General features: G+C 46.8%; 2 protein-coding genes and 3 long non-coding RNA genes across 12 annotated transcripts; 3 read left to right on the top strand and 2 right to left on the bottom strand.

Annotated features, from left to right (window-relative positions):
- Positions 1-23,048: 23,048 nt before the first annotated feature.
- On the bottom strand, positions 23,049-45,289 carry LOC129048143 (uncharacterized). The gene is made up of 3 exons (XR_008510240.2): positions 44,964-45,289; positions 31,466-31,536; positions 23,049-31,119 (listed from the first exon to the last, which is right to left on the bottom strand). It is a non-coding gene; the product is annotated as an uncharacterized LOC129048143 (long non-coding RNA).
- LOC129048144 (uncharacterized) lies at positions 35,421-46,571 on the top strand. The gene is made up of 3 exons (XR_008510242.1): positions 35,421-35,466; positions 35,845-36,035; positions 46,379-46,571. It is a non-coding gene; the product is annotated as an uncharacterized LOC129048144 (long non-coding RNA).
- A 17,811-nt stretch (positions 46,572-64,382) lies between these two features.
- Positions 64,383-132,093, top strand: PFKP (phosphofructokinase, platelet). Of its 5 annotated transcripts, XM_054521664.2 has the most exons (23): positions 64,390-64,616; positions 79,134-79,207; positions 94,134-94,211; positions 96,195-96,384; positions 98,292-98,457; positions 99,677-99,721; positions 99,953-100,061; positions 101,805-101,900; positions 103,292-103,384; positions 103,950-104,075; positions 106,682-106,746; positions 107,589-107,658; positions 107,842-107,988; positions 111,566-111,636; positions 113,594-113,681; positions 114,709-114,861; positions 120,111-120,263; positions 124,831-124,995; positions 127,648-127,709; positions 128,472-128,583; positions 129,785-129,884; positions 131,004-131,106; positions 131,739-132,093. In XM_054521664.2, the coding sequence occupies exons 1-23, from the start codon at positions 64,505-64,507 to the stop codon at positions 131,866-131,868; spliced, it is 2,508 nt and encodes an 835-aa protein (XP_054377639.1). In that variant the 5' UTR covers positions 64,390-64,504; the 3' UTR covers positions 131,869-132,093.
- On the top strand, positions 64,690-66,655 carry LOC103891563 (uncharacterized). The gene is made up of 2 exons (XR_008510243.1): positions 64,690-65,553; positions 66,179-66,655. It is a non-coding gene; the product is annotated as an uncharacterized LOC103891563 (long non-coding RNA).
- A 921-nt stretch (positions 132,094-133,014) lies between the features above and the next one.
- Positions 133,015-168,433, bottom strand: PITRM1 (pitrilysin metallopeptidase 1). Of its 4 annotated transcripts, none has more exons than XM_063727212.1 (27): positions 168,285-168,372; positions 165,709-165,811; positions 162,590-162,696; positions 161,847-161,998; positions 161,023-161,137; positions 160,848-160,944; positions 159,310-159,470; positions 155,771-155,897; positions 155,411-155,499; positions 154,468-154,596; positions 153,582-153,695; positions 152,979-153,075; positions 152,477-152,611; positions 151,143-151,281; positions 146,808-146,924; positions 145,192-145,324; positions 143,745-143,865; positions 143,562-143,638; positions 143,150-143,315; positions 142,728-142,828; positions 141,167-141,287; positions 139,874-139,948; positions 138,682-138,794; positions 135,971-136,096; positions 134,210-134,355; positions 133,542-133,644; positions 133,015-133,430 (listed from the first exon to the last, which is right to left on the bottom strand). In XM_063727212.1, the coding sequence occupies exons 4-27, from the start codon at positions 161,974-161,976 to the stop codon at positions 133,337-133,339; spliced, it is 2,826 nt and encodes a 941-aa protein (XP_063583282.1). In that variant the 5' UTR covers positions 161,977-161,998; positions 162,590-162,696; positions 165,709-165,811; positions 168,285-168,372; the 3' UTR covers positions 133,015-133,336.
- Between the last annotated feature and the right edge of the window lie 119,925 nt (positions 168,434-288,358).

Consider the following 288,358-nt stretch of genomic DNA (forward strand, 5'->3'; position numbering starts at 1 on the left):
CTCCATGTCTGTAGAGCTGGGGAGAGAGAGAGAGAGAGAAAGAATTGGCACATCTTCCTCTTACCCTCCATGGTCGTAGAGTTGATGAAAGAAAGAGAGAAGGAGAGTGGGCATATTACTCTCACCCTCCATGTCTGTAGAGTCGATGAGAGAGAGAGAGAAGGAGAATGGGCATGTTACTCTCACCCTCCATGTCTGTAGAGTTGGTGAGAGAGAGGAGATAGAGAGGACATCTTACTCTCACCCTCCATGACTGTAGAGCTGGTGAGAGACAGAAAGAAAGAGAAAGAATGGGTACATCTTCCTCTACCCGCCATGGCTGTAGAGTTGGTGAGAGAGAGAGAGAGAAGGAGAGTGGGCATGTTACTCTCACCTTCCATGTCTATGGAGTTGGTGAGAGAGAGAAGGAGATAGAGAGGACATCTTACTCTCACCCTCCATGACTGTAGGGCTAGTGAGAGACAGAGAGAAAGAGAAAGAATAGGCACATCTTCCTCTCACCTGCCATGGCTGTAGAGTTGGTGACAGAAATTGGACAACTTACTCTCAGCCTCCACATCTGTAGAGTTGGTTAGAGACAGAGATAGAGAGAGAGTGGGTGCATCTTCCCCTCACCCTTCATGGCTGTAGAGTTGGCAATATTACTCATCTTCCTAATATGGAGGTAGATGTAGGCCACCCAGATGACAACAGCAGAGCAAGTATTTTCAGGGTTGCTACAGTGAGAAAATTAATCACAGTTCTTTCACTTTCAGAGACTCAAAGACAGGCAGGGGAGTGGGCATGGCTTATGGTGAAACAAAGTGAGCCCTGCTTGGTTGCTGCCTGGGGGAAGCTGAAGCTGGCTAACAAGAAGCAAGCCATCCTGTGTGGCAGTTTAGGGAGCATTTTGGACTTTCTCTGGTTGGTCCTAACTCTGAAGCAAGGGAAAACTAGAGCAGGTGGCTACGAAGAACTATGTCCTGACCATTCTGGCCAGTCACTGCAGAGGCGGCGGGTCAGAGTTCTGTCACACACAATGTGGTCTATCCACCATCAGTTGTAGATTCAGCCTCTCACAGTCTTACTTCAAAGACAGTGACAGTAAATACCTGCTTGAGGTGTTGGTGAGGACATGGGGATTGGACCCTTGCACATTGCTTGTGGGGAAGTAAAACGGTGCAGTCTCAAATGGTCCAGCTATTCCTCAAAAAAGCAAATAACACTCTTAATTTGTGGATAGAAGCCAAGAAATCCAAAGACGCTCAGACAGTGGGTACTTAATATACCTAAATGTCTTGCTGGTTCACCTAGGGCCTTCAGAGTTTTCAATGAGGCTACACCCACCTTACAGACACTCCCCATGTCCTCACACCAGACACATGAGCATTTTCAGCTCTGCTCAGGCTGCCTGAGATAGAACCCAGTAGCCTCAGAGCCCGGCTCTGCCCACAGCTAAAACCTTCTCCTCCCATGTCCTTTTCAATTGGTCATTTCATTCTTTGTCAAGTATAACCGACTGCTCAGGAAATGAATTCCAACCATTAAATTAGGGAACTAATCCGTTACACTTTTCAGGAAATATGAAGGATGAACTCAGTTACCTTCACACAGGAAATTTGAAGGATGAACTCAGTTACCTTCACAAAGCACTGCTACCACGCTGCTGACAGTTACTTCAGACACGTGGTGTCCGCCTCATGGGTCTCTAGCGAGAGTCCCCAGCCCACTCTTCGAGGCACAGGGGGCTTCCTGGTAGCAGGCAACTCTTCCCAAACTCAGTCAGGGGTGTTGTCTTCCTGCATTTCTTATCCATCAAAGGAAAGCCAAATGTGAAGTCTTGGAGCCATGGCCATTAAAACTCATGCTCCTGAGGGCAAGGGTGTGAAGTTGCTTTGAAATCAAAGAGGGCAGAATTGACATTTAGATCCATGCATGGTAAAGTCATTAAAATTAGGTTGAGAACCAAAGTCAAGAGGCTGCTGGAAGAATAGGCAGGGATCACTTCTTGGAAAGATTCTTGTCCAAACAAGCTGACGGTGTGCTCCCTGGTGTTCCATAGCCATATGTTTCTATTTAACAGCTTGATCGAGATATTATTCACATATCACATAATTAAGCCATATTAGGTATGCAATTTAGCAGTTTTTAGTATATTCACAGAGTTGTAAATCATCACCATTGTTAATTTTAGGACACCACATCATCTCAAAAAGAAACGCTGGGCTGGGTGCGGTGGCTCACTCCTGTAATCCCAGCACTTTGGGAGGCTGAGATGGGCAGATCACAGGGTCAGGAGATCGAGACCATCCTGGCTAACACGGTGAAACCCTGTCTCTACTAAAAATGCAAAAAATTAGCCAGGCGTGGTGGCTGACACCTGTAGTCCCAGCTACTCAGGAGGCTGAGGCAGGAGAATGGCATGAACCCGGAAGGCAGAGCTTGCAGTGAGCTGAGATCACGCCACTGCACTCCAGCCTGGGGGACAGAGCGAGACTCTGTCACAAAAAAGAAAGAAAAGAAACCCTGTACCCTCCAGCTATGATCCCCAATCCCCTCTCCTCAGCCCTCCCCAGTCCCTGGCAATCACTCATCTGCTTGATGTCTCATCTCTTCATCCACACTCTAGACTTGCATGAGAATCGAATCATCCAGCATGTGGCCTTTGTGTCTGGCTTCTTTCACTTGGCACCGTGTTTTCACGATCCATCCATGCTGTGGCATAGGTCAGTGCTCAGTTTCTTGCTATGGTTCATATGTATTCCATATTCCATTGTATGGACAGACCTCATTTTGTTTATTCATTTATCTTTTGATGAATATTTAAGTTGTTTCTACTTTTAGCTACTAGGAATAATGCTGCTCTAAGCCCATTGAGTGCAGTTTCTGTGTGGAGATATTTTTTTATTTCTCTTGGATATATACTGAGGAGTGGAATTGGAGGTCATGTGGTAACTCTATGTGTAATCATTTCCAAAGGGGCTGCACAGTTCTGCAGTTCTATGAGTAGTGTGTGAGGACTTCAACCACACCACACCCTCTCCAACACTTGTTGTTTTCTGACTCTTTGATTACAGCCATTCTAATAAATCTGAAGTGGTGTCTCATTGTGGTTTTAATTTTCATTTCCTTGATGACTTATAATGCTGGAATTCTATTCTTGTGTTTATCGGCCATTTATGTATTTCTATGGGGCAATGTCTATTCAGAACCTTTGCCTATTTTAATTGGGTTATTTGTCTTTTTTATTATTTGATTGTAAGCATTCTTTATATATTGTGGATTTGAGTCCCTTAGATATATGATTTGCAAATATTTTCTTCCATTCTGTGGATTGTCTTTTCACCTTTTTTCTAATGTCCTTTGAAGCACCAAAGTTTTTAGTTTTGATGAAATTCACTCTATCAATGTTTCCTTTTGTTGCTTATAGTTCTGATGTCATAGCTAAGACTCCTCAGCCAAATACAAAGGTCAACAAGATTTATCTAGTAGAAAATATTAGAAAATTTTCTAATATTAGATATTTTCTAAAATTTTCTAATATTTCTAATATTTTCTAATATTTTCTACTAACAGCAAAATATGGAAGTTTTCACTGTTATGTTTAGGTCAATATTTTTTTTTAGTTAATTTGTGTATATGGTGTGAGGTAGGGGTCCAACTCCATTCTTTTTGCATGTGACTATCCAGTTGTCCCACCACCATTTGCTGAAAAGATTATTCTTTCCCCCATTGAATGGTCTTATCACCTTTGTCAAAGTCAGTTGACCCTATATGTAAGAGTTTATTTATGTACTCTCAATTCTATTCCATTGATCTGTCTATCTTTGTACCAATACCACACTGTCTTGATCACTTTGTAATTAACTAATTGATTACTTTGTTGCTTTGAAGTAAGTTTTTAAATTGGGAAGTCTAAGTCCTTTTCCTTTGTTCTTCTTTTTCAGAATTGTTTTGACTATTCTGGGTCCCTTACAATTCCACATAAATTTCAGAATCAGCTTGTCTGATTCTGATGTGCATTGTCTTGAATCTGTAGATCAGTTTGGAGAATATGGACATCTTAGTAATGTGAAGTCTTCTAAACCATAAAAATAAAACATGCATCTATTTATTTATTTAAAACTTTAATTTATTTCAACAATGTTTCATAATTTTCAGGGTATACATTTTGCACTTCTTTCAGCAAATATACTTATAGATATTTTGTTCATTTTGATGCTATTTTGAGTGGAATTGTTTATTTAATTGTTTATTTAATTTTGGATTGTTCATTGTATTGTTTAAAAACATAATTAATTTTTGTCTGTTAATCTGGCAAACTTGCTAAACTCACTTATTGGATACAATAGGTTTCTAGCAGTTTATTTAGGATGTTCTACATACAAACCATTTATTGTCAGGTATTAAACAAACTTCTATATTGTGCTTTGTGTCTCAATCGCTGGTGTATGCTTTCTACAAATATGAACTCATTTAATCCCCATAGTAACTACAGAGGCACCAATTATTTTTATTCTCCTTTTGCAAGAGGAAACTATCTTCTACTCATCTGAGGTCAAGGTGCATGACTGTGAAGTTGATTTCTGCTTCATCCTTCTCTGGCTATGAACCAACCGAACACGTCCCTTCTTCACCTTTTGTTCACTGGGCATAACTCACCATCGAGCCACTGCCCAGCAACTCTCTCTGGGCTTTCCTCCTTTGTTCACCTTCTTCCTCTCTCACAGGTGAAATTCCTGCACCCTGGCACTGCAGGATTCATCCTGCTCCGGGAAACCAAACCTCTGTACAGTTGGAAGTTGTTTTCTGGGAGTTACCTTGACACTACATCATTTTCATATAGGGTCAGGGTCAGCATCAAACCCACGGTCTATAATAGAGGTAAAAAAGATAATAGTGAAATATCAGTCCATTTGGCTCTATGAAACACCTGGGTCTGAGGCCCAAAGATGTTACGAAGCCATTGAGGTACTTCAGGTGAGGCTTCCTTCCCGACAATGTGCATAGGGAACTCCTCTGAGAACTAGGAAAATAACATCCCTCCCCCTGTGCAGTCACAGCCCTCAGCCAGCACACACAGCTCAGCAGGACACAATGGGAGGGATCTCACCCACTGTTCCCACCGGTCAATTTGTGAGTCAGATGGGCAGAGTGCTCATGCACACCCCTAGTCCAGGAGTTCAGCATGTCCTGACTCTTAGTCTATTTTATATTCAGCCCAATTTTTATAAATAATCACCTTCAGAGAGAGTAGCAGCAGTCTTTGACAGACATATAACCTCTTACTGCCCAAATGAACTGAACATGTCCCTTCTGCCTGTGGGCCACATATGCAGCTCTGTGCTTCTCTTGCTTGAATCAATTTTTTTTGAGATGGAGTCTCACTCTGTCACCGAGGCTGTAGTGTAGCAGCACAATCTCAGCTCACTGTAACCTCCACCTCCCAGGTTCAAGCGATTCTCCTGCCTCAGCCTCCTGAGTAGCTGGGATTACAGGCGCACGCCACCACGCCCAGCTAACTTTTCTATTTTTAGTAGAGACGGGGTTTCACCATGTTGGTCAGGCTGATCTCAAACTCCTGACCTCGTGATCCACCTGCCTTGGCCTCCCAAAGTGCTGGGATTACAGGCCTGAGCCACCACACCCAGCCTGCTTGAACCTATTGAAAGAAACAACCACAGTGTTTCTTTGTCATCAAAATTAAGGTGAGAGTTCTCCCCTTTGGTGCCCCCAAAACTCCTTTTCTTGATAGTCTCAATTCACAAATTCTAGTACACATGCTGATTATAAGTATTACAGCAAGTTAACAAATCCATGGAATTAATTACAACCTCCAAGCAGTTTAAACATTCAGAAAAAGTGAATGAACATTTCATCTCTTCTTGCTGTTGCGGTTTTGTGGTTTTGTGCTTGGTGAGACTTTGTCTTTCTTCCTTGCATCAAGTTCCAAACATCTACCATGCTGCTGTCTTTGACTCTCTCTCATTCCTGCTTCACACTGGAAATTTGTCATTTATATTCAACTCATTTCATTAAGTAAAAAATAACCTAGAAGATCAATGGGCTTTGAAAGGTGTGTTACTTCTGCAGGATACACCGAAGTGTCTGACGTATGACCTAGACATTCTCCGGCCTTGGATGCTCTAATTGCACACTATACAATAACCAGCGCAACAGCATCATCACCTTGTGATATCTGTTGCAGTGGCAGAGACACTTCCTGATTCCTCAGGGGAAAAGTCGCAGTAAAACCATCATATTTTGAAGATCTGCATGCCTCCATTAAACCGTTCCAAATGGGTCCAACGTGACAACCAACAGGCAAAGGGAGAAGTGCCCTCCCTCCTTTCCCCATGTTCTGGGGCATAATAACAAATTCCGCTCATGGAGGGGTGGGCTGCTTCACTGGGCACCTGCAAATCTTCAAGTGTTGTCAAATACTTTTAATGACAACATCTATGTTGCCAAATATCTACAAGGCTAGGCACTATTTATTCACAGGTCAAGTAATGTCGGAACACAAATTTGTGTAAGTTATGAATACAAAACTTAGCCATACTCATATCTAGGGAAAAAGTCACTCATTTCTCATTTACTTTTATGGAAATCTCAAATATTTCATGCTGGTGCATGGAAAAAGCATCACTTGGCAGTGACTGGCATCCACTCACTTTGAAGACACACAGACCTCAGCCCTGTTTCCAGCTCTCTCAAGGACTAGCTGGGTCACCTCAGACAGGTGGCTGAACTTTTCTAAACTTGTTTCTTCATCTTTAAAATGTGGAGAATTGCCTGTTTCTGATAGGCCAAAATATGCTTCCAAGCGTGGTTTGCACACCACCTGCAATGTAGTATGCACATGCCACCCAAATTCCTTTGTTATGTGTTACTTCAGTTCCTCTCAAACTCTGAGATGAATAGAGCAGGTCTTGTTGTCACTGTTTTGTAGATGAACATGCAGAGGCACTCTATGAGGAAAAGCCCCAGAGTGACCCCGTTAGTAAATGAGCCCATTCTAAACCTCACGTCTCCGATGGTTAGCACGAAGCCCCTTTCACTATGCGATGATGCATGTTATGCAAAAACCTCCAGCACATTTCCCCTTCTCGAGAAAAAAAAAAAGTTTATATTTTTTTCCTAGAAAGGGGAAAAGTATTTATTAACCATCAGCCAAGATGAATGAAAGGGAAGCCCTGCCTGCCAAGGTTTACAATTTCCTAAAAAGCTGAGTACAAGAGTATAAACAGTTAAGGCACCAAATAGAACATGTCTAGGGCTATCAGGCAATGAAAGCGCCAAAGGCAGCTCCAGGAAAGGAGACTCCAGCTCCGTCTGAGCCACCAGAAGGGAAGACTTGCAGGGATGGGCTTGGAAATGGTCCTCGAAGAAGGGGTCTTGAGGGGCTGGTGATTATGCCAAGATGAACACCTCTGCCAGGCAATAGAGGTAGGAAGAGCAGGATGCATTCAAAATATATCAGTAAATCCCATGTGGCTGGTGGCCAGAGTGCAGAACCAGCAGTGGCAGAAGACAAGGTGGAGAGACAGAAGATGGCTCTTCGGAGGACAGACAGCCTCTGGCTGCAGCGTGTATTTGCCAGATGCTGTGCAAGTCTCAGAGACACCCAGATCAACACCCTGATATGGTCGTCGAGGAACTCAGAGCCCAGCAGGGGCAGCAGATGCCTGAGCATAGCACAGTGAGTTCAGGTGAAGTCAGCGAGCTTCAGGACTTGCGTTCTGGGGCAGGGATCCTCAAACAGACCCTGCTTGGCCCATAAAAGTCACCTTGTTCCATCCCCAAACAACATAGAAAGGGAAGTTATTCATGAATAATTAAACTAAGTGTCAGACTGGATGAGGAACTTGCAAAGTTTGCACAGCCAGGAATGACAAAGCCAGGATGTAAACACCTGTCATATCTCTTATCTAAATTCTGCCACCTGCGTGCTGTGTCACACCAGACACCAGACTCAACCCCTACCCTCTGCCTCCATTTTCTCATCCACAAAATAGAATTCAGTATTTGTACTTTCCTTAAACGGTTCTCATGAGGTTGAGTGAGTCCGTGTGTGTAACATGCTCTGAATACCTCCTGGCACAGTGTACGATCATACGTGGCTGTCAGATAATCCAGTGACTCTAAACTTCATACCCCTCTACCATGAAACGGCATGAAGAGCTGTAAAGTAGCCAAATGTGTTCAGAGAACATGGGTCAGTCAGTCAGTACAGGGTAGAAAAGAAGGGAAGGTGAATCGTGCAGTTCATAGAAGAGAAATCATGTGCCTTAGACGAGCTTGGCCAGTCTTGGAAGCTTGGCTTCCATGTTTAAATTTCCATGCAAGTGGGAGAACCACTTATTCTCATGCGGGGAAGAGAAGTACGTATCCCCGTGCATAATTCCCATGCAACAGGAAGTATCTATTTGCCAGGCAGAAAGCGCCTGTAGCTACTGGTCTCTTTCTGCAGCCCTGCCAAACACAAGCAGCAATAAACGAATGGCCATTGGCTTAAAAAGCTTTGTATTCAAATTACAACTCTTTGGTGTTTGTCAGTGCTTCCTTGGGAGACGAAAGTTTGTGTTCAAGGCTCACTAACAGGAAATACAATCTGTTCAGTTTGTCCAACAATATTCACCTTTCCATTTTGTGTCAGCCTCAAGATACACTGTAAGCCTCTCAGAACCCTGCCCATTTTCTCCATCAGTCCTTTGAATTTTCTTTCTTAGCCCTTCATGCTGAGCACAGCTTGAGGTCAGCGGCTGAGACTGGCCAGCAAGCACCCCGCTAAGGACACAGGCTGATCACAAGAGCTAACCTGTCACGGTTCCACAGCATTGTGCCTCCCCCTCGTGCCCTCCGAAGCTCATGCAAGTTTGCAGGAAGAGACATTCAGAGTGAAATACGGCCTGAAAAGTCACTCCGAGTTGTATTATTTATGAAATGACACTCAACACAAGAAGAAACCCAATACAGCACATCATTCTGCCTGCTCCGTGGCTTCTGCTTCTCAAGCGACTTAAAATGATTCGGTGGGTCATTATTTTCTTTTTAAAAGTATCGGCCATCAATGATTCAAGGTCAGGGTTTGCATTGTTGCAAGGCTTTTAAAAAGTGACATAGATCATATCAATCAGGTTATAACCACGAACCTCACTTGCCACGTGTGTTTCATGCATGTTGAATCAGCGTGCAGCTCGCTGTGCGTGAGCTGGCATTTGCCATAGGTCAGGTGCTGTCTGAGCCCTTACAGCTGTTGCTGCAGGTAATGCTCGCAAGAGCTCTGTGTGAGGGGGACCCTCCTCGGTTCCCACATTACCAGCAGGCTGAGTCATGCCCTGTACCACAGAGCTGGTGCAGCAGATGGCAGTGCAGTGCCTGAATTCAAGCCCAGGCTGTCATTGCAGGGCTGTTTGACCACCTGAATGCACAACCCCATGATAGGACGAGCATGCACACAAACAGGAGACAGGACAGCCAAGGACATTCCATGGTGCAGTGGAAGGGCTGTTGTTTTATTTTAGTTTATCAGACCTAGTGATAAGCATGGTGAACATGTGAGCAATGCTTTCACATTAGAAGCAACTTTCTGCTTAAGCATCCGTGGCTATACGGCAGCCAGGCCACTGCAGACAGAGCATGCTGGACAGTGATCTGATGACCTAGAAATATTTGCACAATTCAGAGAGCTAAGTATTACATGTGTACTTTGTCTTCAAAGTACACAGTCTCCACCACATTCATTCAGCTGCACCTGACTTTCATCTGTCTGTCTGATGGATGTGGCCCCTCATGTAACAGAGGTGATCCAAAGTCAGGTTGAAGGGGGAAAAATATCTGTTAGGAACAATTCTGGTACCTACTTTTCTTTTTTTTTTTTTTTTTGAGATGGAGTCTCACTTTGTCTCCCAGGCTGGAGTGCAGTGGCGTGATCTCGGCTCACTGCAACCCCCGCCTCCCTAGTTCAAGTAATTCTCCTGCCTCAGCCCCCTGAGTAGCTGAGATTACAGGTGGGCACCACCACACCTGGCTAATTTTTTGTATTTTTGGTAGAGATGGAGTTTCACCATGTTGGCAAGGCTGGCCTCGAACTCCTCATTCTTAAATATCTTGTTGGGTTGGGAGCTTGCGTACTGCTGTGGTCTCAATGTCTGTGTCTCCCCGAAATGTATATGTTGAAATCCTATCCCCCAAGGTGATGATATTAGGAGATGGGGCCTGTGGAAGATGATTAATCAAGTCATGAGAGTGGGGCCCTCATGAATGGGATCAGTGCTCATATAAGAGAAGCCCCAGAGAGACGCCCTTCACCCCATCTACCATGTGAGGACGCAGCGAGAAGGTGCCATCTGTGAACCAGGAAGCGGGTCCTCACCAGACACCAAATCTGCTGGCACCTCGATCTTGAACACCAGCCTTCAGAACTGTGAGCCATCAGTGTCTGTTCTTTATCAGCCGCTCAGTCCGTGGCATTTTGTTTTAGCAGCACCAACAGACTAAGACACACACCAGAGCTGCAGCCCCAAGATGGGAGTGTAGAATTATAAACAAAGTCACAATATGTTTTTAAAAATAAATAAAACCCCCCCACCGCTTTAGGAGAGCAGTGATTCCCAGTGAGTCATCCAAGGACCAGGGATGGAAATGTACAAAGATGCACATTTTGGGCTTGTCCCACACCCACTGATGGGGACGCCCTAGGGTGGAGCTCCCATGGCCCATGTTTGAGCAAGCCCCAGGTGATTCTGGTGCAGCAGAAGCTTCAGAACCAGAGCCCTGAGACAGAAACAGGTGGGAGCACAGCCCAGTGAGGCCCTCAGTGGTGATCAGATCAGCAGCAACCCCAGACGACAACTGGAGACCTGACGAGGGCCGTGGGTGTAGAGGTAGAGGCTGGACTCCAAAGGAGACGCAGAGCTCAGAGCAGGAGAAAGATCGGTCAGGTGTTTTCACAGCAGGGTGTGTGGCACTCGTTGCAGAAAGAATGTCACATCATCAGCCATTCCTCTCAAAGCTCCATGCCTTAAGTTTTCTCCTCCTTTTCCTCATCAATTATTTTGACCTCCTTCCCATTAGTCATGAAGCATTACCTTAAGTTTCTCCTTTATTACATTCTTTTATCAGGATCCTCTCTCTGGGAGTCCTCATCTACCTCCAGCTGCAATCATCACCACAGAAGTGAGAGAGAGACTTTGACCTGAGCTGGACCCTCCAGCCCTCCCTCGCTGAACTACCATCCAACCTTATGTTCCTACTGATGTTTGCTATGTTATTCAATAAATATTGTATGTTCTGTGGCAGTGGCCACCAGTCATTTTCAAATACCTGTTTTCCCTTCTTCCTTACCAAAAACACCCATGGTTTTTAGCTGGACACCTGGTTGCCCAAAATAAACAGTACATTTGCAGTCTCCCTTACAGGTTGGTGTGGAATTAAATTAAGTTCAGGCCAGAGGGACATAAGCTAAAGTGGCAGCTTCCCAGAGCCTTCCTTAAAGGGAATCTTGTACACACCCCTTGCCCCATTTTCAAACATTTCCTCTTCTTGTTGGCCTTTTCTCCTTCTTGTTAGCAGGAATGCAGGTGTGATAGCTGGATCTGGGCAATCATTTTGGGGCCATGAGGTGACCATGGGCATGGAGCCCAATATAGTGGGGAAAGTAGAGAGAAGGAGGCCAGGTCAACTTCAACCCTGACTTATTGAGTTTTCTGTTCTTTTCAGCCAACCTCAATATAAAGGATGTAAGTTTCAGCTATGAGCAAGGCACTATGACATCATAGGAGATGCAGTGATAAGCAGGATAAGCATGGATCCCTCAATGAATTTACATCCAACAAGGAAAACAGACAGTAGACAAGACCACTGTGATGTGATGAATGTCACCAAGGAAGAAGCAAAGTGCTGCCCTGTGCTCAATCATTCTGTTGCTGCTTGTCTTAGTATTGTCATCCTGTGGCTTGTGCATGCAGTGTGGGACAGGGTCAACATTTCAAAGTCTAATTCTGCATTCCCACATCTTGATGTCAATGAGAGGAGATACAGCGTAATAAAGAACAGGTCAAATAAAACAACACCCCTGCAGTGAGAACCCAGGGCTCTGGAGAAAGGGCCAACATCAGATCAAGCACAGGGCATGGACCACCTAAGCCTAGATACCTTGTCATTCATGATGGTGAGGAACTTACCAAAAATGACAAGGATTAAACAGAATGACTCAAAAGCCAACATGAAGAGGCTCCCACTGGACAGAGATGAGACAATTTGAACATCAGAAGAGAAAATAATTCAAAATATTGAAACCCATCAAAATGTCTAACTCTATGAGTTTATAATGACATTAAATAAAAACCAATTGGCCATCTTTAGAGGATGATAGAGAACTAATTTACTACACTGAGAACTAGTTCATACAGGGAACAGATCAAGTATTTACAATACCAAGGGTACCCGGTGGCTCATCAAATAGTAGAAACCACCTCCTTATTAAATTATTCTGATTAATAAAGAAAAAGGAAGTGATAAAATTAGAGTATCAGTATTTTAAAGCTCCTGCCCCCGCAATGAATTAGTTAATGCAGGACTAGGAATTGAGCATTGGCTGCTGCTAACATCATGAAAGGATAGGCAGTCAGGTGTTTCGCAGCCTCCGATGGAAGACACAGAAATGCCTGCAGCCTTGCCAACGTGGTGGAGCCTGAGTCCAGCCCAGCCTAGTTTCCAGATGCATCTGCCACCCTGTAAAATACACAGTGGGCAGCAAAGTGGTCAAGCTGCATCCTGAGTGTGAAATCGCCAAAATCCAGATGCCAAGAGGCTCTGGGTCAAATAGCCCCGGTGCTTCAATAAATAACTCATAAAGAAAACAAAGGGAGAAAGGGAAGCTATGGATTGTAAGACACTTGAAACTATCTCAAAACTTTAAATAAAAAAGACGGGGGGAGGCAGGTCTAAGCAATAGTGTCTCAAGGTTCACGTTTAGACGACATCGTTATTTTTAAAACACACAAAGAGATTATTATAAGTCAGCCTCATGGCCACTAATGGGTGAACGAAGGAGCTGGACTAGAATAAGGGGGACCCAGCAACTGGATGGGCTTCTCAGATGTATGGTCAAGTTCCATTTCTCGACATGAGGCTTCTTCCCCTGCAATAGTTCATTAGACCGCACATTCATTTTGTGTGTTTTCCTGCACCTTTGTTTTATGTTACAACAACATGATTTTTAGAAACTATGGCAGGGTCTTGGTAACCTATGCAAAATTCTCAGATTCCTTGTACATGTCCCCCAGAAACATGCAACCTGCTTAACTGAGACCTTTCAGCCCTGCATTCCTTTCCACAGCTGTGCTCTGACAATACTCTGTAGGTGAGCTCCACACCCAGGTGGGGCACTGGCTCTCTTCCTCCTGAAGTCAGGACTACGGCAGTGCTCGATCTTGAACAAAAAGGTTTTTGTTTGTGTTACGAGTCAGCGTAGTCAATCCTTTCCCTTTTATGCCTGAAAACGTTCCAATTTTCCCAGGGGAAGAAGAACTCAGGCTACAGCTATGGAATGTGTATTTCTTCCAACCAGTGAAGACCAGACGCCATTCCTTGATGCTACTGGGTTCTTGCAGCTGTAATTTACAACACGGCTGTCATATCTGTGACATCTGGGCCAGCTCCTCTGTTCCCAACCTCAGCCCTGTTCAGTTTGCCCCTGTACCCCCAATTCTCCCCAGTAGCCATCCCCGGACTGCACGTTCTGACTATGGAATTGCCCTTGAGTCAGGCTGCTGGCTCCTCCTTCACCCTTGCCCTGACGCAGTAAGACAGTCATCCTCACAGAAGACCAAGTTCAGTTCCACAGCTCGGCCTCAGATCACAAGGGCGTGAGGATTAAAGAGAGGATACCATAGTCGGTAAGAGACAGATACTAGACATTTACCTTTTTAATTAAAAAGTAACAAATTATTTGGGGTACGGTTGGGTGACAGTTCACGTGAAAGCTTGCAGAAAACCAAAAAATTGAAAAGTGACAAACTGGCACGTAGCTCTGACGGTGAGAGCACTCTGGTTTAAGTCATTGTTGTGAACTGCCCTTGAGCACTGTGCCTGAGTTTTGGCCCAGTCGTAATTATGCATGGCAGTAAAGTCAGACCTAACTCATTGCTAATGTGATTACAACGGTAAAGTCTGTGTTCATTGCACCAAGGACACAGCCATCGGCTCAAGAAGCTTCGGTCCCTGCAAACCACATTTAGAAAAATAGAAGGACCCGCACCGGACCCGCGCCTGCCCCACGTCTGGGAGCCAAGGCCATTTTCTAAAAGTGGTAAGTGTAGGAATTGAGGGACGGAGAGGCTTAGACGGCTTCCCAGAGGCCATGCAAGTCTTTGCCTTACAAATAGAGCATTCACTCGTAGGTGTAGAGCACATTAAAATAAAGTGAAATTGTATTTGCTGGCTTCTCATCCTTCATTCCCATTACCGTACTCTCCATGGAACATTCTGCTTCTGCAAGTTAGAGCGGGCGACGTGGCAATTTCTCTTTTGTTCCTTTGGTTCCCAGCTTTCATTTCCAATTCTCCTGGCTCTCTGAGGACTGAATGGCTCCTTTTTTCCTGAGTTTTATTTTCCTCCTCAGAAATAATGTTTCATTTTCTTAATGACAATTTGCAGCTTACACACATCTTGCTTAGTTTTGTCTCATAACCCATACATGTTCCACACCCACATAAACAATACCACACCAAGATGAACATTCCAACATTCTCTGTAAGTACAAATTTACGGTGTTTCCCTGAGAAAATCACTAACAGACTTTAGGAAGAATTGAGAACAGGAGAGGTCTGGATTAAATCATTTCTTTCATGGCTGTGCAATCTATATATGTTTAATATCTATGTATTTTATATATATATATTAAACGCTAGTGTCTTATAGTATAAAAGTAATAACACATGAGATTTGTTCCCATTCAAGACTGATGTGGTTTACTCTGGCAGTATTTAAGAAAATTGTCTCTCTATGTATCCATTGACCCAGCAATTCGGATCCAATATAGATGACAGGCAAAATTTATATAGATACAAAAGGAGACACATGTAAGATTGTTCCATGAAGCATTTTTTATGATGGTAAGAAGTGGAAACAAATATCCCTCAATAAAATAAAGAAAAATAAAATTTGGTATGAGCATACGAGAATCTATCACAGAGCAATCTAAAAGAAGTCTCAGCAGGGTTCAGGGAAGTCTGGCATTGGAGGTTTTCAACTTCATGTACCTTAACATCTCCATCCAAGGCTGTAAGGTTTTACCCCTTCCCTCTCGGGGCCCTGGTTTCAGCATGGGAATCTTGCCATTCCCAATTACCACACATTGGAAATTCTATGTGTGTTCATTCCCACTGCCATGGTAATATGAATTCACCTTAAAACCCTTGAGAGTAGGCTGGGCACAGTGGCTCATGCCTGTAATCCCAGCATTTTGGGAGGCTGAGGCAGGCAGATCACTTGAGGCCAGGAGTTCGAGACCAGCCTGGCCAACATGGTGAAACCTCATCTCTACTAAAATTACAAAAATTAGCTGGGCATGGTGGCATGTGCCTGTAATCCTAGCTGCTCAGGAGACTGAGGCAGGAGAATCATTTGAGCCAGGAAGGTGGAGGCTGCAGTGAGCTGAGATGGCATCACTGCACTCCAGCCTGGGCAGCAGAGTGAGACTCTGTTTGGAAACAGAACAAAACAAAACCTTGAGAGGAAACCCACTGAAGACCATTTGCACCAGCCCTGGTCCCAGAAAGCAGGTCTCCAGAGCTGGGTTACAGGATTTGGTCACCCACCTGACAGATAGCAACAGGACTTCATTTCTGGAGGACGGACAGATGGGGATAAGCCCTGGCCCCTGCAGCCTGGCCATTCTTACGACTCTCACCTGGAGTGGGCTGGGAGCAGAGGTAGAAGGAAGGGGTGCACCAACTTAAGCATGACCCCTGAAGCTTGACAGGTGTGAGGACCTGGGTAACGATGCTCCTGGAGCTCACTGGTGGAGGTTATCATGCTTAAAGCACTGAAGGGAGAAAACGGCACCCTCAGGTCAGTCAACTGTGAACTGAGGGTGGTATGAAAGCAAGAAAGTGGGCTGGGTGCGGTGGCTCACGCCTGTAATCCCAGCACTTTGGGAGGCCAAGGCAGGTGGATCACGAGGTCAGGTGATAAAGACCATCTTAGCCAACATGGTGAAACCCCATCTCTACTAAAAATACAAAAATTAGCTGGGTGTGGTGGCATGCCTATAATCCCAGCTACTCATGAGTCTGAGGCAGGAGAATCACTTGAACCAGGGAGTCAGAGGTTGCAGTGAGTCGAGATCACACCACTGCACTCCAGCCTGGTGACAGAGTGAGACTCTGTCAAAAAAAAAAAAAAAGCAAGAACGCTTTCTGGAAGAAATTTCTAGAAGAAATTTCTAGAAATGGTCTAATGGGCTAGAGACCACTGGCCTTATCTCAAGGGCTGGCTTTTCTAAACACCAGGCCTGGGTTCTGATTGTAAGAGTGTTTGAGGTACTGAATTCACAGCTATGGCAAGATTCCCATGCGGAAACCAGCACCCTGAGAGGGAAGCGGTAGAACCTTACAACCTTGGGTAGAGATGTTAAGGTTCATGAAGTTGACAACCTCCAGTGCCAGACTTCCGTGAACCCCCAGGGCCTGCAGACATGCCCCCACCTTCCTAGAGGAGAGAAGCCTCCCTTCCCAGGACTCATGAAAGACCTCCCCTGAAGTCTCCAAGGTGATTCTTACCATGGGGAGATTTGCTCTCCTGCCTTGGTTGCTGCTGGAGCAATAGCTAAGATCAAGGCTCACCCAGCTGGGCAAGTACTGACCCTGGTGTGCATCACAGTGGATGAAGGTGGATGGAATGGTTAAATTTTAGGTATCAATCTGGTTAGACTATGATGTTCAGTTTTTGGGTCAAATATTGATCTAGATGTTGCTATGACAGTATTTTGTAGATGTGATTAACATCTACAGTCAGTCAACTTTAAGTAAGAGCCTTAAGAGTAAAAATGGAGGATTCCTAGAAAAGAAGGAATTCTGCCTAAACTTCATAACATAGAAATTCTGCCTGAGTCACCAGCCTATCACCCTGTCCTACAAATTTCAGACTTCTGGCTTTCTAGTTCTCACAATAGCATGAGCTAATTCCTCACAAGAAATCTATCTATCTGTCTGTCTATCTATCTATTTATCTCTCTATCATCTATCTATCTATTCAACTTAGTTGTTCAATATCCCCAGCATCATCAATATCTTCTCATATATTCCCATTCCAATTTTTAGGACCCTTTTCCTTCCCAATCAATGCCCTCACTTTAACAGCAGACACCCAGAGATTGAAAACTCCATTTCTGTTATCATTCAACCACTCACGAAATGAGACTCTGATATATGTATCAGGTCAGGTTCTCTGGGTGACCCTATATTTGATACTATAGAACATTTCTGTCAAACTAATAAATGTTATGATATTGACTGGTTGTTCCAATCTGTGCTGGACAAAGTAGGGAAAGAAAACCATGAGTTCTGAGCTTCAAATTTCCAGCTTAAGTGACCTGAAGAATATATATATATATTTTTTTGTGACAGAGTCTCGCTCTGTCACCCAGGCTGGAGTGCAGTGGTGCGATCTCGGCTCACTGCAAGCTCCGCCTCCTGGGTTCATGCCATTCTTCTGCCTCAGCCTCCGGAGTAGCTGGGACTACAGGCGCCTGCCACCATGCCCGGCTAATTTTTTTGTATTTTTAGTAGAGACGGGCTTTCACTGTGTTAGCCAGGATGGTCTCAATCTCCTGACCTTGTGATCCACCCACCTCGGCCTCCCAAAGTGCTGGGATTACACACTTCTTTGCCTGCCATGAAAGAAACTCTTCTCTCCTGTCACCTCAGAGCTGAGATTGCTGACAATCAAACCCAGAGTCTCATCACGTGAGTGGCTGAAAGATAACACAAATGTAATTCCCAACCTCCCAGGGCATCTGCTGTTAAAGTGAGGGCACTGACTGGGAAGGAATGGGAATTGGAAAATTAGAATGGGGACATTCAGGAAGATGCTGATGAAGGGGAGATGTTGAGCCCCTAAATTCTGCTGAGTCTTTGCCAGCAGCAGTAGCCCCTCCACCACCATCTGGGAGGGTAACTGCTGTGCCTGAGAAGACTCTCAGATGGACAGCCATGTTTCCCACTATGATGAGGACTTTCGGGTCTGTTTTATTTAGGTCCTTTCTTCAGGGGTGGGACAGGAGAACTTCTTACCAGGAAACCAGGAAGGGTTTTACTAAATCTAAAGTTATGGGCGCTGCCTAGTAACTCTGGATTCCTTGTGCCAATTGACAACAAGGCACAGAAAAAGAAACGAACAGGCAGGGGTAATTACCCCTGATTATCTGGAGGACATAGGGCTGCTGCCACATCACCGAGTCAGGGAAAGGCTTGCCTCACATTCAGGGGGCTTACTATGTGCCTCAGGGGGAAGCCCTGCCCAATGATTTCCATCAGTGGACAATGGCAGCCACCAGGGCTCACGGTGACATGGTGACCAGGGGCTCAGACTCTTCCAGGATAAATACCTGCTATACCCCACAGAGAGGCCGAGGCAGTGGCTGGGGGAGAGGGACCACAGACGGGTTTGGGGAGTGCAGCATGTCCTGCTAGCCGTCCCGTGATGTCTGACCCCAGAAGCTATGACAAGCCTTCACCTTGACAAGGAGGGACAGGACAGAGCCAGCCAGAGTGTGAGGGGACTCGGTGGAGCCAGGCTGGACTACAGAGACCTCTGCCGGTGCCGCTGTCTTCCCCAACAGCGCTCACTTCTGCACAGCAAAGCCGGCTAGCGCTGGGTATCTGCAGCCCTCTTCTGTTCTCATCCCTTCCTGAGGCCTCGATAATGGATTTGAGGAGCAGTGCCCGCCTCCTTCACCCCATCACTGTCTCTGAGGTGTGTGCATGCCGCTCCCCAGAGGCCGCAGTGGGACTCCTTGCAGCTGCTCCTCTGGGAACCAGGTGACTCGCTGGCACATCCGCATCTTCCTGGTCTTCTTTCTCAGTTTTCCTCTTCCCTTCCAGCGTGTCCCAGGATCACCTCCCAAAGAGGTGACTCGAACCCAAATCCTTGCCTCAGGGTCTTTTTCCAGGAGAATTCAAAGTGAGAGAGTTCTGTAGGGTGCATTGGAGAAACAGATTACGCACGAATGTGGTTGTCTACGGGGTGGGGTAATAGGTCTGGAAATAGAGATGGAGGCGTCAGACGTCTCACCGATAAACTGATCCCCGGTCCGCTGGTGAATGCTTGCTTTCTGTCTCTTCCTCTGAGCAAGCCCCTGATTGTTGGTTTCCCTCCTCCATGCCTCGGCGCGAAGCTGAGGGGACCGCAGTTGAGTGGTCTCAGCGCACCTCCTCCAATGCCGCTCTGCTCCCTCGGCCTGCACGCCCGTGATCATTCTTTCCGGCCAGACTCTTTGTGGCTTGGACTCGCTGCCATGCACTCTGTCCCTCTCTTCCCTTCTTTCCCCAACTCCAGTCTCCCGCTCTAACCCCCCTGACTGCTCCTGCCCACCTCCCCAGCAGCCAGGAGGGACAGATTTTTCACCTGACTTAGTGCTCTCAGGGGGAACCCGAGCAGCAGAAGGCACATCTGTAAAAGTCACAGGAGCCATGATTATCCCCACTCTACATGGAGGAAAATGAGGCATGGGAAGATCGGTGGCCAGTTAGGCGGAGTGCTGAATGTCTACAATGCTTTTTAAATGAAAAATGCATCTATGGTTCTCTTCTATGTGACAGAAAGATTTGCTTAGAAGATGTGAAATTCAAGCAATCAATAACACTTTTTTTCAATTGAATTAACGGGTAATTCATAATAGAATATAAACAAAGCTTATGAATTTTGTATAAAACCTTTATTCACGGTTACTTAAATGAAAAGAAGAAACGGCAAAGTGATTAAGCCAATTTATCATTAATTCTTTAAAGTCAAACTTTAAAATCTTATTCCTTCACTATTGCCCAAAACAGGGCATCATTGCCGTCGATCTAATATAATACAAAAGCAGCATGCCATGGCCAGCTTTGATTCTGTAAATTTACAGGAATACATTCAGAGGCATTTCTGGTAGCTGCCACTCATGGCAAAGTATTCCACTGCTACATGAAACCACGAAAGCGTAAATGTTCCAAAGATCTTCAGCAAGAATTACTAGATACTTGGTCCAATCCACTAGCTTCAAATCCTGAAGAGAGGGCTGTTTCCTACATGAAATCCAAACAAAGGGAGGGGAAAGATTTATCCAAAGCAGTGCACCTCTGAGGACAGGAGATCATGCTGTCCATGCTTTGCAAGAATTCAGCTTACTTTAGTAACTATCATAACAATTAACATGTGTTCTTATAAATCTGGTTTTTTAATTAGTTCATATGCAGAGTTTCCTGTAATCCAGTCTCTGCTCCTGACCCCTCCTCCCATCACCCTTGCCAGCTGGAGCTAACAGGCTCAGATCTACTGGCTGTCCCACGCTCTCCTCCCAATCCTAACCCACATGGAAATCCACTTCATAGACCCTCCTCCCATTCACACCCTCCTGCTGCCCACCTTCACTACCAAGTCCCCACAGGCTTGTGCCCCATGGCTCAGGATGACAGCACCACACCCTGGTGTTTTTCCTGTAGCTTTGTGTGTCTTTTTCTGATCTATCCAGCAATTCCAGATTCCTTGAAGTGGAGACCAGTTCTCAAGAGCAGTGCACAGTTTGAAGCACGTGGCAGATTCTCAAGCAAAAAGAGGGTTGAAGATGGAACCATTGTGATGGGAAGCTCTGATTCATCAATCGTGAACCACAGCGCTCCTCACTTACTCCATTGTTGACCAATTTTAACAAGTGGTACAGTCTTCAAAAGCAAGAACTGGAGGAGCAGGCATTAATTCTAAGCCTGGAAAGTGGGAGCAGGAATTCCAGCACTTTGGGAGGCCAAGGCGGGCAGATTACCTGATGTCAGGAGTTTGAGACCAGCCTGGCCAACATGGCAAAACCCCATCTCCATTGAAAATACAAAAGTTAGCCAGGCGTAGCAGCACAGGCTTGTAATCCCAGCTACTCAGGAGGCTGAGGCACAAGAATTGATTGAACCTAGGAGGTGGAGGTTGCAGTGAGCCGAGATCATGCCACTGCACTCCAGCTTGGGTGACAGAGCAAAACACAGTCTCAAAAAAAAAAGAATTCCAAATCATGAGAATGATGACATGAAATCATTGTTCTTGTTCTGCATCTTTTGTTTATTTGTTTGTTTTTGTTTTGTTTTGTTGTTCAGTAAAATGGCATGGAATTTTAAGTTCTGGGATACAAGTGAAGGATGTACAGGTTTGTTACATAGGTAAATGTGTGCCATGATGGTTTGCCGCACCTATCAACCCATCATCCAGGTATTAAGCCCCACATGCATTAGCTATTTATCTTGATGCTTTCCCTCCCCCTACCCTACCTCCTGACAGGCCCCAGTGTGTGTTGTTCTCCTCCCTGTGTCCATGTGTTCTCACTTTCAGCTCCCATTTATAAGTGAGAAGATGCGGTTTGGTTTTCTGTTCCTGTATTAGTTTGCTGAGGATAATGGCTTCCAGTTTTATCCATTTCCCTGCAAAGAACATGATCTTGTTTCTTTTTATGGCTGCATAATATTCCATGATATGCATGTACCACATTATCTTTATTCAGTCTATCATTGATGGGCATTTGGGTTGATTCCATGTCTTTGCTATTGTGAATAGTGCTTCAATAACCATATGTGTGCATGCATCTTTATAATAGAATGACTTACATTCCTTTGGGTATATACCCAGTAATGGGATTGCTGGGTCAGATGGTATTTCTGATTCTAGGTCTTTCAAGAATGGCCACGCTGTCTTCCACAGTGATTGAACTAATTTACATCCTCACCTATTCTGCATCTTATACACAACATATCTGGATAATTGACGGCACATTACTCTTTGGAAAGAGCTGTGTGGGTGCTGTAAACACACTAACAGTATTGAAGCTATTCTTTACTTATTCCAAATCTTATGCTCTCGGTTTTTCTGGTCAAATTAAACCTGAGATTTGTTTATTTATTAAATGGTAATCATTTAGATACTATGCCAAGTAGGTAACATTTACTTTTGTTGTGTTGTAAGTAACAAAATGCCTGACTTAATGTGGCTTAAACACTAAAGGCACATAATTGTTTCATATAACAAAATGCTCAGAGCCGAGGTGGGCAGCTGAAACAGCAGCTGAATGCTATCAATGTTCTTAGATGGTCTTGGCTTTTGCCTCATGGTCACAAAGTAACAGCCATAGCTCCAGACATCACACCCTTAAGCAAGATCTCCAAGGCAGGAAAAGATGCCAAGAGTTCCCAAATTTTCTTCTTTTTCATGGAGAAAGCCTTTCTTGTTAGACTTCCCTCAGGGCCACTGGCCAGAATCAGGTCGTTTGCCCTTTTCAAAGACAAAAAGTGGCAAAGGGGAACAAAATTAGTAGAACTGTCATTGACTAGTCATAGCTCACTCCCTGGGACTGGAGACTCATTATCTTTAAATGCATTGTCTCCCTCCCCATATTGGCACAAAACAATGGTACCAATAGAAAGAAAGGAGTTGCGGGGAGATGGCTTGTAGACATGCAGCCAACAACACCTGCTGCAGGTGCTCCTGATCCAATCAAAGCAGACCCAGAACTCTTCACCTTTGTGTAGCATCATCCACATCTGGAACACACTAAATGCTAAACATCTCATTACCCACAGTTGAAAGGACTACAGAAGAGAAAGTTCTACCTTCATCATTTCCATGAGGCAGGAACTGAGCTTTTGACAACAGAGCTCCTGAAATCCAGTAGATTGAACATCATTTACTTATGTCATTTATTTACTATTTCTTCTTTTTCTTTTTTTCTTTTTTTTTTTTTTTTTTGAGATGGAGTCTTGCTGTGTTGCCCAGGCTTGAGTCCAGTGGAGCGATCTTGGCTCACTGCAAGCTCTGCCTCCCGGGTTTACACCATTCTCCTGCCTCAGCCTCCCGAGTAGCTGGGACTATAGGCACCAGCCACCACGCCCGGCTAATTTTTTGTATTTTTAGTAAAGTTGGGGTTTCACCATGTTAGCCAGGATGGTCTTAATCTCCTGACCTCGTGATCCACCCGCCTCGGCCTCCCAAAGTGCCAGGATTACAAGCATGAGCCACTGCACCTGGCCTGCTATTTCTTCTTAAGACAGAGAAGCTGCACTTTTTCTTCTCCCAGTTGAGGATTCTCACTGACAGAGCAACCCTTCTGAGGCTAGAAGAAGGATGCCAGCAGGTTAGAATGTCAAAGAAATTCATGAGCTCATCAGAGTTAAAAGTGTCCTTATGTAAGTTTTCAAAAAGAGGTAATCTTCCATTGTCTACTTGGACTGGAGCTCACAGTAATGGACACAATGGCTTGTCAGTGACTGTATTTTAACCATTTGTTGAGCCATGATTTCAATTTGACTTTATTTTAAGTGCCTATCTCTTAATTCAAACAGTGACATTTAAGCTTCCATGTAAATTTACTTTAAATTACATATAACTCTCAGAGAACAACGGTTCACAATGCTGTTCTTTAAACAAGACTCAGAGCTTCCTGGAGCTGATTTACAGCTAAGGACACAAAGCTCTTTTAGCTAAAGCCACCAGAAAGGAGACCAAAGCGATGCAAGTTGCAGAACGATTCTAGCCCTTCTGTGCCTGTGCCTTCTGCGAGAGAGCCTGTCTGAATCTTTGCTGCTCCTCTCTGAAAAAGAGGAAGAGTTTCTGTCCTGAGTCTGTCTACACCATGTGTCAAACTAAGTTAGAGTCCAAGTGTGCGTTAATTGCCTTTGTAATGCCAATTTGTAGCACAGAACCCGGCTTCACATGAGTTCAGCCAATCTTTTGAAGAATAAATTGAATATGTCTTCATGATTAATCCACCTAGAAGTGACTTTGTAAGGACAGTCAATTATTTATTTGCCAAATATTAATTTTGAAGTACCAGAGGCCATGACTTGGCATATGAGATTAAATCAGAGAACCCTCATGCATCTCACCATTTAGGGACATTTGGGGTTCGTGCAGAGCCTAAAATTCCCTGTTCAAACCTTAATTCCCTAGAGTGCTAACATGCTAAACTTCTCCTTCCTCAAATTTTGACCAAGCCAATTATCTTTCAGTGGCTATGAACCCAACTTCAATCTGTGATTTTGAAACTTCCAGAAAAATGTCCCAAATAAATATTTGTAATATTAGCAGAGATGATTATCTACTAAATTAGGAAGTAGTATTGTGCAGTCAATTTATGTAAAAATGATACTTGCTTTCAGGAACCAAAAGTATAAAGTTGACATAACCTAGGAAAAAAAAAAAATTACCAAACCAGGACAAGAAAGCTAAGATGGAAAGAAACAACACTAATTTATTTTTTATAGTGGCAACATATACATAACATAAAATTTCCCATGTTAACCATATTTAAGTGTTTGTTTCTATGGCAATAGGTGCATTCACTCTGTTGTGTAGCCACTACCATCTATCTCCATAACTCTTTTCATCTTGCAAAAATTTCTACCCATTAAAGACTAACTCCCTCCCCATTCCTCCTCCCACTGGCCCCTGGCAGCCACCATTCTACTTTCTGTCTCTGTGATTTTGGCTACTCTGGATACCTCATATAAGTGGACTCGTACAGTGCATTTTTGTGTGTGGTTTATTTTATTTAGCACACCGCCCCCAGGGTTCATCCATAGCATGGCATGGTCAGAGTTTCCTTTTTTTTTACTTTTTTGTTTTTTTTGAGACGGAGTCTTGCTCTGTCGCCCAGGCTGGAGTGCAGTGGCGTGATCTTGGCTCACTGCAAGCTCCGCCTCCCAGGTTCACACCATTCTCCTGCCTCAGCCTCCCGAGTAGCTGAGACTACAGTCGCCTGCCACCACGCCCGGCTAATTTTTTTGTATTTTTAATAGAGACAGGGTTTCACCGCGCTAGCCGGGATGGTCTCGATCTCCTGACCTCATGATCCACCCACCTCAGCCTTCCAAAGTACTGGGATTACAGGCATGAGCCACCGCGCCTGGCCCAGAGTTTCCTTCTTTTCAATGCTGAGTAATGTTCCGTCTTGTGTATATGTTGCATGGAACCATTCATCCTTCAACAGACACTTCGGTTGTTTCTACATTTTAGCTACTGTGAATAATGCTGATACGAACATGGATATACAGATGCCTGTTTGAGGCCCTGATTTTACCTTTTTTTGAGTATATGCCTAGAAGAACTGCTGGACCATGTGGTTGGACTATGTTTAATTTCTTGAGAGGCCACCATAGTGTTTTCCATAGTGGCCACACCATTTTACATCCTTACTGGTAACGTACAAGGGCTCCAATGCTTGGTATTTCCTAGAGTGTGTTTCTGTTTGCTTTTATAGTAGCCATCCTGACAGGTGCGGAGTGGTATCTTACTGTGATTTTGATTTGCGTTTTCTTATTGAGCATGTGCTTGTTGGCCATTTGTATATCTTCCTTGGAGAAATGTCCACTCAGATCCTTTACTCATTTTTAATCAGGTTGCTTGGTTTTTTATGTCAATAATACTAATTTCTTAACATACATCAATAATCTAAGGCTGGGTGTGGTGGCTCATGCTTATAATCCCAGGACTTTGGGAGGCCGAGAAGGGAGAATTGCTTGAGGCCAGGAGCTTGAGACCAGCCTGGACAACATAGAAAGATCCCATCTCTACAAAAAAAAAATTAGCTGGGCATGGTGATGCATGGCTGTAGTTTTAGCTACTTGTTGGGGGAATTGCTTAAGCCTAGGAGGTCAGGGCTGCAGTGAACCATATTCACACCACTACACTCCAGCCTGGGTGACAGAGCAAGACCCTGTCAAAAAAAAAAAAAAAAGGAAAAGAAAAAAGAATATATTGTAACATTTCAAGCACTCACTGATATGGGTTGGATGTTTGTCCCCTCCAAGTCTCATGTTGAAATGCAATTCCTAATGTTGGAGATGAAACTTGGGAGGAGGTGTCTGGGTCATGGGGGCAGATCCCTCATGAATGGCTTGGTGCCCTCCTCACAGTAATAAGTGAGTTCTCACTCTGAGTTCATGTGAGATCTGGTTGTTTAAGAGTGTGGGACCTCCCCTACTCTTCCTCTCTTGTTCCTGCTCTCGCCAGGTGAGAAGCCGACTCCCACTTCACCTTCTGCCATGACTGAAAGCTCCCTGAGCCTCCCCAGATGCTGAGCAGATGCTGGTGCCATCCTACCTGTACAGCCTGCAGAGCCCTGAGCCAATTAAACTTCTTTTCTTTATGAATCACTCGGTCTTAGGTATTTCCTTGTAGCAATGCAAGAACAGACGAACACACTCAGTCATAAAAGGTTTTTATTTTTAAAATATCAAAAATATCTTAGATATGAATAAGAAACTTACCTTTATCCGGTAAGAGTTATGTAACTTCAGGCAAGTTCAAATGAGGTAATTTAGCGTTCAGTCTATGAAGCCCTTCTATATAAGGCTAAATTTGTGAAAGCAGTGTTTGGGACCATAAATGCTCACATTTGTGACATAATCATGACATAACAATGATATCATGACTTCAGTCATCTCTCCTGATTTCTCAAGAACAAAACCAGGCAGGCTTTTCCCCAATCACCCTAACAATGGTGTTTCTATTCAGTCATCTTTTCCCACTGATGTGGCAGGTCTGTGCCATTTTACGCAGCCTGCCTCCAGGCTGGTTATGTGAGCCACCCACGTTCACCCAGCTAATAAACAGGAGGTGGGTACTTGAACCCCGGGCAGCTGGATTGTAAGTTCCCCTCCACTTCAACTGTATCATCACACCCACACTGCCACACTCAAAATGCACACCATTCCTGCCCACTCCCAACCTGCTAAGTACTGCCCAGGCCAATGCACTAGTCAGTCTTCTGCAGAGAAACAGGCAAACGAGATGCCTACAGAGAGGGAGGGATGGAGAGAGAGATACTAAGGAATTGTCTCAGGAGATCCTGGACGCTTAGCAGATCCAAAACCTGCGGGGTGGGTGGCAAGCCACAGACCCAGAGGAGACTGTGGTTCAAATCCAAGTGCCATCTGCCACAGAATCCTGGCAGTTCAGAGGAGGCCAGCCTTTGTTCTCTTCTGGCCCTCAACTGCTTGGATGAGGCCTGCCCGCATTAGGAAAGGAGACCTGCTTTACTCAAAGTGCAGGGATTTATATGTAAATTTCATCTACAAACACCCTCAGAGCAACATCCAGAATAATGGAATTACAGTGTTCAAAAGTAAGATGTTGCCTTTGCTTAAGCAGATACACCGTGCATGCACCTCACACACACCCAAGCACACCACCCGATTCCAGAAATACGGGCATTTCCTGGCACCAATTTTAAAACTCTTTTATGAAATTATGGTAATACCAGATAATAGCTTTGTTTGTTTGCTTTAAAATCCTTATTAGCCAAATTGAAATTTATGAGCTTCTGTCATTCTCCAAAATGTTGAAAATGTTACTGGTCTGTGAAATTCAAAAATAGTCAAGAAACTCACTATTCTGCAAGTCCTTGCAGGGAACCAGTGTCTCCACTCCTGCTTTTTATGCTGAGTTATTCATGAACTTCATTCCAAAAATACATATAGAATTCATGCCAGGTGTCAGGCACTGTCCAAGGTATTCATTAAAAACCAGTGGAAAAAATACAAAACAAAACAACCATCCCAGCCCTACTGGACAGTGCAGGCTGTAAGGGTGAGAGGAGACAATCAGGAAATAAATGTGTAGTGTAACAGATGGTGACCGGGGCTGCAGAGAATAGAGGGAGAAGGAAAAGGGGAGGATTTCATGTAAGGATCCTAAAAGGCTTCCTTGTAAGATGCTGCTCCGGGGTCTCACTCATCCCAGTGAGGATACACACAGCACACCCCTGCAGTGGCACTTACGATTGGAGAGTAGATATTAGGTTGGTGTAAAAGTAACTGCAAAACTGCAATTACTTTTGCACCAACTTAATAGGAGAGCAGATGTAATACTCAAAGGTCCAGTTAAAGAAAGAACTGGTATAGCTCAGAGTAAAATGACACATTGAGCATTTTCGCTCATTTAGACTAGATTATGCAAATAAATTTAACTTAACAAATAAAATAACTCATCTACCTATGAGAATTAATGCCACGCAATGACCACCATACCACAACCAGTGTTGCAGATCACTCTCAATTCTTCTGCCTTATTTAAGGGAAGCTAAGGCTTTCCTAGGTAAGATTTATTTTTCCTCCTCAGAAGTTGCAGCATTTTGTCATCTTGCTCCTCATCCCCAGGCTGTCAGAGCAAAATCAGAGCTCATCTTGAAAGTATATTTTGGAAAAAAAGAAAAAAAAGAAACATTAATCCATGCCATCTCCTTATTCTCCTGAACATGCCCCTGTTGAGATAGACCCTCAGTCCCACCATTGGTACAATGTATTAATTTAAACGGCAAACCGAATGGGATTGCCATAGTTTGGAGACTAATGTCTTCAAACTGGCTCGAGCATACTCAGCTAGGTACTAACTCATAGTCTGCTCATTAATCTATTTGCTCGTAAAATATTGCTTCCCAAGGACAATATTGGATTTAGTATAAATAAATCCTTATTTTAAAAGGCTCAAAATCAGAAAACTGGCAGTGATCAGATTGAACTAAATATTTATTCACCTCTAAAACATGTGCAGGCAAAGATGTCTGTCAATACTCGTTAGAAATACAATATCAAAAAGGCCATGTAAACTGAAAATAATTGTCACAGTCTGCATTTAGCCGCCCCCAACATCAACTGCTTTGAATTTATTTTTTTAAATGTCAACAGAATGCCACAAATAATTAAATACCATTCTTAAAACTCTTAAGCTGCTTTATTCTTAGATTTGAAACACGCAATCATATTTGTGCTTTGTTTCTTCTAGAAGAAAATATTTACTTTTGATTGTAGAGCAAATTATCAACACATTACCCATATAACCCAGCAGCTTCGAGAAATGATAGGCCAAGTTTTCTTTAATTCATTTAAAAAAATAAACACTGACTGCTTTTAGTTCAATCCTCTGCATGATGCAGAGTGAGGGGTGCCTGCATTAGTCAGGGTGGGATCCACTGCTGTTATCACGTTAAGCGAAGGCCTCGGAAATAGTTTTGGAGATGTTCATTCAAGACAAACTAGTTATCTTAGGGATGTCATGTTTATCCTGAGTTTTGTATCCAGAACCTAAACTGTTTGAGAATCTCTCCTTCAAGCTGGTTTTTAAATGTTAAAAACAATTGCAATAAAGGAGTACAGAGAGAGAGAGAGAGAGAGATTTCCTTCTTGCTGCCAGATTTTAGTTGGCTGTACATGCCCATTATATTACATTAACAATATTTAAATTATAGATTGTTATAGTTGATCCTAAAATAATGTCATGTTTCCCATTAGGACAAACATGTCAAGTTTACTAGGCTTTGCTTTTATGTTCAAATACAGAACAGTGAAGAGGTATTGCACATTCATATCAGTATTTTAAATAAATTAAAACCTAAGTGATTGTTTTCGACAGAGATCATGCTATTTAATTATTTAAAAATATGAAAAAAGGGCTTCTTAGCTTGACATGTGACCTATTGCTTCCCTTCTTAACCATCAATGTGAAGTTTTAGAATAAATAGAAACAGAAACACTTACCTTACTGGTTAATGTACAGTGTCAATTCAAATTGCTGGATGCATATCAGAAGTGACAGCAAACACATAGAAGAATGAAACTGGGTCCCCATCTCTCCAATTCTACAAAAATCAACTCAAAGTTTATCAAAGACTTAAATCTAAGATCTGACACCACAAAAATTCTAGACGATAATATCATAAAAGCTCTTCTGGACATTGGCTTAGGCAAAGAATTCATGACTAAGACCCCAAAAGCAAATATAACAAAAACGCAAGTAAACAAATGAAACCTAAATAAACTAAAAAGCTTCTGCACAGCAAAACACATCATCAGCAGAATAAATCCACAAAATATTCACAAACTAAGCATCCAACAAAGGACTAGTATCCAGCATCTACAAGGAACTCAAACAAATAAGAAAAAAACAAATAATTCCATCAAAAAGTGGGCAAAAGACATGAATAGACATTTCTCAAAAGAAGATATACAGCCAATAAACACATTAAAAATGCTCAACATCCCTAATCATCAGGAAAATGAAAATCAAAACCACAATGAGATACCATGTTACTCCCGCAAGAATGGCCATGATTAAAATGTCAAAAAACAATAGATGTGGCCATGGATATGGTGAAAAAGGAACACCTTTACATGCTGGTGGGAATGTAAATTAATACAACTACTATGGAAAACAGTATGGAGATTTCTTAAAGAACTAGGAGTAGAACTACCATTGTATCCAGCAATCCTACTGCCGGGTATCTACCCAAAGGAAAAGAAGTCATTCTATGAAAAAGACACTTGAACGTGCATGTTTACAGCAGCATAATTCACAATAACAAAGATACGGAACCAACTTAAGTGGCCATCGACCAATGAGTGGATGCAGAAAATGTGGTATATACACACTGTGGAATATTACTCAGCCATTAAATGGAATAAAATAATGTCTTTTCCAGCAACTCGGATGGAGCTGGAGGCCATTATTCTAAGTGAAGTAACTCAGGAATGGAAAACCAAATACTGTGTGTTCTCCCTTATAAGTGGGAGCAAAGCTATGAGGATGCAAAGACATAAGAATGATATGATGGACTTTGGGGACTCGGCGGGGGGAAGGTGGGGGGCTGAGGGATAAAAGAGTACACATTGGGTACAGTGTATACTGCTTGGGTGACAGGTGCACTAAAATCTCAGGAATCACCACTAAAGAATTGTAACCAAAACCACTTGTACCCCAAAAACTATTGAAAAAAAAGCATGCCAAGTAAGAAAGCAATAAAGAGATGGCAATTCATACCTGAAAGCTGATAACACGGCTGATGACCACTGGCACTGAGGCTGTGTGCTGGTGACTTCAGAAAGTCAAGGGTACAACAGCCACCACCTTGGACAGAAAAATCACAAACCAGGATAGGACATGTATGCACCTGTGAGTGCGTATCACCTGTGTATTTTAATAAAATATAAAATACAACATCAGGACAGCTACACAGATGGGACTGTTGTTCAAGAAGCTGGTGATCAAGAGCTGAGCCCGTGGAGACTCAAGGAGCAGGGGTTTTTTCCTTTGAGCCCATTGAAGGGTGAGGATACGATATTTCTGCCACCAATAAATAGTTTGTTATTCCATTAATATCTTGGAAGCCATTCTGAAACTGATCAATTTGAGAAAACAAGAGACCGATTACATGTTTTAGGGGGGAAAAGTAAATGCGGTAACACTCACTCACCCTGCGTCTTGCTCAACCAAAGGATAGACGTGTCTGATGCATAGAGATATGGCGTTCTATATGTATCGAAGCTGGTAGGATTGGAAAACAAAACAGCATTCAATTATTGACCCAATTATTTGTGGATGGGGTGGTGATTTCTAGATCTCTTGTTTGTAGCCACACTTTTTCTATCCCTTTTTGCCTTATTAATATTTAATCGATCGTTATTAAATAGGTCCCACCAAGTGCTACTAAGGGTCAGGTGCCATCCATAGTGTTTGGTGTATTTTTTTCTAATTATGTCGTTATCCCTACAAGTTGACTTACTTTTATGTCACAGATAAGACAAAGACTCAAAGGAAAGTGACCATGTTTCTGAACTTCACCCAGCTAATAAGCAGCTGAGCTCGATTCAAACCCAAGTCTGGCTCCACAGCCCAAACTCTTTATCCGGAAATTATGTTCTATTACATTTAGAAATATAAAACCAGACCAGGCAGGTGGCTCACACCTGTAATCCTGGCACTCTGGGAGGCCGAGGCAGGCGCATCACTTGAGGTCAGGAGTTCGAGACCAGCCTGGCCAACATGCTGAAACCCCATCTCTATTAAAAATGCAAAAATTAGCCAGGTGTGGTGGTGTGTGCCTGTGGTTCCAGCTACCCGGGAGGCTGAGACAGGAGAATCGCTTGAACCCAGGAGGTGGAGGTTGCAGTGAGCCAAGATCATGTCACTACACTCCAGCCTGGGTGACAGAGTGAGACTCCATCTCAAAAACAAGCAAACCAAAAAAAAAAAAAAAAGAAGGAAATACAAAACTGACTGCATATCAAGAGGTCCTTAAGAATAACAGCAGAGCCTGTGATGCAGCCATGGCCCACAAGCCCAGGGAGGCACGGCCCTGCCAGCCCCTGGCCTTGGGACCTTGGAGAAATCGGCAGATGGCATCTCTCTCAGTGTCCTTGTCCAGCGAGTGGGAACACTATGGCACTTTCCTCATGAGGTTATTAGGATGATTACGTAAATTAGAAATGCTAAAGGGCTTGGCGTGGTGCCTGGCACACAGCACAACACTTACAAAAAAAAGAAATCAGTAAAATAGAAATGTCAGTACAAGACACCATGCTCACATTGGGATCATGTTACTGAGACCTAGTATTTGCCAGTACCAAGCTTCTTTAGGAGAAGATCCCCAGACTGACCAATAGGATTCTGAGATATGTCGTATTAGGATCTGCCCAGGACTTACTGAATGTAATTAGTAAAAGTGACCAACTTGGGAGAACCAAAGGTTGTTCGTGGACATTCTTTTACCTTCTATAATAGATAAAGCCCTGTGTTCCTCAGGGCACCCACAGATCTCTTGTGAAAGGAGACTTAAAGATATAAATTCTCTTCTGGATCAAGCATGACTGATTTTTAGAAAAAAGTTTCAATGATCTGAAGGTCAGACATTCATGGTATTCTTGTTCAACAAAGTAGACGCTGAGATGCAGGGAAGAGGTATTGTTGGAAGTTCCTCTTTATTGCTATATTATTTTAAATAGTTTTCATAAGAAAATTTGAGGAAACTGAAGGAGTCAAATGAATCAAAACACCCCAGTCTTCTAAAGATTAGGAAATCCATGATTCAGGAAAAATAGTGACCCTGATTATTCTCCAGTGGTTTTTGTTCAGCAGTTAATTCCATTTCTCACTGCGATTAAAATAGCTAAAGCTGACGACATGTGCTTTGCATGCCAACAATCTCAACTTCCCCTTCTACAAAAGTAAAACAACCCAAAATTAATAAACAGCAACATTCCAGTGTCCTTCACAATAACTTTGAAGCCTGCCCCCTCCTTTAGCAGTAACACTGATTACTCTTATGTCTTGGAACATCTTTTTTTTAAAAAAAAAAAAGTTTGAGTCAAGTCATTCATTTACACATCTGTAGAGGACTTTTCCTTTCCTTCCACCTCAGTATTTATGGGCCTAATTTATCCATAAACATAAGGACTTCATATCCAGAGAGAACTCCCAGCACCAAAAGATATTCATCAGGATTCAGCACCATCTTATGGAGCTCATTCAAAGAGCTCGGAGTTGTCATTAATTCATTCCCTCTCCAAAGCAAACGTTGTCTTCATTCGATGAAGAGAAACACTTAGGACTGAGTAATGATGGTTATGAAAAATAAAGGAGTATCCTTATGTATTCGTCTGCTCTCACACTGCTAACAAAGACAGACCCAAGACTGGGTAACGTATAAAGCAAAGAGGTTTAATGGACTCACAGTTCCACGTGGCTGGGGAGGCCTCAGAATCATGGTGGAAGGTGAATGAGGAGCAAAGTCATGTCTTATGTGGCGGCAGGCAAGAGAGCATGTGTGGGGGACGTCCCCTTTATAAAACCATCAGATCTCGTGAGACTTACTGTCATGAGAACAGCACGGGAAAGAACCTGCCCCAATTTTTCAATTACCTCCCACCAGGTCCCTCCCATGACACATGGGGATTATTGCAATTCCAGGTGAGATTTGGGTGGGGACACAGAGCCAAACCATATCACCTCATGTACCACAACACCCTCAGTCAGGAATCTTGAAGACCAATTTCTTAAGGTAGTTTTTAACCTGATGTTTTATATTCCTTGACACCACATCCTTCACTGCTAGGTAATGTCAACCCAGTATTTTCAAAGCAATTCATTTAAGTCAAGCTTCATGAAAACAACAACTATAACGGAACAATTGTTTCCTAGTACGCAATAGACTATGAGCTATAAAGATATTAAGTAGATTCTGATCCCATTCACTCTGTTTCTCTCAGTAAAAGATCAGTGAGAACCTTTCTCTTCGGATCAGCCAGGAACGCTCTCTGCTGATGACATTTTTGTCTAAGCCCCACTCAATTCTCAGACCTCCTCCACCCTGAAATATCTGCTTCTCCTTTCAAGATCTTTATTTCAACATTTAATTGTTGCTTATAAACTTATTCAAGGTATGGTCTGCATATCCAAGGATGAATGCTGAGCTGCGTGACTCCCCTGCAGGCCCTGAGTGGTTTTGGAATTATGCTTCTCTAACCCAGGCATACTTGTCCTGTGTTCCCCGTAGGCGGTTTGTTTTCATCTCTCTACCATAGCAATGAGGGTGGTGTTTTAGGCTCACTTTTACCAGGAAATCACTTTCTAGTTAGAAGAGGAACTGAAAATGAATCCTTTTTTGAGTAGCACCATGATGTGCCTTCTGTGATAACATTAGACTCCTCTCTCTGTCTCTCTCTTTCACACACACATATACACTCATATACACACACACATACACACTCACACCAGTACTACCAGGAACATTTAATCATTTCAAGCTCAATGTCACACGGGTTAAACATTATGAGAAAACGTCTAAGACTCCATGATTACCTTTACATATTGGCTGACCAGATGTATAATGGGAAGCATTCAGTGGAGGATTTTATGTGACATTATTGCCTTAGCATCATAAAAGAGAGTTTCAACCTACACCATGATGGATAGCTACTTGTTTTTTAATAGCGCAACACCATCTGTGCAGGGAAATGGTCCACTTCAGAGAGATTTTTCAGCAAATTTGAAATGTAAGATTCTGAAGGAAAACATTGTTTTGCGTCTACAAATTACTCATACTGAGCATTCATTATAATGAAGCCGTGGCTGTGTAAGGTACTTCCTGCTAAAGGAAAATATTTTGTGTGAATATATTATCTTATAAACCCTTAAGCAAGAAGGACCCATTTTGTTCCCAAAGCAAATATTTCGATGCGTAAGATACAGAGGCACACAGTCTCTAGCCTTAAATGTTTCTGTTTGAATTTGATAGTTCATAGGGTACCCATGTTTCCACAGCATACAGAATGTGTGACATGTATGCTTCTAGTTTGGTTTGCACATATTTCCCTACTAAAGAAAGGAATACATGTTGGAGAAATGTCATAATGAACGTTTTATTCTTATTTAGACATGGTGAAGCTAATATGTCAGGAGACAACCATCATTTAAAAGGTAGTTTGTTACTTTCAGTGTCCAAGAGGAGGGTGTACACCTAGCCTGGCATGGGGGTACCTGGGCAGGCACCAGGGTGGGTCAGGAGGCAGAAGGAGTTGGGGGGAAACATGGGCCAGAGCCTCCCTTGTGGTTTCCCTGGGAAGGAACAGAGAGGCAGAGTAACAGGTTTGGTGACAGGCTTGGGGCTGGCTGATTTGAATCAGTTCAGAGGCTCTGGACACAGTAGCTATCCCTAGTTGTCTGGCACCTGGCGCTGGGGTGCAGGGCAGGTGGATGGCAGCCCTGGAGCATAAGGGCCCAGTGAAAGAGATGGTTGGGGGTATTGCCTCTGGACTGGTTGGTTTGCATCTGAAAGGTGAGTTGTTTGCTCTCCAGGAATGAGTAACCCTGGAAGGGGTGTTCCTCCAGAGTCCACAGAACCCAAGATGTCAAAGCATCACAATAAGAAGGTGCATTTAATACAAGAAGGACGAGCACATGACCTGGCATCTATGGTGGTCATATCCCTTTGGAGTATTGGATAACAAGTCTTCAAGAAAGGAGGAGAAAATGGACTTCAGTGAATGGTAAATATACGTGAACAATATGCTAGCTCATGGCTAGGGAAATACAGGAGGAGGAAAACATGGAAAAACAGCAGTTCAGGAGAATGGAAGTGTCCCTAATGATGTGACAGGCTAGGATATTTCCTGCTCTGGAATATCCACCTGGCTTCAGAAATGAGGCTGATAACAGTAGCCACAAGTACCAAATATTGATAAATTAAAAATACATATTTTTCTTAACCATTCCATAAGAATAAAAGAAGGGGCCAGGCACTGTGGCTCATGCCTGTATTCCCAGCACTTTGGGAGGCCAAGGTAGGCAGATCACGAGGTCAGGAGTTTGAGACCAGCCTGACCAACATGGTGAAACCTCATCTCTACAAAAAAAAAAAAAAAAAAAAAAAAAAATTAGTCAGGCACAGTGGCGCACACCTGTAATCCCAGCTACTCAGGAGGCTGAGGCAGGAGAATCGCCTGAACCTGGGAGGCAGAGGTTGCAGTGAGCCAAGATTGTGCCACTGCACTCCATCCTGGGTGACAGAGTGAGACTCCATCTCAAAAAAAAATAAAATAAAATAAAATAAAAAGTAAAGGTAGATTATGAATAAAAGATTGGCAGCCAAATACCCTCAGTTTAAATAGAGATAAGCCTGAAATTGTGGTTTATTATAAAAGCTTCATTTATCAGAATTGAGATGCTGCAGAATGACTCTTCTAGAATTGCCAACTTAGATTCATAATTTGTGTCCAGAGTCCACGATGAACCTGCCTGGGGGATGGAGGGGCGTGAGGACCTGGCTCTGGAACCAGAAAGCATGCAGTCTTCCATCCTGTCCCCTCCAGCACCACCATGTGACCACTTGAAAGGCACTCACCTCCCTGAGCCTCAGCACGTGGGCCAGGAACTCCAACCTTTTAAGACCCTTATGAGGCTTAAATGAGATCACACACATAAATCCTGCAGACCATGCCTTGCACCCAGAGTGTGCCTCCACACACTTCAGCTCTGTTCATATGACAAAAACATAATCCTATAATCCTCACAAAATTACCCATGTCTTTTTAACTATAAACCTGATATGTTTCTCAGGTGAAAAGCAGATTAACCTAGCGAAAAAGGAGTCCCGGTAAAGGTTGATGGACCAGCCCAAAGTCAAAGCCAGTAGGGCTACAAGACATGAACCCCTAAGGAGAAGAGCAGTTACAATGTGTGTGCCTCTGTGCCAGTCATTTTACACATAGCAAACTCAACAAATTGGTTACTGTGGAAGGAAATCGAGATGCTTCTAAAAACCAAAAAAACAAACACAAATAAAATGTGAAAGATGGCACCAGAAATCATCTGTGTATTTGGCTGCTGATATGGTTTGGCTGTGTCCTCACCCAAATCTCATCTTGAATTGTAGCTCTCATAATTTCCATGTGTTGTGGGAGGAACCAGTGGGAGATAATTGAATCATGGGGGGCAGTTTCCCCCATGATATTCTCGTGGTAGTGAATACGTCTCACAAGATCTGACGGTTTGATAAGGGGTTTCCCCTTTCATTTGGCTCTCATTCTCTCTTCTCTGCCACCATTTAAGATGTGACTTTAACCTTCCGCTATGATTGAGGGGCCTCCCCAGCCACTGGAACTGTGAGTCCATTAAACCTCTTCTTCTTTATGTTACCCAGCCTGATAAAGGTGTGTCTTTATCAGCAGTGTGAAAATGGACTAATACAGCTGCCTAAATGTAAAGATATATTTACTAGACTTTATAGAGTGGTGGAAACAAATTCAAGTTAGCTAAAAGATATTCTGCTTATTCATGAAGTCAAAGAAATTCTCCAATTCTCTGAGGATGGAGAAACCAGGATGAATTGTTCCTTTTCATGATAATTTTCTAACATTGGCCATTTTATATTAATACAAAATACATGCTTAACATTTTAACATCTCCATCTCAGGATGCAACTTACAATCAGAGACTTCTTTCTTTCTGACTGATACATAAAATAGTGGTGTGTCAAAGTAGATAGAATTTAAGATTCAATTAAAAGCAGTTTTACTGGAATAACCCATAAATGAAGAAAGACAAATGAAAAGTAATGCCAAGTAGGGCTACGTGCGGTGGCTCACACCTGTAATCCCAGCACTTTGGGAGGCTGAGGCGGGTGGATCATCCGAGGTCGGGAGTTCGAGACCAGCCTGACCAACCTGGAGAAACCCTGTCTCTACTAAAAATACAAAATTAGTGAGGCGTGGTGGCACATGCCTGTACTACCAGCTACTCAGGAGGCTGAGGCAGGAGAATCGCTTGAACTCAGGAGGCGGAGGTTGTAGTGGGCTAAGATCATGTCATTGCACTCCAGCCTGGGCAAAAAGAGCGAAACTTTGTCTCAAAAAAAAAAAAAAGAAAGAAAAAAGAAAAGAAAAGAAATGCAAAATAAATTGAAACTGCGGCCAGATTTCCTTAGAAAGCTATTATTGTCATAGGTTTGAAAAGAATATGATCCAGTCAAAAAGAAAGAGGAACAAGATAGGAGAACTTATGTCAAGATGTATTACAAACACTAAAATAGCCAAGGGGATGTGGTATTGGAGAAAGGATAGACACATTGATCAATGGTAGACAGTACAAAAATAGACTCACACTTAAAACAGTCAATTTTTAACACGGATGTAAAGGCATTTGATAGAAAAAGGATAGTCATTTCAACAAATGGTTCTAGAACCTGGCAGCACGTGCATTGCATGTAGAAAGAAAGAGAGAGAGAGAGAGAGAGAGAAAGAGAGAGACAGAAAGAAAGAAAGAAAGAAAGAAAGAAAGAAAGAAAGAAAGAAAGAAAGAAAGAAAGAAAGAAAGAAAGAAAGAAAGAGAAAGGGCCAGGCATGGTGGCTCACGACTGTAATCCCAGCACTTTGGGAGGCCGAGGTGGGTGGATCACGAGATCAGGAGATCGAGACCATCTGGCTAACACGGTGAAACCCCGTCTCTACTAAAAATACAAAAAATTAGCCGTGCATGGTGGCGGGTGCCTGCAGTCCCAGCTACTCGGGAGGCTGAGGCAGGAGAATGGCGTGAACCTGGGAGGCGGAGGTTGCAATGAGCCGAGATTGCGCCACTGCACCCCAGCCTGGGCAACAAAGTGAGATTCCATCAAAAAAAAAAAAAAAAAGAAAAGGGAAGGAGGAAGGGAAAAAAGAAAAGAAGAAAGGGAGGAAGAAAGAAAGGGAGGGAGGGAGGAAGGAAGGAAGGAAGATAGAGAGAAACTAACCCTTAACTCACACTATATACAAAAATTAACTATGGAATTGGGTTAGGCAAAAACTTCTTAAATATGACGCCCAAAACACCATCATAAATTTTTTATGTTAAATTAAATTTCATCAAAATTCAAAAGTGCTTTAAGTCTTCAGTCTAAAGACGGTGAGAAATTATTTGCAAAACATACATCTGACAAAGGAATCTTATCTACAGTTTACAAACTAGCCTTACTTTCAATCATAAGAAAGCAAACATTCCAAGTAAAAAATGGGCCAATGATTTGGACAGACACTTCTCTAAAGATGACACACAGATGGAAATAAGCACATGGAAAGGTGCTGAGTATCAGAGTAATTAGGGAGACACAATTGAAAGCGAGAGTGAGATACCACTACACACACACACATCTCAAAAGATGATCCTACCAAGTGTTGGTGAGAATGTAAAACACTTGGAACTCTCAGATACTGCTGGTGGAAATGTAAAATGGTACAATAAGTTTGGAAAACAGTTTGACCATTTCTTTAAAAATTAAAAATATACCTTCCATATAACCCCATCATTTCCCTCCTAGGTATTTCTGTAAAAGAAATGATAGCACCTGGGCATAGCAGTGCATGCCTGTAATCCCAGTGCTTTGGGAGACCAAGGCAAGAGGTCTGCTTGAGCCCAGGAGTTCAAGACCAGCCTGGGCAACAGAGGGAGATCCTGTCCCTACGAAAAAAATGAAAAAACAATTAGCCAGGCATGGTGGCATGTGTCTGTAGTCCCAGTTACTAGGGAGGTGGAGGTAGGAGGACTGCTTGAGCCTGGGAGGACTGCAAGGCTGCAGTGAGCCATAATTGTACCACTGCATTCTAGCCTGAGCAACAGAGCAAGATCCTGTCTCAAAAAAAAGAAAAAAAAGAAAAGAAAAAAGAAAAAAAGAGAAATGATAGTCTCTTTCTACACAAATATTTGCACACTAATATTTATTGTAGCTTTATTTGTGACAACTAACACCTAGAAACAACCTAGATATCCACCAGCAAGTCAATGGCTAAACCAATCAGGATGTATCGGTGCAATGGAGGATGGCTCGGCAATGAAAAGGCAGCAGCTGCCGATGTGCCGTGCGTTGCTGAATCTCAAACACATCACACTGAGCAAGAAGAGCTGGCGGCAGAACAGCAGGCACTGTATGATTCCACGTTGCACAATTCAAGAAGTTGCAAACACATCTTTAATGACAGGAAGCAGCTCTTCCTGGCGAGGGGCTCGCGGAGAGTGAGTGCAGGAGAACTCTGGGGTGATAGGAGCCTCGTTTTTCTGTCTGTGGTCTAAGTCTCGCTGGTGTGGAGATAAGTCAGAACTCCTCACAGTGTAGGTTTTAAATATGTGCAGTTTACTGTGCACCAGTTATGCCACAATAAAGCTCTAAGCCAGGACAAAAAGAATACTAAAACAATGGCAAGAAATCAAACACTTTTCGTCCTATTTTGGGCTCAAAAATATACAATAATCTTTTTAGATTTGAAGGTAGATTCACGCTAAAATACTGAGCTCAGAGGTGGTTCCTCAAATGTCCATGTCCTAAAGGAGAATGCATTCTTATAATAAGTTGGTTGAGACTTATTTTAAATCCATATCGCATATCAGAAAGTACATTGCACTGAAAGTGATCAAAAGCCGCCTTATGTAATGGGGACCTGTAAACAGCTACAGGTTTGGAAGAGAAAATTTCTGAGAAAATATCCAAATCTATTCTTCGTGGGAATGATTCACTTTTAATATTTGTGTGTGTGTGTGTGTGTGTGTGTGTGAGACAAAGTCTCGCTCTTGTCCCCAGGCTGGAGTGTGATGGCGCCACCTCGCCTCACTACAACCTCTGCCTCCTGGGTTCAAGTGATTCTCCTGCCTCAGCCTCTGGAGTAGCTGGGATTACAGGCACACATCACCAAGCCCAGCTAATTTTTGTATTTTTAGTAGAGACGGGATTTCACCATGTTTTCCAAGCTGGTCTCGAACTCCTGACCTCAGGTGATCTGCCTGCCTCGGCCTCGCAAACTGCTGGGAGTACAGGCATGAGCCACTGCGCCCGGCTCTTTTAATCTTTTAATCAGGAAATCAGTAGGACCTTTGAGAGAAGCAACTTAGGCCTCTGGACTCCTTTACAGGTTTTGTGGGGTTCTGGGGCCATCCTGTGGTGAGGAGCAGGAGCATAGAGCACGAGAAAGAAGAGAAAGAAGGGGAGAAAGGCATCACAGGCTGTCAGCGAGTACAGTTATGTAAAGATTAGGGTCTTTTAAAAAAGCTTAGGTTACTTTGTAATCGATAATACAGAAGCGATTAAAGTGTTTCTCAAATTTTACTATGCATAAGAATCACCCAACAAGTCCTGTTTAAATGAAGTTTGTGATTCAGCATTTCTTGGGGAGCCTTCATTCCTGCCTGTCTCATGCCCCATTCAGAATGCCCAACGCAGATAGCAGGCCGGGCTCTGAGCAGCAGGCAGGCTTAGAAGGTGAGGAAGAGAGACAGACACGAATTCCCAGGGGTTGAAGTTAGTATCCTGAGCTGAACCCCAAGCCTCCTAGCATTGTGTCCCATGCATGCACAGTCCCAGCCTTTTGGATTGCAGTGAGACACGGGACCCCGTGAGCATGAGAGCGGCTGAGCCTTCCACAGAAGCTGGGCTGGGTGGAGACTCCGGGGTCCCCGTGAGCATGAGGGCAGCTGAGGCTTCCACAGAAGCTGAGCAGGGAGCTTACCAGACTCTCCAAAAGCTAAAGAAGTCCCAAGTCAGCTAGGCCAGGATTTCTGTTTTTCTCAATGTTAGAGTCATGGTAACAGGTATATAAAACTCATTTATTTGAAATTGCTTTTCAAGCCAGACGTGGTGGCTCATGTCTGTGATCCCAGCACTTTGGGAGGCTGAGGCAGGAGGATCATTTGAGCTCAGAAGTTCAAGACCAGCTTGAGCAACATAGTGAGAGCTCGTCTCTACTAAAAATAAAAAATAATTAGCTAGGTATGGTGGCACACATCTCTACTAAAAATAAAAAACAATTAGCTAGGTATGGTGGCACACACCTGCAGTCTTAGCTACCCAGGAGGCTGAGGATGGAGGATCTCATGAACGCAGGAGATCGAGGATGCAGTGAGCTATAATTATGCCACTGCACTCCAGCCTGGGCAACAGAGTGAGATTCTGTCTCAAAACATATTTTTTAAAAAAAGAATTTTTTCTATATATATATAATTTTTTTTTTTTTTTGAGATGGAGTCTCACTCTATCGCCCAGGCTACAGTGCAGTGGTGTGATCTCAGCTCACTGCAACCTCCACCTCCCAAGTTCAAGGAATTCTTCTCCCTCATCCTCCAAAGTAGCTGGGATTATAAGTACCTGCCATCATGCCTGGGTAATTTTTGTATTTTTAGTAGAGACGGGGTTGCGCCATGTTGGCCAGGCTGGTCTCAAACTCCTGACCTCAGGTGATCTGCCCACCTTGGCCTCCCAAACGGCTAGGATAACAGGTGTGAGCCACCGCGCCCGGCCTTTATATGTATATATTTTCTAAATTCCACATTTGTCTAGCTAGCTACGGAAAGCAGCAAAAGAAAGGTGTCTAGAGCCCCATTTGTTCCAATACAATAAACATGGAAAGGACAAGTAGTTCAGCTAACACTGATTGAAGATGCCCCATGTTTGAGGCAGGATATAGGGGTGATGGGGCCCCCTACTGAACATCGTGCAAAGAAACACAGCCACCATCCTCAAAAAGGCTGGCATCGTGGTGGGGTAAAGTCTATTCGAAATGCCTCGTGGATGAATCTGGCATTTCCCTTACGAGCACAGTGCCACGTCCACCCTGCTGTTTGTCTTACAAATGGACCATTTGGGATCTGGTCCCAGTCTAAAGAAGTAACGAAGTAACAAGAAGGCGTCCTCCTCACAACAAAGAAAGGTGGGAGGGAGGGACGGGGAGAGAAAGAGCTAGAGAGACAGAGAGAAAACAGATGGATCATTTCCCCAATCAGTAAGAAACTTTCAAAATATTTTAATACCTTCTTTTAAATATGATTCACTCAAACTATTTTTTTAAAACCATGAATCACGCAAAGAAATGAATCTAATTTGACCCACACGCGGGATGAAATCAGTTTCACAAAGCGGTTGTTACTCTTACTAACTGTGGTGCATTCAGGTATTTTTTGTTCTATTTCATTGCATTAAACAAAAAAAATGCTGGTCACTGCCTACCAAGAGGCTCACACAGCTCACTGACTAACTCGGGGTACTTGTCATTCCCGGACACTTGGTCCCCAGCCCACCCGGCTCTCCTCTCTAGGAAGCAAGCTGCCTGAGGCTATTTTAAGTGCTCTCCTTTCTCCTCCAGGAATTGGAATCTGTCCGGCTGAGCCCCAGACGCTGGAGGGGTCCCGGGGGTCAGTCAGCCCTGCGCCACCCTCCGGCTCCTCTTCTGGCCATACAAGGAAGTCCAGTATGGGGATGACTAAGCAGCTGACCCGGGGCGGGGGAGGGCAGCCCTGGAGCAGGAGGCAGGGCCGGCCTCTCCTGCCAGCCATCAGCCCCTGCGGGCTTGTCCTGTGGTGAAAAGTCCCAGGCCTCCACCCAGGGAGCACCTGACCTCTCTGCTCCCTGAGAGGAGTGAAGTGAGCCTCAAGGTCTGGAGGTGGAGGCGTGGCCTTGCACTGACATCGGGCCCCAAGCTCTAGTTCCACACAGAGATAGCGGGTCTGTCCTGGCCTCCCCGGGGCTCCCAGGGGCAGGGAGATCTGGCCTGACCTTCACAGCAATGCCTGCCTCAGTGGAGAAACCCCAGCTTCCCAGCCTCAGGACACACACTCTCTCTCACACCCTCCGTGGTTCCCACTGACCTCACCGCAAAGTCCACAGTAGAAACTCACAGAGTCCTGATGAAGAGGCACCTGCCCAGCTGTCAGCCTGTTCCTTCACCTGCTCCCCCCACCTGCTCTCTCACCTGCTCCCCCCACCTGCTCTCTCACCTGCTCCCCCCACCTGCTCCCCCCACCTGCTCTCTCACCTGCTCCCCCCACCTGCTCTCTCACCTGCTCCCCCCACCTGCTCTCCCCACCTGCTCTCTCACCTGCTCCCCCCACCTGCTCCCCCCACCTGCTCTCTCACCTGCTCCCCCCACCTGCTCTCTCACCTGCTTCCTCCACCTGCTCCCCCCATCTGCTCTCTCACCTGCTGCCCCACTTGCTCTCTCATCTGCTCCCCCCACCTGCTCTCTCACCTGCTTCCTCCACCTGCTCCCCCCACCTGCTCTCTCACCTGCTTCCTCCACCTGTTCCCCCCACCTGCTCTCTCACCTGCTGTCTACACCTGTTCCCCCCACCTGCTGTTTACACTCATTCCCCCCACGTGCTCTCTCACCTGCTCCCCCCACCTGCTCTATCACCTGCTGTCTACACCTGTTCCCCCCACCTGCTGTTTACACTCATTCCCCTCACCTGCTCTCTCACCTGCTTCCTCCACCTGCTCCTCCCACCTGCTCTCTCACTGCTGTCTACATTTGTTCTCTGCTCTGGCTGCCCCCACTCATCCAGCTCCCCCACACCCTTCTTGGTCACTGCCCGGCACTGCCCAGCTCCCTCACACAATGCTGCCCCTCCCCACTCACGTCCTGCTTTCTCGATGGTCTTCCCAGAGGAGGCCCCACGTTCCCAGCCCCTACCTGTTCCTCATGTCACCATTTCCTGGAGCCACCTTCCATCCCCCAGAACTCAGCTGGGCCCTGCAGACATGTACATGCTACCAGGTGACGTGGTCACTCCTTCTGTAAAGCTTTTCCAGGTGTCTCTGGTTTTTTTCTTGTTCCTCAGAACGATAAAAGTTCCCAGATCCCAGGGACTTCTAGGCTGCTCCCACCACAGAGTTGGCCAGCGTCCTTGGAGGCAGAGAGATGCTAGGGGTAAATCCATGAGGCGGGGCCTGTCTCCGGGACTGGGAGCCTGGAGTCACTGAACCGGGAGGCCAGCACGTTGCCCAGGGCTTCACCTTCCCACTGCGTTTTGAAAGACAGGAATACTAATGAAGTTTACTTAACCTCCTAAGTGAGTGTGTGTGTGTATGTGAATATATGCACGTACACACACTCACACACACATACTCACACACACACACCCACCAGCCCCTGTAAACAAGGCTGCAGGTTCCAGAGAAGATGGCTCCCTCGACCCACAGAGAATTAAGACAAATCCTCATGAAGCAACGAGCAGAAGTCGGGGGAAAATCATTAACTCTGAATGAGAATCTCAGGAATTCATAAACATGATCTGAAATTAGCCATCTCCAGGGAAGGGTTCCAAAAGTCTATTTTGTAGGAAGAAATTTGAGGACCCACTGCTAATAAAATTAGAGTCATTCCTGGAATGTTGCCAGGATATAGCTTACAAGATAGAAAAACAAGCTCTAATCATAGGAGTGTATTTTTTTAAAAATAATAGAACAGTCAGGAGATGGTTATATTCTAGAAGAGCTGCAGGAATAAGGGAATCAAAAACAATATGCTCCAAAACCCTTTAGAGAAGGTACGCTTGGGCTCCAGACAGTTGGCCTGGTTCTTTGGACAAAAGTGGTGAATTGGTCCTCTCTCTCACTCTCTTTCTCCCTCTCTCTGTCCTTCCCTCCCTCCCTCTATCCATCCCTTTCTCTCTCTCTCCCTCTCTCTCTGTCTCTCCCTCCCTCCCTTTCTCCCTCTCTATCTCCCCCTTCCTCTCTCTCTCTCCCTCTCCCACTCTCCCCCTCTCTCTCTGTCTCTCTGCCTGCTCCTCTCTCCCCTCCCCGCATCCCACACACATCATGGTAGAAACGCCCCTTAGTATCATCCCACGTCCTCTGTGCCCACCTCCCTGCCAACCCACCCTCTGATCTGTATACTGGTCCCTGGTTTATTCTGTCCACCCAAAAAAGCTCAACCCTGCAGGTAGAAGATGCTGCTGTTCTATTTCCATAATGCCAAATGCCTAGAAATTAAGGGAAAAGCCCATTCACCAAAAAAAAAAAAAAAAAAAATAGGACCTTATGGAGAATCTTAGCATTTACTTTCTGTTATCCACCTTTTTTTTTTTTTTATTTCTTTTTTTTTAGGGTCTGGGTCCTGGGAAGCTCCGGGATGAACATGGCTCCTGAGCATAGACACCACCCTGACAGAGGCTCACGCGTGTTCAGCTTCATCCTCGGAACTTTACACTCACGCTTGACTCACCCCACTTTGTGTGTCTTTTTTTTTTTTTTTTTTTTTTGGCCTGACTTTTAAAAAAACAATCTGAGAATAAAGTGTAAAAAGAAAGTTTCTGAATCCTTAACTGAGGTCAGAATCTTGGAGCGAAAGCCAAAGATGCAGTGGCCAAGAAGCCCGGGGAACGGGGGGCGCCCCCCAACCCAGAATCAGTCAGCAGTGGGGAGAAAACCCCCGAACCCAGAACCAGTCAGCAGTGGGGAGAAAACCCCCGAACCCAGAACCAGTCAGCAGTGGGGAGAAAACCCCTGAACCAGAATCAGTCAGCAGTGGGGAGAAAACAAGGGCTTCTATGTGCAGCTCCCTGACGAGCACTTGGAAAGCAAATGCGTTTCAGCCCAGGAGAAGGTCAAGTGAGGAAATGCCCTAAATGGGGCTTATTCCTTGCCCAGCCCTGAGACTGGGCTGGAGGCCCCAGGCAGGAGAGGGAGGGCCAGGCCCCATCAGGCTGTCACCACAGAAAACGCTGATGGACCAGGAGGCTGCAGAGTGAGTCGACCTTCCTGCCCTCCATGCAGAGGATCGGCCCTTGTGAGTGGACCCCTCACTCCCTCTTCTTATTCAGTCTGGCTGCTGTTGGCATATTAAAGTTGGTGATCATTTTGAACATGAGTGCTAAACTGAATTTTGTTAATTCTAATAATTTATCAAAGCATTTTAATATTTCTAGGAAACAGAATTACATTGTCCTCAGAATAATTTTGTCTTTCTTGTTAATAATAATAGTTCTTCAGTCTCCCTGCCTTCCCACTGGCTGTGAGCGCATCTCTGCTAAAGTGGGGCATGAGAACGGATGCCAGAGGCAGAGCTAGCCGCTCAGAGGCTATAGCAGCAATTTATTTTTATTTTTATTTATTTATATACATTTTTTTGAGATGCAGTCTCACTCTGTTGCCCAGGCTGGACTGCAATGGCGTGATCTCTGCTCAATGCAACCTCTGCCTCCTTGATTCAAGCGATTCTCCTGCCTCAGCCTCTGCAGTAGCTAGGATTACAGGTGCCCACCACCATGCCCTGCTAATTGTTTGTACTTTTAGTAGAGATGGGGTTTCACCTTGTTGGCCAGGCTGGTCTTGAACCCCTGGCCTCAGGTGATCCACCCATTTTGGCCTCCTAAAGTGCTGGGATTACAGGCATGAGCCACTGTGCCCAGCCCATTGTGGCATCTTAATCACAGAGCAAAGAAGGCCTGGACCCAGCACGAAGATGATGAAAAGGGGGAAGAGCAGCTGTCTCACCTACAGTGTTGCCAGGAGCTTCTAACTTCGAACATAAGGGACACTAAATAGCTTTCCCAACAAAAACAACTGAGATGTTGGGTAAAACCTACAAAAATACATCTTTGTAAGTGCATGACTGGGCTGGCGTTGAAGAAGGAATCCACAGCAGTCAATAAATAATTGGCAGGAACCAAAGTGGAATTTTTTTTCTGTTTAGACATTTGCACAGAGGACAGGGCATCAGAAAGAAAACCGGATGCCTCTCCAAAATGAGGTTGGAAATCTGACATCTTAGACTTAAAATAAAAGCCCACCTTAGAGCAGGAGCAGCAAGGAGAGCACCTGTCCCTGCATTGGTGCTGGGTGGAGGGAAAACCACTGACCCTGAGAACCAGTGAGAAACAGTCCTCCAGGAGTTCATGCTGGAAGACATCGAGAGCACGGGTTAAATTGACGTGGCACCAGGTGGCTGCTAACCTCACCTCTACCCCACGTGAGCGGAAAATCCTTGCTGAAACAATGCAACCCTGTCCTCAAAATATCTCCCCACATAAAATTCCAAGGAAGATAAGTCCACATGCAAAAAGTTACAAAACATAAGTAAACAAAGTACTATGGATACATCCAATAATTCAAGAAACAAATTCAGCAGAGCCACAAAAATCCAAAAGGTGGAAAAGATCAACTGCTGGCAAAGTATCCACTGCTGTTGCAGCTGTGAAGAGACTGTATTTCATAAAAAGCTAGACACGCCCCTCTGTGGCCTCACATTTGCCTTCTCAGGCATGTCCCCCCAGAAATGCCCTTGCACTGCTTCTCCAAGAGACACATATGGGGCAAGAATATTTAGGCAGTGACTGTAGAAATAGAAAACACCTGAAAGCCATCCAAATACACCTCTATCAAGGAAAAAAGTTGGCATAGTCACATTGTGGAATATTATACAACAGTGAAAATGAACTGCAGTTAGAAGCATCAACAATGAAAAATTACAGTGAACAAAGGAAATTACTGAAAAATACACTGCTATTCCATATACACAAATCATATGACTTTGCTTAATAATACACACAGAAATGATAAACCTTATGAAAAGCAAGACAAACATTAACACATGAGTCCTATGTCTGGGTGAAGAAGGGGGACCCAGGTGATCAAGGAAGGGTATATTGTAGCCTTTCAAGACACTCGATGCTAAAGGGTGATGATGACATCAGTGCAATTATTACTCTATTGGATTATGCATTCAGTTTTGTTCATTTGTTTGTTTGTTTGTTTGTTTTTGACGTGGAGTTTCGCTCATGTAGCCCAGGCTAGAGTGCAATGGTGCAATCTCAGCTCACTGCAACTTCCGCCTCCCAGGTTCAAATGACTCTCCCGCCTCGGCCTCCCAGGTAGCTGGGATCACAGGCGCCTGCCATGATGCTCAGCTAACTTTTTGTATTTTTTTAGTAAAGACGGGTTTCACCATGTTGGTCAGGCTGGTCTTGAACTCCTGACCTCAGGTGATCCACCTTCCTCAGCCTCCCAAAGTGCTGGGATTACAGGCATGAGCCACCATGCCTAACCAAGTTTTATAGACTCTTATGTGTCATATATTTCATAATTAAACATAAAAAAAAGTATTTACTGTAGTTCGTAAATGAAAGAGCAATAAAAAATGTTGCAAACTTTTAAACATAAAACCTGTCGTATAGCTCATAGTGACCCTCATATTAAGCTGTGGTAAATTCCAAGTGTATTTCATTGTAATTATCTAAAAACTAGGTGAACAGATGAAAAGTTGAGTTCAGTTTTAAAACAAGATAGTAGGCCGGGTGCGGTGGCTCACGCCTGTAATCCCAGCACTCTGGGAGGCCGAGGCGGGCAGATCACGAGGTCAGGAGATCGAGACCATCCTGGCTAATACAGTGAAACCCGGTCTCTGCTAAAAATACAAAAAAAAATTAGCCGGGCGTGGTGGCAGGAGCCTGTAGTCCCAGCTACTCGAGAGGCTGAGGCAGGAGAATGGCGTGAACCCAGGAGGCAGAGCTTGCAGTGAGCCGAGATCGCGCCACTGCACTCCAGCCTGGGCGACAGAGCAAGACTCCGTCTCAAAAAAAAAATAAAATAAAATAAAATAAAAAATAAAAATAAAACAAGATAGTAAGATAATGTTACCGGTTGAAGGTGTCCAGGATCTTGGCACCTTGAACAAAGAATTAGACACAATGCACAAATGGAGCAAGGAAAAAATGAAGCAACAGAAGCAGATATTTATAGAAAATGAAAGCACACCCCACCGGGTGGGAGCGCCCGAGCACGGAGAGACCGTTACTGAAGTTTCTGGGGTTTAAATACCCTCTAGAGGTTTCCATTGGTTACTTGGTGTACACCCTAAGTAAATAAAGAGGATGAAGTAAAATATTACAAAGTCATGTACTCGGTGTACGCCCTGTGTAAATGGAGAGGATATTTCCTGTCATAGCCCAAGAGTTTCCATTTGATTTAATTCTCTGAAGTCAGGGTGAATCGGCCTTATGTTCCTGCCTCCAGACCCTTTTCTCCTGCCTCCGTCGAATGGATGGCAGGACATGGAAAAGTATTTTGTCCAAATGACATGTCCAAAGGCACTGGCAGCTGAAGACAAGAGGGAACCAGTTAGTGTCACTGAGGAATGCTCACCCGCGTCTCCACACCGCACAGAAAAAAGTGAGTGTCCTTGTCCTGAACCCTCTGAGGCAAGTATCTTGCCTCAGTGCTTTCATGAAACCCTTTTTTGGAGAGACTCATTCTCTCTCCTTCTGCAGCCACAAGGCAGCAGGGATAGCCCCTCTCAGGCTGAAGTTTTCTAACAAAAAAGAGAATAAAATAATAGAAGTAATGTAATTAATAATAATGAAAATGAAACTTTTTTTTACAGAATTAGCTCTGGAATTTCATTTATTAGCATTAAAAGCAGAAAATGGGCCTATAGAGCTCACTTTAATGGCAAAAATTAAGAAAAGAATAAAAAGACTCTGCCTAATAATGGTGACATGAGCTGTTCATATTGTCATTTTCTCTGGGACCTAATATGGGGGAGGAGGCGGGACCCCGTGTCACCAGGCCCCAGGTGATTTTCACACTGTTTCCCCAAATCACTGCAGCCTCTTCCCTGCTGGTCCCTTGATGCTGCTGCTGTGCCCGGCGTCCTGTGTGACAAGAGTGCAACAGGGCGCTGGGCACCTTGGCAGCTTCCAGTGGGATAGGCCTGCGGCATTCTGAGCCTGAATGCAGTGATCACCAGGAAGTAAGGAGACGCAAGCAGGAAGGGTTCAGGGATGGAGCGGCCACTTCTCAGGGATCAGTCTCAGGCCCCATTTGGGAAGGATCCCCCTTCAGGACAATGGGTCCAAGCCGAGGGCAACGCTGTTTCTGTGCATTCTGATGACTGACCTGCGTCCACAGGGAAGCGTATCTGGGCTCCTTTTTTCCAGGCTATGTTGGGAGCACCTTGAAATGGGCACTGGTGGATTTCACTTCCAGCCTTCCAGAAGCCATTCCAAATGGAAACTGAGCTAAGGGATGTAGGTGGAGTAAGTAAACAATTTTAGGTCCCGAACAACAATTTTCAGATACAATACAGTGTGCAGGGAAAATAAAGCCTCGGGACCCCAATTCACAGCCAAAAAGAAAAAAAAAAAATTAAGCTGGAAGCTGAATCATGCAAGAAACTGCCTTTCCTTTTGTTCCTAAGCAGATAGCTACAGATAAAGGGTTACATATCTCCACAGGAAGCTGGTCTATGTTCACTTTATCTTATGTACAGGGCTGATTTACCACATGTGAGATGAATACATAGCTGACCATCCCCACCTGCTCTGTTTCTCTTGCAACCTGAGGATGACCACAGGTTCCCTCTTTCCCCTCCAGCCCACTCTTCCCCTCCAGCCAACCCTTCCCCTTTAAATACTGAAGCCCTCCAAATCATCTTGGGAGAAAGGCACAGACCACAGACTGTTTCTGTGATTCCATGTTTTTTTCTTCCAAGCATGTCCTTAACCTTGGCAGAATTAACATTTAAATGGATTGAGCTCGGTCTCAGGTACCTTTTGGTTTACAGTCACATGCCTCAGCCAGCACACTGCTCTCTGGCCTTTGTCCTCTTTTACCAAAGGATAAGGGTGGATTCCACAATCCTAAAACCCCTTCAGCTCTCCATAGGTTTCTGGGAGGACACAGTTACCTAAGAGATTAGAGAGAGCGTCATAAAATATAAGCAGATGGTGTGTGTCAGTTAGGGTTAAGTTAGGCTGCATAAAATGGAAGACTCAAGCTAACAGAGGCTTACACATAGAAAGGTCTGTCTTTTCACATGAAAGGAATCTGAAGACAGGCAATCCTCCCCTGTGCACTGGATCTGTGATGTTATCAGAGAGCCCAGCTTCTCCTATCATTCCCTCAGGCACTTTGACTGAAGGTGGTTGTATCTTCTAGATCACCTCATGCCCCAAGATAGCAGCTTTGTTCCTGCAATCACAGCTGCATTCAAAGCAGCAGGAAAAAAAAAAAAAAAAAAAAAAGCCATATTCAGTAGTTTAACTCCTTTTAAGGAGTCCTTTTGGAAGTCGTGCTCAACAAGTCTACTAATATCACATGGGCCAGAATGGACCCACATGGCCACATGGGTGCACAAAGACAGCTGGGGAATGAAGCATTTAGTGCGGAGCCTCAGTCAGAAGAGGAGGAGGAAATGGATGTTGAACCAACTGTTTCTGTCACATGGCGTTTTAGTTGAGCTTGGAAGGATGAGTGGGTTATTTACAGACGTGCTTGGAGAGAGACACAAGCAAGGATCGTTGTGGAAGAAGCATGCCAGGAATTTGCAGGATACAAAGAGTCCCCCCACCACTGCAGAGTCTTCTTGCTAAAAACTCAAGGGCTTCTGAATTATTTCCATATTGTTTCTTTCTAAATTTAGAAGATTTACAATTCAATTATATATAATGGTAAGACATTGTCTTCTTGGAGATAATTCAAAAACAAGTCTGTTTTGGTTTGGAAAGAGAAACCTAAGACCTACATGGAGGGGGAGGAAGTTTCAAGCTTCCTAGAACACAATGCTGGAAGGAACTCAGGTGAAACATTCCACGGCCTTCTGACTGCTCCCTGGTGCCTGTTGTGAAGTCTAAAAGCTGTGATGCTCCCAGGGAATGGCTATGTTCTGAAAGCTTTTCCAGGAAAGTATCTTGAGTTGGGCCACATCATTAGCTCCCTGGTTCTCAGAAAGAGCCTTCTCGAAGTCCAGAGGGCACTTAGATAAGACAGACTACGTGGCACTCAAGGCTCCCTCCGTGATTTTCTTTCAGACATCTCTGAGGCATCAGAAGCAAGAGTCAACAACTCAGTGTAATAGAAACTTTTAAATGGATCAAATATTAGGATAGAAGGAGAAACCTTCAAAATTATGCCTATTATTTAGCATTTTATCTGCCACAAAGCAAAACAAAGCTATAAACTTCTCACGGCAACTGTGAGAGAAGAGGATCCTAAAACATTTTGTCTTAGGCTGTTTTCGGCTTCTCTTAACAGAGTACCTGAGACTGGGTAATTTACAAAAACAGAGATTCACTTTTCACAGTCCTGGAGGTGGGAAGTACAAGGTTAAAGGGTAGTCTGGCAAGGACCTTTGTGCTGTGTCATCCCACAGGAAGGTGGGAAGGCAAGAGAGCATGAGGGAGTAAGAGGGGTCAAACTCACTTTTGTAACAGACCCACTCTTGTGATAATGAACCCACTCCCCCAATAACAACATTAATCCAGCCGGGTGCGGTGGCTCACGCCTGTAATCCCAGCACTTTGGGAGGCTGAGGTGGGCAGATCACAAGGTCAGGAGATCAAGACCATCCTGGCTAACACAGTGAAACCCCATCTCTACTAAAAATACAAAAAAATTAGCCAGACGTGGCGGTGGGCGCCTGTAGTCCCAGCTCCTCAGGAGGCTGAGGAAGGAGAATGATGTGAACCTGGAAGGCGGAGTTTGCAGTGAGCTGAGATTGCACCACTGCACTCCAGCCTGGGCAACAGAGTGAGACTCCATCTCAAAAAAAAAATAAACAAACAAACAAACAAACAAAAAACATTAATCCACTCATGAGGGTGAAACCCTCATGACCTGATCACCTCTTAAAGGTCCCTCCCCTCAGCACTACTGCATGAGGGGTTCAGTTTCCAACACTTGAAATTTGGGGGACACTTTCAAACCATAGTAAGTAAGAAACGGCAAAAATAAATTACTTATACAGTGTTCATCACTAATAATAAAGTAGGCACAAAACATCATTTATAGTCTATATTCACTACAATATGTTGTGCTCTATTTTCACGTTAATTCGTGCAAAAAAAAAAAAAAAAAGAGAAAGATGTTCGAGAGAGGTATTAAGAAAGCACCATAACCTTTAGAAAAACTGAGAAACTGGTAGAAGTAATTGTTTTAAAAACCTTTTTCATTTGCTGCTTGTTTGGAAGTCCGTGGTGACACTTCAAGGAGGAGTTGTCATTGCGAAGGCAGATTGCAGGAGGCTTTAGGAAGAGTGAGTGGGGAAGATGGGGAAGGAAGGAGGACAGGTGACTTGGAAAGATTCCTGGTGGTGATTGAAGTGCACAAATAGAATGGTGACTTCAGGGAGAAGCGATTCAAGGAATGTTTGCTTTTGCTTCTCTCTGTCTTTCTCTCCATCTCTCTTTCCATCTCTGCCTCTCACTTTTTCTGTCTGTTTCTCCCTCTCTGTGTCTCTCTCCTGGTTGCTCTGTCTCTCTCTGTCTCTTTTTAAGACTCTGTGTGTGTCTCTGTTTCTCTCTTCCCCTCATCTCTTTCTCCATCTTTCTATGTCTCTCTGTGTCTCTGCTTCTTTGACTCTCTCTCTGTCTCTCTGTCTCTCTCACTCTCCCTCTTTCTCTCTCTCTCTGTGTGTGTGTGTGTGTGTGTGTGTGTGTGTGTGTGTGTGTGTGTGTGTCTCACTCTGTTGGTTTCTCACTCTCCATCTCGAAGCTCTCTGGTTTCACTATGCAAGCTGACTCTCCCCACCTGATGATCAGTGGGATTAGCAGGAACCACGTGGACCACCCCCACCACCCACATCCTGTGCCCATCCATGAACTGGGGCAGAGGAGAGGACTGATCTCCCTACTTGGCCTGGCTGGACATGCTGACCCTCAGGACCACAGGCAGTGGAAGGAGCAGTTCTTGGAAGGTGAGAGTGGGTCCTGTGGTGGATGGAAGTGACAAGTATGTTGAGCAACAATAATGATCAGCACTTGGTCTATGGTAGCAGGAGCTCAGAAGTGAGGAATCCTAGGGCCTTAAACAAGTGGCCCACTGTGGCAAAAACTTTTTCAAACAAAAAAATAGTCAGCCCCTAAGGAGTGTTCCAATGACCACCTCTTAAGCAATACAATTGACCCATGAACAATGCAGAGGTTAGGGGCACCAACCCGCCACACAGTCAAAATTCGGCCAATAACTTTTGACTACCCAAAAACGGATTTACTAATAGCCTATTCTTGGGTAGAAGCCTCAGTGATCACGCAGATAATTGGTTAACACAAATTTTGTATGTTATATGTATTGTATAGTGTATTCTTACAGTAAAGTAAGCTGGAGGAAATAAAGCAATCCTAAGGAAAATGTGTTTACTATTCATTAAGTGCCACATCATAGAGGTTCTTCTCCACATCTTTGCATTGAGTAGGCAGAGGAGGAGGTTGTGGAAGGAAAGGAGGAGGGGTTGGTCTTGCTGTCTAAGGGGTGGCAGAAGCGAAAGAAAATCCATGTGTAAGTAAGTGACCCACACGGTTCAAACCCTGTTGTTCAAGGGTCAACTGTTTGAGCAGGGAAATTTTGAAGTGACCTCTTTTCTTTTCTTTTTTTTTCTTGAGACAGAGTCTCACTCTGTTGCCCAGGCTGGAGTGCAGTGGCTCGATCTTGGCTCACTGAAATGGAAGTGACTTCTTTTTAAATAGGGCATGGCAGGGAAAGGGGGAGGAAAATGGCAAAGTCTGCCCCACAAACTCAGGACCAAGATCCCTAATTTCTTCCGCTGGTGAGCGAGGCTCCCATTCCCTGGACCACAAAGTCTATTTGGGTTCAAAGACCACCTAGGCTCTGGGCTTGGCCTTCCAAGAGAAGAGGGTACCTGGGCCCTCCCAAGAATGCAGAGCTGTCTGCCCCTGGACATGTGACCGCAGCTCTGATCCTGTCCCTGGTCTGAGCTTCACTGCACCAGTCACTCCTCCTCCTGCAGGTGGACCCGGCCGCAGGCTCCGGAGTTCTCTAAACCAGGCAACACGTGGTTGTGGGTGGATGTGCTTGCAGGCAGAGGAAGAGGTCGCGGCTTACATAAGAATCTCAAAGTTGACACCCAAAAAAGATAAAAGCGCCTGCTGGATGCTGGCATATACAACTAACGAGGATAATGCTCTGGGTGTACATCCTGGCACACTGGAAGAGCATTCTTGCTCATGGTGATAGTTTCAACTATTTCAGTGAGTTTTCCCTTGAATGCCTCCGCCAGGAGCCATTTCAGTTCAGCGCGGGCAGCAAGGGAGCTTCAAGGACTCGTAGTTATAAAGTCAAGCTTGTACACAGTGACAGGTCACAGGTCCGTGGAAGATACCTGTCAATCAATATTCAGATGTAGCATTCCATAACTGAGTCATAGGGCATCTCTGACCTCATCTGACATGGCTAAAATCATGATTGTTTTTCTAACTGGGAAATTTATGTAACTTATTTGCCAATAAAGAGCCATCTCTCTCCCCCCATTTTCTGACACAACGCTAGTAATTAGGGAAATGTTCTGATGATGTTCATGAAAGCACAAACCAATGTCTTCCACTGTAATACCACTTATTTAACACATATGACTGTTGCTGCTTCCATATGACACTAAAAGTATCAGGAGTGCCAGGAAGTCTCTTTAATCGTCATTCTCCAAAGTGCTCAGGAGATGAAGTCATTCTGTGAAGTAGACTTCAGTTGACACCACTGAGAAAATGTCCTAAAGAAAGTAGAACTTGTAATAATAAACTTGTAATAAAAAGTAATACTTTACAGAAATCATGCAACTTCTTTCTTTCCTTTCTTTCCAGTTTTTAGATGTTAATTTTAATTGGTTCAGGGCAACCTGTTTCTGCATCAAAGTCTGGGAAAGCTTCCAACTGTTTTTATTTTATTTTTTTTAGAAATAGAGTCTCACTGTGTCACCCAGGCCAAAGTGTAGTAGTATGATCACAGCTCACTGCAGTCTCAACCTCCCAGGCTCAAGCAATCCTCAGAACTCCATCACCTGAGTAGCTGGGACTACAGCTGTGCCACCAAGTCCTGCTAATGTTTTATTTATTTATTTATTTATTTATTTATTTATTTATTTATTGTAGAGACAGGATCTCGTTATGTGGCCGAGGCTGGCCTCAAACTCCTGGTCTCAAGCAATCCTTGTGTCAGCCTCCAAAAGCGCTGAGATTATAGACATGAGCCACGGCACACAGCTGATTTATTTTATTTTCTCAGAACTCTATGCAACCTGATTCTGCATACTTAAGGAAAGAAAGCCAGACAAAGGTGGAAGTAGTTACACACAATGTGAGCATCATTTGGCACTTAGACAAGAGAGGCGGATTATAAAAATAAAAGATCCACATGTCTCAATTTGTTGTGGGCTTGGATATGGACTCCAGCACTTTTTATTTTTACTTTTTTAGGAGATAGTGTCTCACTCTGCTGCTTAAGCTGGAGTGCAGTGATGTAATCATAGCTCACTGTAATCTCAAACTCCTGAGTTCAAGTGATCCTCCTGCCTCAGCCTCCCAAGTAGCTGGGACTACAGGTGTGCCATCTCTCCAGGATAATTTTTTTGGATTTTGTAGAGACGAGGTCTCCCTATGTTGCCCAGGCTAGTCTCAAACATCTGACCTCAAGCAATCCTCCTGCCTTGGCCTCCAAAGAGCTGGGATTATAGGGGTGAGCCACTGTACCCGGCCAAGAAACCAACCCCACCTGTTTTCTACATAAAGTTTAACATCTAGATACAAAGCAAAATAATTTTTAAAGATCAAAGAATCTGCAGGGAAGCTGGTGGGAGGGTAATAGGCTGAAGGCAGCATTTTCTGGTCTACAGTTTTGCTTATTCTTGGACTTTCCAAAGTCCCGAAAGAAGCAGAAGGAAAGTGAGAAGAAGGGAGGAAGAGGCAAGAGGAAAGGAGGATGGTTGCCCCTCTGCGGTTGCAGATTAGCCCAAGGAGGCTCAGTGGCTGGGAAGGAAGGAAGGAATGAAACCCCCAAGGCCAAAGGCAGAGTCAGAGTCCTGGGTCCAGCAGGGTCTGGAGGGGAGGAGGGTGCAGGCAGCCAAAGACCTTCCGGCTAGCACTGCAACCTCTTAAATTGCTTAGGCTTTTATCCAAATTTGCTGTGTCCGCGTTTTGTAGACCTCCAAACAAAGTCACTCAGGGTAACCCAAGCAGGAAGGCGAGGATGATAGGAGAAGGGGCCCCACCTGATGCTGCCCTTCTGGCTTTTATCCATTCCTGGGAATGACGGGGGATGCCCCTATGGGAGAATACAGTGGCGTGGAGCAGCAGTGGAGAATTCCAAGTCCGAAAAACAATTGGCATTTTAAAGGAAAGTAAGAAATCACCCTGAATATATGAAATATTGGGAAAAAAGGTTGTTACTAATAATTCTCAAGAGACCACTCTGGTGAGACTGGGTTTTTGTGGGGATGTGTCGAGCAGGGTATACATACTGAGTGGGCACATCCCACCCACCCTTCAGGCTCCTCCCTCAGCTCCTGTCTCCTGAAGCAGTCAGAGGGCAGCTCCGGTCCTCACCTCCTCTGAGCGACCCACTCACTCGTTCACTCATTCATTCACTCACTCAGTCACTCACTCATTCACTCACTCAGTCACTCACTCATTCACTCGCTCACTCATTAACTCCTTCACTCGCTCACTCATTCACTCACTCACCCACTCATTACTCATTTACTCATTCACTCACCCTTTTACTCAATCACTCATTCATTCACTTTCACTCAGTCATTCACTCATTAACCAATTCACTCACTCATTCACTCACTCAATCACTCATTCACTCACTAACCCATTCACTCACTCACTCAATCACTCATTCACTCACCCATTCACTCACTCATTCACTCACCCATTCACTCACTCATTCACTGTGGAGAAAAGAAAGAGAGATCAGATTGTTACTGTATCTGTGTAGAAAGAAGTAGACATAAGAGACTCCATTTTGTTCTGTACTAAGAAAAATTATTCTGCCTTGAGATGCTGTTAATCTATAACCCTACCCCCAATCCTGTGCTCCCTGAAACACGTGCTGTGTCAACTCAGGGTTAAATGGGTTAAGGGCTGTGCAGGGTGTGCTTTGTTAAACAAATACTTGAAGGCAGCTTGCTTGTTAAGAGTCATCACCACTCGATAATCCCAAGCCACTCCCTAATCTCAAGTACCCAGGGACACAAAACACTGCGGAAGGCCGCAGGGACCTCTGCCTAGGAAAGCCAGGCATTATCCAGTTTCTCCCCATGTTATAGTCTAAAATATGGCCTCGTGGGAAGGGAAAGACCTGACCATCCCCCAGCCCCACACCCGTAAAGGGTCTGTGCTGAGGAGGATTGTTAAGAGGAAGAAACGCCTCTTTGCAGATGAGATAAGAGGAAGGCTTCTGTCTCCTGCTCGTCCCTGGGCAATGGAATGTCTTGGTGTAAAGCCGATTGTATATTCCATCTACTGAGATAGGGGAAAACCTCCTTAAGGCTGGAGGTGGGACATGCTGGCAGCAATACTGCTCCTTAAGGCATTGAGATGTTTCTGTATATGCACATCAAAAGCACAGCACTTTTTTCTTTACTTTATGATGCAGAGGCATTTGTTCACGTGTTTACCTTCTGACCTTCTCTCCACTATTGTCCTATTATCCTGCCATGCCCAATAATGATCAATAAATACTAAGGGAACTCAGAGGCCAGTGCCGACGTGGATCCTCCGTATGCTGAACGCTGGTCCCCTGGGCCCCTTTTTCTTTCTCTATACTTTGTCTCTGTATCTTTTTCTTTTCCAAGTCTCTTGTTCCACCTAATGAGAAACACCCACAGGTGTGGAGGGGCAACCCATCCCTTCAATTCACTCCCTCATTCACACACTCAGCCATTCACTGACTCACCCTTTCACTCACTCACTCATTCCCTCATTCATTCAGTCATTCATTCACTCACTCACTCATTCACTCATTCACTCACTCACTCACCTACTCACTCATTCACCTCTTCACTCACTCATTCACTTCAATCATTCACTCGCTCACTCATTCACTCACCCTTTACTCATACACTCATTTATTGACTCATTCGTTCATTCACTCACTCATTCATTTGTTCACTCACTCATTCACTTGTTCACTCACCCATTCACTCACTCACCCGCTCATTTGCTCACTCACTCATTCACCCACTCACCCATTCACTGAGTCATTCATTCACTCACTCATTCACTCATCCATCACTCATTCATTCCCTCAGTCACTCACTCACTCATTCACTCACATATTCACTTAGTCACTTATTCACTCACCCATTCACTCACTCATTCACTCACGTTCACTCATTCACCCACTCATTTCACTCACTCATTTACCCACTCACTCACTCACTTACTCCTTCACTCATCCACTCACTCACTCACTCGTTCACTGACTCACTCATTCACCCATTTACTCATTTACTCACTCATTTGCTCCTTCACTCATTCACCCATTCACTCATTTACTCACTCATTTGCTCCTTCACTCATTTACTGCTTCACTCACTCACTCACTCCATTCATTCAGCAGCACCCATGACAGGTTCACTCTGTCCTGGGCTCTCCTGTTACCCTGGGCCTGCAACAGGGAATAGTCAAAGATCTCTGAATCCACAGCATTCGGAGTTCAGCAGGTGGGCCTGTCGAGAAAAGCCCAGCAGATAGGTGAAATGCCCCATGTGTGACACACATGAAGCTGTTTTAAGAGAAGCGGGGAGGGAACAGGAGTGTGCATGGAGCCCGAATTTCTAAGAGGGTGATCTGGGGAGGCCTCACCATGCAGGAGACCTTGCAGGACAGACCTGAGGAAGGTGGGCAGAGTGGGTAGGGAGAGGAGGGCCCAGGCTGAGGAAAGAGCAGGCTGGGCCTGAGGTTGTTGGATGCCCGCATGGGCCTCTGGGCAGCACTAGGATCCCATGGACCAGTGGACAGGCCAGTGGGCCATGTGTGGGGCCTGTGACTCCAAGTCAGCAGAGGAGATGCCTGAATTACATCCTGATAGGTGCACCCTGACTTTGAAGCTGAGGACACCTGAGGCATGGAGGTGGGGTGGAAGTGGGGGCAGAGCAAGGGATAGGGAGGGAGCCTGTGTCGGTCCAGGTCACAGGTGGTGGCATGGCCCCAGTGGCTCCAGATGCAATGAAGAGCCAGGAGGGACTTTCCTGAGGGACTTGGATGCCAGGGTAGAGGAGCACTGCAAGGCGTCAGCCTGAGCCCCTGGGAGGATGGAGTCACCAGGAGCTGAGGTGAGGAAGGCCGAGGGGTGGGGGGTTGTGTGGGGGTGCAGAGGCCTGAGCTCAGTTTGGCCCCTGCAGATTTGAGATGCCCACTCCATGCACAGGCAGAAACAGCAAGGGAAGGGAAGAGGCTGCAGCTCAGGTAGCCCTGGTGGTGGAATGTGCAGCCCAACATGCCGGAGCACTGGGTTATGGTGCCCTCCTGGCTAGGAGCTGCTTCCCTCCTGGGATGCCAGAACTCCTTTAGGGCACATCGGCAGCTCCTGTGCTCACCGCAGAGGGGAAGTGGGAAGGGCAGCTGTCCCTATGCATGTTCTCCTTCACCTTGTCCCAGGCAGCACCTCCCCTCCCAAGTGGCTCCCTGCCCGTGGTGTTCACAGACAGACCCTCGAAGAGGGCTGGACTCAACTGCTCACTTCTAATGAATAGAATCAGGCAAAAGAGATGCCGGTCTCTCCTGAGATTGGATTGGGAAGGGCTGCAGGTTCCGTCCACTGGAATTCTCCCCCTGGCTCTTGACACGTGCTAGTTCTGGCAAAGCCAGTCACCTGCCCAGGGCAGAAGGCAGCCTGAAGCTGATGCCAGGGACAGACTGGGGCCTTCAGTCCAACAGCCTGCAAGCAACAGAATCCTGCCAGCAACACAGGAGTGAATGTGGAAGCAGCTCCTCCCCTGATGAGCCTGAGCCTTCAGAAGACACTGCAGCCTTGGGCAGACACCTGTTGCAGCCATGGAGAGCCCCTGGGGCAGAGGGCCCAGTGAAGCCTGCCTGAACTCCTGGTCCAAGGAGTAATCATTCCTGTGGTATAAGTGGGCCACAGTTTGCAGTAATCTGTCAAGGGACAATAAAGAACAAACACATGTCACGTCCTACTGGGTGGAAGCTATACAGTCAGCAAGGCATATAGTATCTTCCTCTTGAATTAGAAGATTCATTGCAAAGGCCAAAGATTAAAAAAAAAAAAAAAATCTCTAGCTGTAGCACCATTAAAATACATGACTTGCAAAAAAAAAAAAAAAGAAAGAAAGAAAGAAAGAAAAAAAGAGCCATAGCTATGATTTTCCATCTTAGCTACAGGTATATATAAATATATGTTAATTCCTTGGCTGACTGAGCAATGGGCCAAACTCATGAGAATAGATGTGTGAGGACGGTCAGTGACCACCCTGACCCCAGCCCTTATATACAGACAAACTTTTGAACATAATCCATAACCCTGGGGGTCTGGACACTCTAAATTTTATTGTTTTTAATTAACTACTTCTATTCCCCAAACAATACCTGTTCATCGGAGAGAAAAATGGCATTACCTATACTAAGCAAAAGAAAGGAAATAAAATGCTCAGAAACATTTACGTATGTATGCACACTCACACACACGTACATGCACACATGCGCACATGCAAACACAGGCTCACACTGTGTCCAGGCCTGCCTTTTCATTTATTTGTATGACCTGAACATATTTCCGTGTCAGTCGACACTTATCTTCGTAGTGGTAACAGCAATTAAATATTATTGCTGTGTATATTTTTAACCATCGTTTATTTAACTCGTCATGTTTGAACTGTTAGGTTGTATTTATCGTTTTCTGTATTACAGACGATTTGATGACAAATGACCAATCCTCTAGTGTTCAATATAAAAATATCAATTGTATAAGGAGATAAGGGGCATTTGGCTAAAATAAAATTCAGTGTGCCCCACCTTCTCCACAGGTAATTTGCTCTAAAAAGGCATGAATAACTAAATTAGCCCTTTTATTCTCCAGCACAGATCCTGAGCCCAGCGGTGGGTGCAGGTGCTTAGAGCCTGGCTCTGCTCTTCTGCCGCCAGAAGGCGAAGGCCACCCAACTGCCACCTTAAGACACCCAGGATTCTCCTCTCCTTTTTTATTAATAGAATAGTGCTCAGGCTCAGTGCTGAGAGCAGCGCTCTCTGACTTTGCACTTATCTGAGTAACCTAGGGGGCTTGTTTAAAAATACACACTCCCTGGCTGCGCTCCCAGAAATTGGACTTCAGTGGTGTGGCGGGAGTGTGCATGATTCTGAGGACCACGAGGGGTTAGGAATTGTCCCGTTAATTCTGGCCAAGGGAGAAATCAGACCATCCAGCATTGTCCGCAGCAGATTTTTTTTTCCTCTTTTGCAATGAATATTTGATGCTCAGAGGGATGAGCCCCAGGATGAGGCACACATCCAAGAAAAATCCATGCCTCTCCATCTTTTCCCCAGGATCGCCCTAAGGCGAGCCGCTCCTTTGTGATTCCTTCACTTTCCCTGATTCATAGAACAAGCCTCTTCTTAGTCTCTTTTGTTGTCTCTTATCTGTTCAACAAACACCCACTGCGTAGGAACATCCTCCGGTTAGCCGTCGAGTGGGGCCGCTTGGGAGCCCTTCTTCGTGGGGTGAGCACTGAAGGAACCGGGGCCCCATAAGCCCGTGCTTCTGTGGGGGCTGCCCCCTCTCCCATCGCAGGGTAACTGGCACCAGGCTGTTAAGCTGTGGATGGGCAACCGCACAGCGCATTGAATGTGCGTATTTCAGTACGTGGAGTTGGCCAGCGGAGCCGGCCGAGGTCGGGCCGAGCGTACAGCAGCGCGCGTGTCCGTGGGGAGGGAGAGTCGTTCCGCCTCCCAGCCAGGCGCTCGCCCCCCACCCCCCCGAGATGCTCCCGGCGTTCTATCCCGCCCCGCCCTGGCGCTCCCCGCAAACGATGTGACCCCGCCCCCCTGCGGTGTCCCCTCCTCCGGACGCTGCCCCTGCCCCACCTGTGGCGCTCCCGTCATCTCTAGAGCCCCCAACCAGAGTCCTCCAGCCCACCCGCGAGGCTCGCGCACCTGCGACGCGGCTCCACCAGCAGGGACCCCGCCCACCTGTGGCGCTATCCCTGCCTCTGCCGCCTCCCCCACCGCTGGCGCGGCCCCCACCTACGACGACCCCCGCGTAGGTGCTCCTGCCCACACCCGCCCCGGCCCCGGCCCCTGCCCCTAGCCGCGCCCGCGCCCCCGCCCCCGCAGCCCCTCCCGTACGCTCGGGCCCCGCCCGTCACCGCCCATTGGCGCTGGGGCCGGGCGGGGGCGCGGGCTGGGCGGCGGTTCCGAGTCGGGCGCGCGCGGTAGGGTCCCCATTGCCTACTGCGCACCCGGACGAGCGGCTCCCCTCTGCCTCCTCGCCATGGACGTGGACGACTCCCGGGCCCCCAAGGGCTCCTTGCGGAAGTTCCTGGAGCACCTCTCCGGGGCCGGCAAGGCCATCGGCGTGCTGACCAGCGGCGGGGATGCTCAAGGTGCGCGCCCCCCTCCCGGCGGCGAGGGAGGGACAGACGGAGCTGGGAAGAACCGGGCGAAGGCAATGGGGGGACCGGAGAGAAGGGGGGGAAGCGATGGGGGGGACCCGGGGAAAGGTGGGGAAGCGATGGGGAGAACCGGGGAGAAGAGCGGGGAAGCGATGGGGAGAACCGGGAAGAAGCCCGCGCCCGGAAGCGGCAGGGGTACCTGCGGGGCGGCATGAGCCGGCGAGGTAGCCCCGGGGTCCTTGCCGGGTCGGGTGGGGGAGGAAGGGACATGGCGGTAGGAACCTCCATCCGGAAGATCAGTGAGCTTTCCACCTCCGGTTTATGTTTTAAATTGATCCTGGCAGAGGGAATCGCCTGGAGCGCCCTCGGGGGTCGTTCTGCCTCTGAGCTGTAGGACGGGGCGGGGAATCCCCTCCGAAGAGTAGGTACAGCGCGATCACTTCCTAAGTGCTCCCCTGACCCCCAACTCCGCCCCACGCCACCCCCTAGAATGTCGAGGAAGAAACGGCTGGGTCCCCGCGCGCCTCCTGTCGCCTCGTTCCCCGCGCGGCGTGGGCGGGGTCCCGGCTGCTGCAATGCGGGACACGGCGGGGGTGCGCGGGGTTCCCGCCTGGCGTCTCCGGGGCGGTCCGGCAGCCCCTCGCGTTTCCGCAGGGAGATTTTAAAAAAGGGTTTCCTGCGCTCGCATGTGCTGTCGCCTTCCGGCTCGTGACAAAACCGAAAACCAAAATGGGTCCCAGGCCCTCCCCGCCAGCCTCCGCAGACGGGAAGGATCAGGAAGCGGGGACTCCGGGATGTCAGCGGCGCCGCGGCGCCGGCTCCGGGCTTCCCTGCCCTGCAATGTGGAAGCTGCTCTCTAGGAGGGGGCCGAGGCTCGGCCCACGGACGCGGACGCGCTGGGAGGATATTTAACATTGAAGAGCGGAAGGTGGCGGAGACTCGGCGCGCCCCAGGCCCCGGGTGCACGTGGGGTCGCCGGTGCCCGGACCGTGGAGCGTCCCGATCCATACAATCCCTGGCGGGTAGATCGGCGCTTCCCAGGCGAACGCAAACTGGGAGCCTTAGAGATCGCTCAGGCTGGAGACGCGGCGCGCCCCGAACTGGGTTTTGATTTTTATTTTCCCGGTTCCTCCCGCCGTAGATGCGTGGAAAGGCCCGGATGGCGGATTTCCTCCCGTTTTGGGGACCGCGCACTGCACAGGGATGGAGCGGGGATGCGCCCCTCGCCCACGGCGCCGGTGACCTTCCCTTCGCCCTTGAGCGCGTGGAGCGGGCGCGGGTGCCGCAGGTTGAGGAGCTGTGGGCGCCGCCCCGCCCGCCGCGAGCGCCTACGTGATGCCCGGCCCGTCGTCTCCACGTGCCCCGGCCCCGACACCCGTGCGCCGCGCGTTCCCCGGCCCGCAGCGCAGCCTCCCCAGGCCCAGCGCCCCCCGCGGGAGACCCGGGTGGCAGCGCCAGGCCCCGCCCCGCAGCCCGCCCCCCAGCGCCCCTGGGAAGTGTTCTGGCGTTAGCATTCCAGTAAAAGGACCCCAACATCAGCGTTCCTCCTGCAGGGTTGGGTTCTCAGAGAAAGAAAACGTGATGCAGAAGAGGCTGGGATTGGAGAAACAGGAGAGTGAAGTGGAAATAGCCTGGCCTGCGTGACTTAAACCGGCCCGGAGATGTGCGGGTACGAATAGAGCCGCCTTGGGGTCGGGATAGGACCCAGAGTGGCTTCTCAGTCAAAGGCCTTCAGCAGCAGAGGGAGCACCTTGCGTGACCTTACCTGGGCCGCCAAAGACAAGAAACCTTTGGCACAGGAAGAGGAACTGATCTCTGGAAGCCACCAGGGCGGGTGGAAAGTCAGGGTTTCAAGGTTATTTTGGAATTTAGGTGCTGTGGGCCCTACACGGTGGATCATGCTTGTCATCCCGGTGCTTTGGGAGGCCGAGACAGGAGGATTGCTTGAGCCGAGGAGTTCCAGAGCAGCCTGGGCAACATAGTGAGACTCTGTGTCTACAAAAAAATAAAAAAGAAAGAAAAAAAACTAAGATGCTGTATGTATTGGAAAATATTTATGGGTCATTCTTTTGAGCTCCGTGTCCAAAAGCTTGCTAAAATGCGTGGGAGTTTGTGTACAGGCATGTGAGATTAGGATACATTGGCACAATCGCGGTGTTCTCTGTTACCCTGATTTTGCCACCTGGGAAGAGTTAGACATATTGAAGGTTAGTAAGTCCACGCCTTTTCTCCTCTGGGGAAAAAGGTATTTTGGAAACCAGTATTACGTGGGAACGCGGCTTGGTTGGTGCAACCTCGGGTTAATGGGAGACAGCTGCCCTCAGCTCTGCAAGTGGCATCAAATATGGTGGCCTCGAGCCCACGTGGGTCACACCTGGGCTGTCCCAGGGGAAGCCCGCCATGGCGGGTCGCCTGGGCATTCTTTCCCTGGCAGAGCTGAAGTCACAATTTTTTTGTAGACTCTGTAAAGAGCTTTACCCTTCCGCGATATGATCTTGAACCTGTTGGAGCGTTTGGACGCATTTCTTTGAAGGAAGTTCACCTCCAGATGTGCTCAGAGGGCCTGGTCTTAGCTGCCACAGATTTGCAAACCCTTACAGTAAGTAGGTTATTCCTTGAGAATTTATGTGTGTGCCCCCATTCTTTTACCATTTTATTCTGATTCTATATTAGTACTTGATTTTCTCTGACATAGAAGACTATTGCTTGTAGCTAGAGATGAGAGAACACATTCACATTCACGTATTAATTTCAGGGGAATTTTCTGTCAGATGTGAAATTATGGTAAAATTCCATATATTAAGATGACCATAGCTACCATTTGTTGAAAACATTTTGTATTCTAGGAGCTTTACACTTCTTATCTCCAAGCCTAAATACATGATCCCAAGAGAGGCATGTCCTCATTTTGGAAGTGGGGAGACAGACTCACAAAGAAAAGTAAGTTAGGTAAGGGCATGAGGTGCATACGTGATTGTGATAGGAGCAAAACAGATCTTAATTCCAAATATTGTACTGTCCCGTAGACCACGAAGAGTACTTATGTCTGGCTGTGTCACCCAGGCTGGAGTGTAGTGGTGCCATCATAGCTCACTGCAGCCTCAAACTCCTGGGCTCAAGTGATCCTCCTGCCTCAGCCTTCTCAGTAGCTGGGAAGACAGGAATGCACCATCATGACCAGCTAATTTTTATTATTATTATTATTATTATTGTTTTCATAGAGACAGGATCTCACTATGCTGCCGAGACTGGCCTTGAACTCCTGGCCTCCTCTAGTGATCCTCCTGCCTTGGCCTCCCAAAAAGCTGGGACTATAGACAAGAGCCATCATGTCAGGCCTCCGCCATCTCCACCATGTTTTTCAGGGGCCTTTCTTGGTGAAGCTGCTTAATCTAGTTAATGCTCAAAAGTGAGCAAAACCTGACTTGCCCAAAATTACACAGATACTCTTTGGGTGGTTTTGTTAGAGGAACAGAGAATGCCTTTTTATAGTGATAGGAGTCCAGGTGGCAAAAATGATATTATGTGATGGGCTGCTTTTTCTTCCCTCAGTAGAGTGTATATTATTTAATTATAAGATACAATTGAAAATCTCTTTTCTATATTCCTGACTCCCTGGGCCTTGAATGAAGAAAGTATTTCTCAGGCTGTTTGTTTGTTTGTTTTTTCTACTTCTTTGGATTTTGGATATCTTCTGTCTCAGGCTGTTTTTTTGTTTTTTTGTTTTGTTTTGTTTTGTTTTTTTCTTTTCTTCTGCCTCTTTGTGTATCTTCTGTTGTCCCAAGACATGTCTGGAAACTTAAATTGATTTTCACTCAACCTAAAATAAGCTCCATAGCTCTGAATGGCGGACTTACCATGACTAAGTCCCCACTGCCACAGAACACTGTGCCACACACCAAGAGTGACTCATTGTCTTAGTCACAGGTTGTGGCTTCTGCAGGGCCTGGTGCCTGGTGGAGCTGAGTGTACTGGGAAGTCCAGGTGCATCCTTAGGGTAGGCTGGATGCGAAAGCTGTGTCCTTTTTGCCTGTGGTGAGGTGCACATCAATACAGTATTTATAGAAAGTCCACATAAATTGACTAAGTACAAACCTTTCCAATCCTAGTGAGAATAACTAGCGTTAGTGACTCTTTGTTATGTGGCAGGCCCTCAGTGATTCTGGGCAATGACTTATCCCCACTTTACACATGAGCAAGGGGCGCCTGAGGTGCACTGGCTTCCTTGAGTTCACAGAGCTCCATGGTGGGGCCGGGCCCTGTGGCTGCAGCACAGATGTTCAGGGCTGCGCGTACCTGCGTCTTCACTGGTGTCTTTCCTGCGCCCAGCACCATGCCTGGCGCTTGGCAGGAACGCAAGTGTTTGCTGCCTGCCTCCCGCCTGGAATCTCCACTGAGGAGCAGGAAACCAGGGGTTCTAGCTGTCTTCTTCATTCATGAAGTCCTTTAGAGGAATTCAACCCTCTCTAATTAAAAATATCCAATATCCTCAGGTCAGTATGTGTAAACTGTTAAGACTTCAAGATTAGAACCTTAAAACCAAAGTCAGAAGTGTGAGGTTTCAGTTGACTGGACGTGCATTAGGTCAATGACACACATATTTATTGGACACCAGGCTTGAGCCCCACATGGGCACCTTTGGTGTCTGAAGCAATGCTGGCTTCAGAGCCCAGTAGGGTGGAAGGGGAAACTGAGAACAGTGCCATTTTGCCTCCTGCAGCTCTGGGCCCCTTACCTTCCTGTGCACACACATTCTTTGATGGGATCTTTTAAGTGTAAAGTGCAGTAATTAATTTTGCAAAAATTACTGGGTCTGGGAGGCAGTGTGTTGGAATGATGGTGTCACCCTGTGGCGCAGTGGGAGATTTGTGTAACGGCATCATTTTCTGTGAATGCAGACCATTTTGTGTGCCATACTCGAATGACCCTTCGAAGCTAGACATTTTGTCATCTTTCAAAAGAAGCATGTTTTCCCCCTTGGTTACAGAAAGCTAAAAGCTTTTGATACAGGACTCCAGCCTTTTATCAGGGAGAATTAGGGCTCTTTAAATAAGCTCTACCAATCGGATGGGCCATCAGAAGCAATTAAAATTAGAAAGGTGAAGATACGGTAATGTGGTCAGGGCAAACATCAGGATACCAGATTGCACGTTCACAATGGCGTTTCAGCAAAGAATGTGCGGGTGAATATAGAACAGAGGGCCGTATGTCAGTAGGTTGGGTTCCGTTTTGTGTTTCTTTTCCACAAGCCCTTTCTGGTGTTGTGTTTTTGTTTATTAGAGAGTAGCTGCCCAAAGGCTGCAGTTTCCCTCCCCACTCCTCGGTTCTCTCCGTCTTCACCCCCAACTCCCAGTCCTGTGTTTGGAATTACAGTCATTGTGCTTGTCAGGAAGAGGCAGCCAGACACATGGCAGACCAGAGCACTGAGAGGCAGGGACTTATTTATAGGTCCTGGCCCTGGCCCTGCTGTCTCGAGTGCTGAGATAGGGTCTCGATGTTTTCTTCTGCAGAATGGAGGCATCACTAAGTCTCTGTCTCCTCTCCCTGTCTCTGTCTTCCCTCCCCTCTTCCCTAACACACATCCACAGTGAAAGTGTTCAGGACGCAAAAGAGAATAGGCTGGACTGTGCTGGGACCCCCAACCCCAGGGCCCATGCCTCTGTGTGCCCAGCCTCTGTGTGCCCAGAGACGCCTGGGGCAGCCTGCTGAGGTGTAGATCCTGACTGTGGGTCTGAGTGAGGCTCCGACTTTCATGGGGAGGGCGCCGGTGCTGCTGGTCCCCCTGGGGCCAGTGGGGTGGTTTGCAAATTGGGCAGATCAGCTTCTCCACTTCTCCAGGTTTCTCCAACGTGAGATGCTCCCAGGAGTCCCATGGGATTGTTTTCTGACTTTGGCCAGGATTTTGACAGAGAAGATTCATTAATATAGGACCACTTGTCTAAACGTACATATGTAAATGATCTGATCCAAAGTTTGCTGAATGGAAAATGATTAAAAGGGTGGCATGCAGTAGCCTCGGGGAGTCAGTCCTTCATATCTTTTCAGCTGTGTCTTACTATGATTAAGATTTTTTTCTGTGTGTGTGGTTTTTTTTTTTTTTTTTTTTTTTTTGAAATGGGGTCTCGCCCTGTTGCCCAGCCTGGAGTGCAGTGGCTTGATCTCGGCTCACTGCAACTTCCGCCTTGTGGGTTCAAGCGATTTTCCTGTCCCAGCCTCCCAAGTAGCTGGGATTACAGGCATGCGCCACCATGCCCACCTGATTTTTTTTGTATCGTTAGTAGAGATGGTGTTTCACCGTGTTGGTCAGGCTGGTCTCGAACTCCTGACCTCAAGTGATCCACCTGCCTTGGCCTCCCAAAGTGCTGGGATTACAGGCTTGAGCCACTGCACCCAGCCTTATTTCTGTGTTTCTGTAATCATTGTGCATGTTAATGGACCACCTTGGGTGAGTCAGGGCAGGATTTTGGCAAAAGAACCAGGCCCTTTCCGCCTGGAGCTCTCACTCCTGTGGTGAGGCGCAGGTACCATGTGCCTGTAGCCTGACCTGAGAATAAAAGCTCCTGTCAATGATGAGTTCATGTCCTTTGTAGGGACATGGATGAAATTGGAAATCATCATTCTCAGTAAACTATCGCAAGAACAAAAAACCAAACACTGCATATTCTCACTCATAGGTGGGAATTGAACAGTGAGAACACATGGACACAGGAAGGGGAACATCACACTCTGGGGACTGTTCTGGGGTGGGGGGAGCGGGGAGGGATAGCACTGGAAGATATACCTAATGCTAAATGATGAGTTAGTGGGTGCAGCACACCAGCATGGCACATGTATACGTATGTAACTAACCTGCACATTGTGCACATGTACCCTAAAACTTAAAGTATAATAATAAAAAAAAAGAAGAAAAGAAAAGCTCCTGTCTTATGAAAGGGCCCAGGGGAACCTCTGGTTGGGGCCCTTTGACCTGACCTGATAGTGAGGGAGGAGTCCGTAGAGGAGAGTGGCCCAGTGGAGGACTTTGGCTTTGCCTTGGGTGAACTGGGAAGCAGGTGGAGGGAAGCAGACTGACTGTCTCCGATAAGGGTGGCTTTGTGGAGAGGAGAGGGGAGGCCGTGAGTTTAGGGACTCACAAGGAGCAGGCCACAGATGGAAGGTTATGGGGTGGGGCACGTGGCAGGGCAGCCCTGTGCCCACAGACACATCCCACCAAGGGGACCCAGAGACTTGAGTGTGTCAGGGCGTGGGGTAAATGGACACTCAGCTATTACAGCTGGAAGGCAGAGCATGTGAGCTGCAACAGACACAGGCAGGTGGGGGTTAAAGGAGAATATTCATAGCAGTGCTTAGAATAGCAAAAAGTGGGAAAACTAGCAAAAAACTATCAATAGGAGATTAATTAATTCCATTATGGCACCTGGAATGTGCCGAGACCAGCTCGGTCTGGGAGACGCTAACCCAGCGGCACTAGAGGAATTAAAGACACACACACAGAAGTATAGAGGTGTGAAGTGGGAAATCAGGGGTCTCACAGCCTTCAGAGCTGAGAGCCCAGAACAGAGATTTACTGACATATTTATTAACAGCAAGTCAGTCATCAGCACTGTTTCTATAGATATCAAATTAACTAAAAGTATCCCTTATGGGAAATGAAGGGATGGGCTGAATTAAAGGAATAGGTTGGGCTAGTTAACTGCAGCAGGAGCATGTCCTTAAGGCACAGATTGCTCATGCTATTGTTTGTGGTTTAAGAATGCCTTTAAGCAGTTTTCCGCCCTGGGTGGGCCAGGTGCTCCTTGCCCTCATTCCCGTCAACACACAACCTTCCAGCTTGAGCATTAGGGCCATTATGCACATGTTACAGTGCTGCAGAGATTTTGTTTATGGCCAGTTTTGGGGCCAGTTTATGGCCAGATTTTGGGGGGCCTGCTCCCAACAGAATGGAAGGAATTTTTGTCAGTGTTTAATGAGGAGCTTTGTGCTGGTCGAAAGTCAAGAGGTACACAGTATACTCAAGGGCAGTATTGAAGAGTAGATTCCAGAGCAGCTTTCCCCCTGGAGCTAGTGGGGCAGTTTGCAAATCCAGGCAGATCAGCTTCTTGGAGGTTTCTCCAACGGGAGAATCTCCCAGGAGTGAGGCTTGCATGTGGGTGGCCTGTGTTATATATGCAATTTTAAATGATCTAGTTGCCACATTAAAGGCGGGGTGGGGGGCCGGGAGTGGGGGACACTGGGTGCCATGACTCACGTCTGTAATCCCAGCACTTTGGGAGCCCAAGGCAGGTGGATCACTTGAGCCCAGGAGTTTGAGGCCAGCCTGGGCAACATGGCGAGACCTAGTCTCTACAAAAAATACAAAACAATTAGTCGGGCCTGGTGGTGCACACCTACAGTCCCAGCCCCGTGGGAGATTGAGGTGGGATGATTGCCTGAGCCCAGGAGTTGGAGGCTGCAGTGAGCTGTGACTGCACCAGTTCACTCCAGCCTGGGCAACAGAGTGAGACCCTATCTCAAAAAAAAAAAAGTAAAAAATTGGTAAGAGCAAAAACTATATTTTATATTCAACCCACTATTTTGATAATCAATTATTGTATTGATTATTAATATTTTACACCATTTTCCATACTAAGTATTTGAAACCCAGTGTATAAAGAAGCTTAAAGCACATCTCCATGTGAACGGGACGCACGTGGCCAGCAGCTTCTCTGAGGGACAGTGTGGTCACAGCGATGGGTGGCGTGTGCTGCCTGTATTTAGAAGGTCCCCATGTGGGTGTTTCTGTGAAGGCTCTGAGGAATGTGCACGGGAGGGCCACACTGTCCCAGCCATGCAGAGGACCCTGGAGTGTAGCACGCTGCCGCCGCGCCCCCACACCAGCCCCTCTGCTGCCTGAGCTCTTTCCCAGATGTCCACTTGGCTAACCTCCCTCACCTTCTTCCCTTTCCTTCTTTCTCCAGACGTCACTCTCAGGCAGGTCTGCAGGCTCTCCGATTGTCAATGGCAGCCCCTCCCTGTCCTCCACACCCTTAACACCCCCAACCCCACTTGTTATTTTTCTCCTTAGCACTTATGGCCATCCATCCATGGGCATCGTGCATTTGTTCACTGTATTTCTTGCTTTCGGTTCTCTCCTGATCGGAACAAGCTCCGCCAGGGCCAGAGGCTTCCCGTCTTGTCACCAATGCATCCACCCGAAGCCCGGCAGAGGTGGCGCTTGGGGCACCCGAGCTGGACAGTGGGCTGGTGGTTGAGTGAAGAGCCCTACAGATTTATCTCAAGCCCTCCCCTGACCCTACTAGAAGACACGGTGGTCTGCACAGTCCAGGAGGTCAGAGAGGCCCCCCGGCTCGACGACTTTGAACCGGCAGGGTTGGGGAGGGAACAGCACCTTGACAGAATCCCCCTTTGTCATCCCACCTCCCCATGCCTACAGAATCCCTACATTATCAAAGGAAAGACCCCTAGAAGGAGCTTTGGCAGCAGGAGTGAGATCAGCGTGGTGTAAGCTCATTTTCTAACAAACCAGCAGGAGGAGTCGGCAAACTGACTTTATTTCTCAAAAAGAATGTATGCATTGAAATTAACAAGTGAGTGATCAGGAGTGTGGGAAAATTCAGGAAAAGCGGTTCAGTGCTGTGAGAGGGGGCGAGGCAGGGAGCTTTATTACTCCAGACAACGGAGGAGGTAAAAGGATAGACCCAGATTATTTCATTAGCGTTCATCTATTCTTTACTTTTTTTTGAGACGGAATCTCACTCTGTCACCAGGCTGGAGTGCAGTGGTGCAATCTCAGCTCACTGCAAGCTCCGCCTCCCAGGTTCAAGCGATTCTCCTGCCTCAGCCTCCCAAGTAGCTGGGACTACAGGCACCTGCCACCATGCCCGGCTAATTTTTTTTTGTATTTTTAGTAGAGAAGGGGTTTCACCCTGTTAGCCAGGATGGTCTTGATCTCCTGACCTCGTGATCCGCCCGCCTTGGCCTCCCAAAGTGCTGGGATTACAGGTGTGAGCCATCGCGCCCGGCCTATTCCTTACTTTTTTTTAAAAAATGCAATTTAGATTTTATCAGAGCAGAATCCCAGGAAGCTGAGATTTGTAAACTGGGAAATCCAGCTCCTCCAAGTAGCCAGGAAATAAGGATGACCTAAGTCATGCTTGCTAGGCCCTGGTGTGGGCTGAGGATGACTCTGACTCAAGGAAGAAGCCGTCTTGTGACCCTCTTACCTGCACTGGTTTAGTAAGAAGCTATTAAAAAGTATGCCATATGAAGAAAGTGATTTAATAATTGGTCAGAGTAATGACCAGATATTTCCTATGAAACCACTCCCTCATTATCTCCAACTTTATTTTTGGTTCTCATGACAAGATTATCACTTCCCTGAAAACTGGGGTTTTTGCAAATTATGAAGAGGTGATTTTCCAAATGTTAAGGTTCTTCTTTGGTAGGAAGACATTGTTTTCTCCTGGAAATCCTTGGGTTGGGCTCCCAAAACCAAAACAAAATGAGATGGATTAGCCCCAGGATGCCTGAGCTATTCGGACAATCTGTGGCTTGAGTGTGGAGTGAAAGACTCTGAAACTGCCCTTTGTCCCTTAATGGCTGTGTGCCAGGGCCCACGGACAGCCCTAAGGAAATGGTGAAACAGGTAACCGTTTACCCGTGAGGCCGAAAGCCCACATTGTGAGGCTGTGAAAGCCCTCATTGCAGGTGTGCACGTCTGCCCGCATTGCAGTTGTGTACGTCTTCGTCCCTGTCCTGTGGGTGACAGCCCACCAGTAAATGCTGGTGTATTTCCCCCTTGCTTTTCATCCACCAGTGTTCTTCTCCCTCCAGACCCCTCACTGAATGTTCCTCAGGTTTCACCTTGCAAAGCCCAGCAGGAGGCAGCTGATTTGCAGTCCTCACCGTTCTTGCAGTCCTCACTGTTCAGAAGTTCAGAGGGAGGGCTTAGAACCAAACAGGCTCCACTCCCAGGCAATTAAATGAGCATCTGGCCTCAGCAGGCATTATTTTCCTTCAAGTTCCCATTGGTGACTCTAAGGCACAGGCATTGTAATAGAGGAAATTAGGAAGGCTTGAAAGTTAAAATGAAATAAGACTAGGGTTTACACTGCAGCTTGGCCGCTTACTGATGTTGTTACCTTCCAGTAATCAGTTTATCCCCCTCAGAGCCTCAGCTTCTCATCCCTCCAGGGAGGTGTCAGGAGCTCTGCGGGCTTCCTGTGAGAATCAGCCAGGCCAGGGCTCTGGCTGTGGGTGTGCAGTCAGCAAGGGATGTCCTACTGGGCCCCACCGAGTGCTGCCAGCCCCTGAGCTCAAGGAGGACACATGAATAAAAGCCCTTTGCAATGTAGGTTTCCATCCCACCAATGCATAAGTGAATAGAAGTCCTTTCAGGACCTAGAATTGTGTATCTTTAAAAGTGTGGTGCCCCCATCACCTGGAAATTGCTAGAAATGCAAGTTCCCAGGCTCCCTCTTCACCTGTGAAACGCTGGGGGCGGCCCAGCTACCTGGGGGTGCCGCGGCCGCTGATGGTGAGCTCCTGCTGTGGGGTGGTGTCACTGTTCTTTCCAGGGGGGTGCAGGTGAACCCAGGGGTGGGGGTGGGGAGAATCCAGCAGGGACTTCAGCGACTGAGTTTAGTGCTGGGGTGCGTTTTTACTCTGCACAGGAGTCTCCTGAGGTCACCTTGTGTATCATGTCCAGCTTTTTTTTTTTCTGAGACAGAGTCTTGCTCTGTCACCTAGGCTGGAGTGCAGTGGCGTGATCTCGGCTCACTGCAAGCTCCACTTCCCAGGTTCACGCCATTCTCCTGCCTCAGCCTCCGGAGTAGCTGGGACTATAGGCGCCCGCCACCACACCTGGCTAATTTTTTGTATTTTTAGTAGAGACGGGGTTTCATCATGTTAGTCAGGATGGTCTCGATCTCCTGACCTCGTGATCTGCCCACCTTGGCCTCCCAAAGTGCTGGGATTAGAGGCGTGAGCCACCGCGCCCAGCCTCATGTCCAGCTTTTAAGAATTTTATTCCTTCTGCTATATCTTTCCACTTAACATTTTCTAAAATCCCCGACTTCTTCATCATTCCTTTATGAAAGACCGGTGGGAACGAGGTCTTCAGAGAGCAGGGGGGGAAGAGGAGCAGGGGTGAGGGGCCGCCATTGGGTCTTAGTTGTGCTCCTGCATCACCTGCTTCCCAGTGTTGGCACGGGCTGTGTTTGATGGTTAATTCATCCATTAGAGTGACCATAGCATAAGGTCCTGGAACCAGAGGCATGCGTCGATGCTTGGAGTTGAAGAGTCCAGGCACTGCTGAGCCCGGCCATGGGACACATGGGCGAGGACCTCCCACAGGTGTGAGGCCAAGGGGGCGGGAGGCTCTGTCCTGCCAGGAATAAATGGAATCAGGTGGGAGGCAAGCCAGGCCCTTTTCCTGGGAGGTGCCAGAGCCGAGGAGGAGAGGAGGAGGAAGAGCGTCCCAGCAAGAGCGCTGGTGAGACTGCCACCAAGGTTCAGGAACAGGAGCCTCCGAATGCTGCCAGACAGGTGGGAGGTCCCTGGGGCATGGCCGGGAGCTCAGGGGAACTTGGGTTTTCTTTCCGTAGCCCTGGTAACCTGGAGGAACGCGGTCATATTCGTGCTTTAGAAGAGAACATTGAAACTGGTATGGAAAACATCTCAGACATAGTGTCAAAGTGTAGAAAGAAATAACAAGTGTGAAACTCGCACAGCCCGGCAGCAAGGCACCGGCCCCATACCCAGCTCTCCAAGGGGGTGGGGCTCATGTGGCCGTTACTTCATTTGTGTTTTTTCTAAACAAGAAGAATATATTCATAAATTATTTGCGTAAAAGCAAACGAAAGAGAAAAAGCTGTTGTAATCCTTCTGGCCACAGTGTGGCTCATGTCAGAGGGAGTCAGGGATTCGGGGGCAGTGTTGGGAGCAGGGGTCAGTTGTATGGGCAGGAGCCAGCAAGGGTGTCAGCAGCATTCAGCGCCAGCGACAGAGAAGAAAGTTGTGCTGTTCGGCAAGAGAGAGGTTACAGTGGGAGGAGGAAATAATCAGGGTGAGATGACCTGCATTTTGAAATGCTGAGTTTGTTCTTGAGAGATGGCCACTAGTTAATCAGCAGGTCATTCGAATTCTTTGCTATAAGCTAGGTTTGAATATAAAGTAAATAAGAATACGTAATATATATATGCATACATATACATACATGTTAGATATATAGTAAACATGCATTTACCTCTAAAATATGTATCCCCAAGGTTTTTCAGCCGAATAGATATTCTCATTCAGAATTGTCAACTTTCAGAGGCAATGGTGACTCCAGCATCGCCAACCTGGCCCAGTGTAATTGAAGATTCTTCTAACCATCTTCTGAGCCAGTCACCGTCCAAGTGCACATAGCCTGCCTCTGTCACAGATGCCCCTGCAGGACCACAGTCCTTTCATTTGTGGTTTATTGACTGGAAACATCACTGGCTTCATGGCCCACGAACTGCAGCATCTTTAGTTCTGACAGCTGTTTCTGAAATTTAACTTTGCGGAGAAGGAAGCTTGGTGCTCTCAGGTGTGTTTGGGAGTAAAGGCACTGAAGGCTCAGGTGCTCCTCATCCTTAAGCAGCAGCGCTGCATGGCTGTGGGTGCGGCCCTAGTGCCTTTTCACTCCTCTCCCAATGGGCCTGAGCTCATTAGCCACGACAGCAAGACAGACCCTCCAGGCCCAGAGGTGGTTCCGAGACACTAGTGGCTTCAGCTCCCCCAAATCCAGCAGCAGTGGAGAGCTCGATGAAGGCTAACAGACTTATGATACATTGTAAGCAGACTTATATGATGATACATTGTAAGCAGACTTATATGATGATACATTGTAAGCAGACTTATATGATACATTGTAAACAGACTTATATTGTAAACAGACCTACATGATGATACATTGTAAACAGACTTATATGATGATACATTGTATCACACTGTTCTTCTCAAGGGGGGCCCCCCTTTATCTTCATGAGGTATGGTTATTTGTAACATGCTGGTTTATTTTAACTTTACTGATAATAAAATTGCATGACTTGTTTTCTGTTGAAGTCCATTGCCTTTTTTTTTTTTTTTTTACAGTGGTAGTGATGCAATAATCCATTTTTCATCTCCTCAAATCACACACACACATAGAATTTGGCTAGCTGCAGACAAACGCCTATTCTGTACTTCGTTTTGCAGTTGGATGGAGTGGCCTACAAATTCGTACCAAGTCCAGGCAGTGATGTTTTGAACTGAAAGTACCCTGGGCTCTTTGATTCGCCTGGGCATGGGGGCACCTTGTGTTACATTGGCTGTTTCTTTTAGTCCTTACCCTAATCCCAGAGGAGTGTGTGTACCCATTTCTCATATTAGGAGATGAGGCATTGAGAGGTTACGAAACGGACCCATGGTCGTGGGTAATTAGCGGCAGAGCCAGAATTGCCCCGGGCTCTTAAGTGACTCTTGCTCCTGTTTCCACTGCAGGTATGAACGCTGCCGTCCGTGCCGTGGTGCGCATGGGTATCTACGTGGGGGCCAAGGTGTACTTCATCTATGAGGTCAGTGTCTGCCCCTTGCCCCCTGCCGCTCTTCCTTCCACCTGCCCAGAGCCCTGCAGTCACCGGTGCTCACTCACCCCTGCCTCCTCCTGTCGAGCACAGCCCAAGAGGTGGGCAGGGGAGCCAGGTCCTGCCAGCCAGTGCCCTTCCTCAGCCCACAGAAGCCCCTGGTGGGGGCTGTTTACATAGGCTGTGCCCCCTAGTCTGCAGGGACAAATGCCTGGTCTGCAAGTTTTTTGTTAGACAAGGGGAGAAAGGAGATGAGAGGGAGCCCAAAAAGCCATTTTCTTTTTTCTTTTTTAGACAGAATCTTGCTCTGTTGTCCAGGCTGGAGTGCAGAGGCATGATTTTGGCTCACTGCAACCTCCCAGGTTCAAGCAATTTTCTGCCTCAGCCTCATGAGTAGATGGAATTACAGGTGCCCGCCACCACACCCAGCTAATTTTTTGTATTTTTAGTAGAGAAGGGGTCTCACTATGTTGGCCAGGCTGGTCTCAGAGTCCTGTCCTCAAACTATCCACCCGCCTTGGCCTACCAAAGGTTTGGTATTACAGACATGAGCCACTGTGCCCGGCCACAAAAGGCCATTTTGATATCAACTTCCTAGTGTTGATTTATAGGATTAGAAATCAACCAATGATCTCCAATTGGTTGTATTGGTTGATTGGTTATATTTGTCTGAGGCTCTTACTGCTGTAGAAGTGATTTATTAATTTCCAGTGTAGGCTGAATTTGAATACACATTTAGGGAAATGAGGAAAAACAGCCACTTTGAGCTTTTCATCATTCATGTAAAGTGGAAACGATGCCTAGTGTCTGCTGATGTGTTAAATAGCAGGAGTGACTCCCTGTCTGCCGCTTTTGAAGTCCTGGCAACTTAAGACTAAAAAGTATTTGAAAGGAAGGCACCAATATAGTTTGGATCACAGTATTGATTTCAGAAATTATTAGGAAAAATATTTAATGTTTAAATTTATAAAACATAGCTTTAAAAATGAGAAGGTATTTTTGTAAATCACGTAATGCCTCCAAAATGGCTATTAGTGTTTTAGTCTGATTTCTCTCAGTATGATGTATGCAAAACACCAGAAGGAAACACACACATTAGGAAAAGTATAGCAAACATGTTCTGTATACTGTGTTTTTTGTTTATGATTATGTCATGACTTTTCACTACGTAGGTTCCACGACTGTTGCTTTAATTTATTTTATTTTATTTTTTGAGAGAAATCTCACTTTTATCGCCCAGGCTTGAGTGCAATGGCTTGATCTTGGCTCACTGCAACCTCCACCTCCCTGGTTCAAACAATTCTCCTGCCTCTGCCTCCCAAGTAGCTGGGATTAAGGTGCCTGCCACCATGCCCAGCTAATTTTTGTGTTTTTTAGTAGAGATGGGGTTTCACCACGTTGGCCAGGCTGGTCTCGAACTCCTGACCTCAGGTGATCTGCCCACCTCGGCCTCCCAAAGTGCTGGGATTACAGGTGTGAGCCGCCGCGCCCGGCCAACTGTTGCTTTAAATGTCAACATACTGTCTCATTGAATTGATGTCTCATCATTTATGATGGACCCTGTATTCCACCATTCCTGTGGTATTGCACTATTTAGCTTTTTCCCCATTTTTTAAGCTATTGTAACACTGCGAGATCTATGTTAATATTCAAAGCGATTTGATGTTTTGTATTATTTAATACCTTGGTCCTAATATCAGGCACTGACTGAGCTAAAAGGGACAGTCATCATGATGGCTTGGGATGCTTCTTGCCTAAGTGATTCCTGAAACCTGTCCAGCCTCATCCCAGCCCTGCGCAGGAAAGGTGGTGCACTAGCTCCCCATGACGATGCTGTGTGCCGCTGTGTGTGGCGGCCTTCTGAGCACTGGCAGGATTCCCCTGTCTGCTTTCTAAGCCCTTTTTCCCTTTGGTGAAATGGTTGCTGCTATTATCCTTTGCTCATTTGTCTGTGTATCCATTTGTTTATCATTTGCTGGAAAGAGGTTTTGTTGTTGTTTTCTGTTTTTTGTTTGCTTTTATTAAATTAAACTGGTTATGTGGTTATTGTTTGTATTTATGCGATTTGGGCGGTTTTAACGGTGGGTCTAGCTGTAGCATTCCCAGGCTGCTGCTGTTATCACTTTACATTTGGGTCTCTTTAAGGTCAGATTGCCCTCCTGAGTTTCCCTGCCTGGGCCCTGGCCCCGGCGGCGGCTGCCCCTTGCTCAGGGATGTGGAATGAGCACAGTCGGTCTCTAGCACAGTCCTCCATCCCCTCCCCTGGAGAGTCCTCCATCCCCTCCCCAGGAGAGTCCTCCATCCCCTCCCCAGGGGAGTCCTCCATCCCCTCCCCAGGGGAGTCCTCCACCCCCTCCCCAGCACAGTCCTCCACCCCCTCCCCAGGAGAGTCTTCCACCCCCCTCCCTAGCACAGTCCTCCACCCCCTCCCCAGCAGAGTCCTTCACCCCCACTCCCCAGCAATCCTCCACCCCCTCCCCAGCACAGTCCTCCACCCCCTCCCCAGCACAGTCCTCCACCCTCCTCTCCAGCACAGTCCTCCACATTTACCAGTGTTTGGGGGCGTTTGTTGATTGTCCCATTATTGAAAGGATTGCCCCTGGAATGTACTGGGGAGAGGCCAGTGATGCCACTGCACATCCTATGATGGACAGGACCACACCCCACAAAGAATGGTCCAGACCCAAACGTTGGCAGAAACAAGGCCGAGGGACCCTGCACTAAACCAAGGGCACATTGTGTTTGGTTTGAATGTTGTTAGTTGGGGAGGGGTTGGGGGAGTGAGGCCGAGGGGAGTGTGAGCGCCTAATCTTGGATGCAGTCCCTAGCCCACTTTAATCTCTCTTGATGTAAGGGTTGTGTTTTTGTGGCGGTTGTCAGGTGTCTGATTTTTATTGGTCATCGTGTGCTGTAGTCGCTTGTCTGTTTCCTGGTGGGATTCAGATGTCCTCAGACCTATGCCTGTCTGCATGGTATGTACCAGAATTAAGGAGTTGGTATGGAACACACTGGGAGGCCTACCCCAGAGGCCCTGGGCTTTCTCTGCTGTTTGTTTGTTTGTTTTTGAGACAGTCTTGTCCTGTGTCGCCCAGGCTGGAGTGCAGTGGTGTGATCTCGGCTCACTGCAACCTCCACCTCCCAGGTTCAAGCGATTCTCCTGCCTCAGCCTCCTGAGTAGCTGGAATTACGGGCCTGGCTAATTTTTGTATTTTAGATAGAGACAGGGTTTCACCATGTTGGCCAGGCTGGTCTTGAACTTCTGACCTCAAGTGATCCGCCCGCCTTGGCCTCCCAAAGTGCTGGGATTACAGGAGCCCGGCTTGGAGGCCCTGGGCTTTATTTGGAGGTAAACCCCATATGTTCTCTCTGTCTCAGCTGGGAGGGCTGGGGCTCTGAGGCCCATCCGTGTGACTCCATGGCCGCAGGTGCTGTCTGGACGAGGTCTGGACAACCTCGTCCGATGGGGACAGCGCCTCTTCCTGCCCCTTCCCCCGGGTTCTGACTCTGACATCTCATTTCCTTTAGGGAAATTCAAGGAACTTCTGCAATTCTTCTGCTGAGATGTGGCCAAAATGAATCCTTGTGTGCAAATGGTGTTTTGGGGGAATTCTAATTTTTCTGATAACTTTTATAGTAAGTGGCACCTTCGAAGCTGTCTAGGAGCAGAGCTGAATGGACTATTTATGAATTTTGGCACAAAGAATGATCAGGCTTTTGGAATTATCTTACTGAGGGAGATAGGAGCAGCCTGGGGATCGACTCATTTGAGCCCAAATTGCCTCTCTGGCACCCTCCCCACCCACCCCAGAAGGTGGGAAATCCTAGTGAACGGATCCAGTTCTTCACCTCCCTCCAGGGGTAGCCCGGGCATCAGCCTACCTCTGGGCGTCTTGGGAACATAAGTTCTCATGGACCCTCAGACCGCCAGGACTTTGTATGAGTGGTGGGTTCTATATCCAGTTGTAGCAATAAATGTTGAATCCATTTAGGGTATCATCATTTTGCTGTTACAGATGGAAAAATCCTGTATCTTTAATTCTTTTTTTTTTTTTTTTTTTTTTTTTTTACATTATACTTTAAGTTTTAGGGTACATGTGCACAATGTGCAGGTTTGTTACATATGTATACATGTGCCATGTTGGTGTGCTGTACCCATTAACTCATCATTTACATTAGGTATATCTCCTAATGCTATCCCTCCCCCCACCCCCCACCCCATGACAGGCCCCAGTGTGTGATGTTCCCCTTCCTGTGTCCAAGCATTCTCATTGTTCAATTCCCACCTATGAGTGAGAACATGCGGTATTTGGTTTTTTGTCCTTGCGATAGTTTGCTGAGAATGATGGTTTCCAGCTTCACCCATGTCCCTACAAAGGACATGAACTCATCCTTTTTTATGGCTGCATAGTATTCCATGGTGTATATGTGCCACATTTTCTTAATCCAGTCTATCATTGATGGACATTTGGGTTGGTTCCAAGTCTTTAAGATAGAAAACACACTAAAATCTGTGAGTGTTTTCCTAACTGGGCAGCAAAGACCCGGCTGACCTGGAGTGTGTTGCCTGGGGGTGATCCCGTCACCCAGCCGAGGTGACGGCTCCCACCTCTCTCTGCAGGGGTGGGTTTGATGCCACGCACTCCCGAGGGCCCAGAGTATGGGTGCAGTAGCACACACTGCTTTTTAAAACATTTTTTATTTTTAATTATTATGGATACATAATAGTTGTACCTATTTATGGGGTACATGTGATTTTTTAAAATTTATTTTATTGAAGTAAAATATGCATATATCATTTACCGTCTTTACTATTTGTGGGCATAGAGTTCAGTAATAATAAATGTATTTATAGTCTTTTCTTCCCTTTTATCCTTTGTTTTCCCCACCCCTCCCCTTCCATACCTCTGATAATTGCAGTTCTCGTCTCTATGAGATCAACTCCGTTAGCTCCCACGTATGAGTGAGAACAGGCAATGTTTCTCTTTTTATGCTTGGCTTATTTCTTATTTATTTTTCAATACAGAGTTTTCCTCTGTTGCCCAGGCTGGAGTGCAATGGCGCAGTCTTGGCTCACTGCAACCTCTGCCTCCCGGGTTCAAGCTATTCTCCTGCCTCAGCCTCCTGAGTAGCTGGGATTACAGGCACCCACCCCCACGCCTGGCTAATTTTTCTTATTTTTAGTAGAGATGGGGTTTCACCATGTTGGCCAGGCTGGTCTCAAACTCCTGACCTCTGGTGATCCTGCCCTCCTGGGCCTCCCAAAGTGCCGGGATTACAAGCATGAACCACCACACCCATTATGCCTGGTTTATTTCACTTAACAGTAAAGCACTTTCATCCCCGTTGCCACAAATGACGGGGTTTTCTCCTTTATGGGTGAACGGTGTTGTGTTGTGGGCGTGCACCATGTTTTCTTTGTCCATTTATCCACTGACCGGTGCTGAGGCTGATTCCACACTGGGCTGTTGTGATCGGGAGTGAATGTAGGAGTGCAGAGGTCTCTTGTTCCCGATTCCCTTTCTCGGGATATATACTCAGCAGCAGGGCTGCTGGCTCGTGGGGGAGTTCCATGCGTTTCATCTTCCCATACAAGCATGCGATGCATCATGATAAAATCAGGGTAAGTAGCATATCCATCACCTCAAGAACAATCATTTCTTTATGTTAGGAACATTCCAATTTTACTCTTTTAGTTATTTTGAAACATTATACATTATTATGTATATATTATTATACATTATGTATAATATGAATTATATATGTATTATACATATTATATACAGTGTTATACATTATGTATAACATTATTATACATTATTAACTGTAGTCGCTCCATAGTGTCACTCATCCCTGGATTTTATTCCTTCTATCTCAAACTGTTTTTTACCCATTAACCATCCTTCTTTACACCCCCGCTTCCTTCTGCTTTTCCCAGCCTCTGGTAACCATCATTCTGTTTTCCGTCTCCACGAAATCAGTTCTAACTCCGTCTTCATGTGATCAATTTTTTATTTAAGCTTTAACGTATGAGTAAGAGCTTGCTGTATTTGTCTTTCTGTGCCTGGCTTATTTCACCTAATTTCTGCCTGTTCCATCCATGTTGCTCAGAATGACAGGATTCATTCTCTTTTATTGGCTGAATAATATTCCGTTGTGTATCAAGATGTGGAATCAGTCTAAGTGACCATTAGTGGGTGAGAGGATAAAATGTGGTGTATATATGCAATGGAATATTTTTCAGCCATAAAAAAGCCTGCTTTTTAAAATCCTAAGCCTTCTGAGTCCTGGCGTGCCTCTCAGTCCTAGGTTTTGGGTGAGCCATCGTGGGCCTGCAGGACGTACTCCAGTGACCGTGGACGCATAAATCAACCTTTCGTTTCTGTGTGTTCATCTGTGCAGTAGAAATGGTGTTTGCCCTCCTGTCTCCCTGGGAGAAAGGACTTGGAAAAGTCTTGAGACTAACGGGGCAGAGGCGCTGTTTGTCTGCTTGTCAGGGATGAGATGCACGTGCCTTTGACTCCATGGGTGTGTGGCCAGGTGGGGAAACGGGGTCCGCACCTGAACACATCTATTCATAGATGGCTCTGCATTGAAGAGGCCCAGGCCCCTCCCCGGCCTACTCTCTGCGTCATACCCACAGTCTGGGCTTCTCTCTGAGTCTAGGGGCTACGGCATCTGGGGCTGGGCAATTCTTGGTGGGGGCTCCTTTGAACCACAGGATGCTGAGCAGCACCCCTGTGTCCACCTACCCCATAGTCACGACAGTCAAAGATGTCCTTACAGTATCTCCAACATCGGCGAATGTCCTATGGGGGGAAAATCACTCTTTTGGGGGACCACTGTTCTAGACCTATTTGGGCTCAAATTGAGAGGATATTATGTTTTATTTTTTTAAGCATGACTCAGTAATTTATCCAACAGATTTTTTCACCTATACTCTAGTTTCTAACCTAGAGCTCTCTAGGTTACCAACAGACCAGGACAGTTAAACAGGTTACTATTAATTAAAGGGGTTTGTTTTTTCCTTTAATAGTGCATGCATGAAGAAAGTATTAACCTGGGAACAGTGGCGTTTCTGCTGAAAGCCTGGCCTTGATCGACGGAGCTCTGCTGTCTGGCCGCTGCGTGCGCTCCTATAAACCGGGGCCAAGCCTACATGTGAGGCATGCCAAGCCTTGGGCTCCGTGCCAGGGAGACTCGGGGAGGGTTTGCCAGTTAACCCATTCCTTTCTACCTGGTGAACCAATTGTTGGTTCTTTCTTTTTTCTCTTAAGCTAAGGTTTTTCCTTAGAAGCCTACAACTGTCTTTAGCTTCTTGGAGATGATGATACTAAGTATATCAGATGCTTTGACCCAAAGGCCGTGCCCAGGGTAAACTACCCTGGCTCTGGTGGGTCAAAACCAAGCTGGGGCAAGTCAGTTGGTTAATCCAGGGCTGCCACTGTGGCTGCAGAAAACAGTCGGCTCCTTGCATTTGGTTTCATTCATGAATTTCATATCTTGTTGTTGAATATTCTTCTGCAGATTTAAACAATTGTTCATATTATTATAGCTCTTCAAATATGACTCACTTAAGATTCTTGCCGAGCACCGTGGCTCATACTTGTAGTCCCAGTACTTTGGGAGGCTGAGGCGGATGGATCATTTGAGGTCAGGAGTTAAAGACCAGCCTGGCCAACATGACGAAACTCCATCTCTACTAAAAACACAACAGGTAGCTGGGCGTGGTGTAATCCTTGGAAGGCTGAGGCTTGAACTCAGGAGGTGGAGGTTGCAGTGAGCCTAGATTGCGCCACTGCATTCCAGCCTGGGTGACAGAGTGAGACTGTGTCAAAAAAGAAAAAGAAAAAAGTCTTGTATCTTAATTTTTTGTTTGTTTTAAAGTTTGGTTCTGCTCTGGATAGCTGTTTGTAAACAATATCAGAGCTGTCTTTGTCATAGTCCACACCCTAAAGAAAGGCTAGGAATAATTCTGATCATTTTATCAGCTAGTTTTTTCCATGATTAAAAACAACACATTCAAAAGGTGTCAGATAAGTGATACCTTTTTATGTTGAAAGGATAAGGGGTGTTGGAACAGCATCAGCATCCAGCCTCTGGTCTTCCCAGATGTGCTGCCATGGAGCCTGTGCCACCCAACCCCCACCACCGGCCCCCAAGCTCAGCTCAGGTGCCTGAGGGTCTCCATCTCCCCACGCCTCCTGGTCAGCAGCCCTGTTCCTGCACCCAGACTGGCCAACCCTTCTGAGCTTGAAATATCAGCATGTGATCTTAGCTTCCCTTGTTTCAGCCCTGAGCATTACAGCTTGACTTACTATACCAATAAACAAACCATTAACTTATCAATGAATTGATTGGCATCATGCTTCCCTTCCTTAGTTGGTCTTGTGGAGGTAGAGAGGAGGATGATAGATAGCAGAGTCTGGGAAGGGGGTGTGGACAGGAGGGGATGCAGAGAGGTAGACGGTTTCAAACATACGCTTAGATAGAAGGAGTAAGTTCCAGTGTTGATAGCGGAGTAGGCTGGCTGTGTTAGCAATAGCATATTGTATTAATGTATTTCAGAGCAGCTGGGGGAAGAGGACTGGAAATGTTCTGAATGGGTTGACGTTAAAAATACCCAGGGTGACGGACACCCCAGGACCCTAATTTGGTCATTACAGGTTCTGTGTGTGCAACAAATACTCACATGTACCCCACAAATATGTAAAATTATATGTGTCAATAAAATTGAAAAAATATGGGAAAAAAACCTTTCCTTTCCTGATAGAAACCCTTCATTCTTCATTTGCCATAGGAAATATTTCTTTTGGGATAAAATGAAGCTCCTGCTTTTACAATTTTTAAAGTGAGAAATCTCACACTTGTGACCCAAAATAAACACCTTTTCCCCAGAAATGCTGGTGCTCCCCTATCTGAGGAAGGGGGTGTGGGGTACCCCTCCTAATCTGGAGGATGCCTGAGCTCCTGGGATGTGTGGATGGGGGTAGGGGGGTGGCCACGGAAGCCTGAGCTCCTGCTCCTGGGATGTGTGGAAGGGGGTGACCACGGAAGCCTGAGCTCCTGCTCCTGGGATGTGTGGAAGGGGCTGGCCGTGGAAACTAGTTGGCAAGACAAAGAACAGGTGACAGCATTGGCCCTGACTTCTGGGGCTGTGTCTGATTTTTTGTTTTTAAATCTCTGTCTCACCCCTCCCATCCCTGACTGTCGCCCCCACCTTCCCCCAACAGTGTTGAAAGACCAAGCAAGGTTGTCCACATCCCATTCAGTCACATCTCTTTGATGTTTTAAACATAACTGTTTCTGCCCGTTAACTTTCTTGAAGTGAAAACTACTCAACCACTCCATTTCTGTCTAAAAATAAGTGACGCTTGAGCACAGCACTGTGCAGTTTCTTACGTGTAGCTGTGCCCGACCTGACTCTACAGGGTCTTTACCAGAGCCCATGCCTTCCACTAACAAGCGTGCGTGCTCACCGAGCTGGCTGACTCCCAGAAGGCCTGTTCAGGTGGCCTCGTTCTGCTCTGCACTCCCTGCCTATCGTTGGAACATTGTCCAACAAAATCGACACACCCGGAGTGATGATAACCACAGGAACAAGCATTATCTTTTATTATGTGTGTATATGCCAGCCACGTCCCATGCTGAATTCTTCATGTATGATCTGCCTTCATCCCACCACCATTTACACCATTGTCTGTGGCTTCAGACAATCTAGTTTCAGTCAACATTTCAAACTGCAGCAGAAGAGCACCATCTCCCTTCACCACCGCCTCCACACCACTGTGGTCAGCTGAATGAGCCTCAAGGGGGGGTTTTGCTGTAAGGTCACCGCCGGGCCAGTGCTTGGGGACCATCTCTCTACAGGGGAGGAAGGGCGACAGGCCTCACTCCTGCTGGGGCTGTTGGTTGTACAACTTACCTGGAATTGTGCACTCTTAGCTTTGGCTTAAAGAAATCTGTGATGCCAGAGGGCTAAATACATCATGCTGTTGCATTATTGGTCTTCCAAAGAAGCAAGTGCAGGACCACATGATGGTGTGTCGTGTTCTAACCTATTTTAGAATTTTACAGTTGACTGAGTCTCCCAAGAAGAAATCCTGAGGCGCTCTATAGAAATTTTCTATCAAGTAATGAAATCAGTGAGGGTGCTTTGCTGGGGTGATTGGTAGGGTCTCTGGACAAGAGCGTTCCTTCAGAGTGTTGGGGAGGTGAGCAGGGCTTGGGATGTGTGTTGGCGAGGGGCTGTTTAATCTCAGGCTCTACCTCTGAATTTCCGAGAGACAGGATAAAGCCATGATTCCTGGCCTTTGAAAACCATTAACATAGTGAAATTCCTGCCGCCTCTCTTTCTTGCACACCTAGTTTGGAACGCTGGTGTTTCCTGAGTCTAAGCCTAGAGAGCCGTTCAGAGCTGACCTCTCTGCATGCTTGCTCTGAATTCTAGAAGTGAAATGCTTTAATTTATTAAGGAATGTTGTAGCTTTAGGTTCTGTGGGGGAGGGAAAAGGATTAAACTAGGGAAAGCTTGATTCTGTAGGAAACAAAAAAAATAGTATTTACTCAGAAGCAGCAAAGCCCCTAAATCTCTGAATGCAGTAACCGTGTCTGCAGGAAGCTGGTGATAACACTATCTGGAATACACTTTTAAAGTCTGTTATCTCTAGGAGCTTGTTTTCTTCTGGTAGTTGGAATGTTCACCATTTGGAGTTAGTTGAGTGAAGAATTCAGGAAATCAGATTGGAAAAAAGCATTATCCAGTTGAGAAGACACATGGGCCCATCCAACAAGCATTCTGAAAGAAAAAGCCTACTGCTGTAACACAACAATATAATTTCCCTTTGTCTGTAACTTTAAAAAAAAAAATACATATGAGATGTCCGAGAAAGCCGCGCATAGGTGAACTAGCTTACTCCATTTATGATGGATTCGGCGATTGCCTAAAAGTTCTGGCCAAAACCACCTCTACACATAGAACGATCTCCTACATGGTTGGAAGGCTGTGGTTATTTAGACACAGCTCAAAACAATTTCGAATAAGTTAAAATGACTTCAGAGCCTGGGGCATGTTCTTAGATGTGATCGAATGACTCAACGTAAAAGCTTCTGTCCGACGATGGATTCGATACAGCCAACAAGGAGCTCCAAGGTTCATCTTGTGAGTCAGAGTCAACAAGACGGAGAATGTGACGTTGGCCAAAAAACTGAGATAAGGTTAAAGGTTTTATGCTCTGTTTTTCCTATGTGAGTCATAAAACTGGCTTGGAAGGCAAATTCCAAAAGGGTGTTTTAGGAAACGTTCGGGCTTTGGCTGTAGTAAGATAAATATTCAGCCTTCTAAGAAGACTTCAAAAGAGAAAACTCATCTGAATTTCTACGTTGTAGTACGTTTGGGCAAAATGAGTCTTCCTAATTTAGTAATATCTTCCTTGTTGGTGAAAGACAGCTTGGAACTGTGGTTGGTAGTTACTTTTCACATGTTCCATGGGCATCGTGACTTTGCAAATTAAAGAATGAGTCATTTCCTAGCAACTTAGCTCACGCATGCACTAGACAGGGAGCTTCGGAAGTGGCACTCAGAAAGCCCTCCCTTATTATTTTTTAATTGCTTTCTTTGCCACATGCATCTATGCAACACAAAATAATGAAATTACTTTTAGAGAACATTTTACTTTTCAAAATGTGGTTTGCAGAGCAGTTTTCTTACTACTCTAGAAGCAAGAGGATGCGTTAACATGTTTGATTAAATCCATGTTTAAATTCTGGGAACTCATGCAGGGAAAGGAAATTGTATGGTTCCCACTATGGCATATTAACTAGTAAAATGCTGGGTGGCGGTTGACTTGGAAGCAGCGTCCGGGATAGCGCATGTTCCAGGAATACTCTGAAAGCTGATGCCGTTAGGGTTGCATGGTTGACTCCTGGGCCTGAGACGGCCTCAGGATGCTGCAGCAGCCTTGGTGGCATCCTCTTCAGCAGGGCGGCGGCTGGGACTGGCGCCTTCCCCTCAGTCTCTTTATTTACCAAAAAACTGCATGCACAGAAATGACAGCAGCAGCTCTGGGTATGGGAATTTAGGAGCTGTCTTCAGTTTTGCCGGAGCCCCAGGGTTACGGCCGCTTTACATCCCAGTCCTCTCAGGGAGGTCCCAGTTTCTGCTGCAGTTCAGGCCTCATCATGGGTCATCTTTTCTCCTCCTGAGATGTGGGCTTGGAGGATGGGACGTCGTCACCCTAAGAAGGGTCCGTTTCTTGGTGGTGCAGGCTCAGTCTCTTCGGCCCAGGCCACATGCCTGCTTCCTTGTTTCCTTGCCCCCTGAGCTTCATGGAAGTCAATCTGGAAAGTCAGGTTCACTGCAGATGGCAGTTTGTTCAGTGTTGCTCCCAGAACTGAAGAATGGAGCGCTCTATTGTGCATGCAGAATGAAGCATAATTCTTAGCAGAAACCAGGGAGGCCGGGCGCGGTGGCTCATGCCTGTAATCCCAGCACTTTGGGAGGCCAAGGCAGGCGGATCACGAGGTCAGGAGATCGAGACCATCCTGGCTAACATGGTGAAACCCCGTCTCTACTAAAAATACAAAAAAATTAGCCGGGCGTGGTGGCAGTCGCCTGTAGTCCCAGCTACTAGGGAGGCTGAGGCGGGAGAATGGCAGGAACCCGGGAGGTGGAGCTTGCAGTGAGCCGAGATCGCGCCACTGCACTCCAGCCTGGGCAACACAGCGAGACTCTGTCTCAAAAAAAAAAGAGAAACCTGGGAGTTTGGGGTGGTAGAGGTCACTACAAATGCAACCCCAAGGCTAGGTTATCTCTTTATTTACGTCTCCACCTACCCACCTACCTACCTATTGTACTTATAATATTCTAAGGAATATGGCCTCCAAGAGTCATTCATGGCTTTGCACGTGGCCATCTGTTACTAGTGAGTCCTTGTGTGGACAGAGCACTCGCAGCAGGACAGAACATAAACGGTGCCTCCCAGGGTGCCCTGTGCAGAGGCGAGGCCTGCATCCGATCTCACACTTGCTCACCCCTGCCCTCCGGGGGACAGCTATACTGGGCTCATCTGCACTGCAAAGGAAATCTGTTTTCAGAGCAAGGGGAGACAATAATAATAATAATAATCCCTAGAGTGAGACTGGGCTGTGTTTAGAAGATGTTCCACTGCTTTGTCATGGAGGTAGGGGGCCTGGTGATGGGCAGTCCCTGTACCAGCCTGTGAGCCAGTGGCTAGGTGCCTAGGGGGTCTCGGGAGGTGCAGACGGGGCTGCCAGTGCTGAAATGAACCAGCTCTGTTTTGGGTTCTGTTCCATTCCAGACTGTTTTCTCCTTTCTTGTTTATTACATGTATGACACTAAATTATAAACACACAGGTGGCCAGGCATGGTGGCTCACGCCTGTAATCCCAGCACTTTGGGAGGCCCAGGCAGGCAGATCACTTGAGGTCAGGAGTTGGAAACCAGCCTGGCCAACATGGTGAAACCCTGTCTCTACTTTAAAACAGAAAAACAAAAACAAAATTAGCCAGATGTTGGTAGTGTGTTCCTGTAATCCCAAGTACTCCGGAGGCTGAGGCAGGAGAATTGCTTGAACCCGGGAGATGTAGGTTGCAGTGAGCCGAGATCGTGCCACTGCACTCCAGCCTGGGCAACAGAGCAAGACTCTGTCTCAAAATAAAATAAAATAAAATAAGCACACGTGTATATATGATATTTCTGGTAGAAATTTACATTTATAAATATAAGTATACAAATTGGCCAGCTATCAAGGTGCCTGCACTATTGATTAATTTATATATAGAACTCCATAATCTATGAGTCATTTCAATTTTTAAAACCTTTCTTCATTTTTCCCGTCCTCCTGACCATCACTAAGGTGGGCTTATGGATCCAACAGTAATCTATCATGAGCTTTTCTAAATCCTTAATAGTTATTCCTTCTTAAGATTAAATGCTGTGGAAAGCAAGTTACGTAGATGAAGTTACCAGTGGGCATCGCTGCATTTCCTGATCTTGTGTATTCCGTGGAGATAAAGATGGGGATGCATTTAGCACTGAAAGGTGATTGTCGGCCGGGCGCGGTGGCTCACACCTGTAATTCCAGCACTTTGGGAGTTCGAGGCAGGTGGATCATCAGGTCAGGAGTTCGAGACCAGCATGGCCAACAAGATGAAACCACGTATCTACTAAAAACTACAAAAATTAGCCAGGTGCAGTGGCAGGCACCTGTAATCCCAGCTGCTCAGGAGGCTGAGGCAGGAGAATCACTTGAACCCGGGAGGCAGGTTGCAGTGAGCCGACATCACGCCACTGCACTCCAGCCTGGGTGACAGAGTGAGGCTCCGTCTCAAAAAAAAAAAAGGTAATTGTCCTTGGGCTTCTTCTATCAATATGTCCTCACATATTGATATCTGATTCCCTAATGCAGCAGTGTGTCATTAATGGAGGGTAAGGCAGACAATTATTATTCAGCTGTGCTGTTTAATACTATTTAACATATATCCCAAGTGGCCCAGGTTGCCTTGGCAGACGGAGCCCCTGACAAAATGCTCCCGTGTATGTCCTGTGGTCGACAATGCTGTGTGCCTGTGAGTTTGTGCTGAAGTATGATAAACACGTTGGGTGAACGTGATGCCTTTCAACCTCTCGGGAAACGCTGGGCCATAGGAGAATGGCTTGATTCCTCGTTGCACTCTGAGGCTGAGTCTAGGCAGACGTTCCCATTACTAGGGACTCAAGGTGAGGACTTTCCCACAATTCACTGCTTTTATCCAGCGCTGGAACTGCCCTGTCTTCTGACCAGCGGATGCTCAGGGACTGACATTCACTGTCGTTTTTCCCGTTTTATGTAATTTAAGGATCACTTCCCATTTAGTGAAGTTTATCTCATTTTTAAAAGATTCTCCCTTTCTCCCCTAGGGCTACCAGGGCATGGTGGACGGAGGCTCGAACATCGCGGAGGCTGACTGGGAGAGCGTCTCCAGCATCCTGCAAGTGGTAGGTACTGGGCTGTGTCCACAGGGTTCTCTGAGTTAGAGACTCTTTTATGTCTAGTAAGTTCCCAGAACACTTGAGCTCAGATCAGTTGAGAAATAGAGATTATGTGGACAGAACAGACTTTGTGAGCAGCTCTTTACTTGTGGTTTGATTTTTAGAAATGCATGTGTTAATCTGTGAGTCACTTTGAGTACTTGTTAATATAAATAATCCAAATCGGTGCCTCCCTGCTGAAGACGCTTATGGGGCCCACACCTTCGTGCTGGTCCAGGCTCTCTCTGCACTGGGTGCCTCCTGAGCTCTGACACATCAGAAGAGAGGTGGAGGGAATTTTGACAACCACGGAAGTTAGGTGGAGCAACATTTACAAAACATCGGGACAGTGTGGGCTGAATTCACACAGGGGAGCGTTTCCGTTCTGCGGTCGTGATTGACGGAGGAAGACAAGACGTGAACGGAGAGTTGAAGTGTGTATGTGTATCAGTGAGTCTGTGTTTCTGTGTGTGGTATATGTGGTGTGTGAATCTCGGTGTGTGTGTAACTGTGTGAGTTTGGTGTGTGTCTGTATGTAGGTGTGTGAGTGTGTATGTGTTAACTGTGTGAGTTTGTGGCTAGTGAATGTGTATCTGTGTGTGGGGTGTGTGTATATGTGGTGTCCTTGTATGTGTAGGTGTGTGTGGTGTGTGTGTGTGTGTGAAAGAGAGTGAGCGAGAGAATGGGAATGGCACCCACTCCTCTGCAGCCCAGTTATCCTGGTTTCGTTCCTGAGTTGCGGCCACCTCGTCTCTTTGGTTGGAGTTTCTGGGTTGCTGGCTCTACCTCCCATTGTGCTGGCTCTCATGCCGCCCCCCAGGTTTTTGTCCAGGCAGAGTCCAGAGAGCACCCCTGCCCTGCTCTGCACCCCCACCCTTACCTGCCTTGGGGGTTGGGTTGTAAGTGGTCTCGGTCACGCTTGGTGCCAGTGACGTAGGATCGTGTGGAGTGAATTCCAGTTTCTGTAACCTTTTCATAATGTTTTGATAAATTAGTGGTAGGTTTCATGTAAAAATATGAGCTTTTCTGGGATTTGGAATATTAGTAAGTCTCTGTATGTGAAAATGAGCTGTGTGTGTGCACCATTGGTGTATCGAAACACGCACTCACATCACCTCAGGGGTCTCCTGGGAGCTGCCTGCAGACCGAAGTCAGGGAGAGCTTTGCCTCCAGTGCAGAGACAACCCCCGCTGTGCTTATGAGCACCTTGCTTGACAAAGTCAGCACGCGCTTAGGGATCCCGTACGGATGGAGTTTGTTGGTGCATTCATGGTTTTATTTAAAGAAATCCTGCATTTGTGGATCCCAACAACAATTCTTAGTTTTTGGAAAACCAAGTGTGACAAATCATGATCTATGTCTGCTGGAAGTTTGGATGAAAGAATTTATGATCCTGAAGATGTAGCTCTTTAAAAGGGGCAGTGGGTATGTGGTGCAAAAAAAAAAAAAAAAATCCCCCTGGCCCCAGGTTCCTGCTGGTTTTACTTGCAGGTGCTCTAAGGGGTGACTGAAGGGAGAAGCCTGGCTGCTGGTCACACCACTTCCCTTGTCCTGGCCGGCATGCTCTGGTGGTCAGTGGGCTTGTCTTTGGTTCCACGTGCACCTGGTTGAACTCGTTGGCTGGTGCTGAGGCGGCTGCTGTGGCGGCTGCTGTGACACCGCAGGCTGGTTCCTGCTCCATGTATTTAATTGACGGTTGCCGTGTGCCTGGCTCTGCACCGTCCCTGGCTCCTCGTGGGTGTGATGCGCCTGTCTTTGTCCACGGAATGCTGGTCTGGGACTAAAAACAGGAAAATCACAGTCTTCCATAGCTAGTTACTAACTCACAAGATGAAAATGAGAAAAATGTAAATTCCGGCACCCCGTGTTTATAGTCGGCCTGTGTGTGCCATCCACCTGGCTCTCTGTCATACTGAGAGGAGATAAATTAGCTGGTGTCGTCTTTCCCAGGGTGGGACGATCATTGGCAGCGCGCGGTGCCAGGCCTTCCGCACGCGGGAAGGCCGCCTGAAGGCTGCCTGCAACCTGCTGCAGCGTGGCATCACCAACCTGTGTGTGATCGGCGGGGACGGGAGCCTCACCGGGGCCAACCTCTTCCGGAAGGAGTGGAGCGGGCTGCTGGAGGAGCTGGCCAGGAACGGTGAGTGGACGCCTGCTCCTCTGTCCTGCGGGTTTTTGCCCTGTTTCCGAGCTTTGGAACAGACACGTTTCCCTCTTCACTGTGGCAGAAGCACCTGTTCTCACAGATCTTGCAGGTCACCATCTCAGGACTTTTTATGATCTCAAAAACAACCTCAATGATCATAAGAATGCTAGTAATTTAACCTTACCATGTGCCAGGCACCCTTTGACCTTTTACACAGATGGTTTTATGGAATCCTCACGACAGCCGTCTAAGCCAGGTTTTAGATCATCCCATTTACAGATGAGGAATCAAATGGCCACTCAGCCGTGGGGCGAGCCGGGTCCCCAGCAGCCTGGGACACTAGCATCCACCTTTCAGCCCTCACACTGTATCCCTCCAGCTCGCTGGGGTCCTTTAAAACTGAAGTTGTCACAGGACTTTAATTTATTTAGATGATAAATCTCTGCCAATACATCATCCAGTACTAACTTTGGCAGTACTTAGGAAAGCATTTCTGAGAGCCCGGTGTGTATGAGGTTTTTGTTTGTTTGTTTTGTTTGATTGTTCGATTTTGTTTGTTTTGAGACAGAGTCTCTCTCCATTGCCCAGGCTGGAGTGCAGTGGCACGATCTTGGCTCACTGCAACTTCTGCCTCCTGGGTTCAAGCAATTCTCCTGCCTCAGCCTCCCAAGTAGCTGGGATTACAGGCATGCGCCACCACACCCAGCTTTTTTTAAATTTTTTTATTTTTAGTAGAGATAGGGTTTCACCGTGTTGGCCAGGCTGGTCTCGAACTCCTGACCTCAGGTCATCCACCTGCTTCGGCCTCCCGAAGTGTAGTTTTTCTCCCTTGAAGCGGTTATTATGTAATTTCAATGCAATATTAAATATGACCAGGGAAGCATATTGTTTATAGCAACTCGATGAGAGGCGGCATTGAGGCAAAGCAGCTGTCCCCAGGTTTGTGAACGTCCTCGTAGGGGATGGAGAAGGCTGCCCGTTGGAAGCAGCCAGGCCTCACGGTTCCCGCTTGTCCACCTCATCCTGTCTGGCACAGCATAGTGAGTGCACTGACCGGGACAGTGGCCATGAGTCCGGGCCTAAGCTTGCCCCTGGCCCTTCAATGGTTCCGATTCCCTTTATGCAGAACTGCCCAGCCTAGGTCTGTCCTGAGTGCGAGGTAGATGCCCACCCACGATCCAGCTTCCCACAGATGCATGAGAAACCAGTGTGAAGATGGCCTAGTGTCTTAGATTCTTAATTCCGTAATTGTAACGTATCCTTGTTCAAAGCCGTGTCATTCTCTGAAGCTGTTGCCAGGAAGTACTGAGATTTTTGTTTACCGATTGCAAACGTGGATCCTTTCTTTTATTTTTCTAATCCACTGCTCTTGTCTAAGTGCCAGGTGACAGCGCCCATTGTGTGTAACTGCTGCCAGCTTTGTCTGGCTTCTCTTTCCTTAACTATGCAGAATCTGGTTGCCTTGAGTTCTGAGAAAATAAAGAATCGGCCAGGGCAGTAGCTCACAGCTATAGTCCCAGCACTTTGGGAGGCCAAGGCAGGAGGGTCACTTGAGCCCAGGAATTTAAGACCAGCCTGGGCAACATAGAGTCTGGCTCTACAAAAAAAATTGAGAAATCAGCCAGGCATAGTTCTAGCTTCTCAGGAGACTGAGGCAGAAGGATCGCCTGAACCCAGGAGTTCAAGGCTGCAGTGAGCTATGACGGTGCCACTGCACTCCAGCCTGGTCAACAGAGTGAGACCCTGTCTCAAAAAAAATGATGATAAAGAAATGATACCAATAACAAATAAGAGAGTGGTTGATTTCTCTACCCACGGCCATTCTGCCTCACCCCTAGTGGGGCACCCCCCGAATGCGCCGTGGTTACGGCGACGAGACGTGCTGTTTGCTCCCCACGCAGGCCAGATCGATAAGGAGGCCGTGCAGAAGTACGCCTACCTCAACGTGGTGGGCATGGTGGGCTCCATCGACAATGACTTCTGCGGCACCGACATGACCATCGGCACTGACTCCGCCCTGCACAGGATCATTGAGGTTGTTGACGCCATCATGACCACGGCCCAGAGGTAAAGCGCTCAGAGGAACCGGCGGGAGGCCAGTGGGGCCCGATGTGTGCCCAGCTCAGACGTTACCACGGGCTCTAGAACATTCTGCAGATTGCGTGTCCTGGTGCTGGTCTCGTAACTTGGCTTTTAGGAGCTGTTGCCAGAAAATTGTTCTCTGGTCTGCTTTTCATTTTTAATTTTAAAACATTCCTTGTTTTTAACCTGATGATAAAAGAAAACAGTTGATTAGAATTTGGAAGGAAGAAACAAAGTAATTATCATCTAAATGTCCTACCCAAACATCTCCGGAAGGAGTGGCAAGCGGGAAACTGTCGTGTGGATTTTCCACACCACTCATTAGAAATGCAGCCAGCGATGTCCTGCCCTGTGTAACCTAGGGATTCACGAAGTGTCGTGGGGGCCACAGCGTTTGATCCGAGGTGCTCTAGGCTCAGCAGGTTATCACTAATGACTCTGTGGGGCACTGTACAATTTCTGAAGCAATTTGCATGAAACCATGTGAAATGGTAAATAGAATAAGTGTCTCCCCTTAAGGATGAGGTGCTTGAGACTGGGAGAGTGCTGAATCCAGTCCCCAGCATGGCGCCTCCCAGTCCTCTGTGTGCGTGTCCTGTTCCCAGTGATGCCTCACTGGACATTCTCAGTGCGTGGGCGTGAACCCCACAGTTGGTGGAAAATCACCAAGCTGGAAGGCTGCTGGGAGCAGTTGGATTTTTCCATTCCCTGGGAAGACCCACAGTCTCTGGGCATTAACCACTTAGGGACACTGGCACTCACTTGTTTCCATGGGAGAGATCCAGCCGTGGCTCGCGATAGCAGCTGCCGACTGTGCCCAATAGAGAAGGTATCTGGGAAGGAGCCCAGCACGGGGCCTGGGAGTGTGAGTGTGTCCTGGCACAGGCAGGCAGACGGTGTCAAATGTGCAACTGGAGAGCACAGAGGTGGCTCAAGTCCCCTTCCTCACAGGAGTCTGGAAGGCTACTGCATAGAGTTTGCCTTAGTAGAAAATGGACCATTTTTGAAGCCTAGGTCCCTGCAGGCCTCCTGGCTAACTCGGCTGTCAAAGCCCCTTTTCTCTGCTTTCTGAGCTGTGTCCAGGGCTGAGTGGGTGCTCCCTCTGTTCCTCTGCTTTCTGAGCTGTGTCCAGGGCTGAGTGGGTGCTCCCTCTATTTCTCCGCTTTCTGAGCTGTGTCCGGGGCTCCCTCTGTTTCTCTTCCAGCCACCAGAGGACCTTCGTTCTGGAGGTGATGGGACGACACTGTGGGTACGTACCTGCGGTGGGTCCGGTGGACGTGGTTCAGGTGGGGGACCCTTAGCATCATCTCCCTGAGGCTGCACACCACATCCTGAATGCTCCCGTGGAGAGTCCTGGAGGGGCTGGCGTCCCGCTTCATACCTGGCATTAGGTCTGCCCGTCTCGCTGAGTGGGGTGCCTGGGGTGCCCTTGTGGGAAGGATCCTTCTGGGGTGTTGATGCCGTTGCCTTATCCACATAGGTACCTGGCCCTGGTGAGTGCCTTGGCCTGCGGTGCAGACTGGGTGTTCCTTCCAGAATCTCCGCCAGAGGAAGGCTGGGAGGAGCAGATGTGTGTCAAACTCTCGGAGGTAATGTGGGTCCCATGGCCGTTGATAGCGGGCGATGCTGGCTGCGTTGCTTTAATCAGGATCCCAAGTGGGACGGCATTTTAAGCAAGTGAAAAAATTTCTCTGTCTCCAGCTTGTCACACTTTGTATTTCAGTCTATGGACTGTGAGCGTGGGGCATGTTTTCCTCTATGAAGGCTGAGACTCAAGGCAGAAGAGGTCTCATTTAAGACCTGAGGCTGAGACAGAGAGAGCCTGGTTAGAATGCCCCATGCGTGCCTAACTCTGGCAGGTGGACTTCAGGCACTGTTGGCTCCAGGCTCCACACAGCCACCCCTACCATTTTCTACGGGCGGGTCTTTAGTTTGGGGCTTTATAGAAAGCGAGCCCATTGAGGATGAGTTAATCCACATCGTGGAGTGGTCGCTATGTTCCTTTGGCAACCTCTTTAGGCTCATGTGACTGCAGTGAGCACAGGAAGGACGATGGGGACAGCAGCCATGGTGGCCCAGCAGTGTGAGGCCTTTTGGGTGCAGCTGCGGTCGCCAGAAACCCACTGTCTGGGCCCTGTGTCCACTCACGCTGTGTTTTCTCTCCAGACTCTCTGCTGCTGGAGCCTGTGTGCAATATAACCTCATCCCAGTGGCCAGGCTTTGGGGCCTCCCCTGGGAGGGGCCGGGGGGGAGTGATTCACAGGAAGGTGGCAGGAAACTCTGGAGGGAGGCAGGAAGCATGGAGTGCACGGGGCGCCTGTGGGGCGTCCACCTGTGTGTCCTTCCTCATGGGAACTCCTGTCAATCACACCAGCACCCTCTACCTGGGGCTGACTGGGGGCCACATTTCTATCTGTGGTGGTGATGTGAGCTCCCAGTCCCAAAGAGCTCTCTTCCAGTGAGCCACAGCTGCCCTGCCCCTTCACCCCTGCCCCTCTCCTTGCCCCTGCCCTGCCCCTGCCCTGCCCCTGCCCTGCCCCTTCACCCCTGCCCCCTCTTCGTCCCTGCCCTGCCCCTTCACCCCTGCCCCTCTCCTTGCCCCTGCACCTGCCCCTTCACCCCTGCCCCCTCCTCGTCCCTGCACCAGCCCCTTCACCCCTGCCCCTCTCCTTGCCCCTGCATCCCTGCCCCTTCACCCCTGTATCCCTGCCCCTTCACCCCTGCCCCTCTCCTCGCCCCTGCCCCGCCCCTTCACCCCTGCCCCTTCACCCCTTCCCTGCCCTGCCCCTTCACCCCTGCCCCTCTCCTCACCCCTGCCCCTCTCCTCACCCCTGCCCCTCTCCTCGCCCCTGCCCCTCTCCTCGCCCCTGCCCCTCTCCTCGCCCCTGCCCCTCTCCTCGCCCCTGCCCCTCTCCTCGCCCCTGCCCCTCTCCTCGCCCCTGCCCCGCCCCTTCACCCCTGCCCCTCTCCTCACCCCTGCCCCTCTCCTCGCCCCTGCCCTGCCCCTTCCCCTCTCCCCGCCCCTGCCCTGCCCCTTCACCCCTTCCCCTCTCCCCGTCCCTGCCCTGCCCCTTCACTCCTGCCTGTCTCCTCGCCCCTGCCCCTCTCTTCACCCCTGCCCCTTCCCCTTTACCCCTGCCCCTCCCTGCTGTCACCCAGAGCACCTTTCACCACCTTCTGATGTCACTGGGAAGCAGCTCTTAGGAAGTTAGGCAAAGATTCCTACCCAGAAAGAGGCCAGTTCAGTTTGAGACAAACTTCTGTGGTTTTGTTGCAGTTGTTGCTAAGAACAGGATTAGGAATTCGAGAGCTTTAATTTTCTGTCTCCGCAGAACCGTGCCCGGAAAAAAAGGCTGAATATTATTATTGTGGCCGAAGGAGCAATTGATACCCAAAATAAACCCATTACCTCTGAGAAAATCAAAGAGGTGAGTGTGTGTAGCTGCTCACTTTCCCTCGGTTTCTGCCTGGAAGCAGGGGAGGCTAGTGTCATGGGCAGGCTTGGTTTAGAACATTGAATTATTAACTTTTCATCCTTGATATTTAAAACATTTTCATAATGACTCAGAAGTTGGACGGCAGGGGAAACATGCAGCTTCCGCTCCTGGGAGCCCATTCTACTTACGTTCCCTCTTGCCAAGCCCCTGGAGGTTCTGGGCTCCCCAGCAGACATAGAGGGGGTCAGCTCGAGTAGCCACGCGTGTTCTTTGGATTGGAATGTTCCGGCTCTTAAACGTGCGCTGCTCTGAGAATGAGGACTGACCGCTTGGCAGCCGACCCAGGCTTCTGTTTGCCGCAGTGGGAAAAGGCGGCGTCTTGCTGTTCCCTGTGCCCTCCTGTAACCCAGAGCATCAGCTGAGCACATTCTTACTCACAAAGAAAGCCGCTGTGTCCTCGTGGCCCTGCCCGGGGACGGGCTCTGGCAGGCTTCATGCCCTGGGACTTGCTCAGGCCGGTGCCTGCCCGTCTGCAGAGGACTCTGATGCCATGCACTGCACCCCTGCTGTAGACGGGGCCGCAGGCTGCCGGGGCTGGGGATGGGCTGTGGCTGCAGCAGCCGCGGGGCAGAAGACGTCCCCACCTGGCTTTGCAAGTCGGCTTCTTTATTGTGCTTTGTTATGGTCAGTTAAGGAGCAAAACATGTCTCCGGATATGAAAACAGTGACGGACACCTGGGAAAGACATCTGCCAATATTTATAAGTGGTCATCCATAAAGTCGAGGCAAAGATTTTATTTCCCACTTAACTGTAATTCAATTATAGGACAATGGACCAAGAAGGAACCAAGGAATTCACATAGCCCAGCCCCACTGTTCTTACAGAGGAATAAGCTGAGTTCCAGAGACAGTCAGTGGCCTCTCCAGATCACCGGGCCAGCGTGTCCGTGGGCTGGGGTGAGGGGAGTGCCTTGATTGGACTGGGTTGTGCTGTTCAAATCACAGCTGAACAAATTTAAGCTGGTTAAAGGAAGATGTTTACATTTTTTTGTAAAATATAAGTAATAGTTTAAATGCAAGCTACTCAAACTTTATTTTTTTATTTTTCTTTTTTAAAGCAACGAACATGTTACTTGTGTTCATTTTCTAGGTGCGAGCCAAGATTTTGTCTGGTAACAACAGTATTATTTTCAAAACCAAGTTTCAGCTGCCTGTTATATACACTGAACGTTCTGCTAGGAAACAAAATTTAGAAATAACTTTTCCCATTTAGATCTGAAGAAAGAGCGAAAAACCTTTTCCAGTGCCCAGTACCTCCTTCCAGATCTGGGCTGCTGTGTCCACATCACAGTTCCATGTCCTAATGAGACATTTCCTTGCAGCTCGTCGTCACGCAGCTGGGCTACGACACACGTGTGACCATCCTCGGGCACGTGCAGAGAGGAGGGACCCCTTCGGCATTCGACAGGATCTTGGTGAGTTGGGAAGGGTTGGACATCTTCACAAGGTCTCTAGGAGGAAGCGTTTCTGGAGAGGCACAGGCGCCAGCCGGCCGTGGAGGCTGGCAAGATCCTCCCCCAGAGATGCCGGCGGCCCGGCCCTCATCTTAACGATCCTTGAGACCTTTGGTGTAGACCAGTCTCTAGGCCTGCAGCCATTCAGATGCGGGGAGAGCTCCCTAATGTGGGAAGGCAGTGCCTGGTGTTGGCATGACGTGGACCCCAGAGGGCACAACCCCAGGGCAGAAAGGCTGTGTTTCTGTATGAGTTTCTGAAACCCAACTCGGGGCAGCAGGAATCCCAAGTACAAACCCTCAGTTCTTAACACTCCTGCTCTCCATCTGCTCTGATCGCCCCTCTGTTCCCGTCTTGCCGATTCTAAAGGAGTGGAAATCCCTTGGCTCTAAAGAGTTGGGCTGGAAGTGGGAGGGACTGTGAGCACCTGACTGAGGTCATTGGAGGTCATGGAAAGATAGCAGGAGGTGACAGGGACCGGACAGGGCGGGAGGCGGCCCCTGACCCACACGGACCTGGTTTCCAGGCCAGCCGCATGGGAGTGGAGGCAGTCATTGCCTTGCTAGAGGCCACCCCGGACACCCCAGCTTGTGTCGTGTCACTGAACGGGAACCACGCCGTGCGCCTGCCACTGATGGAGTGCGTGCAGATGGTGAGTGGGCAGCCCATGGCCAAGGGCGGGGCGGGGACGGCTGGGACACATGCTGCTTGTCGGGCCAGCCTGGGCACCTCGGGTGTCTCATCGGTGCACACTGCGTTACACGGCCTTTCTGAGAAGGAGGTGAGCTGTCTGTGGGGAGGGAGCAGGCTTGTGTTCTCACCCACACCTGCAGAGCCTGCGCCGTCTTCGCTCTTTGGTTTTCTAAGTTACCATCCATCTCTGTGGCACATAGTCGTAACCTTCCCTGAGGGGGGTCTAGAGCATCGGGATCCTCAACAGTCAAGGATGCAGGTGGCCCCAGGGCGCCAGGTGCTGCAGAAGGACAGTGCAGGGAGGTGGCCGAGAGAGAGAGAAATCCATGGACAGAGTGCAGGGGAGGAGGGAGTGACAGACTTCCGTGGGGCAGAGGGGGCAGGGAGGCAGGGAGGCGGGTGTGAGAGAGATCTGTGGGGTGGTATTTTGTACAGAAGGTGGGACCTTCCCAAACTTCTCCAGTTTCAGCCACTTCCTGTCCTCCTATCCCCAAGGACATTCAGGTCTGTGATGGGACACAGGGATAGCTCTGGTCACCCGAAGATACAACCACCCTTCTTGGGCCAGGGAACTGCTTGCCTGCAAATGAACAAAGGGAAAAGCAGTTCCAGCTTTTCAGGCATTGCTCAGTAGTGGAGGTGGCTGTGGAGTTAGCTGCATTTGAAGTTATTGTATTTATTTATTTACTTATTTATTTATTTAGAGACGGAGTCTCACTCTGTTGCCCAGGCTGGAGTGCAGTGGCGCGATCTCGGCTCACTGCAAGCTCCGCCTCCTTGGTTCACGCCATTCTCCTGCCTCAGCCTCCCGAGTAGCTGGGACTACAGGTGCCCGCCACCACGCCTGGCTGAATTTTTTTTTTTTTTTTTTGTATTTTTAGTAGAGGTGGGATTTCACCGTGTTAGCCAGGATGGTCTGGATCTCCTGACCTTGTGATCCGTCCACCTTGGACTCCCAAAGTGCTGGGATTACAGGCGTGAGCCACTGTGCCCGGCTGTTGTTTTATTTTTCAGAGTTCATTCATGATTCATGACTCCTGTTTTGTTGCCTCTTAACACACACAAAGAAGTCATGAAGCAATCAAGTCAGGGACTTGTTGAAAGTCACCTTGTAAACATAATTTCCAAAAGCCCAAGGGAGAAAATAGTATTTGTGTGTATGTGTGTGTGTGTGTGTGTGTGTGCAGGCTTATGTCTCTGTGTATGTATGTATATGTGTGTGCATGTGTGTCTCTGTATATGCATGTACATGCAGGTTTATGCATATGTGTGCGTGTTTGTGAGTGTGAGGTAGTTTGTGTCTGCGTGTGTGTATGTTTATATGCATGAGTATGCATGTTTTTGTGAGGTGTGTGTCTGCATGTTAGTGTGTGTGCATGTGTGTATATGCATATGTGTACATTTGAGTGTGAGGTATGTATCTGCATGTTAGTGTGTGCATGTATGTTTATATGCATGCGTGTGTGTGAGGTAATGTGTCTGCATGTCTGTGCATGTATGTTTATATGCATGTGTGTGTATGTTTGGGAGAGGTAGTATGTGCCTGCATGTTTGTGTGTGTGTGCAGGTACGTTTCTATGCAGATGTGTGCATGTTGGCATGAGTGTGAGGTAGCATGTGTTTGCATGTTTGTGTGTGCAGGTATGTTTATATGCATCTGTGTGCATGTTGGTATGAGTGTGAGGTAGTGTGTGTCTGCATGTTAGTGTGTGCCTGTGTGCATGTGAGAGGCAGTAGGCTTAAAAGGCTCAGAGCACTGAACGACATGCGGTACGTGTATTTTGAGCCTGTGTCTCGTGTCTCTGCTTGTCTAGAGATGACCGTGGTAGGTGTCACTTGCCCTGACCTTGAAACCACCCTTGTGTGGCTTTGTTTTTAAAGCTGAGGGAGCCACTACTGTGCACCTGCTGTTTGTCAGGCGTCTTCCTGAGGGTCTGACGTGTTTGAATAACCTTAGAGATTGCTGGAAGTAGGAGTATTTTTCTCATCTTACAGATGAGGAAATTGAAGTTCAGAGCGAGAAAGAACTTGCCCGAGATCCTGACGTTGCCTGGGGCTGCCTGGCGTGCATCAGGCCCAGCCCCGTGTCCCAGGGCCTCGATCCGGGCCCCTTAGCTCCCCCGCCCGCTGTGACCTCGCTCCCGTCCCATATCCCCCAGTGAGCTGGTGTGTTTTGTTTTGTTTTTCCCCACCATAATCAAATTGAGAATTCCTTAGAACCATGCCTGAGAGATTTCATTTCCTCCGGCTTTGTTCTCTTGGAGCTCAATCTTCACAATGTTGTGTCCACAAACAGCAGGTGACACCTTCTCTTTTTCCTCAGAAGCCTCCTGAGCTAAGCAGTCCCCAGGGCTCTGACCTCACAGCCGGGCAGTGAGGGGCTGGCTGCCAACCAGCATTAGGACACACTTGGCGGCCGGTCGTCTAGACCATTAACCCTGGGGCTGCCAGCTGCCTGGGTCAGACTGGAGGAGGCTGGTGGGAAGGACCGAGCCAGTCTCCACCCACCCCATCCATGATGCACCAGGTCCTGACACATTCTTCTTTTCATCGTTGTTTTAAAAGACTCAGGATGTGCAGAAGGCGATGGACGAGAGGAGATTTCAAGATGCGGTTCGACTCCGAGGGAGGTGAGGTGCTTTGGAGAAAGCTCTGCCCTGTCAGGAACACATACCCCTCAGGCCCAGCCACTGCAAATGTGCTTAGGGGTTGTGCTTGTTCTATGTCAATATGAAAAATCAGAAAGTCAGGCAGTACTCACAGCACCGCTTTTGCAGTAGCAGGCCCTGGTGACTGGTTAGAGAGAAATCATTTTCTAAATTTGCCATTGGTCCTTTTTGGCAAGGTGGTGGTTGCTTAGGAGCTAATGAGATTAAGGCACAAGGTGACTTATGGCCTTTTAAAAACAAACCAAAACAAAAAACGGAGTCTCCTTCTGTTGCCCAGGCTGGAGTGCAGTGGTGCCATCTCAGCTCCCTGCAACGTCTGCCTCCCATGTTCAAGCAATTCTCGTGCCTCAGCCTCCCGAGTAGCTGGGACTACCGGCGCGTACCAGTGCGTGTTACCATGTGCAGCTAATTTTTGTATTTTTAGTACAGACGAGGTTTCACCATGTTGGCCAGGCTGGTGTCAAACTCCTGACCTCAAATGATCCACCTGCCTCAGCCTCCCAAAGTGCTGGGATTACAGGCTTGAGCCACCACACCCGGCCGTGGCCCATGTTTTGCAAGAGAAAGTTATGAAGTGTAGAAGCATGCCCTTTTCTCTCAGTCCATTTCCACCAGACACGGACAGCACCGCGGGTCACGGCTAAGGGCTCTGCCGTGCACGTGGAATTCTGGGGCCTCCTCCTTCTGCGCAGATAGTCGGCAGACACATTGAGTGCTGGCAGATAAGCCGCTGTTTCTCCACATGAGCCCTGAGTTGTGTCCGGTATTCTCGACTCCGGTCCAATGACACCCTCTTCCTTTAGGAGCTTTGCGGGCAACCTGAACACCTACAAGCGACTTGCCATCAAGCTGCCAGATGATCAGATCCCAAAGGTAGGTGGCTGGCCTCCCGCGATGCCCCGACCTCTCCCGCGGGCCTCCCCTCATGGCCTCTGCCTCGCTGAATGAGGCCACCTGTTTTCAGGCCTGGCACGGCATGGGCCACTGCCAGAGTGTGCAGCAAATGGAGCTCTCGTGTGCCCGTGACCCAGCGCTCACCTGCCTTCTGTTTTGCAGACCAATTGCAACGTGGCTGTCATCAACGTGGGGGCACCCGCGGCTGGGATGAACGCAGCCGTACGCTCAGCTGTGCGCGTTGGCATTGCCGACGGCCACAGGATGCTCGCCATCTATGATGGCTTTGACGGCTTCGCCAAGGGCCAGGTGAGTCACCCAGGATGCCGTAGGCAGGCAGACACCCTGGCTCTGAGCGCAGTGGATGTGGGGGGGGCCCCCTCCACGGCCCTCATATCTTTTCACGCCTCAGTCCAGGATCCTGTGATATTGTGACTGAATGACTACTTATTTAAGGCATGGCTTCTGGAGTAAAATCTCACCCTAAGGTAGGTTTCAGGCCCTCAAATGGAGCCCAGGGTATGATGTGCTTTTGAATTTTCTGAAAAGGTGCTGGGGGATGGCAGTGCCTCTGGGGTCTGATGGCCCTGACATTAGGTGAGAAGGAAGGTGACATTGTCTCAGAGGCTGTGGTTGGTTTAAACCAGGCACTGGAGGAAAAGCAGGCGGTGTCTGGTATGCACAAGCACCCACTGAAATACAAACCTTAGTGAACACAGGTAACACCTCCTGATGTGTGCTGTATCCAGTTGTTCTGTGGGATTGACACATGTTCACCCATTTAAGCCTCACACTAAATCTAAGATGTTATCCCCATTTTCCTTACAAGAAAACTGAGGCACAGGGATGCCAACTGGGCTGGGTGCACGAGGGAGGACTGGAAACAGGATTCTGAGCTCCTGACCAGGGGCTGAACTTGTGGCTATTTGTTTGTCTGATTAGCCAACAAATACCTACTTTGTGAAATCCTTTTTTTGAGATGAAGTCTTGCTCTGTTGCCCAGGCTGGAGTGCAATGGCGCGATTTTGGCTCACTGCAACCTCCGCCTCCTGGGTTCGAGCGATTCTCCTGCCTCAGCCTCCTGAGTAGCTGAAATTACAGGCACACGCCACCACGCACAGCTCATTTTTGTATTTTTAGTAGAGAGGGGGTTTCATCATGTTGGCCAGGCTGGTCTCCACCTCCTGACCTCAGGTGACCCACCCACCTCGGCCTCCCAAAGTGCTGGGATTACAGGCATGACCCACCGTGCCCGGCCTCCTACTTTGTGGAATTCTTATGCTGAGGAATTAAATGAGTGAGCAAAGCAGACACAACTCTCTGGTTCCATGGAGATTGCGTTTTAGACGGGGAGAGAGGACAGTGACTGAGGATCCCCCTGCTCTCTGGACAGTGAGCAGTGCTCAGAGGCATGCTGAGGAGGGCCTGCTGGAGATCCCCTAGACAGCCACGCTGGGGAAGGTGCTCCCAGGCTGCAGGTCAGAAGATGAGCAGGCGGCTCATGGGGCCCTCAGGGGACACTAATCCCAGGCGGAGGGAAAGGATGCTCTGGAGCTGATGCTCACAGGGGCGGGGGCTCCGAGCCCACACAGGGCAGTGAGGATGGGAACTGCAGGGGCAGGGCCGGCTTGTTTGTGGGCAGCCTGAGGAGGTTGGCTTTTATGTTATGTGAGATTCGAAGGTCCTGAGCAGGGACTGGCCCACACCAAGAGCTTTCTAAAAGGACCCTGTGGTGTTCACTGAGGCGGAGGCAGGAGGCAGGGCTCCCAGCGGGGCTTTGCAGTCACCTAGCAAGAGATGGTGGGTCCAGACTGGCTACTGTGCAGATGGCGAGAAACCTCCAAGGGTCTGGAGGTATGGAGGGCACGGAGGGCAGAAGGGATTTGCTCACTAAGTACACGCAGGCATAAACAGAGGAGGCAAGGATCACTCCGTTCCTGGCCTGAGCACATGGAAAGGGTAGAGTTGCAACTTATGAGGACTAGGAAGCCCTGAGACACACTGCTTGCAGGAAGGATGAGGAGCGGAGACTCATGAGGCCAGGGTGAAGGTGTGTGTCCCATGGCCGAGGACAGGACTGGGGATGCCGGGGTGAAGGTGTGTGTCCCACGGCCGGGGACAGGACTGGGGATGCCGGGGTGAAGGGGTTTGTCCCTCAGCTGGGGACAGGACTGGGGATGCCGGGGTGAAGGTGTGTGTCCCTCAGCTGGGGACAGGACTGGGGATGCTGGGGTGAAGGTGTGTGTCCCTCAGCCCAGGACAGGACTGGGGATGCCGGGGTGAAGGTGTGTGTCCCTCAGCTGAGGACAGGACTGGGAATGCTGGGGTGAAGGTGTGTGTCCCGCGGCCAAGAATGTGCAGTAAGCCCCTGTGTCCCAGCATCTTCAGGAGGGTTTGGCTCAGCTCGTGGGTTTAGGAGTCTTCAGCGGCTCCACGTCTCCATGTAGTTAAAGGTGCAGAACTCACAGAGCTTCCCTGAGGGCCTGAGTGCAGGCAGGAGAGACAGAAGGTCCAGGACTGAGTCCTCAGGGCGCCATTGTTAAGAGTAGGGTGGGAAGAGGAAACCCCAGCCCAGGAGACTCAGGAGTGGCAGAGAGGTGGGGTGGAGATACCCTGTGGCATCCCTGGGAACACAGATGATCCACCTTCCACCATTGCTGGCCCCCTTTCCGTGTTGGCCCATCCACCCGCATCTCAGCAGCAGGAACCGGATTAGGAACCGTTCTGTCCTGGGTGGATCTTGCTTTCCCTGTCTTTCTTGTTCAGACTTGTGAAAATTAATTAGCTTAAAACTGGTATTTGCTTTATTTAAAGAAATACTGCCTTCAAAACTGATTTATGTGGGAAAAAAAAAGCCTGACTTATATGGTTCTGTCAAATATATATATATATATATATATATATATATATATATATGTGTGTGTGTGTGTGTATGTATATATATTTGTGTGTGTATGTATATATATTTGTGTGTGTATGTATATATATTTGTATATATATTTGTATATATATATGTGTGTATATATATTTATATGTATATATTTGTATATATGTATATATTTGTATATATGTATATATTTGTATATATTTATATGTATATATGTGTATATATTTATATGTATATATGTGTATATTTGTATGTATATTTGTGTATATATATTTGTATGTATATTTGTATATATATGTATGTATATTTGTGTGTATATATATTTGTGTATATATATTTGTGTATATACACACACACACACACACACACACACACACACACACCTTGTATAGTATTTACCTTTTGATGTAGAATGATCTTTCTTCTAATGTAGTTTACCTGGAGATCCCCCTGCAGCATAGCAGCGTGTCCACCAAATCCGTGAACTTACCCAGAATCTTGTGACCGGAAGCTGCGGAGCTGGGGTTCGAGCCCCATGGGTTCTCGTCCCGCGGCCCTGCCGTCCTCGCAGTGGCATCCTCTTTCTGCGATTACCTTTTGCTTAGTAATCTGTTTTCCTTTTTTTCTCCCTAGTTTGTAAGAAACGAAATTTTCCCTTAATCTTTTACCAGTTTAGAAACCATCATATTACTTTTCTTTTAGTTGCCGGTGGCGGGATACGGGGAGCTGATGTATCTCACACATGGCTCGGGATGAGACGCAGAGGCCCCCACAGGCAGGGAGAATGCAGCCCCTCTGCTGTTCTTCATGAGTTGTTAACCTTGGGCTTCTGTTTCTCCCCTTGATTCATCCGGGCATCGTGATAAATGCTGTCTCATACGCCTCTCAAATCTTTACCGGAATGCAGCCTGTTGAAAAGTACAGAAAGCTATTTTTAGCACTTTCTAACTTGCCTTTTGTTGTTCGCTTTAGCTGTTTCATTCTGTGTTTGCACATTAGATCAAAGAAATCGGCTGGACAGATGTCGGGGGCTGGACCGGCCAAGGAGGCTCCATTCTTGGGACAAAACGGTAACTTCCAAATCTCAACTCTTATGACCTGCTTTTAAGGAAGAAGGAAGAGCCGTGTTCTGGGAGAGAATCGCTGGGTGCCGATGCCATTTGCAGTTCCTGTGGCATCCCTAAGGGAGGGGAGCAGGCAGTTACCGGTCCTCCCTCCAGTGGAACTGCCCGTGTTCCAGGGAGCTGGGGATTCGTCCCAGGGCATAAGAGAGATGAGGAGGTAACTTGTGAACGCCTCCCTCTAATTCATATTTCCATTCATTTGAAAAGCCTACTGGCAAGCCTAAAGCCTCCACTTGGAGGTCATAAAGATGAGTGGCATCATGGAGCCGTGGAGACGCCACTCTAAGCAAACCCTAAAGCAGCCTGGATAGCAGGTAGCATTGGTGGGAAGAGTAGCCCTGAGCAGCTGTGACTCGAGGCTCAGATTTCCACAGCCGAGGAAAGGACCCAGGGAATTCTAGTCTAGAAATCTCTTTTTCGGACCTACAGTAAGCCTCGCGTCCCTGCATCGCTGGGGACGATGGGATTTTCTAACGTAGATGAAGCCTGAGTGATTCTCGCCTTTGATCATGTCAGGGGTGTGAATATTAACATCTGTCATCACTACACATTACAGTCTCATATGGAAGGAAGGTAGTTTTTGGCAAATATAATAAATGATGGATTCCACGTAATTCTGGCTTATTGTTCCAAGGGAGTTAGCTTTACCCTTTGCTTTGCTTTGCTTTGCTTTACAGCCAGGACCCTGGTACTCCCAGCCACTGGCGAGGAGCCTCAGAGCTGGGTTAGCTCTGCAGCTGCCTCCTGGCTGTTCTCATGAGCTCTGCGTGTCGGTGCCCCAGACGGTAAACCTCTAGGTAGAGGCAGGTGGATCCCTTGGTGTGCGTCCCGGGGCTGAGGACTGGCCGCTGACACCCCGGGCACAGGTGCTTGATAAGCCAGCCAGGGCGCTGCTCTCGAGAACGTAGAGAGGACTCGCTGGCTGTTGTGGGCTCGTCCTGAAGAGGCTTAAGAAACCTCACCTTAGGGGCCAACATAGGTTTGCAGTTAGCTGCATCCACTTCTCTGCTCTGATTGCCTGGCCTGAACGTTTTTGCCCTACGATGTCTTATAAATCTACGAAGAGTACAAGTACTTCTTCCAATCAACATGAAACCTTTGGGTGGGCTTGGGATGGGATCCAGGGAGGGGCACAGTCTGGTGTTGCACTTGTTAGCCCTGTCATGTGACATTGGTGAGAGCATGGGGGAGGGAGAGCAGGTATGAGCAGATGGGATTTTAAATGAGATCAATAGTGGATAATGCATATGTAAGTTATTTGGAAACTGGAAATTTCCATTTAAACAATTATCAGGCACTTTGGCTCACGCCTGTAATCCCAGCACTTTGGGAGGCTGAGGCAGGTGGATCCATGAGGTCAAGAGATGGAGACCATCCTGGGCAACGTGGTGAAACCCTGTCTCTACTAAAAATGCAAAAAATTAGCCGGGCGTGTTGGCGGGCGCCTGTAGTCCCCAGCTACTCGGGAGGCTGAGGCAGGAGAATCACTTGAACCCGGGAGGCAGAGCTTGCAGTGAGCCGAGATTGCGCCACTGCACTCCAGCCTGGTGACAGAGCGAGACTCCATCTCAAAAAAAAAAATTGTTAATAATTATAACATTTATTTTTTATTTTTTCTAATGGGGCAATAGAGTTCTTTTTAGGTCAAGGTATGAGCTGAAATGCTTTATTCCATTTTCCCATGAAAACACTGTTTTGAGATGAGATTCCTGGTCGTTCTGCCATCTGCCAGCCACAACGGCATGAGTGAAAAGGCAAACGTTTACCGCTCCTTAAAACCACAGACTGGGGAAGGCGGCAGGGTAGGGACCGGTGTGGTTTCTCGGGGGTTCCCAGCGTGGCGTCCCGCGGACCGCGTGGAGTTTGGGGTGTCTGACATCATTCTCCATGTGGCTATTTTCAGCGTTCTCCCGGGGAAGTACTTAGAGGAGATCGCCACACAGATGCGCACGCACAGCATCAACGCGCTGCTGATCATCGGTGGATTTGAGGTACGTTACCGTTTCTCTCTTGCTGGTCTTGCAGGTGTGAGCCGCGCCCTGTGTTGGCTAAACATTAAGCTACTTGTTGGCTACTGGCCACGATCCGAGATGATAGGTTCCCAGACCCAGCGGCCACTGGAGAATTGTAGAACAGCAGAATAGCAGGTGCTAAGACATGGCCTACGAGTGGCCCAGTTCCAATAAAGCAACTTAACCGAGAAGCAAAAGCTTGACTCCTTAACTGGGCCTCATCTATTCAGTGAGCTCTTGATGTATTTCAGGCCTGTGGAAGTAATTCTCTCTCTTGAGTCCAGAGTCCAGTGGCTACTTAGAGAGTAAGGTAGTTATACCTAGAATTTTGTTTAAAATCACATATTGGACTGTAGACCCTGATATTTTTCTATTCAATGAAGATTAGTGCCATGGTAACCTTTCCATTTACTTTTAGGAAAAGTAAAAACCGGCTGGGCGCAGTGGCTCACGCCTGTAATCCCAGCACTTTGGGAGGCCGAGGCGGGCAAGATCACCTGAGGTCAGGAGTTCAAGACCAGCCTGACCAACATGGTGAAACCCTGTCTCTACTAAAAATACAAAAATTAGCCGGGCGTGGTGGCAGGCGCCTGTAGTCCCAGCTACCCGGGAGGCTGAGGCAGGAGAATCGCTTGAACCCGGGAGGCAGAGGTTGCAGTGAGATGAGATTGCACCACTGCACTCCAGTCTGGGCAACAAAGCGAGACTCCATCTCAAAAAAAAAAAAAAAAAAAAACAAAGTAAGGACCTCAGAAATGAGAGTCTTATCCATGAGAGGTTTAGTCTTCTAACTGATCATGTCTGTCCTGCGCCCTTTGTGCTTAGAACCTGCCCATCCTTGTCTGTGGTCTTAACGCGACTCTGTGTTGATCTCGTAGTGTTTTCGTGACGCCCCAGTGTGCTCCCTGCGTGCTGTGGTGGAGGTGGCTCTCCCAGGCTGTCCTAGCGAGACCCCCCTCCTCCCCAGCTTCCCTCTCGCCCCACAACTCCCACGCTTGTCTGACAGGCCTACCTGGGACTCCTGGAGCTGTCAGCCGCCCGGGAGAAGCACGAGGAGTTCTGTGTCCCCATGGTCATGGTTCCCGCTACTGTGTCCAACAATGTGCCGGGTTCCGATTTCAGCATCGGGGCAGACACAGCCCTGAACACTATCACCGACGTAAGTCTGTGCGCGCCCCGCCAGGCGGGCCCCGGCCCTTTTTATCTACCAGTGCGCTAGAAACAGCCTTTTACGAATACCCTGAATGAGAGCTTCTCATTCTTTCCGACCCCTCCCCCCAGAAAAGTATCTTTTTAGATTCTGAAAATTTTTGATCTCACTCCCAAAAAGTTTTACCACCTCTTCTTCTGTGTGGCCACGAGGGGGAGGTAGCGTGGCCGAGACTCCGGGAGTGCCCGTGAGCACCTGTGTCGCTGAGAAGGGCTGGGTCGCAGTCTCCTGTGATTGCACCAGCATTAAAATAGCTTTTTTTTTTTTTTTCTTTTTTTGTGCTGAGCCTAAATTTTCTTTGAGCCTCCAATACCCATTATGACGAACCCCTGCCTTGATGCTGAGGGTAGAAATTGAACTGAATATTTTATAATTTTATTCATTGCCCCGAATGCATCATTGCGTTTGTTATTCCTGTGTTCTTCGCTGTTGACCTCATGTTCCCCTTTGTAAATTGGGGATGTTAAATTACGTCTAAGGCAATATTGGTGCTAGTTTAGTTTTTTTGCCAAGAGACAATAATAAAACATAGAAATATATTCTTTTTTTTTTTTTTTCTTTATGAGACGGGGTCTTACTCTGTCACCCAGGCTTGAGTGCAGTGGTGTGATCTCGGCTCACTGCAGCCTCGACCTCCCGGGCTCAGGTGATCCTCTCACCTCAGCCTCCCAAGTACCTGGGACCACAGGCACGTGCCACCATTCCCGGCTAAAAGAAATAAATGCCTGTTCCCATGTTTGTGTGTCACACTTGGTAATTGACATGGGAGTTTGAAGATCCGTACCTAATGCAGAAAGCATTTCATTTTTTAAAAATTTGATGTCTAAAATTTTTCAGTAATTCTCAAGTTTTAACTTTTCTTGTGAGACTTGGTTCTCATGAATATTTTTCTAAGTTTTTTTTTTTTTTTGTAAACCCTTGGCATGAAACTTATTTCTAGCACTGGTAAATAAAAAAACAAGCTTTTAACATACAGCTCATATGGTAAGTAACGCTTAGCACTCGTTTCTTGCTTTTCTGAGCGTCTTAAACTTTCTTCATTTTCTTTGCGAAGGAAACCTGCCCAGGTTTTCCTGTGTTCACTGGCTTTGGGGGCAACTTTCACCTTATTTTTGGCAGTCGCTAATCTCTGACCTAGACGTTGCTTCTGTTCTCCTGGTGATGGGCATTACAGTTCTGCTGCTGCGGGGCTGGCCCGGCTCTGGGCCGACCTTTGCGCTGTGAATGTGAAGATGAACATCTTTCACAGAGTGGATTCCCTCATTGCTTTCACTGCTCTTTCGCCTGCTTTAGCTAGATTTTTGGGTCTGTGAAAGTTGGGTGTGCAATGGGAGGGACTGAAGCTTCTTTTTTCCCTAATTGTTACCTAATTGGAACTTGCCCAGAGGGAATGGGTGGAGAATTTGAGAGTGGTCACTGCGGTTAGCTGAGCATCTGAAGATGTGGGACAAAGCTGGTGTTGATCTCCCTGTGACTGTTTTTATTTTCAAGTTTCCACGCAAAGCATAGATCCTTGTGGTATGTGATGTGTACTTTCAGGCATGAAGAAAATCTCTCTTTTTAATTCCAGGGTCCTCTGCTATAAATTATTTTTTTTTCAGATTGTAAATATGTAACAAATGCGTAGGGTCAAACTTACGAAAACCAAAATGCGTGGGGCAAACACCCCACAAATGATCAGTTCCACCCGCTTTTACTTCCCTTGAAGGGATTGTGTGATTTATGCGATTGTTTTAAATGCAGTTTTTCATTCATTCGAGTTTCTCAAAGCTAGGTTAAACAATTTCTTTTTCCTTTTTTTTTCTTTTTTTTTTTTTTTTGGAGACAGGGCCTCACTCTGTTTCCCAGGCTGGAGTGCAGTGGTGCAATCACTATTCACTGCAGCCTCAACCTCCCAGGCGTAGGTGATCCTCCCACCTCAGCCTCCTGAGTAGCTGGGACTACAGGTGCGTGCCACCGTACCCAGCTAGTTTGTTGTATTTCTATAGAGACGGGGTCTCCCTGTGTTGCCCAGGCTGGTCTCAAACTTCTGGGCTCAAGCAATCCCCCTGTCTTGGGCTCTCAAAGCCCTGGGGTTACAGGGATGAGCCACCATGCCAGGCCTGAAGTTAACTGATTACAATGTCTGAGAAAGAACTGGAGCGTGTAGTTAGTTGAGCCTCCCGTTGGCCAGGCACAGCCACCTTGGTAAGTGCATGTGTGTGTCCTCGTTGCCCTTCTGATCCTGAGCTCCAAGGAACAAGGCTGTCTTGGGGGTGCAGTGGTTCTAGTCTCGTGATGGGTGAGTGACGCCGTCTGACTGAGGTCACCGTGGTGAATGCTGCGGATGCTCGGGAGCTGGGGCAGAGAAGAGAAAGCCGCTGAGGGTCCCTCTGTGGACCCTGAAGGGGGAGGGACTGAGATGTGAACATGGCAGCTGTTTTCTCCAGAGCCCTGTTTACTGATGGCCAAATGGGGTGAATCCTGAGAAGGTTTGGATTTGGGTCTGAACTGGGCTTGTCTGGCCATAGAAGAACATGAGCTGGTGGCGTCCTCAGGAAATGAGGGCATGAGGCAACTGGACGTGGATGGCTCCAGGTCCCCCTGGCCACTGTCCTGAAGCTGTCGGAGGCTGAGGACGCATGGAAGTGAGCATCTCTTCCCTGTCTGGCCACACCCTCTGTGACCAGTGACTCATGGCGTGGCCCTGGGCAGCATTTAGGTTTGAGGTCTGTAGATGGCTCCAGTATACCGGCTTCTATTGTTCAGAAAATTTGGTGATTCTCATCGGGGGTGATTTTGCCCCAGGGGATGTTTGCAACGTCCAGGAAGGTTTCTGGTTAGGACTGGGAGAAGGGATGCTCCCAGCATCTGGGGCTGGAGACAAGGGATGCTGTGGAACGTCCCTCCGAGCACAGGGCAGGCTCCATAATAGGAGTCTGGCTCAGGACGTCACCGTGTTGCGCTTCAGAAGCCCTGGTTGGGTCTGATGTGGTGAAGCCGTCATCTTCCTTGGACACGTGCATCCTCATCCTCTCTCGTGATTTCCTTCTTGCCAGCGTTGATGCTTAGCTTACGACGCAGCCCCTCAGAATCTATGCGGTGCTGGTGAGTGGTCTTCCGGGCAGAACAGAATGAATGAAATGCCTCGGAGCAGGTGTTACACATTCTCAGGATATGGCTGCAGGGAGTTTCAGTCTGACTCCTTTCATTCCTTAGCGCTGGTGCATTACTCCATCCTGTAAGCTTGATCAGGTCACATCAGAAACAGAGTAAGTTGGGTGCCATGCTCCCGTCAGCTGCTGCGAAGGTGGCAGTGACCACAGCCTCGTGAGTGATTCACAGCCTGGCTGTGCTTGGTCTTGAGAATTTTATGCTTTCCTGGGCAGGGTCTCCCCCGTCTTGAAGCTTCCCTCCCCTTTTTTGGAGACTGAAGAAAGGAAAAGAGGAGTGATAGGGAAGAGGGTAGAGAGGATTTGCAGCAATGTGGCCGTCCCCACAGATTGCAATGCGGAGTTAAGGTGCCGAGACCCCCACCTGCCTTCCTGTGTGCCTCAGGCCCCTCCTGGTCCCAGGTCACCCACATGGACTGGCTTCCAGCGAGGGCTTCTCGGAGAAACAGCCAGCTCCCCGCAGCCAGTCTTGGTCAGTCCTGAGCTCGGGTATTCCACAGTAAAGTGAGTGACATTACCTGTCTGAAAAGCATAGGGAGCCTCTCACGTGGTGGTGCTGAGGGGCTGCATCCTGGGCACCAGGCCAGCCAGTGCCCCCACATGAGTGTTGCTGGCTGGGAAGCAGCTGGCATTTGGATTGAAGTCCTGCAAAAACTGCTATGGCCAGAGCCTGCCAGGCAGAGCCTGCACAGAGCGGCCCAAGAGCTGGGCATGTGCTGGGCCTGGGTGGACGTGGAGGCTGTGCCATGGGGCGCGGGGGACCCTGCTCACAGCTCACCTTGTGGTCACCCAGCACTGACCCTGCTCACAGCTCACCTCGTGGTCACCCAGCACTGACCCTGCTCACAGCTCACCTCGTGGTCACCCAGCACTGACCCTGCTCACAGCTCACCTCGTGGTCACCCAGCACGGACCGTGCTCACAGCTCACCTTGTGGTCACCCAGCACTGACCTACCAGCCCCACCCTCCTACCCACTGCACTGTGAACTCACCTGCCATGGGTCTACACCCACCGTCTGAAGCCCTTGGCCCACACGGGCTCCAGGCCTTGGGATGCTTTGCGTTCCACCAGGGCTGCAGAGCCCAGATCGCTCACTGTCCAACTCTCCCAGGGAGGCATGGGCCCCGCCCTGTGTCCCACCAGTAGCATTTCTGCAGCAGATGTGGGGATATTCACAGTAAGACCGACACGTCCAAGACCATAAATAGTTGGTTTTGCCACCAAGTGGATGTCAAAAACACCTTGCTGTGTGGGGCCACTTGGAGGTGGGAACAGTGGGCGTGTGGACCTGTCCTGCTGTGACTTTGGTTAACACCCTGAGGTGGAGTCTGAAAAACCCCGGTGTACACAGGCTCAAGAACCGCTCCCCTTTCTGATACCGGAACCCATTTCCCAGTGGAACCCCAGAGCAGCAACTCAGGTTCTTGCTCGCCTGTGCGGCTTTGTGTGTGGCTTGCCGAGGGCAGAAATGGCAGCTTCCCCCCAGAGAGCAGAGATGTGGCGTGGGGCTGAGTGTGGCCCACTGGTAATCCAGCTGCATGCCTCCTTCCTGCCTGCACGTAGGCGCCGCCTCTGCGCGATGAAGGCAGTCACTTGGTATGGTCCTTACAGCCGTGTGCCCCATCCACTGATCCTTGCCTGCCTGCAGAAAGCTACAGAATTGGCTTTGCCTTTAAACGTCCTGACTGCCCTGGCCTCCCTTACCCAACGTGAGATGCTGAGGGCTGAGTTGTCCTGCTCGTGACTAACTCGCCGTTGCCTGCAACCTGCTCTGTTGCCTGCCTCGCACCCACCCCGCTGTACTGCCTGCAGGCCCCCCCCTTTCATGAGGACCTGGGCTGTGCCCAGGTGGCCCCCTGTGTCGCCGAGGCCTGTCCTGCTCCCGCACGGCCTCCAGAGCTCCCCTCGGCCCCTTGACCCGCATGAACCGGCTTTCCCTGGCGACTCAGTCCCCTCCTGTCCCTTCCTGGACCTCAGCGCGGGCCCTGGGCCTGGCAGGTGAGCACCCGGCACGCCCGCTAACTGCTTGGCCCTGCTGCTTCAGGCTTACAAGAGCGCATGTGACATGGCCGAGGCACGAGGCCTCCACCAGGAGCTTTGCATCCCCGTGTGTGTGGTGCCGGCCACGATTAGCAACAATGTCCCAGGCACAGAAATAAGCCTGGGCTCCGACACTGGCCTGAATGCTGTTGTTGAGGTAAGAGAACCCCGTTTCCTCCCATTGCTTTCCTTCATTTATTTTAGCAACTTGTTTCTTCTGTGCTAAGAATGAACCAGATTTATTATTACTCTTTCTCCCCCCTTTGTTAGCTTGGCTTTATGTCACACTGGCCAGAACAGGGTAAGTTTTTTTTTTAGCTTCTCTGCCTTAGGGAGAGCCTGTCTTTATTGATTAAAAATGAGATGATATATCCAGTCCTTGGGATCGTGTTTCTATCCCACCTAGACTAGGGGAGGCAGGCACCATTTCTCTGGAGGCTGCCTCTCCTGCCCACGCTGAGTAGTAAGGCTGCAGGGCCAGCCGTGGGAGCCTGCAGGAAGCGGTGTAAGTGCCCGGTAAGTACGAGCTCCGGGACAGAGCCGTACCCACTGGGGGCCGCTGCCTGGAAAACAGCCTTCCTGGTGAGACGAGACGCTCTTTAGAGAGCCGAAATCACGCCCTCCTGGGCAGGCCGTTTCACCAACATGTGCCTTGGGAGGGGTGGATTCTGCCGGTCGTGGGTGTGGTGCTGACATCTGCATGGTGGCCCCTCCGGTCCCTGATACTCTGACCCACGTCTATGGTCATGAGCTAGACATGAGGACCTATGGTAGTTCCACAGGCCTTTGCTGCAGAGAGGGTCCTCACTCAGCTGCAGACAGGACGGTGGCCACCGTGGCATGTGGGGTCGCGTCCGTGACTTGGCCGCCTGGTGCAAGGGACCCGCAGCAAAGCACAGCTGCTGGCCGGGGTAGGCCTGCATTGCGTGCGGCGACAGCAGCCGCTGGCCTTTACCTTAGATGTTGATGTCCAAGCCAGCTCCGGAGTTTGCAGTGAAAACTGCCAGCCCTGTTGGAGACTCCTTAGTTCAGCTTGGCACAGAACCTCGGAAAACAGCAGTTCTATTCTGGGTACTTCCCTCGGAGCTGAGTTACAGTGCAGGGAAGGGAGCAGAGGAGCCATGAGGTCGGCTGCAGCTTCCTGTGCCTCTGAGCCTCAGCCTCCCACTCGAGCTGAGGGGCGTGTCCTGGCCATCTCTCTCCTGGGCTTCTGCGTGTCACATTCCCCAGTGCTGTGGTGGCCTTGCAGAGGCTGGCCCCGGCTTGTTCCCAGGACTTTCTTGGGCCCCGCACTTGACCCCTGTTGGGTGAATGCCATTAGGGTCCGGCCATCGCTGGCTTCACTCTCTTTTAGCACCTTGTAGATGTCCATGCACGCTTCCGCCCTCGCACCCCACACGCAACGCAGCCCTACCCCGGCCAGCAGCTGTGCTTTGCTGCAGGTCCCTTGCTGTAGCAGGGACAGGACCCCCACCCCCTGTCCCATCTGGCCACCGACTTCAGCAGAGGCTCGACTGCCGTGAGGGATACCAGTCGTGGGAAAACTGGCCTCCCTGCAGATTCACCGAACAAGGTGGTTGTCACAGAGAAGTCAGTGGCTTTTTTCTGCCTTAACGCTGTAGCAAACGCCACCTTATCTTTCACCACCAATTTATATTTCTTAACACCCATGGAGCAAAGTGCTGGTGATGTTTGAACTGTAGCCTGGGGCTCTCGCTCCCATGGGACTCCTCGGGGAATTTCCTAGCAGGATCGCCTGTGTGCCCTTGCAGGGGGTGGTGTCTGCCGGGCACATCCCATAGTGCAGGGGGAATGGCTGAAGTCACAGGCTTTGCCTGATAAATGCCACTCATGGCTGCTGTCCATGTGCCAGGCCTGGGACACAGCCCTCTGCCATCCTTCCGCCCACTCGGGAGCCAGGGAGGCGCCTCCGTGCGACACTGCAGGCAGGAAGGGCCACGCTTGGGATCTGCCGCCTTCTTGTCAGTGCTACTTTGACTAATTGCCTGAGGCATGGCCAGAGTGACTTGCTATTTTTAGAAGCTAATTCAGGCTTCAGATGCCATCTAGGTAATGAGGAGAGCGTTCAGGAAAGCTGTATCTAAGCTCCAGCAAAGGCGGCCTCTTCCGTCCCAGCTGTCGCTGCGTTTACACTGAGAGGAGCACACAGTCGGGGGCGTGGCTCAGGTGTCAGGGCTGTGCTGTTCCACACCCCCCAGTGGCAGGCTGGAGGGACCAGAACTCAGACATGCTCAGGCACAAATCAGCCTCTTGGGAGAGCTGCTTTGCCTGGAGAATTCTTTTGCCATTAAGCGGTTGATGTCATTCTTTGAATGAGTGACGGTAATTCCCCACCTCAGGGTGGGCCGTGGAGGAGATTCAGTTGGAAAAGTAACCCATGAGGTTTTGTGCCTCTGGGGGTCCTGAGGCCCCACCCACGCCCGGGATTCTCTAAGACAAAGGACAAGTCTTAAAGCCTTACAGCATCTTAAGTCTTAGATCACATTTAGAGAGAGACCCAGTACAGATGGAACAGTGAAACCCTCAGAATTCTGCACTGGCCCTTCAAGAAGGCAGTTGTCGGCTCTTTGGACCCTTGACGGGGTTCTGTCCTGTGTCCTCCTAAGCACAAAGAAGGGAATTCTTCCCATTGTCTGTTTCTCTCCCCTTCTCGGCTTCTACACAGTGCAAAGTGGCCCGCTAACTAGAGCCCGTGTTCAGTTTTGAATACATCAACCAATTATTTTGGGAAGAAAAGAATCTGCCAAAGAAATTAGGTTGGAATGGCTTAATCAAGCCTGCATTTATTAATCAAAGTGCGCTTTTAGATTTCATCCAAAGTACTCAAGTGAAAATTTCCCAATGGGTGTTAAACTTGGGTGCACAGACTCTCACGTGGCTCCTAGTCTCAAGTCCACACCCCCACTTCATGCTCTTACTCTTGGCTGAGTCCCATGGAGGCTGGTTAGGGAATCCTGCAGGATCAGCCGTTGACCAGGATAGACGGATGGCTGGCTGGGGAATACCGTGCTTATGTCATTCGGAGACAAGCATTTCTTGAGCGCCTGCTGTGGGGGCTCGGCCGGGTGCTGCTGATGGTGCACTGGTGTAAGCCCAGCCCACAGTTCCTGTCCTCATGGAATTTGCAGCCTAGTGAGGAAGATCCTCCCAAGTCAAATAACCACGAGGTAACTGCAGGGAGAGACACCGGGATAATTTCTATGAAGAGAGGACATGGGGTGCTCCGAGAGCCCCTGACAGAGGGAACTTTGTGGTCCTAGAAACCAGATGGTGTTTTCCTGAGGAAATGACATTTCCCTCTGGATCAGAGCTGAGGAAGGTGGCTCTGTGTGTCCCGTGGCCGCTGTGACACTGATCACACACCTGGGGCTGGAAAATAATACTCACTCTCCCATAGCTCTGGAGGGCAGGAGCCATGGGCTGAGGCCAGAGTGTTTGCTCCAGGAGAGTCCCTCATGGCCCGTTCAGGTGCCCAGAGCTGCGGGCCTTGCACACCTTGTTCCCCGGCGCCGCCTCCCATGTGGGTGTGCGGCATCCCGCTCCAGGGCCTTCAGCTTCTGCACCCCTCATCTGCTGATGCAGGTGATGGCATGTAGGGCCCACCTGGGTAGTCCTCAGGATTCACCTTTATCACCGCATGAGGGAACATTCCCAGGTTCCAGGGATTAGGACTGGGATTCCTTTGGGGGCCGCTCTCCCACCCACCACTGTGCCGGAATGTGATGCACAGTGGCCAGCATATCCAAAGGCCCCAGGAGGACCTGGGGTGGCTGGAGCGGGACCTGGTGCCGGGAGCAGGCGGGGCCGGGGATTCCCGAGAAAGGCTTGACGTATACTTGAAGTGAGCAAAGGGTTTTGAATAAACCAAGAACTGTATCAGATGTATGTTTTTTATAGATGGGTCTCCATTTTGTGTGAACAGATTGGAGGGTCCCGTGGTGGGAGCTGAGGCCCAGGCAGAGGCTTTGCAGAGTCCCAGGAGAGGGCGTTGCAGCCCGGACTGGTGTATGGGTGGGAAGGTGGCCGATGCATTTCTTTGCTGTTTTTCTCCCCGTTGAGCTTGGGTCCTCATGGAGGGCGGATGACAGACATTTCACTCTGGGACCCGATGCCTGTGCATCCAGAAGACTTCCCCAGGCACCTGAGTCTAAGAACCACCGTCTGCCTTTGAGCAGAGTTTCCATAAACGTAACACTCACCAATGGATGGAAGATGGCCACATCTCTAAAATCACAGGGAGCTTTTCAGAAGAAAGTAGAATAGCACAGTGGTTCCCATGGACTAAGCTGGCAGGGGATAGTCCCCTAATATCTCAGCTCACACCTAACAGTGTCCGTGTCCAGTGAAAGCGGCTTCAGCAGGGACAGTCACAGAGCAGCGTGGAGTGAGCTGGCTTGTGGGGTCGTCTTTTCCGTCCCCTCCTATGGGGCCTGGGAGAAGGGAGCGGCAGATGGCCAGGCCCCCACTACGGGTCATTGAGGTCACCTCCAGGTGGCTGCCACGGTGGGGTTGCGGGAGACCATGTTCACACCCACTCCGAGGGCACATCCCGGCTGCTGCACACCCTTCACCTCTGTGGGATGCTGGGGCCGCATGCTCAGGCGCGGTGGGGGGCCTTGCTGCACTCACTTGTGGGGGAGCTCTGGGATGGTGAGTGGACCCCAGCCCTGGGCTGGAGTGACTGATCTCTTCTCTGTGACCAGACCTGCGACCGCATCAAGCAGTCCGCCAGCGGAACCAAGCGGCGCGTGTTCATCATCGAGACCATGGGCGGCTACTGCGGCTACCTGGCCAACATGGGGGGGCTCGCGGCCGGAGCTGATGCTGCATACATTTTCGAAGAGCCCTTCGACATCAGGGATCTGCAGGTATGTGATGGGGCTGGCCTTAGGGCCCGTCCCCTTGGGATCCACTCAGTGCTGCGGAGTGAATCATCGTGTCTAGGGTGGTTTGCTTTCCAAGGGGCATGGAGACGGAGGTGCTACAGAACACGCCACGCCTGATGCACTTCGCATCGCCCAGGTGCCTCTACCACATGTCAGGTGATGGCAGGTGTGCCTGGTTGAGGACACCTTCTAGTCTCGCGTGAAACACAAGTTTGTTTGTTTGACGTAGTCTGTTGTGTAATTAACGTTGTCTCACTTATGATTTGAGAGCCTCCGCTGACAGTCACCACCCACATCTGCGACTGGCTCTGAAGGTTGCTGCAGCTTCTTTTAAATCCTGAGGCCCCTGATGCTGCGTCTGCCTCTAAACTGACACAGACACGGCCGTGGTTTCTTGGCATCTGTGGCTTTTTTAGGGAAGGGTGTCGCCGACCCCGCGGTCTGTCCCTACTTGGACGACACAGCAGAATCCAGTCCTGGACCCTGCAATGTTCAAAGTTGCTAAACTCCATGCAAGATGACAGGCCTTGGCAGATAAAATGCAACTTGAACAATTGTCTTTATTTATTTAGAGAGGGAGTCTTGCTCTGTCACCTAGGCTGGAGTGCAGTGGCGCGATCTCGGCTCACTGCAACCTCCGACTCCCAGGTTCAAGCGATTCTCCTGCCTTAGCCTTCCAAGTAGCTGGGATTACAGGCACCCGCCACCACACCCGGCTAAGTTTTGTATTTTTAGTAGAGATGAGGTTTCACCATGTTGGTCAGGCTGGTCTTGAACTCCTGACCTCGTGATCTGCCCACCTCGGCCTCCCAAAGTGCTGGGATTACAAGCATGAGCCACCATGCCCGGCACCATTGTCTTTTAAAAAGTTAGGATGTTACTTGTTTCTGAGCCAAATAGATCAAGTAAAAAGGGCCTTGGCACTAATTATGTGACATGTGAATCATGAATTTCTTCATCATGTCAAAGTAAATACTTGTGGAGTCACTCACTGCATCACGATGTTTCTGTCAACAGTGGGTCCCATAAGATTATAATGGAGCCGCCCCAAACAGGTGCAGTTTTTTATCTTTTATAAAAAGATATATATATCCTTATATATGTATATGTATCTTTTTATAAACTATATTTATTATAAAAAGATATATATCTTTTTATAAATATAGTCATAAATATATAGTCATAAACTATACTATGGATATATCTTTTTATATATTATATGTATCTATTATAAAAAGATCTTTTTATAATATGTATTATAAAATATATATTATAAGATATGTATTTTTATAATAAATTTATAAAAAGATACATGTATCTTTTTATAATAAATATAATTTATAAAAAGATACATATACTTTTTATAAAAATATATATATTTTTTATATATATATATCTTTTACTGTGCTTTTCTATGTCTAGACCTGTTTAGATACACAATTGCCTGCAGTATTCAACAGTCCCAGACATTCAGGCTTGTAGCCAGGAACAACAGGTGTGCAGCAGGCCCTGCCTCCTGGGTTTGTGTGAGTTCACTGTAGGATGTTTGCACAAGGCTTAAGTCACCTAGCAATGCATTTCTCAGAACATATCCCACTGTTACGTGACTCATGACCATATTTCAGAAATCTGTCCAGAGATCCTGCCTCACCAGCACTCAACATGGCAAGCGCTTAAGAAGAGAAATGATGACAGATTTTTATTTTTTGCTTTTTTAATTTTTGAGACGGAGTCTCGCTCTGTCACCCAGGCTGGAGTGCAGTGGCACAATCTCAGCTCACTGCAACTTCTGCCTCCTGGGTTCAAGCAACTCTTCTGCGTCAGCCTCCCAAGTAGGTGGGACTACAGGCGCCCGCCACCACGCCTGGCTAATTTTTTGTATTTTTAGTAGAGACGGGGTTTCACCATGTTGGCCAGGCTGCTCTCAGACTCCTGACCTCAGGCGATCTATCCACCTTGGCCTCCCAAAGTGCTGGGATTACAGGCGTGAGCCACTATGCCTGGCCTCCTACTTTGTGAAATTCTGCCATCGCGCCCAGTGACAGATTTGATTAGATGTAAAAACCTCCATTTTCTTAGGATGAATCATTAGAGAATTACCTCCCTCTTGTAATCCTCCCAACGTGATCTGAAATGGGATGTTCTTACTCTTTTCTAAGACCATCTTTTCCTTAAGAAATCTGTGGAGGAATGTGAGTCTGCAGAATTCTTTGGTCAGACACTGTTCATCAGGCCGTCACATGAGACTCCACAGAAAGGCCACAGGTCACTCTTTTCCTCTGAGGGCACCGAGAGAACATTGTCATGCAAATAAACAAGGAGCAATAGAGCCATAAATGAGCACTAGGCAAAGCACGGAATTACCGTTTTCAGAGGGACCCTGTTGACTCTGGAAGGTGTTTCTAGTGGCCGCCATGAGGGCTGCTTACCATGCCCTGTCCTCAGCATTCATCGCTGCAGACATGCCCTCCCTGTCTGGGAGGAGGCTTCCTAAGACCCAAGCCGTGAGAGCTGCAGCCTCCTTGGCCACGCTCACCGCCACACTTGGTTGGCACTTCCCGGCCTGCAGGGCCGGGCACACAGGAGGTACTTAGTAGAGGTTTATTGTCTGATTAACAAAATACTCTCTTCTAGTCCAATGTGGAGCACCTGACGGAGAAAATGAAGACCACCATCCAGAGAGGGCTTGTGCTCAGGTGAGTGGGAGAGACCAGGGCTGATCTTACCCTCACCGCCACACCCCGGTTCTTAGATTCTAGTCTGTGACTTGGGCTGGATGAGTGGTCATTTCTTTGCCGCTAGAGTGCACTACACACACTGAGCAGATGCAGAAGAGAGCTGTGGTGCGTTGCTCTAAAGACTTGCCTGCATTTAGACAACTAAAATTTTTGCTGTATAGTCTCTTATTCTTTTAGATATCTCGCAATCATTTCCCTAATTAGCACCTGACTTTTATGAAGGAAGAAGGAAATACAGTCATCCCTCTTAGCCTCAGGGAATGTGTCCCAAGACTCCAGTGGGTACCTGAACCTGGGGATAGTACCCGGCCCCTGTATACACGAGGTTTCTTCCATCTGATAACCAAGGCGGCTACTGAGTGACTCAGGGGCAGGAGACACAGACAGCATGGAGATGCAGGGCACAGGGATGATTCATGTTCTGGGTGGGACAGAGCAAGACAGCACAAGATTTCATCACGCTACTCAGAATGGTGTACAAATTAAAACTTTCATATTTCTGGAATTTTCCATTTAATATTTGTGGGCCTCAGTTGACCACTGGACCATGGGTAACAAACTGCAGAAAGCAAACCTGTGAACTGGAGGGACCGGTGTTGATGTAGAATCACCATAGGGTCGGGGGATGTGGGAGGCCAGCCTCCCAGGGCCGTCTCCCCAGGCAGGGAGCCTCGTGCCCACTGCACGCTAATCAAAGTGGCTCCTTCTTGCTCGTTTCAGAAATGAGAGCTGCAGTGAAAACTACACCACCGACTTCATTTACCAGCTCTATTCGGAAGAGGGCAAAGGCGTGTTTGACTGTAGGAAGAACGTGCTGGGCCACATGCAGCAGGTAGGCCTGAGACCGCATGAGGGGTCCGCAAAGCCCCTGTCGTGTGACTTAAAAGATTAATGTCTTATTTTAGCCATTTTGGGGAAAAATGTATAAGTAAATCCCAAGATGATAAAAAACATCTGAACTTCTTGAGACAGAGTCTTGCTCTGTTGCCCGGGCTGGAGTGCAGTGGTACGATCTTGGCTCACTGCAACCTCCACCTTCCAGGTTCAAGTGATTCTCCTGCTTTAGCCTCCCGAGTAGATGGCAGTACAGGCACCCACCACCACGCCCAGCTAATTCTTGTATTTTTAGTAGAGATGGGGTTTCACCACGTTGGCCAGGCTGGTCTCAAACTCCTGACCTCAGGTGATTCGCCCACCTCAGCCTCCCAAAGTGGTGGGATTACAGGCGTGAGCCACCGTGCCCAGCCAAAACATCTGAACTTTTAAGTCATGCCAAACATCACCAGCTTTAGGATTCTTTTGTTGGTGAGGTTTGAGTAATGGGGATTTTAAGGGAACTGTCAGCTTTCATGAAAACAGTGATACCCCCATTACTTGGAAATGCTTATTCAAATTAAACATTTCATCAAGTTAAAAACTGGAGCTTCCTAAGATTTAAAGTGGATTATCAGACATGTAGTATACTTGACACTCACCCCAAATCAGAATGACCTGGAATAAGCTGCGCGCGGGCACACGCGTATTATGAGCTAAGCCTGGGACACAGCGGTCCAGGCCTCCTAACTCGCACACACTCATTCCTCACCATCTCCTATTCTTTATACTTTTAAGCCAGAGCCCGTGAATTTATGTCAAAGGGCTCATGAATCACCTGAAATGATGATGAAATAGTAGGCCTATGTGTGATTAAAGAATCCACAACGGTTATCACATTCTTAAAGTTGTGACCCATCCCCACCCCAGATGAGTTTACGAAATCCTGATTTAAGATTTTAAAATAATGTAGATTGTTAGTTGACTTGTTTGGTTTATTAAAATCCTTATCTTGGTAGGGGGAACACTTGATACTTTTGCTTAACAGGCCAAGTTCAGGCTACGGGAATCACAGGTTTTGTTTTGTTCTGTTTCAACTATCCGTAAGGACCTAGAAATAAGAACATGAATTCTGTGAAATAGAAATTGTCATTATTTAATTTTTAACAGCAAAGTGTTACTGTATAACTGATGTTTCATATAACTCTAACCACCAACAGGGTGGGGCACCCTCTCCATTTGATAGAAACTTTGGAACCAAAATCTCTGCCAGAGCTATGGAGTGGATCACTGCAAAACTCAAGGAGGCCCGGGGCAGAGGTAAGGGGTCCGGGGAGGGAGGCCACAGCCTCATGATGGAGGCCGTCCTGCCTTGGTGAAAATGCTATCCTATCGGGGAAAAGTAGGGTGCTGGTTCCTTCTTCAGTTCAGTACTGAGCTGCATGTGATGTTTTACTCCTGCTGATCTGAGTGTTGCTATTTAACCAACCTTGGATTCCTGGGATAAGATCAGCTTGGGCATGACATGTTCTCTTTTATCACTGCTAGATTCAATCTGCAGTTCTTTTGTGCAGGCTTTTTGCTCTGGAGGTCCTGAACGTTGGCCAGCAATTTCCCCTCACAGTTTAAGTGGGGCCTTCTATTTTTTGGATGTTTGGTAGGACAACCTCCTTGTGACTCCATCCATCAAAACTTCCAGTTTTGAGGAAGATTTGACTGCTGAATGAATTGTTCGTGTTTGTAGAACTATGCATGTTTTTCCTTAAATCAGTTTTGTAAGTTATATATTCTAAGAAATCTTTAGAAACTGAAAAGTTTCAAAAAACATGACATTTTTTATAATACTCTTGTTAATGGTTCCAACATGGCTGGTCCCCACTCATTCCAGAGTGGCTATTTGTGCCAGCATCTTTCTCACCCCCACCCCCTCAGCCATAGCAGATGTGTGCTTTTATTACGGCAAACCACGTATCACTGCCAATGTCCGACTTAGAAAAATGACAGTCTACAAAAAACAGTGATGTGAATAGTTTCAATCAGTTTGTCTTTTTGAAGAACTGACTTTGGCTTTGATTCTTTCTACATTGATTTTCTTTTGCTAATTTAGCTATGGATGCTTCTTGCCTCTCAGTGTGTGTATTCATGAGCATAAATTAGTGTTTTGCTGTAATTTAAGCTAATTTCCCTATTCCACTATTTAGTGAAAAATTCTCTCTCTCCACTGGGAGAAAAAACAAAAGCTGCTTTCCAGGAAGCCATCGGGGCGGTCCCACAAGAGCACTGGCCACACTGTGCGGCTGTTCTCAGTCTCACCTGGGCTTCCAGGCCAGGTTCAGCATGGTTCTGAGGAATCTCAGTTCTCATCTCGCCCCGTGATTCTGCTCCCCTACCTGCCCATGTGACAGGGTGTTATTAATCTTTTTTTTAAACCTTTTATAGGAAAAAAATTTACCACCGATGATTCCGTTTGTGTGCTGGGAATAAGCAAAAGAAACGTTATTTTTCAACCTGTGGCAGAGCTGAAGAAGCAAACGGATTTTGAGTAAGTTGGGGTCTTATTGCCTCAGTGAATCTAGCCAATGTGAGTACGAGACAGGGCAATGGCCATTGCTGTCGGCAACTCATTCGGGGTTTGAGGAACTGGCTTTTCTGAAGCTCAGTTAAAAAAATACTACGTCTTGGCCGGGTGCGGTGGCTCACGCCTGTAATCCCAGCACTTTGGGAGGCCAAGGCGGGTGGATCACAAGGTCAAGAGATCGACACCAACCTGGCTCACATGGTGAAACCCCATCTCTACTAAAAATACAAAAATTAGCCGGGCGTGGTGACGCACACCTGTAGTCCCAGCTACGCAGGAGGCTGAGGCAGGAGAAATCGCTTCAACCCGGGAGGCAGAGGTTGCAGTGAGCTGAAATTGCAGCATTGTACGCCAGCCTGGCAACAGAGCGAGACTCCATCTCAAAGAAAACACCACTAGGTCTTTGGGAATAATTTTAAACAATGGTTTCATTTGACCCTGAATTTGGCTTTATCATCTGCTTGATTCAGCCGACCCTACAAACCTCGTGTTTCTGGCAAGACTGCTTGCTGTACTGGCTGTTGCGCGCAGGGCAGGCGGAGGCATCTCCCCGTGGTGACTGCAGGCCTCACTGCTGTCTCCTCTTCCCTCCACAGGCACAGGATTCCCAAAGAACAGTGGTGGCTCAAGCTACGGCCCCTCATGAAGATCCTGGCCAAGTACAAGGCCAGCTACGACGTGTCGGACTCAGGCCAGCTGGAGCACGTGCAGCCCTGGAGTGTCTGACCCAGTCCCGCCTGCGTGTGCCTGCAGCCTGGACTCACCGTGGACCGTCCGTTTTTGTAACACTTAAGTTATTTATCAGCACTTTATGCAAGTATTATTGACATTAATACCGAATTGGCGAGTGCCCGTCTGCCCCACCAGCTCCAGTGCGTGCTGTCTGTGGACTGTGTCTCATGCTTTCAGATGTGCATATGAGCAGAATTAAACATTTGCCTACAACTCCAACAGTCCTCCGTTTTAGTTTTTTAAGTAGGAGATTAATACCTCAATCTATGGGTGGGCTACTAAAGGTTTTCTCAGTTTTGTGGGCAAAGATTAGCAAAATATTTTTATAGGGATCACTGAACTATGCACAAGTCATAAAAGGAGAACAAAGCTAGTAGTTTACACAGGCCAAGGGGAACACCACGTTTACTTACCGTTACATATTTGCCATGTGTCAGTTTCCATCCACAGCAGCAGGCCAGGACCCTGGGCCTCGACCCCAGGCTCCTGCTCTCCTTTGAAAGTAAAATAGAACATATGAATCTTATTTACTTGTCCTCTTGATTGCAATCCTAGCTGCATACTAAAACCACCAGGGGGTGGGTTGAAAAATCTGATTGATAGCCAGCTTCTCCTCCAGGCCAAGCCACAGTCCTCACTGGGATCTAGGTTGGAACTCTCCAGAAATCTTGCCAGAGTAGACACGGGCGCTGGGGTGACAGCCCCGCTGCCCTGGTGGGCCCCCCTCCCGTAGGGACAGCGTTTCTGCCTCTTAGCTCTAGTCTGCAAGAGACAACAGCTGTGTCTCAGAAAGGGGGGCAGAGAGCTGTGGGGAGGGAGAGGAGATGCCAAAAACAAGCTCTGTTTGGGAAATCAGTCCAACGGCCAAGAAAGAGCTGGCGTGGAGGCTTTCCTTTCTGGCTCTGTAAAGATAAGGCAAGCGCTTACTCAGCCAACCCACCTGCTTCTCAGGACGGTTTCCATCTGGCCACCCCGGTGAACTCCCGTCTGTTAGGAGGATGCTCCCCCAGGGCCTCGGCGTGATCGAGTTTCCTGAATCAGCACAGGCAGATGTGGGACACCCCTGCGTACCTTTTCATTTTACTTCTGTTTTTAAATAAAGGCCCTAAATGCTGCTTAAAATAATGACTCAAGCAGAGGTTAAGTCAGAGTTGCCCTTTATTTTTAGATTCTTAAATAAATATTCTAGAATTAATGAAGTAAAACAAGCCTATCAGTAGAAAGTGAAAATTCTACATGGTGCATCTTTGCTGCTTCATGCATGATTATTTCAATGAACCTCTTCCTGGTTGCTCTTAAGATAGATCTGAGTTTTTGTCTGACTCGCCAGTCAAGGGCTTTGACGACACTTTAAGAATGACATAATATTCTTGGAAAAAGCAGCATTTCTGACTTTTCATGTTCAGCTCAGAGGCATATTGTCTCGGGCTCCCGTGCAGTGGCGCATGAACGCCACAGCTGCTCATCGGATGGTCCAGGATGGGTCCTTGGCGATTTTCGGGTTCTCAGGTCCAAGGATGGCCAGGCTGTGTGTGCTCTTCCCAGTGCCGAGGTACCTGAGAGGAAGGCAGGTGTGATCAGCGAGGACTGGCTTCCGCGTCAGCGCTGTTAAAGGTCAGCACGCAGGCTTCCAGTCCCAGATGCTGTCTCCCCCGCTCCCCACTCACCTATTGCTCACGGCCAGGAGCTTGTCGTGGCTGACAGCAAAGAGCTGCTCCCTGTGGGCCTGCTTCATCCCATCCGAAAGGCCGTACAAGAAGTAGTCCATTCCTAGAAGTCAACCACAGGCAAGATGGAGCCGCCGCCTGGGAGCTCGCACGGTGCGCTGTACACTCGTGTCCCAGAGGGGACACGGGCATCTCACTGTCATTTCACATACATGTTTCAACCACAGGGACGTGTCTAACAACCCAGAGATCACACCCCAACCTCCAGCTCCCACGAGCCACGCTGACCCCTACCAATGCCTGCTTCTGCAGCGTGGATGCAGTCAGGGCCGCGTGAGACTGATGATGTTGTGAGGAAAAGTGGCTCTACAGAGTAACGTGGCCATGTCCGGGCCATGCCCACGTCCTCCTTCCACCCTAAAGAGCCCGGACACTGCCATGGGTTGGCCCCACTGGGCCTCAGGTCAGTAAAACAAATGACAGGATGCACTCTTCTCGCCCAGATGTCAGGAAGCGTGTTTAGGGTGTCAGATGTGGAAATCGTATCACAAGCAAGGACGGAGGCGCCAGAAGCTGATGCTCCTACCCATGCATGCGGGGAACTCGGAAAACAGCAACATCATCTGTGAGGCTGTGGGTTGAGATTCTCACTGTTATACTCAAAATACCTTTGTCTGAAGGAGCGATAGGAGCATCTACGGTGGAGAAGACAGAAAGTTTGGCTTCGTCGATGTCTTGCTGTGTGAATTTTCCAGACTTAGCCCAGTCGACAGCCTTCCCAAAAGACTGGAGCGTCTCTATTGTATTTGGGTCCCTAAGGAACCCAGAGAAATAAACAGGCATGCATTTTACCAATGGACAAGTTTATGACGAACCTCTGTCGACTTAACAGTTCAACATCTATGGGTTAACAGCTCTTTTACATCTGATTTAGTCCAAACAGCCCACTGACAAATCGCTCAATTACTCTCAATGGAAATTTAAATCCGATCACATAAGCCTTTCAACACGTTCTCCCTCTTAGACAAGGTCTGTCTGCACAAAGTCCTCCCCAGATTATTTAAATACACCTCTCTGTGACCTCATCAGGAGAGGAAAGTGGAGGGTGGGAGCAGGTCAGGATTACAGGGAAATTACAGAAGACTCACATGGAAAAATTAAGCAAACCAAGGTTTTCCTTTCATCTCCCTTAAGACACACCCAGGTAGTACAGGAATCAGCCTGAGGGGACCAATCCAGGCTTCCCTTTGTGTAAACACAAAGAGCCCAGCCCTCCCTTCACCCTGATTCGGAGCTGCAGAGGGGCTGTGAGCTGCTTCCCCATCCTTGTCTAGAAGCGTGGCTTCCAGCACAGCAAGGGGGAGAACTCATCAGAGTGGCAATGGCGACCTACATATCTACCTACATGCCTGCCTACCTACCTAATCTAGCTATGCATCCACGAGACAGGGTCTCACTCTGTCGCCCAGGCTGGCGTGCAGTGGCGCAATCTGCTCACTGCAGCTTCAACCTCCCCAGGCTCAAGGGATCCTCCCGCCTTAGCCTCCTGTAGCTAGGACCGCAGGCACTTGCCACCATGGCCAGCCAGCTCCTTCTTAAAAAGTGTTAGAATACATGTTCTCTCGGGCAGCAAAGCCATAGAAAATCAAGGTATTGTTTTAGAGTAACAATGTTATGTTTATGAAAGCTAATAGAACTGCATCCACATCAGGCACCTCCAACTGAAATGAGCTAAGAACACTCTCAGGCTGTATCGCAGCCCCGGTCACCTGGGGCCTGTGTTCCAGGACACCCACGGCAGGGCTGCAACCTCAGACAGCCACTATGGATACTATGTTTTTTTCCTATACCTATGATAAAGTTTATAGATTAGGTACAGCAAGATATTAACAAAATACAACAATTATACTGTAATAAAATTTATGCTGATGGGCTACTATTAGGTAAAACAAGGGTTCTGTGAACAGAAGCTCTTGGATACCCACAGTGTATCTGATACCTAGACAGCTACTGAGTGACCAACAGGCAGGTACTGTAGACAGCATCAACTTTCATCCCACTGCTTAGAAGAATGGCATACAATTTAAAACTTAGGAAGTATTTATGTCTGGAATTTTCCATTTAATATTTTCAGACCGAGGGTGACTGTGGGTAACAAACCGTGGAAGGCAAAACCATAGAGGGAGGCACTACTGTGTTCTGCCAAAATATGCTGGCTTAAGGCAGGGTTTACTGAAGGCAGAATGCTTCCTGTTTAGGCTGCTGGCCCTAATCCTTGCGCCAGAAAGGACATTGCTGGGTGTGGCTAAGTGCCCAAGAAGTGAAAAGCAGCACACTACTGCAGTGAACAAGAAAATGACACTGATAATCACGAGTAGAAGACTAAAACAACGTGTGCATCCCAATGTGTGAACTAGAGGAAAACTCACCTGTAAGAGTAAAGGCTGAAAATCCCATTGTGGCTGAGTTTTGCGCCTCCGCCATAAGCGCCGCCTTTTTCTCGAATTTCTGTATGCAAGAATTTAGCAGTCATCAAACGTGCAAGGATTTTAAGACTGAAATGATTAAAAAATGCAAGTTAACACTGTGGCTGATAAAAAAGCATAGACAATGAAGTAATTATTGGGTTACATGAAAATGAAAATAAAATCAAGTTGTAAAATAATGCTGTATAAATGATGGTCCCATATTTTGGTCTTGTTTTTTTAAGAGATGGGGTCTCGCTCTGTCGCCAGGCTGGAGTGCATTAGTGCAATCACAGCTCCCTGCAGCTTTGAACTCCTGGGCTCAAGGGATCCTCCCACCACAGCCTCCCTGAGTAGCTGGGCCTACAGGTGCATGCCACCACGCCTATTTTTACAGTTTTTGTAGAGGCAGGGTCTAGCTTTGTTGCCCAGGCTGGTCTCTAACACCTGGCTTCAAGCGATCCTCCTGCCTTCAAAGTGCTGGGCTTACAGGCATGAGATTTTCTTTTTAATTAACCAAAACTAAAAAGCACAAGGAAGCACAATTTTCAAACAGTTGGCTTAGATTACAGGGTTGAGGGGAAAGGTGGTGGGGAGGGAATCTTAACACTTCCAGCACCACACTGCTTAACTTGTTCCAATGCATATGTGGCATTTTAAAAATCTGGTGAAGTAGAAAGAGATTATTTCTATTGTAAAGGCAAATGTGCAAATGAAGATTTATTTAAATGTCTCACATCAGAATATGGAAAAAAAGGAAACTGAAGTGAGTTTTATAGGAATCCCTTAAGAAAACACACACTCTCCGATAAAGCGCATTTCTAGGAATAGGGCCGATTTCCTCTGCCTTCCACTGCAAACGGTAACATCACATTCTAGATGATTCTAGAACACATCCACCTCCGACAGAAGGCAGGGCAGACAATGACGGTAGGGTCTGCAGCAAAGACACAGGCTCCTTGAAGACGCCCGTGGTGAGATCAGCCCCAGGTCGCCGCTTCCACAGATGGGCCTTTTCCTAAAGCGGATGAAGGGAGTCAAATAGGCCAGGTGGGAAATCAAGGGAGTGGGCGTGTTCCCAGGGGGCTGTGGTGGGAAAAGTCATGACCATCTCATGTGGGTCCTCCAGGAGAAACCCAGCGCCACTCAGGTGGCTGGGGCGCCGTCAGCTGGGACTAGTGAAGTTGGAGCCAGACCCTGGGGGATGGAGTCTCCACAAGCACCAGGAGGGATGGCGTTCCATCCGTCCATGCATTATTCTTCTTGAGAAATTTATATTACTTGTATGTTAAAAACACATGCTCACTGTTGAAAGATTATAAAATACAAAAAACAAGGAAAAAAAGATCTAGAATCCCATTGCCCGGGGGGAACCTCCACATTTTTAGTGTTTTCTGTCTACATTTTCCTATTGGATGGTGGAAACAGACACCACTCTTCTGCCAGCACAACAGACAGATCTGTTCATCTTCTACAAATATGGAAATAAATGAACCAAGCAGCTGACCACACACCTCTTTTCTACAGCCAGCTCTTTCTGGGCCCCCACCTGCAGCCCCACGTGTCTTCCCGCCTGGCTCCTACACACCTCCCCATCTGTGGCCCTACTGTGACACACGTGCACCCCGGAGGCCCGGCTCCTTCTCAAATCAGGACAGGCTGCCCAGGCCTAAGCCTGCCTTCCCCCTCTCTACCAGGCTCACTCCTTGGTTTAGTCCCTCATGGGGGTACTGCCTGGGACAAGGACACAGGAAGTGAATTTCCGGGAGATAGCATGTTTGCACATATCTGTGTCATACACACCCAACTGACGGGTCCCCAAAGGTGCATGTCTGTGGGTCTGTCCTCCTGGTCTGGCCAGTTTCCCCAGATGGGATGAACACAGCCGAGGGGCAGCCGCAGTTCAGAAGGGGCTGGAGGGCCAGTCTGTAGGCTGCAAACCCCCTCGCCCCATGCCACTTCTTTGGGAACAGGCCTGACCCTGACTCTCGGCTGTAGCTTCAACCGCTCAACCCAGGGCCTCCTTCCCTGAGCTTCTGACTTGGTGGGGAGACAGGGGAGATAAACTGCTTAGAGGGACTGTGAGGCGGCCTCCAGCCCTGCCATCTGCAGGACCACCTGGTTTCTCCCCACTGCCCTGTCCCTCTGTGGCCCCGGGTCAGGCACCCCCACACCCCGACCCACCCACAGTCTGGCTCATGAGGTTCTCCTGCAGCCCCCATGGCTGCCTGGGTTACCTCCCACTCTTTCCCTTGTAGCTTCATGTCTTGATCTGCCTTTGCTGTCATTCATGCATCTGTCCTCATGAAGGCTTAATCTACCATGTTTATCAGAAGTCTCAGCCTAAATTCATTCAATTTTTACCTAGAGATGAGGTGAGTACATGGGGCATTTTGAAAGGAGTCTGTGTTTAGGGTCATAGATATCTGTTTTGTTTATAGGACTCCTCAATAATAGCAATTGTTTACAAAAATGACTGGCTCTAAAGCTGGGCCTCTGTTCATGAAGACTGCTGTTTAAAGAGGAGCGCTCGTAGATTCACGCAGCCCCAGGTCCAACATTCAGAGTCAGCACAGACTCTTCCTGTGCTAAAACACGCCCTGTGAACTCGAACAGGCTCAACAAGCTCTTCCGTTAGGCTCAGGCCTAGGAGGTCCCGACCTCCACCCTCCTACCTGGCATGATCTGGGTCCATGTAGGGGACAGTTCGGATGCATTCGCCCACGTAATTCACCGGGAAGGGCATCAGGAAGTGAGTCTTCATCTGCCAGGGCTTGAAGGTGGGTTCCTGAGGGACAAGGTGTGGTTAGAGGCGGCTGTGCTGCCACGCACCACCCACGGCACTGGGACTGGACCCATCTCAGAGGTCAGAGGCGGCTGTGCTGCCACGCACCACCCACAGCACTGGGACTGGACCCATCTCAGAGGTGAGAGGCGGCTGTGCTGCCACGCACCACCCACGGCACTGGGACTGGACCCATCTCAGAGGTCAGAGGCGGCTGTGCTGCCACGCACCACCCACAGCACTGGGACTGGACCCATCTCAGAGGTGAGAGGCGGCTGTGCTGCCACGCACCGCCCCACGGCACTGGGACTGGACCCATCTCAGGGGTCAGAGGCGGCTGTGCTGCACGCACCACCCACGGCACTGGGACTGGACCCATCTCAGAGGTGAGAGGCGGCTGTGCTGCCATGCACCGCCCACGGCACTGGGACTGGACCCATCTCAGGGGTCCCATCTCCGTGACAGTCTGCAGCCAGGTGCTGGGACGCAAGAGCAAGGCACTGCAGTTCCGTCACTCCACACAGTTTCTCACTGTAAAACTGACATGAAGTCCTCCAATCTTGACATGATGCTTTATACTGTTCAATTAAAAACATTTCATTCTACGCCGTTTATATCATAGTTATATATTTATATGTCATATCATATTATACCATAGGAATGTGTTAAATCACTCTACTCCACAAGGAACCAAACCAAACAGCATCAGCACCAGGCTGAGTCGCGGAAAGGATCTGTCAGGCCACTCCACTGGCATCGACTCGGCTCAGGAGCTACGTTCAAAGGAGGGTGAGTTGCCTGGGAGGAGATCGCCTGGAGCAGTGGCCCTCTTCCTGGGCACAGGGAAGACGCACCCGGTACCAGGGCCCTCACCTCCTCGGCACAGGAGGACACACCCCCACCAGGGCCTTCACTCAGCACTATCTCAGAGAGAAAAGGCTCAGGATGCACTGAACTCGCAACTCTAGGGACATGCCAGCCCCACTGACAGGCGGACGGAGGAACGTTCACCATCAGTGGCAGACACAGCTGTGGAGGGAAGCACCGGCCCGCTGGGAACCTGAATGGGCTGTGGTTCTTACCGTGACCAGCTTCCTAATGATCTGGGAGCCATGGGGAACGTGGGCATCTCCACCAGAGCTGCTGGGCACAGGTTTCTGAAAATCAAGTTTCCAAGGGAAAAGAGAAAAATCAGAACTCACTCGAAATATATAAGAAGTAACAGTTTATAAAATTCACAGAGCTAATAACAAGTGTTGGGGTAGATTTCAATGTTTTAAATAATAAACGCTTAAATAAAAGTAGGCTGGGCACAGTGGCTCACGCCTGTAATGCCAGTACTTTGGAAGCTGAGGTGGGAGGATTGCTTGAGTCCAGGAATTTGACACCAGCCTGGGCAATGTAGTGAGCTCCCATCTCAATAAAAAATTTTTAAAAATTAGCTGGGCATGGTGGTGCACGCCTGTAGCCCCAGCTACTTGGGAGGCAATGATTGGAGGATCACTTGAGCCCAGGAGGTCATGGCTGCAGCTAGTTGTAATGGCACCACTGCACTCCAGCCTGGGTGCCAGAGACAGACCCTGTCTCAAAATAACAAAAACTAAAAAAAGAAAGTGAATAAAAGAAATCAAGAAAATTTTAAAATAAATTTTCAGACAGTCAAGGAAAAGGTAGCCTTGTTATATGGTACAAAGAAAATATTTTAACCTTTCTTTCTGCACTTTCTTGTCATTCATCTGTCAAATCAAGAGGACATGTGAGGTGAAAGGGCTGCAGGCAGAGGAACCTGGAGCAGCAGGAGGCCACCTCCCATAGGCTCCACTCCCAGGGGCCAACAGAGAGACCACACCCAGAACTGAACCAGGGATACGCAGACACCAATGGAGAAGACATGAGCGTCAATCTCCTCCACTGAGCAGCATGGCTTCTCTACTGACATGCATGAACTAGACTACAACTCTCTCAGTTAATCACATTTACTAAGTTAGTTAGCACCGACGTCACTGATCCACGCCACATCCATGGATTCATGAGTCACAGAGACAGCAGTAAACAGCCTTCAGGCCACGGTTTGGGCCATTCCTCTGCCAGCGTATTCCAGCCGACGTCTGTTTTCCTATCAGACTACTCACTGCAAGGCACAGAAGCGAGTGCAGGATCTAAGGCCACACCGCAGGGTCTGAACTCACTTAACTGGGCCGACACCGAACAAGATACTTAATCCTCCTGAACCTCAGTTTCTTCATCTGTGTACGGGGGATATGAACCCCCACATGCTGGACTGTTCTGAGAATTGAGTTAATATGTGTAAAACATGAGAGGGGCTCCTGACACCTGCCAGGTGCTCACCGGGCGCCAGCACGATCAGTACATACCTCGACCGTGTGTGGGCGCACAGGCCTCCGTTCCTTCTTACTCCGACCGATGCTTCTAAGGAAGTCTTCGACTGCTTTTTCTGTCTGAGACATCTGCTGAGGAGTTGCATTCACTGAACACCTGTTTGAAAAATTACATATACATAAAACCACTGTTAGAAAAAACAGTTTTAGTAATTCATCACATTTTGTATAATAACTCAATAATGTTGTTTTTATAGAAAATGTTCAAAGTGTTAAAAGAAACAGTAGCCAAATGTGGAAATACCACAGCTGCCTCCCTGCTCTGCAGTGCTTCAGGTTATCAAGAGATTTCTGCACAGTTCAGTGTGGCAGCTAACGAAGCCGTCCAGACGCGGAGCCTGAGACTCTAAACTCTTGTTCTTCCGAAGAGCAAAGAAAATACAGAGACTATTAAGATCTGCTAACTATGCCTTCAGAATTATACTATCAAAACACTGACAACTTTTAAAATTACTGTCCAGAAGTCATCAATTTGAAAATGTGAAGTGGTTGTTAAAGCAGAACATTATAAAGTACAAAAAATTACCATGCTCTCAAAGTTACATGAAAATAGAACTCTTCCAAATTCTACAGAATTGCAAATAATACTGTCATATAAAAGCTACCTGAACTCTACAGTATATTGACAGAGTGTATATTTTTTCCTTTTGGCTGTAAATCCTAAACTTATTCTAGTTAAAGTAACAGCAGGTACCATTATATTAATACTAACTATATCCCAGGCATGTATGCTGCCTTGCAGATATTCTTTCTTTTATTCCTTACAATAAACCTGCAAAGGAAGGTTTTATGGAGGAGGAAGCAGAAGACGCAAGTGGGTCAGCTGCCCAGGACCGCCTGGGAGCGAGCGTGAGTGCTGGCCTGGCACCGGAAGCCAGGCCTGCCTGAGCCCAATGCCAAGAGACCCTGATCGCCAGGCTTCACCTCTGGCCACCCACAGACCGCCCTGTAGAATCTGCCAGGGATTCTCAAGACATGACTGGGGAAAGGCATCAGGACTCTCTGTGAAGAAGGACAAGTGACTTCAGCAAACATTTTCTTGTTAAGTACTGACAAATACATCAATGTCACTGACAATAAGATGCTGAAAATAAACTGTTAATCATTTCTAAACTTTATTCATGCTCACACAGCTGAGGGCATTAGGCCAACAGCAGGTACAGCACTGAGCTGCCAGATGTTTCCTCAAAGCATCATATAATTTTATAAGAAACTGCACTTTTACTCTGGTCTTCAGCAAGCTCACCTTTACAGATATCTCAGTTACGGACCATGTACTTTTGGAAGCAATATAACTACTTGCCCTCTACCTATTTGCACTTCTAGAACAAAATTAGCCTGCTTTCTTCCCCATCTCCTACAAGTTTTAATAAGCTTCAAATATTTTCTTAATTAGAACACTTGACATTTACAATAAATTCTATAACTTTACCTTTACCAAGCACTCTATCTTGAAGTTTCTACAAGTAAAAAATACCTAAAAACTATACTTAATAGAATGAATCATAAAATATTTAGAAACAAATCACAAATGCACCTCATATTATCACCATTTAACAAGTGTTTCTTGATACGTGGGAGCTTCCTCAGGATGGGTTTGATGTCTGTCATTTCTGCAATCCTCTTCATCAGCTGCACCTGAGCCAGAGGAAGCTCACTCAGAGAGAGGCAGAGGCCACAACAGACCCGCTCAGTCTGAATCAAGCACCCGTGACATCAGAACCCTGCTTGGACAGGGGTTATGTGTGTGAGTGCGTGGCTTGAGGAGGGCTGGAACTGGGGTGCGGGGTGGTATAAAGAGGAAGATGAGTTAAAACCAACCGACCAATTCTTCCCTATATTTAGTCAGTTAGGAAGTTAGCATTTCTGGGATGTAAATTAATGTATTCCCAAAGAAATCAGTAACTCTGGAAAATGTGGCTAAACCAGAGTAACAGAGGTTCCTTCCAAGCTTCCTACCTGATCCATCCCGCTGAAGGTCTCCTGCAGGTCCCCTGCGGGCGTGAGGGTCCGGCCTGCCCTGATGGACGCGTACAGGTGCCCGGAGTCGGGAATTGCATTGGTGAGCTCCTGGGCGGTCATCTTCACCAGCACCTTGAAGTGCTCCTCTTCTTCAAAGCACGGGCTATGGAAAAAGAAGAAAAAATTCCTGGAGACCCATTCATCATGTCCCTTCAGTATCATGGAAAGTTGATTAAGTTTTCAGACTACTTTAACAACCAAAGAAATTTTATAAGTCCGTATGAACTATAAGTAAAAGTCAGACTTGGAAATCAACAGCACACACGAGTACAACTGTCTCCTTTAAAGCACTTCAAACGAAGGCCTCTAGTACACCCCAAGAATGGACAACCCTTGCAAATAAAGTTACTTGTTAAATATTTCACTCCATAGATGCATCATGTCTGGCAGGTTTCGATCCAGGCAGAGAGAGGAGAAAAGCACACCCTGAACCAAAGAAAACACAGAAGAAGAAAGGAATTACGGCCAAATCAGTGACAGACACTGGAGAAAAGCTTCCCACCGCAGCTGTCATCTGACGGTAACAGGCTACCTGCTCGTAGGTGTCCATGTGCGAGTCGTCGGGAAGCACGTGGGGAGAAGCGCTCATCCCTCCGGTCTTCAGTTCTATCTGCTGAGCCTGCTCCCGGTAGTCAAGGAGGCCGCAGCCCAGCCTGACACAGCAGAGAAGCATCGCCCCGATTACAAGGCAGTCTTTACTGAACCATTTTTAAAATCGTGCATCTTGAATTACAAGTTGCTTCCATTAATTCAGTAACCGCGGCTTTGCCAACCTCTCTACACTTCGAAGGTTATCAAGCAGGTGCACTCTGGCCTTTGCCTTCGAGAGTTCACGCGCCCCCTCCCCCAGGGAGACCCCAGTTTCTCCCGCCTGGGAAGTCAGTGTCCAGAGGCACAAGACACTTGGGCGGCCAATGTCTGCACTCAAAACAACATTCCAAAATAGGCATTTCCAGTCGTAAGCTTTTCAATAAATGTTTTATGAGTACTCCCTACTCTCTTTGCCCAGATCACCATGATACTTCCTTTGCTCAAATGTCTGGTAGCCTGGGTGGGGGAGTCCGAAGACTAAAGATTTTTTAAGTTTTTAAGAAAAGCAGTTTCCTCTCAGCACTCATGCTTTTGAAAGAAACATTCACAGTGACACTGCTAATGCCAGCAATAATTGAGTCAAGGGAATGACCATGAGGTGTTTTCTAAACTGCTACAAAAGGATGAACAGTGGCAGCTATATTTAAAAAGAAAGGCAGGGAACTTTCAAAACCCTGAAGACATTTTTCCATCTGAGCGGACCCTTAGCCAGGGTGCAGAAGGTGTCACAGCCACGTAGCTTTCTGCAGCACGCAGACAACTTCATCTCCACAAAGGGAAGACCCCAGCTGCATGTCAGGTTGGGCAGTGGTCCCTGAAGCTGGCTGCAGAGGTTCCCTGTCGCCCTATTATCCTGGATGGGAACGGGAGCCCACAGCCCTGTCTACTGCTTGTCCTGCAACCTCGGCCATGGCAGAGCTGGGCAAAAAGTCAAGTGTTGATGTGTGCACTCGTGTGTTTCTAGATCTGTGCACACCCCACCTAGGGAGGATGCCAGCAACTGCAGGGTCGGCTTGGAGGAGGAGCCACGCAGGCAGCAGGCACACCTGTTCCCAAGGCAGCCCTGGGCCACGCTGCACATCCAATTACTTACACTTTCAGATTAAACCATCAATCCTTTCCAAAGCTTCACAGATTCATATGCTGAGATACAGATCTATAAGTATCCCCTTACATTATACCGTAGATTCGTAAATATTTCAATGTAATATAGCAAGAAAATGTTACTTTCATAAAAAATTCTAAACCAATGTATTGTACACCATACTTACACACTAACATTGTTAAGTTGTGATTCACTGAAGGTAATTCCTACTGATGCATTAGAACAATACAGATATGCACACAAAGCAGACATTAGACACACAAAGGTGTGTTGCAACTCGTACTTGGTGAGGACGCTGCAGAAAAGGGGCACATAGGGCCTCAGCTCCTCGGGGAGTGTGTTCAGGCTGGAGAAGGCCCGGAAATACACCATGCCATTGGTGGGCTGGGCACAGTACTGAACAGGGATATCTCCAGCTAGAAAAACAAAAGGGATTTAATTTTTATTGTTGCCAGTAAAATTTTAACCACTTGTAATATTTAAAAACAATGCTATTTATTGCTTGTTCAAGAATGGAGGTTTAAGACTTACACTAGAGTTTATATAAATTTCCCTATTGTATTTTCATGACTAAAAACTGGAACTGTCTTCAACAGTAAAGCAACCCGTGCTCTCCAAGGAGTGGGAAAGGAAGGACGGAACCATGACCCTCTGGTCTCATAACTGCGAATTCCAGTTACCCAACCTCTCCCCGTCAACCAGAAGGAACTCCGACCAGGTGCCCCCGAGACCCCTGGGCCCACATCGCACCTGTCCCCAGCACTGCTCATCTTCCCCAACAGGCCCTGCCACCCTCTGGCCCCACAACAGAAGGCTGCCCCAAGGCCCCAAACAAGGCTCCTGGTGTTCCCCACCCACTCGTCCTGACCTCAAGGGAGGGCTGGGCATTCAGCTTTGCATGTCCTTACCTAGCAAAGCGCCCTAGACCAGCAGAGGGACCAAGGCGCAGAAGGATGACTGATTTATTCTCACTCTTAGCAAACACTTAATGAGATTCACGGACAAAAACTGCCAGGGTTAACAGATCAGAGGGATGTCAGCCTCGATTTCCACTCACATGCGCGTACACACACATGAAAATAAATGAGATATAAACACGACAAGCGCTATCAGAAGACAAAAGGCGGGCTGGAGATGCTTCACAGGACACAGGGATGCCCAGGGTGAAATCCCATCCCCGTCCTCGAGGTACAAGTGAGAGCCATGCTTCCCTCAGCTCATTCACGTCCAGCCACACCCGCTGGTAAGCTCAGCATCAACACCGTCCCAGGTGAGGTTACCCCAAAGATGCCTCTCCTGCTACCAGCCAGGAGCCAGAGAGAAAGGGGGCACCCTGAGAACCCAAAAGCAGTGACAGACCACGGGACAAAAAGTACCACAGAAGGAAAGATGCTATGGAACGAAACGTGTCACAGAACAAAACGTGCCATGGAATGAAATGCCAGGACATGGCAGGGGGATAAACCCGGCCTCCAACTCCCTTTCAACTCAGCACTCACCTTTCCGGGGGCTCTTGTCCCTCTGCTTCCTCTATGCTGATGGCAGGGTAAACAGTTGGGACAAAGGGCTCTGAGGATGCCTCTATTTTTAAAACTGCACTTAATACAATCACAGCATAACCCAAGTCCTCATTTGATTCCAGAAGCAGGAAATCAGAGAGCCCTATCAAACCCCTCTCAGGAACACACACATAGGCTCTTACTGAGTGAACAAGTCTATCACCACCGAGAGTTAAGAACAAGGCAGAAGACACATGTAGAGCAAGACTATGAACACACAGGGCTGCTCAAGTGTTTCAGGGAAAACCTCCAAGACGTGACTCTACTGCTTCTGTGAGGAGTGATATTTAATTTCCCCAAGGAACCCGAGACCCGGGAAAAGCGGAGTGTTCACAGTGACCTGTCAGGACCACGTCCAACTCTGTGACAGGTATGGTGGGCTCAATATCTGAAACTTTCAACGCTGGCAGACAAGAGGCATCTTGAGGTTTGCTTTGTTGTGTCCGTAATTCTAAACCTAAAATAGAAACAAGAAAAAGGAATATTCAGGGCCATAATTAAAAGGTTTGATGCAACTTATCTCCTATGTTATTATCTTAACATCCAGAATTAGCCGTCCATGACAAGTGTGGGGAGTACAGGAGCACTGTGGTTTGCAAACTATCTCCTATTTCCAGGCTGACCAGATTTAGACGCACTAATAACCTGCTTAGTCGGTAGCCCTTTTCCTAATTCTCATTTTCAATTATTGAACAATTCTGCTGGGGAGTGGTGGGGTTTGCTCAAGCAGCTTCTCCTGCATCCCTCCAAACTTTACAATTAAATAGATTCAACTTGTTTTTAGAGTTTTCAAACCATTTCTTGTTGGACTGAAATTTACACTTATCTTCTTTTTGAGACAGGGTCTGGCTCTGTCACCCAGGCTGGAGTACAGTGGCGCACATCTCAGCTCACTGCAGCCTCTGCCTCCTGGGCTCAAGTGATCCTTCTGCCTTAGCCTCCTACGTGGCCGGGACTAGGGGTGCACATCACCATACCTGGCTGATTTCTGGTTTTTGTTTTGTTTTCTTTTGTAGAGACGAGGTTTTGCCATGCTGCCCAGGCTGTCTCCAACTCCTGACCTCAAGTGATCCTCCCACCTTGGCCTCTCAAAGTGCTGGGATTCCAGGCCTGAGTCACTGCACCTGGCTCTATACTTGTTTTCTATTGTTCCATTTTCACTAATTTCAGCAAAAGACTTACACAAGTGTATAAATCACACAAATTACAGTGGTGCTTAGAAAGACACTTCTTGGGCCTGAGAGTCCATGCATCAATGAGGGAGGCAGCACCTTCACAGCAGACTCCTCCACAGAGCCACAGCCTATGCGAAGGATCCAGAAGACCCAGGCGTGCTCCCCGCCCTGATGGCCATCAGTGAAGTGGCTTCACAGTGCTACACCGAGCCAGGCAAGTACACAAACGCATGACTCCACGACTCCTGGAAAGGGCTGTGCCCAGTTCCCGCTTTAACTCAGTCCCCGCAGACAGCACTCCTGGTGTCTGCTGGGCTGACCTCCCCCATGTTCCATTTCTACCTTCTGAAGTTCCCTGAGAGTGTGCCACGCACTTAGACACGGGACCTTGGGGTGCAGTGAGCATCTCAGGCAGTGTCATCCCTCCACAGGTGCCCCACCGTGGGCTCCAGCCCTTCTGTCCACCTCTGGAGGCGCAAATGCCATCAACAACCACCCCTGCTCCCAGCAGCATCTGGAGCCCAGGCTCCCAATGGCACGGAGCTCAGACCTGGGCTCTGCAGGCTTCCCCTGTCTGCTCGCCACCTACCTAACATCCTGACTTTCCCGACCTCACGCCACTCGGAGATTTTCTAATCTGTGGCTTTGCCACAAAGCTCCCTCCTGCGTCTTTCCTGACCCAGTTTCCCCCATGGTCCCTGGGCCCACCCGCGCTAGAGCACGCCACAGCTACCCTGACATCCAGAGCTCCTTCTCGGAACGCACTCACTCATAGTCAGTAGAAAAAGCCTCTGGCACTTTCTCTTCTCTGTTTTCTTTCAGCACATCACACACTCCCTGATGGTGGAGGCTTTACCCCTTCATAGTGCTTAAGACACACACAAGACCAGAAATCAGAAGATGCAAGCTTTTACTACATAGTTTCCCATTCCCCTTTTCTGCATTGTTGTTCTCTACAGATTGGCTTTTAATTCACAGAATCCTAACATTGCTGTGCACACTTTAAGACTTACTGACCTGAAATAACCATTCAATGCACTAGCACTGTGCCCTCCTTTAAAGGAGCTACGCAGTGAGTGTGTAAAGGAGAAATCTGTAGTGTGAGCACCGCTCATTAACCTACTGGTTTGGACTACAGTATGCTGGATTTTCTTAAAGCACAGCTCTGAGGCCAGGTCACGAATATGAAGTAATTTAGGAAATGTACAACCTGTTGCCTACTCATGGAATTATCTTGTGTACTCATGAATAATTTCAATTAAAAGCAGGAAGATTGGAGCTTGTCAATTATCACAAAACAGAGCTTAATAAGGGGGAAAAAAAAAAAAAAGACTAAGGTTAAAAAAAATAGAGCTTAAAACAGTTGTCTCTAGTCTTTACTAAAAATGCAAAAAATTAGCCAGGCGTGGTGGCGGGCGCCTATAGTCTCAGCTACTCAGGAGGCTGAGGCAGGAGAATGGCATGAACCCAGGAGGTGGAGCTTGCAGTGAGCCGAGGTTGTGCCACTGCACTCCAGCCTGGGTGACAGAGTGAGACTCCATCTCGAAGAAACAAAAAAACAGCAAAAAAAAGTTGTCTCTAAACAAGAATTCAGACAGAAAGAGTAAGAGCAGGTTACAAATTGACATTAATTTTTCTTTTACATGATGTAACTTCAAACTTAGCATGATCAAAATGGAGTCACTTACTTTCCACCTAACGTCCACTCTTACCTCCTGACAAGCCTGACAATTTCTCACAGAATCTCAGCCCAACTAGCTTTTTTAACAGGAAAAGTGCATGTGTGTATGTGTTCCATCTATTTTTAAAAGGCTTAATACATAACTTACAAGCAATAATATTCACAATTTTAAAGACTCAACTGAGTTCTGACAACTGTGGCAAGTTATGAAGCCACCACATTGCAGTACTGGCCTTTCTAGCACCCCAAAACTCTCCCATCCCCACTACGGTCAACCACATCTCGACTCTGGGCCTCCAGCAGCTTCTCATCTGCTCTCTGTCCCTGCAGCTTTGCCACATCTAGGCTTCCCATGAATGGCCTCGGGATGTCATCTTGCGCCCGGCTTCTTTCCCTTTGTGGGAAGCTTCGAGATGCACCAATACCAAGCGTGCATCATTGTTGCGCTCCTTCGCAGCTAGCGGCATTTCTTTGTAAGGATGTACATGTTGATGGAAATCTGGGTTGTTTCAAGTTTTGTGCGGACACCTGTTTTCATCTCTCTTGAAGGAACGTTAGGAGCAGGGCCTTCCTGGTCCGTGCGTGCTTGCTGGCGCTGTGAGAACTGTGACCCTGCTTCCTAGGTGGCCACACCATTTTGGCACCTTTGGCAGCGTGCGAGCACTCCCCCCCCCTCAGGATTGACATTTGGTGCTGGCAGTAATTTTTAAAATGTTAGTCATTCTAGTAGGTGTATAATTGTACATCACTGTAGTTTTAATCTGCATTTTTCTAATAATGATGATACATTTCCCTAAGAAAGTAATGAGATTATTTCCCATGTAATGATTTATGTGCCTATTTGCCATTAGGATCTCTTAGATGATATCTGTCAAAATCTTTTGCCCATGTGTTAATTGGGTTGTGTGTTCTCATTACTGAATTGTTCCTTTTTCGTATATTCTGAATACCGGCCTTTATCAGACACCACTTTTGCAAATGTTTTTTCCCAGAGGCCGAACTCCCTCTGAGAATCCATTTGTGTCCCCTTCTCTCCCTTCCTTTGCCTCCTCCCTTCCTTTGCTCCACCCGGCTGCTCCCCCAGCGGCTGCTAATCCCCGTCTCACTGTCCTTTTCACTCCCACCATCCTAGCCTAGGTCGTCATGTCACGCTTAGGTGTCTAATCGCCTCTCAGCAGTTTTCTCCATCCAATTTCTCTATTTTTCTGCAAAACTATCCTGAAGGAGTCTGCAGCCACGCTGCTCACTCACCCGGCAGTTCTCCCGCCTTAATACATGAAGCACCTGTGTGCTCCCCATCTTCCATACAGGCCCTCCCCAGAGCCAGCGGACACACCCGTCTCCCCCACACAGGCTGTCTTCCCTCCATACCCACCGCTCCACCATCCCTGTGTGCCCCACGCCTGTCCCACAGAATCCTGGTGCTGCTCTGCGGCTGGCACAGACCCTTTATGTCTGAGACAGGCCTCTTGCCAACACACAGCTCCGTCCACACTGCTCACAGGCCATGCAACACGCACTGCAACAGAACAATGGTACTGGCATATTACGGCACCTGACAAAAAGTATTTATGAAATCTGTAAAATAAATACATGTTTTCAAGCTACTTCTTTTCAATGACTCCTGTGTTTCCTACTGAGCTACACAGGTGATTTTCTGAGAGTATCTGAACTCACTGCACCGAACGTGGGCTCTGTCAGCGCCCAGTGGACACCTGTTGGTTGAAATAATACCTGCCTCCAACTACTAACTCACTAACAAGTCCACTAGGCCCGAGTGCAGGTTAGTGACTCGCTAGCTCGGAAGGAAGCCTCTGACCTTTCTCGTAGATCTGCTGCCTGTCTCCGGGGGACAGAGCCTCGACCTTCTGCTTGAGCTTCGTGGCTTCCACCTGTGCCTGCTTCTCGTGATACTTGTCATCTGGCCTCATCGATAAAGTCAGCTTATGCTGGTTATTCTGCAGCAACCACAGCAACAACAAAAGCCAAGTGAAAACAGATCTTATTACATCCTAACACTCAACAAGCTTCTGCTGGTGTGTTCTTGGTCCTGTAGTTCCACTTTCCCACTTTAAAAATAGTAATAATAGAAGGCACCTCAAGAGTTGTTTTGCCGATGCAAGTACACAAGCCTTATAAGATGCTTACCACCATACCTGCCTACGTAGCAGGCACAGAATTCATATATGCTGTTATTCTACTATTATTATTATGGTCATTAGGTCTTAAACATATCAGTACTAAACATTTTCATTACATCTTAGTTGTGAAAAGGTTTGCACTTTTAAGTACTACAGATCTTGGATTTTAGTCTAAACTGAAGATAATACAGAATTCTATTTTTTGTCTAGTGTTCATTCTACTATTAACTTCTAAAAGGCTAGAACATTTCCCATTCAATACTTCATAAATTATTAGAACAAAATACATGTTGATGTAATATAAAAATTAACGTTAGGTGACTTCATGTCCTTTCCTTGTTTCAACAATTAAAAAACTACACATGCACAAAATGCTTCCATATAAAATACTACAAACAGAGGTGAGATAACTAGAAGACACCAGAAAGTTCATGGAAAATAACTTACAACAGCTGAGAGAAACTGCAGGTCAAATTATTAAATCGTATCTCATGTCTAAAACAATGGAACCTACTGGAGAGTTCCCCTTCACAGCAGACAACAGTCTCTCCCACCACGGGAACCCTTTTTAAAAGTTCTACCATAGTAATGAGTACAAAGCAAGGAATAGGCAATCAAGCACAACTGCCTAAAAATCTGAGAAAACAAACGCGCAAGCATCAAAAGAATTCACTCATGAAAACCAGAAGATTCATTACATTTGGGTGACTGTTCACATATTTTATATTTTTCTACTAATAAAAGAACAATATATGCAGATGTTTTGTTCATACACACATACATATATTCACATACTAAAAATGCACATATACATTCATCTAAAAAAACATATCAACTTGCATTACAATCTGGAAAATAATTAAGTTAATGTAAGAATTTAAATTTTTAATTAGAAATTAAGTCACCTATTAACAGAAATTACTTAAATGTACAGATTATGTTCCTAATATTCCTTTCATTAGTATAAAATTCAACTTCAAAATTAGAGAAATGAATTATCCAACTTTCTTACCTTAAAATACTGTTTTACTTTTTCTTGCAAAAATTTTGGATTTTCCTGCAGGCACTGTCTGAATTTAGCCAACTGATTTCCCAACTTCAAGAGCTCCACAGGGTCCCCATCGTGGTTCCAGCAAGAAGCTATGTACTGGAAGGAAGATTTCCACATCCACAATGCAGCGGGTACCACATAGTACAACCTCCACAAACAGCCCAGACTTGATATTAAGATCCTAGTTTCTATATTTAAATATACCACAGATGATTGTTTATAACAAAAGTCATGTAATTCTTTGGATGGAGAAACCAAAAAACTTACTTTAGCCCTATTTGGTTCTAATAAAAAGCGCAGGCTGAAATAATGTTTAGGAAATAACCAACAGATTACTAGTTATAAATCCTTACCCATTTAAAGTAATCTATTTCACACAAAAATATCAAAAAGCCAATTAAGCTAGTAACAAGACAAAATGTCTATTATAAAACAAAAACAAAGTTGTTGAGAAATCACTTACTGATGTCAGCATCAGCCCAAAGCTGGTAGACTGATGTTTCATCTGTATTTCAATTTTATGAAGTAAAGCCTCAATTCGATCATCTTCAAATCCTTTCCTAAAGAATACAATGAAGAACAAAGATGGGCCAGACACAATGGCTCATGTTTGTAATCCCAGCACTTTGGGAGGCCAAGGCAGGAGGACTGCTTGAGGCCAGGAGTTTAAGACCAGCCTGGGCAACATAGAGAAAGCCCATCTCTACTATACAAAAATCAGCTGGGCATGGTGGTGTGCACCCTAGTTCCAGCTACTTGGGAGGCTGAGGTGGGAGGATCACCTGAGCCTGGTAGGGGAGAAAAATGCAGTGAGCCGAGATCACGCCACTGCACAGCAGGCTGGGTGACAAAGCAAAACCCTGTCTCAAAACAAAACAAAAACCTAAGATGTTGAAGAGTTTTAGAAACAGAAGGTAGCAGAGATAATATTTAAACAACTAAATATGAACAAATGCATGTTATATGACAGAGGGAAGGCCAAAACAATGGATCAGGCTCAGCTCCTCCCAAAAAGCACGCAGGAATAAGGAACGAAAGCAGATTGTTACAAACAAGCCACACTCACTCAACTACTTCATCAATGGTTCTGTCTACCAGGCTTCTGACAGTCTCAATGTCTTTCTCCGCAATCCCTTGGAGGCCGACACTGAAGTAGGCCTCCCTCGTGTAGCCATTATATCTAGAAGACAAAAACAGAAATGATGCACTGGAATCCGGGCACGTTCATCATGCCCTCGTAATATGCTTGATTTAAAGATCAGAATGAAGCACCTTAAACTCCAGCCCCTCCACTGAAAAGCGCATTAAAGCAGTGTTCTCAAGTAACTGGTTCTGTGTACGTACATCCATGTCATTTTTACATCTTTTTTTAAAAATAAAATTTAAACTTTTGAGTTATGGCAGGATAAATATCAAAACAGAGAACTGCTGAGTTTTACAAAATTTTAAAAATTCCTGTAGTCCCAGCTACTCTAGAGGCTGAGGCAGGAGAATGGCATGAACCCAGGAGGTGGAGCTTGCAGTGAGCCGAGATCGCGCCACTGCACTCTAGCCTGGGTGACAGAGGGAGACTCCGTCTCAAAAAAAAAAAAAAAAAATTCTAATACTTAATAACCTGACCTGTAAGAGACAACAGCATGACATTCTGAGGTCCTGGAAAAGCTGTCTTTGTGCTAGGTGTTTTCCTTTGGACAAATGGCCCCTTGGGGGGACACAAATGGCTGGCATTGGATCCAGGATCTCATCGAGAGCTCCCTGATGGGGTCAGCCATCCTGCGTACCATGAGACACTCAGCAACTTCCTGGTCCGCCATCTTCCGATTATAGCAATCAAAAATCCAAAAATGTTCCAGACATTGTCAAGTGTGGGGCCGGGACAGGGTGTGGAGGTGGAGGAGCAAAACTGCCCCCAACGAATGAGAACTACTGATCTAATCTAATCATAAACTCACCCAACACCAGGAGAAAAGTCTGTGCCAAGGCCAGATTCAATCAAGGCTTTGTAAAAGGGAGAATTGGGCCCAGAAGTCAAGAGTGAAGACAGAAGACTTAACGTGAAGGCTTCAAATGTGTCAGTGATGCTGCATTGAAAAAAAAAAAAAAAAAAAGGAAAGGGGAGGTAAGAAAAGAGTAAAGGGAAAATTATTGGCCCTTATGCACATTTTATTTAAAACCACTACACATCTTTCTAGAAATTCTTGCATTTCAACATTTAACAATTTTATGAGCAAAAGAGAATTTCCCTTAAATACCAGGATTTTTGAAGAGGGCACAAACATAAAATTAACTTCACCGTCACATGAAACGCTCACCATGTGACAGCCTGCCAAGCACTTTTCACACGTGATTTAAATGACAGGCACAGTGGCAGCACCATTAAGGAGACAAGGAACAAGCCAGGAGAGGTGCCAGCCACGGAGCTGCAGGCTGAGCACGGGAGGGCCCAGAGCCCAAGCCTTCCCTTCCTGAACACCCCCCGGCACGGTTCCGACCTAGTCTCGTGAAACCACCGGAATTACAAAGTTTTGTATGTGGTATATTTTGCCGAGGTGCGTGTTCATAGTACCATTCTCACACTCAAAGGGACCTGTGACCTCAAAATGTGAGCAATTGCTGGTTGGAGGCAGTCTTTTCTCTGTAGGAATAAAGCTTTGAAATACAGTAAGTAAATTACTTTTCTTCCAGAGGGCTATCAAAAATGATTTTCCTCAAGAACCATTTTGGATGTTATTAAAAACTTTGACATTTTGTGCTCTATTCCTAAAATCCACTTAACCCCTGAATCCTAACTGTATAGTAATTTACATTCAATTGTAGAACTCACTTCTGAACCTTCTAATAGAAACATTTTCCTCATGTTTTTGTCTTGTATGAGCTTTGACAGCATATACTTACTCCGGTAAGAGGAAGCTAACGCTGACGGTTGTTTGTTTAGAGGGATCTGTAGCAAATGAATCCGGGCCACATGTTATCTGGAATTCCCTCTGTAAAATGACGTGACGTTGTGAGTAGGCATAGTGTCTGACGGTCGTCAACTACTCTAGGTTATCTGGATACACAAAATGGAGCGAAACATGCTTTCCACTAAGTTAACTTTCCTTTCAAACAAATAATGATTCTTTTGGCTTGAAAAGCTCTCCCATACTTTGTACCAACCATGACAGTCTCTGAAATCTCATCATGAACACCCAGTCCAGGTTCTCATGTCACCATATTTTTACCAGGAAAGACACAAACACGGTGGGGCACACTCACAGGCTTGTCCCAGGGTGTCTGAGCTGGCACCGCGGTGCTTGGTTCAATTTTCTGGAATTTGCTCAGTGCTTCCTCGTGAATTTGTTTCAGATGCTGTTCTAACGGAAAATTACCATACGTGAAGAACCTAAAATTTTAAGGGAATATAATTAGTCTGTTTTAGTTTACAAGATTTGAGATCAAGTGCTGTCTTTTTCACTGAAACACAGTACACAGGAGTGCCCCTTATCCAAGGTCTTGTCTTTCGGTTTCAGTCACCCTTACTCAACCAAGGTCCAAAAATACCACGGTACTTCGAGAGATCAAAATTCATGTAACTTATTACAGTATATTGTTATAATTGTTCTATTTTATTATTAGTTATTGTTAACCTCTCACTGTGCCTAATTTATAAATTCAACGTTCATTCACAGGGCATGGTGCTATTCCTGGCTTCAGGCATCCGCTGGAGTGCAGTGGCACCATCACAGTTCACTGCAGCCTCAAGCTCCTGGGCTCAAGCAATCCTCCTGCCTCAGCCTCCTGAGTAGCCAGGACTACCAGGACTACCCCACCACACTTGGTTTTGGTGTTTTTTTTTTTTGAAACAGAGTCTCGCCCTGTCCCCCAAGGCTGGAGTGCAATGGCACAATCTCAGCTCACTGCAACCTCCACCTCCCGGGTTTAAAAGATTCTCCTGCCTCATCCTCCCAAGTAGCTGGGATTACAGGTGCCCACCACCATGCTCAGCTAATTTTTGTATTTTTAGTAGAGATAGGGTTTCACCATGTTGGTTAGGCTGGTCTCAAACTCCTGACCTCAGGTGATCCACCTGTCTCAGCCTCCCAAAGTGCTGGAATTACAGGCATGAGCCACCGTGCCTGGCCGGCTAATTTTTAAGTTTTAGAGATGAGTTCTCACTATGTTACCCATGCTGGTCTCAAACTCCTGGCCTCAAGCAATCCTCCCATCTTGGCCTCCCTAAGTGCTTGGATTTGCAGGCATGAGTCACCACACCTAGCCAAAAATCCAACTTTCATTTTAAACTTCATCTAGAGATGTGATAAAAACCAAATGAGGTATTTGCTAAAAATACTTTATAACCCTAGGTACAGTAATATAGTAATCCAACTGACAATTTCACAAAACTCAATTTTTGGCAACAAATTCAAGGTTATACATGTTTATAAAGATAACACATTTATTCAACCAGAGGAAAAAGGTTACAATGACAGAATTTATCTTTTTCTTTACTATGTTGCCTGAACTATGGTTAAGGTTTGGGGAACTAGTATCTTACAGAATCTTCAGAAATTTCTCACTCTAGAATTTAGAAACAAATTTTACACTCTCGGGGCTGAGAGAATCCAGGAGCAACCACCACCCCTAGTGTCCAGATGCTTCTCTCCAAAGGCCCTTCCCCATTAGCCACAGAAATCAGAGCTCCCTGGGGAAACAGACAGTTGAACCTCTGGAGCAGGGAGGGCCTGGCTGTGCATGTGTTAGGGAGGTGGGGGTGGGGGCGTAGAAACCAAAGAAGTTAGACCAAAACGGGCCCACAGCTGGGGCAAATGTGGGCATAAAAATGAATAAATTCCATCTGATCACATAATCTCAAATATATACATATACAGAAATATTTCTGTGAGGTCAGAGTGGTACTAAAAAACAAAACAAGACTGGAGGAAAAAAAAAAGAAGAAAACAAAGAACTCTCTTCTCCATGTTGGGCGCAGTGGCTCACGCATGTAATCCCAGCACTTTGGGAGGTCAGGGTGGGCAGACTGAACTCAGAAGTTCGAGACCAGCCTGGGCAACATGGTGAGACTCTGTCTCTACAAAAAAATATAAGCACTAGCTGGGCATGGTGGCATGTGCCTGTAGTCCCAGCTACTCAGGAGGCTGAGGTGGCCCAGGAGGCTGAGGCTGCAGTAAGACAAGATCACGCCACTGTACTCCAGCCTGGGGGACAGAACCAGACCCTGTCTTTAAAAGAAAAAAAAAAAAAAAAAAAAAAAACAAGACAGCCTCTTCTGTTACCATTAGAGGTAGTTCCTGCACCACCCCTCCTCCTCAAACTGGACTTCCCAGGGAGAGCAGCCGGCCCTGCCTTTTCCACAGAACCGTATTTCAAGATAACCCGATAGCCCAGCTGATGTGGAGCTCTTCTTTGAAGAAGTCCAGCAAACAAATGAAGAAGAAATTACAGAATTAGAAAACTTCACAAACTCTAATAAAGTAATTGATTCAGGCAATAATCCTCAACAAATATGAAAACCATTAATAGGTTGATGAGGAATTCATTATCACAGGACACCAGAAACTCAAGCCCACCAGATGGTCTGTGGCTGAAGGGAAAAAGCAGATCTTCCCAAGGCAGTGGCTGACTCTCAGCATGGACCCCGCTGGTGTGAGATCCCCAGTGGAGGCAAGCAGGCCTCACACGATGGTAGGATGTGGCCGTCTATGGAGAGCTCCCCATGAGGAACTCTGCTTAAAAAGGCGCAGCCTGACTCAAACTAAGTCTTTGGATCTAAGTTCCAGCTCTCAGGAAACACAGGAACATGGCACCCAACACCACGCGGGAGCAGCCAGGCCACCTGGAAATTGAGAGCGCCCGAAAGAAGCCGGGCCTGCACACTCCTCTGCTGTCCCCTAGAGGGTGCCCAGGAGAAACCCGGGCCGACCAGGTGTGACCTGTGGGACCCCGTGCAACAAACACTTTGGGGCCAATTAGAAAATCTGAATATGGAATAAGAAATAGGCAGTTTTAAGAAAGTATGTTTTATTCTATTAAAACTGAAAATGGCATTAGCTCATGTAAGAAAAAATCCTGTTTTAGGGTCACAAATTCAAATATTTACGGGCAAATGATCATGACGTCTATAATTTACTTCCAAAAACTTCAGCAAGGGAAAGGATATCTAGTACACGATAAGTGTTTAGGGGCTCATTATTCTAGTCTCTCTACTTTTCTGTATGCTTCAAATTTTCATAATTATTTTTACATAAAATAATCTTGCAAATATATTTTTACATTAGCATTTACATGTAAATACAATTAGTGTTTTATATAAGATATATAACTGCATTATTATTATAATGACCTTATATTAGTGACATAAGAACAAGCAATGTATCAGAAAGTGAGGATGTAATTAAGGTTCAGTAACTGCATCCACTATTGGAAGAGCACTTCTCCGTGCCAAGGAGAGGGCTTGAAGCTTCACACCCCGTGCCAAGGTGGGCACCATCCATGTACCCCCACTCTCCACGCAACCAAGCTGGATGTGAGGCAAGAGGCTGCGGGGCCAGGACCCTCCTCTGGGGGACTCTAAATGCTGTGTTTGTAACCACCATACTGAGCCTACTGAAGGCTATCATTGTAAATGTCCAAAATCAATGTCCAATAAGATAGGCAAACTTAGGCCAAGAATCTTACCTACACTTAGATATTTCTTAAGCATTGCTAAATGAGAGAAGCCATGTCATGAAGCTGTAAGAACACAAACAAGTCAACTTTTCACAATCCACCATCAAACTTTTCCAACAAAATATTACCTAGCATTGCTTGGGTGATAGTGAGTGGCATGAAACTGCTTAAGCTGCTCCCATGTAAGCTCCAGGATGCAAAGTGGGTCGCCCCCGGAGACCACTGAGTACGTGTGGTCGGGAAGAAGTCTGTTCTGAAGGTGCTGGGAGAATATCCTCTCATTGTCTGTCTTCAAACGTAAAATAAATAAATCATAAGAATATATACATGTAAAATAATACACACAAGTTACATTACTTACAATATAGCCAATTGATCACCTTCTGGTGCATACACTTGTAATACTTTGCAAATAAAGCTGTTCTAATGGTTAAAAAAAAAAAAAAAAAAAAAAAAAAGACACCCACGCAGGCATTGTTTAACACGGTATTCAATCATTCATCACCCATGCACAGGACCCAAGGATTGAGAAGAACAATGGACTTTTTGATGTGTGGTGCAACAAACGCATAGCTGAGGGCTGTAAATCGGGACGGATCACTAGGTCTGCCCACCAGCCGTGAGGGAAGTGGGGAGAAGCTGTCACCCCAACTTGAGTTCAAGAAGACTCCTTGGAAGAAAATACCACCAAATTGAGACTGAAAAGGTAAGAAATAGTTGACCAGCCGAGAGGGGCTACGGGAATCAGAGAGCAGGCCACCTATGAGCCTCAGGGACACCAGGACAGGCAGGTTGTCAAAGCCACAAGGGGACATGAAGACACGGGCCCAGGACAGCAGCTCTTAATCCAAAATGGTCTCAAGACTCCTTTACACTCTGAAAAATTAACCCATTTATGCCTGAGGTTGCAATTTTTTTGTAAAAAATCAGACCTTGGCGATGACCTTGAGCTGTAGGATATAAATAACTCCCACAAGCTTAGGGTTCCAATAATGGAACACTAGGCATAAATGGGTTTTAATGAGGACCCAAACAGCTTTTGATTATGTGGGTGTTTTTGCCTGTGTATGTGCCTGTGTGTGTTTATATAATTTTTCTATATTCTAAATTAAAGCTGAGACATTTAAAAAATACTTATTCATTAAGGTAAGCCATCATTACATGTTAATATAAATATTTTTGAAAAATACTTCTCATAACAAAAAACTGACTACTTAGAGTGGTGCTGTGTTGCCTTTTTTGCAAATCTCTGTAGCGTCTGGCTCAGAGGTGAAGCTGAACTCCCCCATCTGCTCTGTATCCAGCTCGCTGTGTGTCACACACCTCGCCATGCAGCCTCTAGAAAGTACACCGTGTACGTGGGCAAGAATGAGTGAAAAGACAATGTCTTGGTAGTGGTATGAAAATAGCTTTTATCTCACAGACTTGCTGCAGATCATACACCGGGGGTCCCCAGACATGGTCTGAGACCTGCTGGGAAGAACAGCAGCCTGGCCCTGCTACCCCTGGCTTCTGCTCACAGCACTGACCCCAGCTAATTCGAGAACGTATCACCTACAATGAGAATATTAAATAAAAACCAACCATCTTCGAGATGTGTCTATATCATGATACTGTACATGGGTAAGGTAAGCTGAACACAACATAAAAAAGGAAGAAAACTTACAAACGCTCCCTTCATCTCATTAAAGACGACTCCTTTAAAGACCAAGGGTGTCTGGGGGTCTCTCGGATTCTCATGTTCCAGCCGCCATCCTTCCTGCCTGAGGACAAATAATTATAAGCTGATAGTGACTCAAATACTAAAGTCTGTATCAACTAGTTAATCATTCATGACATACCAGAAATCCAGCTCGCGTAAACATGGGAAAAAGGTGGCATCCAAATACACCGAGAGGAGATTCTGAAAGTCCTTGGGATTTTGTGTGGAAAATGGATACAGAGTATAATCACTAGCTAGGTACAAATGAAAAGTGAAATTGTAAAATATAACAGATTTCTACTAAAATTATTGACTCTCAAGCCTCATTTCTCCTTTGTCCTAGGACAGTAAGCTGTAGCTATTCTTGGGATGGGGCAGTGGCCCCATGCTCTGGTCCCCAGCCTCAGCAGCTGTCCCAGCTCATAACCCCAAGTGCCGGCTTTCCCATACCGTCTCAGGATCTGCACTCGACGGGCACCAGGGCTTTCTTCAGCTAACATCTAAACTCTCTCAAGTTTCTCCAGGGACTTTCGTGCATCTACAAAGGTGACCTCATTCTGTAACAGCATGGATTTAACCCGCTCTTCAATGTCACTCCCCCACAGAATGCACTGTTCATCGTCACCCTATCCACTATCATTAGTCTTACTAAAAGTCAAACATCAACATGAGCGGTAACTCTGGAGGCCTGGCACTGTAGTGATACCTCCGAGACAAAATTGTTTTGAACTTTTCTGGGAAAAGTTCACGTACGTTTTCTTAAAATGCTAGTTTTTACAACCTCGCTCCCATGTGGCTTTCCTGAAGGATTAAATTTCTTATGTCCTCCAACTAGAGAGAGGTAAAAATTATTCTAGAACATGAATTGCCCACTCCTCTCATTCCTTCTCAGAAACTAACTGAATTCCAGCGGGTGTGCCTGGCAAACCCAAAGGCAGTTTCTGTGCAGGATGCTGGTCTCACCTGTGAAGGCGTTCATGAACGTGGAGAGGGATCGGTTCAACATTCTGAAGAAAGGGTCTCTGCATGGATATTTCTGAGACCCACAAAGGACGGTATGCTCAAGAATGTGAGGAACACCGGTACTGTCCATGGGAGTGGTGCGGAACTGCACGCTAGGGAAGAAGGAACAGCATGCTAGGGAAGGGGGAGGAACGGCACGCTAGGGAAGGAGAATGACCAGAACGCAAAAGGTTCAGCTTAGTGCTGCGGACACAGTTCCCAGACACGTCATCACCTCAGCCTACTAGAAATCATCATTCTGACACCACAATCCTCCAGCACAGGGATTTCCAACTATAATGTAAATCATTGATTCAGACTGTAAAATTGTATTTTGATGAGATTATAAGTCCGTGTAAGCTTGTCCTTATTTTTCAAGATGCTCTGTCCATAAAAATACTTGTGAGATGATATTTTAAACCACGTAATGTACAGTCATGTTTTAAATCAAGCTTGTCCCACCCGCAGCCTGCAGCCCGCATGCTCGGGACAGCTTGAAATGCGGCCCAACACAAATTCATACACTGTCTTAAAACATTGAGGCCCTTTATTTATTATTTTTAGCTCATCAGCTGTCCTTAGTGTATTTTATGCGTGGCCTAAGACAGTTGTTCTTCCATTGTGACACAGGGAAGCCAAAAGAATGGACATCCCTGATTTAAATAAAAACATTCAAGACCATGTTCTTACAATGCATCACATACCTGAACAGATTATTCGTGTCTTCTCTGGCCAGGTGTAAATACCTGGCTCCTGTGTCATCATGGATGAGCTTCACTGCAGTCAGGAATAGCTCGGGAACAGATGTCACCTGAGTTAACAAGAAAAACACGACCAGTTAAACTTAGACAAAATGGCCTTTGAAATGGTTATCTTCGACACACTGAGAAAATTGGCTTTTCTGCCTGAAATTAGATGATGCCGGGAAGCCAGTATTTCAGAGCTAGAGAGAATAGAACCTTCTTGTCCAGGTCCCTTATCCTACAAATGAGGAAAGACAGACCTAAAAAAGGCAGATGAGAATATGTGTGTGTGTGTGTATACAGAGAGAGCGAGCGAGCAAGAGAGAGAGAGTGAGCGCGTGTGCGCTTACTACTGGCCAGGTATTTTCGATTTATTTTTTTAATTTTTTATTCTTTTTTTGGCTAGACATTTTCTAATCATGTCACATATAATCCTGTGAGGGAGGTATTCTCATCCTCATTTACAGATGAAAAAACCGAGGCTCAGGGTGATGAAATAAGCTGCCTAAATCACAGAGCCAGGATTCACCCTGGTGTCTGCCCTTCCTATGGTACTGTGCTGCACCTAAGTAACATTCCACAGTCTGCTGAGTGCCTCCTGTTTTTGTGTGCTGCACCTCAGTAACACAGCGCCCCTTCCAATGTCTGCTGAGTGCCTCCTGCTTTTGTGTGCTGTGCCTCAGTAACACAGTACCCCTTCCAACGTTGGCTGTGTCTCCTGTTTTTGTGCATATCATCTCCTGTAGTGCGCAGAACGGGCCTGAAGGGAGGGGAAATGCTGGAGTGGGCTAGCCTGCGACAGCGGGGAGAGGATCCAGGATCAGTGTTTGCTTCTCTTAGTTTAGGATGGGTTCTCGGTGGTAGCTAGAAGCACAAAGCTGTGGCTTCCGGAACAGCTGGAGGGGCTGGGAGGATAGAAATGCCCACAAGAAAGATGAAAGACTCCCCACTCCTGGGGCGGCGTGGAAGGTCATCTCCTACTTTAGGTAAGCCTCCTGGTAAGTGATCGTACTCCTCAGTATGAAAGAAACTGTCTTCTCTTCCAGTCATGCCAGCCGGCCCTCTCCGTCAATCACACACCACATCCCTGTGATCACCACACCACTCACCACCCCCTCCTTCCAGGTGCCATGAGTCACCTGGCCAAGCGCACACAGCACGTCGCTGGCAGAGGTCAGACCTCGGGTCTCCTCAGCCCAATCTAGGGAGCCTGCCTCCCAACAGTCATGAATAAAGCAGCCCACTACGACCTGCGTCATCTACCGCTGCTAAATTCCTTGTTTCCAAGCTTACTGTACTTTGTAACAGATGATCAATGCGTTGAAAATCAGCAGACACAGTGAGATGCCTGCTTTCTAATAATATATAGCTTTAATAATAATAGCTTTCATGGTAGCTATTTCTCAAACAAGAATCATGACTTATCATAAGTTTCTATGGCCGGACACAGTGGCTCACACCTATAATCCCAGCACTTTGGAAGGCCACAGTGATATGGTTTGGCTACGTCCCCACTCAAATCTCATCTTGAATTGTAGTTTCCATAATCCCCACATGTTGTAGGAAGGACCTGGTGGGGAGGTAATTGAATCAAGAGGGCGGTTTCCCCCATGTTATTCTCGTGACAGTGAGCACGTTCTCATGAGATCTGACGGTTTTATAAGGGGCTTCCCCCTTCACTTGATTCTCATTCTCTCCCCTGCCGCCCTGTGAACAGGTGCCTTCCACCACGATTGTGTTTCCTGAGGCCTCCTCAGCCATGCAGAACTGTGAGTCAATTAAACCTCTTCACTTTTTAGCTCATACTTTATAAATTACCCAGTCTTGGGTATTTCTTCATAGCAGTGTGAGACTAGACTAACACACAAGAGGATTGCTTGAACCCACGAGTCTGAGACCAGCCTAGGCAACAAAGTTTCCATCTACACACACACACACACACACACACAAAATTAGCCAGGTGTGGTGGCACCTTGTCCCAGCTACTTGGCGAGAGGATCGCTTGAGCCCGGGAGTTCGAGGCTGCAGTGAGCCAAGATCACGCCACCACACTCCAGCCTGGGCGACAGGGTGAGTCCCAGTCTCAAAAATAAATACGTTTCTATAAAATTTGAAAAATAAAGAAGAATCTACCACTGTGGGCGAGGCCCTTATTAACAGTAACCTGTACTATAAACCCAAGTGTCTTTCCCTGGCCTTCGCAGGATTTCACAAATGCTCCAGGTCTGTTTTCATGACTCCTATGCCTGGACCTTGTCTGGCGCGCCCTAGTCACTGCCTGGCTCTCTTGCTGGAGCCCTGCCCAGAGGCAGCCGCTTTCTCACACCACCCTCTCTAGGAGCTCTTCCCTCTGCCCCCAGCAGCAGCAGCTCCCACTCCTCCTCCCGCCCTTGTCCTTGGCCCTCCGCTTGGCGTCCACCATGTGCCTCCGGTCACAGCCGCATCAGTCTTTCTAGACAGTAAGCTGTTTGTCTTTTACATATGCTGTAACGTCAAGCATAGCGCAAAGCCAACAGCTGGCCAAATATGTGAAGCGTGTCATTTTTAGTTACTATGCTAAATAGAAACAATACAAAAGGTTTAAGCAAAATAACAAAAAACAAATGAATCTATTTTAATATAGACCCAAATAAGTATAAGTCCACAATTTCTTCTTTATAATTCTGAAACCCAAATGGCTCAGAAAACTGAAAGGTTCTGCAGAAGTTTAGAGCAAACTATTTGATGGCAAAACCTGACTGAACAGATCAGGGCAGTGAGTCTTCATGCTCATACTCAGTGAAACACCAGGTTTGGCTGCAGAAACACTAGTGTGTCTGATTACAGAGACCCGGCTGAAGTGTTACTCTCTAAAATCTGACAAGAATCAGGCTTTGCGGGATTCCAGGAAGGGACTGGGGGTCATTCCACTCACAAGCTCTGTTCAGCCAAGTAGCCACCATGCAACAAGAGCTAGGCCAGGGCCTTGGGACACAAGGACAAAAAGGCTAGTCTCCGCCCTGAAGGGCCCTGTACATAGGCCAGAAGCCACATCTGCAATGTATGTGGATTTATAAGGAGGTGCCGAGGACGACCCATACCTGGTTTACGGTGAATCCATGGATCTTGTCTCCTAGTTTATACTGTAGAGCCCTCTCACAAGCCCGGTTACTGTTCCATCGCCACGCTCTGTGGTGTGCATGTCTAGATTGAAAGTCATCTAAGTTAGATGAGTTGCAGGAAAATTATCTGGCTAACATTATTCAGCCACATAGTGAAAATACTCTCATGTAATAAAGATTATTAAAGAAAAATTAAATACTGCATCCTCCAAAATCTTGCACATTTCAGAAAACTAATTTCCGGTAAGGTCCTTTCCATTTTAATGACCTTTTATCTTAACTAAAGCTTCAATGTTGGAAACCTTTTCTTAATACACGTTCACAAATAACTATAATACAATTACGGTTTAAATTCCCATTGTTTAAGAAACAACTCTTAAACAAAAGGGCTTCTTTCCCTCACAGAATCCTCAAAAGCCTTCACAGTATAGCAAGAAACTCACGCTACTGTTAAATCCCATTACATGCCTACCGGATTGGTGAAAACTCAAAAAGCCTAATATTACCAGGAACTTTTATACACTGCTACAGGGAGTACAAAGTGGAATAACTTTGGAAAAGCACTTGGCATTCTTTAGAAAGGCTGAAGAGGCCGGGCGCAGTGGCTTACGTCTGTAATCCCAGCACTTTGGGAGGCCTGGGTGGGCGGATCACCTGAGGTCAGGAGTTCAAGACCAGCCTGGCCAAAAATTAGCCTGATGTGGCAGGCGCCTGTAGTCCCAGATACTTGGGAGTCAGAGGCAGGAGAATCCCTTGAACCCGGGAAGTGGAGGTTGCAGTGGGCCGAGATCACGCCACTGCACTCCAGCCTGGGTGACAGAGCAAGACTCTGTCAAACAAAAAAAAAGAAAAAAAAAATGCTGAAGATTGGAAATCCATTCACCTCTTGGTCTATATCCTCCACACCTTACACTGCTGCCCCAGCACTCATGGACAAAAATGTCAGCACGAACCCTGACAGTCCCAAACTCAACTCACCCGGAGGTGTATCGACAGAGAATGGATAAACTGCAGACTAATCAATCAACTAAAAAAAAAAAAACCTTACCGATAAAAGGGCCTACAACTGCGTGTAACAAAGATGTGGGTCACATAATGTTAAACAAAAGATACACATGATACAGTATTATCCTAAACAGGTGTTATTCAAATAGGTAACAAGATATTGTCAGAACGCAGAGAGATGGTAAAATATAAAAAAAAAGCAAGGACATTTCTGTATGTCATGACAGTGATAATCTAAGAGGGAGGGAGAGGATTACGAGCAGTTAGGGGAAATCGTCAGCTTGGTCATAGGGAAGCTAATTTTCTTTTTTGAGACAGATCTCAAGAGCGAGCTCTTGTTGCCCAGGCTGGAGTGCAGTGTTGCAATCTCGACTCACTGCAACCTCCACCTCCCGGGTTCAAGCAATCCTCCCGTCTCAGCCTCCTGAGTGGCTGGGACTACAAGCGCTCACTACTACGCCCAGCTAATTTTTGTATTTTTAGTAGAGACAGTTTCACCATGTTGGCCAGGCTGGTCTTGAGCTCCTGACCTCAAGTGGTCCACCCTCCTTGGCCTCCCAACATGCTGGAATTACAGGTGTGAGCCGCCGCGTCCAATCTACTTATTTTCTAATAATTATTCTCACCTGGATGAGATGGCTTACACCTGTAACCCCAGGAATGTGAGAGGCTGAGGAGGGGGATCAAACCAGCCTGGGAAACGGAGCAAGATCCCTGCTCTTAAAAAAAAAGTAATTATTATTCTCTCCAATTGTATTATATGTCTTATGGGATTTTCTATATTAATATATCCCACCGAAATATTTTTTTTAAAGATAATATGTACAGGAAAAAAAAACCCTATTCAGTCACTGGCAATATTATGAAGATATGCTATAACCAACATTTGCTTACTGATTTAGCAAATTTCAGAATTATGGGACAGAAGCATTTTAAGAAGTTACTTATCAAGGACATGATAGGAAACTCCTGAGCGGTAAGGCCAGGCCAAACTCACGCCACGGACGCTCCGTGCCTCCCGGCCTGGGCCGGCAGCGCTGAACTGTTACCTTATATTAAACACGGGCTCGTGGATTACCATGAACACTAAACCGCTTCGTCATTTTTTCCCCATAAATTGAGTCATTAAAAAAACGAAACACTTCAATTCCGGGAGGCTTCAGTTCTCCGAACACAGCGAGACTTTAAGTGTGGGCTGTGGGCGCCTCGGGTCTCTTAAGGACTCGGCCTCCCAACAAAAATGAACTAGGAGCAAAGCTGTCAGCGAGAACCGCAACTGCCAACCCCATTTACTACCCCAGTTAAAGCCCACGCTAATGGAGGGCCCCGCTGGGAGCGCCGCGTGCAGGCCCGGCCCCCAACCCGGGGCATCGCCCCTGGGAATGGACAGGAGCTCCGAGGTCCTCGGGCCTCGGAGCCTCGGATGCGGGAGCTTCAGGAAGGGCTCGGGGTGCGGGACGCCCACAGGTGGGGGAGCTGCCAGCCCCGGGCGCAGGGACGAGGACCCCTACGCCTCTGGCCCGCCCTGGACCCTCCCCCCTCCCGGGTACCAGCGCGCCGAGCGCCTCCCGTCGCAGCGTCTCACCCGCCGCTCAGCCGCCTCAGCACACCCAACCCCCGCCGCCCGCCGCAGCGCCACATGGCGTATGACGAGCACCTGGCTAGCGAGGAATCACTCTTAACCCGACGCAGGGCGCGGGGCGGAGCTTGCCGTGACGGCTACCACTCCTATTGGTCAACGCGGACAGCGACGTCCTCTGCGATAGGCTGTAGGTGAAAAGGATAGGCCTCCACTGCTCTGGGACGGGCGGGAGGGCGGTGAGGAGGGAGATGGGCGGGAGGGGCGGGGCCGACGTGCCGAAGGAGGTGGGCAAGGCGAGGGGCGTGGTCACGGGTAGAAAGGGGCGGGGTCGGCTTGCCGAAAGGGGCGGGGTTCGGCCAGCAGCAGGATGCGGACAGATGATAGGAGAGGGAAGTGGGCAGGCGAGCAGTGGGGCGTGGCGAGAGGCGTGTCTATGCAGATACAGTGGGGCCTGGTGAAGGGCGGGGCTGCGCTGGTGAAAAGAGGGACTCCTGGAAGGGCGTGCTGTGTTGGGCGGGGCTGTGCAAGTAAGGGGAGGGGCTTAGTCAGGAGTGGCTCTTTGCAGGTGAGGAGTGGAGACCAGTGGGAGAGGGGATTGCAAGTGAGCTGAGCCTTGGGGGCGGGGCTTGCAGGTGATAGGGTGGAGCCTAGTGGGCGGGGCTGCAGGTGAGCTGTGCCTTGGGGGCGGGGCTTGCATGCGAGAGGTGGGGCCTTGTGGGGGCAGGGCTGGCAGAAGAGGGTGGGGCTTGGTGATGGACTGGGGTGTTCAGGTGAGGGTAGTGACCTGGTTGGGGGCTGCCGGAAGCTGGGCCAGGTGAACCTTGGTAGTCCTCTCTGGCCTTGGTGTGGGCGTTGGTCCTGTTTGTAGGGCTGAGCCGAGCTCCAAAGGCGTTCTGCTGCCCTACCAGACCTGAACCTTGGGGGCTGGGGGCTTCTTGGATGAGATCTCAAGGCTGCATGGTAGGTCCCAGGGCCAGGGCCCCACGGTGTCACACGTATCACGGATGGCCCCCAGCGAAGCACAGCACAGCTCCGAGCTCCTGCATGGGAGCCTGTGGACCCCGCTGCTGCCTCCGCGTTCCTCTGCGTTTCGTGTCTAGAAAGATGCACCTGAGGCCCCTGACATTGCCCAAGTGCCCAAGGGCCCTTCTGGGAACCCCCAGAGAGGCTGAAGGAGGCCCGCGTAGGAGTCGGTGGCTCTGCACTGTGGGCCAGAAGGGGCCCTGGGATTAGCCACGCTTGGAGAGGGTGGGGTAGGCCTTGGAGGAAGTCCTCACCAAGTCTGACCTTCCGGGTTTCTCAGAGCCTCTCTTCCTTCCTCCCTTCACCTTCTCCCTCTTTTTTCCCCCTTGTATCACGAATACAAACAGGCTCAAATTTCCCTCTGTCTCCTAATGGGCTCTGAAAAAAAAATAAAAAAAATAAATGGTAAGTAGATGGCTGCAGTCGGCTTGAACAAGCTGAAAGTTTGGAAGCAATGTGGAAGGTAATACGGTGAGAAAAAGTCACAACGTGTCTACCCCAAACTCTCCATAGGGCAGCCACTTCTGGGCTGCAGGTAAACACGTACCTCCTTATTGAAGAGCCCAAAGGAACCAGAACAAAGGCAATAATAGCGACAGACACATCACTCTGCACATCACCTGTCTTCTAGGGAGAATTTGGGTGTGCGCACACAAAATATCCGATCCAGGTCTCAATCAATTTAGAAAGTTAATTTTGCCAAGGTTAAGGGCATGCCCATGACACAGCCCCAGGAGGTCCAGATGACATGTGGCCAACATGGTCGTGGCGCAATTTTTTTTTTTTTTTTTTTAATACGGCATCTCACTCTGTCGCCCTGGCTGGATTGCAGTGGCGCAATCTTGGCTCAGTGCAACCTCAGCCTCCTGGGTTCAAGCAAGTCTCCTGCTTCAGCTCCCTGAGTAGCTAGGATTATAGGCGCCCACCACTACGCCCAGCTAATTTTTTTTTTTTTTGGTTTTTTTTTGTATTTTTAGTAGAGACGGGGTTTCACCATGTTGGTCAGGCTGGTCTCGAACTCCTGAACTCGTGATTCGCCCACCTCCGCCTCCCAAAGTATTGGGATTACAGGCGTGAGCCACCGCGCCTGGCCACAACTTGCTTTTATACATTTTAGGGAGATATGAGACATTCACCAATATATGTAAAATGTAGATTGGTTGGGTCTGAAATGGCAGGGCAACTCCAAGTGGGGGCTTCCAGATCGTACGTAAATAAGAAGCAAATGGTTGCATTATTTTGAGTCTCTGATTAAACTTTCACTGAACACACAACTTACATTTGAGAGGAGGGTAGAGGAACAGTCACTGATGGCTTAGTCTGACTCAGTGAAACAATAGGGCAAAGGAAGTGATCAGATATGCGTTTGTCTCACCCGTGGGTCTCAGGAGGATGACTTTGAGTTCTGCCTGTGCTTGGTCCACAAGGAATTTCCTTGTGGACAAATTGTGAGAAAGGTACGTAGCTTTTTAAAATCCTTATAGCTGTCTTACTTAGAAATAAAATGGAAGGCAGGTTTGACAGTTCGCAGCTTGATTTTTCCCTTTGGCTTACTGATTTGGGTTCCCGAGATATTATTTTCCTTTCACGGGTCATACATATTAATAAGTCATCATAACATCTCTGATCTTGGGGGAGACAGTTGGGTATCATTAACCCTATTGTGAGTGGCCAGGAAAATGAAACACTGGAAGGTTATAGTGTTTTTATTTCTTTGAAAATAGATGCTGTGTAAGTCTAGTAATTACGGCTTCAGAGTGTGTTCCCATAGCATCTAAATGTCACTGATGGATAACCTAGATAAACACATGCCCAAACATTTACAAATAATTATTTTGAGTAGCATTCAACCTAATGTTAACACCTACAGGTAGTCTCAGTTTATATTAACACAAATAACTCCAACACAGAAATTAAAAATCCGAACTTGTCTATGCAATTTGCTATGTTACAAAAACATATCCTATGTTATAATGAAATTCATTGTTTTAGCGAAATTAGAAAGCAATTTTAAAAAAAATCAGAATAGATTGTGACTGGAACTTAGAAAGGCAATCAAGTGAATATTGAGTGTTAAAGGTTGAATTGTGTCTACCCAAAAAGATATGTTGGGGTCCTAACTTCAGAGTGTGACTTTATTTGGAGATGGTCTTTACAGATATAATTAAGCTAAAATGACATCATTGGGTGGGCCTCACTCCAGGATGGCTCATGTCCTTATAAAAAGGGAAAATTTGGATGCAGAGACAGACATACACACACAGGGAAAATGCCATGTGAAGATAAAGGCAAATATTGGGGGTGAAACCTTTACAAGCCAAGGAATGCTAAGGGTCACCAGCCAATAACCCTAACTTCAGGACGCAGCATGGAACAGACTCGGCCTTCAAGCTCAGAAGAAAGCAATCCTGCGATATCTTGATCCTGGACTTCTAACTTCCACAACGGCGACATAATAAATTCTTTTTTTCTGATCTACCCAGTTTGCAGTACTTTGTTACCATGACCTTAGCAAACAAATACAGAGATGTCAAAGTACTTTTACCTCTGAAAGAAAAATATGCAGTGATTTAACCAAATATGGTGTTTTCCAAGGTTCCATGTCATGAACATAATACATGCTTTTGGAAAACCTTTATTTCTGAATTCATCATAAATTAAAAGTGTTGATTGTCGGAAATTAAAAATAAGGGATTAGCTCAGTGTCTCTAAATGTGCGATTATAGAAATGTATGGAATGTCAGCACACTGACTATTAATGGCAAAGGGTAAGGAGAAAGAGCCTCCTACTTTCTGGAAAACCCAGGCGCCAATCCTAGTACCGTTCACTCATTCATTCCTTCATTCTTGTTCACTCAACAAATCATTATAGTATTACCTATTTGCTAGCTACTGAACTTTGCTACTTATGCATTTGAATAAAACATTTCATATTTCTGTTGAATTTACAAAGATAGACTCACCTGTCAAAAAAGAGCAGGCTAGATTTTCTTCAAGTTTACTTTCCACCCTAAAATTCCATAATTTTATCATCTCAGGTCTTACTTGTGACAGCAACCACAGCATTGACTTCAGCTTTCAATGTGTTTTCTGTTTAAAATGACCCATTGAGAAATTCAAATTAGTTAGGCTGATTGTGATTTAACTTTTGCTTCTAGGTATGTTCCCTGATTTCCACCTTTGAGGAAGATCAGCTCTTTCCTTAAATTTAGTTTAACTTTGGGTGTTTTAAGTTGTTATAGAAAGCCTAAAGTGTTAACTTTCTCTTGGCTCAGACCCTTAATAATTTTTTTAAAACTTTACAAATGTATATACACATGTAAGGAAAAAAGCCAGGATTACTTATAACTAAAGAAAAGTCACAGTAATGATGGGATATTTATTATTTTATCTATTGGATAAGACTGTTTCATAAAACAAAGGCTAGTGAGGTTTGTGAAGTGATGGTAATTATGTATTTTCATCCTCTGGGTACTGTGTAGCACTATATTTTTCTTGCCTTTTTTTTTTAAAGTACTTCAGCATTATCTACATAAATTTTTAATGCATGCACTTTTTTACCAGAGATTTCACTTTATGAAATTTCTCCCGCAGTTGCATTCTCACAAGGGCACAGCGATATAAAAGTATAAATGTCCCCTGCAGCATTTTTTGACCACAAACAAATATAGAACAACATAAAAGCCTATCAGGAAGAGTTTTCTTAAATAAAATGTAACATATTTATATAATTAAATGCTATGCATATATTAAAATACTCAAATGTATCATTTTTCATATATCACACACATACTATAAATTGGTAAGCAAAACAGGCAGTGGCAACTCCATTCTACATCCAAGCTGCAGCTCTCACCTGAGTGGGAAAAAATCAACTCCCTTTTGAATGGGAAGAATCCATGGGAGTTTCTAATTGTGAATTTAGCAAAAACACTTTAATGAAGGACATTCACAAAAATCTAAATAAATGGCAACACATACTATGTTCATAAATGAGAAACTCAATATGATAAAGTGGTCAGTCCTCACTAAAAATGCAATATGATTCCAGTTAGAGCCCAGAAGAGCAGAAGCATGAAGTGAGCCTAAAATACATACGAAGGAGAAAAGATTCAGGAATGGGCAAGTCAGTTTTGAAGAAGATCCAGGTAGAGGACTTCTTCTCCCTGCTATTAAGGACCTGTTTTTAAAGACTTAGAAAGTCTTACAAAACTGTCTTATATACGACAGTGTGGTATTGGCACCGAGAGAGGCAAAGAGGTCAAAAGGAAGAATAGGAACAGTCAGCAGTAGACACGCTCCCGTGTAGAGGAGACACTGGTATGGAGAGGTGCGAGGTATGACCGAGGCAGATCACTGGAGAACAGGTTCAGTCAATGCTGTAACGCATATGGGGGCAATGAAACTGCTGCTTCAATTCCCCCCGCCTACCTTAAGGCCATAGTGACACTATCTTCTATTTCTTCTAAGGGTTTGCAAGTTTTACTTTTCTTACCCATGCTTTTAATATACATGATGTGAACTTTATTTCTGCTTTCTGTAATAGAAAAAGTCATAAAGTTTAAAATGACCTCAGAATAGGCTGAGCATGGTGGCTTACACCTATAATCCCAGCACTTTGAGAGGCCGAGGAGGGCGGATCACCTGAGGTCAGGAGGTCGAAACCATCCTGGCCAACATGGTGAAACCCCGTCTCTACTAAAAAAGATACAAAAATTAGCAGGGCGTGGTGGTGGGCACCCGTATTCCCAGCCACTCGGGAGGCTGAGGCAGGAGAATCGCTTGAGCCCGAGAGGTGGAGGTTGCAGTGAGCCGAGATCATGCCACCGCACTCCAGCCTGGGCCACAGAGGGAGTCTCCATCTCAAAAAAAACAAAACAAAACAAAAATGACCTCGGAATAAGTTGTTAGATTGGACCCTAACTCATAGCGCAATGCTTAGGATGGAGTTTAAGCAGAGAAAAAAACCTCTGCCTGCCTTAATATGTTTGTCATCCTTAACACTGATTAATCACATGCTATCCTTAATGTGTGTTTTATCCTTAACATGTGTGTCACTCTAAACATGTGTTAATCATATGGCATCCTTAACATCTACTTGCTAACACTGAAAATAACAGGAGGCAATATCTTGTGTTCCTAATTGATCAAAATGCTTAAAATGCAAAGACCCACTTACTTAAATTCACACCAAGAGTGAATAATGTTCTAAGGGAAATTATTGCAAGGAAAGAGCTGGCAAGTATCTGAGGACCTCAGAAAAGAGCATCATCACCAATGGAAATGATTAAATGGAGAGAGAAAAACAAATGCTGGGAACTTCCTAAGACAAAATGTATTTTCTCCAACTGTTTATTTTCTAAGGCTAGCCATTGGGCAAATTCCAATTGTTTAGTACGTTTAGACTTTTTAACAGTAACTGAAGGTGCCACTGTTTTCACTGTAAATGACTTGACACCTTGGGGAAGGACACGCCAGTGCACTCAGCTACAACACAGAACAATTGTATTTAAGGCTCTGTGTTTGCCCTGTTATCTGTTTTGTGGTCATGGACTGCAGTCTTCATGAGACAAGCCCTTTTGTAATAGTTGTGATGCTTTAAAATACTTTTATCATTGGTTTCATGGGTGAGAGGGCAGGTAGGTTCATAATAGTCACTTTGTTTGAAAAAATATTAAGCTCCCAGGGTAAGCTATATAGTTTGCTGCTAAGTTTTGGATCAGTGTGTGTGTGTGTGTGTGTGTGTGTGTGTGTGTGTGTGTCTTTTTTTTTTTTTTTTCAAGATAGAGCCTTGCTCTGTCACCCAGGCCAGAGTGCAGTGGCTTGATCTCGGCTCACTGCAACCTCCGCCTCCTGGGTTCAAGCGATTCTCCCGCTTCAGCCTCCAGAGTAGCTGGGATTACAGGCGTGTGTCACCACGCCTGGCTAATTTTTGTATTTTTAGTAGAGACAGGGTTTCACCATGTTGGCCAGGCTGGTCTCAAACTCCTGACCTCGTGATCCACCTGCCTCGGCCTCCCAAAGTGCTGGGATTACAGGTGTGAGCCACCGTGCCCGGCCAGGGATAAATGTTTTGGGACGAGCACTTCAGGTGGAAATTAAAGACATTGTTCCCACTTTATTGAACCATTGGTCTAGCAGAGATTACAGAAAAATAAATGGAAAATCACTGTGCAGTCTAACACATTCTGTAACAGATAAACACACAGTATACTGTGGGAGGGCAGGGGTGAAGATCTTATCACAAAATTGTGGTTCAGAGAAGACTTCTTGGAGAAGGTCAGATGAGACTTTCCAAAAATTATTAGTTCCCAACAGTTTAATTTGTGTGTAGGAGTTCCTTATCGTGGCTGTAACAAATTGCTACAAACCCAGTAGCTTAAAGCAATACAAATCAACTAATTAACTAAGTAGAGACAGACTATGGCTATGTTGCTCAGGCTGGCCTGAAACTCCTGATCTCAAGTGCTCCTTCTGCCTCTGCCTCCTAAAGCACTGGGACTACAGGGGTAAGCCACTGTGCCTGGCCTCAGATTTATTAACTTGCTGTTGTGGAGGTCAGGCGTTCAATACTGGTCTCACTGTGCTAAAATCAAGGTGTGGGCCTGGCTGCCTTCCCTTCTGGAAGCTCTGCTGGAGAATCTGCTTCTTGCCTTTTCCTGCCTTTAGAGCGTGCTCACATTCCTTGGCTGGGGGCCCTCCCTCCATCTTTGAAGCTGGCAGTGGCTGGCCCAATCTCCCCAATGCCAGTCTCTGGCTCTGGTGCCTCTGCCCTGCTCTTCTCCTCTCTATGTAAGGACCCCCTGTAGTTACCTCGGGCCTGCCCTGATAATCCGGGATAATCTCCTTATTTTAAGGTAATCTGATTAGCAACTTTAATGCCATCTGCAATCTTAATTCCTCCTTCCACCTCTCATAGCATATTCACAAATTCTGGAGATTAGAATATGTACATATTTGGGGGCCATTATTCTGCATACCACAATGTTTAAATAAAATCTCCTGGCCAAGTACAGTGGCTCACACCTGTAATCCCAGCATTTTGAAAGGCTGAGGCAGGTGTGTCACTTCAGATCAGGAATTTTTTTCACCAGCCTGGCTGACATGGTGAAACTCTGACTTTATTAAAAAATAAAAAAAATTAGCCAGGCATGGTGGTGCATGCCTGTAGTCCCAGCTACTCAGGAGGCTGAGGTAGGAGACTTGATTGACTCTGTCTCCAAAAAAAAATAAATAAATAAAATAAATAAAATCTCCATTCTGTATTGTAAAATAGAAGAACTTTCAAAAATAAAATATTTAGTTGCTTATAAAACAAAATGTTTTACCAATCTGTTAATATTTTAAAATAAAATGATCAGATTTATATTCCTAAAAAGAGGTAGTCTATTGACATAAGCTCCTTTTTTCCCACATTTTTTCTTCAGCTTCTTTTTTCAGTTTCATTAATGGTCAAATCATTATTGTACAGATTAAATGTGAAGGCTTTATTGTAAATTGTTGGTATTTTCAGCAAAGCATTCTACAATATTCTAGCTTATTTGTATGAATGAGAAATTTTGATATGCCTGAAATAGAATGATAGAAAATGCATATTATAATTTAATTTTCAGGCATCACTTTTTGGAGCTTTGAGAGAAATTCCTGTCAGTTATAGAAAGAATAAATGGGTCCATATCAGGGGATGGAGGAAGGAAAAGGGTGCCCATGACAGCATTTATGCACCACTTTTGTGCAGTATTGTTTGTGGCAGTGAAATAAATGTTCCTTCCTGAAATGTCTTTTCAGCGGAAGCAAGCCAGAGGCAATGTCACATTTGTAAAATAGAAAGCTCAGTGGGAGAAACACTGGTTTTCCACTCCTCAGTTCATCTTTTCTGATTCAGACAACATCATCACCAAAAGTTGGTTTATTGTAACACACCTCCTGACATTCTAATCGTGAAAATTACTGTTCCTTGATAATGAGACCCCCTTCTTGGGGAACAGTGAGGCAATTTGTGCCAAAGGATAGGTCCCGGTGGGTAAGAACCCACAGAAAAGAAGCTATCAGGTGCCCTGCACCCTCCTGCCTAAAATCCTTCCATTGGTCTTAATTCCTACAGGATTTCCTCATCTGACTCTACTACTTTTTGTATGATATGTGTAAAATATGATTTCTACCAGATTGCTTAGGATTATCCTTTGAATCGAAAAGAAGTGGTCGTATTGAACAAGTTTTGTCATCAGAAAGATTTGGGTTTGGATCTCAGTTTCAGCACTTTTGGGCTATTTGACTTTCAGCACTTTACCTAAATTCTTTAAATTTTAGTTTCCTGTAACATAGGAGTAATATTTCTTATCTCATAGAATCTATAAAGTATTTAGTATTTTTGTATTTATATATAAATATATATTGGTATTTATATATAAATATATATTGGTACTTATATATAAATATATAGGTACTTATATATAAATATATATTTGTATTTATATATAAATATATATTTGTATTTATATATAAATATATATATAAAGTATTTAGTATCTTTGACATTAACAGAAACTGAAAAAACGGTGCTTTAAAAGCTTTAAAGCTGATATTACCAGTTACTACCATTATAATAATAATAGTTATTCTAATAATCGCCTTACTCCAAACAGATTTCTTAAAGGGTTCTTAAAGATTTCTTTACTATCCCTTATTTGAGCAATGTCACTTTAAAGTACATATGAACGCACATTTATTTCGCCTACTTATAATCTTGTTTCTTTACAGTATTAATAAACAATAAAAACATTTCTTATCTTAGAAATACTTAAATTTGAAATGAATGGGGATAGTTTCAATTAACCCAGAGGAAGAGATAGCTATAGACTTCTCAAGACCCTTAAATCGCATTATAACAAATTACTATCTCATTTGTAAAATGAAATGGGGGATAATAATAATAGTGCTCATGACACAGGATGTTGCTAACAGTGAAGGCAGTAATGCATTGGAAGTGCTCCTCCCAGTGCCCCACAGGCAGCTTTTGCAACAATAAAGAGAGGAGAGCTGCCAATGGGCTATTGCATTCCTCCTCACTGACAGCATCTTAGTCTCTCTAGGAGGTATCCACTCAACAGATGCAGTTCACTTTTTTTTTTTTTTTTTAATTTGAGGCGGAGTCTCGCTCTGTCGCCCAGGCTGGAGTGCAATGGCGCGATCTCGGCTCACCGTAAGCTCTGCCTCCCGGGTTCATGCCATTCTCCTGTCTCAGCCTCCCGAGTAGCTGAGACTATAGGCGCCCGCCACCACGCCGGGCTAATTTTTTGTATTTTTAGTAGAGATGGGGTTTCACCATGTTAGCCAGGATGGTCTCGATCTCCTGACCTCGTGATCCGCCCGCCTCAGCCTCCCAGAGTGCTGGGATTACAGGCATGAGCCACCACGTCTGGTCCAGATGCAGTTCACCTTTATCAGCGCTTCTGAATTCTTTGCTGCCACTTTAGTTATGATGGTAACATAAACTGCCACTTTAGTTATGATGATACTATAGAAAGTTGTATTTAGAAAAGTATCCTGCTTCAATGAACATTTTTCCACTACATATTTATTCCACTACATATTTAGGAATAAATATATAGTCAGTATAATGATCTCATCATGCTTGTTCTTGTGCATCTATTTATTCATTTGTATTAGAGAATCTAACTGTTGAATTAATATATATCGTTTAGATTTTCTTCTTTTTCAGCATAAATTATACATAAACGATTTAAACACAGATTCTGGTTTTTAGAAGGCATTTTGAATATTCAGGTTCTTAGAGTACTATGAAGAGAAACATTAAACCTAATACTTAGAGAAAACATACATCTCATCCATGAACCTAGTTGTGATATGGACAGAAGGCAGGAAAATACTGGGTGGAAAAGGGTGGTCCCCAGGGAGGGCCATGCTGTCAAACCTGGGACCATGGCCCAAAGTGAGAACACGCATTCTTGTTTTCCTGCTTGAATGTTGCTTTTTGGCCCACTCTGCCCCCTATCCTGTATCCATAAAATCCCCAGGCCTCACTGGCAGAGCAGCAGAGAAGGAGAGAAGAGAAGCAGCAGCCAGACATTGGAGAAAAGTAGCTTGACTTCAGAGGGCTGGCTTGACGGCAGGACCTCGAAGAGGAGTTCCGCTGGGGATGGCTAAACTCCAGGGCAAGACCACCTTCCCACTCCATTCCCTTTCCAGCTCCCCATCCCATTGAAAGCCCCTTCCATTGCTCAATAAAATCCTCCACATTCACCACCTTTCAATTGGTTTGTGTGACCCACTTCTTTCTGGAGCCCACACAACAACCTGCGTGTGGGTGCAAGAGGCTGTCACACTGCCCCTTCACTGAGCTGTTTAAGACTTAAGCCACTCACAGACAGCAAAGCTAAAAGAGCACACTGTAACACACATCCTCTGGGGCTCTGGGGGTCTTGGGCAACCCCTAGATGCTGCTGTGGGCCCACACAGAGTTCTGCTCCTGCCAGTTGCCCAGAAGCACGCATCCTGGCCTCTGTACCTGCTCACCTGTGTGCTCCCCGTCCTGCAAGGGGTTGAGAGCTGCAAGCTCAGTAAACGAGCCAGCCCCTTCCTGAGTCCCGTGAAGGGGTCAGGGGAAGTATCATTTTTCTTTTTTTTTTGAGACAGAGTCTTGTTCTGTCACCCAGGCTGGAGTGCAGTGGCGTGATCTCGGCTCACTGCAAGCTCCGCCTCCCAGATTCACACCATTCTCCTGCCTCAGCCTCCCAAGTAGCTGGGACTACAGGTGCCCGCCACCAAGCCTGGCTAATTTTTTGTATTTTTAGTAGAGACAGGGTTTCACCGTGTTAGCCAGGATGGTCTCGATCTCCTGACCTTGTGATCCACCCGCCTTGGCCTCCCAAAGTGCTGGGATTACAGGCATGAGCCACTGCGCCTGGCCTATCCCATTTCAGTTGGGCTGTCTTGGCAGTCTGTATAACTGACTTGGACCAACTACTTGGTGATCTGATTAATTACTTTATCATCTTCTAAATGAATCCCAACAAAGTCCATTCATTGCATCAGAAAGATTTAGCTTCCAAATCAACGTGTAGGGGATTTGTTGACAAACTCACTTCATTGGAAAACCTGGCTAGGATTCAACTGCTTGTTCCAGGTCATTCATATGTGAAATGCAATTGAGTTTTAGAATTTCGATTTCTTTTCATTCACAAGACTTGCTCTCCAGTGTCATGAAGTAGAAATGTGTCACCTTCATGGAGGTGAATAACAATCACGCTCCTGCAGATACAGTCATGCTTTTGTTGTGGCGGAGCAGTGTCTCAGATCTCTGCTACTCAACATGGTCTCAGAACAGTTTGTTTCTGATCTACCATGAGGTGAGGTTGAAACCCGAGAGCTGAGAAGAGGTTAAAGTTCTGAAACTAAGAGTTTAGAAGTTCAGAAATTGAGGAAATTGAGTGTAGAAACTGAATTTAGAAAGTGTAGCAACTTTTATTGCATTTTAGCAACAATGTTATTTATTTACATTTAAGATAAAATGTGGAGTTCTTATTTAATATTTGTTGTATTTTCTTTTCCTAGTAATTAATTTATATTGTATTTTAGAAAAGTATCAGTCCACCAGGATTGGAGATTTAAAACAAAACAAAGCTATTTCTTCCTCACAAATAGTGTGGGAAGTACTGATTTAGAGGAAGGCTTTCAGTGCAGTGACAGACTTTTGTGGGGGTCCCTCAGCCACCTGGAAATGACTCTCATCCAAGAAGTTATTTTATTTTCTTTTTTTTTAAATTATACTTTAAGTTCTAGGGTACATGTGCACAACATGCAGGTTTGTTACATATGTATATATGTGCCATGTTGGTGTGCTGCACCCATTAACTCTTCATTTACATTGGGTATATCTCCTAATGCTATCCCTCCCCCCACCCCACGACAGGCCCCGGTGTGTGATGTTCCCCACTCTGTGTCCAAGTGTTCTCAGTGTTCAATTCCCACCTATGAGTGAGAACATGTGGTGTTTAGTTTTCTGTCCTTGTGTTAGTTTGCTCAGAATGATTGTTTCCAGCTTCATCCATGTCCCTACAAAGGACATGAACTCATCCTTTTTTATGGCTGCATAGTATTCCATGGTGTATATGTGCCACATTTTCTTAATCCAGTCTATCATTGATGGACATTTGGGTTGTTATTTTCTTTCCACTGAAAGACAGGGGCTACAGATCCCCTTTCCATATCATGTGAGCCAAGAGGCGCAGCTTGGAGCAGAAAAATGCAAAGACCCAGATGAGGGTGGGTTGAGCAGAGGCAGGGATTTTAGTCTAGAAGGCAACCGTAGCCAGTGTTTTACAGCTGCTGACAAAATATAGCAAAGGGATGTGGAAGTTGAGTTGTTAAAGAATCATGTTCAGCAGGTAAATACTGGCCTGGAGTAGGGACAGGAGAGGGAAAGTGCTGATGTTTCTCATTTGCAAATCCCCTTGGTGTAAATACTCCTACTGTGGATGGATCCGGGGACTAGTGTGAGGTCCTGCAAAGCAGAGATGCTAATAACTGGCTTTGGATCCAGCGTAAGCCAGCATAGCACACCCCCGGGTCATGGTAAATGTTCAGAGAGACTGCAGACAGAGAGACAAATGCAAGGACCTAACTGTGTCCATGCAGAAGAGTGGGGCACAGAGAGAAGGACTTAGGCGAGCCAGAATGAGGGCAAAGGAATGCTGAGAGGACTGGGCAAAATCTGCGATGTTTCTCCAGCTTTCTCCCAGCATCATCTTGAAGAAACGCTCAGCAGTACCTCCAAGACGTAAAGCTGGAAGATAATTCCAGTAATACATGTTTGTGGTGTTTTGTGCACGAGTGGTCCTGTATAAGTCATCTTGCTACATTGTATGTGCTTCTTTCTTGAAGTTATTTTCAGTTAATTGCTTAATGATAAAAGGTCAATAAAGAATAATGATTCTTTGCTGAGTTAGGGCATCTCTAAGACTACCTGCAGGTTGAATAATGCACTAGAAGGACCCATAGAACTCAGCAGAAGCATTTATTGCAGTGAAAGCGTGCAGAGTAAAATCAGTCAAGTGGAGAGGTTCTGAAGGCAGAGCCCAGGAGATACCCACAGAGCTGCCACCTCCTCTCCTGGTGGAATTGTGGCTGAGCCTGCTGCTCCCAGAAACAATGTGTGGCAGCTCACATGGAACACAGCCAGCCGGGACGCCGCACAAGCCTGCATCCGGAGGCTTCCCTTGGACCTGCTCACAGAGACATGGTTGACTGCACTTGGCTGACCTGTAGGCCCCAGCTGTCTTAGTCTGCTTGTGATGCTATCACAAAATACCTTGGACTGGGCAGTTTACAAAGAACAGAAATGTATTTCTCAAGTTCTTGGGGCTGAGAAGTCCAAGATCAAGGAGGCTGCAGGTTTAGGGGCTGGAGAGGGCTGAGCTCCACTTCCGGATGGTGCCTTGTGGCTGCAACTTCCGGAGGGGGGAACGAATGCTGTATCCTCATAGGATGGAAGGGACGGAAGGGCAAGAGTGTGCTGGCTTCAACCTCCAGCCCTTTCATAAGGCACTGATTCCATTCACAAGAGTGGGGCCTTCATGACCTAATGAGCTCCCCAAGGCCATACCTTTTAATACTGTTGCACTGGGGAGTAAGTTTCAACATGAGTTTTTGGGGTGACATCAGCATTCAAACCATAACACCAGTCCTTCATGAAGTCACGCCAATATGCACCATCCAAAGCCCCCACCATGAATCATGCCGTTAGGCTCTGCGTGTGGCCCAAGGCCCCAGCTAGACAAAAACACTCTTATCAGACAAGACATGCCTGCGGCTTAGACGTGACCTCCCAGGAGCTGAGGGCAAAGACCAGAGTGCTACTTGGGTAAGGTTAGTGTTTTCTTTTTTCTTTTTCTCCTGGCAGGGCCTTTCTCTGTTGCCCAGGCTGGAGTGCAGTGGTGTGATTATACCTCACTGCAGCCTCCATGTCCCAGGCTCAAGTGATTCCCCCCAGAGGAGCTGGGACCACAGGTGTGCACCACAGGTGTGCACCACCATGCCCAGATATTTTTTGTAGAGATGGAGTCTTGCTAGGCTACCCAGGCTGCTCTCAAGCTCCTGGGCTCAATCCTCCCACCTCGGCCTCCATAGAACTCCATAGAACAAAGTGTCAGGATTACAGGCATCAGCTACTGTACCCAACCAAAGGTTAGTTCTTGACTACACGCCATTTAAAGTGCTATTATATAGAAATATTCGTAAACTGCAGAGACACTGATTGAACAAGACAACTACCCTGAGGGCTCAGAGTAAAAAGAACAGAAAAGCCCTTGCCCTGTATTAAGTGCTGATTGACACGGCTTATTTCTGCATTTAGATCATGTCTGCAGAGTGTATTTCCTTACATTAATGCACATATTAGACAAATCAATCACAGTGCTTGTTGTATCCACAGCCCCTTCCCCAAAATCGGCTTCCATTCACATTCCCTGCTGGCATCTCCAGCCTCAGCTACCAACACTATGGGCTGCAGGACAGAGTCTGTGGCTCCCACTGATTTAGAAATGGGCCCCTGGAACCACCAGCATTCTGTCCACGGGCGGCCAGGGTCTATGATTGACTCGATGTACTCATCAATAATTATTAGCCGAGCCAATCAAAAGTCCTCTCTCAATAATTTAAATTGGAAATCAAAGAAAGACTCGCCATAGGAAGTGGGAAGAAGTATATCAGAACACAGTGTAGCTAAATTCTGTTAATAGTGGGGTCCTAGGGCCCCCCTTTCAGCACCTCAGAGCTGTCTTAGATGCACTATACCCTTCACTTCCATGAAAACGGACTCTCTTGTGATTTTAAAACATTTTCCTGAGATTCCATTTCCTCATCACCTCACACATATGCTTAGAATAGACCCCTCTGTCTTCTTGTGAGAAAAGTAAAGTAAAATAAAATAAAGTAAAAAAGAACAGACCCCTCTGTGCCTGATCTAGCCTGAGTGGCTCTGCATTCTCTGCACTCCAAGTAGGCAAATTGAACCAACTATCAAAGGTCAGTGCTGTATCAGCAGATGGAACGTGGAGCTTAGATCATCTGCATTTTGAATAAAAAGGGTTGCAAGATTAGCGAAACAAAGGCAATGCAAATCATCAATGCTGGCTACTTCATGAAACCTTTGCAAACCTTTTACAAGAAAAGGTTTAGTCTCCTGCTTTTTAAAAATGTAAATGGCAGGTCTATATTAATAGTGATCATGTACTACAGGGCTCCTTAGGTTTGGTATCATATTATTTTGTTTTTCCTGAATACTATGATAGGCGGTTTTATCTCTTTTCTAAAGAGACATGTTTGTCCTAGTTCAATAATGAATATTTAAACATATCACATTATTGATAAACATTCATTTATATAAAAATATAGGCCATCTAACATGACTCGATTTATAAGTGGAAATATTTTAATGAAAAATTTAAAAAGGGAAAGTAACCTGTTCATGCACCATAAATTTTGTGGGTGAGATGTTCCTTGGGCTGGTCGGTCTGAGGACCTGAGGTCGTAGGTGGATCTTTCTCAAGAAGCAAAGAGCAGGAGGACAGGGGATTGATCTCCCAAGGGAGGTCCCCCGCGATCCGAGTCACGGCACCAAATTTCATGCGCGTCCGTGTGAAGAGACCACCAAACAGGCTTTGTGTGAGCAACAAGGCTGTTTATTTCACCTGGGTTCAGGCGGGCTGAGTCCGAAAAGAGAGTCAGCGAAGGGAGATAGGGGTGGGGCCGTTTTATAGGATTTGGGTAGGTAAAGGAAAAAGGGGGGTTGTTCTCTGGCGGGCAGGGGTGGGGGGTCACAAGGTACTCAGTGGAGGAGCTTTTGAGCCAGGATGAGCCTGGAGAAGGAATTTCACAAGACAATGTCATCAGTTAAGGCAGGAACAGGCCATTTTCATTTCTTTTGTGGTAGAATGTCTTCAGTTAAGGCAGGAACTGGCCACCTGGATGTGTACGTGCAGGTCGCAGGGGATATGATGGCTTAGCTTAGGCTCAGAAGCCTGACAAATTTCACTTAGTTTCCTTAAATATTAAGCCTACACCACAAACAGCATCTGTCTCATCTGTGATTTCACAGGTAAACTCTTCTCCAGGTTTTTGGCAGGTATTTTGCATGTGTGAATTGGATGTTAACAAAGTAATCCCATATGAAACTATGGTCACAATTCCAATCTTGGCTTGTAGTGGGAAGACAACAGCCAAGTGGCTTCACCGAGTACGGTGCTGGAGTGCTGGGAGTTCAACTCCATGCTCTACTGCTGCTGGGCTGTGTGGCTCTGGGAAACTCACACAACTTCTCTGGGCTTCAATTTCCCTTTCTGCAGAACAAAGAGCTTCAAGCCGACCTCGACATTCCTTTTCCATTCTAACATTCTGTTATTCCATGAGTTAGTTATACAGTAATGATGACACAAGGAACAACACCCACTTATAATCAAGCATCACTGCCTTTCTTTGACATTTGTAAGCATTCATGGAGAATACAGCCCTCATCCCTCCTCTCTCTCTCTCCCTCTGACCCCTATTTGCCAATATCACTCCTGCAGCCATTGAAACCTGGTTTAACATCAGATGCAATAAAACTTCTGCTGAGAAATAGACTTGATGGATAGACTACTGAGTAGACTACAGAGTTTTGATGGTAGGACTTATAGAAATATATTTGATATATTTATATTTGTATATTTCATACTATTTTGAAATACTGAAAATAATAATTTAGTTCTCCCAAACTACACCCCTCCCTCCTGACCCAAGTTAACTATTTTCTTCCTTTACTTTTGTTTTTTTTTTCCTTTTTCTTTTCTTTTTTTGAGATGGAGTCTTGCTCTGTTGCCCAGGATGGAGTGCAGTGCATGATCTCAGCTCACTGCAACCTCTGCCTCCTGGGTTCAAGGAATTCTTCTGCCTCAGTTGCCTGAGTAGCTGGCTTTACAGGTGCACTCCACTGTGCCTGGCTAATTTTTGTATTTTTAGCAGAAACGGGGTTTCACCATGTTGGATAGGCTGGTCTCGAATTCCTGATCTCTGGTGATCTGCCCGCCTCAGCCGCCCAAAATGCTGAGATTACAGGTGTGAGCCACCACACCTGGCCCTTGCTTTACTTTTCATATATGTTTGTTATATGTGTATGCTCTCTTAAAATACATGTATTTATTATTTTCCTTGATTTTCACCTTATAAAATAATAGCATATGTTGGGTAAATGTTTGGGACTTGCTCTCTCCACTTAATAGTATGATCCATTACTAAGATGAATTCACATCGTTGGATGACAAACCAACAGTGTTGTTATTGGGTCATATGAATGTGAACAGAAAGCACATATATTAGAATCAGTGAAATACAGCAGTTGAAAATCTTACCACATATATTAGAAATCCCAGGTTCAGGGAGTAAGCCAGGAGCAGGGTTTAACATAACATAGGCATAATGAAATGAAATGAAAATAGTTTCTGTATAACTATTCCATAAGTGAATTTATAGATGGAATTTGGCTTTGTTTTTTTTTTGAGACGGAGTCTTGCTCTGTCGCCCAGGCTGGAGTGCAGTGGCATGATCTCGGCTCATTGCAAGCTCCGCCTCCCGGGTTCACGCCATTCTCCTGCCTCAGCCTCCTGAGTAACTGGGACTACAGGCGTCCGCCGCCACACCCGGCTAATTTTTTGTATTTTTAGTAGAGGCAGGGTTTCACCGTGTTAGCCAGGATGGTCTCGATCTCTTGACCTCGTGATCCACCCGCCTCGGCCTCCCAAAGTGCTGGGATTACAGGCTTGAGCCACCGCGCCCAGCTGGCTTTGTTTTAAAAGGAGCAAATAAAGCCAGGTGCAGTGGCTCACACCTGTAATCTCAGCACTTTGGGAGGCTGAAGTGGGTAGAAAATAACTTCCTGAATAAGTCATTTCCAGGTGGCTGAGGGACCCCCACAAAAGTCTCTGACTGCACTGAAAGCCTTCCTCTAAACCTGAGCTCAGCAGTTCAAGAGCAGCTCTGACTACATAGTGAGACCTCGTCTCTACAGAAAATTAAAAAAATTAGCGGGGTGTGGTGGTGTGCACGTGTGGTCCCAGCTGCTCTGGGAGCCACTTGAGTCCAGGAGGTAGAGGCTGCAATGAGCCATGATCGTACCACTGCACTCCAGCCTGGGCTACAGAGCAAGACCCAGTCTCAAAAATGGGGCAAATAATATATTTTTAAAATAATTGTATTTCATCTCACTGATAGAATAGTTTCCGCCTAAATAGAGTTGAATTCCCCAACTCTAGCAGTGTTATGACAGGATGCTGCCACTAGATGGCTGCCTTTCTTCTAACTTTGACAATTTCCTTGGCAAGGGCTCTGCATTGAGTAAATATGTCCCTTCCATGGTTTATTTATTTTTACTAAAATTGCTTTCATGACAGTTATTCAAACTCACAACCAATTCATAGTGCTAGGCTGGCATTTTAAACAGGATAAGTGAAACAGAGCAACTGTCGCTGGAAATGGATGGAACGTCACGGTGAGCTGTAAAAGGACAGGGAGCTTGTGCGGTGCCCTGCTGTAAATAATTTGTAAAGAAATGCCCGGCGCCCCTACTGGGAATTGGAGCTCTGGGCGTGGCGTCTGGAGCGGGTGTGTGCTGCTTTTGCTTTCGCTTTCGAGACATTCATTCATTTCCCTTCATTTCCGCTCTTCGTTTCACTAGGTGCGAGCCCTCCTTCCTCTGCCTCTGCCCCAGACAATAGCTCTCCATTCATAGCACGTGGCCGGCGTGGACGCACCTCTGAGCTTGAGGCCTGGCCCATCAGAGCGTTTCCCTGCCCAGGCTACAGTGATTGGATAAGGAATGAACACATGACTAAGTCAGCAAAAACTCAATTCTAGAATTTTGGGGGACTCTTAGGAAAGTTACTTTTATTTTTCACTTGGGTTTCTGAGAGACAGACTAAGCCTCCCCGAAATGAAGCCGAGGAAAGCCAGGCAGGGCAGGAGAGGGAAGGACGATGGTCCCACCTCTGCACCCTCTACTCACCCTGCCTGACGCCGTCTCTACTGGATTTTCCAGTTTTATAGCTTTAAGCTGGTTTATTTCACTTGCTTCCCAAACTCCTGAAGATATAAAGTCAAAAGGCAAACGCCATTTGACTGGACTACGTTCTAGCTACAGTTTTGACAAACCACTTTTTGTCTAGAAGGGCTACCCCTCCAGTAACCTTCCCTCACTTCGTAGTTTTCAGGTGCCTGATGTGTCCTGGATAAGAGAAGAGTGACAGCAGCTGGTCTGAATGATGATTTCTTAGTGGACGCCGTGGACATGGTGTCCGTGAGCACCACAGAGTAAACTAAGGGACCTCTCACGTCCACCCAAAGGTGTGTTGCTGCACAGAGGTTTATGCAATGCGGCTTTGCATCACCAGAACAACCCCAAACTCCATAAATAGCAGCAGAGACACGTCAAGAGAAAGGGGAGTAGGGAAGCCGAAAATATGTCCTTTACATGTGGAGAAACGTGGCTTCTGGGGTCCCCTGTCTCTGTCTCCCTCACTGTAACTCCTGGCAGTTGATGGACGTTGGAAAGCCACCGTCTGCATTCCAATTTCCAGGGAACAGGAATCTTGTTTCCACGCACAAAGTGCATTGCCAATGTTTAGTATTGAGAGATAAAGCCTTATTAGGAAACAAGAGAAGTTTAAAAATAAAGAAAAAAGAGAAAAACAAAAGTGTCTTCTGAATAACTGTAGTTCAGTTTAACACCAATTCAAAATAATATGCAAAGAATTCATGATACTGAGAATTTCAAGTATCTTGGCTGGGCACGGCGGCTCATGCCTGTAATCCCAGCACTTTGAAAAGCTGAGGCAGGCAGATTGCTTCTGCTCAGGGGTCTGAGATGAGTTTGGACAACATAGCGAAACCCTGTCTCTACAAAAAATACAAAAAAATTAGCTGGGTGTGGTGGCACACGCCTGTGGTCCCAGCTACTCGGGAGGCTGAGACGGGAAGATGGATTGAAGCCGGGAGCTCAAGGCTGCTATGAGCCATGATTGCGCCACTGCACTCCAGCCTGGGTGACAGAGCAAGGCTCCATCTTAAAAAAAAATTCTGTTCAGGGAAACAGGGAACAATTAACTGATTAACTCAACTTCTACCCTCTTACTGTTTTTTCTATTTGTCCTCTCTGAAATTTGTTACTCTGTTCTCTGACTGGAGGCCCTGGTGGCTCCTAGGCTGGGCTGGGTCTCCCTGTGTGCACAGACCCCTTTGGGAAATGGAGTGGAAACCTGAGAGTTTGTGTCCTGAAGAGTCAGATGGGAGCCCAGGAGCCAGCAGACACTGAACACCTGTCTTTGTCACCACGCAGGACTCTGCCCATCACAGGAGGCACTCAGGGGCTCAGGTTCCAGAACTTTCCCCCGCTGACCTCAGGCCTGGGGAGCAGCTCCCCTTCACCCATCGAGAAGGCCTGTGCAGGCTCTAGTGTCCAGGAGAAGGGCCGTTCCTGCCTCACTTCCATCTTCCTAGGAGGTCCTTCTGAAAAAAATGTCACTCCCCCCTGTTTCTATTTCAGCTTCCCATTGTTTATCTCAGTTCGTTGGAATACGGCCTAGAATTTCCACCTCAGCACGGTCTCTCTCGTATTCCCCCACTTGCTGACGGTCTTCCAAGAGCCATCCCAGCAAACGCTGGGGCATTTTTGTCGGGTTATGCCACCAGCCCACCACGGGGACTGAGCCTGGACCTTTGGATCAGAGCTTTCTTGGTGAGGCCAGCGCAGAGGTGGGTGATTCATCATGGATTCCCAGGGTGAGCTTTGGAGCCAGGGCCCTGGGTGTAAGTTCAGTTCTACTTCTTAAGGCTGTAGGACCCGGGCAGGTCCCTTGGGGGCCCTGTGACTCTGTTTCTTCTTCTACAAAATGACAATGTTCACGGAAGAGCTCCTGGCTCAAGCGTTATCAAGATTCATGAGTACATACAGGTAAAGCGCCCAGCACAGAGTATCATATAAATGCTTGTTGCTGTGAATATCATCCTATTCCCCGGTGGTGTTCGGGGAACCTCTTTTCCCCTCTCTCCCGGGTAGATTCACCCGCAGTGAGTGGGAATTTTGTGGCTCCTGGGGTCATTGGCTGAGTCCCTCTCCGGCTTCTCCTTCCTGACTGAATTGCTGTGTGGCTGCGCTTCGGTGTGTCTCTCTCTGTTCTCTGTTGCTCGTGGCAGCTGTTGCTTTGGAGTCATGATTCCAGTTGGAACTGAGAAGCAAATACTGCCCACCTGGCCGTGGACACTGGCTGCCCCTTCAGAAGCTGTCCAGCCACCAGCAGCTGCCCTCTGAACGACTCTCTTCTAGAATGTCTTGTTTGCCAAACATCAATTTGTTAAAATTACAGGTTTATTGTTTCTTTGAAACCAACTTACCCCACATCAGGCCACAAACTGAATATGTAATTCCAGGGTATTGAGCCTGGCTGGTGTTGACGCTTCACTTTCTTGTTTTCTTTTTTCTTTTCTTTTCTTTTTTTTTTTTTTGAGATGGAGTCTCACTCTGTCACCCAGGCTGGAGTGCAGTGGTGCGTTCTCAGCTCACTGCAGCCTCTGCCTCCCAGGGTTCAAGCAATTCTCATGCCTCAGTCTCCCAAGTAGCTGGGACTACAGGCGCCCGCCACCACGTCCGGCCAAGTTTTGTATTTTTAGTAGAGATGGGGTGTCACCATGTTGGCCAGGGTGGTCTTGAACTCCTGATCTCAGGTGATCTGCCCATCTCGGTCTCCCAAAGTGCTGAGATTACAGGAATGAGCCACCATGCCCGGCCAACGTTTCACTTTCTAAAGCCACATTTTAAAGGTACACAGCCCATGCTTCATGCCAGGCCTGGGAGGGGGTTCCTGGTTGTAAACCTGTCTCTGACCTCCCAGCTGGCTCAGAGGTGTCCCCAACCCAGAGTCCGGAGGACAACCAGAGCCCACTTTGGGGAGGAAGCTCACTTGGGGTCCTGGGCGTAAAGAGCTGGCTCAGAGATGTGTCCAGCCCAGAGTCCGGAGGACAGCCCACTTTGGGGAGGAAGCTTGCTTGGGGTCCTGGGCGTAAAGCCAGCCGAAGCAACACCACATTTCTGGCCTTGGCTGGAAAAGGGCAGCTGAGAGTGTCACCCCTGCCTGCCAGCCATGGTTTTCTCTCTCCTCTCAGAAATGGGTCTTGGATCTCTTCAGATGGTGTGTCCATCGGGCTAGACTGGGAACCAGTTTTCAGTTGTGGTCTTTCTAAAGAGGCGTCGCTATTGTTTCTGTTTCTATTTCAGCTTTCTATCACACTCCCTCAGTCCAGTGAGACCTGGGCATGGAATTCCCATCTCAGCTCGGCCTCCGCCGTGGTCTTCAACTTGCTGGCGGTCTCCCCAGAGTCATCCCAGTAAACGCGGGGGCTCTTTTGTCCAGTTATGTGAATGGCCACCACGGGGAACATTCCCACAAGCTGGGGCCTGTGGGGGCTGTGTTCACCCCGGGGTGGGGAGGGGCGTCTGGCCCTGCAGGTGGGTCCTCAGGCCCCAGGCAGGGGCGTCCTTGGATGAGCTGTCCTGCTGGGGGGCCATGCAGAGCTGCCAAGGGGAAGGAACAGGCAATGAGGCTGAGGCCAGGGGCGTCCTCTCGCTTCCTTCCAAGGCTTCCTTCCGGGACCTCTCATCTTGGAGGCTGCTTTTTCTTTTGGTTCATTTCATCTGGATTTTACCAAGGAGAAAAATGCATTGGGGGAAGCAAGGAGTTACAGGCTGAGGGCTCAGTGGTTTGCTTTAGTCCTGCACACCCCAGACACCCCGGCCCCTTTCCCAGCAGTCCAGGAATTAATTCCAGGAATGCTCTGCGTCCCAGCCTCCTGCAGCGGGACTCTCTCTCTGCTGCTTCCAGCTGAAGGCCACTGGAGGGCAGCAGAGGCCCGGCTGAACCGGGCCGGGCGCTGCTGAGACTCTGGGAACGTCTCCCACTCAGTCTCCCTCATTCTAGGGCTGATAGCAGGCAGGTGCTGGTTCCTTCTATCAGGAGGGAGTGACCGCTGACCATTGCATTACCACATGGAGCAGCGAAAGGAGACGTCCCCATCAGGTCTTCCAGCAACGGCGGCTCAGAATTTTCACTGGGATCTCTCAAAAATGCATTCATTTAAGGGATAGCCTTCTGTTTGTGGATTTCTTAGGGTTGAGTCATTACACCAGGCTTATCAGGGACAGGGATCAGTGCTTCGGTGTCACTGGTGAAAAGAAGCTCATAAAACAACTTTCGGGATTAGCTCATTTGCCAGTCATGGCGACTGTGGCAAACCACACTGCCCCCAGCACGGTGGGTCTTGAGTTAATTATGCGACACAGACTCTAAAACGAGGTGGTGTTAAAGAGACTTCATAAAATTGTCTTGTATACAACTCCCCGAATATTACTTAGGAATATAGTTCCATTGAGTGCAAATGCAGTCAATGTTTATTTGAAAATGTGAAAATCTAGCCAATTGGATGTATGCAGGTGATTGAGATAATTCAAATTTTAATGTCTTTTTGAATATTGCATTCTCTTGTTTATTCTTTGGCATTTAAACACAATCTGAAGCTCAGCTGATTCTCATGATTTGGGATTGGAATGCCCAGTGTTTCAGGTGAATCGTATTTAGGGCTAATTTGGGCTCTGAGAAGGGCCCATTTTCTCTGTGAAAATTGTTACTTAAGAAGTGCTTGGTTGTCTTAGCCAGCTCGGGCCGTGACAAAATACTGAAGACTGAGTGACTTCACCAGCAAACAGGGATTCCTCACGGTTCTGGAGGCTGAAGTCAAAGGTCAAGACACTGGCAGATTCACTTGCTGATGAGGGCCTTTTCCTGGTTGAGAGAGGGCACCTTCTCACTATCCTCACATGGGGGTGGGGGAGGGAGAGAGAGGAGAGACAAAGAGAGAGAGGAGAGAGAGCTCTGCCCCCTTCCTCTCCTTTTTAGAGCACTGGTCCCATCGCGGGGCCCCATTTTGTAGCCTCATCCAACCCTCATTGTCTCCCCAAGTTCCCGCCTTTAAATACTGCCCTATGAGGGGCTTGGGCTTTGACATGAATTTTGGGGTGAACACAAACATTCAGTGCATGCCCAAGGGGACACTGGTGGTCATGTGATGGCCGAATCGTGTCTCCCAGGAAATCCTACATGGAAGCCCCAACCCCTGGGACCTCAGATTATGTCTATATTTGGAGATAGGATCTTTAAAAAGGTAATTAATGTAAAATGAGGCTGTCAGGATGGTCTCTAATCCACAGAGTTCATTTCCTAAGAGGAGGAGATTCGGATGCAGGTGCACACAGAGGGACGACCCTGTGAGGACACAGGGAGAAGACGCCGTCTGCAAGCCATGGAGAGGACTCAGGAGGAACTGGCCCTGCCCACACCATCATCTCAGACTTGCAGCCTCTAGGACTGTGAGAAATACCTTGCTGGGACTTAAACCCCAGTCTGTGGTGCTTTGTGGCGACAGCCCTCGTGCACGGAGACACCAGGCTGGGGAAGTGTGGCTCCGCCTTGAAGAAGCAGCAGAGAGACCATACAGGTGGAGGCAGATGTGGGGAAGGGATCCAGCCACTGGCCTCAGCTTTTCTGCACCCCCTTAGCTCCTGCTGACCTGGAGGTCTCTCCCAGCCTGGGTTTAGTTTTAGTAGAAATCGGGGCAGCTTTCTCACAGACATGCAGGCAGCACACACACGGAACAGATGGTCACCTGCACAGATGTCATGGGGCAAAGTGAAGCACAAACACACACGGGCCTCACCTGCCCAGCGCAGCCGCGGGGTCCCCGGCTGGTTAGGGTCTCTGGCTGGTTAGGGTCCCCAGCTGGTTAGGGTCCCCTCCACTGCCAGGGCAGGTGAGGCCCGTGTGTGTCTCTGGGCTGGGACCAGAGTGAGAATTCAGGTTGCGGTGTCAGCAGGTGAGCAGGGAGGTGAGGAGGGCAGCTTGCAGGGACAAGCAGGTAAGGCAGAAGGGGAACTTCAGACACAGAGAAGTAAATGAGGAAGCAAATCGCAGCACACAGAGGCATCGGCGGGGCTCGTTTCTGGAAGGCTGAGGATGGATGAGTTGTGTGTGCGGTCTCAATGATGCGTCAGGAAACCCACTGAGTCAAAGCTGCTCGCTCTGGCTCAGGTGCTGCTGGCTGCTCCTGGCTGCCTTACAGCCTTCTAAGAGCCCGCTGGAAACTCTCCAGACCTGGCGGCAAGCGGGTCCCCAGGTGTCAGGACTCATGGCTGCAGGCTCATTCCCTAGGCTCAAGGCCACCATCCTGCGAATGAGGCAAATGATTGGAGCCCTGTCCCATCTGATCATAACTGATGCTTGCAAGTCTTATAAAACAAGTAAAAACTGAGCACTTACTGTGTGCCGGGTGGTCTGTTTGGGGTTGAAAGCATCCACATGAACAAGACATCCTTCATCAGCCAGAAGGGTGGATTCTTTTGGAAGGAAGGGGTTCCAGGTAGCTGGTTGTGCAGGGGATCCTTGTAGATGGCCAAGACATAAAGCCCACCTTTCCAGGAAGCCAGACGCACTGGTCCGGGGGTAGTGCTTGGCCCAGCTGTCGAACTGGCCCTGCTCATTACTGAGGACTCTGACTATATTGGTCTGCTTTCACACTGCTAATAAAGACATACTGGAGACTGGGTAATTTATAAAGGAAAGAGCTTTAATGGACTCACAATTCCACAGGGCTGGGGCGGCCTCACAATCATGGTGGAAGAGCAAGGGACGTCTTACATGGCAGCAGGCAAGAGAGAGCTTGTGTAGGGGAACTCCCCTTTATAAAACCATCATATCTCATGAGACTCACTCACGATCAAGAGAACAGCACAGAAAAAAAAACCCACCCCCATGATTCAATTACCTCCCACCGGGTTCCTCCCATGACTCATGGGAATCGTGGGAGCTACAGTTCAAGATGAGATTTGGGTGGGGACACAGCCAAACCCTATCACTGACCTGGGGAGGGCTTTCCTATGAAGCACTTAGCGCTGCCTGTGAACTTGGCACTTTCCCCGCCCGTTTAACCTCACTGGATTGAGAGTTTCTTAAAGTTTGAGATAAACTCTGTCTTGCTCACTTCTTCTAGTGCCTGGCATGGGATAGATGACCCCTTCATATTTGTTAAAGAATGAAAGAGAGATTTCAAGAACTTTGTTAACTCAAAATCACACAACCTACACATTTGAAAGGAAACTTCCTTCCAAAGGGTTACAGGCTGCAAGGTGGCCATCCCAACAGGCTGGGAAGCATAGCCCAGCCTGGAGCCTGGGAGGCAGGCATCTGCGAGGGAGAGGAGGTTGGAACAGGGGATTGGCCAAGCATGCATATTCAACAAATCATAGGAGGAGCTATGAATATTCATGAAGGGGGTTGGCACATGCATAATGGACAAACATGCCTGTTACATACGACCCAAGTTCACCTTGGGGTGTAAAGCCAACATTTAAATGAGTTACAGTTGGGCCATATACATCAAACATTCTTTTCAGGACACAAAGGCACTCAAGTGCTCAGCCTCTGTAAAGCAGCTGGAACCAGTCCATGCTTGGGGGTCTTTTAATCAGGAGAAAGTTACTGAAATCAGTCTCTGGCCTCATCAAAGCTGTAGTGGTAGCTGCTGGAACGGGGTTCCGTTGGGCAGTGTCTGATGTTTGCTGAGCTCTAACTGCTGCAACATTGCTCATCTCGGGGCCAGGGCTTATTTAGCCGCCAGAGAAAAAGAAACACTTTATGAGAGTTAGAACACAGTTTTCTTTGAGTGTGGGGCGCGCGACTTAACCCTTGCCTGGCACTGCGTGAGGTCTTGTGTATAATTTGGTATTATATTGCCACAGAGTTCTCTCTGTCAGTCTTGTGGTCTCTGTTCTAACGTAAATGCTGGTCAGTTGCGCCTAAACCCCAAAAGAGTGGGGTATAATGAGGCTTGAGGAACTTAGAATTTTCTTTTTGGCTTACACTTCCCGATGGTGAATGCAGGAGCATGTGGCGGGCGCTGGGGGCCGCGGGATCCTGGGTTGGGCCTGGCGGGAAGTTCACGGTGATGCTGAGTGACGATGAGCAGTTCTGGGATGGAACGCGACACGCTGAGCCATGCCATGTGCAACTTGTTTGCGTTGAGAAGCCAGAAGAAGTTTAGAGATTTTCTCTCTGCTGTGACCTGCAGTCCCTTCACTTCATCAGCGGGACTTTCTTTCTGAAGGTCTGGGGGAGGGTGACTGCCTTTGAGAACTGGTGTCAGAGGGAGGTGCAGAGCAGGCGGGTCAGTGGCTGCAGACTTGGGGTCTAAAGGCAGGCGTCCCCAACATGATTTGCATGACGGGCAAATCCCTGGAGCCCCCACAGCCGGGCAACACTAGAATCACTGGGCCATTAAGATCAGGTCACAGCAAACAGCTCAGTCTGAGTTCTCTACTGGAATTTTCCAGCACAGCTTGGAAGTCAGAGCTGTGTTGGGATCCCAGCGACCGGGGGAGGCAACGTCGGGTCAGGGGAGGGAGGGCGGGGCCATGAGGGAGAGGCAGCATCCCAGAGACATTCAAATAAACAAAGAGCAGGAAAATCCGAGCAGCACCAGGTGAGAAGGAACCCGGGGTGGGCGGGCTGTTGCTGGACGCCAGCCTGATCTGTGGCACGGTTTGCAGTGAGGCACGCAGGGATGAGCTGCCCTGGTGGGCGTGCCCACCTCTCACACTTAAATAACATTTTACATTTCATTCATTTATTCATTGGTTCATTAGTTCAATAGATTGTTTTTCTTTAATGAAAGCCTTTTGTTTCTGGGAACTTTCTCTGCTTGCCTCAAGAATGTTATGCTTGAAGATGTTTATGCTTCAGAATGTTTGTTTGTTGGCTTACTTATTTATCTTTTGAGGCAAGGTCTCCCTCTGTCGCCCAGGCTGGAGTGCAGTGGTGTGATCTCAGCTCACTGCAACCTCTGCCTCCTGGGCTCCAGCCATTCTCTTGTCTCAGCCTCCGGGGTAGCTGAGACTACGGGCATGTGACACCATGCCCAACTAATTTTTGTATTTTTAGTAGAGAAGGGGTTTCGCCATGTTGGCCAGGCTGGCCTCGAACTTATGGACTCAAGTGATCCTTCCCTCTCAGCCTCCCAAAGTGCTGGGATTATAGGCATGAGTCACCGTGCCCAGCCTAGAATGCTTTTTTTAAAAAATTTAATTGTATTTAATTTAAAAATATTTTTATTTTAGATTCAGGAGGTCCACGCGCAGGTTTGTTTCATAGGTCTATTTTGTGATGCTGAGGTTTGGGTTTCTGTTGATCCCATCACCTACACAGTGAGCACAGTACCCGACGGGAAGTCTCTCCATCCTGGCTGCTCCCTCTCTCCTTTCTCTTGGAGTCCCCAGTGTCTACTTTTGCCCTCTGTATGTCCTGTGCACCCAGTGTTTAGCTCCCACTTATACATGAGAACATGTGATACTTGGTTTTCTGTTTCTGTGTTAATTCATTCCATAAACATTTATTTAGGGCATGGAATGGGACCAGGCCATGTGCTAAGCTCTGAAAATGCAGACATAAATAAGTCAGTTTCTTCCCTGAAGTAGCTTTCATTCCAGCAGGAGAGCAAGAGTCGCTTTGTAAAAAGGTGATAATCACTGGGAAACTGTGACTGCTGCTGTATTAGTGTGCGTGTCAAGTGCTGTGAAAGCCCAGGGAAGGTTGTGATTAATACAGAGAAAAGAGCTCAAAGCTGAATCTCCTAGAGAAAGCGGGTGTGCTCATGAACCTCCTGGTTGTGTCAATGGCTGTCATTCACACAGCCATGGCAATACCTGCACGCTGTTTCATAGACAGCCATATCTACACTGTTCTCCGTAAAAAGCCAGGAGTGGCCTTATATTAGACAGCAGCAGAGCAAGCATTGCAGAGTGCATTACCATTTGCCAAGCTTCTCAATGTCCTGAATAGATCCCTCATGGAATTCGTATTTAACTAGCACACAACGAGCTTTCAACCCATATGTGAATAAAGTGTCTGATGCGTAAGCACAGATGAGCCGACACATTGCTTTTGAAAATATTTGCCAGGAAGTCTGACATGCAATAATGCCCTGCTCTTCAAAAGATTGCAAGACGACCTCAATCCTTGCAGATAATTAGGTGACATCCACATGGTCCCCGAAGGAGGCAAGAACCCTGGTGTGGCACATTTCCAAGCTTCACGGAAGACACAGAGTTGCCAACCTCTCTGTGTCCTGAACATTGTCTATCTGTTTTCGGTTTTGTTTTGTTTTTCCCTTAAGTTCCTGTCACCTAGGTAGATACCATTTCTCAGGATCACTACTAAAAAGTCTGCAAAGTAAAAAGATACAAGAGCTGAATATCTTCTAGATTCCTTCCTTTCTAAAAATTCTTCATTGTTCTATGTCCCACGTTAGGTCTGATAAAGAGAATGTTTCTTTCTCATAATAATAATAGAGTATCTGGAAACCTCTGACCACATTAAAAACCCTCAGAAGATACAACCGCAGGATTGATGACAGAAGTCAGCTGTGATTAGCAGAGCAGTAATTAAAGAAGAAACAGAGTGAACAACGCTGTTTCGCAGGGCAGGCCAGTCTGACTTACAGAACCTCCAGGAAGGCAGGGATTATCTGTCTTATTTTCTCTCTGCTAATAAAAGATTTTTCTTTGTCCTTCCGGCCCATAAAAAGAACATTAAGAATCCAAATGCAGCAAATTATAAAATAACATCCTCGAGAGATGCTGAGACAATATATTTATTGAGTTTTATTAAAAATAAATATATCATTAAATGAGACTACTACTACAGTCTGAAAAACACACAAAGGCCTAATCTCTCTCAGGATCCGGGCATGTACATTGTACTAGAATATAGTCTTAAAAACACACAAAGGCCTAATCTCTCTCAGGATCCGGGCATGTACATTGTACTAGAATATAGTCTTAAAAACACACAAAGGCCTAATCTCTCTCAGGATCCGGACATGTACATTGTACTAGAATATAGTCTTAAAAACACACAAAGGCCTAATCTCTCTCAGGATCCAGGCATGTACATTGTACTAGAATATTATTTATGATCACGCTTTCTTAGGTTGGGAGAAATATTTTTTTTCTTTTTTTTCTTTTTTTTGATACAGAGTCTCGCTCTGTCACCCAGGCTGGAGTGCAGTGGTGCAATCTCGGCTCGCTGCAACCTCTGCCTCCTGGGTTCAAGCAATTCTCCTGCCTCAACCTCCCAAGCAGCTGGGACTACAGGCGCCCGCCACCACGCCCAGCTACTTTTTGTATTTTTTAGTAGAGACAGGGTTCCACCACGTTGGCCAGGCTTGTCTTGAACTCCTGACCTTGTGATCCACCTGCCTCAGCCTCCCAAAGAGCTGGGATTACAGGCGTGAGCCACTGCGCCCGGCTGGGAGAACTGTTTTCAAAATTCCTGCTAGTTAATGACCCAACTGTCCCCCACAAGCTTTTTGGCTTCCAACCTGAGACTATCTTAAGGATATAAATAGAGGACTGAAAACTTGATGGCCATGCAGATTTGGCTGCAGAAAGCCAAAGCCAAAGGAGGCATAGACCTATTTCCTGGGACACCAACGTGTTCCAATGTCCAATCGATGTTGTGAGCGATACAGCATGAACCACGGCGGCCACGGCCAATATTTCAATAGTTGTGCATTTTGCTCACAGATAGAATTCTTAACAGGAGGTGGTTCTAATACCCCCAAGACAGTGTTGGGAGTGAAGATAAACACATAAGTAGCAATCACCTCATTGTAATCTATTGCTAGTCCACACAAATGCCTTAGAAAAAAATTTCCAAACGTTTTTGTGGGGGGTTAAAATGTATTTACCCAAATTGTTCCCATGTGGAAATCTTGAGAATCATTCAAGCTTCAGTCGCTTTTAAACTTCCTAACCTGAGCTGCAAATTTTTCTTGCATGTATATATACATATAGACATATATATAATCTATATATATGTCTATATGTATATATATTGACATATATATGTCTATATGTATATATATCTCTCTATATAAATATAAACATAAATATAAATGTACATTTTTTTTTTCTGAGAAGAGGGTCAAATAGGTTTAATCACATTTTTTTTTTTTTTTAATCAAAAACCAGTGCTCTAAGGACCCACTAGGGTGTGTGACCAACAATAGGGGATTCCGGTGGGAATTTCAGACAATGAGAGAAAAACAACCTTCCCAAGTAGATTGCAACTCATCCCAGGCAAACAACAGCAAGGACGCCTAGGGCAGCAGCGGCAGCCCCAAACAATGTTCACCTGCAGGTTGCTGGAGTCCTGGGAAGGTGTTAGTGGTGTTTGTTAGAAGCACTTCACTGCCCTGGAAACCTTGTTGCTTGTTGGAGAGGCACTGAAGAGCAGGTCCATATGCACAGGGCACTGCCACCGACCAAAGGCACGGGCGGAGAGGATGAGCACGCTCTCCAGGTCACAGGGCACTGCACTGCCACCGACCAAAGGCACGGGCGGAGAGGATGAGCTCTCCAGGTGGGCCCTTTCTTCAGAAATTCCAGCACAAGGAAATCCAGCTATTCCTCCCTAAGACAGATGTTGATCGACTCTTTACTGCTTTCAACTCTGGGGTCATGTTCTACTAAAAGTTTTATGAAAACCACAAAGAAAATATTAGAACTCCTTTGAGAGAAAAAAGGAATGTACAAGCCAAGGATAAATGAGGGGTGAGAGAGGCTCACTGCAGAAGAAAAAAGACTCTAGAAGAAGTATTTCCTAAATCCTCCACGGATCATAAATCCACATCTGTGTGGCTACCATATGTGTCAGGGATGAAATAGAAGCTGGTTCTTTGAATCCTGTCCTGCATATGGGATTATGCAATGTATGTATTGTTTTGCTCCTAACACTCCGGCCACATGTTACTGTGGTGTTCAATACAATGTCCAGTTAAACAAGTTTGTTTTCTGCTGTGATGCTAGGGGGCGGGTGGAGGGAGGCGGTCATGGCAACCAACCAATGGGTAGTCTCATCCAGAACAGTTGCTCCGCGAGCTATGATGGGGTAACATCCTGATAAGCACATTGCAACCTAAAAATATGGTAAGTTGAAAATGCACTTAATACACCTAATCTATAGAACGCCATGGGTCTGCCTCGCTTGCCTTAGATGTTCTCGAAACACTTAAATTAGCATCGGTTGGGTACAGTCATCTAACACAGAGCCTGCTTTATAATAAGGTGTTGAACGTCTCAAGTCATTCATTGATGTAGTTGTAAGTTGAACCACCATAAATCAGGAACTGTCTATATTGATTCCATTTTCTTTCTCTTGCGTTTCTGAAATCCCAAACATCGTCGTAAGAGTCTGTTATGGAGTAATCTGGCATTATTTTATACAAACACACTTTAAGAACATCTGTACTTTTTAGCTTATATCTGTAATAATGAATTTTTACCATTTTTCTATGGGATAGAAAGATATTTCCCCACCACCCCCTTTAAATCTAAAATTCCCTCCTTCACCACACATTTGCACTCTGGCCAACCCAGAGACTTCCTTCACGTGCTTTTCCATCGTTTATCTTTCCGAGGGATGGGTCCTAACCCTGCCCCTGGCCCTGGGAAATGCATCCCTCCCCCGGTCAGTTCATCCCGGTCTTGGCCCCCGCCGGCGTTCTCCGCCGGCCTGAGACGGATGCTGCAGGGGCACCAGGGATTCCCCGACAGCTCCCCAGGCCTTTGTCAGAGTGACAGCCCGTTTTGTGTTGTTGTCACTTGCTGCCTCCTACGGTCACTTTGTTGACTTGGTTTGCCATTCAACTTCATTTTGCCATAAAACGCTACTCTGAGTCAGCCTGCTGGAGAAAGCACTGCCAAGGTGGACAGTCAGGGAGAGGCACAGCTTCCAAAGCCTGTGTTTCTCTCCCTGTGATGATTTTGCCAAGCCTTGCTCTTTCCTTGAGTCCTTCACCTTTGCGAACAGCACTGGGATCAGAAAGTCCATAAGGAACGCCTTGCCGTGGTTCAGAAACTGACCTCAGGTGCCCTCCAGAGAGTGCGCCTGTGCGTGCCCAGTATTTCCAGTGTAAAATAGATCCTTGCTGAAATCCATTTTCATGTGTCATTGTTCCTCCTGCCCCACTTCACAGGATTGAATTCCAAGATTGAGATTGGGTTTCTGTATTCCAGCAAAATCTCTCACATGGTCCTGTGTGGCCAGGTAGGTCAGTAACACATATGGTAAAACTGTGCATGATGCCACAACAATGTGCCCGCCTGGCTGCTGAATATAAGACCAAATCTCAAAGCTTTCTGAAGGTCCTGAAGTTACTTTTTTTGTTTTTTGAGATAGAGTCTTGCTGTGTCACCCAGGCTGGAGTGCAGTGGCATGATCATCCTCACTGCAGCCTTCGATTCCCAAGCTCAAGTGATCCTCCTGCCTCAGCCTCCCCAGTAGCTGGGACCATAGACATGCACCACCAGGCCTGGCTAATTTTTAAATTTTCTTGTAGAGATGAGGTCTTGCTATGTGGTCCAGGCTGGTCTCAAACTCCCGGCCTCAAGGGATCCTCTCCCTTCAGCCTCCCAAAGTGCTGAGATAACAGGCAAGAGCCACCGTGCCCGGCCGGAACTTGTTCTTTTGGAAATAGCAGCGCTGCCCTACAGTGCTCCGTGATGGGTCTTCCTTTTCCCTGGTGAGAGGGGCCTGACTGCCGAGTGCAAGGCTTGGTGCTTCGGCCTTGTTTCTGTGGGTGCACTGCTTCCTCTCTCAGGGCATCAGCCTCTGACGGGTGCCCTGGGTCCCTCCGAGGTCTCACGACTCGGTGTCCTTCAAGGGCGTGACTTTCCTGGTTGTGCCTCACCCTGAGCACCCCCACATCCTCTGTGTGTGTGGTGAGCGTGTAGACGACACCCCTTTGTGTGGTTCTGCTGGGGCGGAGCAACAGCTGGCAGGCCTGGGCCCGACGACCCCCAGGGTTGGCTGCAGAGGCGGGGACAGTCATCTCTCGTCGTTCTGAAGCTACGGCCCCAATTCTGACGAGCTGGCTGGAGCCTGAGTGGCCGCCGTGGACAGGGATACACAGGAGGCTGACGCCGGCCTTCCTCGCTGTGCCCCTCGTGTATTTAGGGTGTTTCCCACAGAGAGAGGGGATCATTTCTCCTTTCAGAAGGAACTACCGTTTAGTAAAGATAGTGCAGCACAGTTTCTCCGTGACATTCAAGGTGGTTTTATTTTGAGGAGGGGTCCTCCGTCTATCAAAAGATTGGGAGCAGAAGCAGAACTGAAGAACAACAAATTCCATGTGGATGGCTGTGTCCCTGGCACCTGGTTATGGGCTGAATTGTGTCCCCTGACTTATAAGTGAAAGCTCTAACCCCAGTGGGGTTTCATTTTGAGATAGGATCTTTAAATAGGTCATAAAGGGTAAATGAGGTCCTAGGACTGAGGCCCTAATTCTCATAGAACTGCAGTCTTTGGTCAAGAGATCGAGACCATCCTGGCCAACATGGTAAAATCCCCTCTCTACTAAAAATAAAAAAATTTGCCAGGTATGGTGGCATGTGCCTGTAGTAGTCCCAGCTACTTGGGAGGCTGAGGCAGGAGAATTGCTTGAACCCAGGAGGCGGAGGCTGCAGTGAGCCAAGATCGTGCCTCTGCACTCCAGCCTGGGGAGAGAGTGAGACTCTGTCTAAAAAAAAAAAAAAGAGGAAGAGGTTACACTCTCTGTCTCATCTCTTCCTCACTGTCTCTCTCCATTTTTGTGTCTCTCTGTCTCTGTCTCTCTTTCTCCCTGTCTCTGTCTCTATCTAGCTGTCTCTATTTTTGTCTCTGTATTTGTGTCTCTGTGTTCCTCTCTCTGTCTCTGTCTCCTCTCTCTGTCTCTGTCTCTCTGTTTTTGTCTATGTATCTCTGTCTCTGTGTTCCTCTCTCTGTCTCCTCTCTCTGTCTCTCTGTCTCTGTCTCCTCCTCTGTCTCTGTCTCTCTGTTTCTGTCTCTGTCTCCATCTTTGTCTCTCTCCAGCTCTGTCTCCATCTCTGTCTCTCTCTGCCATGTGAGCACACAGTGAGAAGGTTGTCATCTGTCAGCCAGGAAGAGAGTCATCACCAGAAACCAACCCTAAGGACACCTTGATTTGGACTTCCAGCCTCTAGTGCTGTGAGAAAATGAACCTCTGTCGTTCGAGCTGCCCAGCCTGTGGCATTTCATCATGGCAGCCTCCTGTTCCTCCAGCTCAAAATCAAGCCAATCATTGCAGTGGGTGGAGGCGGGGGGGCCGGCCTTAGTGAGCTTATTCATCAGTCTGCCTCCCAGGCAGTCCTCTTTACGGTCATCCTCCAGACCCCACTGCCCTTGGCCCCCCCAAGCCATGCCAACAAATACTTCTCAATTCCTCTGCCTTACTTTTATTCAGGTTCTGCTCTCTGTAGATGACAGCGGCTCTCCTGAGACATCCACAGAAGTGTATGGCTTTGTTCAGGTGTAGTATTGGCAGTAATACTGTTCCCTACCAGGTGCACCACAGGCTGGGCCCATGCCAAGCCCTTTGTGTGCATATCATGTATATTTTCACGAGGGTTTTCTTTGCACAACCGAGAGAAAAGCCTCATTCGACAGACCTTCCACATTTGTATACGAAGTCCAACTTCTACTGGACTTTCGCTGTTCTTCAAAGCACGCATACACCAGGATCATGCGCTTGGGTGCCCAGGACTTTTTATTTTATCCTCTCATAGATGATGCTGAGAAGGCACCAGTAACTTGGGGGCCAGCCAGTGGCATGCTATGTTCTCAGTGAAGCTGTTCAAAAACAGTAATTACAGTGCTAGAAATAAACGTATTCATGAAAAATTAAGAAAATATACAGTTTTCCCCTTCCACATTCCCAACATTATAAACAGACACACCAATTGTCTTATGATTTAAAAGTCAGAATTAGAAGTATATAAAGTAAAAATTCCAACTGCTGCATTCTAGAAACTCTTAGGATGCATGTTTTTAAAAGATAATCAAACACAATCACCAGGAAAAACCTTTGATCTCAGATATGCCACTTTTTTTTTTGGTCTCCAAAGTATACTGTTTTCTTCTGATTATGTTAATTAAAGAAGATTACCTTTAATAACATAAAATAGAGATACTTTGGGTCCTATTAACTTGTATTTCAAGCTTGCCTCAAGCACCAAAGAGAAAAAAATATCCTGTTTTTCTCATGAAGAGGTATATACAACCCCGGCCTCAAGAATACATTCTTGTTTTTGTGTTTGCATTTTATGAAAACATTTTACGAAAACAGACTTTGGACATCTGTACCATTGATGTATTAGTATGGTGTATGAGATCAAGTTTGACAATATTGCCTTATCAATCAAGCGAAAGCATCTCTAAACCTTTAAATGCTTACCTGTGGCACAATGCCACCAATGACTATTGTCTCCAAGTGTCTGCAGAACTGCTAACACCAGCCCCCCAAATTGCCTGCTGTTGTATAGATCACAACATTCTTATTTAGGGTCTTGTTATACAGGTGTAACCTTGGGCTCAAACCAGTGATATTGTTTGGGACAGGAGGTGACAGGGCTGACAGCCAGACTTGGGACAGACCTGGGCTTAGATCAATTGATTATTGTTCATGGGAATTTAAGCAGTTGTTTTCCCATTTCAAATCGGTTTCCCTATTTGTAAGAAATTATCTCATACAAGTATTGTGAGCATTAAACAAAACAATGTCTGTGAAATATGTAGCTCAGAGCAAGGCACATAGCAAATGCTTAATAATACCAGCCATTATTATCATTTTAGAATTTTCTGAAGTCACGTGGAAGATACCCTATCTGCTTAGAAATACAATCTAAATGCCTTACCAGGGGATCAGCTCTGAGAAGGAAGATGGACTCCGGGGAATGACCTCTTGTCCATCAGGATAAAGCATTCTCAGTCAGGTGTCCAGCATACCTGGTCAGGTATCTACCACCCCTAGTTAGGTGTCTACCATACCTGATCAGGTGTCCAGCACATCTGGTCCTGTTTCCTTTAGGAGACCTTTTTTTTTTTTTTTTTTTGCAACAGAGTTTCACTGTTATTACCCAGGCTAGAGTGCAATGGCACGATCTCAGCTCACTGCAACCTCCGCCTCCTGGGTTCAAGCATTTCTCCTGCCTCAGTCTCCCAAGTAGCTGGGATTACAGGTGCACGCCACCATGCCCAGCTAATTTTTTTGTATTTTTAGTAGAGATGAGGTTTCATCATGTTGGCCAGGCTGGTCTTGAACTCCTGACCTCAGGTGATCCACCTGCCTTGGCCTTCCAAAGTGCTGGGATTACAGGCATGAGCCACTGCGCCTGATTGACATTTCATTTTTGAAGTAAACTTTCAGGCTGATATACCCAGTTTCCTTTTAGTAGTTGCATACAATCTATGAATTCAATAACAGTTTTTTTTTCTTTAATCAGTTTTCTTGTTCCTCAACTCATTTTAAATTTCTAATAGTGGCATGTATGCATTTTTACTCATTTAAAAACAGAAGTGCATACTTAGCACCTTTGTTCACAGGCATGTTCTCCACAAGGAAACTTACTCTCACTAAACCCTGCTTTCTGATTTGTTGCTGGTTAGAGCCCCTTCAGGGTTTGCTTATTTGTCACCTGAGTTTTCACTTTTTTCACTAAGATATCTAATTATAATTATACAAACATGAATTCTCCTATTAACTAACAGGTGCATAAAACTTATTGAAAATATTTTAAGTAATTTATTGAGCACCTACTGTGTGCCAGGCACTGCACCAAATCTAGTTGCACTAAAATAAAAAATTAAAACTAAAAACCTCCAAGTCCTGTCTGGAAGAAATACCCAATTAATGTTGACTAAAAGGAAATGTTTGGATGGTCTGTTTTCACATGTTGCAGGACGCAGGGAAGGGCAAGGACTTTGGGGTGTTTTTCCCTGGGTACTTCTCTTCAGTGATATTTCCTTCTACATCTTTTTTTTAATTATACTTTAAGTTTTAGGGTACATGTGCACAATGTGCACGTTTGTTACATATGCATACATGTGCCATGTTGGTGTGCTGCAACCATTAACTCGTCATTTACATTAGGTATATCTCCTAATGATATCCCTTCCCCCTCCCCCCACCCCACTGAGGTAAGGCCAATTTGCACACTGAGATAAGGAGGGCAAACCTGACAGAAGGTGGGAGGCCCAAAGAGGAGCAGGAGTGGAACGGTGTGATGTGCGCTGGGAGCTACAAACTGCTTCAAATCTCTCCGTGGGAAGTGGGGGCTGGGAACTTCACCAGGTCAGGGCTTGGAGCCTCACAAATCAGGCAACATTAGCCGTTCCCATGAGGGCTGCAGCTGCTTCCTAGATTGTGGAAAGGCTTTCCTACTGGTTAGTAAATAGCAGCTGTCCCAGGGCCCCTACACTAACCCCACTTGCCCAACCACCCACACTCCTCCCCTGGATCCCCATCTCCCCCAGACTCAGATTTTAAAAGGCTAACTCCCAGTCCATCTGGGGACCCAGCCCATCTGCCCCAGCATGTGTCTGCTGTGATTGGTGAGTGTCCATGCTGCAGTGGTCCTTAGTCCTCTGCACGTGGCCTGCATGCCTGGGGCCAGCTCAGCTATGGGAGCTATGATTTTCCTGGGTTCGCTCGTGTATGATTGCGTTGAACTCTTGTAAAATGCCAATGCGTGGCACAGAACAGCGATGAGTGATTCAATTTTGTGCCTGAATAAACTGACGCTGTGATATCCAGGGATCCTTCAAGCCCACTTTGTTTGTTGGAGGCAGAGGGGGTCATGGACCCAGGCCCCATTCTTCAGTGTCAGGAGCCAAGGTTCTGAGTGGTGGGCGGGTGACACGTGCCCGGGGTGGAGGCGGGTCATTTTTTACTGAGGAGCCTCTTTCGTTCCTCAAAGCCCAGCTCCAGAGCTCCTGTCCAGGCACTCTGGGGTTCACACATGGGGCCGGAGTCGGCGTCCAAGGGACACGGTGCTGTATTTTTATTTTCTTCACTCTCCAGATGATGAACTATTTATCGTCACTTTCAGTGAGTCACCGCCATCTAAAGCTGGGCCAGACCGAAGTGAGACACCTAACCTCCCTCTTTTCCTCCTTTTTCTTTTCCAAAATCTATTCATGATCAGAGAGATAAGCCTTTTGAGGAGGGGTTCATGGAGCAGAAATAAAACCTCATGTCACAGCCAAGTGCTTAGGCCAAAAGTGATGTAAATTAGTACAAGCTTGGTCATTTTCAGACCGACTCCCAGACTCATTCTTCATCCCACTCTCCGCCGTGAGCTCCCACGTGGTAAAGCAGGCCGAGGCCGAGTCTCCTGACAGGTTTATGGGCTCCTGGTGCGCTGTCACGCTCGGTCTTTCCAAGCCCTGGTCTGGCTGTGTTCATAGCAAAGCCAGGGGCCAGATTCTTTGGAATATCAAGCCTGGGTTCTCTCATGTATGATTGCATGGAACCCTTCTCCTGAGATAGCACTGGCCACTGGAGGTTAAGGCCTGCTGGGAAGCAGCCACATGATCCTGGCCCCTGCAGCCATGGCTGTGAGGCTAAGGGGCGACCCTGGCACCCCCCACAGCTCCACTGCCTCTCATCTCGGGCTGTGTCTTATGCACAAAGCTTCCCATGCTTGCAGGGGAGCTGTGTGTGGAAAGTCCTGGGTTTTGTGATAGGGACTCGGTTATATTTATGGCCATTTTAAGGGTGCAAGATTAAGCAAGATTACAAAAGCCTAGATGCCACAGAACCTAGAGACTGTTAGAACCATCCTCTGCTTTAGTGACATAAACATTGAGGTTCTCAAAGAACAAGGGGCTTCTCAGAGCCACGGAGTCGGCACTGCAAGAGCCGCTTCCTGGGAGTCAGCTTCCTGGTTTGGGGGCCTTGAGGCCTCAGTCAACTGATGAATTGATGCAGTCAAAATACAAGTGGTCAATCACACAGTTATCTAGCTATCATCTATCTATCTATCTTTTTAAACCTATTTTTGCTTATTTTTAATTGTAGTAAAATACGTATAACATTTACCATTTAGAAAATTTAATTTTAATTTTAAATTTTTGTAGAAACAGGGTGTGTCTTTGTTACCGAGGCTGGTCTCAAACTTCTGGCCTCAAGTGATCCTTCCACCTTGGCCCCCCAAAGCTCTGGGATTACAGGCGTGAGCCACCACACCCTGCCAAATTTACCATTTTTAAGTGTGCGGCTCTGTGGCGTTAGAACCCTGCTGTGTAACCATCATCACCATCCACCTCCAGAGCCTTTTCATCGTCCCAGACTGAAGCTCTGCCCCATTCAACACTCATTCCTGCTCCCCTCCCCTCAGCCCCTGGCAACAACCCTCCTACTTTCTGTCTCTATTTTAATACAGCAGGGTAAAGACGTCTCTATTTTCTTCTTCTTTCTAAAGTTGTCCCAGAGAATAAGAACAAAAGCCAGAAAGCAAACTCAAGCTTCCATGGAGCTCACAGCATAACCATGGATTCTACAGTGAGCGTGAAAGCGCGTGGAATGGAGGAAGACCCAACTGGGGTATGGGACGGCTTGGAGAGCAGAGCAGCTCCCAGACACAGCGCCCAACTTGCCAAGACTCCTGAAGTGATGCCACAGCCTCAGGCAGAATCCACGGGTCTTGCTTGGAGCAAGGGGTCTGATCCAAGGCTATTGTAGAAGTGACCCAGGGTGTCACTGAAGGACAGGAGACGTTGCACAGAGGAAAGGAAACCCTGCACGTGTTGAGCATTTACCAGGTGTCAGTGTTGTGCAGAGGCCGTGAGAGGTGACTTTAGCGAGCGACTCCTGCAGGAGGTGGCTGCCAGGGAAGCAAGGTGGGAGAGAGACTGGGGTTCAAGCAGGCACAGCCTCATGTTCTTTTAGCTGGGGAGAAATAATGACAACTAATGTATACAATGACAACTAATGCATAATGACAACTAATGCATGTTCTTTTAGCTGGGGAGAAATAATGACAACTAATGCATACACACATGCATTCACACTCATACACACACCTGCATGTATACACACATGCACATAGGCTCTGAGTCACAAGGAACTTCATTTTGAGCTGGGGAAATTCTGACCTAGTCTCTCCCCAATTTGTACCTTGGGTAAAATAGCTGATCCAGAAAAGACTCAATTTATTGAGATAATTTAATGAGAAATGAAAAAAGCATGGGCTCTATTGAAAATACTGTAAGAGTAAAGTCTCTTAAAGCATGTGAGACCCAGGGGATGCAGGGCTGGTGAAGCCATCCTAAAGAGATTTCTAGAAGATGACTCTAGAACAAACTTGGATGTCTCCAAACAGATGGAGACACAGATAAAAAGTGAGCTGTGAGCACTGAAGCCATTTAATGTAGGAATAAGACTAAAGCTCCTATAGGATTATGGTAAATGAGAGGATATTATAATGACAAATGTTATAAATAAGATGCTATGAAATAACACAGAAATGGAAGTGAGAGGGAGGGAGGCATGGTTGGAGGTGATATAAATATGTGGTGTTCTCTTCTTGTCTAGTCTCAGTTTAACAATAATGTATAGGCCGGGCGCAGTGGTTCATGCCTGTAATCCCAGCACTTTGGGAGGCCGAGGTGGGCAGATCACAAGGTCAAGAGATCGAGACCATTCTGGCCAAGATGGTGAAACCCTGTGTCCACTGAAAATATAAAAATTAGCTGGGCGTGGTGGCAGGCACCTACAGTTCCAGCTACTCGGGAGGCTGAGGCAGGATAATGGCTTGAACCCAGGAGGCGGAGGTTGCAGTGAGCCGAGAATAAGCCACTGCTCTCCAGCCTGGGTGACACAGAGGGACTCTGTCTCAAAAAAACAGTAGATCAATAAAATAAAATAAATTAAAAATTCCAGAAAGCATAACCTATGATGGAGGCAAGGCCCAGAACAGTCCAACAGCACTGAGTAAAAAATAAAAATTATAAATGCCGATGAGACTAGGTGCAGTGGCTCATGCCTGTAATCCCAGCACTTTGGGAAGCCGAGGTGGGCAGATCACTTAAGGTCAGGAATTCCAGACCAGCCTGGCCAACATGGTGAAACCCCATCTCTACTAAAAATACAAAACTTAGCTGGGCGTGGTGGCGCACACCTGTAATCCCAGCTACTGGGGAGGCTGAGGCAGGGAGAATTGCTTGAACCTGGGAAGCAGAGGTTGCAGTGAGCCGAGATCACGCCGCTGCACTCCAGCCTGGGCAACAGAGCGAGACTCTGTCTCTAAATAAATAAATAATAAAAATAAATGCAGATAAGCCAGATTATCTGGAGGGATACACCAGAAACTGCTAAGCATTAGTGAGTAGAAGATGCAATCTTCCCCAAATATCCTGTAATACAGTCATGTCAAAGTCAAGTCCTTTGAATGTGAGGACTTTTTGGCTTATCTGTGGTGGCGAGTATTTCGAAAATTATGCATGGACCTTTTCTTAGCTCATCCACTATCATTAGTGTTAGTGTGTTTTATGTGTGGCCCAAGACAATACCTCTTTTTTCCAATGTGGCCCAGGAAAGCCAAAAGGTTGGACACCCCTGCTTTAATGTATGGAAATTGTGTACTGTGTATATATTCAAAGTACTGTGTGTATATTTGAATATATTTGAATATTCCAAAGTAAACAAATAACTATGAAAGAATAGTCCTTACATAGTTAACATAAGCTGATCAATAATTAGTTTTTGTTAACCATTTGGTGTATGCTTGCTCTACCAATTTTCCTTATTATCAACAGGATCAAAAATAACATTTTATCAAAAAACATACAAAATGATAGGATTGAAAAGGCAGTGTCCTTGGAGTCCATGGGTTCCTGGGATAACACAGAGGCAGCATTTTACAGAAGGCCCGCTGCTGCAGTGTCCACCTAGATGTATGGGCAAGCTGAGCCGCCCTCGGCGTGACCCCCGCGTGCAGCAGCAGCCACCGGAGGGAGCGCCCACAATGGCACACCACCCCGAGCAAGGAAGGGGTTATGTCGGAGCGTGGCTCTGACTGGCTTTGAAGATAATCGGTGACAGTAGTAACTACAGAGTTTTAACAGAGTTTCTTTCTATTAATATAGGTAATAACAACAATATCATGAGGCATCTAAATTTTTACCAAGAATTTTGACTATTGCTGTGATAGACGACTGTAGCTTAATAATAAACTCTTTTAATTTTTAATTTTTATTTTTTTGAGACAGGATCTCGTTCTGTCACCCAGGCTGGAGTGCAGCGGTGCAATCTTGGCTCCCTGCAACCTCCACCTCCTGGGCTCAAGTGATCCACCTTAGCCCCCTCAGTAGCTGGAACTACAGGTGCGCACCACGACACTCAGCTAATTAGTTTTTTTTTTTTTTTTTTTTTTTTTGTATTTTTGGTAGAGACAGGGTTTCACCATTTTGCCTAGGATGGTCTCAAACTACTGAACTCATGTGATCTGCCCACCTTAACCTCCCAAAGTGTTGGGATTACAGGCCGAGCCTTAATAATAGATTCTTAACGTAAAGCAGGAAGTATTTGCCCTCTAGCTCCTTTATGCCTTTGTTATAGCTCAGTTTAAAGGCCGTTCATTATGTTTTTGACTTTCCTTTGTATACTTCCAAGTTCCATGTGCTCTCTGTGGTTTGCAGTTCAGACTTCTGTGACTATGAACACCTTGTGCATATGGTCTGGTGTAGTCTTTGTGTTGACCTAAAGCAAGTATCTGTCCATCTGTCCATCCATCCATCCATCCATCCATCCATCCATCCATCCATCCATCCATTTATCCATCCATCCATCCATCCATCCATCCATCCATCCATCCATCCATCCATCTATCCATTTATCCATCCATCCATCCATCCATCCATCCATCCATCCATCCATCCATCTGTTTGTCCATCCATCCATCCATCCACCCATCCATCTATCCATTTATCCATCCATCCATCCACCCATCCATCCATGTATCCATCCATCCATCCATCCATCCATCCATCCGTCCATCTGTTTGTCCATCTATCCATCATCCATCCATCCATCCATCCATCCATCCATCCACCCACCCATCCATCCATCCATCCATCCACCCATCCATCCATCCATCCATCCATCTGTCCATCTGTTTGTCCATCCATCCATCCATCCATCCATCCATCCATCCATCCATCCACCCACCCATCTGTCCATCCATCTATCCCGTCTATTCATCCATCCATTTATCCATTCATCCATCCATCCTTCCATCCATCCATCCATCCATCCATCCACCCACCCATCTATCCATCCATCCATGCATCCATCCATCCATCCATCCATCCATCCATCCATCCATCCATCCATCCACCCACCCATCTATCCTTCCACCCATGCATCCATCCATCCATCCATCCATCTATCCATCCATCCATCCATCCATCCATCTATTCATCCATCCATCTATATATCTATCCATCTCTTCATCCATTTATCCATCTGATTATCTATCTATCTATCTATCTATCTATCTATCTATCTATCTATCAATCTTCCCAGCTTTACTGAGGTTTACCAGACAAAAAAATTGTGTATATTTAAGGTGTACAATGTGATGTTCTGGTATACATATACATTGTGAAATGATTGCCAGAATAAAGCTAATTAACATATTCATCACCTCTAGTCACTGTTTTGGTCAAAGAGTAAAACCAATCTATTTAAATCATTCAATAGAAGGTGTCAATAGTCTGATTTGTGATTTCGCATCATGTTGCCAAACTCACATGCTGAGTGATTGGATGGTGGTTCAGTGTTAAAACAATTGTTGCAGGTTTTTTTTTTTAACATAAACTTAGTGGACAAAGTCTTCAATGTATACATTTGAGAAACTATGCCAGCCTTCTCCTTGTGAAGGTGCTTGAAATTTAATTTTTCATTTTTCACTATGCCTAAGGCAGTGTCTCATACTAGGTTTTGCACAAACTTAATGCATTTTTTAATTGAATTAAATTAGTTGATGACATGTAAAAATTCTCAAATCAGATAATTTACAACTTGAAGTGCATTTGACTAAAATGCTGTCCATGTGCAAACTTTAGTCCATGAGACTCAACACATTAATATGGATTTTCTAACACTCAGTGTATTAGGAAAATTATAATTAAACTTGATTTATTTAGAATTATTATTCTAATTTCATTTTGTGCAGCTTCCATCTGTTTACAATAAAAAACAAAATGGATGTTTTATTGTACAGCAGCGGCAAATAGTAGTGAGCCCATACATTATACACTTAATGCTATTTACACAGGAGAAAATAGCTGCAGTGGCCAGATTGAAAGCATCATTCAGTGAAAGATTTTGCTGCTGTTGTGAACCATGAGAAACTTCAAATGTGGAATAGAGTCTCAAGACTGAATTAGAGCTTCACTAGCCCATTGCAGTGCATGTATGGTCATTCATAATGTCCAAGGACAGGCACGTGGACTTAGAAAAGCATGGCTTCCTTGACTAGAGCCAGAAAATTTACCTATTTGTCACCATCAAGGAAAGTTATTGTAGTCAGACAATCAAATTTTCACCAAGAGACTTAAATGGATATGAAGGTAAAATGGGTTTTTCATTTTGAATGTCACTGGTCTAAGAATGTAGGTCCATTCCACTCCGATTGACTTGGAATTAGGGAAACAATAAATTATTACAATATATTAATTCAGATTTCAATCACATTATGCTCAATCAGTCTTTCATTAATAATGGTACATCAAATGAAATGCAAATGACCAGAAGTGATATTAATTATGAATTAATAAACTTTCTCTGCAAAGTAGCTTCCAGGAATTTAACTAATTTCAGCTCACACATTCAGGTGAATGCATTTTGTTGGATGTAATTTGTTGGATGTATTTTGTTGGATGTCTATGGTGTATCAATCACAGTGCTAGATGTTATGGGAGCTTATCAGATGCATGTCAATCACAAGGATTGATGTGTGTCAATCACAGGGATTGATGCCTGTCAATCGGAGTGCTAGATGTTGTGGGAGCCTATCAGATGCAACCTCAGCAGATAGAAGCTAGACTGCCCAGAGACTGCTCAGCACAGGAAGGACCATTGGTATGGTTTGAGTCATCAGAGAGGCATAGATGGGGGTGTGCATGCAGGAAGAGAGAAAGGGGAGGAGTAGGAAAGGGAAGATGAGTATTTAGAGGAAGAAGATCCTATTGCAGCCCGTAGTCATTGGGCTGTGATTTCAGAGTAACTAACATTGCCTCCAGGGAGGACTCATGGCTCTACCTCTTCCTGATGTGAATCCCATGCGGGGCTCTGGCCTGATTAGATGAACCACAGCAACCCCTTCCAGAGAGGGGATGCTTAATTTTTAGGCTGCGGTGATAACTAGAATAATGGGACCTAATAATAACGGGGCAGAAAAAAAAGTCAAGGCAAGGGCTCCCTGCAGCTCTTAAGCTGTTCTCTCTGCATAGGCTTAATAGGGGAAGAGCAAAGGGGCTTAGTAAATGGTTGACAGAATGGCCTGAAGTAAGATTGGAGGCAAAGAGGGTTAAAGGAAGCAGAAACTTTCCCCAGGCCCCCTTTGGGCCCAAAGATGCTTAAGGCTCCCTCTAGCCCTAAGTGTAAAAGTCGCTGAACCTGAGATGATCCCAAGCACAGGGAGACAGGCAGAGGCTCCTGTAAGACCTTACACCACTCCTTCCAGAGAAGAAGACCAAAGAAGGGAAAGTCATATTCTAATATATGACTTCCATAAGATGGGGACATAAAGAAACCACTGACCTGAAGAAGAATAGTTCCTGCCTGAGCAACTCAGACATCTGACTTCACTTGCTGCCTTAGACAGAAACCACATTTAGCAAATCACTGAAACTATTTCATCAATTTGTTTTCTCTATGAGCCAATAACCAACTTCCCGCTTTTTCACCTATTACTTTGCTGAGATTCTGAAACTGTGCTAAAGTAAGTGATCCACAGAGATAAGCTCACTGGATTTTACTGGGAGTGGAGTCGAGGTGTTAAGTGTGGTCTATGCAGAGTATGTGCCAGCGAGCTGCGTGTCGGTAAGGCAGGCTTGGATTTGCTGAGAGCATCAATGACCATGGTTTATTCTCACTTGTGCTGCAGGTCCATCCATACGGGTTAGCATGGGAGGCTCTGTCCCTTGTGGTCACCTATCTGTTGACGCATCTCAACCCATGTTCCCATGATTACAGGGTAAGGGAAGGAGAATGGGGCGGCTCTGAAAGGAGCTCTGAAAGCTCCTGCTAGAGGTGATGCCCTCTCTTTTACTCTCATTTGATTAGCAAGTTGCATGGCAATGCCCAGATTCCAACAATCCTGTGTGCTCGAATGAGAGGGCAGAACATATTTGAGAGTGGCACAGTCCTCCCCATTAGGCAAACTGCGCATGTAGAAGGGCTCGTGTTGGAGGCCAAAAGAGGGAGAGTCGTGATCAACTCAGTATACCACTGGAGGCTACATGAGTAAACAGCAAACTGTTCTCATAAATACAGAATGCTGGCAAACTGACAAACTGCATCTGCCACCCAGAAGGACTGCTGAGGGCAGTCACGACCCAGGCATAAATTTTTCCTATGATTAGGCTTAATTGAAGCCTGTTAGTAATAATAAGAACCTGTGATCAATTAAGTAGCTGACCAATCATTACCTCCTCCTCCTTTGCCTTGTTTCCTAATAAATAGCTTCAATTAAGCCATTCTCCTGCCTCAGCTTCCCGAGTAGCTGGGACTACAGGCGTGAACCACCGCGCCCGGCCTACTGACTGTATCTTCTTACATATTGGACAGGAATTAGGTGAATATAAAGGTAAGACACTCTATGGCCTGAGCACCTGGCACAGGCACACTGTGGGTAATTCAGGAAAGTGTGTTGTATGTAAACAACAACTCATAGGGTGCTGTCAGGGTCCCCTGGCGATGGCTTCATATAGAAGGCATTTTGTTGGGGGTGGGGTACCTGTCACCCATCCCCTGAATCTGACAGGCCAGGGGGAAGAGCCAGAGTTACAGGAACAGATACAAGTCCCCCGCTCCCACCACACACCCCTTCCAAGGTTGGGACCATCTTCGGCAGGGAGGAAGACACCGCCTTCCCCCAGCATGCCCCTAGCAAAGACAGCACACCCTTAAGTCAGATTCTACTTTAATAAACAGCAGGAGGTGCCCCTGGCAAAGACAGCACACCCTTAAGTCAGATACTACTTTAATGAACAGCAGGAGGCGCCCTTGATCTTTCAGCAACTCCGAGCTCGGTCATCATTAAATGATTTGAACTTGTTGAACTTGTCATGTGTCTTCTATTTGGAGAGCAAGCTTTCCCTTCATAATTTCTCTGTGATCTTGTGGTGCTCTGTGAGATTCTTCTTGTTTATTTTTGCCCTTGTTCTCAGCCCACAGATGTTGTCATCGCTGAGGTAAACCCCTGGTCTAGAAATATGGGCCAAAATTATGGTTTCTCTTTTGGCTTTTTTTAATGTCACTTCCGAAGTGTTTCTTACTTCAACATTTCTTGCTAAGATACTAGTAGTTTGGGAAACAGTAGATCATTCTTAAATGAAATCACCTTTAAAATAGGTCAGTTTCGGTGCTACCGTAATTGCATTTGACATTTTCCTTCAAACTAAGTTGCACATTGCTAACAACTTAAATAAACCTTGCTCTTTGGAGATGGGATTGAAAAATGGACTTGTCCTGTGATGTAGGCGAGGCTGGCTGGGTAAACTGAACTTCCTAATATAAAACAATGGAAAGGAGCTTACAAAAACAACTCTGATCTCTACAGCCGCTCAGATGGTTTTCTTTTTGCTCAACTGAGTGTCGGTGTCTGGATTCCTGCAGACAGGGAGCATTTCCTCCTCCAGGCTCTGTCCTCCCCCACTCCTCTGCAGAGTTCTTTCCCTTCTGTCAGTTTTTCAGTTACAACGAGCCTGAAGTATTCTCTTTTAGAAAGAGAGTCTGGCATATTTTCAGATGTCTTGGATCCCTGGGGTCATCTCTGCCATCTCCACCATGAAGATAGTCATTTTGACCAAACACTCAGCATCATTGCCCTTCATCTACAGCAGCTGGTATTGCATGTTTCTTTGTATATATGAATGAAATTAATATTCTATTACTACATTTTCTGTCCTCCCCTCTACCCTATGCCAACCACCTGCATACTTGCAGGAATTTTTGTTTAAATATTATTTTTCATTCATTAGTTTAAAAATGTTGCCAGAATGATCTGCCTAACACATTGTGGGCATGGAACTTGCGTACCCTGCGAGATTTGCTTTTCACGTTTTCTTTGCTTTTTCCCTATTCATTATGGAATCAACTCTAGGAAGCTATTTATTTGTGTATTCCCTTTGCTCCCTATCATTTAGTGCAGAGCCATTGCGCCCATGCTTCATCTCTTCATCCTCTTCCTCTGACTGTCAAGCTTATCACCCAGTGACTGGCTTCATGATTCAGCAGCAGCAATTGTGTTATTTATGGCTCCAAACACATTTCAACTCTTCTGTCTTTATGTTGTTTATGTTTTGGGCCCTACATTCAATTCTCGGTCCTGTTATGCAGTGGTCTGTTTGCAAGTTCAGGTATGTTTCTGGAAAATGGGTTCTTTCAGTCCGTTCTAGGCAATTATTTTAACTCTCATGTTCCATTGTTTCTTCTTGACCCTCCCTTTTCCCTTCTGATGATCTGCTCCTCCTTCATGAGGTCATGACCTTGTGACCTTCTACTGAGGGGCTTGTGGTGCCTCTCTTGGGTCCCACTGAACATCACTCCCAGAGATGAGACCTTGTGCTGTCCTCAAGCCCTGATATGCAACACACACACATTTTTTGTTCTTGTTTTTTTTTCAGGCCTTATATTGTTTGTTCTCTCTTAACTCATTCTTGTGCAAAGTAAAATGTGGGAAGACCTGGCTTTGCCAATAACAAGGTGAATGGGTGACTTAGGTGACAGCTTCATCTGTGTGGCCCAATCCTGTCTGTCAGTGCCACTCTTATTGGCCTTTAATGGGCTCTTTCTCATCCTCTGACACAGAATCTTCATTTCACCTTACTCCTGGGCTCAATATCTCTTTGAGCTAACATTAAAACTTTATATTAACAAACTTACTTTTGAGTAAATTGCCATTACTAATTTCCTTGTTGGTGAAGATTTCCTAAAGAAGATAGAAAACTTCTTATGGTTGTCCTCAGATACAGTGTTGTGTAATTTAGGAGACTTTATTTTCTAGAATGTTATAACAAAATAAGCTAATGTCTGACTCTTCACTGGTTTGATTTTTGAGATGTTTAGTCCCCACTTAAGTGCCTTAAATAGTGTTCGTGATGGTGATGGTGTTGCTGCGGGTGGTTATATGGGGGTGGTGATGGTGATGGTGTTGGTGGTGATGGTGTTGGTAATGATGATGGAGATGATGATGATGGTGGTGATGATGGTGATAGTAATGCCATTGGTGATGGTACTGGTGATGGTGATGATATCATGATGGTGTTGGTGATTGGTCCACTGTTTTTGATAGTGTTTTTCTGATGGTGTTGGTGATGATGATGGTGATGATTTCACTGTTGGTGATGGTGTTTCTAACGGGGTTTATGATGGTGTTGGTATTGGTGATGTTATTGGTGTTGGTGATGGATATGGTTTGGTTCTGTGTCCCCACTCAAATCTCATTTCAAACTGTAATCCCCACATGTCTAGGGAGGAACCTGTAATCCCCACATGTTGAGGGAGGAAGGTGATTGGATCATGGGGGCAGTTTCTCCCCTGCTGTTCTCATGATACTAAGTCTCACGAGATCTTATGGTTTTATAAGTGTCTGAAAATTCCTCCTTTGCTGTTCTCTCTCCTGCTACCTTGTGAAGAAGACACTTGCTTCCCCTTTGCCTTCTGCTATGACTGTAAGTTTCCTGAGGCCTCCCCAGCCATGTGGAACTGTGAATCAATTAATCCTATTTCCTTTATAAATTATCCAGTCTCAGGTATTTCTTTATAGCAGTGTACAAATGGACTAGTACAATAATAATGGTGTTGGTAGTGATGATGATAATGGTGTTTCTGATTGTGTTGATGATAGTAATGATCATTTTGCTGTTAGTGATGGTGTTTCTGACAACATTTTTGATGGTGATGGTGTTGATCATGATGGTGTGGGTGTTCATGGTGCTGTTAGTCACAGTGATGATGGTGTTGGTGGTGTTTCTGATGGTGTTGGTGATGATTACAGTGATGGTTTTGCTGTTGTTGATACTGTTTCTGGTGGCATTTTTGATGGTGTTGTGTTTCTGATTGTGTCGGTGATGCTTATGATGATGGTGATGGTGGTGATGGTGTTTCTGATTGTGATGGTGATGGTTATAATGATGGTGAGGATGATGGTGTTGGTGATGGGTGGTACTTGGCTCATTTTACAGAGCAGGACCCAGGAACAGAGAAGGTCAGGTGCCCATGAGCATATCAAAAAAGGTATATTCCAGAAGAAGGCTGAAGACTGGGTTCTTCAAGCCTTCTTAGGAAATCCTTTCTTAGGAAATCAAGATATTGATTTCCTAAAGAAGATAGAGTCAATGCTTAGCTATATGTGCTACTGTTCACAAGCATTCCTCTTCATAAAAATAGTTATGGTAACTTAAAATTGCTTTGCATTTTTTACATTGTATCATTAACTTTGTTGATCTCGTGCCCTGTTCTTCCACTGCAAAGCAGACTCCTTGGAAGATAAGATGGCCCCTTACTCTCTCTAACAACAGACTTCCAAGAGGAATTTCTCTATGATCTTGTTCCAGGAATGTGTCTCCCAAGAAGCAAGTCTGGATTCATCTTATGTACACTCCTGGCCTGTCTCTGGTATGTTTTCCTGGCTGGAACATCTTTTGACAGCTCAGAGCCCAATCTGTGGCTCGTCTCTAATGAATGTGCAGTATTTCTTATTTGCTTCTTGTTTTTCCTACCTTTCCTCATGTTCTGATTTCATCATTCACTCCATTTTTTTTTGACAGTGAGGTCGCTTTTATTATCATCCTCATATTACAAGTAAGAAGGAACATCAGAATTTCAGTAGCTCTTCCTGTCAAAATGGTAGGGGCAGGATCTCAGCCTGCATTTGTCTGAAAATTATGAAGTAGATCCTTAAAAATATTCTATTTCAAGTTTCAACACTAAATTACTATAAGGACAAAGAAGCTTTGGATATTTAAATTTTCTCTCATTTTAAAAGAGGAATGTGTCTTCCTCCTTCATAGATGGCCTGTTATGATGAATTCAGCAGAATATGGCAAGTAACTCTAAGCCTCTAATTTTCTTTTGTATTTAACTATAAAAATATTTTAATTAATAAAATAAAAACACTCAAGTATAATTTTACCACCCTAACACACTACTAACATTCTTACCTATTCTCTTCCAGATATTGTCCTTATGCCATTAAAATTGCATAAGCATATTCAAAATCAATAATTAATATTTTTGATTTTTTACTGTTGAGTTACCAACATTTACTTTTTTCTAAAGTCCATATATTGTTATAAGCCTCTTTAAACCCTTCTTGCAAAAGACAAAGAATAAGAGGATAAAGAATGTATGGAACCTGGCCAGGTACGGTGGCTCACTCCTGTAATCCCAGCACTTCGGGAGGCCAAGGCGGGCAGATCACCTGAGGTCAGGAGTTCGAGACCAGCCTGGCCAACATGGTGAAACTCCGTCTCTATTAAAAACACAAAAATTAGCCAGGTGTGGTGGCAGGTGCCTGTAATCCCAGCTAATCTGGAGGCTGAGGCAGGAGAATGGCTTGAACCCAGGAGGTGGAGATTGCAGTGAGCCGAGATCACAACATTGCACTCCAGCCTGGGTGACAGAGTGAGACATCGTCTCCAAAAAAAAAAAAAAAAAAAAAAAAAAGTATGGGAAACTAACTTCAGTGCTGGAACTTAAGACAAGGAAAAAGACAAGTCAGAAGTAGCACAGCCCCTGGTCAAATGTGTTGTCCTCATGTCCCTGTCATCTGGAAATGCCATTCCTTAACCTGGAAAACCTTCATCTCCCAGATTCATTTTTTGCCTCACCATTTACTTTGATCCCTGCAAAGGTAATGACATTGATTCCATGTTTCTAATTTTTCTAGAAATTCAGGGATCTGCTCAGCAGACCGGAATAACCCAGGAGGCATCTGGGCTCTGGAAGGAAATACAAGCCAGCCAGTTCCAGCAGCTTTTTCCCAAAGCCTGGAGCAGGCTCTGCTCTGTAGCTACTAACATTTTTACGACGGTAACCTGAGGCCACTCATCTTAGGTCTGATTGATGAGTAGGTCAGAAATCATCCCAGCGTGGAACCCTCCTTGACTCACGCTGTCTGGGTGAACACACAGACCCATTCCACTGTTTCCTGGCCAGCTTGACTTCACTTTTCTTATTTTTCTTGGGCTAAGAAAAGACATTCTTTGCTGGATATAAATATCATGCATTTCAGAAAGTTCATATATAGAAATAACATGGATTTGGGATCATTACAGTTGTTAATTTTAGTAAAATAATTTTTTTTTCTTTGGCTTGCTTCTTGAATTCTTTAATGATCTTGGACATATGAACACAGACTTCTTGTTCTAATTATCTCAGGTATGAGGCTTGGAAGTCGCAGTGTCCTGACTATTTCTGGAATTTAGACAGAACACAGCAGCCTGAACATTCTTTCTGACAAGCCACAAGGAAACGGATGGGATATGTTGTTCCCTCCAGGGTGGGAGTTGCTGGCCCAGCCCCAGAGACAGATGTGCATTTAAAACACAAAAACTTTTTAGGTGGAAAATTTCAGACATATGTAAAAGTAGACAAATTCTATCACCCTGTGTTCATATCACCCAGACTTCTGAACTACCAATTCGTGGCTGAAATTCTTTCATCCGTGCTCGGCTTAGTCCTAACTCCTCTCTCCACTGTGATTATTTAAAAGCAAGTCCCAGGAAGATTTTTTTTTGTGCCAAGGATGCATAAGCAGATCACCAAATACAATGATTTATATGGCTCATTTTGAGTTTTCCTATAGCACTGCCCTGGCTTTGCTAAAACCACAAGAACCGTTGTGGCTGCATGACTCGTCTTTCCCAGAGGCTGTCGTCTCAGGGTTTCTTGTGCTAGGGGTTTTTGAAAGTAGCACATTGTTTCCAAAAAGCAAAATTCTGTCATTTGTCGCCTACATTTAAGAATATCTGTTGTGGCCAGGTGCGGTGGCTCACGCCTGTCATCCTAGCACCTTGGGAAGCTGGAGTAGGCAGATCACCTGAGGTCAGGAGTTCAAGATCAGCCTGGCCAACATGGAGAAACCTCGCCTCTACTAAAAGTACAAAAATTAGCTGGGTGTGGTGGCACATGCCTGTAATCCCAGCTACTCAGGAGGCTTAGGCAGGGGAATCACTTGAATCAGGGAGGTGGAGGTTGCAGTGAGCCGAGATCGTACCACGTCACTCCAGCCTGGGCGACAGAGCAAGACTCTGTCTCAAAACCAAACAAACAAAAAGAATATCTGTCGTGAGAATTAAGGGGCCTATCTAGAGGCTCAGGGAATATTTGTCTCCCTAAGAAGTACTGACCTACTTGACTCTTTCAACAGCGAGCTTCATGCCTGCCTGTGGGTACGTATGGGTTTCTACTCAGGCTGTGAATCCACATGTGTGTCATTCATGGACTAAACAAGCAGTGATTGAACACCTACTCTGTTCCAGGTACCATGGTAGACAAGGCCAGGAGGGCCTCTGTTCCCGGTACCATGGTAGACAAGGCCAGGAGGGCCTCTGTTCCTGGTACCATGGTAGACAAGGACAGGAGGGCCTCTGTTCCCGTGGGCTTCCATTCTAGTGGCGAGCCACGTGCAGCGTGGTTGCTGGAGACGCGGGACGCTTTCCTGACTTGCATAAGAAGTGGGCATGAGGTAGAAACACAGTGTTAGGAAGCCCTGTGGGGATGAGGTCTTGTTGTCCTCTCACAGGTGTTCTGTCTGTTCTGAGTTCTGTCTTGGCCAGATGTGGGACCCCAACCAAAGTGTGCCCCCATCACGGGGGAGGCACCTGGGCTGAGAGTATGTTCACTTTTAAAGCCATATTTGGTTAGAATTCAGGCCAGAGAAACAGGTGCCTCATTGACAGGTGACCCCGGTCTGTGGTGTACGAGCCATCTGCCTGGCGGGCGAGACAAAGTTTAGCCAATGCTCTGGTGACTCTGGCTCCCCCTCCCCTCCTTTCTGGGAATTGGGTTCATCTCCAGGGTGTCTCACCTGCGGGAAGGGCCAGCCTGTGCTTTCCTGTCATTTGTCACCTGGCCTCTGCTGGAAGCATCTTCTCTATGGGGGTCCTCTCTAGCCAGGCCATTGGTCAACACCACTATCTTTTGTTCTTGTCAAAAGCCTTCTCCACATCTCTCTCTCGACTCCTTCCCAGTCTAGCCTCTATTTGGGGTACGGAGGAAATGACTCCACAGCTTCCCTCTCCACCTGGACATGCAGAATATCTTGGGGACTGCGTCTGGACAGACCAGCCACCCACGTGGGTGCTTCTGTGCTGTGCAGGGCCTCCCCGGGGCCTTCCCTGGGATGGCAGCCTTGCTTTCTCTGTGCCTGGATTCCCACACCTGTCGGGGATCCCATCATTTCCTCTAGTCCTCAGGGGTGGGGTACGGGCCGAAGTCCCTTCTCAGGAGCCCAGCGGCATTGAGTGTCCTTTCCCCACTTAGGACGCTCTTTCTCCATTTCCTCCCATTTAGGGAAACACAACTAGTCTGGAGGCGCTGGGGAGACTAGGTTTCTCAGATAAAAACATCCTTCCAAACCCACTGTCTCTGCCTGCACCTCAGCACGTGGAACTCCAGGGCTGGGAATTTGTGCCATTGTGTCTCTCTGGGCTGTGGGCTGCATCATCCACTCCTGATGGGGTTGAGACAAAAACACAGGGTTGGGAGCAGGTGCATAAGATACAAAAAGGCGGGGAAAAATTGCTGATGTATCAGAACATTCCTCACAATGCCTCTCCGGACACCCACACTCCAAGTGTAGGGCTTGGGAAAAATTATGAAATAAGTAAAGGGGGTCTTTCTATTTCCCTAACAGGACAAGGCTCTGTGCTAGGTTTTGTGGCAACTGAAAGATGAATCAGAGGCATTTCCAGCTCTCCAGAGTGTCGCTGAGTGGAGACAGAGTCGTGCATGGAATCACACCCAAGGCAGACAGTGTAAGTGATGTCATGGAAGTACAACCACGCAGACAGATGCAGTTTCACCCTCATAGCTCTGCTATGAGGTAGGCAGACCCTGCCCTCTATGAAGAAGTTGAGGCATAGAGAAGATGAGTAATTTGCCTGTGCCACAGCAAACAACCAAAGAAGGCGAGTGCCCACCCTAGGTCAGCGGCAGAGCCTCTCTGTGGGGATGGTCAGTCAGGGGTGGGGGTCACAAAGCCCATGTCTGATGGAGACGTGCTGTTGGGAAGATGTTGAGAAAGGGTGGGAGTGCAGAGAAGCCCCAACATAGCAGGCACCTGCAAGGGGCGTTATTTAAGATTCCAGGGTCAACTTGGTGACAGCCCCATTTAGATTTGCACCTGTGCTGCCTCTGAGCTCTGTCTTCTCCTCTGCAGATAGAGTAACCAGGGCACCTGTTGATTGGGGGCCTCACCAGCAGGAGCTCCTGGCAGTGGCTGCGGTGGGTAGCAGCACAGGGCAGACGCTGGAGGTGCAGGCGCAGAGGTCCTGGGGTAGGTGTTGTGGATGACACAGCACTTACAGAATATTCCAAAAACAAAACAAGAGAGAAGGCTGGTGATACCATGTCAAGTTAGAAAAAAAAAAAAAAAAAAAGAGCACAATAGGATCCAGGTTCTATTTGAAAAAAAAGAAAAATCAAAAAACAACTCAGGAATAATATTAACAGTAACTTTTCTCTGACTGATAAAACTCTTGAGTGCTGCTTCCTTCCTTATTCATTTTATATTTCCCCCATTTCATTCCATAGACACTGCAGTGTTATAATCCAGGTGTGGAATGGTCATTGAGTTAAAAGACACAGCACATTTCCTGGCAGGTGCCTCCTGACCCCCTCCCTTGTGTCTTCACCTCCCTGAAAAGTGGATGTGTTTTTGTACAGGTTGTGCATATCGACAGCTCTGTGGCCAATCCAGTACTATCCTGTCACGTGCTGGGGACACAATGGTCAGACACATCGTAGTTCTCATGGTCTCAAGTTCACATTGTCTCTCACACAGGTACTTGGATCTGGTACAGACGGCCACGGGCCTCCTGGATTTGGTATACAGGGGTCCAGACACCTTGGATTTGATATAGAGGGTTTTGGGCCTCCTGGATTTGATAAAGAAGGATTCAGAGTTCCTGGATTTGGTATAGAAGGATTCAGGGCTCCTGAGTTTGGTATAGAGGAGGCATGACTCCTAGATTTGGTATAGAGGATTCAGGGCTCCTGGATTTGGTGTAGAGGATTCAGGGTTCCTGGATTTGGTATAGAGGGATTCAGGGCTCCTGGGTTTGGTATAGAGGGATTCAGGGCTCCTGGGTTTGGTATAGAGGGATTCAGGGTTCCTGGGTTTGGTATAGAGGGAATCAGGTCTCCTGGATTTGGTATAGAGGACTCAGGGCTCCTGGGTTTGGTATAGAGGGATTCAGGGTTCCTGGGTTTGGCGTAGAGGGATTCAGCCCTCCTGGATTTGGTATAGAGGATTCAGGGCTCCTGGTTTTAGTATAGAGGGATTCAGGGCTCCTGGATTTGGTATAGAGGGATTCAGGGTTCCTGGATTTGGTGTAGAGGGATTCAGGGCTCCTGGGTTTGGTACAGAGGATGCAGGGCTCCTGGATTTGGTATCAAATTTCCTGTCTCTTAGACTCTCTTTTTCTTTTTCCATTCTTCCAGCTTGCCTGGCTGCCTTTTCCCTGTATCTTGCTCCAACAAGGGTCAGTGCTGGCCATGGTTATGTGGAGAGTTTCAAAAGCAGTCGTTGTCTCAGAGATGATCTCTCTTTCTTACCCTACAAGGACTCCATGTAACACGAAGCCTTCCTTTTAACATGAGGCCTTCCTTTTAACACGAGGCCTTCCTTTTAACACGAGGCCTTCCTTTTACCATGAGGCCTTCCTTTTAACATGAGGCCTTCCTTTTAACATGAGGCATTTCTTTCAACACGAGGCCTTCCTTTTAACATGAGGCATTCCTTTTAACACATGTTGAGGTGGTCAAAGAAGACTTTTTGAAATAACTCATTTAATACAATATTTTATTTGGCAGACGCATGTTGATATTTCTCCTAGGAAACAAAAATGTGGACATAGGTTATTATTTCTCACTGTGGTTTATAGCAGGCATAAGAATTGGGTATCTCAGAACAGAATGGAACACAGGAGGAGCTTGATGAAATTTTAGAGACGGTCTAGCTCAGATGCTCTGCAGGAGACGAAACTGAGACCCAGAGAGCTGGGGTCACACGTCCAGTCCTCGTGGTGCCCACGGAGGCCCAGAGTGTGGGAATCCTCCTGCAGCAATTCCGGCTCGTGGTCTGTGACATTCCCATCTCCCAGCTCCTGCGGGAGGAAGTAAAATGAGGTGTTCATGAATTTCCCTTTTCTTCTGTGAATATGCTCTCAGGCTACAAGATTCTCTTGGTTTTCTAAAGGTTATGTTGATAAGTGTCTCTTCTTCAACATTTTAATTTGCATGTATATATGTGTATATATATGAATCTTAATCCATGGCTAGGCTCCTAAAGACAGCAGTTTTCTGTCAACAATATTTAAATAAACTCAAGCAGCTTCTACTCTCCCTCTATATGACAGAAATGCATCAAAAATCTTTGTATTATGGCATTTTGCAATTCATATATTCAGTAGCAATAACAATTTTCCTTCACAGACACAGACGGTTTATGCTTTCTCTACCACAATTTTCAGACTTTGCGGGTAGGACTTCATAATCATAATGATAAAACAATCTCCCTGCTGTAGTCCATGGCACAAATCCTCCTGGAGACAGTTTGTGAGCCTTGAGGAGGGACTCTCATTCCAACAAATAGTGACAATTTTTGCTAAATAAAAGATTGCCTCTATTTCATTGAGTTGGGAATGCCCTAAGCATGAGGCGTTGCTCTCTTTCCTCACCAGGCACCTGGAGCCCCACTGATGGCTGTCCGTGTGCCCTTCTGTGGCCCAGTGACGACTGTCCCTTAGGGCTGGGGCCCAGTGGTTTTCCTCCCATGGGCTCACCACAGTGTCAGGCAGCTGAGGACTTTGCTAACATGTCCTGTCCTCGTTCACAGAGTCCTTGGCTCTGTCAGTGTGTCTGTCTAGGACGTGCAGGGCTGGCTTAGGAAGAGAAGACAGACAATGGACAGAACAAGACAAGGGGCCAAGCACAGGGCTGGAAAGTCACTCAGACAGATGAGTCTGTACCTGGGTCTCCGGACGTGTGTGCTCGAGGGTCTGGGAACCGAGGCTGACATGCCTGGTGTCAGGTTAATTTCCTTCTGTGTTTAATATCCTACCCCAAAATATATCTTTCCAGACTTTATTATTATTATTATCATTCTAGGACTTTTGTTGATGGGACATCTCTGTAGGATCTTATGTGGCTCATTAAGGGATTCCCATTTATGACTTTAGCCACAGGGCAGGGGTATCACCTTCCTTTTCATTCTCCGATTACTCACTCACCCACTGAGAACTGCAATGATTACATCCGGTGCCCATAGGAGGTCAGGGCCAGTTAAGGGATGGGGAACTAAAGTCAGGGGAAGAGGAAAAAGATGGATCCGTAAAACATGGGACATGGCATAGAATTGTTTAGGAAACCCGAGTCTTCCTGAAAACTTATGTTGTTTTTAACGACACATTTACTGGGGACAAACCGAGTGAACTGAAGGAACCTCTTTCTTCTGCCTCCATTTTTTTTTTTTTTTTTTTTTTTGAGATGGAGTCTTGCTCTGTCCCCAGGCTGGAGCACAGTGGTGCGATCTCGGCTCACTGCAACCACCAACTCCCTGGTTCAAGCGATTCTCCTGACTCAGCCCCCCGAGTAGCTGGGACTACAGGCACCTGCCACAACGCCTGGCTAATTTCTGTATTTTTAGTAAAGATGGGGTTTCACCATGTTGGCCAGGCTGGTCTCAAACTCCTGACCTTGTGATCCTCCTGCCTTGGCCTCCCAAAGTGCTGGGATTACAGCTGTGGTCTTCCTCCAATTTTTGTGGCTACTGTACAAATATGGATTTAGATGACAAATATCACGTATTAAAAAATCATGAGACTTGGTCCTTCCAGGTGTTTAAAAAGATGCAGTTTTGCATAAGACTCAAAGGCACAGCTGGGGGTTGAGATGAGGTCACCATGCTTTTGCCAAAGTGATGTCTGAAGTTTTAAAATGGCACATCAGTGATGGAGCTGCCAGACTTAGAAAATAAAAATACAGGTTACCCAGTTAAATGTGAATCTCAGATAAATCACATGATTTTTTTTTGCTATAAGTATATCCCATGCAATATTTGGGATACACTTATACTAAAATATTATTTATTATTTATCTAAAATTCAATGTAACTGGGCTCTTGGCAATCCTACCGATGACTCTTTCATATAAGTAGAAACACAAACCATGAAACGTGTTTATAGTAACGTCTTACCCAGAGCCAGGTCATCTGAGCCCCAGTCCCTAGGAGGTGCCTCTGCTCTGTCGCTCTTCACTGGCAGGTCACCCCTGGGCCCGTCGGCTTTGCTGGCTTAGGGGTGGGGTGTGTGGGGGTCAGGAGGCAGGAGGCTGGAGTATGAAAAGGAGGAAGCAGAAGGTATCAAGTGGAAGGGAAAGGAGAACAGGACCGGGATCTTTTGCATCCCGTCTGGATGATCACGCTTGGGGGATTGGTTCATGGATGGATTGATTCATAGGATCGTTTATTTATTCAGGGGTGGTTGAGGACCAGGTTCTGTGCCCACTGTCGAGTGGTGGAAGCCGATGTTGCGTAGGGAGTTACAACCCAGTGTGGGCATCTCCTAGAGGAGGTTCAGGGGCCACTGAGCACGTTGCAGTGGTGTCACGCATGCCAGCTGGGGACCTGGCATTGAATGGAGAACTGGTGGATGGTAAGGACAGTGAGGAGCAGAGGGTGCTGCGGCTCTCCTAAAACATCCACATGAATGCAAAGAAAATCACGCCAAGTTGGTCGGGCTTGTTGGCTCACGCCTGTAATCCCAGCACTTTGGGAGGCCGAGGCAGGTGGATCACAAGGTCAGGAGTTTGAGAACATCCTGGCTAACACGGTGAAACCCCATCTCTACTAAAAATACAAAAAAATTAGCCGGGCGTGGTGGTGGGCACCTGTAGTCCCAGCTACTTGGGAGGCTGAGGCAGGAGAATGTCGTGAACCTGGGAGGTGGAGGTTGCAGTGAGCCGAGACCACGCCATTGCACTCCACCCTGGGCGACGGAGCGAAACTCCGTCTCAAAAAAAAAAAAAAAGAAAAAAAATCACGCCAAGTTAATATCGAAATTAGACACAATGGCCCAGTGCCATGCAGAGCCATACTGGAGACATAGGTTAAAAAAAAAATCAGTATCAGAAATTCTGTCTTTAAAATTGTGATATTTTGTCTGTCATGGTTTGTACTAACTTTGGTTTTTAAAAACGTATTGCATTAAAATGTAGTTGACCTTTACCTTCATGACTGAGATTTTGTGGCCAGGGAGGCGGCTTGCTGGCTTCCCCACACTCAAGCTCCTGTGTGAATAGTCTGTGGGTTGTCTTTGGGGTTTGCCTGCCTCCCCAGACACTATCCTGCTTCTCCATCTCTCAATGGTGGCAGCAGCAGGCTCTGAGGTAGATGCAGATGCCGGGGGTTTTGTTTGCACAGGGCCAGAGACACAGCAGATAGGAAGTGAGCAGAAGTCTCGTGGCCTCTTTATATATGATATTTATCATCTAAATCCATACCTGCACGGTAGCAACAAAAATTTGGGGAAGGGGAAAAGACGTTTCTTCAGTTAATTTGACTTGTCCCTAAGAAGGGAGTCATCAAAAAACAATATGTGTTTTCAGGAAGATTGCAGTTTCCTAAACAACCCCGCGCCATGTCCCATGTCTAATGGATCCGTCTTTTTCCTCTTTCCCTGACTTCACTTCCCTGTCCCTTCACTGTGGGCCCCACGTCCTGTGGGCATGGGGTGGGCTCAGCACAGTTCTCGGTGGGTGAGTGAGTAATCAGAGAATGAAAAGGAACACGATACCCCTGTCCTGCGGCTTAAGTGGTGAATGGGAATCCCTTAATGGGCCATAGAAGATCGTAAACGGATGCCCCATTTGTGACTTGTAACTCCTCTAAATCCACCACTACACAAGAGGCACAGAGCCTGGTCCTCCACAGCCGTGTGGTGAAGGAATGAATGATCCCATGAGACCCTATAGCTTTGGACTGTCCCCATTCCAAGACTATCAAAAGTTTCAGAACAATCAACTCATTCATTCATTCATTTGTTCAACAATTATTTGCTGGTCCCTGGCATTGGCGGGTTCCAATCTGGCTCTGGGACCATCTCCTCCTTTCTGACCCCATCACTTTCCCTTCCAGAGGCAGAGGCCGTTCTCCGTCCCCTTCCTTGTTCCTGGTATTATCCCAGCCAGGGCACTCGGGCCCTGTTTCTCCCTTCCTTCCCTTCCAGGCCTTGGCTGGCGGAGCAGGAGAGCAACAGGCCTTTGTCAATGCTGCTCTGCCTCGAGGGTGTGCTGGTGTCCTGGCCCAGCAGGGCCACCCTCCAGGCCTGTCACCCGGCTCCTGCGTGGGAGTCGCCCTTGACAAGGGCAGCAGGTGCAAGTCTGGCAAAGATAGGGTTATTGCGTTTGCTCCCCATCAGCCCTGGCTGCAACACACTCCTGCAGTAGCAGGGTCACTCGCGTGTTCTTCAATTGTTGGTGTGGATTTGGGCGCCTGGAGGTGGATGGAGTGGGGGCTACAGCTGTGCAGAGCGTTGGCAAAGAGGAGAGACTCAGACCCTCAAACCCACGGCCACCCTTTCTTCAAAGTGGGGAGAAGAAAACACGAGGACTTGAGTGTTGATTTGGGGTTGGATTTTCCAAGAAGGAGTCAGGTTCATTCCAAGCCAAGAATTTAAAAGGGGGCTGGAAGAGGGCTTTTTCCCTCTTGAGATTGGGAAAAACATGTTCTCTGATTCAAAGGGCAGCGCTGCTGTGCATAGCTCATGCATTATTCATGAGCCATCCCACTTCTAGGTCTGAGGGACAGTTATTTATAGCATATCATCCTTTTTACAAAATGACACTACCCAGGCTGCAGGCTGAATTACATTTAAGGCAAGTGTCCTGAACTGGGTGGAAATCCTATTGATGTTTCAGAATATATATAATGTGTGCTTGAAAATGACTATGTATAACTTATATTTTTGCCCCATTTCTCCACAGTGAAACAGGTTTTCACTGTGACAGCCAGACCCAGGAGTGAGCTATGGCTGCGAATGGAATGGCCTGACATCTATCTATATCTATTTTAAAGCAGCAGGAGAAACACCTCAAGCCTGTCCTGGCACTGTGGGTGGCTGTGTGATGGGAGGCCGAGGAGGCTTCGTTTTCCTGTTGGTGTAGTGTCTGGATTTTCTCTGCATTTCCAGTCTATTCACAAACCAGTGATGACAAGCCAGGCAGGTGCGGCCAGCCAGTGTGGATCTGCCCAGGCCACTGGCCCCCGCCTCCTGGACATTTTAGCCAGGCGTTAGTCACTCCACTGCGCGCAGGTGCACTTCTGTGCAATGATGGCTATGGCCTCCATCCAGAGGAAGAGGAAGTCAGCGCAGAGCAGGTGACTCAGGCCTCAGAGGGGACCCAGGGACCAGGTGGGGGCAGAACCAGATCCAGCCAGGTGCGTCTCTGCCCGAGCGATAATTTTTAGGAGGGGGCATTGTGGCAACAAGTAGATTCTATGCATACAATACAGATAATGCTTTTTCAGAAAGCATTAGATAGCAACATTTTCTGGGCAGACAACCTTCCACCAAGTAGGGAAGTCATACTCAGCTTTTAAAATGGAAAACAGCTATTGCATAATTATCATTTTAATCAGAGAATTCAGGGGAAATGGAAGAATCCAATTCACATCGATAGCCTTAGAATAGGCTAGAAGGTCATCTCTTTCCCGGATTGTTCAATGAGACTGATTTCAAGACACGGGCCAGCCAGGCATTCCTCCCAGTACCCTACTGCAACCTGCTCACCCTGTCTGGGTTCACTGGTGTCTTGGCAGCAGCGTGGGTGCTGGGGCAGGCATCTGGAGATGGAGTCGGCTGAGAGCATGGCTCTGGGCTCCGCAGACCCGGCAGGAGCCCCGGCTGCAGAGAAGGAGATGTGGGGGAAAAAGCCTGCACTAGTCTGGAAGTGGAGTCTTAAGCTTAGATTAGAAAGTGTGTTGACAGAAGGAATTCCCCATTGCGGTCCCATTCCTGCTGACAGTTCTCCCAGTAGCAGGATCTGCGGGAGCGGGACTCCAGTGCACTCGGGTCCTCGGTGTCTGTCCTTCCAGGGGCATCCAGGTCTCAGAGCACATGTGCACACGAGGACAGTGGCTCTGCGACAGAAGAGGAGGGTCACTCACAGCGGTCCCACGCACGGCGCCGACCACACAGACCCCAGAGCGCACATGGAGCTCTGGGCCTTTGACGAGCACAGCAGCTGGAGCAGGTGTGTGTCCGAACAGATGACCTGGAGCTGGGCGGCCCCGCCCTGCGGCAATAAGAGGAGACAAGGGGCGGGCAGGTGTGTGTCCAAGTGGATGACCTGGAGCTGGGCGGCCCCGCACTGCGGCTGCAGGAATAAGAGGAGACAAGGGGCGGGTGGGTAATCACTGAGGAGCTCTCCCCAAGAGCAGAGACGTTGCTGTTAGAATCCAAAGCTGGTCCAGGAAGGGCACAGAGGGAATCGCGTCTCTGCTTGGCCACCCTGCTGTCCCTTTGTCCCTCTCTTACACAAACATCGTCCATCCCCCCGGGTGCTTCCGACTGGACCTGGTGCCCAGGGCCCCTGACCACAAACCCTAAACACGCCCGGGGCCTCTCCAGCGCCGAGTCCCCCACGCTTCCTCATCCCGCTCAACACACCATCTTCCGTCTTGCACTTTTCTCTTTATTTTTTTTTAGTTTTAGATGAAGGGAAAATGGTTTCACTCTATAAAGCACTTCTTGTTTAGGGATATGTCAAAAACACAGTTAAAATTCATTCTCTTCTTTACAGTGAAAATTCCAGAACAGAAGGAACACATCTTTTCCCACTTTAGAGCGGGAGGGGAGACGAGGAGAAGCATCCTCTTTGTCTCAGGAAGCTGCATCATTAGTTCGGGGTCTGGATAAAGGGGAAGGATGAACGCATTTGTGTGTCAGGCTGCAGGGCACCCGCATGTGGAGAGAGTCTGCAGGCCGTCAGTCAATCACACCGATGTGAAAGCTAGGATGGAAGGGGAGGGAAATTACATTTACCTGTGTCCTGGCCACAGCCCCACTGCAGCCACGATGGGTGCTGGGGAAAGTCAGGAGGTCTCGGGATGAGAAAGAGGCAGTAACTCCCAGTGTGTTCTGTCTGGGGGACCCAAGAATGTCTACACCATCACTTCTCGGTTCTCGCTGGATGTAGCAGGGGCCCACTGGGGTCATATAACCTATGGAATTTTGAAGTTTCAAAGACCTCTGGGTTTTATTTGTCTCCTGACCTGCCCGTGTTCATCCAGGTGTTAATCTGCCACCATGCCCTGCCTCGCAGTGCAGAAGACCACAAGGCGGCAGCACCCTCCACCCCTGGCGACCCGCAGCACAGGTGTGAAGCTGTCGCACCGCGAGGGAATGGTCACTAGGTGTCGCCGTCTTCCTCGGAATGGAAGCCACGTTTCTCCTGCACCGTTGAAATGGACTGGAACAAAATTTTCTAGACTTCAAGGAAACCATCCTTTCTAATAATAATGAGATGGTAATTAGTAGGGGAAGTGGCATAAAATTATTTCACCATTTAGTGAAACCATGATTCTAAATTACAGAAAAAACTGTCTTTTTTAAAGCTCATTCAGCCGGGTGCGAACCGCCTTGCTGGCAGGCGGCGACTGAAGGTGACCTGGCCTTGTCCTCCCCTCCATCCCCCCAGCTTCCTCTCTGTCGTGCACATGGTCGGGGTTCACGTCTCACCCCCCGTGCAGACTCCAGCAGATCCTGAGGGCAGCGTGTGGACCATGTCTGAAGGGTCCAGAGGAAGATCCCACACGTGTGGAATACAGACCCAAGGCCCCTGGGAGAGTGAAGGACACGCAGATGATCGGCAGCGGCCACTTCTCACACAAGCAACCCTTCTCTGTTTTACTGATGAGAAAACAGAGGCTTAGAGCGATTGTGTAACTTTTCCACAGCCAAGTTCAAACTCAAAGTGGGTTTCAAAATTTAGGTTTGTCCGGCTCCGAGACCTGTGTTCTCTGCAGGGCACTTAGAGGGCTCCTGTGCTGACCTCTCAGGCAGCCTTCTACGAAGGGACGTGGAGAAGAACAGGAAGGATTTCCATTTCCTTTTTCTAGGAAAAAGCCAAAAGGCAAGAGGTAGGAATTCAGAGCTAGAGTCGCTTTACAATTCAGTTCCACTGTCGAGACAGAGATTCCACGACCATGACAGAAAGTGAGACTATTTAGGATTTGCCAAACAGGATGTTTTCTGAACCGATCGAGATAGAATGGAAATGAGTTGGGACAAATGGCAGTGCAGTGAGAGGAAAGGGGCGTCTTCCAGCAGCCCTGCCTCCCTCATCCTGGGAGGAAACGTCCGCAGAGGCCGGGCTCCCCTGTGCCTTCCCCAGCCCTGCCTCCAGGAAGCTCTCTGAGCATTTCCTACAGACCCTGCCCCACGCTCTTCTCCTGCCGGTTTTCTCCACGTGCTTTTCTCCACATGCAGAAATAATTCGGGTCCGGAGCGGTGGCTCATGCCTGTAATCCCAGCACTTTGGGAGGCCAAGGCAGGTGGATCACCTGAGGTCGAGAGTTCGAGACCAGCCTGACCAACATGGAGAAACCCATCTCTACTAAAAATACAAAATTAGCCGGGCGTGGTGGTGTATACATTTAATCCCAGCTACTCGGGAGGCTGAGGCAGGAGAATCGCTTGAACCCGGGAGGCAGAGGTTGTGGTGAGCTGAGATGGCACCACTGCACTCCAATCTGGGCAACAAGAGTGAACCTCCGTCTCAAAAAAAAAAAAAAAAAAGATGATTCGGGGCTGCCTGGAACATGGACCAGCCCAGCGAGTCGCTGGCTGCGGTTCTCAGACCCAGGTTCTGCCGCAGGTATCTCGTCCCAGGCTGGAAGAGTTGCCACCAAGGCGTGTGGGTGCCATTTGCTGCAAAAGTTCTTATGGAGAACCATGACACATAACCGTGCCTGCCTCTCACGCCGGGAGGCCGCAGCGCCTCTGCACATGAGTGGGGCCTTCCTTCTGCACTTTTATTCTGCAGCTGGGCTCTGGCTCCAGGGGGCTCCATGTTTCTAAGAACCACAGCCCAGCATCATTAAAGAAGGCATTATTTTGTGTTTAGTAGAGCACTAAATTGGTGAAATATAGTTGTGATTCTGGTAGTGAATATCCCTGTTGCCACGGTAACGATATTATGTCATGGGAGGCTGTCTCGAGTGCTTCTGGGAGCAGCCAGGTCTCCGTGAGCTCCTGTTTACTCTAAAGACTCCAGCAGCCCACATGTGTGCACGCTGAATAAAATCGCGCTTGCGAGACCACAGTGCGGGGAGGCACTAACTCTGTCATTCTGTCCATGCACAGTCACGAACATCAGCATTGACATAAAATGGACGGTTAGGGAGCTGCAAAGGACTCATGGTCCTCTGTTGCACAAATTTGTCTTTTCATATTCAAAGTACTTGTAAGAGCTCCAAGTTCCGTGTACTCAGCCACTAACCTCAGGCATCTGCACGGGAGACTTGGTACACAGGCTCACACGCGCGCACACACACATGCACACGTACAAGCGCCCATGTACATACAAGAGTGCACACATGCGACACACATACATGTGCAGACGCGCACACACACAGATCAGTGTGAGGAAGAGTCAGGGGTTCATGGAACAGCCCCTGCTCTGCAAGCCATGTCTGGCCGTGTAGGGGAAAGAGACAAAACAACACGCTGGTTACCTTGGAAGAGGAAAGAAAGGGAGAGACCTGCAGGTGTTGGGAGCGACACAGCCCAGAGCCACCCTCGTCAAGGGACCCTCTCCCTGCTCGATGCATTCCTCCCACCCGACATTCAGTGAACACAGGGAGGCTTAGTGTGAAGGACACCTGGAGTGTGTGTGTCTGTGTAGATGTCTGGCGTGTCTGTGTGAGTGTATGTGGTGTGTCACTGTGTGTTCTATGTGTGGTGTGTATGTGTCTGTGTAATGTGCATGTGTACTGTGTGTGTGGTGTGTCTGTGTGTGTGTCTTTGTAGTATGTGTATGTGTTGTTTGTGCATGGTGTGTATGTGTCTGTGTGGTGTGTGTGTCTGTGTGTGTATGTGTCTCTGTGAATGGGTGTGTGTGCATATGTGGTATGTGTGTGGTGTCTGCAGCAGTGTGTGTGTGTGCACATATACACTGTGTGTGGTATGTGTGATATGAGTGTGTATGTGAAGTGTGTCTGGTGTGTGTGATTGTGTGTGTCTGTGTGAATGTGTGTGCATGTGTGGTGTGTATGGTGTGTGAGTGCGTGTGTCTATGTGTGTGTTGGGGCGTGTGTGGTATGTGTGTCTGTGTATGTGTGAGGGTGTGATGTGTGGGGTGTGTATGTGTGAGGTTGTGTGTGGGGGTGTGTATGTATAAATGTGTGCATCTCTGTGTGTGTCTGTATGTGTGGTGTGTATGAATTGTGTGTGTGCATGTGTGCCATGTGAGTGTGTGGGTCTGTGTGTGTGTGGGGTGTGTATGTGTGGTTTGTGTGTTGCGTATGAGATGGAGAGAGGCAGGCCAAGACGGGGAGACTGAGGAGGAGGAGGAGCTGGCCGGTCAGTGCTGCCAGCACGATGCTAGGAGGAGTGACCCGGGCATGTGGGAGGGGTCCTTTGCCACCTGGACCCCATAGCATGCCCTGAATCTCATTTTTGAACCAAAACCTTAGAACACTTCCTGGCTGGCTGCCCATCAGTTTCAGCCTTACCCTGAGCAGAAAGAGCTGCCGGGGTGGGTGGGGGGGCGGCGGCGGGTTCTGCATTCTAATGGGGTGGGTACGGGTGACTTCAACAGTGAGTCTCAAGTTATTGTTTTGCTGGGAAAACACGCCCCCGTGACCTTCCCGCCAGCGCTGGGCACTCCAGGGGGTTTCAGGACAGGGCTTTCTGCAGGGTCTTGAGCAGGTGGCATGTCACCGACAGGTGTCTCCTGGAAACCTTCCGTGAAGACCTTCACCTGAGGAAGCCAAGTCACCTGAGCTTTCTTCCTCATCGCTAACTATAAACATCAGTGAAAAATAAGTGAGTGTGGTAAGCTTTAAAATGGCAAACAAATGAGCCAGGCGTGCTGGTGCTCCTGTAATCCCAGCTGCTCAGGAGGCTGAGGCAGGGGAATCGCTTGAACCTGGGAGGCAGAGGTTGCAGTGAGAGCGCACCACTGTACTCCAGCCTGGTGACAGAGCGAGACTCCGTCTCAAAAAATAACAATAATAAATAGCAAACAGCAGAGAGCATTATCTTAAGGTTTTGAAAATACATATGTATTATTATTATGTTTAATACAGTCGTACTAGGAACACAGCTTAAATAATTCTGTAACTGCATGGGTATTCCCTGTCTCCCCTCCCAATGCCATGATGTGAATCAATAAAAGTGCAAATGGTTTCATCCCTGGTGGCTCCAGAGTCTCAAGAAGCTGAAAAAATACCTAAGATGCCTACAGGTTACAGTGATTCACGGAGAGAACGGGCATCTGTTAAAGTTAGTAAGCTAAGAAGGAAATATATGAAAATGAAAGGAAATTAAATAATTTGTTAAGGTCATACAGTACATATGTGCCCACTGATAATATTTTGAATGAAAACGGAAACATACATCCCAATTATCAATGTTTTTGTTCACACAATGCCAAACATCTTGATACTTAGACTCACAACACTTTAGCTTCAATGGCTTACATTTCCCTGGCATGATGGGTGCCAGCCATGGGTCCATCCCGAAACATGCTCCAGATCTGATGCTGAATGGCACTTTGGGCCTGGGCCACACCCCACCTTGTGTGGATTAAATGTGCTATCCCTTGTTGTTGGTTGTGTAAATTTTCACACTTTTTCATGTGAGACTTTTGGAGTAGGATAAGTTCTGGCCTTTGAAAATCTACAATATCCTTTCTCACAGGTAAAAGCCAGAGGGTGCCCTGAAGCCCCTCTCAGGCTGTAAGGTTGTGGCATCCCCCTTTGGCAAATGAGGGGATCCCAGCCCAAGAAGGAGGGATTCCCAGGAGATCGCGCAGCTCCTCACCACCCCGCTGTCCTATTTCCTAAGTGTGGTGTGCTGAGGAGGCCACAAAGCTGCCTTGGGGATTTAACAAAAGCCTCTTCAAGTAACACACAGGACAGGGTTCCCGGGTTAATCATCTTTGTCTAAGAAAGAAAGATCTTTCTATGTTTTATATTCACACATATTTGTTGTGACTTCCTTTTGTGTCCGTCAATCAAAGCTGTTCCCTCTCTTGGTTTTGGGTAGGTCATTACCCGCATGTATCCATCAATCAAAGCTGTTCCCTCTCTTGGATTTGGGTAGGTCATTACCCGCAGGGCACTCGGTGGAGGTGAGGTGGTCATTGGCTTTGTCCCATTCTTCAGCGGTTTTTACTTAGTGATTACCGGCAATTTCACCATTACTGCAGGGCACAAATTTGTTTATTTTAGCACATTTTCTTAATAGCCTTAATCTACTGTCAAGTCAATAATGTGCTCCCCAACTTCCATGATAAAATCTTTCCCCGAAAGAATCCCGATGGAGTGCTGGTCTCTAAGGACGCAGAGACACCAGAATGTTTTCTAAACCTTTTTGTCTTGTGTGCTGATGCTCAGAACATGGTCATTCGCAATCACTGAGCTTTGCAAAGCTTTTGCATGAGCTGACCTAATTCTTATACCTGCTCCTTTGAAGAAGATAGACTTTTAGCTTTGGTAGTGTTGGGTGCTACAGAGCCAGCCTCAGACATACCAGGTGTTATAGAGCCAGCCTCAGGTATACCAGGTGTTCCCATGTTCAACTGGAATGGGTGCTGAAAACCTGTTTACAAACGTGTTCCCCTCCTTGTTTCAGGGGACAGGTGTTCCCATGGGTTGACTGGCTCCTTCAAACTCCAACATTCAGTCTTTAAAGGCACTGTCTATGCCCAAATGCCTTACTCACTAGTAGCAGCCCACTGGGTGATGGGGCTATGCTCCTCCCTCCTCCCGTGGGCGTTGGGACTGGGATTCTTAGATTGGAGCAGGGAATTTCTCATCAGTCACTGTGTAATGTGAAAACCAAGGGAAAGCCCAGCCCCTCCCAAACCCTGGAGCCCCAAGTCATGTGAGGAAGCTGAGATCTAATCAGAAGGCATTGGCGAGATTGTGTTAGACAGATGGGGTCACCCAACGTACAGGGTGGCCAAGGCAATGATCAAGGCCAACAAGAAGTTAGGGAGTAAATATCACAGCACCAGGATTGCTGGGAGCTGGGTGTCCTTCGCTTACCTGGAGTTGATGCTTGAATGGGGGAAGCTGGGGCCTGGCCCCAGGGATGGTGAGTGTGAGAGGGTCAGCCCCGACTAGAGAACCGTGGAGCCTCGAGAGGGACTTGGGACATCAGCAAGCCCCGTGCAGCGTGGGTGAGCAGCTTTCTAATTTGCTGGGGCCCTTCTTGTTGCCATGAACAGGAGTCCAGGAGTGACTGCATATGGTGTCCCAAGGAGCCTGGTAAATAAATGTGTGCTGGCTTCCTGGGAGTGAGTTATGAGGAAATGCTAAGGGCACGAGGAGAAGGTGGCTGGACGTCCACAGCCCCCTGGTCCTGGGCTCTGACAGCTCCTCAGCATAATGAGTGGAAATGAAGGGCCTGGCATAGTGACTTGGCCGATTGGCTTTCTTCTATTCTCATTGCTAAATTAGTATTGCCGTTAACGTTTGCCAATATTTCAACTTTGGTGGACTGGCGTCTAACAGTCTTGAGCTTGCAGAGGCCATTTCTATGCTGGAGTTTTGGTTTTCGAGGTGCATTCATTCATAAAAGCTGTTGTTCCCCAGAAAGCAAGCACTGAGAGCTACTATTTCCTTGAGCATTCATTTTATTTAGGTTCTAGAAATTTACGTGATATCGGATGAAGAGATTCAAATAGTTTGTGAAGGAGTTAGGAATGTAAAACCCCTTCCTTTTGGAGACATTTATAAACCTACTGAACATATCCTGGAAGCTGGTCTGTGGACAGCCCAGTGCTATACGCTGGGGAAGTGAGAGACAGCAAAGCTGTCTCCCTCCTCTGCTGGAGGTTTTACCCTCAGAGGAGAGGCTCACATATTAAAGCCCTAAGACAAGAGAAATTAGGAGTGGCAATGTAATACTGTAAAGTACAATCAGAGCATGATGGAAATAGATAATAGCTTCGTTATTTTTAATGAATTCATTGATTTAAGAATATACAAATTTTCCTGTGTGACCAGCTGAGTCTCCATGCGCAGAGAACAAACCCTAAACAACACCAGTACTTCGTGAGCAGTTGCAGGGATATTCTTTAATGCTTCTCTAACTCACTTAATCTTGATTTGACCTTTCAAATGTAAAAGAGAGTTTTATTGTTCATCTGGATGTCTAGTAAATTCAATAAATAAAGTTCAGAAGACCGATGCCTAGATGAGAAATAGCAGCTGATGACCTTTTTTGGCCCCAGCCATGGGTGACCACACAGGACTGGGGGATGCTTCTGGCTTTGGCCATCCCAAAGCCTTTGGGTCTGGATGAGCCCCAGGTAACTGAATGATGGACAATTGCTTTTATAAAGTGACAGTTTACTTCTCAGATCGCTGTTATTAAAATGAACACTGGATAGGGCTCTCACGAAAGCTAAAAGCCTTTGTTTGTTCTGGTCTCAGTTCTCAGGGACCTAAACGTGACACTGTTCATGTCAACCTCCACGTCCTTTGCCCAGTCATAGAAGACGCAAAACATAGCAAATTGTTTTTCTTTTGACCCTTGATCAAAAGGGGGAGCACAGCAGTCAACAGTTTAGAAAAGTACTCTCATGTTCATGCCTGTGTCCTACAGAGTTCTGCGATTTGGCAGGCAGGCTGTGTGAGTGGGCCCCTCTCCTCACTGAAAGAGATTCTCGGTACTCAAAGGTGAGGTCCATGGCTCCAGCCCCGCCTCGCCTCCCCTGGCCTCTGTGTCGACTTTCCATTACGGATGGAGAACCGCTTCCTGGAGTCAGAGTCTTCGCAGGCAGTAAGGCTTGTGACAGCCTCAGTGCAAGATGAGCCATCTCCACGCACTGATGTGGTTTTTCCGAAGTAAAATAAGGACTAATTTCCAAACTTCATGCAAACAAGGCAAAGATTTGCCGATGATGGTGGCAGTGAAATTGCGGGATTGTCAACGTCAGATAGGGCGGACCTGGGGGCCAGGAAAAGCCATGCAGACACTAGCTGTCTCAGGACCCATGTTGTCTGGATTTTAAAGGCCTATTTTTCAGCCTTGCTTGGTTTGAAACAGTTCATTTCTACCTTGAGCCTTTCCAGGGAGTCTAGCGACCAACTGACAACCTCAATAAAGATCCATTCCTGGGTCAAGAGCAATTCAATGATGGGTTAAGCTTCTGAAGTTAACCAAAGCTTTCATTTCCTGTCCCTTCCCCACATGAACTAAGTATTCCTGGTCCAGTCAAGATTACACCAGACCTTCATGTCAGGGGCCCAGGACCTTCTTGCTGGTTAACAGGCTACAGTAGCTGCAGCATCATCCTCTTGGGCAGTGTTTTTCAAATTTTGGATTAGGACCCATTTGGCTCATGAAATTAACATACTGAGCCTCTACAAGCAAGCACTGAGGAAGAAGAAAAGAAGGTAGGAACTGGAAGAGAAAATATTTCAATGCAATGCACATAATGATGCATGGTCTCCTAAACTTTTCTGTGTGTGTGTACGGGCTCGATCATGGTGTAAAAATCTATTAAAAAGGTATCATAGCCACTACTGTACTGCAATATATTCCAAACAACATAGACAGAGGCTCCCACATCTGGATTTTTTTTCCTGTAAAAATAAGAAGAGGCCGGGTATGGTGGCTCACGCCTGTAATCATAGTACTTTGGGAGGCTGAGGCAGGTGGATCGCCTGAGCTCAGGAGTTCGAGACCACCCAGAGTAACATGATGAAATCCTGTTTCTACTAAAAATACAAAACAATGAACTGGGTGTGGTGGCACGCACCTGTAGTCCCAGCTACTTGGGAGGCTGAGGCAGGAAAGTCACTTGAGCCCCAGAGGCGAAAGTTGCAGTGAGCCAAGATCACACCACTGCACTCCAGCTTGGGCTACAGAGTGAGCCTCCAACTCGAAAAAAAAAAAAAAAAAAAAAAAAAAGGAAGAAGAAATTGAGTCACAGATTTTGTAAAAAAAAAAAAATTAAAAATATTTAAGATTTATATTTTTAAAATGTCAAGTGGGAAAGTGGGATTTTTTTTTCCATCAAATATGTTCCTTCCTTCCTCCCATTCCTCCGTCTCTCCCTCCCTCCCGTTCTTCCTTCCTTTTCTGTATTTTAAAAAATATTTTTAATATAAGTAGTGTTTTCAGTAGTAAAACAGAGCCAACATTTGTATCCGTCCAGTATGCGTTTTCCTAGCAGGAAACATACAGGCCTGTGCCATTTCCATTCTTAAAAAGATGGAATGAATAATACAGAGGCGAGAAGGAAGTCAGGCACGGGAGAAAGTGAATATTAGATTCAATTTCCTCTGTTAGGTTTCACGCCTCTGAGCTGCTGCATCAGTGAATGAAGACCTTTTAGCTTTTTACTGCTTTCCCTTTATTAGGTTAAATTGTATTTTTTCAGTATTTCACCCCAATCATGTGCTGTAAATCTATTCTTACTTTAAGAAAGAACGCATTTCACAATATATTTGCTTGACACAAGCCTGGGATTAGGGCAGTTTGCAAAGATCTGTTCTCCCTGATTTTTTTTTTCCCTGTGAGTAAGTAGCAATCTAGAGAGTAGTTAATGGAGTCAGTGACTCAGCTCACTTTGCTGTGGTTTCTGCTCTGTAATCAGCATGGATGTCTGGTCATTTTCGTAGAAACCAAGGAGAGTCCTGGAAGAAATGATGAGATAGGTGTGGTCCTCCAGCTCTGAGATGCTCCAGCCCAAATTTCGGTTTAAGATTATTGTGCTTTCACAGTTGCTCAGATAAAACAGTTTTCACTTCCCACAGACTCAGTGTTTAAAAATTAAGCTTCAGCAAGAGGAATAAATGTTTTCTTACACAATTCTCTAATTCAACTTGTTTTCTCTCTCTGTATAGAAAAACCCTGGAGCAAAATACTTTACCAAAAAAGGACAAAATAAGGCTTGTGATTGCAATTTAAAAATTGTTAAAGGACACCATTTTATAGGGAATAAATGAGAAGTGGGTAATGACTGTTTATTTGAATGATTCAGTGCAAATTCCCTGGAACAGTAAATCTGGCTCAGTTTGTTTAAAGTAGAACATGTTTGACCTGAAACTTCTCAGAAATACAAATATTTTGTAAGGTGAGATCCGATTTAATAGATTTCTCTTTCATTACTTTTATTCATATAAAAACCAGAGAGTATTGTGACATTCCAAAATCAAGTAATTTGATATTAAAACCACAGCAATATAAATGACAAAAACAAGCAGTTCTGAGAGGCAAAGTAGCACTTGGTTTCCTAAGCCTGTAAAACTACTTGCGTTTGCTGGCTAGATTTAATTTTCTAAAACTACACAGTGATGTTTAGTTACTAGTTAAATGGTTTTTATAGAGATCTAGTTAGAAAGTGCAATTGAGTTGTGTCTCTTCATTGCTAGTTTTAGTTAAAAGCTTCTTCCAAGGGCCAGTCCGCACCAGGTGTAAGTATTGGAGCTAGTAGGGTGATCGACAGCAATTGAATGATTAGTTGAGCCTCTGAAGTTACTCAAGCAACTATTTTAACGTTACAGATTTAAGAGCATTTCTTGCTGCAAACGTTTGATCACAGGAGTCCGTAGCTGAATAGGTGTGAGGCTAGGAGTCTTTTGGATATAGTAACCTCCTTACTGTCAATCATGTTTTGTTATATATATATAGTCACACATGGAACATAGTCATGTATAAAATGAATATTTGGTCCTCACAGTGAAGAGGAAATTCCAGTCATGCTTTGTGATTTAGACACCTTATTGTCATCATCATCATTTTTGCAAAGGGCTTTTATCCCACCTTTGGCTGGAGCCTGGTGTGTCCCCCAGGGTGATGGACTTGTCCACAAATCTCTGGTCTTACTCATTTTCCTCTCATGGCTAAAGGCTCAAATATCACATATGGAGGCAACAGACACAAGGAAGACAGTATCGACCAGCATTTGTGAACATATGTGTCCAGGAAATAATAATCACAGAGCTTCGTATTAAGTCCATCCTTTCCACAGAGCTGCAAAATTTACTAAGTGTTTTTGCCTTGTTTGATTCTCACAAAAATCCTATGAGAAGAGGAGGCAGACATCCCCGTTTATAAATGAGGAAATGAGCTGGGCACAGTGGCTCACTCCTGTGATGCCAGCACTTTGGGAGGCCGAGGCAAGTGGATCACCTGAGGTCAGGAGTTTGAGACCAGCCTGGCCAACATGGCAAAACCCCATCTCTACTAAAAACACAAGAGTTAGCTGGGCGTGGTGGCACGTGCCTGTAGTTCCAGCTACTCGGGAGGCTGAGGCAGGAGAATCAGTTGAATGTGGGAGGTGGAGGTTGCAGTGAGCCGAGATTGCGCTACTGCACTCCAGCCTGGGTGACGAGAGCGAAACTCCGTCTCAAAAAACAAATAATAATAATAATAAATTTAAAAAAAGAGGAAATGGTAGCTCAGCACTGTTGGGGCATGGCCAAGAGCACACAGAGATGGAGCTGGGCTTGTTTGGAGGTTTCTGGTGATAAGTCCCAGCTCTTGTACCACCCCATCCCTACAGGACCCCCAGTTTTTCTAAACTGTATAAATGATCTCACAATCAGGAAGCAGGACACCATAGCTCAGCTGAGCAACCAGAGGGCAGGCCAGCAGTTCGCCAGTTTGCTGTCACTCTCTTAGCCCTCTGGCTCTGGCCCTTGTGAGTGAATGTGAATAGGAAGAACATGAAAGGAAAATAATCCTAATATCCCATAATAGTTCCCCATCCAAGCACCCTTTCTTTTCAAAGCTCCTAAAGCTTCGACAACCCCCTGGTGCTCATGATCTGCTCTCTCACCTCCTCAGAAGGCACGGTTCTTGGGTCTTCTCTCTCTTATTCTTCAGAATGAGTCCTCCCTGCAGAACCTCCTCTGAGATTTGACTGTGGTCCCCCACGCCCTGTCAGGCAGCGCCTGCAGGCTTTTGTGGTTCTCGTTTCCAACCCTCAAACCATGAGAGACATGGAGGCTCTTCAAAATGATGGTGACACTGCTCTACTGGGGAGGGCTGGACATGGATCGTCCTTTCCCAGCTCTGCTTAATCTGAAGCAGGAGGGTCTGGCTGAGAGCTGGGATGAACTTAAATCTGGTTCTGCCGGATACAAAATCGAATGAGAAATGATGCCACCAACCAAAATAGTTTCTGAAATTTGGGAATGTCAACACTTTTTTCCTTCTTTTACAGATTTTCAGATAATGGAGTCTGGTCCCTCTGTCCATGTGCCATCAGCACCTGCAGTTCACACCCCACTTCCCAGGGACAGAGGCATCTACAGCTCAGCACCCACTGCAGGAGCAGCACACAGCACTCACTGCAGGAACAGCGCACATTCCCGCATCTGCAGCACAGCACCCACTGCAGGAACAGCGCAGATTCATGCATCTGCAGCTCAGCACCCACTGCAGGCACAGTGCACAGCACCCACTGCAGGAACAGCGCACATTCCTGCATCTGCAGCACAGCACCCACTGCAGGAACAGAGCAGATTCATGCATCTGCAGCTCAGCACCCACTGCAGGCACAGTGCACAGCACCCACTGCAGGAACAGCGCAGATTCATGCATCTGCAGCACAGCACCCACTGCAGGAACAGCGCAGATTCATGCATCTACAGCTCAGCACCCACTGCAGGAGCAGCGCACATTCCCGCATCTTCAGCTCAGCACCCACTGCAGGAACAGCGCAGATTCATGCATCTGCAGCTCAGCACCCACTGCAGGCACAGTGCACAGCACCCACTGCAGGAACAGCGCACATTCCTGCATCTGCAGCACAGCACCCACTGCAGGAACAGAGCAGATTCATGCATCTGCAGCTCAGCACCCACTGCAGGCACAGTGCACAGCACCCACTGCAGGAACAGCGCAGATTCATGCACCTGCAGCTCAGCACCCACTGCAGGCACAGCGCAGATTCATGCATCTGCAGCTCAGCATCCACTGCAGGCACAGCGCACATTCCCACATCTGCAGCTCAGCACCCACTGCAGGCACAGTGCAGATTCATGCATCTGCAGCTCAGCACCCACTGCAGGCACATCGCAAAGCACCCACTGCAGGCACAGCGCACAGCACCCACTGCAGGAGCAGCACACATTCCCGCATCTGCAGCTCAGCACCCACTGCAGGAACAGCGCAGATTCATGCATCTACAGCTCAGCACCCACTGCAGGAACAGTGCAGATTCATGCATCTGCAGCTCAGCACCCACTGCAGGCACAGCGCACATTCCCGCATCTGCAGCTCAGCACCCACTGCAGGCACAGTGCAGATTCATGCATCTACAGCTCAGCACCCACTGCAGGCACAGCGCACATTCCCGCATCTACAGCTCAGCACCCACTGCAGGCACAGCGCAGATTCATGCATCTACAGCTCAGCACCCACTGCAGGCACAGTGCAGATTCCCGCATCTGCAGCTCAGCACCCACTGCAGGAGCAGCGCACAGCACCCACTGCAGGCACAGCGCAGATTCATGCATCTGCAGCTCAGCACCCACTGCAGGCACAGCGCACATTCCCGCATCTGCAGCTCAGCACCCACTGCAGGCACAGCGCAGATTCATGCATCTGCAGCTCAGCACCCACTGCAGGCACAGCGCACAGCACCCACTGCAGGCACAGCGCAGATTCCCGCATCTGCAGCTCAGCACCCACTGCAGGAGCAGCACACAGCACCCACTGCAGGAGCAGCGCACATTCCCGCATCTGCAGCTCAGCAGCCACTGCAGGCACAGCGCAGATTCATGCATCTGCAGCGCAGCACCCACTGCAGGCACAGCGCAGATTCATGCATCTGCAGCGCAGCACCCACTGCAGGCACAGCGCACATTCCCACATCTGTAGCTCAGCACCCACTGCAGGCACAGCACACAGCACCCACTGCAGGCACAGCCAGATTCATGCATCTGCAGCTCAGCACCCACTGCAGGAACAGCGCAGATTCATGCATCTGCAGCTCAGCACCCACTGCAGGAACAGCGCACATTCCCGCATCTGCAGCTCAGCACCCACTGCAGGAACAGCGCACATTCCTGCATCTGCAGCTCAGCACCCACTGCAGGCACAGTGCACATTCCCGCATCTGCAGCTCAGCACCCACTGCAGGCACAGCGCAGATTCCCACATCTACAGCACAGCACCCACTGCAGGAACAGCGCAGATTCATGCATCTGCAGCGCAGTGTCCACTGAGCTCAGCTCAGATTCCCACATCTACAGCACAGCACCCACTGCAGGCACAGCGCAGATTTCCACATCTACAGCACAGCACCCACTGCAGGCACAGCACAGATTCCCGCATCTACAGCACAGCACCCAGTGCAGGCACAGCGCAGATTCCCGCATCTACAGCACAGCACCCAGTGCAGGCACAGTGCAGATTCCCGCATCTACAGCACAGCACCCACTGCAGGCACAGCGCAGATTCATGCATCTACAGCACAGCACCCAGTGCAGGCACAGCACAGATTCCCGCATCTACAGCACAGCACCCAGTGCAGGCACAGCGCAGATTCCCACATCTACAGCACAGCACCCACTGCAGGCACAGCACAGATTCCCGCATCTACAGCACAGCACCCACTGCAGGCACAGCGCAGATTCCCGCATCTACAGCACAGCACCCACTGCAGGCACAGTGCAGATTCCCGCATCTACAGCACAACACCCAGTGCAGGGACAGCGAAGATTCATGCATCTGCAGCGCAGTGTCCACTGAGCTCAGCTCAGATTCCCACGTCTACAGCACAGCACCCACTGCAGGCACAATGCACATTCCCGCATCTACAGGACAGAACCCACTGTAGGAACAGTGCACATTCCCACATCTACAGCACAGCACCCACTGTAGGAATAGTGCAGATTCCCGCATCTACAGCACAGCACCCACTGCAGGCACAGTGCAGATTCCCACATCTACGGCACAGCACCCACTGCAGGCACAGCGCACATTCCTGCATCTACAGCACAGCACCCAGTGGAGGCACAGTGTAGATTCCCGCATCTACAGCACAGCACAGCACCTACTGCAGGAACAGTGCAGATTCCTGCATCAACAGCACAGCACTCACTGCAGGCACAGCACAGATTCCCACATCTACAGCACAGCACTCACTGCAGGCACAGCACAGATTCCCACATCTACAGCACAGCACCCAGTGCAGGCACAGCGCAGATTCCTGCATCTACAGCACAGCACCCACTGCAGGAACAGTGCAGATTCCCGAGCGCCGCCCAGCACATGCATCCTGGCTGCAGGGAAGTCACCTGCCACAACGCTGGAGTTGCCAACAGTTTGTGTTTCTAAGTTCCACTTGGGAATTAGATCACATCTTTAACAATAATAGTTAAATCCGTTTGGTTCAACTTTAAGTTTTTATAAACTCCGAAATTCTATTTTTATAGATATCTACAAAAGCTCACAAAATGTATCACTTCAAATCCCTACATGTTAGGTCTCCTGAGCATACAAACTAAATTGATAGTAATGAACTACCAGAGTTTAAATCTTATGTTTCTTCTAAATAATGAACTCGTGTTTGTCAACCTATATTTTAATTTTTTTCTATACTTGTGTGCAGTGTATTTAAAGAAAGAAATATGCAAAATAGTGAAAGGCATATAAAAAATAATGATCTATCACCAACCTTCCCCCTTCCTGTCTTGTGTATTGGAAATCTCCATCTGTGTAGCCCAATTACATCTCTTCATTACTCTGATTTGGTGTTACTCACTTTTACAATATAGTTGTTGCAAAGTCTGAAAATTATCTTGAAAAATGCAAATTTTTTAATGTGTACAATTCTATTTGTGCTAAATAAATTTAGACCTTTCATGTATTCAACATTATTGTTGGAATTCTGTCCTCAAAATCTTCCTTCAAAAATAGTTTTTCTGTGCATTTCCACTGAAAGCACCGTCACCTCTCCTCAGGCTGAGCTCAGTCATTCTGCACTTGGAAATCTTAGCCGATAGATTAAGAGAGATTTAACCAAAATGTACATACGACTGAAGAAATTTTCCCATCACCGTAAGAATGTTTATCAACCTTTATTAAAAATAGTCGTGTCTAAAATAGTGAACCTAAGGTAATGATGCTTTTCCACGTACCATGATCTTTCAGCCAAAAAATATTTTCACATGAATGACAACTTGGTTAACAATACTCGTAGTGTATTCTTTTTTTGTAAAGTTATTTTAAGGAGAGTTTGTTATCTGATTTCATATTTGTATCAGTTGATAATTTGGGAAAATCGCTTTAACATTTGGGATTCATCTGATATGGAAGACTTGTAACTTCTCATTTAAGAGTTGCTGGTCTCTTTCCTTATGAACACATAACATCATGCTGTAGAGTGAGAGTGAATGGTAGGGGTAAATCCACCCCTCTACTCATCTACCCACTCATCCACACATCTACCCACCCATCCACCTAACCATCTATCAATCCTTCCACCCATCTACCCACCTATCCAACCATCCACCTATTCCCCCATCCGCCCCTCTATTCATCCACCCACTCACCTACACACCTACCCACCCATTCACCTATCCATTTATCAATCCATCCACCCATCCATCTATTCCCCCATCCACCCCTCCACTCATCCACCCACTCATCTACACACCTACCCACCCATCCACCTATCCATCTATCAATCCATCCACCCATCTACCCACCTATCCAACCATCCATCTATTCCCCCATCCACCCCTCCACTCATCCACCCACTCATCTACACACCTACCCACCCATCCACCTATCCATCTATCAATCCATCCACCCATCTACCCACCTATCCAACCATCCATCTATTCCCCCATCCACCCCTCCACTCATCCACCCACTCATCTACACACCTACCCACCCATCCACCTATCCATCTATCAATCCATCCACCCATCTACCCACCTATCCAACCATCCATCTATTCCCCCATCCACCCCTCCACTCATCCACCCACTCATCCACACAACTACCCACCCATCCACCTATCCATCTATCAATCCATCCACCCATCCATCTATTCCCCCATCCACCCCCCACTCATCCACCCACTCATCTACACACCTACCCACCCATCCACTTATCCATCTATCAATCCATCCACCCATCTACCCACCTATCCAACCATCCATCTATTCCCCCATCCACCCCTCCACTCATCCACCCACTCATCTACACAACTACCCACCCATCCACCTATCCATCTATCAATCCATCCTCCCGTCTACCCACCTATCCAACCATCTATCTATTCCCCCATCCGCCCCTCCACTCATCCACCCACCCACTCATCCATCTGTCGGTCCATCATCTTCCTATCTATTAATCTACCCATGCACCCAGCTTTTCAACTTTTTTTCAACACTGCAGAGGATTTTGCTTCTTAATTTTTTCATTTAAAAACATAACCTAAAAGAGAAATAGCAGAGAAGTGCTGAAGGTTAGAGAGTTAGAATCAGAATCAAAGTCTCTGAGCACAATCAGCCCATTTTTCATCAAGTCTAATAAAATAATTTGAGTACTTCTGCTTTCCTGAAATAAACAAAAATTTGATTTTCAACAAGCTACATGTTGATAATAAAGCTCATAAATCGTCTTCCACATTAAAAGGACACAATTTGAAATGGAGACACAATGGTCAGCTCTCAGCTATCTACGTCCAGAGGATTTATTTACAAGACCTGTAAAGAGTGCACCCTTTGGCTCTTGCAAACACAGATGTCGATCATCACACAGCCTGCCGGCTCATTGCTGGTTACACAGAACAATCTCCTCTGCTGTTTTTAGAATCTTGAGCTACTTCTGTTATTTTTTAAAAGAGTCAACAGCTATTTCACAATTTTGTTTTTTAGGAACAATTTTCATTATATTTTACTCTCATGAACTTTTAAAAAATGATTTTGAAATGTTCCAGTCTGCCTATGGGCTGGCATCAAGAGGCAGCAAAGTCACAGACCTCCCACACTGTGAGATCAGACTACTGCTTTGTGTAACTCGCCAAGGGATACAAAATATTTACAAAAGAGACCTGACTTTGCAGACAGGCCCAGATGCAGTCTACTTCCATCCAGCTTCTGGTGGTCACGAAATTTAGAGCAGAGACATGCAAAATTGCTGTTTCCCTCATCTGTGAGAGGCGGGGCCGAGCCAAATCTGAGCTCAATGTTTGTAGCAAAAATGACCGGGGGCCAGGAGCAGTGGCTCTTGCCTGTAATCCCAGTACTTTGGGAGGCCAAGGCGGGTGGATCACCTGAGGTCAGGAGTTCATGACCAGCCTGACCAACACAGTAAAACCCCATCTCTACTAAAAATACTAAAATTAGCTGGGCATGATGATGGGCACCTGTAGTCCCAGCTACTCGGGAGGCTGAGGCAAGAGAATCACTTGAACCAGGGAGGCAGAGTTTGTAGTGAGTTGAGATGGCACCACTGCACTCCAGCCTGGGTGACAGAGTGAGACCTTGTCTCAAAAAAAAAAAAAAAATCCCTAGATGTGCAGACCTTACTGAACCATTCAGGAAACAAATACACAATGCATTTGCTTGTATTTAGAGGAAAGCTTATAAACATAATGTTTTCTGTTTTCTTAAGCTGAGACTTGGGTAGGAACACAGTGGGAGGGAGCTGAGTCCACAGCCAGGAGAGTCTGAATCTACTGCTTGTGGCTTTCCAGAGTCCCAGGGAACTGTTTCCTCCAACTTGGCCTCTGGCTTGGAGTTGATGTCCTTTTCAATGAGGTATCCTGAAGAGCAAACCCATTCCTTCAACCTAAAGTGCCTCTCCTTGCTACTAAAACAGACTCAAGTAGATTGCAGTTTATAGCATTTTGTAGGTTTTATTTTAAAGCCCAGTTGACAATGGTTTTATGAATTAAAACAGATGTGACTATAGAATTTTGATCCTAAGCATCTACTGTTGGTCCTCCCAGGCTGATACAGCTCTGTCTGTAGAGAGTCATCCCTGGTCTAGCCCTCACTTTGAATGACTTGGTTTTATAGATTAGTCCACAGTCTCAGATTTAATTAAGCATACATTTCAAATGAATAGACATACATTTAATGTACACACATACATGACTTTAATGTTCAGATTTGGACCGGGTGGTGGCTCACACCTGTAATCTCAGCACTTTGGGAGGCCAAGGTGGGCAGATTGCTTGAGTCCAGGAGTTTGAGACCAACCAAGGCAACGTACCAAAAACCCTGTCTACTAAAAATACAAAAAATTAGCTGGGCATAGTGGCACATGCCTGTAATCTCAATTAATCAGGAAGCTGAGGTGGGAGAATCACCTGAGCCAGGGAAGTTGAGGCTGCAGTGAGCTGAGATCACACCATTGCACTCCAGCCTGGGTGAACAGAGCACAACCCCATCTCAAAAAAGGCAAAACAAAACAGAAAACACACAAACCCCCCCAAACCCACAATTTTCAGATTTGGTGGAACATACATGCATACAGGACATACGAGAAACCTCCAAGCTGTGTGGAAATCAACACGTGTACTGAGAAACTTTCAAACCAAAGAGGGCAAAGCAAGGGAGGCTGCGGCCTGTGGAGAGACCAGGCTAGGACTGCCAGGCTTATGGGGCCTTGGAGGCACTCGGGAAGGGTGGGTTTCCTGAGCTTCCTCTCCAGAAAAGCTTTCCTCTTCCTCCCAGCCCAGGTGAAGCAAATCTGTCAAACAGGATGGCCTCAGGGTGAGCAGAGCCACTGGGCCGCAGGGGATCTTTCCTGGACTGTTGGGGGAACTGACAACCTCCTCAGGGGCACTAATGGGAGTCCCTTCTTTGAAAAGGTCCCAATGATTTGGTTTTTATATCTGATCTCTTTAGAAGCTCTTGCAGCAAAGACTATTTTATTAAACAAACTTTTAATGCTCTTTTCAAAGCCCAGGTTATTCCTTTAGTCTTGTGTGTGTGTAAGGAGTATCTTACCTTTCTTCTCTTCTTCATTTTCTCTTTTATTCCATAACTCTCTTTTTGCAAAGTGGTTTATATATGTCCTTATGCTCTCTGATGATTTTGGGAGGAAGATGAAAATATCCTCCATCAGAATCCAGAAGAGAAGAGGGAAGCAGAGAAGGCTCAGCTGTGGACACTCAGGTTCCCCCAGGGCTGAGGGGAGCTCTCATTCCTGGTCTTCCTCATTCCCTAATTTTTCTAGACTTCTTGTTACCATGGTTACTCCTTGTCTGGTGGCATGAGGAGATGTCAGAGATCATTTTAGTGTCTATTTTGCCTCATTTTTTATCTTCATGAAGGATGGGTAAAGAAATAGTGTCCCAAACTCAACAAAACCTTCTTGGAATCGAGGCTCCACCCTCAGACTTGGAATTCTGTGATGTTAACCCCTTCTGAGAGGCATTGAAATGTGTCCTTTTAAACTGTCTTCTGGAAAGAGATGTAGGAGGGACCGGAGAGACTATCTGCAGCATGGCTTTTGCCAGAATAATGTTAACATTGAATGTGCACAGGAAGAGACCAGCATGAGTGAAACTGTGACGCAGCTGTCTACTTTCTGGCTGTGTGTAAGGTGAAAATGCACCTTCCCGCAGGAGGCCCTCCTTGGCCCAGCCTGGACTCACCTCCCAGGCGGCGTCCTTCATGGAGGAGGAGCTGAAGTCTGCGCGGCGGTGTCTTTCATCCTTGTTTACGGGTCTTAATTCCTTCCTCAAGTGCACACTGTTCAAGGAAAGGATGTGTTGCCTCTGCAACCATGGTTTTCTCATTCAGCGCCTACCCCAGGACACACCAAGGGAAGGACGGAGCTGAGACCCAGGCAGGCTGGTGACAGCAGTGCAGACACATTTCCAGGTGGAGGGTTTGCAGCCTGCTCTAACTTAATGTTCCCGCTCCCACACTCCACTGCTAGTCTGAAATGCATTTCGAGGAGAACAAGTAAAACCTGCCCTCTTAGAGTTCAAAGACGTTTCCCGGAGACAGCTGAGGCCGATCAGCTTATTGTTTAGGTAAGAACAACAGAACAGAGAGGCCGAGGGATTCCAGAGGTTTGCGGAGCGGATCGGTAAGGGTGAGCCCCGAACCTGTCTTTGCTCAGTTCCATAGTCCACAGCCTCCTTACCTACTGCAAGTGTCCAGAAAAACCCATTTAGAGGACAAGAGGCTCTGGAAGGAAGCCTGCTCAGCTGCGGTTACTAGTCCTGTTATAAGTTACGTGTCTTGAGTGGACCATAAATTTGCACTAAAAAGACTCTCTTTCCTGTACAATCCATGCTTAGCCCTAACTGGCTGTAAAATTCATTCATACCCACCTTATGTGTCACTCAATTAAAATAACTAGCAACACCACAGGACTCGGGGGCTGCTGGAAAAATGCAGGCACCCAATGGGCTGGGCCTAAAGATGTATATTTTTCTCCCAGTGATAGCAGCTCCTTGGAAGGAATCGAGGAAAAACTGGTGGCGTCTTGAGTATCCACATGTACGCTGGAGGGGTTCTCAGCCTCCAGGCATTTCTGGCATCACAGGGCAGGACATCCTTCAGCTTATCAGAGTCTACCAGCGAGAAATAACACCAACCGTGCAGAGGAGCTGTGGACACCAGCATCCTCATCAGACTATAGTCCTCCCTCTGTCCCTTTCGCTGGCGTGGTCCTCCCAAGTTCTGTTTTAGCTCCTAACTTCTGTAAGATAGCTCTTCCTGTTCAGTGATTAACGGCCAGTCTCCTGGCCACGTTTGCTTTCAGCGATTGTGTTTTTAAAAATCTAACTATAGACTGGCGTGGTGGCTCATGCCTGTAATCACAGCACTTTGGGAGGCCGAGGTGGGCGAATCACGAGGTCAGGAGATCGAGACCATCCTGGCTAACACGGTGAAACCCCGTCTCTACTAAAAAAAATACAAAAAAAATCAGCTGGGAGTGGTGGCGGGCACCTGTAGTCCCAGCTACTTGGGAGGCTGAGGCAGGAGAATAGCACGAACCCGGGAGGCAGAGCTTGCAGTGAGCCGAGATCGTACCACTGCACTCCAGCCTGGGCAACAGAATGAGACTCTGTCTCAAAAAAAAAAAAAAAAAAAAAAAATCGAACTGTAGAAGTCTTCCTAGAAAATGGAAAATGACAAGACAGTGTGCTTTATCCTGGTATGAAGTCCCGAGATTTTAATGGAGTCCTAGAGACCCCATGTTATCGAGTGCTAGCGAAATGGCTGTGCTCTTAGCCAAGACAAAATGGACCAACTGGATCCCAAGCTATGTAGCTGGGTTAGCAAGAGGCTCAAATAGCGTCCTTCACTGACTGCCTGCACAATGATGTGATTTTTAGCAACCAGGTGTCAGAAATCATGGAGGATTCTTACACAAGCAGTGGGCGTGTCCCCTCTCACCCCAGCCTTGGGGTCACCCAGAGTGGGGAATCAGGGAGCATTTCCACCTGGGTCTTTGCTTCACTCTTCTGCACCTTCCCAGGCCAAGGGACAGAGGAGAGACAGAAACACACACTTGCCACAATACCTGGCTTCACCTACATTCTCACCTACCCCTCTCAACCCTGCTGCAGAGCAAGTATTGTGGTCCTAAACAACAGGTCAAGCTTCGTGGTCACAGAGCTGGCTGTGCACGATTGATGCCACCAAGAATGGCAGTCGCATGTGATCAGAAACTGATGAACAGCTAGTCACAAGGTGGATGTTTCAGAGAGAGGGGACGTACTGTCTACGCTTTGTCATCTTTTGTTGTTTCTTGGAACAAAGGTCTGACTTAGTGCAGCTTCCGCTGGGTAGAGCTGAGGAGTCACATAGCCTCTGCCAGGCCATGTCTGCTCCGAGGCAGTGCAACGCTGTCCTCTCTGCTTTCCTTTCTTTTCTTTTCTTTTTTTTAAATTTTTCATTCTTTTTAAAAACTTTTATTTTAGGTTCAGGGGTACACGTGCAGGTTTGTTATACAGGTAAACTTATGTCATGGGAGTTTGGTGTACAGATTATGTCATCATCCAGGTACTAAGCATAGTACCCGCTAGTTATTTTTTTCTAACTAACTTCCTCCTGCCACCCTCCTCCCTCAAGTGGGCCCCAGTGTGTGTTGTTCCCCTCTTGTGCCCATTGCTTCTCATTATTTAGCTCCCTCTTGTAAGTGAGAACATGTGGTATTTGGTTTTCTGTTCCTGTGTGTTAGTTTGCTAAGGATAGTGACCTCCAGCTCCATCCATGTCCCTGCAAAGGACATGATCTCATTCTTTTTTTGTGGTTGCATAGTATTCCATGGTGTATATGTACCACATTTTCTCTTTTTTCTTTTTTTTGAGGGTTAACATGGTATATTTTATGTGTATTTTAACACAATGTAATTTTTTTTGAAATTTCATAAAGAAAATACAACCCATATTTTAGTTTCTGGGTCTGAAACCTATTTCTTTTTTAAATTATTATTATTATACTTTAAGTTCTGGGGTACATGTGCAGAATGTGCAGGTTTGTTACAGAGGTATACACATGCCATGTGTGCCACATTTTCTATATCCAGTCTACCGTTGATGGACATCTTGGTGGATTCCATGTCTCTGCTATTGTGAACAGTGTGGATAGTGGTGTTCCTGGCATTGTGCTGAGCGCCCGTTCACATTTCATTAAATCCTCGCAACCACTCTCTAAGCCAACAACTGCCCACTGCTCTCTTTCGATGGAGAAGCTGCAGCCCAGAGAAGCTGAGCATTATGAACAGACCACCTTGATGGTGAGGTGGCAGCTGGGGGTGGGCACAGCCAGCCCACCCAGTGGCTGTCATTGCTCCTAAGGTCACTGTATAACTATGACAAGCACAGAAAGATATAAGGAAGGAAGCCAAACTCACCCATCGCCCCCCAACCCAGAAGTGGCTGCTCTTCTCTGAGGCTGGAGCTTTTCCGCTCTGGGCGTCTCCTGTTGTAGTCACATAGGAATGTGCACGTGCGTATTAGCATACTGTGGTCCCTACAATTCTCAATGCAGAGCATGCTGTCCTGGTTTTCCGCTCGATGTTAAATCATGAGGGTTTTCCCACGTTGTTAACCGGGTAATATCACTAGCCCCATTTTCTGTCTAAGACAGCTGCATCTCGGAGAGGTCCAATGCTGGTCACGTGGCAGAGAAGGAACAAAGTCAAAATCTCAGCCCAGGTGTGCTGACTCCTAAGTCTCTGTCTTTCCTCCCTTATTAGGTTTTCAACAGCGTCATCAGCTCTTGGGAGAGGGGGAAGAGAGAGCGTGCCCATTTTAGGTCCTTCCAGAAGGACCTGAGTGGCGCTATCATGCTTCAGCAATGTGTTTCTTTTGACACTTCCTTGCTGTGCCCTGCAAACCTTGAGTGTGTTTTCGGAGATGATCCTTTAGAGACCTTGTCTCTAAAAAAGAGAGAGAAATGAAACCATCCAAATTCATAATGCTGTGTTGAAGATAAAATCACGAGGTGCTGTGTGGGTGTGTAACAAGTTCTAATCTGTACTGGGATGTCTGAGAAAATGCCATTTAAACAGACACCTGGAGGGAGGGTGGACGGCTGGCCCAGGGGGTCCCAGTGGCTGAAAGCAGTGTAACTACAGGCCTTAAGGAAGGGGCATGGCACACCTTGAAATAAAGCATAAAGCAGAACACCCCCACTTTAGGATGGCAACACCACTGCTGTGGGACTTGGCGTTTCTGTGACTAAACTCCAGCCCAGCAGAATGTGGTGGAAGGGGTTGAATTTGGAGATGTGGTCTGGGCACAGCGAGGCCTCATGGGCCGAGAGCAGACTGCAGAGGGCCATGCTTGTGGGAAGTGAGGCGGGCACTGGGCGACATGGTCAGCCTTGTCTGCTCCGCCCCAGCGTCACTCCCCCTTGAGGAGGAATGGCCATCAGTGAGAACCGGCTCCTAGTCCTGGTACAGAAATTAACCAGGTGTGCCCTCTGGGGCCAGGGAAAATCTAACAAAAGCTTACACAGTTCCCTGCACCATGCTAAGTACCTCCTACACAGGATCCTATTTAATTTTCACAACCGCTTAGACGAGGTGGTTACTTTTACCATCCTTATTCCCTATTCCCTATTTTCTATAGGAAAGCTGGGTCTGGAGAGCCTGAGACCTCCCGTCTTGTAAGCCCTCCCATTCAGCATGAAGCAGGGCCGGGTCTGGAAGCCAAGTCCACCTCGAATCCCATGCTCTTGGCCAGATGGTTCATGAGGTCCCTTTTGGCTTGTTTTGGTTCAATTCCAAATTAGAGCCCGCCCCGCTGGTGTCTCTCTTGGTGAGAGTTAATTAGAGCCTGCCCCGCTGGTGTCTCTCTTGGTGAGAGTTATTTCAGTGCTGTGGGTGTTTTTCAGGCAGCCTGGTAAAGTGACCTATGTCTGTCTTCCGGGTTCTCCATCCAAACCTAAACAAGGGGACGGAGGTCTCTCCTAAAGATCGGCAGGAAAGCGAAACTCCTCAGAGATGCCTGAACTCAAAAGTGCTATTCTTTTTAAACAAAGGTTGGATAAACTCACAGTGCACATTTAAAAAGGTTAAATCTGATATAGCCGGAGCAATATTTGTTTAACTACACTAAGTGAAAGATGATTTGGCTGAGGGAACAGGGAGAGACCTTTTATTTGATCTGATTTTACGTAAACATTTCTGCACACAGAGGATCCTAGACCTTATCATAACCATCATTGGATGTCTTCTCAGGGGATCCTTCATCTTCACTCCAAATGTCGTTTCTTAGATGCTGACTCCAGAGCCCCCGGTGATAACTCAAGTTTATTCCTTATCAGATGCACTCAGCTGTAGACACAATACCTGGAGACTGGCTTAGGTGGATTTTTTTTTCTCCAACAAAAGTTTGCAGACAGAAAGACGTGTATGAAAATGCTCTGCAGTGGAGGGGCTATTGAGAGATGATTTTTAATCGTCTAAAGTGAAGAGCAGCACTTGGAAGAAGGCGTCTCTCTTGCACATTTCCCTTTGCACTGGCTGCATGGGAAGCCACAGGACTAGTGATGTAGAGAAACTCACCTTCAGCAAGTGTGAAACTCGTATGTGCTCTAAGGGACCTGATGAAATGAACATTTCTTCAAATAAACCATAACTCAACAGATCAGAATGATCCATTATCCTGCTTTTTGCCTGCTTGTTGCATATTTAGGAAGTAGAGCTCAACCTCAAGGAAAACAGGTCGTGTTAGGGGCTGATGTAAGAAACCATGTCGAGTATATTTCCCCAGATTGGTGTTTATGGTGTAGATTCCCGCTCCACATGTAATTTAAAGGTTGATGAGATTTATATTGGGAATGACAACACAAGGTACTGGGTCATCTGAAATCATTAAAGGGATGTTGGTGTGGGCTCACTGACTTTTGTTTATTGAGACAAGGAATAAGGAAACAAGCTCATATTTTATATAAAGAATTTCACAAGCCAATGGGAACAATTCAGTAATGCTTCTTTAGCCAAGGCGCTATGACTAGAATACCTGGCTCTATTAAGCTTATAAGAAATCAAAGTTCAGGAGAGAAGGTAGAGCTTTGCTGCACCACACAACTCTGGAACCTCCTGGGAATATTTTCCTAGAATAAGGAGAAGGAAGAGGAGGAAGAGGCAAAGCAAAACTAAAGTAGTCGGTAGCCTTTGCAGTGCAGGAGCCCACAGTTGTGATGTGCAGATCTGGCTTCTCCAGGGGCAGGGCTCAGGCACTTACGAATGAATTGGCTTAGAAGCCTCTATTGTGAGGTTCTGGGTCTGTTTATCAAACCCATGCCGGAAACATCGGAGTCGTTAATAGCTTTGGAGTGAGAAATACCAGGGTTCAAACCTTAACTACATCAGCTGCTAGCTAGCTGGGTAACCTTGGCAAGTTACCTAAACTAAGCTGGGTAACCTTGGCAAGTTGTCTAAATGAAGCTGACCTCTGTCAACCTAAATAACAAAGAAGGAAACTGTCTAAAGGACAATGGTGTTTCTTCGGGAGTAGGCATTAAGATGGGAACGTGTGTGCCATGGTAAACTAATTGCTTATCCAGAGAGGTAAAAAGAGATAATTTTTTTTAAGAAAATGAGGATTGCAGAATTGTTTTCAGATAATTATCCTTGGCCACAAGGATCAATAACAAGGGTGATGGCAGTCTGAGGCTGGACAGGCAGTTGCTGGCGGATGTCCTGGCAGAAGTGGTTTTTTGTGAAAAGTTGTAATGGCCTCACTCATAAGATGCCTCCCTCCATGGCCTTCTCCAGCATGTCAGGGTTTTAACACAGCCCAGCGTGTCAGGGTTTTAACATAGGTAACTCCATTTTGATTCTGACAATTTTCCCTCATGGGGTTGCATGAGGACTCAATGCAACAGTGGGTATGAAGGGCTTGGCATAGTACCTGGCTCATGTGAATTACTGGTTAGAGAAGAGATATAGGAAGTCAAATAGGGTAAGTAAAAGAGGACTTTTCAAAGACTACTGGATTCTTTGCAGTATGAATTCTTCTTTCTCCAACTTTGTAGCTTGGGACTTCTGTCTTGGCAAGTACAACACTTTGCAATCCTCCTCACAGCTAGGAAGGGAACAGGACTAAATTCTGACCAATGGACAGGACTGCCTTAAAGGAGAGCGTAAAAGCTGCCCCCTGCTCGTCCTCCTGGCTGCTGGGCAGAAGTGCTGGCTGGCGCCGGGGCAGCCATTTTTTACCATGAGGCAGAGCAGTGAGTGAGATGAAATGAAAGAGTCTGGGACCCTGATGCCCGGGAAGCCATCACCCCAGCCCAGCCCTACCACCTCCAGGCTCGTAGCTGTGTGGGGGAGATACCCTTCAATCTCCTATAAGTCATGGGTTTTTCCTGTTTGTTACATTCAACCCAACAAAATTCTAGCTGATATTCAAGATCCCTGAATTAGGTAGTTCAGCTGAGCTCAGGAACTGGAAGAGCTGACGTAAGTGGTGAGGTGAAGGTGGCCTCAGGAAGAGGTGGAGCTGGTGACGGACACCCTAAGAGAAGGAGACACTGTGAGTTTCTCTTCCTGTCCAGGTGAACTCACTCCTGATGCACTGGCCATCTTGTTTTCTGCAAACTTCTTTCTCTTTGGTCCCGTGTTAGACTCAGAGCAGTTTGGGAGGCAACTGGTTTTATTTGCACAGTTATCACCTGTTCCAATGAAGAAGCAACACAAAGATGTGCTTCTGTGATTTGAAAGTTTATCCAGGATTCAGGCTTTTTAGGAGTCTATGAGTGGTATTGCTTGGCTGAAATTCTCCAGATTGCCACTGGTTACTTATTATCGTTTCATCCACATCAGTGCTTCTCAAACTGCTGAGCATTAGTGTCACCTGGGGAGCTTTAAAACATTCTGAAGCCCAGCCCATACCCCAGACCGGTTAGAGCAGAAGCAGAGAAGGTGGGGCCCCAGCACTGGCAGTTGTTAAAGCTCCCCGGGTGGACCCACCGTGAGGAAGGTGGGAGAAGCAGCAAATGCAATTCTTAGTCTCTAAGTGTGGGCCCCAGGCTGGCAGCAGTGAGAGTTTGTTGGAAACGCAGACTCTCAGGAGCTACTGAATCGGAATGTTGTGTCTTCCACAAGCTCCCAGGCTGTGTGCTTCGGTGCCAGCAAGATCAGGCTGCAGGGGGCGTTGCGCTGGTTCCTGGTGAGCGCCATGCCCTTCACAGACTCCCCTAACTCCCCACCTGCCAGCGTTTCTTTCTGTTTGTCTTTCAGGTTTGTTCCTTCACCACATGGATGTTGTTTGGTCCCTCTGGCCATTTCATTCTGCTGCCTTTCAGGGAGCAGAGGGCGACTTTTGCCTTCCTTTTGCCACTTGCCAATCATTTTTTCTTTTTCTCCTTCCTGTGTTGCAAATTGTGGCCACTACACACGACCCAGAAATGACTCCTGGGCGGTGGCACCGCCTCCTTCTGACCCACTCATCTAATAGCTTCCTCTGGCCGCTGGTATTGTTAGGAACAGCCACCCTGGCCTCCAGCAGGGACCCCACAAAGTGTTCTGTTTAGGGAATCACTGAACAACAGGATATCATCCTGGCCTTTCTCAGAACCTTCTCTTTGTTTCGTGTTTCAGCCCTTCCTCTACAAACCTGTTCCCAGCAGAGCCAATCCATAAAGTCAAGTTCTCCACAACGAGGCAGAGTCAGTTTTCTGATGGGATGTAAATGAAACAGATCTAAGTTAATGACATACAGCATATTTCTTTCAGGCTATGTTGATACCAGCAGCTATTCCCCGAGCAGAAGGAAGTTCCTACCTGCCACCACAGCCTGCTGCTCGCCGGCCACACGGCTGGCACCATCCCCTCCGCAGGGTCATTTGCAGCTGCCCGTGGTCACACACTCAGCAAAGTCCTGAAAGCCTCAGAGCACTGGGGTCAGCTGGCCATGGGGATGTGTGGGAGGTGCCACAGCAAGCCCCTCCTGACCCTAGGTGTCCCTCCTTCTGACAGCAGAGGAAAGGAGAGCCTTGGGCTGGTTTCAGGGCTGGGTGCAGCCCGGGCTACACATATTTTTGAGAAGAGATTTGGGGGCACAGCTGGGGGCTCCTTAAGCCACCATCTCTCTCCTTTGTGAGCCTGAGTACGTGGAAGACCCTACCGACTACAGCTCACCTTTCGGATTAGGGGTTATTTACTTCCAGGTCATTATTTTTAAACTTTTCAAATTAGAATATAATACTTGCTATAGATTTCAAAAATCAAACTTCATAGAATTAAAAGTGAAAAGTCATCATCCATTTCATTCCGTTTCTTGATTTTTTTTTTTTTTTGGTCCCAGTGTAACCATCGCAAATATTCATTCACGCATTCAATAGTGTTTATCGAATTCCTACTGCATGCCATGAACGGCTGTCATTACTGGGTCTGAGGTGAACAAAGAAGTGCCCCTGTGACTCACACTTGAGGGGTGGCAGTGGGTGTGGCCATTGAAGGTAGGCCAGCAAGTCCATGAACATTTCAGGGGTGACAATGTGGAAGGGTAGCAAGTGAAGGGTCAGATGATCAAACGAGGGCTGCTCCAGAGACGGTAGACCAGATGGCTTCTGAGTTGCCACTGGACACTATGAGTTGACCTGTGTCCCCATGGAAACACTCATTGCATTCTGCATGTTTATCTGAGTATAAATATGCACTTGTCCACCAAGAGATGAATGGATAAACAAAATGTGGTCTATCCATACTACGCAATATTATGCATCCTTAAAGCGGAAGGAAATTCTGGCACATGCTACAACACGGACAGACCTTGGGGACGTTTTGCTAAGAGAAACAAGCCAGTCTCAGAAGGGCACTGACTTATGGTTCTAGTTAGAGGAGGTGCTTAGGGCAGTCAAAATCATAGAGACAGAAAGTAGAATGAATGGTGTTGCCAGGGGGAGGGAATGGAGGAATAGGGAGTTTTATTTAGTGGACACAGGGTTTCAGTTTGGGAAGAAGCAGAGTTCTGTGGAGGGATGGTAGTCATGGTCGCACAACGTGAATGGATGTCATACCTCTGAGTTGTCCACTTAAAAGTGGTTAACATAGTACATCTTATGTAGTACATATTTTACGACGGTAAAAAATTATCAATAAAATATATCTTGAACACGTTTCTCTATTCATACTTTTAATTTAATTTTAATTTTATTTAATTTACTTTTATTTTTGAGACAGGGACTCACTCTTTCACACAGGATGAAGTGCAGTGGCAGGACCATAGCTCACTGCAGCCTCAATCAACTCCCAGAGCTCAAGCAATCCTCCCACCTCAGCCTCCCAAGTAACTGGGACCACAGTCATGTGCCACAACACCCGGGTAATATTTTGTATTTTTTGTAGAGATGGAGGCAGCGGAGTGGGTGGGTCTCGCCAGTTGCCCAGGCTGGTCACAAACTCCTGAACTCAAGCGTAAAATTGGGACAGGACCGTGTCATGGTCATTCCTTACCCTCCATATTCAACAGATCTGAGTGGGGGAATAGTGCAAGTGAGTGCAGATGCAAAGTCAGCAATTCCATTCCGTCTGCACTGACTTAATGCTCAGAGCCCTGGGGTCATGGGAGAGCTCCTGATGTGAAATGGGTCAAGACCCATGCCCTGCATTCTGCCCAGTGCCTGGCACGTAGTAGGCAGCAAACGTGTGTGTGGAAGGAATGAATTAATCCGGTCTAAGTTTCAAAAGCACTAAAAATAAACACACATGTGTTCTGCTATCAGAACATACACATAGGAGCTTCCTAGATAAATGCAGAGGTGCACAGTCTCAGTCCATTTCAGCTGCTGTAACAATGTCCCATAGACTGCCTGGCTGGAAAACAACAGACACCCGTGTCTCAGGGTCCTGGAGGCTGGAAGTCCAAGTGTGCAGGCAGGATCAGGGTCTTGTGAGGATCTACATCCTGGTTCATAGATGGCGCCTTCCTGCTATGTCCACAGGGTGGAAAGGGAGAGGGAGCTCTCTTGAGGCTCTTTCATAAAGATGCTGATCTCTTTAATAGGGCTCTACCTTGAGACCTGGAAGAACCCTTCCAAAAACCCCACCTCCTAACACCATCACAGTGGGGTTACAATTTCAATACATGAATTTTAGGGGAACACAAATACTCAATCTATGGCATGGACCATGAAATATTATCACCCTAAATGTGACCTACTGAGTACACCCATTGTTGGTCTGTCACTGTCTATTAATTTTTTTTGAGACAGAGTCTCACTCTGTCACCAGGCTGGAGTGCAGTGGAGTGATCTCAGCTCATTGCAACCTCCGCCTCCTGGATTCAAGTGATTCTCCTGTCTCAGACTCCTGAGTAGCTGGGATTACAGGTGTGTGCCACCACATCTGGCTAATTTTTGTATTTTTAGTAGAGACAGCGTTTCACCATGTTAGCCAGGCTGGTCTCAAACTCCTGACCTCAGGTGATCCACCTGCCTTGGCCCCCAAAGTGCTGGGATTATAGGCATGAGCCACTGCGCCCAGCAAATCTCTTATTAATTGATCCCTACACATCATTAAGTGGAGTCCAGGCTGCTCTAGGTCTACTCTGTCCTTCAAGTACTCGCTGGTGCCTTCCTGAAGTTACTGCTCATTGGGACTAGAACTCAGGTGAGCATTGAAATCCTTGGACACGTGAGTTCTGCTATGAAATCTTTTATTCTCAAGGGGGCTACCGTTAAGCATTCCTATGACGATAATCTTCTGCTGTTACACGGGCCCATTTGGAGACCTCATGAACAGTTCTGACTCAGACACAAGGAAGTTGGCCTTATGGGGGTCAAATGGCTCACCAGTTTACAAGATGAGTAGACTGAGTTCGACGTCGAGATCAGCTCAGCTCATGAAGAATTTGTCAAGCTTCCTGTCGATTTGCATCACTTCATGGATAACCTGGTCTATTGGGACTGCTGTTATCCAAGATAGTTTTTAAAAAATTGAATCAATGGGAAAGTCAGTGTTTTTACATACATGTGATCTTCTTCAAAAAAGAGCAATGTGCTAGGCAAAGCAGGCTAATGTGTTTGTTGGCAGAAAGAGTTAGGAGGTAGAATAAAACTGAGAAAAATGTCTTGGCAGCTGGGTCTTCATGTCGGAAGCCGTCTGAGCACAGCTGCATATCTGGACACAATGCTAGGTTTTGGCCAGCCTCTTTGAACTAGGCTTGATTTGAAAGTCCTAACCCTGTAATGTGGTGAAATGTTCGGCTCTGCTGCCTTCTGTGTCTGCAAAGGAATGAGGTGTCCAGGCTCACTCCAGCATAGAAAATCTGCGGGGATGGTCATTGGGTCAGGAGCCACGCACAGCCACAATTAGATAAAATAATTTGCATTTCAACTGCAGGAAGTGGAGTGCTGCCATTCATCAGAGAACGGTTTTTATTTATTTGGGGTTTCAGGGATTATTCATGAGGGTACTCTGGGAGTGCTTTCAACAGTGAAAAATTACATAGGATATTGAAATAGCATGGGGGAAATGAATGCTGTTTTATCACAGGTTTGCCTGTTTGCTAGTAATAAAAACAATGTTAACTAATTCAGAGCTGACCTTATTCTCAGAATCTCAGCTTTTATTTACTGTTTGAAGCAGTAACATTCAACCTGGGTTCAAAATGAGAATTGATACACACAACTTTATTTTATGCTAAAATATTATTAAGCTGACATTGGCTTACTCAAAAGACTATAATTTGATCTAATGGTTACTTTCTAGCTGAATAGATACCATTTTATTCCTCAATTAGAACACTGAAAATTTGAAATGTCTTTCATTCAGAGACCACCTCCTCCCTCCACTTTAAGTCAGCAGGATTTTGCTGCCATGGTGCAAGCCCCGGGCTCTGACAGAAGGATTTGTTTTCAGAACTATTTTTTATTTGGGAACTCTGTGTGGCCTGATTAAGAAATTTAAACGTTACTTACTGAGTTCACCTCTGAAGGGAAACATCTCATTTTAATGAGGCTCTCTGGAGGCGTGAGGGTCATATTGCCCAACTTTGGATTATATTTTATGCTTCATGCTAAAAATAGCACATTATCTTTTCATGTAATCCGTGGCAATCACAGTGCAATGCCCTTTAAAAATGACAAAGTGTCATTAGGTGAGAGCAAAGCCCGCGTTTCTTCCTCAGTAGCCCGGCCTGTGATTCTGTGAGAGGCACGACTGCTGCAGATGAGTCCCTTCTCCCTGATTCCTCTTGCCTGCCTGTTGCTTTCCCCTTTACTTTCTCCGCTTTCCAGCACAACCTTGGAAAGAAAGGACCCCACAGTCTTCATTGCTAGGAACCAGCAAGCGAGTGTTCAGAGAAATGCGGTCAATTAGGTTGGTAGGAGGGGTAAAAATGAGGGGTCTTTCATGCGCATGAAAGCAGGGATTTAGAGAGCATTGCACGGTGTTCCCAGGCTCCGGAGTACAGTTCCGATCTGTATGGATTTAAATATTCAAGGCTGAATAAGGACAGAGGTTTCACTGAATAATGAGCCAGCTCACTGTAAACCCAGCAGAGTTTTCATCCAGCCATGTGATGCTCTCCCACGCTGGCTTGCAAAGTTCCATCATCTACTCGAAGAAGACAGGAAGAAGACCTAGTAAAACCCCAAGGTATTTAGATTGGCCAAAGGGAGCATCACTTTGCACAAGTGGAGTGAATTGTTTTCCTTTAGTCATTCTTTCATGTGTAGGTGACTGTTCTCACCGCTAATCATTGTGCGGCTATGGAGAATTCAGCGAGGAGCCCATCCACCAAGCCTGGCTGGCATTTGAGTTATGATGGAAATCTGGTGATTTTCTGTTGCAGTCATTTGTTGTTACAACGCACACAGATTTCACTCATCGCCAAGTGATTTCATGAACAAGAATGGAAACATCATTGGCCCTTATCACAGAGAAGTCCTGGTGGGCAGGGACGTGGCCTGTGGCTGTGCCAAGTGCAGTGTTTGCTGGAAGATTTCCTTGGTGCACTGTAGCCACCCTGCTTATGAGCATCCAGGGACAGGCTGCAGACAGAAAGCGGGAGAGAAGGGTACAAGCTAGAAAGGACCACTTGGTGGGAGAGCTAACAACAGATAAGAGGCCACAACCCATCGGATGGATTATCCTATTATTATCGACATGGCTTCCTCCTACTCTATCACCCATGATGATTGTGAAGGGGCTGACAGCCCGTATTCCTCTGTTGTTTTACTATCTTAGCAGAAGCATACTATTTGCACAATTTCTGTTCTCTTCACATTCACACCTTAAGAATTAGATAATAGGATGACAGGGAATGAAAGTGAAGTCTTTTGAATTATTAAAGGATGCTCTCAGCCTAATACAGATATGATATCTAAAGAACAGCTACCAGTAAAATATTTGCTTGTAATACATTCCTTTTTAAAAGAATTGCTGTTAAAAATAGGCATGAGAGGCACAACTCACTTAAATAATACTAATTTTAAGAAATTGTTATAAAATAAAACAATTCCCTAAGCCTACTCTCTACTTACATTTTGATCAACTAGACCTACTCTTCTCTCCCTCTCTCATTTCTCCCTTCCTCACACAGTGCATGCGCGCACACAGGCAGAAACACACGCACAATCCTAGTGCCGGAGAAAATCCAATTATTACTTCAAGCTAAACTGAAGTTTTTTAAAACAGATAAAAGCTTTTCTTTGGCATGACGCTATTATAAAAGCTTTTGTTTCCAGTTGGCCTTTGGGGGTGATCACAGTGTGATAAGAATCCTTTGGTACTCCACTGATTTCAGTCTCTTTTGTTAGAGTTGCGGAACTTGAACAAACTTTTTCCGCCTATTGTATACCACGGTGGGTTTCCTGCATATTCAACTCTGGGGATTTCTCAGGCATGTGTATGTTCTCTTCCTTGATTCTTTGACACCTGAGGACTCTGCAGTTTTAAAGAAAGAAGATGCAACTTTCCTACAGATAAGTCCACGAAAAACTGTTTTTTCCTTCGTCCATGTTCTTTAAAAATATAATTTATCTCCTAAATTCCCCTTTGAATCAGTCTTTCATGAAATACATTTTAGGGGAATACTATTGTGTTACATTTTCAGTAAAAACACTTGGCCCTATCATATGCCTTTTATGTCCAATGAACACAAAGAACAAAATTTCAGAGTGAATAAATGATATGGATGAACCATGGATTGCCACTAAATCCATAACATTATTTCACTTGCTTTATGAATCTCTAAACACAAAAGTAGCCCCACAGACAAAAATAATACTATTTAGAATATGCTACGTTTCTGAGGCACTTAATGTTTGCCAATGATCTTTTTATTGCTCTCATTTTATTTTGATTGTACCAGGACCAGCAAACTGTGAACCCAAAAGTCTCAATCAATTTAGAAAGTTTATTTTTGCCAAGATTAAGGATGTGTCCATGACAGCATCAGGAGGTCCTGATGACATGTGCCCAGGGTGGTGGGGGCACAGCTTGGTTTTGTAACTTTTATAGAGACATGAGATCCATTGATATGTGTAAGATGTACACTGGTTTGGTCCAGAAAGGCGGGACCACTTGAAGCCAGGAGGGGACTTCCAAGTCAGAAATAGATAAGAGACAAAAGGTTGAATTTTGAGTCTCTGATGAGCCTTTTACTGAACACACAATTTACATGTGAGAGGCAGGTAGAGGAACAGTCACTGATGCCTTAGTCTGGCTCAGTGAATCAATAGGCAGAGGAAGCGATCATGTATGAGTTTGTCTCAGGTGCACAGAGGGATGACTTTGAGTTCTGTCTGTCCTTTGTCCACAGGGAATTTCTTGTGGGCAAATTGTGAGGGAGGCATGTAGCTCCTTACCATTGTAGCACGTTATTTAGGAATAAAATGGGAGGCAGGTTTGCCTGACACAGTTCCCAGCTTGACTTCCCTTTGGCATAGCGACTTTGGAGTCCCTAGATTTATTTTATTTTATTTTTTCACAGAACATAGTTTAGGACACTGTTAACCTAATTCACAGAGAAAGAAATGAACACCCCAAGAGGCTGCTTGACATCACAGCACAAGTCCAGGGCAGCTCCAGAAAGAAGGAGCAGGGGAAATGAGGAGAGGATAGGGTGTGGGTGGCAAAAAGAGCAGGTGCCGCAGGCGACGAGGCGATGGCGCCAGTGACAGAGGAGTGAGCGATGCCGACATAAAAAGGTGCTTGACAATGAAAAGCCAGTGTCATGGCCTCCACCTGCACCTGTGTATGTTATTCAATCACAGTAGACTCAGGATTCCCACCCTAAGCATTGTCTTCACTGAGGGCTGGGAAGAACTTAGGAAGGTCTGTGGCACTTCCCACGCCCCTGGAAGGGACGCCTGTATCCACACCTTACTCCCTGTCTTATTCCCTCCCTGTGCTGGGCCACAGAGCCCCACGGAGCTGGCTTTGCCCAGCACCAATCATTCACATTGTGCTCTGAAGCCACCGCAACCAGCCAGCCCACCTTGCATCCTCATTACCAGGGTCTCTGTGCCACATCCCATACCTCGCCAGTGCTCTGACCCCGGTACGGTTCTGCTCAGCCCCAACTCTGACCCAAACTCCCTCCTGGAAGACGTTCCCTGGCCCACATGACATTTTCGGCCATCAGCACTCCTTCTCTCATAGCCTCACCCTTGTTGATTGGGGTCCAACATTGGTGTTGAATGTAAAAGAGTGGCAGGATTAGGAGGGAGAGCATCTATGAAGAGACATAGAGGGTTGAAAGTTCTCTCACCATATTTCAAACACTTGACCTTTAATTCAGCAGCAAAGGAGAGGGAGAGGGAGCAGCAAGTGAGGCGGGAGGAGTACAGGGTGGGGAGTGGAGCCCCGGGAGCCGGGTGAGGAATGTGATGGGGTGGGGGTGACCAGGTGTACCCCACGGTGCTGACAGTCAGGGAATGGGAGGACTCCACATTCACTGTTGGTTTAGGCACATGGATGCCCCGGGAAGTCTGGCACAAGCTGTCCCCAAGGACCAGCAGAGGTGAAGTCAGAGTGGCTTCAAAAGAAATCGGAGGAAAGAGACAGAAACAGCAAGCCTGGGCAGCTTTGGGGTTGTCAATTAATTAGTGTAAGTCACGTTAGCTTTTCTCACAAGGAAGCCAACATCTCTGTGGCTAAACACTAGATTTTATTTTTTGCTGAAGTTGATCAAGTCTAATGGGGTGGGAATTTGGGGGTGTGAGAAATCCCTGTTCCACAGAGTCTTGTAAGGACAGCTTCCTTCAAATCCCCCCAACTCTAAGGTCCTCTCCATGTGGCTGGCACACAGGGCCATGCTCTGCTGGTGCTGGCGTTTCATGGGATGGGGAGGAGTTGGGTCACTCCCAGGAGTGTTTCATTACCAGCACTCAGTCACATGGCCGGCCGTAACTGTAAGTGACGCCTAGAAATATCACCTAACTTGGAGGGACAGTGATGGTCAACTTTATGTCAACTTGACTGGGCTAAGGGGTGCCCAGGTTGCTGGTAAGACATTATTTCTGGGTATGTCTGTGGGGAAGTTCCTGAAAGAGACCAGCATTTTAATCGGTGAACTGAGTAAAGCAGGTGGCCTTCCCCAGGGTGGGTGGGCTTCATCCAATCTGTGGAGGGCCTGTGCAGGACAAAAAGGCCAAGGAACAGAGACTACTCTCTCTGTGTGTCTGACAGACAAAGCTGAGGTACGGCTCTTCTGCCTGCGAGCTGGGATCTTGCCGGCAGATCATCTGGGCCTCTCATGGTGGATGGTAGATTTTGAGGCCTCTCACAGTGAATGGTAGATTTTGAGGCCTCTGATGGTGGACAGTAGATTGTGGGGATTTTCAGCCTCTGTAGTCACATGGGCTGATTCCTTAAGGTAAATGTCACCCTAGATAAAGGTATGGCTCCCACCAGTTCTGTTTCTCTGAGAGCCCTGACTCTACACGTGGTCAAGAGGCCTGGTAGACATCCAGACCATGCCTGCCCTGGGAGAACGGAGTCACTAGCTGGTGGGGAACGCGGTGTAGACAGGGTGACTTTATATAAAATTGGAACATGATAAATGGGTTTTGATGCTGATAGGAACGATTCAGCTGAGGGATGCCTGTGGGTCATGAGGCCCCCAGTTGACTGAAAGGGGGAAATTTAATGGTTGGCGGGGAGAGAGAGCTGCTGCAGACATGTGCTTGAATTAGTGAGGGGGACGGGACCCAGGGCATGAAGCCCCACAGCAGTGGCTCGGGCAATAGCGTGGTGGGTTTATCTCTGGCAAGAGGAGAGCAGGTGGAAGCAAGTCCTAGTTGGGTCCCGATGGGGCCAGTGAAGGCTCTCTTCTCATGGGTCTAGGTCATCCCTGATCAGGATGAGGGAAGTGAGGGTCATGGAGTTACCAGGGGAATGGGCTGGAGATGAAATCGGGCTGAGAAGGAAGAAGAATTGCCACCAACTTCTCCCACAGTGACACCACTTGGCTTTTGAATGGATGCCAGCTTTTAAAGGATGCAGCTTTCTCAGTATTTGCTCCCTCAACCATGTCCCAACTCCAGCTCTCCACATTTATGTCAATAGCAGCATTGTTTACATTTTTATTTTATTTATTTTATTTTACTTATTTTATTATGAGACAGGCTCTCACTCTGTCACTCAGGCTGGAGTGCAGTGGCATGGTCGTGGCTCACTGAAGCCTCAAACTCCTGGGCTACCTCGATCCTCCTGCCTCAGCCTCTCAAGTCACTGGCATTGAGTTAGCTTTCATTTAAGATACAAACTTAAACATTATTCTTGAGTTTTCTCTCTCAGACCCAACATCAGTCCACTGGGGTCCAGCAAGCCTCACGTCCTGCAGGCGTCCCCAGCTGAATCCCCCCTCTCCCCTCACCCCGGTCCTAGTGGCTGGTCCCCTCTCCCTCCCCCCAGCTGCCCTTCCCGCCACACCCCACATTTCCTGGACCAACCAAAGTGGTCCTTAAAAAGATGGCATCATTTACATCATGCCACTCCCTTTCTCAAAATTCTTCACCATCTTTTCTTCCAACTAGGAGCTCAAACCCAAATCCTGAAACAAGCAGGCCCCAGGTTTTCAAACTCAAATCCCGAAACAAGCACGCCCCAGGTTTTCAAACTCAAATCCCTAAACAAGCACGCCCCAGCTTTTCAAAGCCACGTTGGCATTTTCAGCTGCAAACTCCCCACCCACCACCCACCATTCTGCTTGGGTTGTCAGAAAATTGGCCAAAATCTCTTATTCATTCTACTATTTTAAAATTTCTATGTTCACAATGATATGATCTAAAAATGCAGATTATATCCATTTTCCTTGTTGTTTTCCTTCCAATCCTTTTGCTTATTTTTCTCACCTTGTCCTTCCGGGAGCCCCTGCAGCTGACGCTGATGCCGGAGTCTCGGGTGTTCCTTCTCGTCTCGCTCCTGACTTGAGGAGGGAGATTTCAACATGGAACAGCAGGTAGGGTTCGGCTGCAGCTTTTTGTTTCGTCTTTGTTCTGTTTTGTATCCGAACTCTGTTAGCTTTTCGACCTTCCCTTTTATCCGGAGCACGTGGATCCATTTTGTGTTTCTGGGTGGGGTTTTACTCTTCTGCTGAGAGTGTGGCCTTTTTCTGATCCCGGCTTTAGGAGAGGAGGACTTCCTGTTGAAGCCCCCACTTTCCCATGTCTCCAAACTTTAAGAGATCATGAAATTCCAGCTCACTTTTCCTTGGTTTAGCTGGCATCCTTGGGACAAAAGCTGGGCTGTGCTTGGCCACGCCCTCTGTGTTACAGGCGTATAGTCTACCCTGATAATCGCTCTCTATCACGTCCGCTAGTCAGTCATTTTTAAATAGGCTTCTTAGAGTTCCTTCCGCGTTCTGTTACTCTCACAGGGAAAGCTGATCTGAGCAACGTGCTGTGCCCCAACACTGGGAAGCTCTCTGCTTAGCCCCAGAACCTCACTGCTGCTCTTTCCTGTCCTCTTCTTAAAAACAATGATTGTGAGCCTCTATCTCTCAGAAGACCATTTTCTGTATTTTACAATGAGATTTCAAGAAAGAGTCAGAAGAGATAGGTTGGTGTTATCCACTGTCTTTGTGCAAATCCCAGCCCCTGTGTTTGCCCTGCACCGTGATATTCTCCTCCTGGCCAAGAAAAACATGTGGGGGAGATCACATAGTAAAGTGGGGGATCACCAGCTGAACAGAGACTCAGAAAGAAAGCACTTAGAAAACTGTCAGGTGAGTTCTCCCTAGAACATTCAATTACATGTTGACATCTCAATAAAATAAAGTGATTCAAAGTTTACGGATTTTAAAGAAGCATACCCAAACATATACATTGAAAAGTGGTTGTTTCCTTCAAGATAATCCCTTTGGAAGGGTGCATACTTCCAAAATGAGGCGATGAGAGTTACAAAAAAATATTTTGGGGCCTCTCTCTCTCTTTTTTTTTTTTTTGAGAAAGAGTCTTGCTCTGTCACCCAGGCTAGAGTGCAGTGGTATGATATTGGCTCACGTCTGCTTCCCAGGTTCAAGTGATTCTCCTGCCTTAGCCTCCCAAGTAGCTGGGATTACAGGCACCTGCCACCATGCCCAGCTAATTTTTGTATTTTTAGTAGAGAAGGGGTTCACCATATTGGCCAGGCTGGTCTCAAACTCCTGACCTCAGGTGATCCATCCACCTTGGCCTCCCAAAATGCTGGGATTACAGCTGTCTCTTTTTTTGAATGCTAGCCATGTATCCCATGATGGTGGAGTTGATTTTTTGAAAACAGTCAACATTAGATTCAGCAAGTATGGTGAATAAGAAATGTTCAATTAGCATGTCGTCATTTTTGATAACTCTGTGTGTGTGTGTATCTGTGTGTGTGTGTCTGTGTCTGTGTGTGTCTGTGTGTGTGTGTGTCTGTGTGTGTGTGTCTGTGTGTGTGTGTGTGTGCAATTAAAGAAATGCAGTTATTGGTAGTTTCTTTTGTAACTGGAGGTATTTCTAAAAGGGGGTTTTATTAGATATTGAGAGGGTGTTTGGAAATCCAATGGAGATGACTGGTTTAGCTTCTGGGGTGACTGATGCTAGTCCTGGACCCCTCAGTCGTGACCCTCAGAAGGAAGTCCAGGATGACTGGTTTAGCTTCCGGGGTGATTGACGCTAGTCCACGACCCCTCAGTCGTGGCCCTCGGAAGGAAGTCCAGGATGACTGGTTTAGCTTCCGGGGTGACTGACGCTAGTCCCAGACCCCTCAGTTGTGGCCCTTGGAAGGAAGTCCAGGATGCATAGGGGCCTTTCCACCCCCTTGCAGTTCTGAGCACTCTTACGATGGTCCAACCGCTTCCTGGATTTTTTGTTAACTTCCTGTTCTTTAAACAATCTCTTCTTTTCTTATATCTTGCCTTGTTCCAGGAGTAGTTTCCTGATAAGAAAATCTCACTGGACTGTCTCAATTTCTAGACTCCTGCTTTGTGAGACTGCTAGCTTCCTAAAATTGTGTCAGATCAGCTCCCGGGAGAGGTAAACATTATTAGCAGGTGCACTGAGACTGTTATCTGCTAACATCATCCAGCAGGAAAATGAGACGAAAGGAAAAAGGATGTTTATTTAATTTTAGTGTAAAATTATATAAATAAATGAAGCCATGGAGAAATTAGATATCTATAAGCAAAAGAAGAAACCTCAGCCTCACACCTTATACAAAAATTAGCTAAAAATGGATCATAGATTCAAATATAAAACATAAAACTATACATTTAGACAATAACATAGGGCAAAATCTTCAAGACCTAGAGTTTGCAAACATGTCACCAAAACCACAATCCATAAAAGAAATAAATCAATAAATTGGATTTCATCAAAAAAGGCTTTGCTCTTTGAAGGACCCTGTTAGCCATAAGATCATGCGCAGAGAAGGACCCTGTTGAGACAAGATACAGACTGGAAGAATATATTTGCAAACCACATATCTGATAAAGGATTATTATCTAGACATGTAAAGAACACTTAAACGCAACAGTAAAGCAAACAAGCCAATTAGAAAATGTGCAAAAGACATGAAGAGACATTTCACTAAAAAGGATATGTGGATGGCGAAAAAGCACGTGGAAAGATGTTAAACATTACTTGCTGTTAGAGAGATGTGATGAGTTCTTATTACACACCTGTTGGCTCAGCTAAATTAGAAAAGAGTGACCACAGCAGACGCTGGTGAGGACATGGAGAAACGGGATCATCCACACATTGCTGGTGCGGATATCAAAGGTGCAGGCCACTCCGGAGAACAGGCAGCTCCTTAGAAACTAAAGATACACTTCCCAGTATGACCCGGCAGCTGCTCTCCTGGCCATTTATTCCAGAGGAATGAAAACTTCTGTTTGCAGAAACAACTGTGCATGGTCGCTCATGGCAGCGTTATCTGTAATAGCAAAAAAATGGAACTCTCCAAAATGCCCCTTACTCGGTGGATGGGCAGGCAAGCTGTGGCCATCCACACCCGGGAATATTACTCGGCAAAGACAGCAGCAAGCTACGGGTAGATCTTAAGGGCATTATGGTGAGTGAAAGAAGCCAACCCCAACAGGTCCCATACTGTAGAATTCAATTCATATAACATTATCAAAATGACAAAGTGATATCGATATGAAACAGATTGGTGGCTGTCATGAGCTAGAGATTGTGGAGTTGGGGAGGGGAGGAGGGTGTGACTGTAAACATGTAAGTATTCATTTTCCAGAGTTACCATAACACATGATCACAAACTGGGTGGCTTAATACAATTGGAATTTATCCTCTTACCATTCTGAAAACTAGCAGTCTGAAATCATGGTGTGGGCAGGGCCACACTCCCTCTGAAGGCCCTAGGGGGGATCCGGATCCCTCTTCCCCTCTCCCAGCTTCCAGGGGCTGCTGAGTGTCTTTGGCATCCTTGGCTCCTAAATGCATCTGTCCAGCCTCTGCGTCCGTCTTCCCATGGCCTCCTCCGATGGGGACTTCTGTGCCTCTTCCCCGCTTCTCACGAGGAGACCAGTCGTTGGATTTGGAGCCTGCCCAACTCCAGTATGACCTCATCCATCTTCTCTTGATTACATCCATAAAGACCCTATTTTCAAATAAGGTCATAGCATGACTGGGGGCAAGGACTTCACTCCAACTTATTGTTTTGGGGGACACAATTCCACCAGGTAGCTCCAGGGAGATCTTAATGGTGATAAAATGTCCTGTATATCGATCACAGAGGTGGCTGCACAGATGTGCACAGGGGGTAACATGGAAGCAGGCACACCTTGTACCAGGGACAGCTTCCTGGGTTTCTGTTGTGCTATAATCATGCAGGATGCACCCACTGGGAGAAACTGTATAAAGGAGACACAGGACATCTCTGTAGTAGCTTTTCAACTTCGTATGAATCCATAAATATTTTAAAATACAAATTTTAAAAAGCAAACAAAAATATCTCACTTCTACCTTCCCCCTCTTGCCTGCATCCACAGGTCAAAGTAAGTCACATAATCCCTGCTGTGTGGGAGACACACACACCCCACAAACAAACACACCCCACATCTATGTCATTTGCAGGCTGACTTGAGTTTTAAAACAGTTCTGGGCACGAATGTGTGGTTATCTCTGTAGGAGTAGACGGGGCTTTCTTCCAGCCAGAAAATTCACAGTTCAGTTGAGGAAATGATGAACATCAATTGAAAAACAATTCCAAAATACTTCACAAAATTGCCTTTCATGGTTTTTCACTTGCTTATTTCTTTTTACACTTGGCCAATGGGTCAGACCCCATTTCCCCAAGTGATCAAGAATAACTGAATGAGCTGAATCTTTGAGAACAATTAGAGTCCTAGAGTCCTGTCAACTCTGCTAGGAAACACATGGTTCTTGGTGAGTCTAGTGTCTTTCAATGAAATTTGGTTTTCCTTCAAAGCCATCCACATGTATTGTGTTTAGAAACCTGAAGGAAAGGCTGGGGGATTTGGCATCCACGTGCTCACCACAATAGTTTATGGTGTCAGCTTATTTTTGATGTGGATTTTCTTTTGAAGTGCCTTGGAGCTATTGATTCATTTTGGAAAGAAAACAAAACCAACACATTTATATTCCATTTTGTTTACTAATATGTTAAGGCAGTGGCTTTTACTGTAGACCTAACAGAAACTCTTTTGAAACCTCATCATGTGGAAATTAAAAATATGGCTTTAGCAATAAACATAAATGCAGAACAGCTTCATTGAAACATCTCTGAACCTGCTGGCTGCCTTGGCTGTTGGGGTTGGATGGCATGCAAAGTGATGTATTTCTTTCCTGTCTCACTTGATGACCGTTGCATAGGACACATACTTTATTCTTTGTTAATGTCATACACTCAGGCTAAAGGGTTGAGACCTTAATAGGTAGTCTTCCTGAGCTCTGATGTTTCAATTGTGCAAGCCCAACACACAATGTGGAAAATGGAACATTTTATGAAGTTCATACATTTTCAAAATTGCTCCTACAATGATGCCTTTGTTTTGTGTTAGGACTGGAATGATGGCTTCTATCTATTCCAAAGAACTCCAATATTGCCTCAAGTAAAGAGGAAAGCCTCATATTTCAGGGCCACTGACTGGAGCCCATTCACATGCCACAAGGGGACAGATGCCATTGTTTTTTTTACGGCAAAGGAAACAGTGATGTATTGGAGTCTCGTCACCCCGTCTCTCCATCATCACAAGCCAGTCTGGCTTGTGTAGCAGGATTAAAATGTTATGTCTCCCAGTGAGCTAGTGATTATCAACACTTTCTCTCTTTCTGTATGTGTGTCCCTTTTTAGTGGATAAAGCCATTTGTTGACAAAAGTATTGACATTTTTATGGGATTGTTTTTGGAAAAGGATAACGTAATTTCAAATTCAACATATGGTAGTGGTCAAATTGTGTTCCTACTGTGTAAAATGCCTGAATAATAACCTACTGCATTCTCTTGGCCAGTACACAGAGCAAAACTTGATTAATTTCACCAGTTTCCCTTCATCTCCTCCTTTGGCTCCCATCCCATTCTGCAAGAGTTGATAAATCTTATATCCCCTGAAGATTATTACCGTTCCTAATAGTCTTATGACATTAGAAGGAAGCCAGGCTCAGTGGCACAAAATACATCTAACAAATGAAATCACGTAAATAATTTAGTTTTCACAATTTAATTTTTACAGTTTTTTTGTTGTGGTTGCTGCTGTTAGTTATGGGGCATAATAAGGACTGTTGGTTTACGCTGCAGTTAAAAAAATGGGGAACATTTTAACCTCAAAAATGTCAATGTTGTGACTACCCTTTGCTGTTGGCCATGCTCAACTATTCAATTTCAGCCTCAGGTTGTGCATGTGTTCATAAATGATACCTTCACAGAGGCAAATGCAGAAAGAAACAAATTAGCTTATTTTCTTATAAAAAATATTTTTCTCTCTTTAAGAATGAGCCTGGGGCCAATTTTACACATCTGTGTTTCAAAATAACCTGCATCAACTTGGGATCATCAGTAACTATTTCTCCAGAATCCTATGGCTCTTAAGAACAGCAACATATCTATTAAGCCCCCTGCATGCCAGGGCCTCTGCTCAGCGCTGGGGTGGATGTCAGGCAATTAGGATGCATGTCCTTGTTCTCAAAGAGTTAATCCTTCATCAACACACACCCATTCAGTAGGTAATTGACAAAGGAACACAGAAGTCTATTTGACACTATGGATGTAAAGATTGGCCTGGGATTTGTTTTATAATAACTTTAAATTATTTCCTTCCCTCCCTTCCTTCCTTCCTTCCTTCCTTCCTCCTCTCCTCTCCTCTCCTCTCCTCTCCTCTCCTCTCTCGCTCGCTCGCTCGCTCGCTCGCTTGCTTTCCTTTTTGACAAGGCCTTGCTTTGTAACCCAGGCTGAAGTGCAGTGGCATAATCATAGCTAACTGCAGCCTTGATATCTGGCGCTCAAGTGATCCTCCTGCCTCAGCCTCCTGAATAGCTGGGACCACAGGTACACATCACCATATCTGGCTAATTTTTTATTTTTACATTTTTTTTTCATAGAGACTGAGGTCTTGTTATGTTGCCCAGGCTAGTCTTGAACTCCTGGCCTCAAGCCGTCCTCCCACCTCAGCCTCTCGAACATTGGGATCACAGGTATGAGCCACCACACAGGAACCCAAATAAAAATATTTGTGGTAGCCAGGTGTGGTTGTGCGTGCCTGTAATCCCAGCTACTCAGGAGTTGCTTGAACCCAGGAGGCGGAGTTTGCAGTGAGCTGAGATTGTGCCACTGCACTCCAGCCTTGGTGACAGAGGGAGACTCTGTCAAAAAAAAAAAAATATTGTGGCGAGCATTACATAAAATGTTAGATTTACAATGTAATTAATGGAGATGTCACACTTAAAGTTATGTTGGGACAAGTCTGCTGTGTCACCATAATTTCTCAAACCTTAGTTGATTGAAACCAGGTCTAAAAGCTTAAACAAATCTTAAGGCTTAGTTCTTCTTATAGAGAGATCTGAATTGCTTTTCCTCGAACATCTTATGGTAGGGGCAGTGCTAGTCCCTGGGAGTACAAGGCAGAGCCCAGCGTACCCTTAGTATGGTCCAGTCGTCCTAAGAATGGCGGGGAAGGGAACGTGAAGGGCACTGACATTCACTGAATGCCTGGCAAGCCTCTGGAGACAGATATCAGTCATCTTGCCTTGCACACACACACGGAATCCCCCAAACTTAAAGAACTCAAGCAAGAGTTCATCGAGTCTCGTGAGTATGTGGGTGGGTGGACAGTGGTCCTTCTGCCGGCCTTGCGTGTTGGGGCCCCAGCAGGGGTCCCTCAGTTCTTCTCCGCATGTCCCCGTTCCTCTGATAGACCAGATGGCTTTTTCTAAATGGCTCTGAGGGCCCCAAGAGAGTAAATACTTGCTGGATCTCTTATGGGCTTGGCCCAAAATTGGCACAGGACCACCTCTACTGCCTCCATTGGTCAAACCAAATCACAAGGTGAGCCGGGGTTCAAGGCGGGGAAACAGACTCCACCGCCGGTGGAAAGAGGGGTGTTCAGGTGCTGGAGGGGGTTGTTGGTGCCATTGTTGCAGACCTACTCATATCTGCCTCCATAGCACCCCTGTGTCATCTTCACAGCAATCATCTAAAGAAAGGGATTTCATTATTTTTATTTTTGGTCTATTTTTTAGATGAGAAAACTGAGGATTAGAGATATAAAGAAATAACTACCTCAAGTTCTCTAAACATTGGTGGGAGTATTTGTTAAAAATCAAGCGGCTTCGGATAAGACAGACTGGCAATTAAATGCCTCTCCCATTTACTGCATAGAAAACTGAGGGCAGCATATTTATCTTTTCTATAGAATAAGGATAATGCCTATCTCGGAGCTGAGCAGGAAGGTGTACGTGAGCTGCTCAGCCTGGGGCCTGTAAGTAGCCAGTCCTCAGGGTTCACATATGACTGAAAAACACTGAGCTGGTGGCCAGGAGCTGTGACTTCCAGTCCCAGTCAGTTGCTACTTGACTGTTAAAATTTGAAGAAATAATTTGAAGTCCCTAAAATAACAGTTTTAATTTATAAAAATGGGCTGGGTGTAGCCGCTCACACCTGTAATCCCAGCACTTTGGGAAGCCGAGGCAGGTGGATTACCTGAGGTCAGGAGTTTGAGACCAGCCTGACCAACGTGGTGAAAACCCCTCTCTACTAAAATGACAAAAATTAGCCAGGTGTGGTGGCACATGCCTGTAATCCCAGCTACTTGGTAGGATGAGGCAGGAGAATCGCTGAACCCAGGAGGCAGAAGTTGCAGTGGCTGAGATTGTGCCATTGCACTCCAGCCTGGGCAACAAGAGCGAAAATCCATCTCAAAAAAAAAAAAAAAAAAAAAAAAAACTATACAAATGAAAATATTTGATGATCTTCAAGATTCCTTCCTTGAACTGGTTTTTAAAATCAGTTCTATTTGCAAATCTATAAACAACCAGGGTACCATGGTAGTTAAAATCAGAGTGGAAAAGAGAGATGAAAATTAGCATAGTGTGTAAAGAACTATTGCCAAGTCGAAACAACAGAAAAGAATGTTTCAATAGATATATGGGAAAATTGTCAAGAATTGTCATAATAGACAATTAATGAAAGAATTGCAAGTGGTCAGACCCCCAATGGAAACATTCCTAACCTCAATAATAATCAAAGATATTCAAATATAAACAAAGATGAGCTATTAATATTCATTTGTTAAATTGTTAAATGTGGCTGGGTGTGCTGGCTTACATCTGTAATCCCAGAATTTTGGGAGACTGAGGCAAGAGGATTTCTTATTTTTATTTTTATTTTTTTTTGAGACGGAGTCTCGCTCTGTCTCCCAGGCTGGAGTGCAGTGGCGTGATCTCTGCTCACTGCAAGCTCCACCTCCTGGGTTCACGCCATTCTCCTCCCTCAGCCTCCCGAGTAGCTGGGACTACAGGTGTCTGCCACCACGCCCGGCTAATTTTTTTTGTATTTTTAGTAGAGACGGGGTTTCACCGTGTTAGCCAGGACGGTCTTGATCTGCTGACCTCGTGATCTGCCCACCTCGGCCTCCCAAAGTGCTGGGATTACAGGCGTGAGCTACCACACCCAGCCAGATTTCTTAAGGCTAGAGTTCGAGACTAGTCTGTGTAACATAGAAATATCCTTTCACTACAAAAAAATACAAAAATTAGGCAGGTGTGGTGGCACACACCTGCAGTCCCAGCCACGTGTTAGGCTGAGGCGGGAGTAGTGCTTGAGTCCAGGACTTGATATGAGCTCTGATTGCCACTACACTCCAGCCTGGGCAACAAGGCGAGACGCTGTCTCTAAAAACAATGTTGGTGGTATAGCATCAAAATCTTTCAAGGCGTCAGTTTGGCAATATTTATCAAGAGCATTAAGAATTCACCTTTGACCCAATAATTTCAGCCTTTAGAAATGTAGAGATGTGTGCACCAATGATAAACACATTTATTGCAGCATAATTTACAAGATTTCAACCCAGAAAACTACTTAAATATTCAAAAAAAGATGGGGAGCATTAAATACATTATGATACATGTGATAAACAGCAAAACAGCCCTTAAAGTCTGTACTTTTAATAGTATTTCATACCCTGGGGAAACACTTGCCACAGGATAATGATGAATAAAAGAAGAAACCCAAACTAAAAATTGAGTGTCATTCCAACTACAGGAAAAGTTAAACATATTCCCAGAGAAAAATTCTGAGAAAAAGTGACACCAAAATCTTGAGAATGTCTATTTAAAAAACAAACAATTGCATAGGTGACGATTTTTATCTTATTCTGTGTATTGTTCTGAATGTTCAAAATTGTAGCGAACCTGCAAACTTTGTGATGAACAACCAACAGCAAAACCACAGAAAATGCAAAAACAAACATGTCTTTTTTCTTCAGATATTCTGTGAATCTCTTGCATATCACAACTTTAGGGACCACTTGCTGCACCCCCTATAAGAGTTCCTAGCACCGCCCCTCCTAAGCCAGGTTAGGATCACACTGAGAAACCACACCCAGAAACCTGGTGAATGGTAGGTTAATAAAATAAAGGTATAACTAGGCTTTCTTGGAGGCAAAACTACAGGTGCCTTTCATTCTTCTTCAGTCCCAAACGCAAATCATTTCTCATGTTCTTTTTAAAATGGATTTTAGGCTGGGCGAGGTGGCTCACTCCCATAATCCCAGCACTTGGGGAGGCTGAGCTGGGCAGATGGCTGAGCCTAGAAGACCAGCCTGGGCAACAGGATGAAACATCGTATCTACAGAAAAATCAAATCGATCAATAAATAAAATGGATGTTATTTTTCAGAGCAAGTTTAGGTTTGCAGAAAAATTGCAGAGCAGGTACAGAGAGTTCCGATCTCCAATCTTCCTCCTGTGTGCTGTTCTGCTTTCACATTTTCATATTGTAATTGAGTGCAGGGCACACTCAGTAAATGTGAAATGGTTTCATCACAACCGCACCAATGCAGTGCCTAAAAGAAACACACGAGAGCTGATTTTGCTTCTCAAAATCGCTGCATTCAGGGTTTCCGCTGTCACCCTGCTGGCAGTGAACTAGAGGGCCCGTCCCACCGGAGCTGGTCCACGGAGAGGCGCCACAGCCTGTGAGCCACGGCAGAGCGGAGAAGCCTGGGACCCCTGTCACCTCTCAGAGCAGCACCTCACATGGCAGAAGGAGCTGCTTTCCGAAGAGCTAAAGGTTGCCATAAATATTTATAAGAGACCTGGCATTGCTGCGCTGGAGGGCAGTGTGTTATTATAAAAGTCACAAATGGAGCTGAAAAAACTGGCTTCTACATGACAGCTACGTGTGTGTGTATGTATGTGTGTGTGCACGTGTGTGGGGATACATATTTGCACACATGTGTGTTCAATCTGTGGATACGGTACCTACGTGCACTTCTATACCTGATTTCTTCCTTTTCTATGCATACATTTATCTGTTTTTTAAAATTCAATTTTTATTGCTCCTTGTCCTGCCGGTGGCCCTGGCGACATGCCACCCTGGATTCCAGAAGCCAAACTTACGCAGTGTGCAGACGGAGCTGCTCAGTGGGGAGGGGCAGCGATCAGGTGCCACGTCTGCACCGGGTGAGGAGTGAGGTGAGGGCTCCCCTGCGCCACCCTGGCGTCCAGGCGGTGAAGGCTGCACGGAAACGTGGACTTCGGCAGAACATGTGTGCGCCATGGAGTGGCTGCGTGCAGCCCGCAGGTGAGACCGTCCCCATAACTCTGCCAACCGTGGAGTATCCAAGTAATTTTTAACTACTACTAATAAAAAACAAAAATTTGCTGTTTGGGAATTAAAAAACAATTAAAGTGACGATCCCAGGGTCCCCCCCCCTTCCAGTTGCCCAGGCCCAAATACACAGAGCAGAGGGATCGTCAGGCTGAATGGTGTCCCCCAAAATTCATACGCGGAGGCCTGTTCCCAGAGCTGCAAGATGTAGCTGCGTCTGGAGATCGGGCATTTACAGACTTGATTCCGGTAAAATAAGGCCACATGGCTAGGCCTTCATCCAGGAGGACTGGTGTCCTTATAAAAAGAGGCAGTTAAGTCCCAGATGCACACAGAGGGATGGCCCTGTGAGGACACAGTGAGAAGGCAGCCCCTGCAAGCTGACGTCCTGACCTCAGATCCAGCCCCTGCAGCAGGAAAGAATGACTGTCTTCTGGGGAAGCTGCCTGGTCTACAGCCCCAGGCACTAACACCAGCCTCTCCTTAAAAAATGACTGAGGATTTCATGGTGGTCCAGCAGAGCCCCGAGCCCAACACAGGGCCCTTCTAGAGGCAGCTGCTGAGTTCTGTTGTCAACACAATGGTCCCTGCGATCCTTTCTTTTTTACTCATTTTGCTTTATTTTTTAGAGACGGGGTCTTGCTCTGTCACCCAGGCTGAAGTGCAGTGGGGTGAACAGGGCTCATTGAAGCTTCGACCTCCCCAGCTCAAGTGATCCTCCCTCCTCAGCCTCGTAGGGTGCTGGATTGCAGGTGTGAGCCACGGCGCCCCATAGGCACAATCCTTTTAAATCCCTGGTCAGATTCCCTCGCTTCTCCTCTCAGATCTTCTTGGTGCCTTCCCACCTCACTCCAAGCAAAACACAAAACCCGTGTCACAGTCTGCAAGCATTCCAGTGGCGAGTCCCTCCAGCCCCACCCCACCGTCTACCGGCTCTGTCCCCACCAGCTTTTTCCAGCCACTCCCTCTGCAGGGGACATCCTCCCTCACACATCCACAGGCCTGTGTCCTTCCTTGGGCCACTCCTCAAATGTCATGCTGGCCTCCCGTAAGGCATCACCGCCCCCGCCAACCTCTCCCATCACTCCCTCACCCTACCATTCTCCTGATTCATCTTCCCCTAGGACACATCTCCACCTGACATTTTATGTATTTATTTTCAGATTATCTGATGGCCTCTGGTGGAAGGTGACTTCCCGAAGGTGTGGATTTCTAGACTATCTTCTTGGAATGTATGCTCAGTGCTTAGAAACTTGCCTGGCATTTAGAAAGTGCAATAAATATTCACAGAATATAACCAGAATCTATGGTCTAGCTTGCAGTCTATATGTGGCCATCCACAGTGAACAAGCATTTTTTTCAATGAGTTTTCATCGTGATTATTTTAAATCGTTGCTCCTTTCTTTCCAGCTATGTGGCTGGGCGTCTGGAAGCAATGGCAGTACACCATGCGTGCGGATTCTCCCCAGGCAGGACCTGTGTCCTGGGAGGCCAGGCTGCCATGTGCTGGCCCTCACCTGGGGTGGGCAGGGGGTCCTGAAGGTGAACCCAGGTTCCTGCCTGCTGGTATTGACACAGGTGCCACCTGTCCCCACTCTCAGGCCTGAGGGCGGGACTCAGAACCCAGGGCCTTGTCCACACCCCTGTCTCCAGACCCACTCAGGCAGGAAGAAGGGAGAAGCCACAGGCTCTGGGGTGGATGCGGGCAGCTATGCAGCCACAGCAGGGGTGGGTCTCAGCAGATGTGGGACCTCAGCAAGTGTGGGACCTCAGCAGGCATGCGGTCTCAGCAGGTGTGGAATCTCAGCAGGTGTGGGGTCTAAGCAGGCGTGGGGTCTCAGCAGGCGTGGGGTCTCGGCAGGCGTGGGGTCTCGGCAGGCGTGGGGGTCTCGGCAGGTGGGGGGTCTCGGCAGGTGTGGGGTCTCGGCAGGTGTGGGGTCTTGGCAGGTGTGAGACCTTAGCAGGTGTGAGACCTTAGCAGGTGTGGGGTCTCGGCAGGTGTGGAATGTCAGCAGGTGTGGGATCTCGGCAGGTGTAGGACCTCAGCAGGCGTGGGGTCTCAGCAGATGAGGCACATGGAGCTTTGCCCAAGGCCATTGGGCCCTTTCCTGAGATGAAGCCTCTCTGTGGCCTCTACATGTGCAGATCAGAAAGGCTCCTTTCTGG

The sequence above is a fragment of the Pongo abelii genome, chromosome 8, assembly GCF_028885655.2.
Source record: "Pongo abelii isolate AG06213 chromosome 8, NHGRI_mPonAbe1-v2.0_pri, whole genome shotgun sequence".
NCBI classification, from domain to species: domain Eukaryota; kingdom Metazoa; phylum Chordata; class Mammalia; order Primates; family Hominidae; genus Pongo; species Pongo abelii.

Bases quoted from the DNA above. Each gene is read 5' to 3' on its own strand.
- PFKP (XM_054521664.2), top strand. From the start codon at position 64,505: ATGGACGTGGACGACTCCCGGGCCCCCAAGGGCTCCTTGCGGAAGTTC. The intron at 107,989-111,565 runs GTGAGTCACCCA...TTTGCACATTAG, and splicing joins ACGGCTTCGCCAAGGGCCAG to ATCAAAGAAATCGGCTGGAC. The intron at 113,682-114,708 runs GTACGTTACCGT...CTTGTCTGACAG, and splicing joins TGATCATCGGTGGATTTGAG to GCCTACCTGGGACTCCTGGA.
- PITRM1 (XM_054521810.1), bottom strand. From the start codon at position 168,375: ATGTGGCGCTGCGGCGGGCGGCGGGGGTTGGGTGTGCTGAGGCGGCTG. The intron at 160,945-162,589 runs GTATGTGATGCA...ATTTGTCCTCAG, and splicing joins GACACGAATAATCTGTTCAG to GCAGGAAGGATGGCGGCTGG. The intron at 155,898-159,309 runs GTAATATTTTGT...TTAAAATTTTAG, and splicing joins TATCACCCAAGCAATGCTAG to GTTCTTCACGTATGGTAATT.